The sequence below is a fragment of the Eleutherodactylus coqui genome, chromosome 5, assembly GCF_035609145.1.
Source record: "Eleutherodactylus coqui strain aEleCoq1 chromosome 5, aEleCoq1.hap1, whole genome shotgun sequence".
In the NCBI taxonomy this organism is placed as follows: Eukaryota; Metazoa; Chordata; class Amphibia; order Anura; family Eleutherodactylidae; genus Eleutherodactylus; species Eleutherodactylus coqui.
Window position 1 is genome coordinate 89,631,743 of NC_089841.1, and position 259,191 is coordinate 89,890,933.

The 259,191-nt window shown below is 42.7% G+C and overlaps 2 protein-coding genes across 2 annotated transcripts; one reads left to right on the forward strand and one right to left on the reverse strand.

The window, feature by feature from the left end:
• Nucleotides 1–9,595: 9,595 nt before the first annotated feature.
• On the reverse strand, nucleotides 9,596–47,810 carry TENT2 (terminal nucleotidyltransferase 2). Its single transcript, XM_066602835.1, has 14 exons — nucleotides 47,511–47,810; nucleotides 45,502–45,630; nucleotides 36,365–36,608; nucleotides 35,269–35,383; nucleotides 35,089–35,180; nucleotides 31,246–31,312; nucleotides 30,512–30,578; nucleotides 27,807–27,883; nucleotides 26,257–26,385; nucleotides 20,765–20,808; nucleotides 18,624–18,760; nucleotides 16,087–16,178; nucleotides 13,911–13,990; nucleotides 9,596–11,659 (listed from the first exon to the last, which is right to left on the reverse strand). The coding sequence occupies exons 1-14, from the start codon at nucleotides 47,642–47,644 to the stop codon at nucleotides 11,582–11,584; spliced, it is 1,485 nt and encodes a 494-aa protein (XP_066458932.1). The 5' UTR covers nucleotides 47,645–47,810; the 3' UTR covers nucleotides 9,596–11,581.
• A 25,254-nt stretch (nucleotides 47,811–73,064) lies between these two features.
• On the forward strand, nucleotides 73,065–184,939 carry HOMER1 (homer scaffold protein 1). The gene is made up of 9 exons (XM_066601881.1): nucleotides 73,065–73,201; nucleotides 100,952–101,108; nucleotides 111,632–111,763; nucleotides 112,383–112,475; nucleotides 122,833–122,975; nucleotides 173,037–173,196; nucleotides 178,301–178,411; nucleotides 181,181–181,261; nucleotides 184,340–184,939. The coding sequence occupies exons 1-9, from the start codon at nucleotides 73,197–73,199 to the stop codon at nucleotides 184,526–184,528; spliced, it is 1,071 nt and encodes a 356-aa protein (XP_066457978.1). The 5' UTR covers nucleotides 73,065–73,196; the 3' UTR covers nucleotides 184,529–184,939.
• Nucleotides 184,940–259,191: the final 74,252 nt, after the last annotated feature.

The following is a 259,191-nucleotide window of genomic DNA, read 5'->3' on the forward strand; positions in this document are numbered from 1 at the left end:
TAGACTGCTTTCAGGGAGGGGAGCATGTGTGTCCGCAGAGTCGGGGTTTTCTCCCTCTGTGTCATTTACTAATCTCTGTTTTTGCTTGGCCGGACTGCCAGAAGCGGAGTGAGCACTCCCTGCAGCAGCCGGCGCCATTTTGTTCTTGGAGCTACGGCTCATAGGTGCCCCGGACTTAATCCTGCTCCCTCCTGTGGGAGCCTTCTCCTCCCGTCCTGCTCCCCTTGGCCCCCTCTGCCCGCTTTCCGCATCCTCCCTGCTCGTGGGTGTCGGGATAAGAGACTTGCGGGGTTCTCTTACCGGGGTTCCCGCCGCCGCGACCGTCACTTCTTCAGCCGCCATTTCCGGAAGCGAGCCGCGCGGGACAAAGAACTCCTCCAAACGAGTCGGAATCGCCTTGGCAGTCCGTTTTCTTGCTACCGCCATGCTCCAGAGGGCTTTAGCCAGCAATAAGGTGGGTTTTCTCCTTCCGCTGTATGCTGTGAAGTCGCTGAGATTAGCTGCCGAGCGGAGCCTACGGGAACACTGCCGTCTCGGATTCACTCCAGGCCACGCCCCAGAAATCCAAGCAGTTTTGAAGGGTTCACTTACCTATTATGGCAGTTGTAGGTGCTTATCTTTGTTTGAATATGTACTTATTCCCCCCCCCCCCACCTAAGTACTTGACATATGTTATCTATGCCCATTTATATAAGATTGCTCAGATGGAACAGATGTAAGTCTTCTGCAGCTGTCTCACTTAGTTAATCATGGGGATTCTACAAAATTACAATGATCATGGTGTCCTCTATTCGTCAGCCTGATAGAACACACTTCTTACTCCATAATGTTGTGCCATGAAATCCCAGATTTACTACATGCATGATATTGTTATAGGACACAAGCACTGATCATCTGCCTTATGAGCAACACCACTGAGCCCCACATGACATGTTTTCTCCCCGTCATTGCCCTATGTCATTCTTCTATTTGCCCCTATTAGCATTGTCTAGTGAACTGTAATTGAGATGAATTTCCTGTTTGATGAAATGTGACGGCTCAATGACAGCAGCTTGTGCTCATTGTGCCGGCTACAGATCATCCAGCAATGTTATTATTCTTTCAAGGTGAAAGAATTGTTGACCTTGTCTTATTAAAGGGAAAGCAAGACATTACAAAAGTCTGACAACACTTCTCTACCAACTGACTAAAAATGGACAAATATTATTGGAACCTTGAGCAACTAGAAAATATTTGATTATCTTTAAATGTCTTGTATGCATCACCCTCAGCGTTGGACTCATCTACAACCCAAAGGCATCAGATGGGCAGCATGGGAATATGCAGTGCCAAGGAAGCTGTTGTCTCCCAAACTTGTACATATTGATATGACTTTAATACACATGGACAACAGTTTTAAAAGACAAATAAAGCTCATTAAGGCCTCAGACACACGGGCGCATCGGCACCACTACACCGGCGCCGATGTGCCCATGTGACTAGAGGAAGGAGACGGACGTACCTGCAGACGTCCGTCTCTCTGCAGCGCCGGAGGAAAGAACACATGACAGGCAATGAAGCCGGTCACATGTTCTTCTCTCCAGCACTGCAGAGAGACCGCCGTCTGCAGGTACGTCCGTCTGCTGGTGTCAGTCACACGGGCGCATCGGCGCCGGTGTACGGGTGCCGATACGCCCATGTGACTGAGGCCTAATACTGTTTAAACTGGAACTACAGTGTGATCATAATTATCCCCTTACACTTTAGGGGTTTTGTTTTAGTTACCACTTTAAAAAATAAATCGTAACTTCCTCTATTTTTCCATTGATGTAGCAACCTGAAGGCTTGTTTTTTTTCAGGAATTGCATTGTTCAAATGATACCACTTATCGTACCATATATATATAAAGCACTGAAAATCTTTAAAGGATTTCTAAGTGCAAGGAGGTGGAAACAACCCCTGCCCCCCTCAAGGTTGCCAGTTGGGAGGGGTGATTATTTTTATGGTGTACATTGGGCGGCAAAAATGACGTTAAATTTATTCTGTGGGTCAGTAAGATTGCGGCGATACCAAATCGATTTTGTACTAATAATCTTTAAAAATAAAAAAAGATTTCACTTCCCATCTTTTGTATACTAGGACTGATTTTTCCATCAAGGGGATTGAGTGAAGACCTGTTTTTAGCAGGACAACCTGTTTCTATTGACACCATTTTGGGGGTGCATACGACTTTTTGATGACTACACTAAGCAACAACAAAAGTTAACTGTTATTGAGACAAAACTTTGTCACATTGCTGACCAAGATTAGGGCCCCCTGCACACAGGCAGAATTTCCGCCCGTGGAAGCTGCCATAGGATTGCGTTAGGAAAGCAATCCTAGGCAGACAGCCACCACTTGTCTGCATGAAATCAAACACGGAAAACAAATCGCAGCATGTTCTATTTCTGTGCGGGTCTCGCAGAGGCCCGCACAGAAATGTCTCTCCCAGCGATCCAGCTCTGCTCATGCGCTGGCTGGCCGGCAGCCAGCACATCAAAGAGCCGGAGCCGCGGGAGAGGTGAGTGCTGCACTGTTCCCTTCAGGGGCTCGGGTTGGGTCCAGCTGTGAGAATTCTCGCAGCCGGATCCGACCCGGCCGTCTGCAGGCGGCCTATATGTACAGTGCAGGTTCATGATTATACATGTACAGAAATTATTTTGTACGCTCATAATGCTGGTTTTTGTTTGTTTACATCTGTAGATAAATTGGGGATTATTTGTATCAGTATGGCATCAAGAGGTTGTAAATATCCTGCAGATGCTTTCTGTTATGTATGCGGAGAGTTCATCAAAACATGGGTAAAGCAGCACTCTTTGGCAACAACGGCAAAAACGAATGCAGCCTACAAAGCATATTTTGGGATGGCTGTGGGTGATTAAGGTACGTCATGGGCACCTTACTTCAGCTGCAATAATTGCAAGAAAACTCTTGAAATTAGTTCAGAGGCGAAAACAGAGCCATGACGTTTGGGATACCGAGAATTTGGCAGGAGCCAAATCATCATTCCACCAACTGCTATTTCTGCAAGGTGGACCCCTCAAAAAAGTGAAAAAAATGTAGTTCCGAAGACGTATCCAAACATTCCTTCGTCTATGGCCCCGGTTCTGACGCCTCCACAGAGCATGCATAGCGTACAGACGTGTTCAGAAAACATCAGCTCAGACAGTAAAGATGCAACTGATCCTTTCCGTGCCAGCGAAGATGACAGAAGACCATACTACTCAAACCAGAAGGATGTTAATGATTTGGTAAGAGATCTTAGTCTTACAAAAGCTAAAGCAGAAATTCTGACATCCAGGCTGAAACAGTGGAACTTGCTGGATGATAGCGTGCAAGTTACAAGTCAAAGAAAATGTCAAAGTTTTTCTACCTTCTTCATCCTTCAAGATGGACTGCCATGCGACGTGACAGGTCTATTCAGCGAAATTAGGATATCTTGTAACGCGCAGAATTGGTGCCTTTTCAATCGACAGTTCTTCCAAGAGCCTGAAAGTAGTTCTGCTCTACAATGGAAATCAACTTCCAACCCTTCCAGTGGCTCACTCTGCACATCTCAAGGAGGAGCACAGTAGTGTCAAATTCCTCTTGCAAGTTCTGAAGTACGATCAGTATGGTTGGGAGGTAATTGAAGCCCTCAGGACAGTTGCTTTCCTAATGGGTCTTCAAGGTGGTTTCACAAAGTTTCTTTGCTATCTTTGTCTTTGGGATAGCAGAGACAAAACTGAACTCTACCATCGACGAGACTGGCTGAACGTATTGACTTCACTGGCGGATGAAGCAGCGTCAAGTGGGAACCCCTAGTAGATCCTAAGACGATTCTGATGCCACCTCTTCACATAAAACTCGGGCTTATGAAACAGTTTGTCACACCTCTAGATAAAGAATCTACAGCGATGAAAAAACATCTATTAAACTTCTTCCTGAAGCGGACTGCGGCCAAGGTAGAAGCTGGCATCTTTATGGGACCACAAATCAAGAGTATCATAGAATGACCGACATTTCCTGACATGCTCACAGAAGTACTGAAAGCAGCTTGGAACAGTTTTGTTGCCGCGGTTCAGGGGTTCTTGAGAAATCACAAAGCAGACAACTATGTGGAGGTGGTGGAAACTATGGTGAAGAAATACCATGGTACGGGCTGCAGGATGTCGCTCAAGGTTCATATCCTGGATTCTCATATACATAAATTCAAGCATAGCATACTCCGAGGAACAAGTAGAAAAAGTTCCACCAAGATATGCAGCAGTTTGAGCATCACTATCAAGAACACCACAACGAGAATATGATGGGTGACTACATCTGGGGCTGGTATGTGAAAGTAACCAAGTACACAATAGTCAATGGAAAAGAACCAGACATTTTCATTAATTGCAAACTGTATGGACATACTCTGCATTGTATAATGACTTTGGCTCATGATTGTAAGTAATTTCTTTTCTTACTGCGTAGGTCTTTGAAACATTTGAAATTTAAAATCATATATTTTTAATTATCGTTGTCCTAATTGCAAAAGCAAACTTTTTTCGGAATGAAAGTTATTTTCCATTATATTTTATAATAAGCTAACAGGACACAAAATCACGTTGCTTAGTGCTATTTATAATATTTTTTTTTTCGTGGAGACAGGTGGCCAAAAAAGTGCATTTTTTTTCATAAGGCTGAACACCTTGCAGGATGAATACATAATTTTAATAGATTGAATTTCTATGGATGTGTCAATAGGACATGTGTATTTTGTTTTTTTTACGCAAAAAACACAACAAAAAGGGAAACTGGCTTAACTTTAAAAAAAAAAAAATTTTTTACGGCCCTCATGGGAGACTTTAACTAGTGATCATCTGCTAGACAACATACTGCAATTCCTAAGTATATTGCATTTCTGCAGGCATTCTATTAACATTCTATTTCTCTTTGAGAAATCTAATCATCATACCCGACTGGGAATAAACACCAACTGAGTTCAGCTCCATGGTTTTTCCGCTGGAGATCTCTGAACACTTCTAGTCGAATTATGATCACCCTTTATATAAATTTGGGATAATCTAAATGAATAAACAGACACCCTTTGTTTTTGCCCTCTAACTGGCTGCATATTAACGCATTGGTCATCTCAAATCAGTGTTTCCCAACTCCAATCCTCAGGGACCACCAACAGGTCAGGTTTTCAGGATTTCCTCAGTATTGCACAGGTGATGTAATTATCATCGTCAGTCCTCAGACATTGCCACAAGTGTTCTTACCAAAGGATATCCTGAAAAGCTGACCTGTTGGTGGTCCCTGAGGACTGGAGTTGGGGACCCCTGATCTAAATGATCAATTCTTACCCTAGTATTGGGTTTACATGGGCCGAATGTTGGCTAAACGACAGCATGAGCGCTGATGTCTTCGCTTAGGCAGTTAGCGCTCATGCAGAGCGTTTAGACAGAGCGAGCATCCAGCGATGATGTTTATCCTGGTTGAAAGTGAGCGGTACAAAGAGTAAACGCATAGTAAATGATGTTTGTACATTTAGATGTAACTTTTATTGCACATTTTCGCTGCAGGGGGAACTCCTGGAAAAGGTTTCCATCCCTGGGCAACACCTAATGCCATAGCTTACTGAAAGCAGTTCAGTGTAAGGGGAGTTTAAGTATTCCATACATCCTGCCCACGTCCATAATCGGGCTCAGATAAGATTCCTTCTCTGCAAAGCATTTTGATACCCTGAAATCAGTTTGCCTTCCCTATAGAAAAAGTGATACCCCTTTGTGTTATGAACTCCTGACTGTGGCTCAAGGAATCGCAGGGTACATGGGAAACTTGGAGCAGATTTACTATTCCTGTTAGCCCAGAAATTCAGTTCTGGATCCTTCACACAGGTGTATGCATTTTTATGTATTTGCGCTATGAACTAGGCTGTTTCGCACTCATATCGGCGTCCTCCACTGTATTTGTTGCACACGCAGTGCATGTTTGGGTGCAGCAGATGCACATGCCCAGATTTAAATGGCTTTTAGCCTAATGAGGTTCAGATGTTTTTTTTTCACAGAATTGCCCAGTGTATTGCTCATCTGTTTGCACATTTTTGCCCCCTCCCATAGACTTCTATGGGGATCTTTGGCGCACAAATACACACAAAACTAGAGCAGATATTCTTTTGCGCACATAAGAAATGCACGTGCAAAAAAAGTGGGAAAAAAAAAAGTAAATGAACCCAATTCTCTGCACGCACAAACTCTTGCAAAAGGAGCCCTTAGTTGCGCAAATCATTTTATGCAAACTTAAGGATTTTGGCCTTGCTAGATATTTTTCAGTGGTGTCTGGAAAAGGAGGCACAAATTAGTTGAGTTTTAGAATGATCCAGAGGAGCACAGGCATGCGGCAATATTTAGTTGGACGGCTGAAGACAGAACCTGGAAGCAGTGGATTGGATGGTCAGCAGATAATAATGGTCAGCCCTAGGACAGATGTTTGTTCTGAAACCACAGGATCGCTATTAAAAGGGGTTGTCTCGCGAAATCAAGTGGGGTTCAGCACTTCTGTATGGCCATATTAATGCACTTTGTAATATACATCGTGCATTAAATATGAGCCATACAGCAGTTATTCACTTACCTTCCCTGCGCTGGCGTCCTCGTCTCCATGGCTCAGTCTAACTTCAGCGTCTAATCGCCTGATTAGACGCGCTTGCGCAGAAGGGTCTTCTCCCAACTGTTCGGTCCAGCAGCAGCTGCGTTCTGGCTCCGCCCCATCAGGTGCCGATTCAAGCCTCCTGATTGGCTGGAATCGGCACACGTGACGGGGCGGAGTTACACGATGACTCGTAGAAGGGGGCGGAGCCAGAACGCCGCTCGTGCCAGACCGAGCCAAAGGCAGAAGACCCTTCTGCGCAAGCGCGTCTAATCGGGCGATTAGACGCTGAAGTTAGACGGAGCCATGGAGACGGGGACGCCAGTGCAGGGAAGGTAAGTGAATAACTTCTGTATGGCTCATATTTAATGCACGATGTATATTACAAAGTGCATTAATATGGCCATACAGAAGTACTTAACCCCACTTGCTTTCGCAGACAACCCCTTTAGGGTCGCCTACTCACAGTGTAATCCGCTGTGGGCATTCTGCAGCGAAAAAACTGCAGCAAATACACATGAATTTCGCAGTGGCAAAATCCGCAACTAAATGGTGCAGATTTTGCTGCAGATTATAAAGTTTGTATTTTAAGGGTTGGAATCCAGAACATAAAACCGCAGCATAAATAGTCATGCAGCGGGGATTTAGGATCTGCAGCATTTTTTAAAAACGCTGCAGACTTGTTGCAAAAAGGTTTTAAACCATGTGAAGGAGGTTTTGAAGTCTCCCAAACAGCTTGTACTGTAAATGCTGGTGAAATTCCACAAGATATTCCACAGCATTTATCAGCAGTAGTCCGAATTACAAATCCACAGCAGAAATCCACAGCCTATCCAAGTGATAGAAGCTGGTGTGGCTTCACATCCTCAATGCAAATATATATTCTAAAATAGAACTGGGTAGAGGAGGAATATAATAGTCATGGAAGGCGTACGTATGGAGCAAATGTGATAACCATCTGTGGCTTCTACATCACTGTTATGGAGGTGCTGAGACACCTGAATAGGCATGCAAAAGCTGTAGCAAAATCCTGTCGCTACATGTACCCGTTTAAGGTCTCCCTTGTGGATGTTCCTTCAAGTGCTCCTTGGATAACTCTAGTGGTAACTGTATGGGATAAGGAACACTCCTGGAAAAAAAATCCATCCAGTTTATGCCTAAAGCAGGATCCAAGGAGGTGGTGCATGACTTGGGGATTCATAGAGCCCAAAAGCATGATCATGCACCACCCCTCAGGTCTTGCTGTATGAACAATTTGTCAGTCTTGCACAGATTTCATTAACTTTTTCTAATCCAATTTCTCTGCCACCCACACACTCCCTAGCCCTTATTTATTTTGGATGGTAAATCCAGATATGTAAGTTATACTGTGCAGTAGAGGGGTCAATCATCGGAGTTCTCTTCTGCAAATGTGTATTACAGTATGCAGGGGAGAGGTCCAATGTCCGAGCTTCCTCTGCATAATGTAATATACATATTCAGAAGAGAATTATGATGTCAAACCGCTCTCCTGCATAGTGTAATATACACTTGGATGAAGGACCTTTTTTCTGCAAAGTGTCAGAAACATGTGTCAGCGCTCGCCCGATATGGGAGCTGTGCAGTGTAATCTCAATATCAGACGAGGTCCGACACTAGATTGGAAAGGGTTAAATATGCAAGCTAAAAAAACCCCACATTTTTATTCTACTTATCTGCGTATTCCATCAGTAGATATCGCCATATGAAGAGGACGCCAGCCATAAAGTGGTCCCAATACAACACTGGGCAACATCCTTTAGCTTTCTAGAACCAATCAAAATGAAAAACCACAATACTACAAAAATATGACATACAATTGTAGATACAAGTCTTAGGTTTTTGCATAAACTTTAATCTTAGTGACAATGTACAAAAGAAAACAAAGAACAAGTTTACATAACTCCGCAACAACAAAATTAAAAGTCATCAACAGATTGACAAAAGCACCATCTGTGCTACAACAGGTCTGAAGCAAAAACTGCTCAAGACCGGACAGCCCCAGGCAACCCCTCCCCTGGGCAGAGCAGGTCAGTGCCTAGGGATAGTCACCCCCAATACAGAAGGTCCTTACTATGTTTGAGGAGATGCATCAAACTTCTGTAACATTTCATGATTTCCTGCTCATATTAAAGAATACATAAAAGTATATACACAACATAACAAGGGAATGGGAATTTATGTTTTAGCAGCAATAATATACTACTACAAGTTTGGGAGAACTGGTGCTTTGTTTAGGGACTGAAAGGACTACTAACCAGCAGTTTATTCTTGGTGGCAACTATGAGATAACGGCTAAAGCTTTCACCCAACAGCTATTATCTGTAAATACAGAAGGTCTTTTTAACGAGACTCTGGAATCTCTCCTTACGGGTTTGTTTTAAGAAATACTTAAAGGGGTTGTCTCGCAAAAGCACGTGGGGTTAAGCACTTCTGTATGGCCATATTAATGCACTTTGCATTAAATATGAGCCATACAGACGTTATTCACTTACCTTCCCTGCGCTGGCGTCCCCGTCTCCATGGCTCCGTCTAACTTCAGCGTCTAATCGCCCGATTAGACGCGCTTGCGCAGAAGAGTCTTCTGCCTTCGGGTCTGCCCGGCAGCAGCAGCGTTCCGGCTCCGCCCCCTTCTGCGCGTCATCGCGTAGCTCCGCCCATCACGCGTGCCGATTCCAGCCTCCTGATTGGCTGGAATCGGCACACGTGACAGGGCGGAGCTACGTGATGACGCGTAGAAGGGGGCAGAGCCAGAACGCCGCTCGTGCCAGACCGAGCCGAAGGCAGAAGACTCTTCTGCGCAAGCGCGTCTAATCGGGCGATTAGACGCTGCAGTTAGACGGAGCCATGGAGACGGGGACGCCAGCGCAGGGAAGGTAAGTGAATAACTTCTGTATGGCTCATATTTAATGCACGATGTATATTACAAAGTGCATTAATATGGCCATACAGAAGTGCTTAACTGCACTTGCTTTCGCGAGACAACCCCTTTAAGGGATTTTGCCATTATACACAACCCCTTTCAGAATGTGGGGCGGACAGCTGATTGCCCTGGCTCCCATTAGATAATTTCGCTTGTGGAAGCTGTGGACAGCCAGACTTTATTACAGGACAGCCATCCAGATGAATGGCTGCAGTGTAATACAAGGACAGCTGAAAGCCCGTCTGAACGAAAGTTGCTCTTAAAACGGGTTGTCCGTCACCGCCCATTCTGATGTCAGGAGTTTGGAACTATCTCTACTAACAGTTGAGTTCAAGTGATCGCTGCAGCCAATTAGAGGCCACAGCGGCCAGTTGACTTCCACTGTTAGCAGTGACCAGGAAAGCTGCAGGAGCCGGTATGCTGTTTCCCTAGGAGAGAAGAGAGGCATCATTTATTTTGAGCTAAAAAGGATTTTGAAACTTAGACAACCCCTTTAAAAAGGGGCTCTGTGTTATTGTCATAGAGGGGGGTCCCAAGCCAGGGACCCCGCTATATGACATTTATATGCCCTTATAATAGGGCTTTTATAAGCTCTTATTATGGGCTTATAATAGGGGTTGTAAAGCTGAAATCCCTCTTTAAATCCTCCATGAAAAATGCTGGAATATCTTTTTCTTAGAACTCATGGTATTGTGGCGTTCCTCAGTTATTCTTCCTGGAAATGTATGAACTGACACCATTACTACTGATTAGACAGCACCAGCAGAGCAATATGATGCAAAGTTTTAAGATTATTAAAATTCTGCAGAATTATTTTATGGGGAATGACCGTTTTACTAACACAGACATGTCAGGAGAAATGCCAGGTCCTGCTTAAATAAAAATACACCAGTGCATATACCTTGGCAGGGAACATGGAGGAAATTCAAGTAAAAGACCAAAACAATGTAATTTCTGTCAAGATGTAGGCACAGCAGAACTCATTTTTCATATGACAGTAGTTTATGGTTTAGCTCTGTATCATATTTTATAGACCCTCTATATAAGCTGATACCTGTCTATGCAGATAAATATTTTGTGGGAAGTTTTCTAATTTAATCACTCCTGTTTTTTTTTTCCTGAATGAAGAGAAGGGCTCTGAAAAAGTAAAGTGGAAGGTTCCAGCACAAAACAATAAAAAATCCCCTGGAACAGATATTGAAAAGTCAGCAGCTAATGAGGTAACATATTCAAGCTTATATTTAGTCTTTAACATTGTAGTACACTGGCAAAGGAGAGCCACGGCTTTATGCAGGCTAGGAGAAGGACATCGGATCAGTGTGTAGTGCAATTCTAGGATTTCTCATAAGGAACAGATAGCAATGGCCTCACTCTCACACATATATATTGACACGACCCACTAGGTCACAGTAGAAATATCACTATACATGCAGCACGTATTGATTACATACTTGGTACCCTCCTTTTTACTGTTGCTGCCGCATGTTTTTCACCCTTCCCAGTACCCACTTCATGTATGCATAATGACTGCCCGATTCTCAAACTACCCTATGCAGTGTGTGCTTCAGTAATCCAAGACACTTGCCCCCTCTCTAGGAAGGGAAGATAAAGGATAGACACATCCTTGGTGAGGTCATCAGCGTTTGTCAATCCGAAAGCAGGTGGACAAGGTTTCAGACAACTGAAGCACACAGTAGATAGGGTAGTCTGAGAATCTGGCATCAAGGTTGAAAGTGAAGGCACCAGGTATGTTAACTATATATGATGCATGTATGACAACATTTTTAATGGGAACCGTAGGATCGCTTTAAATCAAAGATCTGCAAACACCCCCAGAAACATACAACAGGAAAATGCACAATAAAAAAATGGAACAGACTGTGCACACACAGAAGTTAACTTTTTCTAAAAGTTTCTCTTTTTTTAAAGTATTTATATTGAGGGTTAAAAAGGACATTACAGTCTTGAGGTGTAAGCATATTGCAGATGAAAAGGTCCATCTAAAAGATATCATTTCTGCTTTCCAACAATTCTTTGAAGAGGCATCACACTATTCAGATCTCGGTTGTCTCTTAGCCTCACCCAAGCCTAGGAGGGGGAATAAAAAAAAAATTATAGTGCAGTATGGTGGAAATTTAGCAAGCTAAATGCAAAGAATTCTGACTTAATTTGCACTAGATTTATCGAGTTTTAGACACTTTGCACCCCACTAAACAGTGTCTAAAACAAAGTGTGACCTAGTGAAAGTGGGCATAGCATATAATGGAGATCGTAAGCCAAAATTTTGACAGAAAGCATGCCAACCAAGAAAGAGAAGTGTCTAATGTGTCTCATAGGATGCAAATTTATCACATCACAAGAGCCCCTACTGATAAGTTTTGTGCATCTTCTGCTTGTTTGTGTGCTAACTTTAAGCGCTCTAAGACAACATTAACAAATGTGCCCTATTGTGTTTAGCAACCGTCAATTGCAGTAAACCATGGAAGAAAGTGCAGGGTGGTGAAAATTATTGTATTGGTTTATGACAAAGATTAAAAGGGTTTTCCCATGGCTTAAAATTACTTTACAACCACTGTGTCCTTCCGTCTTGCTGCTGACCAACTCATGGCATCTATAGCCAGTGATTAGCTGCAGCAGTGATGTCTTGGTCAGCAGCAACCGGGCGGGACAGAGCAGTTGTGTGACAAATTTTAAGTCCTGGTAAAACTTCTTTAACCCCTTAGTGACGGAGCTTTTTTTCCCATTTTTGTTTTTTCCTACTCCCTTTTAAAAAAATCGTAGCTCCTTTATTTATCCATCGACGTCGCTGTATGAGGGCTTGTTTTTTGCAGGACGAGTTGTATTTTTCAATGGCACTATTTATTGTACCATATAATGTACTGAAAAACTTTTAAAAAATTCTTAGCGGAGAGAAATGGAGAAAAAAAACGACATTCCACCATCTTTCGGTGCGTCCTGTTTCTACGGTGCACAAACTGCAACAAAAATGACCTGATATTTTTATTCTATGGGTCAGTACGATTACTACGACACCAAACTTATATAGTTTTTTTTTTGCTGTAGTACTTGTATTTTTTTTTAAAGATATTTAATTTTTTTCAATTATTTTCTGCGCTCATTTTGTGCGCGCAATAACTTTTTTATTTTTCTGTCGACGTAGTTGAGCAAGGGCTCATTTTTTGCGGGATGTCCTGTAGTTTCCGATAGTATCAATTTGGAATACATACAACATTTGATCGCTTTTTATTGCATTTTTTCTGGAAGACAGGGTAACTTAAAAAGTGTATTTCTGGCATTCTTTTTTTTTTTTTCGGACGACGTTCACCTTGCAGGAAAAATAATGCACTATTTTGATAGATCGGACTTTTACGGACGCGGCGATACCAAATACATATTTTTATATTAGGATTTAGATTTTTTAGTAATTGATATGGCAAAAGGGGGGTGATTTAAACTTTTATAACTTTTTTTTTTACAATTTAAAAAAACTTTATTGATCTTTTTTTTAACTTTACTTTGAAGTCCCCCTGGGGGACTTTAACATGCGATGCTTTGATCGCTCCTGCAGTATGACGTAATGGTATAGCATTACATCATACTGCTTTTTTACAGGCATTCTATCAAGCCACCCTGTGTGGATGGCTTGATAGGCAGTCTGCTAAGGCAGCCCTGGGGCCATTCATTAGGCCCCCGGCTGCCATGACACCTGCACAGCTCCCCCGATCTCACCGCGGGGGGGCCGTGCGGGACCCCCAAACAGCGTTCGGGGCATTTAAAGGGTTAATAGCCGACGAGCACGGCTATTGCCCGCGGGTGTCAGCTGTAATAAACAGCTGACGCCCGCGCTGTATGGAGGGAGATAGAGGCGCTACCTCCCTCCATACACGTCCTGCAACAGCAGGACGTAGTTTTACGATAGCGCCGCACTAAGGGGTTAAGTATTAGGACTCATTCCCTCCCTCAGAAGCAATTCTCCTTGGGGAATAACTGCACAATCGGGTGCCGTATGAGCCTCATACAGCAGCACGTCAGCAGTTTGATACCTTAACGGCAACTTTACTTCACCCACGAAATCTACAGATATAGAGCTATAATGAGGTGGATTGATTGGTGCAGGCACTATGACAGCTTGCTTGTATGTTTGGAAGACAAGTACATGCCTAGCAGAAGTGTCAAGTTGACAGAAGAATGACAGTGGAATAGTTATGAAATGAAATACCTGTGCGCATGTAAAAAATGCACACGGGGATAAGACTACAGCAAACCCTCAACTCCAGTCCTGCAGTGTGAACAGGACAGACAAAACAGGCAAGGAATGTCCTTCTAGTCCTCCTCTTACCTTCATGAATTCCTCCTGAATCATATCAAATTTGTGTTTTTCATGTACAGCTCTAGCAGTGTTTGTTCTGTCAAATGGCTCTAAAAGGGAAAACACAGAAGATAGTTTTTCCATAACACTTATGATATATGTTAAAAGTGAAAACTAAGGTGCAGAGAATGGCAGAGGATGTCTGAGGTGCAGAGGATGGCTGTGCATGCAAGGTTTTGAAATTCATACCACCATCAGAACCAAGCACACTTTTAGGACCCAAAAATATAAATTCATAAAAATTAACTTTTAATAAATATTGCTTAAAAACCTTATGGACACACCAACAAAAAAAAAAAAAAAATCCACTAAATCCACTCTAAGTGATAACTGGGCACTGTTCCTCTAGGAAATATTATTAGGCTATCAAGTACCGCATATCAGCTTAGGAGGAATTACTGCAGTGATCACTCCTCATAGTGGGGTGCTAATTCAATACAGTACCTTACCTATACTTACTCATTGCCTCTAATGGATTATAGTCCAAATTTATAAACAATTTTCTATACTCAGTTGATGACTGATAACCTTTCTCCAGGGAATCATCCCAGGAGATACTTGAGCCCCTGAGGAGCCCACGCAGTGGGCGAAACGCGTTGGGAAATTACAAGGTCTATTTGGTACATAAAAACATCTTGTGTCTATTATACATTGGACTATATGAGTTGCATGTACATTCCGGCTGATTACGACATCATGTTCAGGTTCGGAAAAAATGCATAGGTTTTTTGGAACATTAAAACCAAGAAACCCCCCCAAAAAAGAGCTATCTTTTGGACGTAAAAGACATAATAAAGAAAACGTCCAAGATCGATACTGATTTTGAAGTGTGACTGTATGATACAATTTCACATTCCCTACCGGATAGTGGATTATTTTTTTTGTTGGTGTGTCCATAAGGTTTTTAAGCAATATTTATTAAAAGTTAATTTTTATGAATTTATATTTTTGGGTCCTAAAAGTGAGCTTGATTAAGTAACTGGGGACCTTACTGCCTCTGTGAAGTGGTTCACCATCAGAACCACCACTGGGACCCTCTTTCTGTCTTCACATCCAAGGATATGAAGAAAGTTGTCCAGAACAGCATTCTATCAAGTGTTAAGACCGGCCTCTTTATCCAATAGGTGTCAGTAACTGTGTATAACTGCACACACGGGGCTCCCATTTATCAGACATTTATGACACAGATGTCCAAGCTGTGAATACACCTTTAAAGCCTCGTTCACATGGGTGACACGGCATAATTGCGAGAAAATCACAGCGATATCGCACGGCTGGTCCATGCAATATCGCTGCGGTTTCTCGTGGCGATACCGCGGTTTTCTAGTGCTACATGCAAATATTTTCGGGGAGTGAGCTTGAAACATAAGCCCTACCCAGAAAATAAGGCCTAGCTGCAGAGAAAAAAAAAGAAAAGTAATCGCCTCCTTAGAAGTGCTGTCCGGCGCTGCTGCAGCTTCTTCCCAAGTCCCCGGCACTGGCCTTCATCTCTTCTGGCTGAGAATTGAAAAATCCCGCCTCCTGGAAGCGTTGGCTGTGATTGGCTAGCGCCTAGCCAATCAGGGCCAGAGCTCGATGAATGGCTGTGATTGGCTCATCGAGCGCTGGCTGTGATTGGCTAAGCGTCAGCCAATCAGAGGCAGCGCTTTCAGGAGGTGGGGATTTTCCAATCCTAGTCCAGAAGAGAGGAAGAAGAATAGTGCTAGGGACCTGGGGAGAAGATGCAGGGGAGAAGATGCAGCGGAGCCGGACAGCGCTTCTAAGGTGATGTATACCTTTTCCCCCCTGCAGTTAGGGCTTAGGTTATGGCTTTGATAGAAGGATTTCCTACTGTCAAAGTTGCATTGCACCGCACGCAAATCACGTTTTCGTGCGATGTGATACAACAGCGAGGAAGGCTCCATATGGAAACATAGGCTACAAGACCTTTCGAGTTGCATACATATCACGGGACCCGTGAGCTTTTAGTGTCGGGATGTTGCACACTTCAAAACATTGCAGGTGTGAATTAACCAATTGGAAAGCAATGGCTGAACGAACACTCAATTTGTCGCATCACGACAAAGTCGCGCGACTTTGTCACCCGTGTGAACGAGGCCTAAGGGAGACTTGCGATATTAGTGATTGGGAGGCATGAGTTGCTCACCTTCCACACAAATGTACTTGTTCCTCCATTCAATGCCATCTGTTCTCTGCATAGCTTTGCCTTCACGAACAGAAATCATCTTGTTCTTCCAGCTAAGAGAAAATGCAGCATTACTATGGGCCCGGAAGACAACATGGATTCAACATCATTCCCATTCAGAACAGGGAAACAAGCCAAGCAGTGGGCAACATTATGCAATGTATATCACAAACAGCTATACAAGGTTTATGACTGTAGACATTTTATGCGTTCCTCTACACCATTCACAACCACCTAAAAAGCTGGTTTTGTGCTAGTGCAGTAAACTGCGTAAACTCAGTCTTTAACCCCTTAGGCCACCTGTCCACGGGTGGATCGCCACCGCGGGAGCCGCTGCCCAGGAGCAGGAGTCGCACATAAATCTCCGCCGGTCAGCCTAATCGGATAGATAGGCTTACAGCGGAGAATCGGGGCAATTCGCAGCATGCTGCGAATTGCCCGCCGCGAGTGGAGAATCACAATGTTTCTCTGCTTGTGGAAACGGAGCTGGCGCTTTCCATAGCAATGCTATTGAAAGCTTTGGCCAGCTTAATACATGTCCGTGGACTGGGGGCCTTAAGGACCAAGTGCGGTAAATATACGGGGCTTGGTCCAGGGCTTTTTTCCCATCCAATAGCAAATATACAGTGTGGGATTGAAGCCTCTGCTCCTGCAATCAAGCTAGAGCAGGTCGGGTCCTCAGCTGTCACACTGCAAGGACCCAGGGGAGAAGCGGTTGAAAAACGCTTCCGCCTTCTCCTTTACAAGTTACATAGCACTCAATGAGTGCTATGTACTAAAAAAGTGAAAATGAAAGCATTATTTCCATTATGCAACTCGGCAGTTACATGATGGCCAGGTGCCCTTTCTCACAGCAGAGCTCCAGGGTCTTATCACACCCTGATCAGCTCTGTTAGTGACTATTGTAACTTGGGCTCCCATGGATGCCTCAGCTACAGTGTAAAAGTGCGATATTTAAAAAAATAAGTAAATAAACAATGTGAATGACTCCCAGGAGGTCTAATATGGCATAATGGGGGGTGGGGGGGGGGGGGGTGCATAGGTGATGTAAAAAAAAAAAAAAAAGTTACGAAAAAAAGTTTACTTTTTTTAATTCTGTTAAAAAAAAAAAAAAAAAAAAAATTGTACATAAAGAAAATAGACACCAACCAAAACAGTCTAAATATGTGCCCTGTAATCTAAAGCTATACAAATTGATATATGAGAAATTACAAAACAAAAGAGGAATCTATTCCTGTACTTTATTTTAGTGTAAACATACTGATTTTTAAAATAAGCTATAAATGTAAAAGAAAAAAAACATTGTTTTTTTACCCCCAATAAAACAAAAAAAAAAAAAAAAAAAAAGGAAAAAATTCAGTGGGAAAAAAACAAACAAAAACACAGCCCTGTATGTCACAGAAAAAGAAAAACGCAGCAAAAATAATTTTGGCAGCTGAAAAAATATCAAAGAATAAAATAGGGCAGTAAAACCACCACATGAGAAAAATTGCTAAAAAGTGTCTGGTCCTTTAAGGGGTTAAATGATTCTGTCCAGAGAGGGAAAACAATTAGCAGGTCCTACGGTGTTGTGACCTCTACGCCCAACCTGGTTCCAACACCGGATAATGTCATCTGGCCCTTCGGTTCCCTGTGATGCTGTTGCAGGGAGCTGCCCATTTGACTTATTTCAATAACTAAGCCGAACCCCTTCTCTGTATCGGCTGTAACAGAGAAAGGACCTGGTTTAATTATTGAAAATAGCCAAACAGCCAGCCCCCTGTGATGACATCAAGAGGAAATGGAAGGGCCCATATCACATGACATGGTGTTAGAACCAGGCTGAAAAAGAAGGTTTCAATACTGCTAGACTGGGTGAGTGTTTTACCTTCCTGGACAGCCCATTTAATAATCTAAAAATGGATAAAGCAATGGCTAGTTCTAACATGGTACAGTGCACAGTCACATGGTGTAAGGAAAAATTCAAAAAGGGCCAGACGATTAGATCCTACTACACAAAAAAAAATTGCTTGACATGCTGTCAAATGGTACATCTGGATGCAGCCCCTCAGTGGGAGTTGTGCACTAGTGTTATAATCAATCCTGGGCAACATCTGCTACAGCTCATACAGTGATGCCTGAGTTCATCAGTTGGAAAATCTCACTGTCCCAGGTGATAGCTGTATATAAAAGAAAAGCACAAAATGGGCAAAAATATTAGCCCACAAAAATCCTGAATTGTGCTAAACAGGGCCAATAAAGACAACCCATGTCCATATGACCCATTAAGGTATACGAACTGCATAGGAAGAGCCTACTCTGAACGAGCAGAGAGCCTCCTTGTAAGGCAAGTTTCACGAGTGCCCATAATACCAATGAGTGTCCTGGCTCGACTGCGTGTCTACTGACTCGAACGCAAAGCATCACAGCGGACTATGATGCTCCGAGTTTGGGTCACTAGACCCATGGGTCATACCAGCCTCCTACTGTTCTGTAGTGGTTCTATTTACATCACTTACTCGAACTCTATGGCAAAGTATTTCAAGAATCCCACAAGAAGGTCGCCCAGGCTTGATGCATTTTTGGACACATACTGAGGGATATTGCGAGGAGCATGATGGACAACGTGCAACTGCATAGCAGGGTTAAAACATTCCTGTCAAGTAGAAAAAAAAGCGCTAACATTTCACATTACTGCAGACTTTTGAATTACAGATCAAACTGGCATGTTATATAAGGATGTAGCAGAGCTGGATTAATCTTTCAAAAGGGTTTATCCAAACCCTGTCCCTGTCTGTTGTGGAAAGGCGCTGCTGCACGCCAGATGAGATACTTGCTGAGAAGACCACCAGACACTCTGCAAACTTCAAGCATCATATTAAACAGAGTGTGCCGTGTCTATCTCAGCAGCATTGTTTATGAAATCCTCAATCATTCATCATGCTACAACTTCAAGAGTAAAGCTAAATAAAAGTAGTTTTCCCAAAGTCTTTTTTTTTAATCCTTGTCTCCCCATCATCCACCTGCTGCCACCACAAGTCAAAGCATGAGGACAAAAAGATCTGGGAAATGGATTTGGCTATGAAAAGCAAGCAATATGAATTAAAGGAACACTAAACGAAACCGATACAATGGGCAGATTTACTAATACTGTTTAATTAGTGGAGATTTTACAAGATTTAACACGGTGGTTCTTGCTGGATGACATGTGGCATATCTTTGGACTGTCCAATGTAACTTTATAGATATATAAAAAGAAAAACTCAACTTGAATGCAGGCAAAATATGTATAGAACTGCAAAAAGTAACACATAATTCGATTATAACAATATCAATTTCTGTTCACACAGACCATAGCCAACGCAAATTTTAAATGACGATCCACATGGATTTCTTCTGTGGATTTTCATGCGCTCGTGCCACGGACCCACAAACACATTTAGAATAGTCAATGGGTAAATACCATGTGCGCATCCTCTGGCATGGATTCAGCACAAAGAAATTACATCCCTTTTACTCATGCAGTTCTGAATCCTGTATGGATTTCCGTCCAGTTAATGGGACAGTTTGTTGTGGATTTGTCGTGAAATTCATGTGGATTCTGTGGCAAAAATCCACTGTGTGAACATACCCAATTAGTTAACATAAGTGCGACGAAACTAGTTAATATTAATATGATAAATCATTTTTTAAATTCAACCCTCCAGGATGTGTGTGGCATCCAGGGTGAGAATCCAAAAAGCTTTCTTAATAACACTGGTGATTGGAACTTTCTGGTTACCATTACTATTACTTCTCAGACCTGTAGATGTTTTGCCTGCATTCAGATATGTATGTGACATTTAGAGGGTTAACAGTTTTGTCTGAGCTGTGTTTGGACTTTGAGAAAAGGACCTAAAAGTTTTGCCCAAACTCAACTGCAGTTTGTGGGCAGAGATTACTGCTAATTAGTAGAAGCCATTTTTCCCAACAACTACCTCTGTCAACTCAGGCTGACAGGAGGTAGAAGTGAAATAAAGCTTGGGATAAACAAAATCAATACAGTATATGTACTCAAAAGTGGTGCCTATAAAAACTACAACTTGGCCTGCAAAATACAAGGACTTACTCCGAGTGGCTCCAAAATGAATGTATGGCACAAATTTAATTCCTTTAAAAAAGGGACTTTGTCACATCCTTAAAGCACCATGAAGTTATGGTGCTTCTAGTACAAGTCTCAGGTGTTTGGTGTGTACTTTTTATACTCACCAGGCTCTATTTTCTAACACCATCCACCCTTGAAGCAGACACTGACTATGAGCAATACTCTTCTTTAGTCTGTGCACGCACACTCCCAACTGTTTTCTATTGGGGTGCGCATGCCTGGGTAATAGAAAAAAGTCATGCTTAAAGACAGAGTGCTGACTTCCCTGGAACAGCACAGTAATGGCGAGCCCAGTAGGTCTAAAAAGTGCACCTCCAGACTCCTCGGGACCGGTCCTATAAGCACCATAACATTGTCACATGCTAAAAGCATCATAAACTAAGTTCCTTTAAATACCTTTGGCATAAATTGGAATGCCAACTGCAAGCCCACATCAGATATTTTCACAGTAATTGCAGATCTACACACAACAATGATATATTATAAATTTTAATAACCCCGAATAATAGAACTTACCGGGTAGGATTTTTGTAGAGATGGAAGAACTGGTTCAGGTAGCGCTACAAAAACAAACATAACATTCTTGTAAATTGAATGTAAAAAGGTTTACAAAAAAGAGTAATTAGTTCACATTACTGACCCCCCCAACAAATATCCTGACATGTTTCAGTACCTCAAGTGTACAAACCTCTAACCTGTGACATTAATGCTACACAAGATAAAACCTAACGGACTGACTAATGAAGAGTACGGATCTTCACTCTGAAGAGTTCTATGATTGTTCAGTAACGGCCTAGACAAAAGGCACCTCCAGCTACTGGTTACTTCTAGGGTTTAAGGAATATGTTTATTAGAAAATTGGAGAACTACGGGTGCTTTCACACTTACGCTGCTCTGTTCGGGGAGCAGGAAAGAGGAATCCTCAAGGCCAAACGTTAAACAGCGCCTGGCAAACCCCATCGACTAATGTGGTCTGCCCGCAGCACTTTTTCTTCTGGCATTTACAACTGGTTCTGTGAAAGGTTGACCAGTAGTTTCTATTATAGCATTTTAGAGTATATATAACTTTTTGATTGCTTTTTATTAATTTTCTTTCTTGGAGACCGGATGACCAAAAAGAGTATAATGCTGACATTGTGTATTTTTTTAAAAATTTTTTGCCAATTACGTTCATCGTTCAGGGTAAATGCGTTTCTCTGATAGATCAGACTTATGGATGCAACAATACATTTATAATATTTTTTTTTGGGGGGGGGGGGGGGAAAGGGGGCGTTTATTTAGTTTTTTTAAATAATAAATATGAGGGAAAATTTTTTTAAAACTGATTACCCTTTATTTTCTTAATAATTGATAAAACCTAAAAAAAAAACTGTTTACATATTTTTTGAGTCCCCATAGGTGACATGCAATTGCAAGGGTATGATCGCTCCATAGTATTCATCATACCGCGATCTGCACGGGCAATCTATCAAGCCACACCACAGCTATGGCTTGATAGGCAATCTGCAATGGCAGCTCAGGGGCTTTTAGAAGGCCATAGCAACTGAAGAGCACCTTGCGATCTCACCACAGGGAGCCGTCTGGGACCCCCGAACTGCGATCGGGACATTTAAATGCCGCTGTTTGAATTGACATAAATCCTGCACGCTCATAACATAACTGTATGTCATGGAGTGTTGAGGAGTTAACACAAGCTTGGGGGCTGCATCTGGACTTGCCATTGCTTCACGTGTCAAGTCAAGGTTCAGCCTGGTAATCTATCTATATACTAGTAATTAGGACATTATAGTATCGGTGTTTCTGGCAGCACATCACACTCACAGTAGCTTGATTACCACAAAAGACAAACACAGCTTGGCTCCTTCCACAGCAGTGACACCACCACAAGTCCTTAAGCCCACTGGATCTCTGTGGTGGAGGTAGGTTGTAGTCTCTTGTCAGGACTGCCGAGTTGTGTCTGACATAACGGCTTAGTTGTATTCTCAGTGTGTTATTTTTGTCCTCCCCTTCCAAGAGCCCTAACTGTGCTGTTCTTCTATCAGTCCGACTGTTTTATATATGTTGTAGGCCCTTCAATGGCGTCACCAGGGGGCGGAGCAATAACATCAGCAGGGGCGGAGCATGAGAAGCACTCACACACATACATTAAGACAAGTGGTCATTAGTAGTTTGAAAAGAAAAATTGTTGTCTTGGCAACCTTGTTTACATTTTTTTTTGCCTTTGCTTGAATTTTAATGAAGCAACGCCCAAATTTGCTTTCACCCATGGATTCTATGGATTCTACGGACTCAATTTAGTATCCCTGGTTATTTCCAACAAGTAATTCCCACTAGAAGAGTCATACTGAGTGCTGACACTTTGTGCTTCAGGACTGCTTTTTAGCCCGAGTCTAACTTTGGTGGAGCCACCAATCATTGGCCCATTTTGTTCTTCCTAATTGGCTGTCCGTGTGGATAACAGTTTGCAAAAATGATCTGTCCCCAAACAGGAATCCATGGATCAAATTTATGAACGCTAGCCCTCATTTATCAAAACTGTCTAACAAGAAATCAACAAACAGTAAAAAACTGTTTTTGCTGCCAATAGCAACCAATGACAGAGCAGCTTTTGTTTTACTTCAGCACCATGAGGATTAAATACTGCTGATTATAGCAACCAATCACAGAGCAGCTTTCATTGTATCTCATCACTGAGGATTGAAAACTGTTGCCCATAGCAACCAATCACAGAGCAGCGTATTTTACCTCAGCAGTATAATATATAGCAACCAATGACTGTGCAGCTTTCATTTTACATCAGCAGAACAAATGAAAGCTGAGCTATGATTGGTTGCTATTGGCAACAAAAAGTGCCAAATTTTACTCAAATCGGACCAAAATTGGTGATTTGTATATGACACAAAACAAACAGATTGTGTTTTCGATATAAGATGCTAAACAAGCGAAGGACCTGTTTGGGCAGAAGGACAACAGCCGCACTTAAAGTAGCAGTAGCGAAGGAGCAAACTAACGGTCTACTCGAGAATCAACGCACTAGACAAGCCGCCACTTGAGTAGCTGAGACGCCAGAGCAAACCAACGGGCGACCTGAGAATCAACGCACTCGTCAAGCGGCTGCTCGAATTGTAGAGACTGATGTAACGAAGCATGCCCGACATTCTTCAGACTAAGAGACACTCAATTTTGAGAGGAACAGCTTGGAAATTCTTGGAGGGGGAAGCTTTTAGATATAATGCAAACAATAACTGAGTGTCATCCCCAGCTTTCTATTGGCCGAATCAACAAACCATGTTCATATTGCAATGCTGTAAAGTGGTCCCTGGAGACCCCTGGACTAGGTGGCGGAAAGGTTTTACCATCAACGCTTAGAACTTTTCCTAAACCACTGGAGACTCTTATGTCAGAGTCATCTTCCAGATCTAAACATTTCCTGGAAAATATGAGAAAGTACAACTCATGTTTTCAAATGACATCATTTGGCGTGACAAAGGAATTAAGAGACAGTGGATTTTGGTCGACGTTCAAAGTCAAAGGGCAAAGTTATCATAGTGTTGGTTCACTACTACCTGATCCAAATGAGAACACAAGTTTATGCGTACGTTCTGATACTTTTTCTTACTTAAAAGGTCATGTTTTGTACTGCAAGCGTTCTGCATCGGGTACCCGGGCTAGCTGATTATAAAAGTCAGCATTTCCCATGAGTGGGACACATTGTGTACAGGCAATGCACTCTTAAAAATATATATATTTTTTTTATAGAACAAACAGAACATGTGACGAGTCCTCACCCTCTCAACAATAGAGTAGAGGGAAAGTGAAAGGAGTGGACAGTCCACGTTTGCTTTAGTGTACAGGTGGCACATTTACCCCACTGATCAGGACATTTACAGAGTGCCGAACCTTATTCATTTATTTACGGTGGCTTTATTACGATATCCTGCAAACTCCTAAATTTAAAAGGAGTCTGCCAAGTCAACATGAGGAAAAAAAAAAAAAAGACAGGTTTAATTATTGCTGCAAAATTCGCGGCCGGATGCACACCGCGAATTCTGCAGCAATGTCGGTCCATAGCATGCTATGTTAAAAGATTCTTCCCCCTCCACGAGAGGAAATCTGCGATTTTCCACTCGCGGGGAAGAATCGCAGAATGCTCTATTTTCGGCACAAAAATCGCACGTCCGGCTTCCACTGCAGTCAATAGAAGCAATCTGTCCCGCGGCGAGTCGTCGCAAATCCCAGTCATTGCCGGCGCGCCATGCCCTCGCAGCGGATCTGGACAGGTGAGTATGGGTCTCTGGGGCTCACTGTGACGGCACCGTGTCTGATTCCACTGCGAGATTTTGCAGTCGGAATCCGACCTGGCTGTGGGCATGAGGCCTAAGGATGATACCCTATCATCGAATGCTAAAACCAGCATCTTTATCTACAGTACATCTATTAACATCTGGATTTAGTTACAGATTTCACACCGCACAACACGTGACATCAACAGCAAAGTCCCCAAGAGACAGGACATCTTTATTCACTTGTCCCTCAAGTCATACTCTCCCGCCTGATCAGGCATAGTTACAACTGCACGCTTGGCAGTACAATTGTCTGACATTCATGATGCAATATCAAATTTATATAGGGTTTTTTTTAATGTTGTACAAAATAAAATAGCTTTTTTTTTTAGAAACTTTATATTTAAAAAAATAAAATAAATTAACAGTGTAACAGTTAAAGAGAAACACTGGTTGAAGTAATAACATCGGGTTTGGTTCAGCACAGTTTAGGAGGGGATATTTGCAGGTGCAGCTCCCATTGAATTGAATAGAAGCTGTACCTGCAGTACAAAACTAGGCAGCGGCATTATGGACACTGTGATCTCATCCCTGTGCTGTCCGTAGTGACAAGGGCGCTGGAAATTAGCCGACTGGCAGTGAGTCCAAGCGGTGACCCCCTGACTATCATCAATAGAAAAAGAAAATTCAAAAGTTCCAGACAACCCCTTTAAACACAGGAAATAGGTTGGCTGTTGAATTAGAGGCTAAAGAGTCCATAGAGTCACATGGTCACGTTGAAGTCTCCTAAAGTTATGAGTGAGCCTTGTCTATGTAGTTGAGAATTTTGAAGGACTTGGGGTGCTTGCACATCTGCACTGGGGATTCCGCTTTCCTGCTCCGTTCAGGGAACAGAAAAAGGGAATCCCCACAGCCGAATGGTTCCATTGACTATAATGGTGTCCGCTCACTTTCCGCCCAGCTGGCTGGCTTTTGGACATGCAGCGCTTTTTCAGCTGCATCTGTGATGGAAACCCCAGCTGGAGGTTTGACGCAAAACCATTCCAAAATTCAGTTTGACCAGAATTACAGCAAACATGCATAAGATAGTGTTTATAGCAACATATAGTCTACACCTGCTCTCGAGTCCACTCTATACAGCGACACCCAGCATCTACCATACATGCACAGTGGATGTCAATAAGGGGCTAATGAGGAAAAAAAAAGGATTGGATAACAGAAGAATAATAGACAAAATCATAAAGGCCGCAAATACTGGTGTGTGAATGAAGCCTTAATCCAAAAAAATAATCAGTAGATGATTATAAGCTTTACATCAGTCCAGTTGTTGAATAAGCCATGCATTGTAGAGGATGAACTGGCATAGCTGTGGGCTCACAGAGAACTCTGCAAGGCATCTCAGGCTTCTGCAGAGATTTCTTCCCCCTCATTCTAGCCCACTCCCTATTCCCTCACACAGCTCTCCACAAAGCCTTTTTGCCTTCTTTGTATGGCTAATCATGCAGGCAGCGCCTTTCTTCACTAATGATGACTGTTCTACTGCAGAGTCAGTGAACAGCTGTGAGTAACAGTCAGGCCCACAGGGAAAAAGAAACTGCATAACACTCAGCCCCCACAAGACCCTGCACACGCTTCCCTCTCCGCTCCCAGATCCCGTGCTCTTATATACTCCGGTATCAAAGCCGTTCTGCAAATCTACAGAGCCACACGCAGATGCTAACTTACTTTGTAAATAGTGCAAAGCCATTAAAACAAGACTATAGCTGCTTAAGGTTCCACGGCTGGCATCGTTTATACCGTGGTGACCGGCCCACCGCTTAACAACCAGCACTAATGGACGAACGCGGTTTTCTGCTGTGGAATGAAAAGACACAAACAAGCAAGATTTAGTGGCGATGTAATACATCAGATGGTCATAAAATTAGACACTTTACATCTTCACAAAGTATTTATACATACTGGGATGAAATCTGATGTGGATCTACACCAACATCTGATTTTTTTCAGTTGAGGAAAATCCACCATGTGAATGTGCACTAATAGTGTGAGACTAGTCTGGTCGTAAAATTGCTCATCATATGGTAAAACTACTACTGGCCATTTGACAGAACCGGACACACACTATAGAGCTCTAATATAAGACTGAAATTAAACGGTTTTCCACAACTCGGGTGTATACACAATAGTATAAACACTACTTTATTGTCTTCTACTTCCCAATGTTCCCTCTTTAGCATAGAAGTCTGTTTTCCATGTGACTGTTCATCTGCCGAGGCAAGTGCACGCCTGTGTCTGCTGATCAGAGGCCATACACACTGCGACCACAGAACATTTGTACCAATTCATGGGTTGAAAATGGTCCTTTTCACTTATTTTTGTTTTCCAAAATTTTTCCCAAAAATCTACTACAGCCCATAGTATAACATACACTGAATGGCCACTATTAGATGCCGTCCCTTCCATGATTAGAGCTTCACTGTATGGAAATTAGACATGTGACCCCCAGAATGCAACATTAAATTGAGCAAGTTTTCCGTGGATTGGTTTCAGTGTGAATTCCCATTAGAATGGTAAAATCCAGCAATCTGGTAGACATCTGTGATAGACTAGCCAGGGCCAGGATTTTATAAGCTTGCAAGCTTCTAGGATTTCCTCATGAAACCGTGTGGAGTTGTCATTAACCGTTCTAATGAACAGGTGGCGCAGTCAAGGAAATTGCAGCTGAATACAGTATAACAGCACTTGACCAGTTAGTGTCATCAGTGCTATCTAAGAGGGACAGAAAGGAGACAAGCCAGCGGGCAAAATAGCACAAAAGTTGCATCACTAAGCAGTTGGAAAAACATCACCAGGTCAGATGAATCCAGATTTGTGTTGCACCGTTCTGATGGGGGAGGAAGGGGGGGGCGAGTCTGAATTTGGTACAAAAGCTTGAATTGATGAACCCCTCCTGTCAGCTGTTCAGAACATCCTAGTACTTCCATCTAAATTTGTGGCAACTGCTATCCTGTCCGCATGGACCAATATTCCTGCAGAGCAATTCCCCCACCTAGCAGAATCTATGCCATGATGAATTGCTGGGGTTCTGAAGGCCAACGGAGGTCTAATGCACTACTAGATGGGCATCTCTAATAAAGTGGCAATTCACTCCCCTTTAATATGCAATAGTGAATCTTTTATGAAACCCAGTACAGGTGTGACTTGTATAACTACAACATTTAAGCCTCCTTCCAGATAGTGCTACCCTATCAGAGAGAGATAGGTAAGTAACTTACTGTGTGCATAGGCTCTTAGAAGGAATGTATTTCTGATTCCCACGACATTGTTTACATTCAAGTCAAACTCCACACCACTAACAGAAGAGAAATAGAAGTGCTGCATGTCAAGAGTCAGGAGCAAGAAGGCAATTATACCAGAAAACACTATCTATGAAGATCTAATAGCCATCACATATTGATCCAGGCGAGGTTGCAACACAAACCTGCACCATATTCTAATGGATGTAGTTAAAGGGGTTTTCTGAGCAAATGGTACTAATTACCTATCCGCTGGATAGGTCATCAATAGTCGTTTGGCTGGGTCCCCTCCAAATCAGCCAATTGGGCGCTCACTGCAAGTGCCACAATTCACATGGACCGGAGCAGAAGGGGTTAGCGCCAACCCCTTTGTATAGGTTGGTGCTGGTAAATGCAGGCACGGCTGTTATTTTATTGATAGTTGTGCCTGTAATTACCAGCACCGACCATTACACGGGTCAGGGCTATCTGCTTCCACTCCAACCAGTGTATCCTGGGACTGACAGCAGGGGTCCAATCAACTAGGGTGCCGCTTGGCAGACCCCATCCAATCAACTATTGATGATCAATCCTGAGGATAGGTCAATAGTATTTGCCCAGAAAACTCCTTTAACATCTTCTCATCCTGATGTAGACATTTGTTAAAGTGTACCTCCAATTATATAGAAGAGCATAGTGCTGCACTGTGCAAAATAGTTTTACTAAATACACTGCAGAAGATTCTGCCCCTAAATAGTGGCATGGAGCAGATCCATGCCACCGTCTCCTAGGCTCCAACATCCAGTAGGGGGAGCAGCCCCGGCTTCTATACTGGGTAAAGTAATCTAGGAGACAGAGTAGGGCACTTCTCACCTAGTACATCGATATGACCAACCCACAACTTTGTGGTTAATCTACACTAATAATTAGAAGGAGACTAGGATATGAAAGTTATTTACAAAGACATTAGTGTGCGCAGGCCTATACTGTCAGGGGAGTTTCTCACAGGTTTTTGTAGCAGTTTTTGATGCAGTTTCTGGCTTTGGCTGTGAAACCACACAGGCTGTGAACTGTCGGATCAGCTTAAAGAGTACATGCACTTTTTTTTTTTACTTTTGAGCACTCCTGCTACATCATCCATTTTCGACTTCTCTTGGCAACTGAAGACTGTCCCATATTGTGCTATATAAGCAGTATATGGGGCTGTCTTCAGCCGCTGGAAGGAGGCGTAAATGTTTGACGAAGCAGGAAAACTCCAAAGTGCAAGTACTCTTTAATTTGCAACTGAGCTTTGGGAGTTCTGCTGTAGATTTTGAAGGGACCTGCATGCGGATTTAGCCCTTTGTCAATGGAGTAAATCCGCATGCAGAAACAGTGCCAAGAATTAACATGTCAGCTCTTATTTTCTTTAAGGCGGGTTTCAGAAATCCACGCCATAGTAGCATTTAATAAACCGCTAAAATGCTGTGGATTTCACTAAGGAATCCATTCCCGAACTCCACTGTGTAAATGAGGCCCAATAGTTTTTTTTCTATATACTGTAAATGGAGGTACAATTTAAACATAATGACATGTTTATGCCAACCACAGCACAATAGCATGACATGTGCAAGAATAGATCTTTATATATTTACCATATAATATAGCAATAAAGAAATATGGGAGGAGGGGGGGGGGGGGAAGGAAAAAGCGAACAGACTAATGCTTCTTGTACTGAACTACATTGGCTAGGCAGACTGACATTACTAAGATTGGCTATAGCTTTCCAATCGTTGGTACACAAATCTGGCAGCTCACACCTCTGGACATCACACAGTCTATACTCTACACAGAATATACAGGCCTATCAAAAGAGGGAATATTGAGAAGACTTTATGGGATAAGTTTTTTTTTGTTTTTTTTCAGATAACCCATGCCAGTTGATTAAAGCAAAGCTGTAAGCAGCCGAGTTATTAAGCAGATAGCCGACTGCTTCGGAGCAGCATCACTCCCTGTATGAGCATAAGATATTTAGGTAGTGGGGCAGATAAAATATATATTAGGGATTTGCTGTACCTGCCTTTCCTCATATATAAGCTATACCTTACATTCTCATTGCAGTTTTGATTCAGAATCATGATGTATAGTATTACATATGTGCTTGGCAGGCAAAGGTTTATAGGGGTTTTCAGCAACTAAGATACTAGGTCATCAATATCTGATCTGTGGGTGTTTTAGCCCCAGATAACCCCTTTAATAGAATGGTGCCCCACAGACAGTAAAATAATTGACAGGGTGTAATAAATACAACATCTAAGTTCTGATTCCTCCCAGATGGATCGCAGGGTTTGCAGAGAGAAGAGCAGAGCTGTAGAAGAACATGTCCAATAAGCATTATACAACCTGCCCAGATTACATCCTGCGCTGGTCCGTTTTATGAACTAGAAGGATCGGCTTGTGTTGGAAGTGTGTGTTTACAGCAGCACATGACTAAAATTTAGAAAGCTCTGTTCTCTTATCACTCATTAAATAGGTTTTCCAACTACTAAATGTCATATTAGGATATGCCATCAGTTCCATCGTGTCCAGGAGCACGGCCCCAATTCCCGCAATATATGATAAATCCTTATGAGGGGAATACCTCTTTAATGCTAGTAAAAAAAATTACTTCTTATAGGTACATTTAAAGAACCAGAAGTATTGATGACTGTCACCAAGCAACGTACCTGACTTTGTCCCTGAATTTTACAATTGGCACTTTTGCTCTGATTAGTTGAGGTCTCTCAATATATCCTGGGGGAAAACAAAATATGGTTCTTATATCAAGTGACAAGCTACAGTTAGGAAAAGAACTTATCAGTATTTAGACATTGCAAAGTGTGACTTATGGTACATACATGTGTGTGTCATATAGAAAATGCAGTCCCCTCAGCATGCTGCAGAAAAGGCTAGGCAGACTAAAAATAGTGGGAAAATATTCTGTATAACTTGTCATTTATTGACCTAAATCCTTGACCAATCAGGGCTTAGGAGTCCAGTGGGTAGGCCCATGAAGTGATTGACAGCTGTCCCGGGATGACTGTGCATACAGAAATAACAGTCAGTCTGCCCACCGGACTCCTAAATCCAGAGTGAGCAGGAATTAAAATAAGATACAAGTTAAACAGAATCTTTTCAGCTCATCCTGCCCTATAACATGATGCCTGCAGGTTGGACTGCATTTTCAACGTGCCAATTTCCCTTTCACAAACATATATGCTGAGAAGAGCTGAGCAAACACTTGAGGAAGTCGGCAGTGATCGCGGTTGTGTGAACAAGCAGTTGGCCAACAGTTATCTTATGTGTATAGAGCTTTAGCTCAACTTACAACAGAAAATAAAGATTAGTTATTCAATAATACTGTACGTCATTTATAAATTTTAATCTAAAAAAAAAAGAAGAAAAAAAAAATATCACTTACCAAGTCTAGTGTAGAAGTGTTTTTGGAGTAAGCTGAGTATATGCCTGGCTTCTGTTTTCTGATTCATCTATAATGGATGGAAGAATACAACAGAGTCATTAAAGACCATATGATTTCTAGTCATAAATTAGAGGGGTACTCCTCGGCGATCAGCTGATTCCCAGGGCCAGCCGCAAGCCAAAAAATTGCTAAACATAGGGCAGTGCTTTGGGTTAGGATTGCAGACGCCATTGAATCCAACAGGAGCTGCACTGCAGTACCAACACGGACTGCTGCGCTATGGTGAGAGCTTTCTGCGCTGACCGCAGTGACAGCGGCCCCAGATGAGCAGTGGGGCCAAGTCAGCTCAACAACGGGGATCCGAGGTTCGGGTACCAGACGATCATCTACTGATGACCTGTTAGTCCTCAATAGGAAAAAAAAAAAAAAAAAAAAAAAGAATACCCCTTTAAGGTGCTTTATGACACAAACAATTTGGAGATGCATGTTAAGTATATTAAAATTTAACTACAGGAAACCTGTTCTTTGCTCTGATACTTCTAAGGCACTGCTACTCTTCCACCAATACTCTACTTATTAGCAACATTTACTTGCCATGTTAGTAAGAAGTAGAGGACGCATTAAAGAGAGTTATTGCATTTTTGAGAAACTTTTGATATCAGAGACAAGTTAGAAATTTTGATCAGTGGGGATCCCACTGCTGAGATTCCTGCTACATGTAGAATTGTGAGCACTGCAGCCCCCTCCCTCTAGTGATCAGTGGGCATTCCAGCAACGGGACCACCACTGATCAAAACTTGTGACAGGTGTCTGTCATGTCAAAAGTTTCACAACAATGTAATTACTCTGTAAGGTGTACAACTGGAGGACCAAACTACACAGAGTTCACAGGCAGTAACCATGGAGACACATAGGAGCTGTAGACACAGGCAGTAACCATGGAGACGCATAGGAGCTATAGACACAAAACAGCAAGATTTTTTTTATTATCAAGAAGCTTTGCAAAATTGCTTAATTTTTTTTTTATTGTTACTGCATTGGAGTAATAAAGCAGTTGAAAAACAGGACATTACCTTAGGCAGACAAAAGCAGCATACTTTGCTAGCACTATTTGATATGCTTTTTACAATGCCTACTCTATGAAATGTCCCTAGATACTCCAAAGTTAAATACCCAGAAATACCTCATCACACTGAGGTTGGCCTAGTTTTGCTAAACATTTTATGTATAGAAAGACGTATATTACTCAGTTGTCATGCAGTTTCATATTACTTTGCACACAAGTAAACAAGAAAGATTACACAGAGGAAGTAAGAACGCTTACACTACTAAACCTGAGTTCTTGGAGAAGTAACCGCTTCCTCAACTTACTTTTGTTTCTCCACATTAAAATATTCCATCCAAATTTTGGATATTTAAAGGGAAACAGAAAAGGAGTTATAAATCCGCCATAGTGAAATAGAGCATTACACAAGCTGGCTGCTCACGGTTCTACACAAAAAAGCCATTTAGCATTAACTGAAATTCTTACTTTGCCGTTTGCAAACTCAGAGACAGTGCCGTCATTCTATCAAGAATTTTGATTAGTGCTAAATGGCTTTTTTGTGTGCAGAACCATGTGTAATGATCTTGTGTAATGCTCTATTACGCTATGGTGGTGGATTTAAATGAATTTTCTAGTGACAAATTCCCTTTTAAAGTGTTATTCGGGACAAGTTTAAAAAAAAAAGTGCTTACCAAGCTGTGAAAGCATAAAGGAAGCCATACTCCCCTCCTACACCGGTCTTCATTTCCAGCTGCAGAGCAATGATATCCTGACAACAAGACATGTGACCGCTGCAGTCCACGCACGTTATTGGTTACAGCAGTCACATGTCCTGTTGGTGATATCATTGGTAGCTCACTGCAACTGGAGGTGAAGACCGGCACACCAGAGGAACGGAAGCAGCAGGGAAGGAGAGCATGGCTTCCCCCCCCCTTTACAGTATGGTGAGCACCTTTTGAAAACATTTTCTGCCTTTGTATACCCTCTTTAATCATCTACATTTTAATAGATATTTCAGTACTAACTACATCCACTGCTACCATTTTCATTAGTAGACTATGGAAGAAGTCACTCTGACATAAAAAGTAAAGTCTGGAGTTTTGCAGGAGAAGATCCGAGTGTTACAATCTGGGTACTGGGAAAAAGCCAACAAGCCATTCTGCAATAGTCGGTGTATTTAGATACAGGGCTACAGCAATATAGCATCTTTACCCCACATGAAGAAAAGCATCACTATGAGACTGCCTGTATAGCACTTATTAGCTCCCAAAGCCTTTAAGGATATAGTGTTATTACATGTGTATCAATAGAGTATGACAAAAAGTAAGCAGTGCATAAGTGTAATACTGATGGACTTCTGTGCCTTTATTACAGCCACAGGTCCCAGGTCTGGTGATCTGACTCACGGTGGTACCAGGATTTGTGGCCAAAATAGATATGCAGAAAGGTGTCCATATTACACTTGTATGAAATTGGCCATAAGCGAGCCCCACCTATATATAATCTACGTCTGCTTCATTTGTGCTGATGGAAATAACACTACAATGTTCGTTTCTTGTGACTGTTGTAAGCTATCAGTTAAATAACTTTCAATGAAAACAATCTATAAAAATCTTATAAGCCTCTATAGATTGTCCTACACGATTCCTCACATGTACATATTCCTTTCTCGTGTGAATTATATACAAGCAGGGCTCCAGGTGGTGACCAAAACAGTCAGGAATGTGCACAGGTTTTCAGAAATGACGACAAGACTTGGTTTGTTGTCACTTGCGACCAGCGCCGACTGCACAGCTATCGGTTGTAGTGATGAGTATTTCCTCTGCATCTAGCATAGATGCCTAATAAGCTGCAGACGAGACATCTCTGCAAGACGAACCACCCCCTGACAGCAGCTGCCCTGAAGGACCACAGGGAGAGAGATCTGCACACAGGCCGATCCTCATGCTGTTTCACTCAACACTTCCTGCAACTACATAAGCATTTTCAGCCAAGCTGGCAATGGCTCCTGTCAATGACTGGATGGGGGAGGGACACCTAGATGCGATTGCCGTGGGGATGGATGAGGGATGCCTGGATGCTACTGCAATAGATCACCATTCATGGGATAGGAGGGAGTAGTTATACTACCTGGCGTTGGTCAGTCCTATGTGCTGATAGACCTCTGATCCACCAGTTCCAGGTCCCATTTTCAGCTGCTCAAGACAGTCGATGCAATCTTTAGACCTCCTAATCCCCACAGTGCATTGGTAAGACTACCAATGCACTATATCTGCTTTCTGACTGGCTAGCACTCATCATGTGAACAATGCTGACCAATCAGAGCATAGTGTGCATTAGGTAGCTAGAAAATTGTAGTGGCCATCTGGATGATTGAAAACAGGATACTGAACAGGCAGATTTGAGAGGCATTGACAGTGAAGATCATCAGCAGATAATATATTCTGCTGTCTTTGGTCCTGGGACAGAATTTTGTCCAAAAGGTCACTTTAATGGGTGGTGGAAAAACGACTCTGAAAGTATTTGTACTGCAAGGGGGCCATTTCTGTCGTCACTGTATGGTGAGGGGGCTAGCAATTGGATGTAATTTAAAATAAAGCACACCAAGTCTTTTATTTTAATAAGTTTATATGTATTTAAATTTGGCAGTTTAAGTCTTCATTTGGCTTCTACGTTTTTCATTTAAAAGGAGCCAATGGCTCCTAGATAATATTTATTTATTTTACTTTGGAGCACTGTACAAATAACATGGTACATAAGGTGTAATGAACACATCATTATACATTTTTTGGACTCACCGGTTCATCTTTCAAAACTAAACACAAATCTGCATCGCTGCTTCTTGTGCCGAACCCGTTGAGTGAGGAGCCAACAAGGTACAGTCTGCTCTCTGCAAAAAGGACAAGGGGATTAAGGACACGTAACAGAAGGCAATACTCTCCAATAATATTCAAGGAAATCTACTCTGAGGTACGTACGGGGGAATATTTGCTGAATTTCCCTCTGGAGTTCTGCCCGACAAATGTCTTTCTTTTTCAAGTCAGAGATTTGCTGTTGACAAGCTTGAAACAAGTCTAGAATCTGCTGACTCAGCTGTGATGGAGAAAATCAGAATGAACGACTATTAGTTTGTACCCGACATCAGTGGAGCTCACAATCTAATCTCTTAAAACATACACAGCAAACAGTTTTAGGGCATGTTCACACAGAGCTGGAAAGGTGTGGATTTTCCTCATAATTTCTGCGCCAAAAAACGTCACCGGTAATGTAGATTTTGATGTGGATCTGCAGCAGATTTCACTCTCGCAAAAGAAGAGGTAAAGTCTGATGCAGATTTCAGTTAAGTGTGAACAAAGTCTTATGGTGTCTTATTAACAAGCATGTACCTGAGGTTGTCCCACACTAAAAATATAATATTAATAAATCTATATAAATAAATCTATATATTAATACATACATACACACACACACACACACACACACACACACACACACACATATATAATATCTTAATGATCACTCTTTCAAAGTAGTTTAAATGGAAAGTTGGTCACACATGTGCCTTGCCACTCCAATTAATGTCTATGAGATATCTGAATGTTGTACTTTGTGACGGGCACAGCAGAGACTTTCAATGAGCTGACAGTGATCACGTGTGACCAATTCTCCCCTGTCTGGCGTAACTGATAGAAACCTAATGAACATTATGCAAATGTTAGCTATGTACCTAGGACAGCAGCTCTGCAAAGCTCGGGACACATCGGCATTCAGATTTCCATTTTCTAGTTTGCCCATGGAAACAGAAATGGAATGCTGGATCCGTTCTATGTACAATGCCACAAGAGGCCCCACTGACAATAGTGGCATCCGTCTTAAGAGGTTCTTGGACAAAACAGTGAAGCATGTTGTGCTATTTTGTCTAGCATTTTGGGCCAGATCTTTGACGGAGGCTCCTAAAGGAAACTCCGACACAGACGTGACCAGAGTCTAAGGCAACAATTCTAAGCACCAAGTCATGTAAAGAATTTATAAGTAGCAGAAAATGAGTACATAACTAATTAGTCCAACTTTTACCTTGTCATTAGCAACAGGCAAAGTGGTTTCTACGTCTTCAAATAGCCAAGCGTCACCTGAAGATTGAACTTGACCATTTACAGCAGGGCTCCGAGGGGGCTGCTGCAATAGCAACCCAGGAAAGGAGTAGGGGAGGTCATCTCTTAAAGGCACTGACTGGTGAATGATAGAAGGGGGCTGTTGAGGAGACTGAAACCTCTGCCTCTTCAGATCATATTCATTAATCCCCTCATCACTTCTCCTCCTGGAAGAAAAAGCAAAGAGAAAAAAAAAAATGAATCTTTGTTTTATTCCAGCTCGACCCACCACCATATATCATGTGCATCATGGACAGTCAGCGTGAAAGGCACCACTTAAATACATCATAAAAGTTCGAGTGAGGAAGTAAACTGTGGGAGAAGCTTACCGTAATAGTGATTCAATATGTAGAAAAAGTAAAAATGGTAATCTGGGCAGAAAAGAACCCAAATTCACTGTGCACATCTTGACACTGAATAGATGAGCAGATTAACTACAATACTGTTTATATCAGTTCTACTTACTCCTAAAGTAACTAAAATACCGTTTTTACCCCAAAATCTTACTTATATTGTATTCTGTAATCTAAGCCTCCATGTGTTAAATCATGAACAAGCAGGAAGCAAGTGGAGTGACCTAGAACATACATAGCAGAACCTTAGGAAGTAATTTCCGGAGTGAAAGGTCAACCATAACCCAGGACAAAATATGGATTTTCACTTTGTACCAGGCAGGTGAATAGGTCTCATGGCTGCTATGAAATAGGTACTGCAAGGTCAAGGTTATGAAGCTCCATACGGTTAGAGCTCAACTCTCAGATCCTACAGTAAAACAGGTAAATCGCATTCTAAAACATTGGAAACGTAATGCAAATACACCGTGCTCATGCCAGGAGCAATATGAGATAAGAGATTTATAGGGCTGGTTGATACATCTTTAAAAGGTTATAATGTAGCCAAAAAAGCAGGGTCTTCTTCCATAGACTGGACCATAAGAGTATATCAAGAGGCATGTTTGCTGCAGCAGAAAACCCGCAACAAATCCTCAGCAGAATTTGCACAATTGAAATTGGCGGTGAAAATTCTCAGCCTAAGGCTGTCTTTACACGGCTGAGAAACTTGTGCGCGATTTCTGCATCGCGAGAGACACAAATCTCAACCCCATTCTTTTCAATGGGTTCATAGACATGAGTAATTTTTTCCTGCATAGCACCGTGATGCAAGAAACAAATCGCGGCACGTTCTGCCTGTGTGATCTTACATCGCAGCCCTATTGCTTTCAAACAAACCCGGGACAGAGATGCACGTTGTTGGCACACTTGTCTAGTTCTAAAATACTGTAGCATTAAGAGCAGCATACTTTAAAGACCCACTCCGAAAGAAGCTCGGCATCACGAGGCAGGTCCCAATGGTTTCTCCCTATTCGTGGCCCGGGAGCATGAACCTGATAAAGGCCAAGAGCTGTATATATACAGTGTGGGATTAAAGCTCCCGCAATCTAGCAGGTCAGATGCTCAGCAGTCAGCGACAGTCGGGGACCTGAAGTAGACGGGCTACGACGAGCGCTAGAGAAGTGGAAGTGCCATTTCTGCTATTCAACTCCGCAATCAAGTCATTGCTTGTGACCCTACCATGGCAGAACTGTAGGTTCTTAGCAGACCTAGATCAGCTCTGTCAAGTACTACTTTCACCAGACAGGGATGGTTTTGCCTGTAAGGTCCAATGTTCACAAGGAAAATAGATTTATTAAATTTGCGCCCACAGGGAATCATTGGGCACCCGCAGGTAATTCAATACCTGAGGATGTCATTTTCCTATGGTGTGCGGATCGCACAGGCAGTAAAACAATCGCGCCATGCTCCATTTTTGTGCGGTTTTCCCACATGGACGGCTCCCGCGGCTTCCATTAAAGCCAATGGAAGCTGTCAGGATCTGCGGCACAGATGCAGCCATCACTGCATCCGTGCCGCGGACCGCGGGAAAACAGAAGAAGAAAAAAATAATAATAGACGGCACGGCGCATGCGCGCGGCACGCCACTGGCTTTCCGAGCGCATCTGCGGCGCTTTCAGCAACGTACATGTACGGTAAGGCTTTCAGGCCTTACCGTACATTCCACCCTGTAACACGAAGCTATGCAAATTATATATCAAAACATCCAAAACAAAATGGGTAATCCCATTGTGCTTTGTGTATATATACTCATTTTATAAATAAATTTAAATATTTAAATTTAAAAAATTCCCAACTGTTTGTACACATTCCCAATAAGAAAAAAAAATGTGGGGGAAAAAAAAAAAAAAAAAAAAAAAGGTATTGAACGGCAAACATTGAAAATAATTGTGGCAGTCCATGGAAAAAAAAGAAATAAATTACTAATGGGACCATAAAACCACCACATGCGTAAAATCACTAAAAAGTGTCTGGTCCTTTAGGACCGAAATCCCCTGGTCCTTAAGGTGTTAAAGAGGTTTTCCCAAGATATATACCAGAGGGTAGACAACCATGCAAAACAGAGGGTAGACAAACCATCTTTTAAATGTCTCACTGCCCCAATACTGCCAGACAAGCCCCATGCCATTCATCATTTATTTATGTGATTACTGCCCTCCATGGTCACACGCCGTCCATACACACCACTAAGACTAACAACTTGCTGAATGACCGCTGCAACAATGCTACATTGGTGGGACATTTAGAAGAGGAGTGCCGTTTTATTCTTTCTTCCATACAGGAGATGCCATAGGAGTCTGATAAATGCAAGTCTCATGCTTGTCAAGATCGGTTCCCTCCGGCCTGGCTGTATGCAGTGGCCGGGTGAGGCTGGATGTATGGAAACAGCAGGGCGGCCCACTGCTATCTCACAGAAATCTATGAGATACAGTAACAATGTAGCACGGCGAGCTCTGCTGTTTCCGCAGGTCCAAAGGAATGGGAATATCCCTTTAGTACATAATAGATTAAACCTGATGTTACTGCCATAAATTATTATACATTTATGATGGAGTCAGAGTTCAGCTTACCGACACCACAGCCCTAACTTGGACTATGCATTTCAACACGGAAAAAAAGTTAAGGCATAGTGACACACACCGGCCAAACATGAGCCCAAAGGAAACCCTTTTGAAATACGCGTGGCTAATGAAAGCCTACGGTTACATCAGTGTAAATATATTGGAAAGCATCGCTGACGTCTACACAGAGCAGATGGGAGATGATCAGAGGCTAAGAAGCCAAGCTTGTGAAGATAGATGAGAAAACACCATCTTACTCGGTTACATCAGACAAGACGCTTTTGCCCCAAAAGCTATTTAGTTGTAAGAAGCATCTGTAAGAGCCCCGTGGAGATCCCGGTGTGCCTCAGCTGCATACTCCGAGGACACTTATCATCCAGGTGTTACACATGAGACACCCTCTAGGCGACGGCTGTAGACTGAAAAACACACTGAAGCTGGGACAACAAGCGACACTGCCTGAAAGTGGAAGAACTCAACTAATCTTAAGTGTACATGGAGGCATATAGAAAAGACACACTTTACAGACCGGAGTGGAGAAGGTTTCTCCTGTGATATCGGGTACATGACTACATTGTTAAAGCACAGCGATGGACATGTCGCCGGCACTGTATTGTATCCTCAGAGCCACAACATCTGAGCACGCAGGAGAAGAATTAGCAGCCCTATAAGAGGATTAGGCCAGTGACCGACGGGTGTATTCGGTCTGCATTTTTGCATCCGAAATAAGGGGTGTCCTGGCTGCACCGCACGTATCCTGACCCAAACTACGAGCATTATAGACTCCTAGGATGCTTGTTGCTGAGGTAAGCAGAGCCGCGGACAGAACACACTTGTTGGTCACTGGCCTGAGGTTTCACACGGCCGAGATTTGTGCATTGCGAGACTCACAAAACTGGCTTAAATACGAACCCCATTCATTTGAATGCAGTCCTGTCTTTTCGTGTTCTTCAGAATGCATCATCCATTATTTCTTTAGGATAGTAAAACACGTTGCACACCATGAAATGTGTATGCGAGTGTGATGCGAGGTTTCCCATTGAGAAAAAGGAAAAAACAAACAAAACAAAAACCAAGACAAACAGAAAAACCCTTGCTGATCCACTAAAGCATGTGAAAGCCACGCTGAAAGAACGCTACTTCACACAAGTGACGGGAGGGGTTTTTTGCCAGAAAAACGCCTCGCATCAACACAAAAATGCACGCTTGCGGCCCGATAGCGCACTCACCCATGTGTAGGTAGCACAAGTCAGTAAAATGCCAGGAATACAACATGATGTAGTACAACTCGCTCACATGGCTGTACACGCAAAACCCTGAAGAAATTACGCAGGGTTTTACTGCTGTGGAGCTGTTGGTGACCCGGCTTATCACCGCACATGGCAGCGATATTATACTGTAAAAGAACAATGGGCTCTCTCATGCGCAATATGCGGCAAAATAGAACATGCTCCGATTTTTGTGCTCACGTATTACGCAATTCTTACACGTAAATGTGAGCGAAACAGCAGAAGGCAATGTATTTGATTGCCTGCGAATTACCCCATATCACATGATAATCTTACGCTCGTGTGGACCCAGCCTAAGGGCTCATTCACATGGGCATAGGAGTACAATGCTGTCAGCCTTACAGCGTTGTACTCATCACAGTCCATTTGCCCTGCCGGCAGAGATCACATACATGCTGCAATTGGCACTGTGTATGCCTGGCAATCTGATATCATGGATATGCGCAATTTGACTTTTTTTTCTCAAATTCCCCGCTCTGTGCAGAGCGTGGCTGCATATTAAACGCAGGGCTGCGCTGGAGACGCAGAGAAATAGAGCGTGCTGTGATTTATTTCTCCTACGTTTTACATGCAGCGTTCCCTAACAGTTCCAACGCAGGTGTGAATGGAAATACGCGGTGATAATACGCCTGTGTGAATGAGCCCTAAAGCTGTATTCATCCTGTAAGGTTAAGAATACACTGAGAAAACCTCATGTTTTTCGTTGTGCTTTTTCAATGCCACTGCCGTAAATATCTTATTTTCCCAATGCAGTTCTGACCGCACTGTCTGAATTATGCCTTCTAGACAAAAACAAATCCGTGTCTCAAAACCACACAATGCACCTAAATACATGACTGTTATAACACAACATGGTCCAAGACTATATTCACATGGCGAATATGTGCAACTCACATCAGACCGCGCTCGGACACCCAGTCCACGCATTGTGCGGGACACCGCAAATTACATGCACTATTCTCATCTGAGAATCAGACAAGAATAGGACAAAGGACAAGAAAAAACACGCGGGATTTGGGCGTTGCGACATTGCGATGCACAAATCTCACACGAATATGAACCCCATTCTTTTGGATGGAGTCATTCACATGAGCGATGCAGGAAAAAAATTGCAGCATGCCCTATTTTTTTGTGTTCCCTCATAACGCCTCATCCAATGTTTTCAATGGGGCCGGAAAACACATTTCACAGCATGCAAGGTACACACAGGTGCGATGCGAGGTTTCCTACTGAAAACAATGGGAAACACTTGGCAATCCTGCAGCGCAGCTAAAAGCCATGCCAGAGGTTCACAACTGTACTGAAGTGATGGAAGGCGTTTGACAGAAACATCGCACGTTCCTGAGCGTGATATCGAGTCTAGTTTCACGGCCCGATATTGCACTCGCCTGTGTGATATTAGCCTACGGGTGCTTTTCCACAGGCAGAGTTAATGGTCCAACATAATCAAAGTGCTAACAACCACTTGTCTGTCCTTCCGTGTGTGACTTACCTGCAAAGCCTCACAGCACTTGTGATGTCAGTTACCAGCTCTTAGCTCCGCCCCTGATCATATGACAGTGATGTCATCACAAGTCCTTTATCCTCCTTGTCCACTGAGTGAGGGATTATGGACAGACTACATCCCCCACAAACCCCTGCGACCTCAGGTGCTATGGATACAGAAGTACTCCATCTGGAAGTTTGTTGCACACCTGCATGGAGACTCCAATAAACACCTCACAAATTTAAACATACATAGCTCATGTGCTGCCAGGACCTGTGATGATGTCACCGTCATGTGCTCAGTCACATGAGGAATTATGGGTGGTCTACAGCCCTGACGGCCTTAGTTGCTATGGCTACAGCAGTACTCAGTATGGCAGTTTGTATGTTGTGAGATAGCTGGGCGCTTGTGTGGAGACTCCAATAAATGACATCTCACAAATGTCCACATACATAGCTGGTGGTGCGTATTGACCAACAACATTGAAGCACAGTCCTTCCCTACTATCTTCTCATCTCCTGAAGGTGATATCATGTCATCTCAAGTGCTAATGCCACCAACACCAGTCCACCCTTCATCTAGTTGTGAACCGTTGTCCAGTGTTGTAAACACGTCACCAGAGGGTTCAAAGCCACAGTGAGGCTAATGCAGCTTACATGACACAGCAGCAAGCCACAATGTCACCTCAGCCACCAGCTCATATGTGAAAGCTACGAGCGAACATGTCTCTTCAGCGAGATGCTGAAGTTCATAAATCACATGCAGCTTATATGTGAAAGCAATGTAGCAGAGCTGTGTATGTGTGACGTGCATGCAACAGAACTGTGTGGCGCATTGCACCACCAGGAACGCTGGTACTATAATTTCCTAATAATTACCATTGAAACTAATCGACAAGCATGTTGATTGGCACTTGTTTTATATGCACTGAGTATCTATTATGGAGTGGAATAATTGTAAGTATGATCATTTGTCCCCACAGACCAGCTGTACATCTCATTCATACGTGGGGATGTACAGAATCTGCAACCAGTTTTATGCTCGCTGGAAGTCAACGATGAGCTGATGAGCAAGCATTTTCTCAATTGCTGGCTGATAGTTGTACCTTTTACAAGGTCAGAGGATCAGGTGAAGGAACTATTGTGCCTGACAATTGGGATGTGTAAAACGGCCTCAAATTGTCTTTTTGTGTAAAGGCATTTTCCAGGATTTGACATTGACGGCCTATCGTTGGTTATTGTTGCTCACCAGAATGGCATGAGCTGCAGTACTGGACACAGCCACACACACATAATCGGCAGTGTGTCAGGTTACTGCAGAGAAGGGACAACTGTGCGCCACCAATCACCACTTTGTCCTGATGATCAGTAGGGCCCCCCACCTCTCTAGTGGCGAGTCCACATAGCGGAATGATCGCAGAATTTTGGCACGCATTCTTACTCAGTATAACGTAAGTGAAATGAGATTAACAACCACCATTCTCTCAGTGGAAGATATCGGTGTCAGAAAATAGTCAGGCTGCAGATTTTCAAGCTCTGTCACGGAGAAGTGAGAGGATTTTCGCTACTGATTTCATTCATAGCAATGCAGTGAGTGACATCTGCATCAAAATAGACACCGAATTCTGGTGCGGAAGATTTCTAATATGTATGCTCATACTTAAGGGAAAAAGGCAACCAATGAAAATCCTGGAAAAGCACCTAAAAGCTGTCCTCATTCCACCTATACTGCATTATTTGGGGGGGGGGGGGGGGTTGTTTTGTTTCTCTTTTTCAATTTAAATTAACAACTTATCCAAAAAAAACGTCATTTTTATAGACAAATAGGCTGCCTGCAGACGGCCGGGTTGGATCTCGCAGCGGGATCCGACCCGTGCCCCTGCAGTGCCCAGCGCTCACCAGCTCCTGATGTCTCGCTCTGCTCTGTGCCAGCTGCCTACCAGCCGGCGCATGCACAGGGCGGAGCCGGCGCGTTACCACTGACATTTCTGTGCAGGCCTCTGTGAGACCCGCACAGAAATAGGACATGCCGCGATTTGTTTTCACGCGGACAAATCACGGCTGTGTGCATAGGACTACATTATTTAATGCAATCCTATGGCAGTGGGCACAGGCGGGAAATCCCGCCATGGAATTTCCACCCGTCTGCAGGAGTCCATAAGAAAACTAAAATAAATCCTCAGATGAAGACATGAGCAGCGCGTCCTGCAAGCTGAAATATGACGATTACAGTCCTAATAACCTGCAGCTACAAAGACACCACGAACCCGTCCATCACTACAAACACTAAGTGAATTTAGAGATGACGACAACCCCACCTATAGGGCTCTCTGCATTCCCCCCTACAAGCGGTTACATTGCATATTAACACATCAATGTCTGCGTGACCTTGGAATAAACAAATGCAGGACGCAAAACACACACAATTGGACAATTCAGGGGCTAAAAGGGCCATTTAGACGGGACGAGCGTCATCTAAATGTGGATGTCAGCGCCGAGGTTGTTAGCGCTCGTGCAGAGCGTTTAGACAGGCAGAGAACAGCGCTGGATCGCAGGCTTCTCCCTCAAATTCTATGTGAAGCGCCAAGCGTTTACATGCAGTGAGAAGCCTGCGATCTACTGATAGTTGTCGGGAAGACCAGCTGGGCGCTTATGCACCAGGCACTGTCCCATGAGAAGGTACCTTTATGCTGACAAGTGTTTGATAAAAGGAAGGGTGGGGGGGGGGGGAGAGTATTTACTTAGAACTAGAGTTTCATACAACAGTTTTTAACATGTATGCCGAAGCAAAATGTGCAATTTTATTAAAGGGGTTGTCTGAGATTTTGACTATTGATGACCTATCCTTAATCGGCAGGGGTCCACTGCTCAAGATCCACATTATCAGTATGAACAGCGTTGGAAGCAGATAGTGCTGTCTGTGTTGCAGTGGCCCAGGCTGGTATTATATTGAATTCAAGGTGAGCTGTGCCTGCACTACCATCCCAGGCTGCTGGAGTATGGACAGTGCTATCTGCTTCCAGCGCTGTCCACACTGACAACGGACGGGAAGAATAGATCGTCAATAGGAAACGTCCCGAACAACCTCTTTAAAAGGGAGACGTTCCCTACAAAGTCTGGTGCATCTTTCTCTATAGATTATATTAAACCTCTTAATAAGTCCCGCCATCTGCTGCATTGCAAATTTTAATGCAAATATAGCGTGCCCAACATTTTGCGTTTTTTTTTTTTTTACTGGCACAAATTCCGCCGTAATATCTACCTGTCTGCGGAAACAAACAAATACAACAGCCAGCTCATTGCAACAAACAGCAGACAATGGGGCGCACTTACTTCCTATTTTGGAATTGGGAAGGTGAAGAGACCGGATTGATTATGGGGGTGCGATTCCCGTAAGACCAGGGCTGCGAGGATACCTGCGGCATCGCCAGGACGTTCCCACCCATCAGCATCCTAGAGAGGCTAAAAGAGACAACGTTACCAAACTTGTAACATGCACATACATTGTATGCAAGTGTATCGACAGCCGTCAGTCATGTGATCCCCTGCAGCGAATCAGCAGTGCTCCATACACATTGCCAACGCCCATATAGATTTAAAGGTGTTTTCGCAGACTCCAACACTGCTGGCCTACTCTTAGGCCGTTCTCACACAACCGGATTTAAATTGCGGATTCTGCGAGCGTTTGATTCGCTGTTCAATCAAATGCATTGAAATACACCGTTGCGCTCACAATGGTGTGCAGGAATTGCGTAATCCGTTCATGGAAAATAAAAGGGTGCATGTCCTATTGTACCGCGGATATCCTGCTTGCACACGGGTGGATTTGCATTATGGAATCAGGAGCGGGCATCCGCCTCCGGAGCCCGCAGCAAATATCACCCATAGCATGCTATGGCAAAACGCAATTTTCCGTACTCGAGCAAAAAATTGTGAGCGGACTGCGGGTATCCATGTTATCGCTAAGGCCTCATGTCCACGGGGAAAATCAGGCCCGCTACGGATTCTACATGTAGAATCTGCAGCGGGTCCCTCCTGCCCCGCGGACATGAGCGCTGAAAATAGGAATTTAAAAGAATTTACCCATCCGGAGCGGGCGGGGAAAGTCTTCTCTTCCTCACGGCCGGATCTTCTTCTTCGGCCGGCGGATGAACTCGTCACGGCTGCGGCACGTCGCCGGCACGTCTCCGACGTGCCGCACGCATGCGCCGGGCACGTCCGCCGAGCCGAAGCAAGAAAGATGCGGCCGTGAGGAAGAGAAGACCTTCCCCGCCCGCTCCGGATGGGTAAATTCTTTTAAATTCCTATTTTAGGTCTCCCGCGGATCCAGACGGCTTCCATAGGCTTCAATAGAAGCCCGCGGGAGCCATCCCCGCGGGAGACCCGCATGAAAATGGAGCATGGTCCAGATTTTTTCATGCTCCATTTTTTTTAAAATCACTTTTATTGACCATCCGCGGGTATTTATCTACCCCGCGGGTGGTCAATGCATCCCTATGGGGTGCGGATCCGCGGGCAGGAGAAGAGTTAAAATCCGCTGCGGATTTTAATTCTTCTTTTGCCCGTGGACATGAGGCCTAAGTGATGGCGCAGAAAATATAAACAAAAAAAGGTGTACTACACGGTACGATTTTGTAGCCGTACGCAGGGACACAGCTGGAATTTGCTGCGCAGCGGATTTTGATTGCAGCCGTGAGAGCCCGGCCTTAGGATAGGTCGGTAATATCTGACCACTTGGGGGGGGGGGGGTTTGTCACTGTCGGAAGAAGCCAAGGTGCTCAGGTGAGTATCGCAGCCTCTTAGCCTCTTTACTACATCCCAGGCACAGCGCCATACATTTCCTAGAGGTCATGCCCGGTATAGCAGCTCAATCCCCTAGACTTGAGTGAGGCTGAGGTCACATGACGAATGAACGTGACTGCCCGGCGAGTGTCTGAGCAGTGGATCAGATATCGAGGAGCTCTCCTGATTGTAAATACGCACCCTGCCTCAGCCAATCACTGGCCTCAGCAGTCACACCGACACGGCGGCCTCTAATGAATGAAATACCGGACAAAATACGGCGGCGTACGAGGTCAGAGGGCACGACGGAAACAAGAGAGCCCCTATGCTAGTCAGCCCCCTCGCCGCACCAGTGATGGGACACTTCCGTCCGCCTCCTATAGATTGAGCGACAGAAAACAATGGCGCAAACGTGACCTTAGCATAAAGTCGGGAATAGCTGCAGTCCCCATTACCAGAGGGGCACACGACCCCCATAAGGAATGAATGATCCCCCTGTAGTAGGCACTCTCTATGGCAGCACTACTAGCCTCCCAGCACAGCGCCCCCTGCCGACTCACTTGGCATTCTTCTGGTAGGTGAGGTGCAGCAGCGCGGGAGGAACAGGCACTTCACCGAACAGCTCCCCGGGGTGACGCTGGAAGGGGCGGGAGAGGTGCGGACTGCGGCCCACACCGGGGGAGTTAGGGAACATACTCCTCCCGGCACATGAGCCTGAGGTCTGCCAGGCCGCAACCGGCCCCCGGGGACAAGCGGCGACACCGACTACTAATACCGCGGCTTCCCGCACGGCTACGGAGGAAATGGCGGCCACCAGGAAGAGAGAGGGAGGGCGGCGACAGCACGAGCCGGGGGCCGTCAGTCAGGGAGGAGCGGGCGCCATGGTAACCAGAACATATCACGTGCTCACGGCCCGCCAATCAGCTGCTGCCCGAACAAGGCTGCGCACTACCCGGAAGTGGCGTCCACTGCGCTGCTCCTGTGGTGTGGCGTGTAGAGCGCCCCCTGCTGGACTGCGAGGAGTCACCTGACTGTAGTGACGACAACACGCATAGATTTTATGACTGTATAAGGGACTCTCTAGTAGACTTTCCATTTCCAACCCCCATTAATAAGATCTGTGATTGCTTTTAATGAGTGCAGACACATTAGGGGAGCTGTCGCCCCCAAAACTGACTGCGCTGGACAGCAGGGGGGAAATCACTTCTGATGCGCTCTAGTTAAAGGTGAATGGGACGATTCATTCAAATGAGCGAAAGTGAACAATAATAGTTCGGTGTAAATACGTCCGCAGCTCATTCCCACGGTCGTATGTGTAAAACTACGGTCTAAGTCCAAAGTGCCCTGGAGTGAAGTGCGCCAAAGTACCTCCTATGAGATTTGGCGCATATATAGCCAGTCCGTGCACCAACATGTGAAATGTATGCCAGCTATGAGCAGACATAGTTTTCCACTATAAGCTAGTTTTTGGCATAAATAATAGTAATTATCTTGGATCGTAGGGGGTCACATTCATTTATGTAAGCCCATCTACTTCTCACAGAAGTGCGGAGCGCGACGCAAGAATATGCAAAGTTCCTAATTATTGCACAAAAGTGGCATGGAATAAAATTTGCAGCTTTTTTCTGCTAAAACCTGCCGTAAATAGCTAAATAAATGAGCTGTTATGATTTTTTAATGCCAAATGCACTTATACATGGAGTCATCTAGTGACATGTGCCGTGCGGGAATGACCTTCAGGAGCAATTAATCTGTCATGGTAAACAGTGTTGTTCTCAGACGGGCATATAAAAAGCTTTCGGAATCACAGACTGTAAACCCAGCCCGATCACGAGCTCCGATCTATCTGGCGCTACTCATGAGAGTCAGCGCAGAAGCTGTAGCCATCATGGAGGTAGATGCAACTGGGCTGGCCATCTTCATGTAGACCTATATACAGGACCGCTTTTAGAGAAAGTGTGGCCCTGGGCAAATTTAGAAATGGGGCCCCAAATACTGAAATACAGCATTAACAACACAGTCACACTGAAGATATTCAGGATGCGGCATGCAAAGCGCTGTAGCGATGTGTTCTAGTTCTTCCAGGGGTGTCGCCGGGGTTTTACAAAAAAATGATTCACATACATTTCTAGTTATTACATACCAGGACTAAATATTACTGCCGTACGGTGATTAAATATTACCTGCGTTCTGTTTTTGAAGAAATCGCACTTTATAATAACGTAGTAAGATAGTATGCTAGGCTAAAAAAAGACAAAATGTCCATCCAGTTCATCCTGGTTCTGCCCCCTCATGTTGATCCAGAGGAAGGCAAAAAAAACAGAGGCAGAAGCCAATTTACCCCAACCTGGGGGAAAAAAATCCTTCCCAACTCCATAATGGCAGTCAGAATAATCCCTTGATCAACACTCTTCAGAGAAGATTCCTTCCTGATTCCAAGGCCGGCAGTCGGAAGATTCCCCTATGAACAACCCTTCTGACTATTGAATGCCTATATCCTGTAATATCATAGCACTCTAGAAAGACATCTAGTCCCCTCCTAAACTTCTCTATGGATTTTGCCATCACCACGTCTTCAGGCAGAGAGTTCCACAGTCTCACTGCTCTTACAGTAAAGAATCACCTTCTGTGTTGGTGATGAAGCCTTTGTTCCTCTAAGGGCTCAGCCACACGGGCGTTTTTACGTGCGTATATACGCGCATAAAAAAAACGTGTGACCATGTCCATTGCCACCCATATGTTCTATCTTTTGTAGGTACAATTTTTTTTGACGAACGCAGTACGAACGTTTTTACGCGCGTATATACGTGCGTAAAAAAACGCCCGTGTGACTGAGCCTTAACCGTAGAAGATGCCCTCTTGTTACCATCGCTATCCTAGTTATAAACAGACTAGTTATTAGTATTATTTATAGCACCAGTGTTTCAGGTGGCGCAATGTGCCACTCATAATATAGTCAGTGACATCATCACATGTAACTCACTGAAGGACCTGTGATGATGGTTGGAGTTGGTCAAAATATTGAAGGACCTGTGATGACATCACCATCATGTGATCAGGGTGAAGCTCAGAGCACCAGTGATTCAGCTGCTCGCTGAGGTAAAATCATGGCTGAAATGAAGGACCTGTGATGATGTCAGTGTCATGTGGTCAGGGGCAGATAACTCTCTCTTTGAAGAACCTTTCATTAAGTCACCGTCATGTGATCAGGGGCGGAGCATGTAACTCACTCACGGACAAGTGGTCGTTAGTACTTTGACTAGTAATTATTAAGAAATTATAGTACCAGTGTTTTTGGTGGCGCAATGCACCACACAGCTGTGCTACATGCACGTCACACACACACAGCGCTGCTACATACATTGTTTATCCCATACAACAGGGATCAGAAACAGCACTGGAGATGAAGGACCTGTGATGATGTCACCGTCATGCTCCGCCCATGATCACATGACGGTCATGTTCATCCTGAATGAATGACGTAATGCTCCACCACTAAACACATGAGGGTGACTTAATCAAAGGTCCTTCATCCCCAGTGATGGAGTTACATGCTCCACCCCTTTATCACATGACAGTGATGACATCACTGCTCCTGCATCATTGTGTAGATTACTGGCAGACTACAAATCCCCTGTGGCCTCGGTTGCTATGGAATACTAAAGAACACCTAGCCAGAGAGCAGCCATGTGTGGATCTGTGATTATGTCAACATCATGTGATCAGGAGCAGAGCATGTAAGTCACAAACCTACTCACTCACGCACGGACAGGTCGTCGTTAGTATTTTGATCATGGGGGAGATCCTTGTATTGTGCCCTAATGTATTTATATATGATTATTTGGTCACCCTTTAACCATCTTTTTTCCAGGGTGAATAATCCCAATTTTGATAGCCTCTCTGTTTATTCCAGCCCTCTCATTCTGCTTATTAATTTAGTTGCCCTTCTGTGGACCCCCTCAAGCACTGCAACATCTTTCCTGAGCCCCGGTGTTAAGAACTGTACACAGTATTCCATTAATGACCAAAATGACCAATACACCTCCACACCGTTCTCACTACCAGTGCCACTATATAGTGAGTATTATTATCAGAACATAGGGGGCACATGGGGATAAGAGGAAAAAGGTTCATGAATTGAAATTAAAACTTAAGGCCGCTTCCACACGGGTAATGCGATATCGCCACGAGAAAATCGCGGCGATACCGCATCTGAGTTTTGTGCGGTATCGCTGCGTTTTCTTGCGCGACTTCGTAGCGCTCTTTTTCCGGGATTTTCAAAAAGGAAGGGAGGCTTGAAATATAAGCCCCACCCCAAAAATCACCTATCAGGCGCTGTCAACTCTGGCGCGCGTCTCCTCTGCAGCGCTGGCACACTTTTATGTAGTCTTCAGGCAGCCCTTCCTGGATTGGAGGCAGAGTTACCGTCAGAAGCTTCTGGTATCATGGTGGCTAGGTTGTGATTGCTGTTGCCCAGAACGAATAGTGATGCTCCTGCCTCTGATTGGCTGCAGCGGTCACCTTAGTTCCATTGTAACCAAAGATGGAGAGAGTCGCGGGGGACCAGTGCGCTGCTTACCGGGGAAGAAGAGAGCTGACCATTGCTGCTTTTCTTGTTTTAGGTATTGGCCAGCTGTTTATTTATTTTTTCAGTGTGATGGCCCCTGGAACGTATTCTATTTTCCTGAAAAATTAGTAGAGGAGTCAGAGTATAATGATGCTGGATGGAAGCGGACTGTAACCCTTTGTGACCCGTGCTCCTCTCACAGCAGTGAAGACAATTTGGAGTTTAACACATAAAGGACACCTTTTTTTCATTTTCGTTTTTTCCTCCTCACTTTCAAAAAATCATAACTCTTATTCTCCATCGACGTCGCTGTCTGAGGGCTTGTTTTTTGCAGGACAAGTTGTATTTTTCAACGTTAATATTTAATGTACCATGTAATGTACTGAAAAACCTCCAAAAATTTCTAAGTGGAGTGAAATGGAAAAAAACAAAAGTCATCTTTGGGTGCGACTTATTTTTATGGCATACACACTGCGGCAAAAATGACACGATAACTTTATTCTATGGGTTTTTTTTTTTAAATGGGTTTCTATGGTTTTAAAAAATAAATTATCTTTGGAAAAACATAAAATTATTTTCTGCCACCATCTTCTGACAGCTATAACTGTCTTAATTTTCCATCAACGTAGTTGTGTGAGGGCTTGTTTTTAGCGAGACATCCTGTAGTTTCTATTGGTACTATTTTAGAGTACATACAACTTTTTGATTGCTTTTTATTACATTTTTTTTTGTGGAGACAGGTGATCAAAAAGCGCAATTCTGACGTTGTATTTTTTAAATTCCAAACAACATTTATCGGGCAGGATAAATAACGTGCTACTTTGATAGATTGGGTGCTGCAATTTTATTTTTTGTTTTGATTTTTTCATTATTCATATGGGAAAAGGTTTTTTAACATTTAATACCTTTTATTTTTTCTAATATAAATAGAAAAACTTTTAAAAACTCATTTTTGTATATTTTTTAGTCCCCATAGAGGGCTTGAACTTGCCGTCATTTGATTGCTCCTGCAGTATAATGTCATATACCGCAATCTGCCAGTCCTTCTATTAAGCCACGCAACATGCATGGCTTGATAGGCAACCAGGCGTGGCAGCACTGGAGGCCTTCAGACATTTGTGGCATGTCCTGTGGATATGGACTAAATGACGAAGATGAGACTGCCGGTTTACAGGGAAAATCCATTCAAAAACTGAAAATTCATAATTGAGCTAGTCACATGAAGCTCCATATAAAAGTGTTACCTGAATCCTGCCATTTTGGAGAACCCCCATTATCCTCTATTAGGCAATAACGTAAGCCTGACCTGGCCTTGACAACTTAACCATGGAGCGGCACTGACATTAGCCTGGCATGCAAGTCCAACTGTCAACCACTGCAGTTGACAGTTGGGCTGATTCCTATGCTGACTGCCAAGTGGCTCATGTCAGTGCTGCTCGGTGGTCATGTTGTCAAGGAAGTCAGGCTTACAGTACGTTCACACATAGCGGAAAATCCACGGCATCCAGAACCACACTCAAATCGGCACTATTGATGCAAAACTGAGTGATGATTATCATTCAGTTTTGCACAATCCAAGGCCGGGCTCACACGAACGGGTCAGATTCCACTTACGGATATCTGCGGCAGAAGACCTGCGAATGATCATGTAAGGGAATTGCGTCTGGCCACGTATGCCTAACCCCCTCGAAACACCCTTCTATCGCTCAGGCGACATTCTCTTGTGCTGTTATGGTGGGCTGCTTTCTTCATACCATTTGTTATCTCGTCTCCTTGCAACTTGCGTATGCACTGTGGATCGAACACATCCATAGAGCTCACACACACGAAATCCGCGGTAAAATAGAAAATGCTGTGATTTTTCTTTCGCTTGCAGAATTTGCAATTCCTATCCACAAGTGTGAGCGTACCAGCAAAATGTATTTCAATGCCGCAGTGATACTGTGTATCATATGCACGGACAGCGATCGCAAAATCCGTAATTCAAATCTGCTCGTGTGAGGCCGGCCTAATCATTCCATGTAAGATGGCCTTAAGACTGCAGTGCCTATATGTAGTGACATGTACTGTAGAAGCTGCAAATGATAAACAGTGCTACATTTTTAATTAGATGCTACTGCAAAAACGCAGGGAACGCAGTAAATGCTCTCCATAGCGTTGCTAGTTGCTACGTAGAGCACTTCCCCTCTGTCCACGAGCGGAGAATCATTGCGATTCTCTGCTCGCGGCGGGCAAATCATGCTGCGAATTGCCCCGATTCTCCGCGGTCAGATAGGCTGCCAGCGGAGATCCGTCTGCCAGCTCCTGCAGAGATCTGCTGCGGGATGCCGCAACGTCCGTGGACAGGCAGCCTAATTCATGTCACTTTACTGTAACCTTTTGTTTAAGCAATGAGTAATTATTACTAATAATCAAATAATATTAATTTGGAATAACTTTTTTACAGTTACTTTTCTCCACAAAAGTTATTAGCCTGTGCTGTGACATCATGCTTTCTTTATTATCCATGTGCAGAGATGCCACTGTGTGTATTAACCACTATTGTGACATTACTGTGTTTTTTGTCTCTGTACTGTGACATTACTGTGGTCATTACACCTGTACTGTGATATGAATATGTTGTTTTTAATATCAATATACTCTGACATCACTGTGTTTAGTATTCCTATACTGTGAGGTCACTGCATTTTATCATTCCTGTGCTGGGACATCAGTGTATGTTTTATCTCTGAACTATTTTTTTTTGCTGTTCTGTGACATTACGGTAGTCGTTATTCCTGTACTATGACATCACTGCTTTTTACCATCCCTGTACTGTGACATCACTGTGTTTACTACCCTTGTACTGTGATATCACCGTGTTTACCATCCCTGTACTGTGAAATCACTGTGTTTACCATCCCTGTACTGTGACATCACTGTGTTTACTACCCTTGTACTGTGATATCACCGTGTTTACCATCCCTGTACTGTGAAATCACTGTGTTTACCATCCCTGTACTGTGACATCACTGTGTTTACTATTCCTGTACTGTGACATCACAGTGTTTTATCATCCCTGTACTGTGACATCAGTGTTTGCCATCCCTGTACTGTAGCATCACTATGTTTACTATTCCTGTACTGTGACATCACTGTGTTTACTATTCCAGTACTGTGACATCACTGTGTTTACCATCCCTGTACTGTCACATCCCACTGTTTCTCAGGCCTCTTTCACATGGCTGTAGGCATTTTTATGTGCTCCTGCCGGCGCCGTAAAAACGCATGAAGGGGCGTACAAATCTACCATCTGTGCACCCATTCAGATAGCACGGGCCCCGGCGCATATACGCCGAGGCCGCAATGCCGTTGCCTCCCCTTCCCTCACCTCGCCGGCTCACCTCCTCTCTCCTTCCCTCCCGCTGTTTGCGTTGCCCCACCCTGCCCTCTCCCATTGCAAACTGCCAGAGTGCAGGAGAGAGGAAGAGAGAAGCGGGAGGGAGTTTAGCAGCACACCTCCCTTCTCCAGCCGCTGTCATTGGCTCCCATAGGAGCCCGTGCAGTGGCTGACGTATTCTGGCCGGAAAGATAGTTCCAGAACTATCTTTTCGGCCCAGCGTGAAAGCGCCCGGCGCTGTATATTGGCCCAGCCGGGCACTTTTACACACAGGAATACGGCCATGTGATTTGATGTATTGGAATCCAATGCATCAGATCATAGCGTATATTGGCCGGGCCGTGAAAACGACGGCCGATATGCACTCGTGTGAAAGAGCCCTTACCTCCATAAGGGTGGCTTCACACGAGCGTGTTTTTGTGCGTACATAGGTGCATACATAAGTGCGCACCCATGTACGTGCAAAAACACGCGTGAATGCAGGTCCGTGCATTGTTTTCAATGGAGCCACGGCTGCTGTCGGCGGCTCCATTGAAAACAATTGTCTGCCCACACCACTGCATTCTTTTTTTAGGGAAGAGCTTACATATAAGCCCTTCCCTGATAAAGAAAGATTTTACTGTAAAAAAAAAAAAAGTCAGAAATATACTTACCTCTCCGCCGCTGCCGAGACCTCAGCGGGGATGAAGAACACATGTGCCGCATGCGGCAGATATTACCTTCATCCCCGCTAGTATAAAGAATTCCCTGCTGCTACATCTGCCACATCTGAGACAGATGCAGCAGAGGAATTCTTCAATTCTCTACTGCAGCTGTCACACATGCATTCGGGTAGAGCTTCCTGTGATTGGCTGAGCACCTCAGCCAATCACATTCAGCTCTTTCGGCAGGCGGGGACCAGCAACACAGAGCAGGGGACAGCAGGAGAAGACACGGCTGAGCCCCGGCAGCTGAAGGGAGGTAAGTATGTATTTTTTTTTTTGTTTTTTAAACCACTTTTTCTGGATTTTCTGGGAAGGGCTTATATTTAAAGCCCTTCCCTGAAATCAATTGAAGGGTTTGCTTGCAGCAGAATCCTCTACCGCAGCTGTCATGTGTGACAGCTGTGGTAGAGAGTTGAAGAGTTCCTTTGCTGCATTTGTCACAGATGTGGCAGATGTAGCAGCAGAGAATTCTTCATACTAGCGGGGATCAAGGAAACATCTGCCGCATACAGCAGATGTGTTCTTCATCCCCGCAGGGGTCACGGCAGCGGCAGACAGTTAAGTATATTTTCACTTTTTTTTTTACACTAAAATCTTTCTTTATTAGGTAAGAGTTTATATGTAAAGCCCTTCTGTGAAAAAGAATGCAGGGGTGCCGGCAGACCATTGTCTTCAATGGAGCTGCCTGCAGCAGCCGCGGCTCCATTGAAAACAATGTGTACATTCCCTATGGCGCACGCATGTTCTATCTTAGCAGACACACGCCTGTAAAGCACGGACATGTGAACACACCATAGGGAATGCATTGTTGCAAATAGAAGCGTGTTTTTGTGCATGCGTATTCACGCACAAAAACACGCTCGTGTGATGCCACCCTAACTGTGGGACTCTGTTTATCATTCCTGTACTGTTACATTACTATGTTTTTTATATCTGTACTGTGACATCGTTCAGATTATTAACTCTGTACTGCCATACTCATATTACTGTGTTTATTATCTCTGTACTGTGACATCATTGTGATTATTATCTCTGTACTGCCACATAACAGTATTTATTATTCCAGCACTGTGACATCACTCTAAAAATGATTCTTGTGTAGTGACATCACTGTGTGCATTTTCAGGGATGTTAGTAGATGAGGTACAGAGGTTGCATTCGCTCTAGGGAAATGATACATAAGGTGGTCCAATGCTTCCTCTGCCGCATAGGAGATAATCAGTGCTATAAATTGCATGTTGTAAAGTAGGGCACTCTTACAGGTTTTTCCCAGAAACTCCAATTTCAGCCTCTGGCTCTTAAACCATCCTTTTTTTTTTATACAACCACCCAGATGTGATTATAATGTTTTTCAGATATCTGGTCAATTTCTGACAGCTTTATGACAAAGACAATACACATAATAAATGAATGCAATAGTTAACTACAACAATTAAATCACTTGAGTAGAATAATTAACACTTTAATTAATCACACAGCTCATAGGACGCTCCAGTAACTGTCTGATTTTATCACTTATAACTAATTGCTGGAAACATTGTAATGCTTTGAAAACAAATAATATTTGTCGTGCCTTATCCACATTAATTAATTTCACTTAATAGCACAATTACTGTAGTTGGTAACTACTGTATTCCAGAAGTCGAAAAATATACTATACTTACATGATGTGCACCATCTGATCACACGGTAATGTCCCAGCACCCCCCACTAATATAATCTAAATTATGATGGACTACCCCAAAATCCTATCACAGGTGAATTAGAAGAATTTGGACAGTGATAAAAAGAGGTCCTCATTCTAGGAAGATACTTTTGCATACTGTATTTAGGTAAGAAGTCATGTACACGAACATAATACCTTCAAGTTATATAGGGCGTTAGGATATGTTAACAACATTTGTATGCAGATCTTCCAGCAAATCCTCAGCAAAGTCTGCATGTGTTAGGGCGGCTTCACATGGGTGTATTTGCGTGCGCAAAATTTGAACACACATTATGCAGAGAATAGAACTCCTCAATTTCAATGGGTTTGTTCTTGAGCCTTTTTTGTGAACGCATGTCACGCCCCCAAAAAACTGCATGATCTACGTTTATGCGTATTTGCACACCAAAGGACCCCACTATGCTGCACAATTGCGTAGGTAAAAATACATCTGGAACTCATTAGGCTAAAAAGCCATTTAAATTGGGGTGTGGTTGTGTCCAGTGTGCAAAAAGTGATGCCTTGCGAGCACAAAACTTACAGTAAAATATGTCATCACGCACGTAAAAAAGACTCATTCATAGCGCAAATATGTTGGGCTGAGTTACACGCCAAAACTCATATGTCTATGCAGAGGCGTAACTTGAAGCTCCTGGGCGCCAATGCAAAACCTGTAACAGGGCCCCCAACTATAATGCTTTAATCATAGTACTCGGCTCCCTATATGGAGAAGAGAGGCCTTATGGGCCCCCTAAGGCTCCTGGGCCCAGGGGCAACCGCATCCCCTGCATCCCCTATAGTTACGCCCCTGTGTCTATGTAAAGCCGCTGAGGGTGACTACCCACTAGCGTTTGCGAATTTGCTGCTTTTTTTTTTTTCCAGGTGTCTATGGGACTTTCTAATGTTAAAAACGCATCGTGGCAAAATCGCAATTTACCGCGAAATTGTGATTTTGCGCGATGCGATTTTAACATTAGAAAATCCCATAGACCCATGGAGAAAAAAAACGCTGCGAATTTTGCAGTGAAAAAGAACTGTAGTGGGTAGTCACCCTGAGGGCTCCTTCACACGAGCATATGCGTTTTTGCAGTCGCAAGCATGTGCAGTAAATAGCGTGAATGAAGAAATGACGCGATCAAGTCCCTAGCTTAATTAGTGTTTTCTCGTCCACTCAAACGGCCGGGTGCGACGTATTAGTGAAAAAATACGCCGCAGCCCGAAAATCCCTTGCTCGGCATAAATACTCAGAATGATTTTAAATGCCAAAATAGAGGCACCTGTAAGCTTTTTCCTGTGTTGGTCGCTGCTAAACTGCCTCCCCCTCCTTTTTTTCCAGCTCCTATAGGAGTCTATGGGAGCTGCCAGTGTATATCCGTCAAAAGATAGAACCAGAACTATAATTTCCGGCCGCAAGTAAAAGTGCCCACTGGAATCAGCAGCGTATGTTCTATTTTTTCCTGCCGGGCGATTGTTCATGGTGCAAAATCGCCTATGTGAACGAATGCATTGGGATCCAATGCCTCAGATGGTCGCAATTTTCGGACGGTATGAAATAGCGGCTTAATAGACATGTAGTGTGCACTATTCTGCTGTGGAAGCTTGCTTGACTTCATAGCAGATTTCACCCTTGTAATTACAAAGCGTAATGGTGTTGATTTTTTATTTGTTGCCGATTTGCTGTGGTTTTCTCCATAGCAAATCCACCCTCACACCCGATGTTACAATAGCCAAAGTCAGAGTTGAATCACCAAGTGAAAACTCAACACCTTTCTTCCAATTTCTACAAGGCCTCTCACACTTTCTTTTTTCTTTGTGTTTTAAAATACATAAAGTATTTATTAGAGATGAGCGAGCGTACTCGGAAAAGCACTACTCGCTCGAGTAATTTGCTTTATCCGAGTATCGCTGTGCTCGTCCCTGAAGATTCGGGTGCCGGCACGGAGCGGGGAGGAACGGAGGTAAGATCTTTCTCTCCCTCTCTCCCGCCCGCTCTCCCCTGCTCCCCGCTGCGACTCACCTGTCAGCCGCAGCGGCACCCGAATCTTCAGACCCGAGCACAGCGATACTCGGATAAAGCTAATTACTCGAGCGAGTAGTGCTTTTCCGAGTACGCTCGCTCATCTCTAGTATTTATTCATGGCATTTTTTATTTTCTCTTTTATTAGTTTTTATTAATCTATGCACAATTTCTATACCAGTGTCTTAATATTTACCTCTACCCCTTCCTTCCTTTGCTATCTGTCGGCAACCAGTTCAAATAACTCATGAAAAAAAAAATTGTTTCTTGAATTCACTACAAAATGCACGGGAACTTTTTTTTGGCCTTTAGGGCTTAAACAGATGAATGTGATTTTGTCATGCTTTGCAACCATAAAAACTTGACGAAACAAAACCATCAATTGCAATGGTTTCATTTTGACTAGCGGGATTTTCGAGTGTTAATAGTACACGCGAGAAAAGATAGGATTTGCCCATTATTTCTTGCACAGAGTTTTTCTACGTGCAAAAAAAGATATGGCAGGACCTATCTTCCTGCTTTTCTTTTTTACCCGTGCGCAATAGCGCGAAATTGTAAGAAAAAAAGAATTTTGACTAGTTCATGCACTGATATGCTCTGAAGCGGTGAGCATATTTGCACATGCGCCCGTCTGAAGCCACCGTAAGATACATTTTAGATCCAGGAATACCAGTTATTTTTGACAATCCATATCTTTTCTTCTCATTCTTATTCTGCATATAATTTTTCAAAAATAACCAGCTAGTACTCGACCCCTTCCAGTAAATACCTGTTATAGTTTCATATGTCATGAAGTTTTTGGCAATGATTGACTTTGCAGCCAGCAACATACTGAGAATTACTGATTTAGGCTTTAGTCAGACGGGCGTTTTTTTGTGCGATTTGCGCATGCGCATGCGTCCGGCGATTTTTTAAAACCATTGCTTTGCAATGGTATCGGACACATGAGCGCTTTTTATGCGCTCGTCCAATAAATTATAGAACAGAAATCGCAGATCACACCTATCTGCGATCTGCGATTCCTGTTCTCTTCTCTATAAGCGCTCAATGGGGCCGGCGGCAGCAGCGCCGACCCCATTGAGAACATATAGAAGACAAATCATTCTTCTCTGCCACAGCTGTAACAGCTGTGGCAGAGAAGAACGATGTTTGCCCATTGAATTCAATGGAGCCGGCAATACAGCCGGCTCCATTGAAAGCAATGGGCTGCGGGCGATCGCGGGATGAATTGTCGGGAAGGGCTTAAATATATAAGCCCTTCCCTGCAATTCATCCAGAAATGTGTAAAAATAAAAAATATATATATACTCACCTTGTCCCGGCAGACGGAGTTCAACGCGGCCGGCCTGCAGTGGGTGTGAATGGGTGTAAGTGAGAGCTGCCTCTGATTGGCTCAGCGCTGAGCCAGTCAGGGGCAGCTCTCACTCACACCCACTGCAGGCTGGCCGCGCTGAACTCCGTCTGCCGGGACAAGGTGAGTATATATATATATTTTTTTCTACACATTTCTGGATGAATTGCAGGGAAGGGCTTATATATTTAAGCCCTCCCGACAATTCATCCCGCGATCGCCCGCAGCGCATTGCTTTCAATGGAGCCGGCTGTATTGCCGGCTCCATTGAATTCAATGGGCAAACATCGTTCTTCTCTGCCACAGCTGTTACAGCTGTGGCAGAGAAGAAGGATTTGTCTTCTATATGTTCTCGGGCGATTTTTCGGCCCCAGTCACGTGATTTGCGGATGCGCATCCATGATGCGATCCGCAAATCGCGGCAAAAAACGCCCGTGTGACTAAGGCCTTAGGGTGCATTCAGACGAGCGTGGTTTACACGCTGCTACAGCAACGTGTAAATCACGCTTGCTATGGAAGCGCTCACACAGAGCTTTTTTACCAGTGCAGAATCTGCACTGCTGGTAAAAAAGATAGGACAATGAGTGCCGACTAGCCTGTCAGCTCTGTGCTGAATTGATGTCCATGGTACTGACCACAGGCTCCTATGGGAGCCACGGCAGCACTCTGCTCGCATCACGGACATGTGAACAGGCTGCTCCGTGGAGCATGGAGCAGCTCGTTCACTGCAGAATTCCTGCATGTCAGCAGCGTGGTTTACATGTTGCTGTAGCAGCGTGTAAGTAGCAGACCTTTGATGTTTATAGCTTCTTTTACATAGGTGTCTTTCCAGTATTTTTTAGAGAAGTCTATTGAGAAAGTGCCAGAAGAAATGTCATATATAGATCATGCTGTGTTTTTATAACTGTGGCACACTGACTCTAAAGACTCTACTAAATGGTCAAAAAACCTTTACAATATTTTCACATTGATTGCTCTTTGTAAAGAAGGGCCAAGATCCGTTGGGTATAAAATCATATCCTCTGCGCATAGGCCTAACCATTCCTCCAGTCTTTGTCAGCATAGGCTCTCTACGTGTAGGCCACTTCACAAGGACTCTATCAACGGCTCCATTAAAAGAGCATAGAGAAGTCATGTTAGTGGACATCCCAGTGCCTGGGCAGAGGAGAAAAGAATTGGTAAGCTAGCCATTGACATAGACCTAAGAGGTAGGAGCTTAGTAGAGGAGGTGCACCCAGTATATAAAGTGGGGTCCAAAATCAAAAGACTCTATTTTGACCCACAAATACAACTGTTCAATAGAGTTGAAGGCCATTGTGGTATCCAGTGTGTTAAATTTGCAGGAGGTGGAAAGTACATAACTATCAAGAAAAGGGGGTGGAACATTACATGGCATCGCAGTATAACATTTCTACCCTGCGTGTCTGTTTTAAGCTTTTGGAGATGAAAGTGTAATGTTTTATAGATAAGAACTGAGACCCCACAAGAACTATCAATTAATATGGAGTGGTAGTTTCTTCCTATCCAGGGATTGCGAAGGGTAAGGATTTTGGGGCTGATTGGATGCATCTTCTGAAGCGATATGACATCTGGGGAGTGCTCCTTAAGCAATTGGAGAAGTAAAGTATATTGAAGGAGGAAATAAAGTGCAAAAAAATCTGAAAAAGACTAAAAGGACAAGACACTGTTCTTAGTAGAAATTCAGCATTTTTTGCAACATGTAAGATGCTTGAGTTGGGTATAAGACATTTATTCTGCACATTTTGTTCTGAAAATCTAAAGTGGTTGCCACATTATTCTTATTATGTACCACAGCATTGTTGTAAGCATTCTGAAGGACTTAATTACAAGGGTTTTAATGAAGGTTTTCAGATGGAATTTTGGAGAAATCTCCATGCGTTAAGGGTTCCGTTACAAGGCTCCAGTACACAGCTGTCAGCGGAATGACTGGCAGGAGTAGGTCACTTCTTGAGCTCTGGCGTGCAACAAATTCTAATCCTCTTCAAATACATTTTCATATTTCAATATAATCTTTTAACTAATTTTTGGCCCGAGACATTTAGCAAAAAAAAAAAATGCACAAAATAATGCCTATGACAAAACCAAACATGGCCTGAGTACAGACTGGACGTGTTGTCATGAGGACAGAGTATGGCAGCTACAGGCTTCAGATCTGTAAAACAAGGCCGTAGTTACATAGCCGAGGGCGAGTTGTGCCTAAAATCCTCGGACGTAACTCGCATTATACAGCACATGGACACCCTATTTGTGTGCTGTGCAATGTACAGTAGACCGCACACTGCAAGTCCTACTCTCATGCGAGACTGGGACAAAAATAGAGCATGCTGCGATGTGTAGGCTTTATTCACACAAGCGTTTTATCGCGCCGATTTTGTCACGATAAAACTTTGGACGAAAATCACGACAATCTGAAGCACTGGATTCCAATGCCTTCATTCAGATGGGCGATTTTGTGGCAAATAAAATCGTCTGTCCGGAAAAAATAGCACACGCGGTGCCGATCCCGGCAGCTGCTTTTACGTGCAGCTGGAAAAGATAGGACTTGCCCTATCTTTTGCTTGCAGTTAGCCAATGGGAGCCGCCAGCAGGCAGAGGGGGAAGGGAGGCGGAGGGAGTTTAGCATGACTAGCTCTACTAAGCTCTAACCCCCTCTCCTTGCCGGCAGAGGGCAAGGGACGGAGAGGGAGTTTAGCACACTAGCTCTGCTATGCTCCTGCCCCCTCCCTTTGCTGGCAGCCAGCAAGGGGCAGAGAGGGGGAGGGAGTTTAGCAGAGCTAGTGTGCTATCTGAATGGGCGAGAAAACGGGTGATGTAGCCGCGACTTGAACTTTCAGTATGAATGCTCTACACGAGTGCTGACAACCTTAGCGGTGATGTCAGCGCTCGTGTAGCCGTCCAAACGACTGTCAGCCTGGGTAAAAGGGCCACTATGTTGATAAAAGTATTGAGATACCCACCAATCCTGTGTTGTGAGGCATAGGGGATATGTAAATCGGATGTGTGAATTTTAGGTATAAAAGAGACTATCACACAGACATATCCTAGTACAGAAACCACCAGAATCTCATGAGGTGTAGAACTGACAGAATTCCAACAGGGTATGGTGATGGGATATCACCTGATCAACCGATCAGTAAGTGAAATTGCAGCACTTTTGAACCTTCCAAAGTCCATTGTTGGCAATGTTATTTGGAAATGGTGTCCGCAGTCACTTTCTGGGAGACATCGTAAATAGAGATGAGCGAGCATACTTGATAAGGCAAACTACTCAAGCGAGTAGCGCCTTATTCGAGTACCTGCCCGCTCGTCTCTAAAGATTCGGCTGCCAGCGCGGGTGACAGGTGAGTTGCGACACTGAGCGGGGGAGAGGGAAAGAGAGATCCCCCCTCTGTTCCTCCCCGCTCTTCCCCGCCGCTCTCCGCCCCCTGCCGACACCCGAATCTTTAGAGACAAGCGGACAGGTACTCGAATAAGGCACTACTCGCTCGAGTAGTTTGCCTTATTGAGTATGCTCGCTCATCTCTAATCATAAACTGACAGAATGAAGACATCAAAGCCTTGTACAACCTGTGAAGGCATCACGCATATCATATCATCTGCCAAAACACTCGTTGAGGAGGTCTCACAGGCTATTGGAACATCCATTAGCACCAGAACCATCTGTAGGGAACTGCATGCCAAGGGTTACCATGGATGAGTGGCTGCACACTAGCCCACCATCACAGCAGTGAATGCATAGAGGAGCCTAAGATGCTGCTTGGAGCATCATTCTTGGACTTTAAATGTGTGGAAGCAAGTGTTGTAGAGAGCTGAATCACAGTACACCATCTTCCCACTGAATAGCTGCACTTGGATATGCCAGTTGCTTGGAGAGCGGTTTCTACGTGAATAAATTGTCCCAACAGTGCATTTTGGAGGAGGTTCTGTTATGCTGTGGGGGTGTTTCTGTTAGGAAGCACTGGAGCCATTAGTTATAGTGAAGTCCACCCTCAATGCTAATGGGTACAGAGACATTCTGGACAATGTGGCATTAACCACCCTGTGGCTACTTTGGTACAGCTCCATGGCTATACCAGCATGACCAAATATCATGTCATAGAGCATGTAGTATTGAGGCTTGGTTTGCGGAGTTGAACATCTGCAAACTTCATTGGCCAGCCCAAAGTCTAGATTTCATTCTTATGAAGCAACTTTGAGATGAACCATAATGCCATATCCATGCATGCTATCCTGACTATCCTGACTTCAATTCTCCCTGACCTAAGCTCTGTGCTCTGGAGAGTTTGCTTGCTGTCTAACCTGACCTTCAGTCTGGACATCGTTATTGCATTTGTGCCACCAGCCCGGCCCATAGCCTGTAATTCGGCAAGACTCCTGTCCACACCATCAGGTACCGCACCGTGGCCCAGTGCTGTGTCAGCAGAACTAGTAATTTTTTGTCTGGACAAGTAATGGCTTGAGGATTCCACAGCAAAGACCGTATCCCACTTGGAGGGGTCAAGGGTAAAAACCAGGGTGCTGCTTCCCCAGATATTCCAAAGTCAAACCAGTATGTGGCAAGGTGGATCCACATTTGCCTGCCTTACATAATTTTAATGGGATATGCAGACAGTCTAATCTCTTTGATGAGGTATAGACATTAAAAGATGGCAGATGCCACCAAAATGGTGTAGATGTGCCAATAAACATCTGATGTGTGTGATCAGCTTTAATCATGGACTCTACTATAGTTCTTTTTATATTATGGTCCCATCAGTCCTTTTGGTACATCCAATTGACAGATACATAGTACATTACCCAGAAACATTTACTTTAGCAGATGTAGCAATGTTTAACATGCCACTTAAAGTGTTTAAATGTAGGGTAAAATATGTTTTGATACATAATAGATATCAGAGCCAGAATGATACTGTATATAGTTATGTGCATTTACTTAGGATCTAGTGGAAAGGTACCTCATCAAGGGAGTGAGAAAAGGTGTAATGCTTCTTTACCAACAACCATAATTTCCTGCTATGCTCATAATGTGTACAGGGAGATTAACAGGATTTTATTTTTACAGGATGTGAATATTTTTTTAATTGATCTCATCATAAGAAAATAGAACACGGAGCTCAGATGATTGTCTGCAGTCATTCCCAACTGGAATTCTGTGGAACCCTGGGGGTTCTAAACATGTATCCCAGTCAGGGGTTCCAGAAAGAAAACACAATGCCCTGCTACAGGAATGAGACTTCTACTATAATGCACAGCCAGTGCTGTCTGGGGGTCACTGCAGTAATAACTGTGTAATCAGAAAGATAGGGAGATACAGAGAAATGATGGAAGGAGGGAATAGTGATAATGAATTAGATAAATATTAGATACTGTAGATCGACAGATATGAGATAGATAGATAGATGATAGATAGATAGATATGAGATAGATAGATAGATAGATAGATGTGAGATAGATAGATATGAGGTAGATATATAGATATGAGATGGATAGATATGAGGTAGATATATAGATATGAGATAGATAGAACATAAACAGATACATAGATAGATATGAGATAGATAGATATGAGGTAGATATAGATAGATAGATGGTAGATATATAGATAGATAGATATGAGATAGATAGATAGAAGATAGAAAGAAAGAAAGAAAGAAACAATACAGATAGATAGATAGAAAATCAATGGAATAGAACATCTATTTCTAGACCGAAGACAAACCGATTGACACATACACACAGATCTTAGCCTAATTTGGATAGATAGATAATGAAAGAGGAATAGATAAATGGATATATAGATGATAGATAGATAGATAGAACATAGATACATAGATATGAGATAGATACATGGATATGAGATAGATAGATAAATAGATAGATATGAGGTAGATAGATATAAGATAGATAGATAGAACATAGATAGATACATAGATATGAGATAGATAGATAGATATGAAGTAGATATATAGATATGAGATAGATAGATAGATAGATAGATAGATAGAAAATCACAGGCCTATTGATAGATAGGTAAATAGATAGATATGAGTTAGATAGAACATAGACAGACACATAGATAGATATGAGATAGATAGATAGATAGATAGATAGATAGATAGATAGATAGATATGAGATAGATAGATATGAGGTAAATATATAGATATGGGATAGATAGATAGATAGATAGATAGATAGATAGAAAATCACAGACCTATTGATAGATAGATATATAGATAGATATGAGATAGATAGAATATAGACAGATACATAGATAGATATGAGATAGAAAGATAAATAGAAAGATAGATATGAGGTAGATATAGATAGATAGATAGATATAAGATAGATAGATAGAACATAGATAGATACATAGATATGAGATAGATAGATAGATAGATAGATAGATATGAGATAGATAGATATGAGGTAGATATATAGATATGAGATAGATGGATAGATAGATAGAAAATCACAGACCTAATGATAGATAGATCGATTGATAGATATGAGATAGATAGATAGATATGAGGTAGATAGATAGATATAAGATAGATAGAACATAGATAGATACATAGATATGAGATGGATAGATAGATAGATAGATGTGAGATAGATAGATATGAGGTAGATATATAGATATGAGATAGATGGATAGATAGATAGAAAATCACAGACCTATAGATAGATAGATAGATAGATAGATAGATAGATAGATAGATAGATAGATAGATAGATAGATAGATAGATAGATAGATATGAGATAGATAGAACTTAGACAGATACATAGATTGATATGAGATAGATAGATAGATAGATATAAGGTAGAGATAGATAGATATTAGATAGATAGATATGAGATAGATAGAAAATCACAGACCTATTGATAGATAGATATATAGATAGATATGAGATAGATAGAACATAAACAGATACATAGATAGATATGAGATAGATAGATATGAGGTAGATATAGATAGATGGTAGATATATAGATAGATAGATATGAGATAGATAGAAGATAGAAAGAAAGAAAGAAACAATATAGACAGATAGATAGATAGAAAATCAATGGAAAAGAACATATATTTCTAGACCGAAGACAGACCGATTGACACATACACACAGATCTTAGCTTAATTTGGATAGATAGATAATGAAAGAGGAATAGATAAATGGATACATAGATGATAGATAGATAGATAGATAGATAGATAGATAGATAGATAGAACATAGATATGAGATAGATACATGGATATGAGATAGATAAATAGATAGATATGAGGTAGATAGATAGATATAAGATAGATAGATAGAACATAGATAGATACATAGATATGAGATAGATAGATAGATAAATATGAAGTAGATATATAGATATGAGATAGATAGATAGATAGATAGAAAATCACAGGCCTATTGATAGATAAATAGATAGATATGAGTTAGATAGAACATAGACAGACACATAGATAGATATGAGATAGATAGATATGAGGTAAATATATAGATATGGGATAGATAGATAGATAGAAAATCACAGACCTATTGATAGATAGATATATAGATAGATATGAGATAGATAGAATATAGACAGATACATAGATAGATATGAGATAGATAAATAGATAGATAGATATGAGGTAGATATAGATAGATAGAAGATAGATAGATAGAACATAGATAGATACATAGATATGAGATAGATAGATAGATAGATAGATAGATAGATAGATAGATAGATAGATAGATAGATAGATAGATAGATGTGAGATAGATAGATATGAGGTAGATATATAGATATGAGATAGATGGATAGATAGATAGAAAATCACAGACCTAATGATAGATAGATCGATTGATATATATGAGATAGCTAGCTAGATAGATATGAGGTAGATAGATAGATATAAGATAGATAGAACATAGATAGATACATAGATATGAGATAGATAGATAGATAGATAGATAGATAGATAGATAGATAGATAGATAGATAGATGTGAGATAGATAGATATGAGGTAGATATATAGATATGAGATAGATGGATAGATAGATAGAAAATCACAGACTTATAGATAGATAGATAGATAGATAGATAGATAGATAGATAGATAGATAGATATGAGATAGATAGAACATAGACAGATACATAGATTGATATGAGATAGATAGATATAAGGTAGAGATAGATAGATATTAGATAGATAGATATGAGATAGATAGATAGGAGATAGAAAGAAAGAAAGAAAGAAAGAAAGAACATAGAAAATCAATGGAAAGGAACATATATTTCTAGACTGAACACAGACCAATTGACACATACACACAGATCTTAGCTTAATTTGGATAGATAGATAATGAAAGAGGGATAGATAGAGGGATATATAGATGATAGATAGATATTAGATAGATAGATATGAGATAGATAGATAGATAGATAGATAGATAGATAGATAGATAGATAGAACATAGAGAGATACATAGATATGAGATAGATATATATGAGATAGATAGATAGATAGATAGATAGATAGATAGATAGATAGATAGATAGATAGATAGATAGATAGATAGATATGAGATAGATAGATAAATAGATAGATATGAGGTTGATATATAGATATAAGATAGATGGATAGATAGATAGATAGATAGATAGATAGATAGATAGATAGATAGATAGATAGATAGATAGATAGATAGATAGATAGATAGAATATGATGGAACAGATGCAAGATAGGTGGATAATAACAAAGGATAACAAGATAGATGGATTGATTGATTGATAGATAGATGGATACATAGAAGTTAATGAGATAGTTGTATGTTACAGATAGATGTGTGAGTGGGCTCCCTGACACATGAGCCTGGGCTGATGATGATGATGATGTGTTTGGGTGGACTGAGGATGGATTACATAGTGTTGCTGTTATTTCTTACTAAAGTTCAGCCGCATCATGTCTCCTCACACATCTATTTTTGGTGAGCAGCACAACAAAGCGTTATCCCAGGGTCCTCACTCACCTCCCTCCTCTCCCCCTTCCTCCCTCCTCCAGCTTTCTGCCTCTCCCTTCTCCCCTTATTTAGAAACCGCTTCCGGCTGCGCTGAGCACTTTGACGTCATCCCCCACACGGGAGTGACGTCAATGCGGAGGGGAGAACGGGATGACGTTGCTTATTTAAATGTCTCCAGAGCAGAGGGATGGAGAGAAGGTTTGAGCAGACACACGGCACCAGCCAGGCCCGCATCCCAGCCTCAGAGCCTCGGTAACCGGGATCATCAGGCGGTCAGTGTTGCCATTACTGGCTTCTGTGTATGTGGTGCTGCGGATCTGCCTGCTACAAGGCACTATGCACACAGTATATGCTATGTACATACAGAGGCAATGCTTCTAAACCTGCAATGCCACGATTTTATGCAAGCAGTAAATATGCAGAATGCAACCATTACACACATGCATTACAGGCAGTGATTCTTATCCTACCATGCATAGTCTATACAGTATCACTAGACATGATATACTGTACTTACACACTATGCACCATCCAGCATCACACACACACACATATATAGGCTTGTGCACTCCATACAGTCATCCAATGCAGCATCCTCCTCCTACTGTACTGACACAGAAATAGTGCATGTGCTATAACGCTATTGTGACAGATGGGGGAGTGTGCACTGTCTAATACGTGCAATATGCACATCCAGCAGCTCTTATCTGGGGCCTTCACTTGCAATAGGAGGTGAGTGGCTGCCAGTGGATTCTGTAGGTGCAGTTGCATATGCTATAGCTAGGTTACATAACATGAGGCTTGCTGGATGCAGGGGGAATATGGATACAACTGTGAGTTTATGTCTGTAGATTCAGATGCCAGCATGCATAAGGTAAGATGCTTATCATTACAGCATGCCAAGGATGATAATGTGCAGTTTCCTGGGTGCCATGCAATGACAACGACTTGTGCAACTTGTGAATGTCATATAGCTGGCATGGAACCAAATGCAAGGGCAAAGGAAGGTGGAAGTCAGATTTAGTGACCCATGCCAGCAGCAGACTTGGCTCGTCTAGAATACAGCACAATGCCCGTGGATTATAGGTGCCAGGCCTGAATCAGCTGCTGAGGGCGGCGCTGTCCTTGCGATCTGGGGTTATTATATCTTGTGTCTCCTCCCCAAGTCCCCGTTACCCTCCTGTCACTGTGTGTGTGTTACAGAGACATGCTCGGTGCCACCAGCTGAAGGATGGCTGCTTGCTGTGCCCTGCTGATGGCCGCACACAAGCTGCTCCCTCTGCTGCCAGCGATCGCCCACTGCTGCTGCTGCTGTCCGTGGTGCTGAAGGCGCCGCCTGTGTGAGTCCTGCTCTGGATGATAAGCGTCTGCAGCCCCTGCAATGTCACATTCTGTCATCCCCGACCCTCCAGCGCTGCTGCTCGGCTAGGATCCAGCACCTCGGGCCCCAGACAGGTAGATACCCAGGACACTGGACCTTTCCCCATCCCTTAAAACTTTAATCCATGGCTTAGATATTTGCACCATTTGCATTAATAATATCCATTAATCTATTAATTCTGTATTTCATCATCCATGTAATGCACTAGTGATATGACTTCATGTTACATCAGATAATCTCCATGGATATGCAGCAGTATAACTGACTCTTCAACTCTGCTAGGACCCAGTCAGGTATATACTCCAGCAAAGCAGAGTTTTCTCTTACCAGTCTCTCCTTAATCTGGCACTAGTTGTCACCTGGGTCTTTTGCTAATAGTCTACTTCTTCTTATCCTCCATCCTCCAAGAATAGTCATTATTTAAATAAGAATATAATCCACATTAAAATAGTTTTACCGATGTTACATAATATAATCTTCATGAATATACAGAGGTATAATAGAGCTTTCATGCTGCAGTATGCTGGGCCTGTCCTAGAACCAATCTGCTGAGAATATGTCCTTATTCAGAACCCACATTTATTGTACTTATAACATTACATTGGCTGCGCTTCATGAATATACAGCAGTACAAGACGGCTCCTTGGAAGGTTTATACTGTACCCAGAACACTGGACTCTCTAGTAACAATCTGTCCCATGTACTGTATGGCTGGGATGTTTACTCATTTTTCATTCCTATCCTTCAAGTAGAAGATCACTCACAATATAATCTACAGGTTATTTTAATTAATAATCTGATTTTGAACTACCATAATTCTTTCTATCTATCTATCTATCTATCTATCTATCTATCTATCTATCTATCTATCTATCTATCTATCTATCTATCTATCTATCTATCTAACGCAATTGATTTATGATCGATGTTTTGCTTATTTTTCTATGCTCTATCTGGTAATATATGCTCACTGTATCTATCTATCTATCTATCTATCTATCTATCTATCTATCTATCTATCTATCTATCTAATATCTATCTATCTAATATCTATCTATCTATCTATCTATCTATCTATCTATCTATCTATCTATCTATCTATCTATCTATCCCAATTGTGCTGAGATCTACTCGTATGTGTCTAATTGTCTGTGTTCTGTCTAGAAATAATTCTGCTCTATCTATTTCAATTGATTTTTGATTTATTTATCTAAATTGATTTATGATCTATGTTCTGTCTATCTAGTAATATTATACCTGCTCTATCTATCTATCTATCTAAGATCTATGTGCAAGTGCCTATCTATGCTCTAAATATATCTCTATCTCAGCTGGTCTATGTTTAATCTATCTGTTTATGTTCTATTTAGAAAATATGTTTATCTTTCTATCTCAGTTTATTTATTTTACCTGTCTATTTGCTATCTATCTATCTATCTATCTATCTATCTATCTATCTATCTATCTATCTATCTATCTATCTATCTATCTATCGTTATCACATTGCTTTGCCTCCTGATACTTCTTCATTTTATTATATAGTACTGGATCCATCCTGCAGAAAAGTCCCAAGAGGAAGAAGGGGCTTGGTTCTAGCAAAGGAAGGAGACTTGGGAGGTCTGCGGTTATTGGTCACACTGGTGCATACTGTATATATGTCTGTGTGTGTGGGAAGAGGAGCGTGGGAAGTGGATCTTTGTCAAGAAGGACATGATTGGAATAAGCATTGGGCTGGCTTCCTAGTGTTGCCTGAAACTACAAGACTCTGGGAGAAGAAGGCACATGAATGCGCGCTTATTTTGTTGGATATACTTTTTTTAATATACAATTGTTATTTTTTACTACAGTAAGTTATATAAGAAAAAAAACAACTTCTCGCTCCTTTCATTTGTTTTCTCCTTCGGTTTTGGAATTATCCTTGGATTTAAAAGCCAGACACTTTATGTATCTGTGTTACACTGATGAGTGATACAAGTTAAAAGAGGTTGATCATATACAAGATAAAATCTAATTCAAGAAACACGGAGCAGTACTAATGGTACAAGAGGAAACATTCTAGACGTTCTGTACATCACTTCAGTGCAAAATCTTATCTGGGCAAAATGGGGTAAGTGTTTATTTACCGTCTCTATTTACTGCATGACTGTAATTGATGACCTTGACATTGAATACTTCAGTCTAGACATCTATGTGATTCATAGACCACTTTGTAATATGCTATGTTTCTCAGATATTCTTTTTTTCATGCATATTGTTTACATGTCTGAGTAACTTAAATGTTCCATAAATCAGCACATAGGATATTTAAGTGACACTAAGGCATAGTTAATAGTACTGAAGTAGTATAACCACTAGATTTATTGTCTACTACAAATACATATAGTACTTATGAATGATTGATGTGACTGTTTATTATTATAATAACTTGGTTTGCCTTATTAAAGCAGCAGGACACTAGTAAGATTTTTAAGTTCAGAGGAGAGTGTTGTAGTCTTTTACCTGATTAACTAGTTCACTACTTTTATGTCTTTATTTCCAAAAAGTTGTGACGCTGTTAAAAATGTAAATAAACGTAAAAATAAAAAGACTGCAATGATTTGGAAATCTTATATAATCAAATTTTATTCATAATAGAACATATCAGAATGTGAAAGGAAGACATTTTTTTTCATTTCATTAAAAAAATGTACTTATTTAGAAATTGATGGCAGCAACACATCTCAAAAAAGTTGGGCCAGGGCCAGGTCTACCATCGTGTAGTATCCCTACTACTTTTTACAACAGCCTGTAAAGAACTAAGAAGTGAGGAGAGCAATTACTGGAGTTTTGGGAGAGGAATGTTGTCCCATTCTGTCTGATGTAGGAATCTAGATGCCCAACAGCTCTGGGTCTTCTTTGCCAGATTTTGTGCTTAATAATGCACCAAATGTTTTCTACTGGTACAAGGTCTGCATTTAAGGCAGGTCAGTTCAGCACCAGGACTCTTCTTCTACAAAGCCATGCTGTTGTGATGGATGCAGTATGTGGTTTAGCATCGTCCTGCTGAAATATGCAAGGCCTTCCCCGAAAGAGACGTTGTCTGGATGGGAGCACATGTTGTTTTAAATCCTTCATATAAGCTGCCCATTACGTAGGCACTAATGCAATCCCATACCATCAGAGATACAGGCTTTTGAACTGTGTGCTGATTGCAAGCTGGATATTCCCTCTTATCTTAAGTCTACAGGGCACGACATCCATGGTTTCCAAAAAGAATTTCAAATTTTGATTCAGCTGACCACAGAACAGTTTTTCTATTTTCCTTCAGTCCATTTTAAATGCGCTTTGGCCCAGAGAAGACGCTGGTATTTCTGGATTGTGTTGATATATGTCTTTTTCTTTGCATGATGCATCCTTAACTTTCATTTGTGGATTGCACGGTGAACTGTGTTCACAGACAATGATTTCTGGAAGTATTTCTGAGCCCATGAAGAAATTTCCATTACAGAATCATGCCTGTTTTTAATGCAGTGCCACCTGAAGGCCCGTAGATCTCGAGCATCCAATATTGACTCTCGGCTCAGAATCTTCTGATGGTATTATGTACTGTTGATGGTGGGATATTCAAAGTCTTCCCAATTTTACGTTGAGGAACATTTTTCTGAAATTGTTCCACAATTTTTAGATGCAGTTTTCCACAGATTGGAGACTCCGCCTCCCTAACATGCTCTTTTTATATGCAGTCATGTGACTTAGTAGATAATGGACCCTCCAGCTGTTTTTCATTAGTACCACTTACTTTTCCAGCCTTTTGTTAACCCAGTCCCAACTTTTTTGAGATGTGTTACTGCCATCAATTTCTAAACGCGTTAATTTTTAAAATGAAATGGAAAAATGTCTCATTTTCAATTTCTGATATGTGTTCTATTGTGAATAAAATGGGGTTATATGAGATTTCCAAATCATTGCAATCTTTTTTTCTTTATGTTTATTTACATTTTACACAGTGTCCCAACTGGGGCTGTAGTTATACAGCACAGGTAAAAGTTCTAAACAAAAATAAAATCTAATATCAGTATAATGTTTGATAATGGCTGTGGGAATCCTAAGCAGATAGGTACCTTGTATAATGATGAAAAAGAAACATTTTATAAGAGAAAATAAGATCATTACATCTAAAATGGCAGTGTTACATCCAAACTAGATGCAAAAACACTTTATCTGGATTGGACGTAATTTAGTGTCTTAACTAGAACAGAAACACCTTCAGACTAGAAGTATAAATGGAGCCCTCTGAGAGGAGGAACCAGAATAAATGTACACAGACTAATGCTGATTGGTTGGCTAGAAGGTGGGACAGCCCAATCTACCCAAATGTAGGAGGAGAGGCTTCACTGTCGGCTTCCAACACTGAAATCACAGTAAGCATGCACTGGCATGAGGAGTGAAGGGCTGGGACTGACATAGTAACATCACCCTCAGACAAGTACAGATATTAAAAGTGTATTAAATGTACAATAGAAGCCATATAAAAGTACAACTTATAAGAAGAGCTGTCACTATCATGCATGTAATCATGGGGATGGACACTTTTCGGACAAAGCTGGTCAACATTAGCTAAAAATGGCTGCTTGCAGTAAACATTAGCATGAGTGTTGTATAAATAATTGTCCTGTGCTGCTGACATTTTATGGTAAAAGTATCTGAAATGATGTTTAAAATGCATTTTATTGAGATTACAAAATTTTGTTCAGAAAGTGTAACCTAAAGCTTTCTCAAGAGCAGCGCCAGGATCTGGGGTAGTCAGAGTAAGCAGATGCCTGTGACACCATGTACTGAGGAGAATGCAATTTACAGATGAATGGTTTTTAAAGAAGTTGTCTGGGACTTTTGGGACTTTGACTACTGATAACCTATCCTCAAGATAGGTCATAAATAGCTGAATAGCAGGGGCCACTTAGGACCCCCACAATGAGCTGAGCACTGGGCCTTCTGTCAGTGCAGGCAGTGGTGGAAGTAGATAGCGCTGTCCATATTGCAGTGACCTTATTTGGTACTGCAGGCAGAAGTGTAACTTGAAGTTGCTGGGCCCCAGTGCAAAATATGGAACTGGGCCCCCAACTATAAAGCTTCATTGATAGTGTTGATTTGCAATATGGGGAAGAGAGACTTTATGGACCCTCAAGGGCTCCTTGGCCTAGGTGCGACCACACCCTCTGTACCTCCTATACTTATGCCCATGACTGCAGGCACAGTTCCCAATGAATTCAAAGGCAACTATGCCTGTAGTACCAAACTGGGATGCTGCAATGTTTATACCGTTATGTGCTACCAACACTGTCCACACTGACAGTGGGCCCAGCGCTTAGCTGATCAGCGAGTATCCCAAGCAGTGGACCCCTGTCGATCAACTATTGATGACCCATTCTGTGGATGGCCAGACCCTTTGCATTTCCTAATTTACATTTTTTAGTATAACTGACTGAATGATGTATTTACGTCTATACGATGACTTTTACTGAGTGACAGGCACACCAATCAGTGCTTCCCTGCAAAGAAGAGAGATTTAGCTCAGAGAGGAGCTATAGGAGCTGGTGGACCCTACTACAGATATATGACAGGGTGGTTACCTGGTCCTGCATTTAAGTTCAAGAAGTATATTGAAATCTCCCATACACATAAGTTACAAATAGCAGTGAACAACATAGTAATTTAAGGTTTTTTTCCATTACTTAAAATCGCTTCAAACCCACTCTGTCCTTCCTGATTGCTGCTGACCAGGACGTGTGACTGCAGCCATGAGCCATATGGGCAGAGGACTGGGAGCAAGCAGAGGAGAAAGTGTAGCTTGCGCTGAGTGACAGATGGCACACCTAACCGTGGCCCCAGGAGCAGGTGAGCAGGGTGAGCAGCGGCACGCTGCAACAATGCTCATAGTAAGCTGCCCTTAATTTAACGCTGACACATAGCATTTTCTCATCAAGGAGTGACAAAATTTGATGTCTAAGGGGGAATATCTCTGCCCTTAATACGTCAGAAGAATGTGCCATAATAGAGGTTTCTTTCAGCCCTAGGGTATGCAGCAAAGTCAGTTTGCTAGTTCTGTCCTTTTTTAAATCTTGTACCATGGAAGATGAATAGGCCTCAAATAACACATTTTAACACCTCCCATTGTAAGGGGGCAGGTGTGGAGTCTGATTGATGATCAGTCACAAAGTCACTGATAGCTTGTTCAATATCTTTGAGGTAAACTACATCATTCAGTAAATTAGCATCAAGTATGACTTCTGGTCTCACTCCATCAGCCACTCAGAAAACCATATACCAGAGCATGGTCAGACCATAGGAAAATGCCCATGGAACTCTTGGATCCCTATCTAAGAGAGGTCATGGGATACAAAGAAGATGATCTAGCCTACAATAGCAATTATGAGTAGAGAGTGGAAACTAAAATCTTTTACATTTAGAAGCAGTACCTACCACAAGTCAATCAATTTAAAACTCACCTGGGCTTCTTTAGTCTGCAAACTGCCACATGAAAGATCGAGGATTTGCCCGTTGATGTATCCAAAGAAGCGTTGAACATTAGATTGAATTCAGCGGCCAAGATTAGATAGGAACCATCTGCAAATCAGGCAAGACCCTGAAGAATTCTTACCCCCAAAAATGTTGGTCTTGATTAATAGGAAAACAGATATTAGCAATTGTATGCACCAAACTGGATTTGTAAAATGCTATTGAAACTCCACAAGTTTGACCGCTTGGACGGAACTATAATATCAGCTGGTATAGTATTCATTGTTTCATTTAGGAATGTTAGAGGCCACAAAATGAGTTAGCTATCATTATTCTCTTTTCGTGAAGGCTATATCAAATTTAACTTTGCATCTCAGATTTGTTGAGACCTCTAGAATTATAGGTGCAAAAGGTTAACAGAGCCCTCACTTTTGAGGTAGGTACCTAGAAGGTATAGTAGCAAGAACATTATCAGAGAAGCACCAACAAAAGAAAAACAAGAAACAAAAAGGAAAGAAAAAGAAGAAAACTGACCTAAGAGAGAATAACAAATCCACAGGTTGCATAAGAAGCAACCCGGATCATTATCTAACAAACAGTGTTGCAATCTCTATATGGGAGACAGAGCGCCAATAACTAAGACTTTACTCCCTTACTAACCCCAGCATCAAAAATGTATCCTCTAACGGATTGAATATAATGACAAAACCCGTGAAAAAATTAGCACAACCAATCAGATCAACATGGTTGCAAACAAGTTTATCATAAAGAACCACGTCAATGTGAGAAAAGTCATATTGGAAAGTGGATCTATTTAGCATTAAATCTCACATGTCCACATGAAAAAACATATAAATAGGAATTGTGTATGTAATCTCTTAAAACGATAGCACCCACAGGGAGCTGCAGGGAAGGAGATAGACATTGCAGCAGCAGGCATAGGAAATCCAAAAGCTGGAAAATCTTTGAGTACTTCAACAAATTTGTAAAACTTAACCTTTATTCCATCTTATTAAAATCGCTGCTAATACAGGAGAATAAATTACCAACAGAAACACCTTTATATGTTTCGTACCAGAAAAACTTCAGAGACCTGGGGTTGTGCCTTGACTTGGGAATTGAGATAACTTGTCCTGCCCTTGCTCAGGAGTGATATCATGAAACACATTTAGAATACTGCAGCCAACATTTATTGGACCACAATAGTAATGAAGTAAAGGGCTTTCATGTACCTGTAAAGTAATGACTAATTAAAGGGACTGTCTCACCAGACCAAGCCCTGTTTGTAAGCCCTATTCGGATAAATGAACATCACATTTTTGGGACCCCTTTCAAAGTAGCTCCTCTTCTGTTGGACCTGGTGATTCCATCAGTTAGATCAGATGGATGACTGCTGAAGGGGAGTTGTGTGGCTGGCGATGGCTTTTCCTGGCAAGAACAGTTGATCATTAGGGTTTAAAGGAGTCAGACCTATAACAATCAGCTGGATTTTTTTAAGAAGAATGGTAAGGTTTGTCCTCATGAGACAGTATTGTTAAAGGTTGTTCTACTGTTCAAGGGTTCCTACAAGACAAATATGGACCTTATTTTATCATATGAATAGCAGCCAGTACACTGAAGCAAAGATACTTGCATCAGGTATGGCACTAATAGGGTACTGTGTGAACTGCTGAGAAACTCACTATTTCACTATATTGGTCACATATTGTGTGACAGTTACCTGATGTCAGTCCTTGGTAAGATGCCATCTGCTGTGTTGTGAGATGATAAATAGAAGCACGTGCACCGGAAATGCTTGTACAGCTCTCGTACACAGTTGCATTGTTATAACTGGGTAAGATTGTGCACGCCTGGCAGAAGCCTCCTCTACGGACTGTGCTCCCAGTTTACTCAGCTCATAATAGAATAGTCGAAAACAATCTAAGTACGAGCAGAGCAAGTGTCTCGATTTATTACTGGAAATAGTTGATGAGACTTCATAACCAGGATTGTGTTGTAATGTGGAGCACTACTGGGAAGGAGTCAGTTAAGAGCAAGTTCTACGACTTTTGTCACATTTCCTATCTGAGCACTATATTCTACTCTGTGGTTATGATCTTAAAAGGGTATTGCAAGACTGTTACTATTGGTGATCTAGCCTCAGGATAAGTCATCAGTAGCTGATTGGTGGTTCGCTGCTTAGAATCCCCACCAATCAGCTGACCACCCAGCCCGCTGTCAGTGCAGCGCACTGGGTGTGGTCATCAGTGGCCAGGGCCAGAAGTATAATAGCCAGCTTCAATCCCACTGAAATCGATGGAAGTGATGATGCTGTTACACTTCCAGCTTCTCATAGCAGTCAGAGTTGGAAGTATAATAGGAGGCAATTAAAGGGGTTGTCCAAAGGTAAAATGCAATTCTAAAAGGAATGCTTTAAAATAATAAACTAACCTATAACTGGCCTTAATGGTAACAATGCTTAGGTAGAATGTGATTAGCTGCCTGAATGTAAATAGAAACCACTGGGAAATGGAGCTGCAGGAGACTGGAGCACCAGGAACATAAATAGAGTGAGTATTTGTTAGTTTATTATCTTACAGCATTCCATCGCTTTTAGAAAAAAATAAATCACTGGGCAGCCCCTTTAAAGGGTACCTGACATTTCAGGTTACTTTTTAGAATAAGCTGCTGTGTGTGCATGAGAAATAACACTATTTATATTCACTACATGACTTAGATCCTGCATTTTTCACCATTTTCTCCTCTGCAGACAGTATCTCTAATTTTTAGTTGTCACTGAACTGGAGGGTGCAGACAAGCTGCTATGATGTCTCTATACCATGCACATGAAGAAAACAGCAGATTGTGCTCCTTAACTCTCTGCAGCACACACAGAAACTTAACAGCATCATTGAGGACAGTTTACAGAAATTGTGAGCAAAGTAGACGTGATTTCAGAAGCTATAAAACAGTAACAACTTACTATTAGTTGTAGCAGCATGTCTGTTTAAGTCTCTTCTTCTTTCTCTATCCTTGACTCTTCTCCATAGACTACTATGAGTAACATGAATTATCACCCTCCTCCACTTCCTGTTATCCCTCTTATTATCTCTATTCCTAGAGATGGACTTGACAACAGGCAGTGGTCAGCAAATCAGAAGGAAGGGAGACCCCTATTGCCAGAACTGATTTTCAGCACAAAAACCTCAATTTAGGCAAAAGTGATTTGCACTTTTGCTAGTTATCACATTGGCCATCACATATGCACAAATTGTTTAAAAGGTTAGTGACCAAACTAAGTAAGTGTCAAATAAAAGTGAATATGTCACAGCAAGCTGCTGCTGCTCACCTTGGTCACCTGCTGCTAGAGCTGCGGTCGGGCATCGCTGCCATTCGTGCTCAGTACGGTTCTCCTCTACTCGCTCTCAGGCTTCTGTCCATAAGGCTTGTGCACTTTTTCCGCCCAGCTTATTAAAGAGTCAGTGTGCGCTCACTGTGCCTTCTATACTCCCTAAAAGACTGGCAGTATTAATGCAACACTCAAAGCTAAAACATATTGAAAGTAACCAAGAGGTGTGGAAGCTTCTCCTTTTATTAAAAGGAATTGGTGGCCAACACATATTATTAAATGGAATAGGTGGTCACCACTTCTCCCGTCCCTGCTGACCCATGCTCTACTGGCAAACAGGATCCCCTTTAACTCTTTTGGGACCCACCAATTGTTTGTATATTTTAATACCAGCTGAACTGATGAAGGGATTCTCCCCGAAAACGCATTTTCACATGCTGGCCACCTATTCCATTTAATAAAAGGAGACCTCTTGGTTACTTTCAATATGTTTTAGCTTGGAGTGTTGCACCACTACCACCAGTCTTTTAGTGTTAACTTGCCTATCCACGCCCACCAAAGTGGGGAGTTATCTGGTCAGGCAGCACCTTTCTCCACCACCACAATCTTCATTCTACTCTCTTACTATATATATATAGAATCATTTTCTACATCTAACATGACCTTACGGTTTTGCTCCACCCTTCTTTCTTTTGTTTCCCCTCATCTTCTATACTCCCAGACCTTGACTTTGTATACTTGACTCTGCTTTATCTGCTGCCTGCCCTGACTAATAGCCTGGACATCGTTTATACACCTGTGCTGCCAGTACTGACTCTAGCCTGTCTATTTTCTACATCTCAGTTCAGACCTTCAGGTACCGCGCCATGGCCCAGTGCATCATAAGCCTGCATTCTTTTATTCCCCCAATAGCACAGGGAGGATCAGTTGATGTTCCATCTACGCTCTGAGAGAAAACAGATAGAAAATAGGAATTTAAAAGTTTGGCCTTCTCAACATCATTCTTATCTTGTAAGCATCAAATACCATCTTTGACTTTTCTTTTGCTTTTGACATTCCCCAAAATCCATTTTTATTGTTTTTGACCTCTGTTGCAAGCCCCAATTCATCATTAGCTTTAGCTTTTCTGACACTTGCCCTACAGTTTCTGCAGACCATATTATATTATTCTTTAGATATTCCCCCCTCTTTCCATTGATAAACATATTTTTTAACATTTGTGTAAGTTCTGTGTTCATCCATCCTGGTTTCTTTAAATGCTTCCCATCCTTCCTTCTTTTAGGGATTGTTAACGATTGTGCTTTGAGAATCTCATTTCACAATATTTCCCAACCTTCTTGGACATTTCTGTCCTTAAGAACATCCAGCCATTGGATTCTTCCTACCCTCTTTCTGAGTTCATTAAAATCTGCCTTGCTGAAATCCAACCCTGAGGCCTGAGTTTTCTCAGGTCTTCTTCCCTTTTTTATCCAAAATTCAAGGACAGCATGATCATTGCCTCCTAAGGTCCCAGCCACCCTTACTTCCTCAATCATTTCCTCCCTGTTGGTAAGAATTAGATCCAAGATAGCAGATCCCCTTGTTTTGTCTTCTACCTTTTGGAAGATAAAGTTGTCAGCAAGAGCGGATAAGAATTTGTTGGATCCATTACTTTTACCTGAGAGACATTCCCAACAAATGTCTGGATAGTTAACATCTCCCATAATTACTATGTCATGCTTCTTTGAGAGCTTGGCCATCTGATGTAGAAAGAGTTCATCAATATCTTCTGCTTGTCCAAGTAGCCTATAGTAAATGCCTATAATAGTGTCCTTTCTGTTCTTCTCTCCTTGTATTCTTAGCCAAACAGTTTCTACATAATTACCAAGTCTAAATTTCCGTGAGATGTATGCTTTCCTAACATACAACGCAATATCTCCTCCCCTTTTTTTAGGTCTGTTTCTTATAAATATGTTGTATCCTTCAAGCCTTGTATTCCAATCAAGTTTCTGTGATGCCTATGACATCATATTTCTCTTCCTGTGTTTGGAGCTCTAATTCTTCTTGTTTGTTTCCATGCTCTGTGTATTTGTGTAAAAACATTTTAGTTTGTGATCGGTGTCTCTTGCTTCTCTACTTTCCTTCTAATATGATAGCATGAGACAAAACATGATTACATGTTACATGATACAAACGGTAATATGATACAAATGGTGACAAGAGGTAACATGATACAAAATAAAGGACCGCCCATTCTACTCCTAGAGCGACAAACAGGGTCATGAAACCTGGAAAGTGGTCACAGCGCACCTCCTCCATGCGCAATGACTCTATAGAGGTCACAGAGCATGCTCACAACACTCTCACACAGAAGTCAATGAGTTATCTCCAGACTATAAGATCCTGTGAACCATGTAGCTGCTGTAATGCATATCTCTGAATGCTGTAAACAGGAGTGAAAAAAGATGGCCAATCCCATAGTCATGTACAGAATATATAATTAAACAAATCTTCCTTTGGAAAACAAAAACATTAGAAAATTTAATCAATAATTGGTTTAAATTTGTAAAAATAAATTTACAAGATACATTCCCTTAAAGCTACTTACAAAATGTAAGGAATAGGCAGATCATATATAGCATAGGCTGTCTACAAAACTGTGACTATTCAAGGGGAGGCATCAGTGAGACAGACCACAAAGAGATATGGCAACTAAAAAAAGGTACAAACCTACATAGCAGAATAGTGAGTTTGTACATGTCAACTATTTTAGCCTGGAAAAGCCCCTTAACAATTATAATTGGGGGCTTCCAGGCAAAAATAGTTGATCAGCTAGGGTTCACTACTCAGGATCCCAGCTAATCAGCTGACAGGCGCCTATTGTCAGTGCCACTGCACACAGGGTCCACTACTCAGGGGTCCACTACTCAGTATTCCAGGCAATCAGCTGTCAAGAACCTACTGTCAGCGCCACTACACACATGGTCCACTACTCAGGGGTCCACTACTCAGGATCCTGGCTAATCAGCTGGCAGGGGCCTATCGTCGGCGCCACTACACACGGGGTTGGAGCAGAAGCTGCTGTTCCTGACCTCTGTGTAGGGACTAATGCTTGTAATTTTAAGCACAGCTCCATTGAGGATAGGTCATCAATAGTATTTTTGCCTGGAAAACCCCTTTAAAGGGAACCTGTCATCACTATTTAGCACATTAAACTAACCACAGTGATAGAATTCTGGCCTGTATGTACATTTAGAAAAGCATAGCTGAAAAATCTGTGTTTATGAATTTCCTGCATTACAGACTGGTTCGGTGGGTGGGTTGGGCCATCTCTGCTGGCTGGAAAGTTTTCTCATACACTTACATCCCTCTATTCTTATGATGTCTAGAGTGCTACAAATCTTATACATGTGACAAAAGGTCTCTGATTGGCGCATAAGCAGATGAGTGTGATGAATCTACCAATGAAAGCGGCATATGATCTGTTCATATCCCGGTCAACGAGATCCTGGTGTTTGCCAAAATTTGTATCATTCTGTGGATGACGCCTAGTAGTTCATCACATCATAGGAGCAGAGAGCGGCGGGCTTATGGGTAAAACCTACAGTCAGCAGAGATGGCCCAGCCTGCCCACCAGACTAGTCTGCATAATTTACATTTTACATATTTTCATAAAGATCCATAACAAACTAAGTTTTGGAAAGACAATGTAGGTCATAATTCTATCGCTGTGCTTGGTTTAATATGCTAAAAACTGATGACAGGGCCCCTTTAAGTGCTATTTCAGTCATATTTTTATGCGGCAAGAGAAGCAAAGGGAAGTATGCCAGTGATTTTAGGGAAAATGAAATCTTGGTCACAGTTTGGCAAATCACATATGGAAGACAGACTGAAAAAGATTTGTTGTTTTGATGATGCCAAGATTTACATTTTGTTGGTTCCTAAACCGTTTAAGCAAAACTTATGCAGCTCAAAAAAAATAGCAGCACTAGATGTGATCTGTAGGTAGAAGGTAAAAATAATTCTAGATGAAAACCTGCTGCAGTCTGAGAGCGAACTGTGACATGCAAGAAAATGTATTTTTTAGACGACAAACCGAACAATATAGTAACATACATAGTAACATAGTATGTAAGGCCGAATGAAGACAATGTCCATCTAGTCCAGCCTGTCTATCCTACTGTGTTGTTGATCCAGAGGAAGGCAAAAAACCCCGAAAGCAGAAGCCAATTAGCGGTTTTCGGGGAAAAATTCCTTCCCGACTCCCTAATGGCAATCAGACTAATCCCTGGATCAACCCCTAATAGTTCCTACCTGCTTGTATACCCGGATTAACAATTAACCTAAGATTTATATCCTGTAATATCCTTCCTCTCCAGAAAGACATCAAGTCCCCTTTTAAACTCCTCTATGGATTTTGCCATCACCACATCCTCAGGCAGAGATTTCCACAGTCTAACTGCTCTTACAGTAAAGAACCCCTTTCTGAGTTGGTGATGAAACCTGCTTAATATAATATAAAACTAAAAACTGTACAGATATGGCTAAAACAACACTGATGTGCCAGAGGTCAGACCTACATTCGACTGAGAATTTGGGCTTGCAAATAGCTTTTGACCTACAACCCACATGTAACTTAAAGGGGTTTCCCATCTCATAAAGTAATGGCATAGCATTAAGATGACCTCTGGGACTCCTACCAATCCTGAGAATAAAGGAGATACAGCACTGTTGTATGTCTCCTTCTAAGAGTATGTTCACGAGGCAGCATTTTTGCAGTGGATTTGATGCAGAATCTGTGCGGATTCCACGACAAAGCAGTGGGAATCTGTCCTGTAGCCTATACAACGAGAATTTTTTCTGCACTCAGATTTCACTTCTTGATACAGTTTGCGTGCAATTTCTGTACACGGATTTGTTTATTGAAAAGGGTGAAATCAATGTACAGATCGACAGCCATATACGAGGGGGTGCTGATAAGTATTGAACCTTACCCAGAAAAAATTGGGCTAGGAAGCTGAAACTGCCGCACTATTCTACATATTCCCCCAGGATGTCAATACACCTGCGACATCTCTAATGCAGCTTTATCCCTGCAAATAGAATTGTTCTGACTGCTGGTCAAACCACGTATTTGCAGCATCAATTGCCTCCAAAACACTCCCAAACTGTTGTCCCTTTAGGTGTTTTTTGAGATTGGGGAAAAGATGGTAGCCAGATAGAGCCAGGTCGGGTGAATAGGGTGGATGGGGCATCAGTTGAAAGCCTAAGGAGGTAATTTTTGCAATACTGGCACCTGCAGTGTGTGACGGGGCCTTGTCATGCAGCAGGATGACACCTTTGGAGAGCTTTCCTCAACATTTTTCCTTAATATTTTGCCTCAGCTTTGTGAATAACGAACAGTAATATGTTGCATTAGTGGTTGAACCCTTTGGGAGGTAGCTCATTGCCATTTGCTTCTGCTGACCTTTGCACACAGAACTTCTTTGGCCTGGGGGAACCACCGTGTCTCCATTCCTTAGACTGTTCCTTTGTCTCTGGACCATAACAGTAGATCCAAGTCTCATCCCCAGTTACCAGTTTGTCCAGGAAATCTGACAAATTTTTGCAACATGCTCCAAAACAGCCACCGATGTTTCCACACGTCTCCTCTTCTGTTCAGTTGTCAAAAGTTTTAGGATCCACTTCGCTGTAAGCTTTCTCATTCCCAAGTCTTTGTTGATAATGGCACCAACTGTCTCATGTGATCTCCCCAGATATGTAGCAATACTTCGGGCTGATATTCGGCGGTCCTCCATGATGTTATGGATGGCTTTCACATTTTCAGACAAGGAGACGGAGACGGGCCTTCCATTGGGTTCTCACTTTCAACACTGAAATGGCCAGTTTTAAAATTTACAACCCAACGTCTAACTGTTTCATATGAAGGGCCGCTGCTACCCAAAGTTTATGAAATTTCATCATGGATCTGCTTTGCACCTTCCCCCTGGAGAAACAGGAACTTGATTATGGTCCTATGCTCTTCCACATTGATCTAAACGACTGGAAAAAAAAGATAAGTTAAAATTATAGGTAGTTGATTTTTACATCATTGAATATAGACAAATAGACAAGCACATCCTGCAATTTACAGCTTCCTAACTCAATTTTTTTCTGGGTAAGGCTCAATACTTATCAGCACCCCCTCGTATTTGCATAGCCACATCAGAAATCCGCAGCTCAGCTGCGGATTTCTGCATCGGTTTTTAGAGGCAGAATCCATGCAGAAAAATCTGTGCTGGATCCCACCATGTGAATATATCTTAATTTTTCCTGCATAGTGGCACTCCTGGCCACTGAAACCACTAATAGTCCCATTAACTTGAAAGGACCTGCCTGCTATTCCATGTATAGCCGGGTGGGTGGGGGCACCACTTAGCAAAAAAAAAAAAACATTGAAGAGGACACAGCGTTCTGTGTTCTCCATTTTAAGGATCGGTGGGTGTCCCAAAGATCGAATTCCTATCGATTATAAACCCTAACGATTTGCCATCATTTTGTGAGATAGGATAACCTCTTTAAAACAGCTTGAACAGTTCTGCAAATGGACATTGGAAAAGACTGCAGTATCCTGATGCTAATAGCAGATAGGGACCTACAGCATTTACGCCGACTCAAGGCTGTAATTTCTGGCCAAGGCTTCTCTAATAAATGCTGACTGAGGTAAATAATACTTAGGAATATAATTATACATTCAATTATTGTGTCTTTACTAGTTTTACTTCTATCAAAAAGCCAGTAAAAATCAACTATGATTCAATGTTGTTACAGAATAGAACAATAAAAAGTCCAAGGTTGGAGGAGTGATAAATGCATTTTATGCCAAGATTAAAGGTGTTTTACCAGTCAAAACTTTTTTCTAGTGCCCAAAATGTCATAAGTAGTGCATCTGTTTGTTCATTACTAGAGATGAGCGACAAACTCGTCCGAGCTTGATACTCGTTCGAGTATTAGGGTGTTCGAGATGCTCGTTACTCGAGACGAGTACCACGCGATGTTCGAGTTACTTTCACTTTCATCTCTGAGACATTAGCACGCTTTTCTGGCCAATAGAAAGACAGGGAAGGCATTACAACTTCCCCCTGCGACGTTCAAGCCCTATACCACCCCCCTGCAGTGAGTGGCTGGCGAGATCAGGTGTCACCCAAGTATTAAAATCTGCCCGCCCGCGGCTCGCCACAGATGCATTCTGACAGAGATCAGGGACAGTGCTGCTGATGCCGGAGCTGCTATAGGGAGAGTGTTAGGAGTTATTTTAGGCTTCAAGAACCCCAACGGTCCTTCTTAGGCCATAGTCAGAAATCGCAGATCGCACCTATCTGCGATCTGCGATTCCTGTTCTCTTCTCTATATGCGCTCAATGGGGCCGGCAGCAGCAGTGCCGACCCCATTGAGAACATATAGAAGACAAATCATTCTTCTCTGCCACAGCTGTAACAGCTGTGGCAGAGAAGAACGATGTTTGCCCATTGAATTCAATGGAGCCGGCAATACAGCAGGTTCCACTGAAAGCAATGGGCTGCCGGCGTGCGCGGGATGAATAAAAAAAAAATATATACTTACCTTGTCCCGGCGGACGGAGTTCAGCGCGGCCGGCCAGCAGTGGGTGTGAAGGGGGTGTGAGTCAGACCTGCCTCTGATTGGCTCAGGCTGAGCCAATCAGGGGGCAGGTCTGACTCACACCCCCTTCACACCCACTGTAGGCTGGCCGCGCTGAACTCCGTCCGCCGGGACAAGGTAAGTATATATTTTTTTTTTATTTTTACACATTTCTGGATGAATTGCAGGGAAGGGCTTCTATATTTAAGCCCTTCCCGACAATTCATTCCGCGCTCGCCGGCAGCCTATTGCTTTCAGTGGAACCGGCTATAAGCATGTAACCCAGGAGAAGTGGCAGCGGAGTGTCATGCAGGCAGTGATTGTGCTTTGTTGGAGGTAGTGTGGTGCTTAGCTAAAGTATGCATTGTAATGAGGGTTTTTCAGAAGTAAAAATTGTTGGGGGGGGCCCACTCTTGCCGCTATTGTGGCTTAATAGTGGGACCTGGGAACTTGAGATGCAGCCCAACATGTAGCCCCTCGCCTGCCCTATCCGTTGCTGTGTTGTTCCCATCACTTTCTTGAATTGCCCAGATTTTCACAAATGAAAACCTTAGCGAGCATCGGCGATATACAAAAATGCTCGGGTCACCCATTGACTTCAATGGGGTTCGTTACTCGAAACGAACCCTCGAGCATCGCGATAATTTCGTCCCGAGTAACGAGCACCCGAGCATTTTGGTGCTCGCTCATCTCTATTCATTACCTTTCCACTTTAAATCCTCCACCATCTTCCTTTTTCCATCACTAGCCCGGTTACACGACTTTCTGCTGCAACGGCTTCCAGCTCTTGTTAGGTCAGCACACATGAATACTAGCGCTTGGTTCTCAGCCAGCTTTAGATCTGCCCTGCATACCTCCCTTTCAGTGACCACTCACTACACCCAATAGTGCCATATATTCACTCTGCTCCACTTTTTGGGTGCAGGCGCAATATGAACGGATTGACAAAGAGAGAAGAAGATGTGCACAGGTTACTAATGCTAATGCAACTACAGAGTCAAAAGATGGCGACAAGAAGAACATTTTTTTAAGTATTACATAAAAAAACGATTTCAATTTGGTATCCCATAATCATACAGACCCAAAAAATAAATATAACCTGTCTTCAAAGCAAAACCTCTCCAAAAATTGTGCAATTGCATTTGTTTTAAACTTTTCCCAACTTATTAACTTTTCCAGCACATAATATGTCACTTTAAATGATACGATTGAAAAATAAAAGTCGTCCTGCAAAAAAACAAGCCCTCATGTCTTCTAGCTATGTCACTGAAACAATAAAATAGCTGATTTTTAGAAAGCGGGGAGGGGGGGGAAAAAATGAGAAAACAAAACAGGGCTGCAGCGAGAAGGGGTTAACGTATGCATTCTCATTTCTGATGTTAGATACTGCAGAAAAAGATGCCTTTACCCAGGAAAATTCATGTTTCCGCTGTTGGCACACAATTCTACAATTCACTTGCAGCATGATTCAGTGAAGCTGTGTTATATAGCACAAATCTAAGTTTCTCAAGGACACCGTGGCAGTTGAATGCAATAAAATTAAGCAAGCGCTGTCCTTTTTTTCATGTAAAACTTTTGCAATGTTCTCTGCCAAAGCCTTTTCCACTGATGTGAAGAATGGCAAGTCACAGCTTTAAAGCAGAGGGTGCCCGCAGTGTGCTTAGGCTCTGAGTTTTTGTTATTTTCTTATTCCTTGAGGCTGCAAGTAAGATTGTGCAGCATGGTGAATGGCACACTAGGAAGACAGTTGTGAAAAACAAAGCTGCCCATTGCCGTGCCACATGCTTGAATTATGCATGGAGAAGAAGAAATGTTAGATTCAGTGGGGCACCTTTACATCTGACTGCACATACCTTTATGCCTTCTGCTACCAAAGTGGAGTCCTGGTGCTGTCTTTTAGGAGATGATTAGCTCTGAATGAGTATACAGATTGCCATACCTATTTAAACTCATTTACGGCTCCAGAAAATATCTAGGTATGAATGCCTTGGCATTATACCTTGTGCATGTATTACACTTTGCTTTTGTTCTTATACTTTGCTTTTATTGTGCTGCTTTTCAGAACAAAGTTGCTTTTGATTTTTTTGGTTACGTTTTGATTCCTCCAATTGATAAGAAAACAAAAACTGTTCAATAGAGATGAGCGAGCGTACTCGGAAAAGCACTACTCGCTCGAGTAATTGGCTTTATCCGAGTATCGCTGTGCTCGTCCCTGAAGATTCGGGTGCCGCTGCGGCACGGAGCAGGGAGCTGCAGAGGAGAGCGGGGAGGAACGGAGGGGAGATCTTTCTCTCCCTCTCTCTCGCCCGCTCTCCCCTGCTCCCGGCTGCGACTCACCTGTCAGCCGCAGCGGCACCCGAATCTTCAGGGACGAGCACAGCGATACTCGGATAAAGCAAATTACTCGAGCGAGTAGTGCTTTTCCGAGTACGCTCGCTCATCTCTACTGTTCAATTGTCCACAGGTCTAGCTAAAGAGGTAATTTACAAGCATTACCACTTGGTCTAATTATGTCATAGTCAGTTTGCTACTTTGTTTCCTTTAATATTGTTTCTAGGATTATTTTCTATAGGTAGGGGGGGGAGGAGAATGTTGTTCAAGTCTGCTGAACACAGAAATCGTCTGCAACACACATACTGCCGGGCAAATGGATGTAGATCCACCTTGTAACATACTGGTTTGACTTTGGGCTAACTGCGGATACAGAACCTGGGGAACATTGGTTTCCACCCTTAACCCCTCCAAGTGGGAGACAGTTTTTGTGGCGGAGTCCCCAGGATAATTCACACACAGATAGTCCCGGTGGTGTGGCTGTTGATGCTACGCAGGGCTGAGGCGTGGTACTTGAGGGTGTGCACTGGAGTGTAGCAATTTGACTGGCGGAGGTCTGGGCAGGCGGCACAAGTGCAGAAAGGAGGCCAAGCAGGTGGTCAGCACAGGCAGCGAGTAATGATGTGGTTCAGTAATCAGAGTCAAGGTCAGGGAGCACAGAAGTCAGAAAAGTCTAGGGCCAGGCACAATGTTCGTTTTCTAGTCCATTTCTCAGTGTGTGTAATGCTGTTACACAGGACCTGAATTCCTGTTACAGTTACTGATAATCATACAGCTATGATAGAGGAGATCACAGCTTATCCCCCTGACTATATGCTTATAGGCCAGTGGTGGCGAAGCTATGGTACACATGCCAGCGGCAGCACACCTAGCCCTCCCTGCTGGCACACATGCCATCGGCTGCTTACCATATTAAAATTTAAAAAAAATCTGTACTTACCTATTCCTCCCCAGGCAGTCTCCTTACCAGATCTTCACCTCACTGATCTTCTCCTGGCTCCTGCACTCAGGTCACGTCACCTTCAGCCAGCCGGATCCTCTTCTTTCTGTGACAAATCGCACATTGAGCTGCAGGAAGGAGAATGCCGACAATGTACGCTTCATCACAGGAAGAAGAGGATCCGTCCGGCTTGCTGTGACATGACCCAGGGGACCACAGGAGCCAGGGGAAGATCAGTGAGGTGAAGCTAATAGTAAGTGTTTTACTGTCTCATAGCTACTGGAATCACATCTACACTGCTCAGTACTCCTGTACACTGTCCTCCATGTTAATGCTGCTTTTCTGTATAAAAGAGCTAGAGGAGTAGGAGTTCCTTTTCTCTGTGTACAGTGGATAGGGGACATCATAGCAGCTAGTCACCACCCACGAACTCAGAGGATATTGAAAATTACAGAGACATTCCACAGAGGGGAAAACTAGTGGAAAATGCAGGACAGAAATCATCTAATGGCCAGAAATATTGTTATTGCTCATGTGCACACATAGCAGCTGATTCTAAAAAGTCCTTTAAAAGTGAGGGTATTCTTTAAATAACACCACGTGCAGAGCAATTTATATATCATTGTAAAATAGGTCATTATATGCATTTCATACCACATGAAAAATATATAGAAGGAACATTAAATCATGGAATTTGGAATCATAAGTCGAATATCTTTGTCCATAGTGTTATTATGCCTCGTAATTGAGTCACTGGAACATGCTGGCTTCCAAATAATTTCTAATGCTTTTATACTCCCCTCCCTTGTCCTTTCTGCCTTGGGGGACAAAGCACTCAGAAGAAAACCTTCCCACATAAATTAATGTGCAACACGGGGAACTGCTTGTTTTATTTGATTTCTCTAGCCTGTAATTGATTTCTTATAATACAGATTTTGAAAGCAGATCTGTAAATTGTCAGACTCATGAAAATCGCCTTGTTTTTTTTGAGCCGCATTTTATAATGCAAAGATTAAAACACCAGTCCATCGTATAAGCAGATAAAATATCACTTGAAATTCCCTTTAAGTCCTGACAAATGGTGCACATTCCATGTGCTGATTTTTCAAACCCATTTACAACATCAGGAGAAGTACATGCTAAAGCTGTCTGCACATTTCATTATTCTGAGATAAAACACAGTCTGCTGCTCGGTCAGGTGACATCAGCCACCATTTGTGTAAATCAAGGGCAGGCCAATGCTGACACCCTGGCGCCCTTGTGAATATAAATTTCTATGAATAGTCGGCTGAGATTGGAGATATTATAAACTTTTATTTTTAATTACAACGGGCAGACAAAAATATGGAAACACCGTATGAAATGCATAAAATTTTAATCATTAGCGCTGAGCTGTCTTTTTAATCCAATCTTAGCTGAGAGCTTTCCTGTCAAATTTGTGGTTACTTCACCTCTTGCCCTTCTCTGGAAGCCAGCTAGTAACAGAAGCTGAGTGGCTCAAACCCCTAACCAATGGAACCTTGTTGCTCGGGCAGATGTTAACTTTTGCCAGGCAGCATCTGTGTCATATTACCTCCACTTAAAATCGGTCACTACATGTCTTTTTGAAATATGATTTATAATCCAATGTAACTTGAGACATGCATTTTGTACTGTGTTTCCATATTTTTGTCCACCCCTGTGCTTCTGTTTATAGCCTGATAATTGCACAGTTGCACAAAACCTGTTGTTCAGTTCGAAAGACGGTGTATGTTATAAGCCAAAGAAGCAGTGTTTCATGGTTCTGTGTGGGACAGTGGTGCCATTTCTAAAAACATCAAATTCGAAAATCATAGAAAAGCATTGAAAATCTCTGCAGTTGCCCTAAAGTTTTTGCTTCCAATTCCCAATTTTGACTCCAGTTAAATTTGTAAAGTGGTAATACTAACCTTTATTTTTTTTCTTCCCATGTCAACGGCAGCCTTCTTCACTGCAGGAATCCATAGGCTGATGGTATAAATAATGTCTGTAAATTGTTGGGTGACAGCGCTAGTCATGCAATGCCAAGGAGATCCAATATTGGCATTAGCTTCCTCTGGGACCTGTTGCGAGGCAACTGTACATCATTAATTAGACAGAAGGAGAGATGCCCTTCACATAATTGGTTACAATCCAATGGCTCATGCACACAGCGAAGATATGTACACATATCTTGTAAAGTAGCAAAGTCCTTGAAGATTGTTACTAAGGCCTCTGGAATACTACTGAACACTGCCCTACCAAAAGTAATTGGACACCTCAGCAAGAATCAAAAGTGGGATTTATTTACATGTTAATTCTTAGTGAGACTACTTTGGTCCTAATGATATCAGATACTCTCCATTGCATACTTTCTACTAACATCTGATACACTTCAGCAGGTATTTCAATCCATTCATCCTGCAAATGTCTGTCGAGCTCTCTAAAAGAAGATGCATTGGCCTGTCTACAATTATGTAAGGAGCATTGTCATTGGACAGTTGAGCAATGGAAGAACTTTCTATGGAGTGATGGATCACACTACTCTATCTTCATATCAGATGAACGGAACTGGGTGAGGAGGATCCTGGGGAACACCTTATGCCTGAGTGTACTGTGCCAACAGTAAAGTACAGCGGAGGTTCCATTATGGTCTGGGGATGTTTTATAGGACATGGTCTTGGCCTGTTGGTTGTAGTGGCAAGAACCATGAACACGGAGGTGCACCCTGACATTCTAGACAATAATGTGCTGCCGACAATGTGACAATACTCTGGGAATGGTCAGCCATACTGCCAACAAGACAACACGCCTGGTCACTAATCCAACACTGTTTTATCTTAGTTTGAGGATATGGATGTTCCATGATTGGACTGGCTGCATAGAATCCCGACCTGAACCCTACTGAACAACTTTGGGAAGAACTCGAATGTCAGGTCAGGAGATATGAACAGCTTTCTTCTTCTTACTCTCGAGATGTTTGCAGGATGGAGGGAAATACCAGCTAAAGTATATCAGACGTTAGTAGAAAGTATGCCACGGAGAGTAGCCTATGTCATTAGAACCAAAGGAGCCCCACTAAGTATTACCATATGGAAATAAATACTACTTTTGATGGTTGCTCAGGTGTCCAATTACTTTTGGTAGGATGGTGTAACTGGTTACACAGCAAAGCCAAGTACATGGAGCTTGTGAAGTGGCAAACTAAATTCTTGAAGATTATTATTAAGGCGTCTGGCACACTAGCATATTTTAGTCTGTGTTCTGTTGGTGTTAATCCACGGACAGCACACTGCCTCATTATAGCCTACTAGTAATTCTTAGGAAATTATAGTACTAGTGTTTCTGCTGGCGCAATAATACACAGCTCTGCTACATGCACATCACACACAGAGCACTGCTACATGTACATCACATACAGCTCCGCTACATATATTCTTCATCCCATGCAACAGGGATCACAAGGAGCACAGCACTCAAGATGAAGGACCTCTGATGACGTCACCGGCATGCTCCGCCCCTGATCACATGACGGTGACGTCATCACAGGTCCTTCATCCCTAGTGAGTGAGTTACATGCTCCGCCCCTAATCACACGACGGTGACGTCATCACAGGTCCTTCATCCCGAGTGAGTGAGTTACAAGCTCTGCCCCTAATCACATGATGATGACATCATCACAAGTCCTTCATCCCAGTGAGTTATATGCTCCGCCCTTGATCATATGATAAGACTATACACATGTAAGTTTATCACAAGGACCCATGGATCACGTGAAAAAAAACTCATGGTATGTCCTATGGGTGTCCCTGTGCCCAAGTCTCTCAGGTGCAGCTTCCATTATTGCTAGTGTACACCAAGCCTAAGAAACTGTAAGCAAACTGTGTAGACTTCTTCTAGGGACAAATACCTCCATAATACAGCATGTGATAGAGCACTTCACTTGTCTTTTGCAGGGGGCCCTTCTCTATGATGTCCACATAACATAATAGGGCATCTGGACAGGTTCAAAGGGGTTTTCAGAGACTATTAAAATGAGCTAAAGAGAAAAACATTACTACTTGATATATTCCCTGCTGCTCCAGCGCCATTACTCTGTTGTCCCACCAATCTTTGTTTGGCTGAGTTACCATATATCCGACCATCCATCTTTTTTCCCTCTGATATTGCAGTAAAATTGATTCCAGAACTGATCTCATAGTTTTCTATGGAACCGTTTATAGCATTCGGCACATCAGTTTTGCAGCGTGTCCTATTTAGTTCCTTAGTATGGACCGAAATCGCCCATTAAAGTCTATGGGATCGCATGAAAAAAACCCGAAATATGCGATGTATATGTATTCACTGCATTTTTTATGCATATTGCCAGGAGATGGTGGGAAAAAAGTAACATCAATTGGGCCTTGCATTTCCCTTTGGTGGCATGAAAAACACAGTGAATACGGATGCAACATGAAAGCAAAAAATGTGCATACACACAAATACAGTAAAAGCAATGCGTTTATCCCAGACCTAAACAGCATACACCCGTGTATATGAGGCTTTCACTGTGCAGACTCAGTTTTAATTTCTGACCTTCTTTAGTTAAAACAAAAAGCTGATGTAAATCAATTATTTTGGCCGGGGGTTACGACTGGCATCCACAGACCTAATCACTCAGCTGAGTCCGAGAGATGTCCAGTTGATCTACAAGCGCTTCCCAGAGAGCGTTTCAGAACAAGACATGGAATCCAGAATTCCGCAGTAAATTATCAAACATATGTCGCAGTATTCATCTCCTTAGATTTATGTATATGCACACCCAGAAGAGCAGTGAGCTGGTTCTCAAGATCCAAGTAAACTTCTAACTGCATATACAAGGGAGTACCAAAAGAAACAGAATCTTCTGGTTGGCAGGGTGTTACTAGTACAGGCTTCTGTTGGTAGGTGGATGTATGCAGGACCCTTCTGAGCCAGTACGCCAGCCAATGTTGTTGGGAATGTTGTGTTCGGCTCCAGTGATTTTTTTTGCACATCTTGTTTAGTTTTTCACTTATTCAGTGATGGACGGTTCATAGGAACAACGTGCAGCTTGGAGATTTTGTTTCCTTTTCCACTGCTCAAAGCACTCATAACAAAAGGTTGCACAGAGTGAGATTAGGTGAATATGGAGAGTGAGGCAAGTGTCATGCCGTTTTTTGTTAAAAATTGCAAAACTGAGCGCTGTGTGGACAGATGTCAGAAGTCATGATGGAAGAATCAGTCGCCTGTTTGCCCACACAACGCTAGGTGTTAAGCAATTTTTGACGAAAAACGGCATGGCACCCTTGCCTCACCCTCCATATTCACCCGATCTCACTCCGTGCAACTTTTTTCATGAGTGCTTAGAGCAGTGGAAGACGAAACTAAATTTCCCAGCTGCACATTAGTCATATGAATCCGACATCACAGAATAGGCAAAAAACTGAAGAACTTGTTAATAAAAAAAATCACTAGAACCAAACACAACCATCCCAAACAGTGTTGGCTGGCATACCGACTCAGAATGTCTTCACAAACATTCACCTAGCAACAGCAGTTTGTACTAGTAATGCCCGACCTACCAGAAGAAGACTGATGTTTCTTTTGGGTACCCCCTCTTCCATAAATGCAACAAGGTGCGAGTTGCGGTTTCAAATGAATGTTCACCCTCAAACACATTTTTCTGTTGCACCGCCTCTAGCTTGGATTCAAGATGTGATACGGGCAGGCATGGAGGCTCTCGTACCCTTGTGCCTCTAGCGTAGATACAAGGTGGGATATGGTTGGGCATGTTGGCACTAGTACCCTGTTGGGCTGCCTCAGTATGGATACAAGATGTGATACGGGTGGGCATAGGGCATAAAGGTTCAGTATGGTATCTTATGGTATATTTCTCCACATTTGCTGTAATTGAGCCTCTAGATCATGTAAACTCATACACTGTTGAAGTTGGCATCCCAGATGGTGCCATACATTTTCTATTGGCGATACATTTCGCGAACAGCCTGGTCACGGAAGTGTGGCAATGTTGTGGAGGCATTCATGTGACATCTTTGCTGTGTGCGGCTTCCTGGAAGCCCTGCCATGAGAGGAACACATGTGGTTGCAGGATGTCCTGAACATATCGCTGAGCAGTTATTGTCCCTTGTACCACTACTAGAAGTCACTGACTATTGTTAAATGATGCCCCCCCAGACCATCATGTCAGCAGTAAGGGCAGTGTGCCACTCCCCAGCAAAGGCAGGATTGAGGCGCTCACCACCTAGGTATGCAGACCTGAACATGGTTGTCATCAGTCCCCAAGCTAATCCTGGATTCATCACTGAAGACCCGGTTCAACATCTTAGCAGTCCAGTTTCGTCATGCACAACACCACTGCAAACGAAGGTGATGGTGGGTGGATGTCAAAGACAGTACACATTATAGGTGCTGTGAGACCAAATGTCCTTCAGTGAAGCATCTGGAAATGGCTCAGACACACAGGGGCCTGTAATGATGGTGCCCCCTGTTTCTGGATAGCGGGCAACAAAATAGTTAAAGCTGCTTGTACTTGTCAGACAATCAGTCCTTACTCATCCACTGGTCCCAACACTTCTGGTCAGAACAATCCAGGTGGATGGCAATGACCATCCACTTTCTTGCATTCCAATAATATGCCCCCCACTCAAACTCTTAACGAGGCGAAATCTCTGATTGTGTCGTAGAGTCATGTCTAGTGGTCAACAGGCTCTACACAAGCGGAAAAAGAGATCCACTACACACAAGTAGCCCTTCTTATAGGCCAAGGGTAGAGCCACTTTTAGGGCTTCAGGTGGCAAAACCGTTCATCTAATCACACCACAACTCTAATCATTTGCATGCATGCCGGGCTTTGCAGCAGAATGACTTCTTCTAGTTGATGGCTTTTTGTGTGTGCAATATTTTTCTATACTTTACTCATCCTTGTAATTATAATTATGATAGCCTTTTACCTCAGATGGTGTGAACAAAGCCCTTTCCTATACAGGCAGTTTATTTTCACATTAGTTTGAGGTTTGCAAACTTTCTTTGTTAGTCATCACTCTTCCTCAGGGATATCTCAGTCCAATTAGATGTCTTCACTATGCAATAGTACCACGGATATTCATACTGCGGTATATCATATCCACTTGTCTAGTTTTATAGCACATATGATGCATTAGCCTGCATACCATATATTGCTAGCAGCTAGACAGCCCCGTTGGGTACCACCACAGCTTCACTGTCAGGCCATATATATGTGGGCGAGTAAAACGCGCAAGTCTGTGTCATTGCAAGACACACAGAACTCACACGTTGTAATAATTCATTATGGGTGTATCTACATGTGTGATATTTCTCTCACAGCAATGCTAACAATGTAAATACAGTCTTAAGGTCCATTCACAGTGGCAATTTTCACATGCAATCACTCATTATTTCCTATGGGAGACTGCAAAAAATCGCGTTGCACTCCTGTAAATGTGAGTTTCTTGTGAGTGTGATGCCATTTTTCTGTTTTTACTATTGAGATGACATGCAGGAAAATTGCATGTGCAGCAATGTGATGCATTTTTCTTGCAAATCGCACTTGCAGAAGAAATCGCAGGTTTAAGGGCGGCCTCACGCAGGCATAATTACGTGCTTATTTGCATGAGAAATGTTGGCACGTGCAATATGCAGCGAATAGAAGCCATTCATTTCAATGTATTCATCCTTACGGTTCTTTTTCACTTGCATGAAAAAAACCTGCGAAATGCTCTATTTTTGTGCTCACTAAAGCCCCATAGGAGTCTATAGGGGTGCACAAATGCACACCCGATCCCTACGAAATTGTGCAATGAACTGCGTGATTTTGCAGGGAAATCAATTACACTGGAGACTAATTTGGCTGCCCAGCATTTTAAATCACAGCGCGATTCTGTCCCGCGCCGATGTGTATGGCTCTGACAGGGCAGAAAAGTACAGTGAAAAGTGCTGCATCTGTATTTCTATTGTTTCGGAGTCGAACAACAAAAAGACCAGAACCACCATACCCGACACATGCTGAAGCCAAGAGGCACAAGACTGAGCACATCTGTCCAAAAATGGCATGTCAGCCAAAATTTTCTTGGATGAATAAAGACTGGGATTGTCTGGGATTTAGCGCTGGATCTGCGCTGGTGAAATTCGAATGGCCTCTAAATAAACTTTTCTAGAGGTTGACCCCTCTAAAACAAATTATTTTCATTATGTACCGTAGCCAGGAATCAGATATATTAGGGCTAGTTGACACTGGCACTATGGGTTTCGTTTTTCTACTCCATTATGGGAACAGGAATATGGCACCCACATGCCGAATAGAACCGTCATATGAGAGAACCAAAGGGCGTCTGTTCGGTTTCTGGCTGGCTGCCATTTTACAGGATGACATAGCGCTGCAAACAGCATTATTTCATCCTGGGTTTTTTTAGCAGAACTCAGAAACAGAGATTCTGAAAGGAACCTCCAACACTGATGTGAATGAGCCTCTGCATAAGTAGATCAGCAGCGGTCTGCTATAGGGACCCCTGACGATCACCTGTTTGACAGGCCCGTTCATTCATGCACTTAGCTGATTTCTGCAGGAAGTAGACAGCTCTGTTCTTTCTGTAGTGGCCAGGCTCAGGTGAAGTTCCCATTTACTTCAATGGGAACTTGGTCTGCAATACCAAGCCTGGCCACTACATTGCAAACAGAGCTTATTTTATTCTGTTTTTGCTAGGCACCTAAAAGGCATAGGGGCTATAGGCCAGTGTCTACTCTGCCTATTTGGTAATTCGGCACTGCCCTTGATGTGTGAGACTCATACTGTGAGAGGGGAGAAGGAGCAGTATGGAGGAGATGTCATTTTCACTTAAAACACAACTCATATCAGACCAGGATGGATCCACTCAGCAGAGTGAAGAAGTGAGTTTGATACTTTGGCGCATCAGCATCACACAAAGCATGAGCAGCCATACAAGTGTAATGACAGGAGCAGCACATTTCTTTATACTGAAATGATAACAAGTTCTTCTTAGTTTGATTGACTATCAGTCACCGAGGAATCACGTCTCATTGTATGTCATATGTCTCATGGTTTGTCTTATGTTTCTCTATCAAAAAACTTTGTTTTCTTTTTCTTTCATTAGGGAGCAACCCATCTTTAGCACCAAAGCCCATGTCTTCCAGATTGATCCAAACACAAAGAAGAACTGGGTTCCCACCAGCAAACATGCAGTTACTGTGTCCTATTTCTACGATAGCACAAGGAATGTCTATAGGATAATTAGTCTGGATGGGTCGAAGGTAAAAAAAAGAAAAAATTCTAATCTATATTTTTTTTCTTCTTTTAGCCTATTGGTGAAGTGACCAACAGAGATTCTGTATATCACTATGAGCTAGCTTGTAATAATTAGCACTAACAAGCTTAAAGGGGTTGTGCCATGATTGCAAGTTATCCCCTCACCAAAGGATAGGTGATAATTTACAGATTGTTGGGGATCCAACCACTAGAACCCCCAACTGATGCCAAGAACAGAGCCCCAGTGCATGCACACTGCCACTACATTCACTTCCGTAAAGAAAACAATGTGATGGGTGTTGGCGCAGCTGACCAAAAAAAAGTTTTATCTTAAATCAGCATAAAAAGACGTGTTTTGGGGCAACACCCCTTCCTCAGTTATAACTAGGGATACACCTTGTGTTGGCTGTTGATATGTGCATGGTGTACCAGGAAGAGAGGCAGTGGAGGTCCGACCGCTAGAACTCCAAACCGGAGAACAGGGCCCTGGCACTTCCCAAAGTGTGGGCAGCAGCAGTTGTGCATATGTGCTGTTTGTCCATTCACTTTAGTGAGACCATTTGAGATAGTCGACTGCTTGAATTTTGCTATCTTTGGCACTCTCACTGAATTGAATGAAGCAACAGCGCATATGCACAACTGCTGCTGCCCACACTTTGGAAAGTGCCAGGGCTCCGTTCCGTTCTCCGGTTTGGAGTGGTCGGACCTCCACTGTTCTCCAAATGCTGTTTAGGAAATTTTTTTATTGACCATCCTTAGGATAAGTCATGTATATCAGATCAGTGGAAATCCAACACACGGCAGCCCCAATGATCAGCTCTTTATAGGAGTCTCTATACATGGAACTATCAGATCTCTGTACATTGTGCATATAATTGAGTGGGACTAGTTTGCAGTACTGTGCATGGCAATTGCACAACATACTGAGCGGTGATAGTTTCGATGCACAGCGGCTCCTGCAAACTGCTAGTTGACAGGGGTGTTGGACCATCACTGATCTGATATTCATGACCTATCCTAAGAATAGGTCATACATAACAAAGCCCTGGAATACCCCTTTGATGATTGTTTTTTCTACATATTGCTTTCCTTTTCCATTCGTATTAGAAATGCGACCTGACTAGAGATGAGCGAACCTACTCGGTTCGGGTGTTTTTGAACTTGAGCACCGCTTTTTCCGAGTAACTCACTACTCGGACGAAAAGATTCAGGGGGTGCCGGGGGGCGGTGTGGTGGAGTGGGTGGTAGCAGTGAGGAACAGGGGGGAGCTCTCTCTCTCTCCCCCCCCCCCCCCACTTCCCTCTGCAACCCCCCGCTCACCCCCGGCGCCCCCCGAATCTTTTCGTCCGAGTATTGAGTTACTCGGAAAAAGCGGTGCTCGAGTTCAAAAACACCCGAACCGAGTAGATTCGCTCATCTCTAGACCTGACCACTATGGATGACATCTATTTACATTGCCTATGTTGTCACCAGCACTGATGTTTCCCAGTATAATTAGTATGACCAGGTCAGGGAGAACAGACTGTTCATCTAATGATCACTCCCTTATACCTAATTTCCAGCATCAGTTATTCCAGGTGTACCATGTACCATGAAGAAGCACTGTAAGTGTAGGTCCACAGAGGATGGAGATGCTGTGGATTTTACTTACGGATCTGTGCAGGTAAAATCCACAAAGAAATACTGTAGCTGGCAATTGGATGAGATTTTACAAATCTCTCTCCTAACGAAGCTGAATACAGCAAAACGCGTGTTCTTTTGAGTGTGTTTTTGTGACTGACATTTCCGGACCTGGGACCCTAATATAAGTCAGGGTAGGCATGAGCCATGTTGTTCATGTCAATGACTAGGGTTAATATGATCTATTGTTGACTTTTATGATTGCCCATGGTTTTCCCTGACTTGTGTATGATTACATGTTTATATGTCAATTTATCTTGAGCATTGCCTAAACCTGGATTACTTATTAGTATTACGACGCCCAGTTTATTTATTGGCTAACAGATAATGCTTATATAATCAGGGTTCCTGGGTTGGTTATTGCCAGTTTTGCTTCCCACTGTCTTTGTGTCCTCTTGTTGTGTGTTTTATGTGCAATGGTAGTATATGATTATGACTTTGATATTGATTAATAAAATTTATATACTTTTATCAATTTCTTTTGTTTTGTTGGTTGACAAAATGCAGAATCAGTGTGTGAAAAATTAAGTACACTTTCTGAATCAATAGCTTGAAGAACCACCTCTAGCAGTAATAACTTGAAGTAATTGTTTTGTGTATGACTTTATCAGTCTCTCACATCATTCTGAATGAATTTTGGCCTACTCTTCTTTACAACATTACTTAAGTTCAGAGAGGTTTGTGGGAAATCATTTACGTACATCTCTCTTAAGATTTTGCAACAGCATTTCAATTGGATGGAGGTCTGTATTCTGACTTGACTATTGCAACACCTTGATTCTTTTTTTCTTTTAGTAATTGTGATGTAGATTTGATGGTATTCTTGGGATCATTGCATGACACAGTTTAGCTTTTTGGATAGATGGCTTCACATTTGACTCTAGAATACTTTAGTTTACAGAGGAGTCCATGGTCTACTCAGTGGTCCTGTGGCTGCAAAACAAGGCCAAATCCTCACCCCACCACGACCGTGCATGACAGTTGTTATGAGGTGTTGGTGCTGGTATGCTGTGTTTAGTTTTTGGCCAAACATCTCCACTTTGGTCATATCTGTTCAAAGGACCTTGTTTCAAAAGTCTTGCGGTTTATTTAGATGCAACTTTGGAAACCTTAGCTGTACCGCCATGTTCTTTTTAGTAAGAGCCTTTCTCCTGGCAACCCTTCCAAACAACCCAAACTTGTTCTGTCTTTTTCTAACTTTACTGTCCTAAATTTGACATTTAAAAACTGAGGCCTTTAGGGCACAATGTCCATGGGCAAACCTGATTTGTAGAATCCATATGGGGCACCCGCACGGCAGATCTGCAAATCAAGCTTCCCATAGAGATGTATGGGCGTCTGCGAATGGACTAAAACATATTGATTGGGTTTGCAGACTTTTTAGTCCGGAAAACAAATTGCAGCATGCTCCATTTTGAAGTCAATGGATGCCATCCGATCTGCAGGACACCCTAGCTGCCACTGCCGACGTGCCGCGGATCCCCGGGAAAGCAGAAGATTAAAAAAAAAACGTACTGTGCATGTTTGGTGGCGAGCTGTGAGGACCATGCACAGTAGAGCGAATCCAGAAATGTAGGGTTCCGCACAAACGCCATTGCCAGAGAGATGCAGGGAAGCAGGGGTCACTGTCTGCGGGCAGTGCGGGATACCCTGCATGGAATCCGCACGTGCCATGGACACAAGGCCTTAGTATCTGGGATGTACAGCACTGTGCAAAATTTTAAGGCAGGTTTGGAAAAAATACTGCAAAGTAAGAATGCTTTCAAAAATAGAAGTGTTAGGCCTCCCTCACAGGCGTTTTTGTACAGCATTTAGCGCTGCGCTAAACACTGTGCAACAGTCCTATTAATTTCAATGGGGCTGTTCACACAAGAATTGAAATGCAGCGTTTTCAAAGCTGCACTGCGACAGCGATGTATGTTCTATCTTTGGCCTTTTTTTTTAGCCCTGCATCACCCATTGAAATGAATGGGCAGCGCTTTCAGTGCTGAAAACGCAGCCAAAACGCTGGCAAAACGCGTGCTAAGGTTCTGCAAATGCCTGTGTAATGGAGGCCTTACTAGTTTTTTTGTCAACTAACAAAATGCAAAGTGAGTGACCAAAAAAAGAAATCTAAATCAAACTTTGCCTTCAAAACAACATCAATTGTTCTAGGTAAACTTGCACAAAGTCAGGGATTTCATAGGATTATAATCAGGTGTATGATTAACTAATTATATCAAACAGGTGATAAAGCCTCCAAGTGACAGCTCAGTGTGGTCTTACATTCAGTACTAGGCAAGAGTTTCAGGCAGGTGTGGAAACAATGCTGGAAAGTAAGAACACTTTCAAAAATAGAAGTGTTAATAGTTTATATTTTAACAAAATGTAAAGTGAATGAACAAGTGAGAAATCTAAATCAAATTAATATTTGATCTGAACACCCTTTGCCTTCGAAGACAGCATTAATTCTTCTAGTTACACTTGCAGACAGTTTTTGAAGGAACGTGGTCGGGAGGTTGCTTCAAACTTATTGGTAAACTAACCACAGATCTAGGGTAGATGTAGGGTTGCTCAAATCCTTCTGTCTCTTCCTGTTATCTCAGACAGATTCAATGATGTTGAGATCAGGGTCTGTACTGGCCATATCATCACTTCCAGGACTCATAGTTCTTCTGCGGAAGATAGTTCTTATTGACATTGGCTTTGTGTTTGTGGTCATTGTCCTGCTGCAGAAAAAAATTGCAATCAGACCCCTTCTATTTTTGAAAAAATTCTTTGCAACACTACCGGTAAAAAGTTTTAGAGCACCTCAATTTTTCTAGTTTTTATTGATAGTTACACCGTTTAATGGCTAAAATGTACTAAGAAATGAAAGCAAAGAAGAAATAAACAAGTTAAAGGGGTTGTCCCGCGCCGAAACGGGTTTTTTTTTTTTTCAACCCCCCCCCCCCCCCGTTCGCCGCGAGACAACCCCGATGCAGGGGTTAAAAAAGAACACCGGAGAGCGCTTACCTGAATCCCCGCGCTCCGGTGACTTCTTACTTACCTGATGAAGATGGCCGCGGGGATCTTCTCACTCGGTGGACCGCAGGGCTTCTGTGCGGTCCATTGCCGATTCCAGCCTCCTGATTGGCTGGAATCGGCACGTGACGGGGCGGAGCTACACGGAGCCGGCATCCAGCACGAGCAGCCCCATTGAAAAAAGAAGAAGACCGGGACTGCGCAAGCGCGGCTAATTTGGCCATTAGACGGCGAAAATTAGTCGGCTCCATGGAAACGAGGACGCTAGCAACGGAGCAGGTAAGTGAAAAACTTCTTATAACTTCTGTATGGCTCATAATTAATGCACAATGTACATTACAAAGTGCATTAATATGGCCATACAGAAGTGTATAGACCCACTTGCTGCCGCGGGACAACCCCTTTAAGATTAATAAAAATAATGGATTAATTTTGTTTCACCAAATTATATCTAGGGTTTTGAGTCTTTAAAGTAGCCCCCTCTAACAGATATAGCAGCTTTACATAATCGAGGCATTCTTTCTACAGCTGCATTCATATATTGTTCTGAAATTTCTTCCCAACATTGACACAGAAGTTCCCACAAATGTGCTGCTCTTGTAGGTTGCTTTGCTTTCAGCCTTCTGTTTATCCCAAACAAGCTCAATGTGGTTTAGGTCTAGAAACTGTGCGAGCCATCCCATTCTTTGAAGTCCACCAGATTCTTCTTGCATTCTTAAGTAATTCTGACATAACGCAGAAGTAGTTTTTGGATCATTGTCTTGCTGTAGTATGAACCCTTGATCAACTAGATGTACACCAGAGGACATTGCATGACATATTAAAATGCTGTGGGAGCCCTTTTTGTCCAGTGTGTTAGTCACCCTCTATATGTTGCCAGGTCTGGATTCAGCAATCCAGCAAAAAATGCTAGACAATCACACTTCCTCCTCCATGTTTGACAGTTGGTGTCCACACTCAGGAACCATCCTTTCACCTAGTCAATGGTGTACAAAAGTCATGCATGATGTACCCAAGATGCCACCTTTTGATTCATCAGTTCAAAAGACCTTCTCCACTCTTCAGTAGTCTACTGAAGATGCTGCTTGGCCTAGGCAAGCAGTGGCTTTCTTACTGATAAGCTACCTGTCAAGCCTGCAGATAGAAGTCTCATCTTCACAGTTGAAATGGAAACGTGTTTATTTCATGCTACATTAAGCTTTGCTTGAAGATTTCGTTCTGTGAGGTGCCGATCACACAAACTGTTGACTCTCAAAAACTTGTCATCTAATATTGTAGTGGCCTTTAAGTCTGCCAGAGTTTCCTCCAGTTTCCAAATGCCTTTTGATGGTATAGGAAACTGTACTGACTGCTATCTTGACTTACTTGGCAATTTCCCTGTAGGACAGGCCTACACTTCTAACATTTGTCTGTCGGCCTTCTTTGGTCATTTGCCTTCTTCTTGCCATTATAATAGCAATGTGATTTGTCCTGAAGAGCAAAACCATTCAGACCCAGCCCTAGAGGGTGCTGTAATGCAATCTGTTCTAACACTGGTTTTATAGAATCAGAGGGTTTGAAAGTAATCTACAAAACTTGAGACACCTGAAGGTATATTTGCATCCAATTTCAAACCATAACTTGCTTTCTGTGTGACCCTTTGTTTAAAATGATAAATTCAGACTATTGTTACATTTCAGGTTAAAATTTCATAATATTTTTATATTTTTAACTTACATTTGAACCTTTGAACTATTTCATCTTATTTGCTGGACTTGAACTGTGTTACTGTCTTAACTAAATGGAAAAATTAAGGTGTGCTAAAACGTTTGACTGGTAGTGTACTTAAAACTTTTACACAGTACTGTAGCTCTTGAGATTTTTGTAATTTTTCTGAGCATTGCATGTTCTGACCTTGGGGTGAAATGGCTGTGATGTGCACTCCTGGGAAGATTGTCAACTGTCTCAAATGTTTTCCATTTGTGAATAATCTTTCTCACTGTAAAATGATGGACTCCAAATTGTTTGGGAATGGCTTTATAACCCTTTCCAGATTGATAGGCAGCATTGCTGATGTCTTTCTTCCTTGGCATCATGTTAACACATGCCTGAATGCTCCAGACCAGCATACTGCCAAAGCTGCTGTCTTTATAGAGGTGGTCACACTTTGTGCTGATCAATTAATCAAGGGCATTTGATTAGCAGCATCTGGCTGCTCTTAATTCCTATGGAAACAGTAAAGGTTTACTTAATTTTTCACAAACTGTTCTGCATTTTGGCCTAGTTTTTGTAAAATAAATAATGGCACGGTGCAATTTGTCCTGTGTTTTTGTTCATCTGAGGTTGTATTTACCTAATTTTAAGAACTACTAAATATGACGGATTCCTTTTAAAGGTGGTATAATCACAACTTTAGTGTTTCCTTATAGGGGAAAAACAGTTGTGCCACAACTCAAGAATCTCAGCATGTTTAAACTTTTCCCCATCATACTGAAGCATTGAAGTCACTGGCGAGCCACACTTATGTTGTGATTTTAGTGCAACACATGGGTAACCGAAACCTTGAAGCACTATCCAAAATAGATGGACTGTGACTTCGAGGGTCTAACCCTACTGCTTTTATAAGTGTATCCTTACTGATGCTCTTATAGAGTCCCTGACAGCTTCGAGCTCCGACTCCCGGCGACGCAGCTTGGAATTCCTACAAGCACTACATTTATCTCCATTAAGAAAACTGCTGTTTCAGTGTTGTGGTACATACATCTGCCGGGCTGGCCCATTCATATATATGTCATACCACTGAGTGTTTCCGCAGCAGTTTGCTATTTTAGTAACATTCAGCATTGATGGAGAGAGGTGCATCATCTAGCAGACACATTTTAAATAAATACATTCATTTTGGTCAGGCAGCAGTTTAATTAACTTTTCTTTTGGCTCCAAGCTATATTTGTGAGTTTGAGACTTTGTCAGCAAATACTCGTCTTCGGTTTTCCTAGTACAGATGTTGGAGGTTTTGTGATGATTCTGCTTCTTGCTGTGAATGAAACTTGCTGATCCATTCATTACTGCATACTTGTATAAAGCAGTTGAATGGAGGAAGCCAAATTATTAGTACTTGTAAAGCAAAACTTTTAAGTCTCCACAAAAAGTTGGAATATTTGGCCACCACTGCTTCTCCATTTCATGAATTACACAGCTAGGATTCACAAATACACCGATATCTGCAAGTCAAAGCAAACTGCAGATACTTGATAACACAGAATTATGTTTCTGCACCGTTTTGTTTGTGGTTTTTCAGGTTCTAACTAATAGCAATTTTTTTTAATTGGTATATTGGCAGTGCAAACCTGACATGTGCCCTCCAATCATCAGTGTTATTAATACCTATCATCGGAAAAGGACGAAATATTGAAATGTAATGTAATAAAGTATTAGTTTTTTACTAAAGGTGTAGGAATGTAATGTGGACATATCACAAAGTAACGGTTCAAGTTTCTGGCGCCCAATATAAGTTGAGCGCTTTTCAAAAAGTTGGCTTTGATTATGTATGCATACGACTGCCCAAAGTAAAGTCTCAGTAATATAAAGCCCATCAACCCGAAGTGCCACTGTTTTCCAAAAGTATAAGCTGTATTGCTAATCCATTTGGTCTCTCCAGATTACCAACAGCATGTCCCCTGCCTAGAGTGTCTTCCTTATGAGTATATGCATGCACACGATCAATATTTCTGTCTGAAATCGGACAGAAATTGCACGCATTCATTTGAATGGGTGTATCCACATGGGCTTTTTTCACTCGGATGTAAAGTCTTAGTGGAAACAAATTGCAGTATGTCTTATTTTTGTCCAATGCTCAGATGAAAAGAGCACATGTACATATACAGGGTCCTGAACATCGAATAGCTCATGGACGGGATGTCTGTGCTCTGTCCGATGCGAGCTGCACCTGAGAACATTGTGCGCAATTCTAAATTCATCTGCATGCATGTACCTAATTTTGTACAGCACTATGGAATATGTATGTGCTATGGAAAATAAATACATGGCTTTCACTAATTATGCATTTGTTATTGTGTTCTACTCTGTCACAGAGGAATAAAACAGCACAATTACACCTGGAATATTGTGTATAGTTTTGGGTTTAGTTTTGGTGCTCAAGAAGGACATATTAGAACTTGATGAGTTCACAGACGGGCAACTATGTTAATAAATAGAATGGGCGGACTACAATACCCAGAGAAGTTATCAAAATTGATATTATTTAGTTTAAAAAAAGATGGCTGAGGGGCGACCTAATAACTATGTATAAATATATCAGGGGACAATACAGGGATCTCTCACATAATCTATTTATAACCAGGACTGTGAATGTAACAAGGGGGCATTCTCTACATCTAGAGCAGGGGTGCATAACTCCACTTATCAGGGACCCCCAACAGGTCAGGTTTTCAGGATTTCCTCAATGTTGCACAGGTGATGTAATTATTGTCGCCACCTCAGACATTGCCTAAAGTGTTCTCACTATAGGATATCCTGAAAACATCACCTATGGGGGCCTGTGAGGGCTGGAGTTGTGAACTCCTGGTCTAGAGGAAAGAAGGTTTCTACACCAATACAGAAGAGGGTTCTTTACTGTAAGAGCAGTGAGACAATGGAACTCTCTGCCTGAGGACGTGGTGATGGCAAACTTACTAAGAGAGTACAAGAGGGGCCTGGACACCTTTCTTGAGTGTAATAATATTACATGTTATAGTCACTGATCACTTCAGAAGGGTCGGTGATTCAGGAAGTTATTCTGATTGCCAAATTGGAGTTGAGAAGGAATTTTTTCATTGAAAAGAAGAAAATTGGCTTCTACCTCAAGAGCTTTTTTGCCTTCCTCTGGATCAACATTGCAGCATTTTAGGATGAACCGAGTGAACATGTGTCTTTTTATCAGCCTCGTTTGCTATTTTCTTATGTAAATTATACTGATTAATTTGCAATAAGGTCTTCTGGTGTCACAGAAGAAAAAAAAACTCGGTGGAGGAGGTTTAAAATGCCACCCAATGAAAAAAATGTATATTTTATGAAGGATGTGGGTACCAAAGGGAATAGTATGAAAAATCTTAAGTTCTGACTTCTGTCTCACACTGGAAAAAAGTGCTAGTATGGTGCTGCATTAATTTTTATAATAGGACTACTAACCTAAAACAGTATGTAGGACTACACTAGCTTACCTGAAGGTGGAAAAAGTAGGTGGTTATTATTGTTTATTGAAATATTGCATTGTCCACCATGGTGCAATACATTACAGGCGAGAAATTATACAAAAGGGGTATTCTGACTAGTAACATTTATGGAATATCTGTAGTATACTATAAATTACCACCTGATTTACAATTATTTGTCTCTATCTATTAAAGTATATTGTAATAATATACTAATTATCTTGAAAAAAAGGTAAAAGCAGTAATTACTAGAGATGAGCGAGTATACTCGCTAAAGGCAATTGCTCGAGTGAGCATTGCCTTTAGCAAGTATCTCCCCGCTCGAGATAGAAGGTTCGGGTGCTGGCGCGGGGAAGCGGTGAGTAGCGGCAGCCAGCAGGAGGGAGCGGGGGGGAGAAAGGGAGAGAAAGAGATCTCCCCTCCGTTCCGCCCCGCTCTCCCCCGCAGCTCCCTGCCCGCCGCCGGCACCCGAACCTGCAGTCTCGAGCGGGGAGATACTCGCAAAAGGCAATGCTCGTTTGAGCAATTGCCTTTAGCGAGTATACTCGCTCATCTCTATTAATTACTGCTTTTACCTTTTTTTTTTACAAGTTCTGGATTAATGCTATAACTTTTATTACTCATCTTTTACATATTTATATCTTTTTTTATACCAGGCAATAATAAACAGCACTATCAGTCCCAACATGACATTCACTAAAACATCCCAGAAGTTTGGCCAATGGGCGGATAGCAGGGCTAACACAGTATATGGCCTTGGCTTCTCCTCTGAGCACCATCTCACAAAGGTAAGTGCACCGTTATAGAGCACTGCATGATGTACATACATTTATGCAAGTGTTGAAATTTCACAACAGCTGGAAACTAACAGGCTGTAAATCACTGTCACATGCACTGGTGGTGATACAATAGAAAGTTGCATCAACACCAAAGTTCACACCATAGCAGGGGCGTAACTATAGAGGATGCAGGGGATGTGGTTGCACCCGGGCCCAGGAGCCTTAGGGGGCCCATAAGGCCTCTCTTTTCCATATAGGGAGTCCAGTACTATGAATAAAGCATTATAGTTGGGGGCCCTGTTACAAGTTTTGCATCGGGGCCCGGGAGCTTCAAGTTACGTCTCTGCACCATAGAATAATAGACAGGTAGAGTTGGAAGGGACCTCCAGGGTCATCGGGTCCAACCCCCTGCTCAGTGTAGGATGACTAAATCATCCCAGACTGATATTTGTAATCTGTTAAATATTCATTTTGGAATGATATAGTCTCTTTCACTACTATTTTTAATATATGCACAGTATATACATGTAATAATGCCACCTCATACTTCGCATACTTCTCTGTATTTTGCCAAGGGCATTGTGCATGTGCCTGCAGTATTTAATTAATTTTCCATTTCATTGATTAGTTTGCAGAGAAATTTCAGGAATTTAAAGAAGCTGCTCGATTAGCAAAAGAGAAATCGCAAGAAAAGATGGAGCTTACTAGTACTCCTTCCCAGGTAATGTTCCTGTCAATCGTATTTATCGTTGTTATCAACAAATTAATAGTTCACGCGTGACCTGCTAAGTGTCATAATTATTGTTAAAGGGATTTTCTGGGACTTAAAATAAAATTTAAGGGCTTAAATGGTGTAAAATTAAGATGAAATAGACACTGACCTACTCAAGTGGCTCCCTGTCCAGCGCTGGAGCCCTGATGCCCACCACTTAGAAGAAGAAGCAAGCAGTCATGTGCCATACATTGTGCTTGTGGCTGTTCAACCAGTCACAGGCGTCCGTAGCCATGGAGGAATCACTGCTGAAGCCTGTGATTGGCTGAGCAGCCAAATGCACAAAGCATGGCACGTCTTCTTCCTGAATTCTTCCGGGTTCGGAGCAGCAAGCAGCGGGGCTGCAGAACTGGACGGGGTGCTACTGGAGTGGGTGAATATCCAATTTTTCTTTATTATGCACCATTTTAAGTACATTATTTTTTTAAGCCCTGAAAAACCTGAAAAAAGATCAAACATCCAGATGCAGGTTTTATTGAGTCGACATTTCAGAGTGTCATGTCTATCCAAACTGAAGGTTCTCAACTGAATGCTAGCTGCGATCTGAGGATATTTGGAGCCCATCTTTTCAGTTATTACATTTGCATCGTTTAGAATGATAGTATAACAATGGACACACCAATACCGAAAACGCACAAATCATTAGTCAGGAATCCGTGAAGGTAAGGCTATAACCTAGCGGTAGCCATTATAACTTACTTTTATACTATTATTCATAAATATTAATCATCTTGTCCAGTTTAACCCTTTGATTTGTTATACATATATAAAGAAATCAACCATTTTTTTCTAAGGTTAAATACCTGTGTTGCTAGAGACTCTATTATAGCTGATTACTTAACTCATAGGCGATGTGCAATAATGATTGTAGAAAGCAAGTTATACCTTGAACAGGACTGGCAGATGATATTGAAGTGAACAGTGTTAGACAACAACACTGGCATAACTATAGGGGATGTAGGGGATGCAGTTGCTCCCGGGCCCAGGACCCTCAGGGGTCCATAAGGCCTCTCTTCTGCATACATTAAGCCTAGTAGTATGAATAAAGCATTATAGTTGGGGCCCTGTTACAGGTTTTGCATTGAGGCCCGGAAGCTTCAAGTTATGCCTCTGCGTTAAGGGGTTAAGAGAAGTTGGGGGGCCCCAAGATAGCATTTTGCACCTGGGCCCATGAGCCTTTAGCTACGCCCCTGGACAACAAAATTATCTTGAGCTAATGTGATAGCTAGGCAATTGCATAATAATGACTATGACACTATATGTGTTCCTCAGTAGGAGAAATGGTCCACTTAAAACAACCCTCTGGGCCAAGAGAAGTAAATATGGCCTTAACAGCTTCTCTGGCTGTCGGATGCATTAGTATGCATCATTAGTCTGCACCTGCTTTGATTAGTGAGTGCTGCACACACGAGCAGTGTTGACCAGTCAGAGCACCATGTAGTGTCTTAGACTACCAATGTATTCTAATGCACAGTGTGCATCAGATAGTCATAGAAACGTTTCAGCCATCTTTGCCTCTCCAGGCCCAGAGGGCCACTTTAAAGGGATTATCCCAAAATCTCAACTTATTCCCTATTCACAGACTAAGGAATAACTTTATGATCATTGATAGATCCCCAAGAATCCAGAAAACAGGGGGCTCTGTTTCCCTCCCTCTGCTCATTGTGTGCTTACTGCACCACCATAGTGAGGAAGAAAATGAAAGGAGTGGCGGTTGTGCATCCATGGTATAGCTCCAACCACTTTCAATGGAACTACTCGAAATAGCCAAGTACAAGCACTCAATAATTTCCATCAGACCCATTGAAATGAACAGAGCGGGGGTCATGCATGTGCGGACAGTACTCCATTCAGCCAGATGTCACTGCAGGTGGGATAAATGTCCCTGCAGTGATGAGAAGAGGGGGTCATGGGACTCAGGATGGGTGGGGGTCTCAGCAATGAGACCCCCACCAATCATAATTCCTTATCTATCCCGTGGAATGGGGATAAATTTAGATTTTGGGATAATTTATTTCATTTTATGCCCAAAAACCTATTAATCAACTTCACAATTGAACCTGTACTTAAGTTGTTACAAATCTTCCAGATTGTAATGTACAATCTAGTGGTAGTACAAATTAGACAAACGCCATCCACACCTTTCAGTTGGACCTGCTAACCAATTAATGTGTACATGGGTGCCCCAGCGCTTCCCTAGATGTCGGGAAAAAAAAGTGCTGGGTGTATATGATTTTGACATGCCAAATTCTTTGTTCTCAAGGTAGATAAGCAGTTGTCAGAGGTGTCTGGCAGCGGCTAATTTTCTATTGAGAACGCAAACATCACCAAGTCAAGCGTGCATGTGTATGGATGGGGTGTGTGTGTGTGTGTGGGGGGGGGGGGGGGTTTAAGGTATACGGCCACCTTTAGTATACAGTGTGAATCCAACACACAGTACAACAAGACATTCCTGATGTTGTTCGCAGGAATGATAGGTAATACATTAACCATGACTCTTCCCTACTCATCTTGTAACTTATATTGTGAAAATGTAGGCCTCATCATATAACAAGAATATAATGAAATAACAACTATATGTTTATATACTAAGTTCTATAGAAAACTTCATCTTCAGAGTTTACCTGAAAACTTCATACACAATAATAATGCAGATTAAATCTGCATTAAATCAAGGCTATTTACCTGATTGGCACTATTCTAATCCTTTTCTGGCCTATGGATGTGTTATCCTGTCCTTACTGGCCCATTCATGATTGGACCTACCCTGCATGGAAAGGACACCCATGACTCCAGAGTGCAGCATGAAATCCAGTGAGCAAATTTTCCGTGTGTCATTTTCAGTGCGAATCCACATTAGATGGGAAAATTAAACAATTTGAGCAACTACCAATAAGGCCTGGTCATCAGTGCTAGACGAGCTGGGACAAATGTTTAAAAAAACTGCCAACCTTGTTGGATTTTCTCATGCGATGGTATCAAGAGGATACCAAGAATGGTGTGACTGAGGTAAAATATCCAACAAAAGGAGATCCTGTGGATGTAAACATCTCATCGATAAGAGAAGTCAAAGGAGGATGTCAAGAATCGTTTTGATGAAGAGGTAGTGCACAATCAAGCAAATTGCCACTGAATAAAACACTGGTGCTCCAACTAACATATCTAATCCGGCTTTCCCTAACACGGATGAGCTCTAACATCAGTTGACCAGTACAAGTGCCATTACTGGCTAAGAGGAAGAGAAACATGAGACTCCAGTGGACAAAAAAACTCAAAAATTGGATCACTGAGCAGTTGAAAAACATCACCTGGTGAGAGGAATCCAGATCTCTGTTGCACCATGTTGATAGGAGGGTCAGAATTTGGTCCTAGCAGCAGCAATCAATGAATCCCTCCTGTCTACTGTTCAGAACATGTCAGTTTCTCCATCTAATTTCTAGCAACTACAAAAAGCTTCTTGCCCGTATCAGCCAATATTCCTGCAGAACAATTTCAACACCAGGTGGAATCTATACCATGATTTATTGCTACGGTTCTGAAGGCCCAAGGAGGTCCAACAAGCTACCAATATGTTTCTTCATAAAGAATATTGTTCCTGAAAGTGAATGGATCTCCCCGCCCATCCTGTCGGCCCCATATGGCTATGTGACACTCCTCATCATGCCATACGAACAACAGGAAGCCCGTATAGACTGAACATATAATTGGTGTTCATATAAGGATTGCACATAACTAATAACAAATGTTCAGAATAAGTTGCACACAGAACCTTGGTTTACAAATGACCATAGAATATATTGGAAAATGTAAAGTATTTTCCATTCATGTTTGATATTTGATCCACTGTCATGCTACTGCACTATAAATGTCATCAATGCCCTGCAACATGTCTCTTTTCTGTACTGTAAGACCCAAGAACATCCTGTGTCCTTTAATTGTGTTCTATTTAAGGTTGTCATAACGCTTTCTCCACTCACCAGTTTAGTGGATTTGATTGAAGTCCATTTGCATCTGACATCTGGTCATTTCCTGTTGAGTAAGGAATTGGTGGTGGTCCAGTTTTTGCAACACAGGTGTCCAAATTGGCTGGAAAAAGCTGTAATCACAGTTGGCATGGCTTCGCCATCTCCACCGAGAGATGAGAGATTGAGAGCCTGCTGACACAAAATTCTAATCCAATTATGTAGATATTGGTCCCATTTATTTTGGTTCTCTTGTTTAAGAGGGACATGCTATTCATGCTCAGAACTGACATTACATTGCTGAAATGAAGCTACACTGCTGGATCTATGCCTCACTGGGTTATTCTACAAGATAAATCGTTCTTCACAAGGTGACATTTTGGATATACCTCCTTTCAAGGTTATTTGCTAATTCACATTTTATTATTAGTGGAAATAAGGATAGAACGTAGAATTCCTTTAATCTGGCATTAACAGGTCCTGAAGGGGGTTGATCTAGAAGTAATGGATGATAGAAGAATATATAAACCTTCCTTGTGAGATTTTGGGTTATTTGGCAGTTCTGTACTGAGAACAAGTGTTAGGAAACTTGAAATTTACTTCCAGTCTTCAAAAAAAGAGCAGAGTGCTTCCTTGGATAGTATATCTATAAAGGTGTAGGAGCAATTGCAAAATTAGGTGCTGCCCTGATCCTGCTGAGGCACAACAGCTCACAAGCCTGTATGGCAATCCCCTTGGGTATGCTGCATCCTCCGAGACAAAGCTCCTGATTCGTTTAGGGGTTGAAATCCAAACCACAGAAAGGAAAAGTAGAGTATTTGCTCCTCAATTCACAATGGAATAGTCCAGTATGAAATTATTAATCCCTGCTGTATTCAAATTCTCCTCTGTTGGCCATCCTCATGCCAGAACAAAGTGAATTATAAAATACTACTATATACAGTTGCAAAATTGTTCAAGCCCCATTGCAAATTAGGTTTGTTTGCAAAAATGTAAAAATACATTTAAAAAATGAAAAAAAATAGGTCAACACAACTAATATAACAAGTGGTTTCTCTAAATTAAACATAAAATTCCACCTTTAATTCAACCATCTGAATAGAATTCCTCATAAAAGCACACATTTGAAAATTAGGTGTTGTCTCAAGCACACCTGATGTAACTAATCAAGAGCTCCATTAGTTGCATCAGGTGTTTTTGAGATAAAACATGAGGACAGCTAGGGCTTTGCTGACTGTGGCATTAAATTGCATATTAGAAAAATAGCTAAGTCAGGAGAGTGGCCTAAAAATTTATGAGAAGACATCGTTGCCTTGCACAAACAAGGAAAAAGATAGAAAAAGATAGCTAAGGTACTGAATGTTTCTGGAAATACAGTTGCAAGTATAGTTCATGCAGGTTAAGCCTGATAAGAGTACATTGTAGTTCCATACATGCACACGCGTGCTTGCGGTCATTGAACTACGCAGGTTCTGTACATATTGAAGGTCTATACAAAATGCTTTCTGGTCCATGCATAGTTATAATGCTTGGGAATCACATGTGCGCTGCACTTTGTAATGGCATGAACAGAGGCGTAACTTGAAGCTTCTGGGCTCCAATGCAAAATCTGTAACAGGGCCCCTAATTATAATGCTTTATAATAGTACTATGTTCCCTATATGGAGAAGAAAGGCCTTATGAGCCCCCTAAGGCTCCTGGGCCCGGATGCAACCGCATCCCTGCATCCCCTATAGTTACGCCCCTGGGCGTGAGAACGTTAAAGAGGGAAAGAGAAGAAGCTGAATACAGCTGGGTAATGTAGAAGATATCTGCTTGGGGTTATATACTACAGTTGTTTAAAGATACATCAGTTTCTAATGATTGAGTATTCACCATGAATGAATTATATCACATCACTGTGGGATTCGTATGTGGCATTTGTTTCACATGCAGCAAAGTTTAACATGGCGATGATAACTTTCTGCAACAAGATATTTTATAGTAAGCCATTGAAAAGCTATTGTTCTTTTATCTTTAACTAACTGATATACCTAGCTTCCCCCAAATTAATTTGAAACAGGTGTTTACTTGTTGTTTGCACAGAAAATTTTATGATGTCAAGGTTTTTTTTTAGAGTGACCGAGGAATAAAACATGTATACATATAGAGGAGCGTTAGATTCTCCTCAGGCTGCATGTACCAATGTCCCCCTGCAGAATGTGCCACCCCTCCCACTCTCCTCATTGAGGACCTAAAGAATGCTTGCACCAAATTTCACGCTTGTATGACACCGGGAAGTTGCATTACATAGGGGTGCACTTACTTTTGCAATTAGCATTGAATAATCAAGTTGTGACCCCTTTACTTTTACCATTTAGGACCTAAAGAATGGTTGTGCTAAATTTCATCCTTGTACAACACCAGGAAGTTAGAGAATTAGATTAGGTACATTACATAGGGATGCCAATACTTTTGCACTTAGCATTAAATAATCAAGTTGTGACCCCTTTACTTTTCCTTTTTAGGACCTAAAGAATGGTTGTGGCAAATTTCATGTTTGTATGACAACGGGCAGTTACATTACATAGGGGTGCCAATACTTTTGGACTTAGCATTGAATAATCAACCTGTGACCCCATTACTTTTCCTATTTAGGACCTAAAAAATGGTCACCCCAAATGTCATGTTTGTACGACACCAAGAAGTTAGAGAATTAGATTAGGTATATTACACAGGGGTGCCAATACTTTTGCACTTAGCATTGAATAATCGAGTTGTGACCCCTTTCCTTTTCCTATTCAGGACCTAAAGAATGTTTGTGCCACATTTCATGTTTGTACGACATCGGGAAGTTAGAGAATTAATGGCAAGTCAGTGAGTCAGTAAGTGAGGGCTTTCACCTTTATATATATATAGATAGATAGATAGATACAACAAAACCCATTGTAAGGCAGTTAAAAGGGCAAACAAACTGTGCTGCATAAAATTATCATAATGTGTTAAAAGTCAAGTTAGATTTTGTTATAGCTGTATTAGATACTCTGAAGGGTTAATATGGGCATTTTGGGGGTGGAACTTTTTATATATAAGCACTTTTAGTTTGTGAATATGGTTATATGTATCTATGAAGTTGAGGAAGGCACACCATGCTCCAAAACCCTTTTTTACACTTTATTAAATGGTCTTGGATTATATGATTTGACACATTATCAATTGGGGAGCGTATACTCTACTTCTTTCCACTCAGTGGTGTGAAATTTTACTTGCCTTTTATCCTAAGGCTTCAGAGATGTATGCACTGAACCTGCATGGTGGCACATGCCCTATGGGTCCGTAGGAATTCCATTAGCTGCCATATGGTTGCTCTGTGAGCTGCTGTGTTCTCGTTTCGCTAGAAGCATGGCACTTTTTGTTACTTCACAGTGTTATTGCTTTATAGTTTTATTACTTTATTGTTGTAGAAATTATTTACTTTCTTTGTTGTTTGATCATTTTGTCTGTATGTAATTGATGCAATTTGGTTGGATTCCTTTTATTTCATTACACCCCAAGTAGCTTTCCAGGCTGCTCAACTAGAAATAAACCATAATGCATATGAACTCCCCCTGCCCAGGAGCCCTGCGGTATCACATCATCACTTAATAGAAACCCTTATATTAAATTGCTTTTCTAGTATTGTCTGTATAGTAGCTAAAGTGGAGTCACACTTAAATGTTAACATTTCATTGATACCGATTGGTATACAGGTTTCCCGGAATACAAGGTAAGGTCATAGGAAATGATTTTGGTTTGAGTGGCTTGCAGCATCATGGTTTTGGTGACTGTATTTTACGTATGTTAATACTATTCTACAAATACAGTAATGTCTATATTTAGTGAAACAGTGCTTTGCCCATTTTAAATGCATTGTATATACAGCATGCATTTCCACCCTGCATAACTCCACAGGGCAATTAAGGCATCATAATATTGAAACTGACAATAAGAAACTAAGAATCTATATGTGAATAAAGGTAACTTAGGGTAGATCATCAATCATTCGATCATCAATATTCGATCACCGCTAATCAGCCATTTGAAGAAGCCATGGCGCTGCTGCAAGTGCTGTGGTCTCTTCACTGCATACAAGGCACAGTGCTGTACACTTCATAGGGGCAGTGCCTGGTATAGGAGCTCAATCCCATTCAGTTGAAGGGGACTGAACTGCTGAAAGACCATGTGATGAATAAACGTGACATTACTGGCCTCAGAAGAGGTTTGACACACACCCAAGAGCTTCTTCAAACAGCAGATTGGGAGGGGTTCCAGGATAGGTAACTAAAGGGGTTGTCTGTTTGCAAATTGAGTTCTCAAAATTCTATCCAAATCTGTTAAAACTATAAAACCAGCAGTACTTACCCATCCTTGGCCCTGGCCATCCAGCGCTGCAGCCCCATGGTCCTCCCAGTCTTTATTTTGGAACAGACACCACATGACTGCTGCAACCAATCAGAGGCTGGAGTGGTTGGGTGCTGTTCTTCTGGCATATCCACTCAGATGATGTGAGGGGTTATGCCAGCCTGTGATGAGCTGCAGTGCTCATGTGGTGTCCATTCTACAACTAAGACCGGAAGGACCAATGGGCTGCAGAGATGGAATGCTGGGGCTGAGATAAGATAAGTACCCCTGGCTTTACAGCTTTCACTGATTTGGATGGAATCTTCGAAACTTGTTTTGCAACCAGCCAGCAATTTAATATCCCAGTTCTGCAGAACCCCTTTAGTGGATTTGTCTCAAGGCAGCCATGATATCTCATCTGGGTCTGCAATGCTCAGCTTTTTGCATGATCACACTGCTATGAATGGCTGATCATGTAGCCACCTGGAAAAAGCTGAATGGAACAGCAAGAGTAAAAATTTTGGACCAGCACTTTCCCTGTGGTTGGACACTCTAGTGCAAAGAAAAAGTAGAGATATTGCCCACAATAACCATCAGATGTCTGCTCTCATTTTGCATTGGCAATGTGGGAAATACAAGCAGCAGTTTGGTTGACTAATGCTCCTGAAGAGAAGATGTTCTTGCAGACAAGTATCTCTATATGCTAGATCTACTTACAAATGTACAAACCACAGATGCTTTAACTAGTTTATGATATAACCGCATGCTCAACAATTTACTAATATACCTTTATTACTTGATCTGTCCTGTTGATTAATGGAGAATTTCTAATAAAAGATATATGTAAGTGAATTGTTCTATAGGCACCAGTTGATCTCAGTAAGCACCATGTCTTGCTGCAGTTTCATTCACAATATCAAATGCACTTTGGCATTGTGGTTCACCCACAGCTAAAGGCTCATGCACATTATAAAGCCGTGTACACGAACCCTGTACAGCAGCACACAAAGTCCCTACAAGATTGTAATATGGACCCATAGGCACTATATCCTCCCATGACAGTAAAGCTTCCATGGGAGAATACCTCTATAATATGGAATGCAATGGAGTATGTCACGACACGTCTTTGGTCTGGGGGAACAAAGTTTATCCTTATGGAAGGACCAAGATGGCATAGAGAGACTTACATAGGCTATGCAATACTCATTGGGAAAAAACTATGCAAAGGGGGGATGGAAAAGCACCTCCACAGCACGGCCTATAAGAAAGTGACTTCCTGATAAGTCAAGTGTGTCTTTCACTTCTTAAGAAGACAGTGGTTTGGCTTACCTTATCCTTAGTCATGTTGCAAGACCTGTTGAGAAGTCAGAAATTGACTTATGGGAAAATCACATTCCAATAGGTGGCGCTATGGTGGTAGTTTTTAATGCCCTATTTGCATAAAATATCGAATCTTATGGGTTATTAAAGGGGTTGTCCAGGTTTTTTACTATTGAGGACCTATCCTCAGGATAGGTCATCAATAGTTGATCAGCAGGGGTTCACTATTGGAGATCCTCACCAATCAGCTGATTACCAAGCTCAATGTCAGTGAAGACAGCACTGGAATTAGATAGTGCTGTCAATATTGCAGTGGCCCGGTTTAGTAATATAGGCACAGCTCCTATTGAATTCAATGAGAGCTGTGCCTGTAGTACCAAACTGGGCTGCTGTAATATGGACTGCACTATTTGCTTCCAGTGCTGTCCACATGGACACTGAGCCCAGCAATCAGCTGATCGGTGGGGATCCAAAGCACCTGGACCACTGATGATCAACTATTGATGACCTATCCTGAGTATAGATCATTAATAGTAAAATTCCCAGAAAACCTCTTAAATTTATCAGTATTTAATGTTTGTATAAATAAACTGCTAGTCGCGTCCTTTATTTATCAGTACTACTTTTCCTTTCTTGATACTAATTGTTTGTATGTTCCATTAAAGGAATCTGCTGGAGGGGATATTCAGTCTCCTTTAACACCGGAAAGCATTAACGGAACGGACGACGAAAGAACAACCCCTGAAGTGACGCAAAATTTTGAACCAAGGGCTGAACCTACGCAGAATGCATTGCCATTTACACATAGGTACCAATTCAGTTCAAAAGTCTTGATTAACTGATTTGTATCTGCTACTAATATGTGGCTGTGGGGCAGGTATTAACAGAACTTTATGATCCTGTACGAGTGCGTATTATGGACTCTTGATAATCTCATTACCTCCTGAACAGATAGCAGATTATATGCAATACCTTATCTGCTGTAGCACACTGGGCCAACATAGAAGCAGCGAGTTGAAAGGGGTATTCCGGGCACAGACTAACTTTTTATATTCTAATGGGCATCATGACAATAAGTCATTCTGTAATAGGTTCCCTGTACCTGCTCTAGCTACTTTCTTCAATTTCTATCTGACCCTCTGCCTGAAAAATATCTCCACTTGACATCATGTCCACATTTGCTACTTTCCATTTTGTGCTTGGAAAACACCTATAAGATTGCCATACACATTACATGTAAATTGGCCACACATGACAATTTCAGCAGATCCAGCCGATTATCTTGTATGTATGGGGGTCTGTCAACTCTCTTTGGACCGCAGATGTTGAGGAGATAAGGATCGGGCAGTTAGATTTCAACTGCCTGAATCTTCAGTTCTCAGGAGATAAGCCACCACCAGAGGTGTTGGGCAGCGGCTTTCTGTCTTCCTCACATGCAGAACACATGCACACTTGGCTGAGCACAGAGATACCATGAAGGGTTCTTTCTTATGAGCATTTTGTGCCCATGTTTGGTCCAGTCACCATAGATATATTCTTCATGTAACACAGAGTACAGGATAATAATGGTTGTAGAGCAAAAATAGTGTGGTACTGTGTTAGCCAGAACAAATTATGATGTTAAATGCTTAAAAAGACAAGCATTAACCAAAAAAATTATATGTGCAATCTTTCAAGGATACTAGGCCTCTTCGTCAGGCTAATGTCTGAACAGCCTGATAAAGAGGCTTAGTTCACTCTGTTTGCACTGCAGTGGCCAAACTTGGTATTGCAGGCAGTGTTACCATTGAAGTGAATAGGAACTTTACTTGTAATATCAAACCTGGCCACTGCACTGGGAACAGAGCTGTCTGCTTCCAGCAGAAATTAGCTCAGTACACCAGCACTTCTGCGTTGTGAACAACTATCAGAGAGTCTCAAAAGGCAGCCCCTAGTGGATCTGCTATTGGTGGTCAAACCTAAGAACAGGCCATCAATAGTTTACAACCCCTTTGAATTATTCACATGCAAAAATGGACACATCTCATGCATTCTAAGATATTCTCACTAGAGATGAGCGAGCATGCTCGCTAAGGGCAATTGCTCGATCGAGCATTGCCCTTAGCGAGTACCTGCCCGCTCGGGAGCAAAGATTCGGCTGCCGGCGGCGGGCGGGGAGCGGCGGGGGAGAGCGGGGAGGAGCAGAGGGGAGATCTCTCTCTCCCTCTCCTCCCCCTCCCCCCTGATGACTGCCACAACTCACCTGTCACCCGCGCCGGCACCCGAACCTTTGCTCCCGAGCGGGGAGATACTCCCTAAGGACAATGCTCGATCGAACAATTGTCCTTAGCGAGTATGCTCACTCATCTCTAATTCTCACTCTTTCAAAAAATATTTATGCATTACTATGCACTGATTTAAATATTTGTATGCATTATATTCCAGCCTTATGTATACCATACCAGTACAGCATATAATGGCAGGTGAGCACTCAGTGTATATTAAAGGGGTTCCAGACTCCATTAAGCTGCACCTATGTAAATAACGGCAGCTCAGCAGACAAAACATGTAGAAATGTTAGTGTGCATATCCCTGTTCTTCAGTATGGTACCTGATGTAAAGTCCAGTGGTCTGTATTAGACAAAGTATCATCACTGGATAGAGTCGATGTCTCTGTGTGCCTTGAATTTTCACTATTTTTCTTGGTATCCTGATAATATATACTTGTTTTCATGTGACTTTCATGTATAGATTTTGTCTCTTCTTTTGGCAATTTTTAAGTATCTTTTTATTCATTTGCATCTCCTTCTTAGTTTCTTTTCTGCATTATTTTTAGTACTAAACCAAATTATAGAAAAACAAGAAATACAAATTTGCGTAGGCCCATGGAACGCTACATTGACTCAAATTTTTACTTATTGGAATGACACCACTTGGCAGGCAACATGGGAAAACTGCGGTGACAGTAGTATGTTCTCTGAAGTGTATCAGGTGGCTTGTGTCTACGGCTTAGTAGTCAGGTTGTCATGGACTGCACAGGCTTCAGCTGCAGACTAGAAGAGGATAGTATGGAATCCCTGAAATTGCATCATTCTGATAAATAAAGCTGTGGGGAGATGTAGGGCTCCATCAGCTGAATTTTTAGTTTCTGCCAGAGCTGAATTTATTATTTTCATTGGCCACTCAACTTCCTTTCAAAAATGGTATCTATGCTATCAGAATGGGGGGGGGGGGGGGGGGGGTTAAGAAGTAACTAATCAGTTTAGACTTTGCTGTTGTGGGTTTAGTTAAATGCGTGGAGGTCTGGCATATTAGGTAAGCATGGTAAGGAATGGTCTAACACATTTGGAAAGCATGGAAAAAAGACAAGGAGATACATTATTTTCCCATAGACTCACACTGATGGCTTCAGGTGAGCATGGTAAGAAGTTGTCTTGTATATTAGGAAAGTATGGGAATGAGTTGTCCGGTGCATTAGGATAGCATGGTAAGGAATGGTCTAGTGCCTTTGGAGAGCATGGAAAGCAGTGGTCTGGCATATTAGGAGAGCATTGGAAGAAGTTGTCTTGTATATTAGGAACACATAGGAATGAGTTGTCTGGCATATTAGAAAAGTATTGGAATAAGTGGTCTGTTACATTAGGAAATCATGGGAGTAAGTGGTCTGGTATATTGGGAAAGCATGGGAATGGTCTGTTATATAAAAATGTATTGGAATGAGTGGCCTGGTACATTAGAAACACATAGGAGTGAGTCGTCTGGCATATTAGCATAGCATGGCAAGGAATGGTCTAGCACATTTGGAGAGCATAGAAAGGAGTGGTCTGGCATAGTAGGAGAGTATGGGAAGAAGTTGTCTTGTATATTAGGAAAGCATGGGAATAAGTGGTCTGGTACATAAGGAGGGCAAGGGAATGAGTGGTCTCCCTCATTAGAAACACATAGGAATGAGTTGTTTGGCATATTAGGAAAGCATGGGAATGGGTGGTCTGGTACATTAAGAGGGCATGGGAATGGGTGGTCTCCCACATTAGGAGAGCATGGGAATGAGTTGTCTTGCATATTAGGAGAACATAGTAATGAATGGGCTGGTACATTAGGAAAGCATGGGAATGAGTTGCCTAGCATACTAAGAGAGGATGGAAAAAAGTTTTTCTTTCATATTAGCAGAGCATGGGAATGAGTGATTTGGTACATTAGGAGGGCATTGCAATGAGTTGTCTGGTATATTAGAAAAGCATGGGAAGGAATGGTCTGGAACAGAGTGATGCGAATGAAGTGTACTTGTACATAGCAAAACTGGTGAAGGACTGGTCTGGAGTGATATCCTACAGATGACATAGAGAAATGAAGAAACAGTGGTCTATCACCAGAAGATCGGGCACAATGGAGAGGTGGGGGAGGATTTGTCTGTTACTCACTTATCAGTTACTGGGATGTGAGAATGAGGGTGCCAAAGTGCTAGAGGAAGTGTTACCAACAGATTGTGATAAAATACCAGACGTGAAAAGCAAAATACAAAATAAAAATGACTGGAAGGTGAATACAAAACAATACACGAAAGTCAAGGTGAAAAAACATAAATGTTTTGTAATACTTTGTATTAATTCCAATGCCCTGTACTTAAGCTGCTAACTATGGAGCAATCTCTTCATGTAGAGTGGACACAAATTAATAGAATTTTGTATTCTAGCATTATCTGTAAATGTATTGAAAGTTGTTGTTGTAACTAGTCGTACATCCTGTACTTTTTGCAAAGTTTTTGGCTACCAGGTTGTTCTCCAGTGTCTACTATGCGCACGCAGTGTAGCTGTTATTTGACATTGAGCGTCCTGTTTAATTATTATTGATCACAATTGCTATTTTTGTGTCCATTCTCTTTTGCACTTTTCAATCTGGATGCCTGACTTTAAGCAAATATATTTATTCTATTTATAAAATTATAATCACTTTGATGGTTGAGAAATTAGATATTACAAGGTTTTTATTGGTTTGAAATGTGGTCATTTTTTCAAATTTTTCAACTTCGTATCTTTTTTTCTTAACACATTTTATATAATCTTGGTAGCATGGTGATGCGGGAAATGATTTTAATATGTTGGTATAAATATGTTTTTGGTGTTATGTATATATTTATGAAAAAATGTTGAAATTTGTGTTGTTTGTACTTTAAAAAAGTCTATTTTTCTTGTAATTAACATGGTAGTTGGACCAGTGAACTTTTGTAACTTATAATATTGCAACATTTCCTATTCAAATATGCATATTGCTGAAGTTTTCCCTGAAGACAACCATCTAGTTAGGAGCTCAAACTTAAGCTGGTTGCTCACGACCAGGACGGATTCCGCATGCAGGAGCCCGCAGCAGAATCCGACCCTGTGCCCAGCCGGCATCGGCACGTACCTGCCTTTTCTGTATCTTCTCTGTACTGCGGATGGTCCGCACAGTGAGCCATCGGACATGCAGTGTACAGATTCTTTTTTTAAACCCCTGCTTTTCCCACGTCATCGCCTAGCAATGACGCGGAATCCGTGACCTTTCTGCAATGTCATTGCAGAAGGGCCGCAGATTGAATAGTTTCCATTCAGTTCAATGGGAGCCATCCACACGGAATCAGCACAAAAATAGAACATACTATGATTTTCCTTTGCAAGGTGAAATCGCATTTGATTTCTGCTCGTGTACAGGAAAAAAACACTTTTCCATAGCATGCTATGGACGGTATTTGCTGCGGAATCCAGAGGCGCACACTCGCTCCGGAATCCGCAATGCAAATCGGTCCGTGTGCAGCCGGCCTAAGGGTACATGAAATAGAATCCTTTCATTTGAATGGCTGTATGCACACAGGATTTTTTTTTACTCGGACTGGTAGTCCTTAATCTGAAGTAGTCTGGGACACACCCCTGTCTTGTCATTGGTTTAAGCTACCTCTTCTACAGCCATGCGCTCTGTACACTAAAAGGCCACTCCGGTGATTTTTTAAATTAATTCATTATGCAGCTATCCCCCCGGTATATATAAGTGGGCTGTATAGCTGTGCTGATGCGTCATGGGAAGGTAAAACCCAAATCCTTCAGCATCAAGATGGTAGCTGAAAAGGGGGTAACACTGCAGGGAAGTGGCTGCAATACACAGAGGAGACCTCCAGAGGGTGACATGCAATCAGGTGACGGGGGCAGAGATGGAAAAATGTGTTTTGCTGGAGTGGCCCTTTAATGTATAGCACTCATTTATGTTTCTGTAACTAGGGATGTACATGATAATAGAGGTGTGGGGGAAGAAGTGAAACTGTTTGCAGTTTTTATGTAAAGCTTTACCATTTTTATTTAATTTAGTGTATCTAGAAGTTTTCTCCAGTGCTTTAATCTAAGTAGCATTGTTCTAGTGATGAACCAAAAAGACTACCTCTTATGGACTCTAGCGAAGGTTTCTAATTAGTGTATTAACAATTTTTTTCATATATGTTGATAAGATCCATTTAAAGCATGATTACTTTTAAAAGAACTACAAGTTATCCCCTATCCTGGGAATAAATGAATGACTGATCTGATTGGTGGGGATCTCACCATTAAGACCCCCGCCAATCTCGGGAACAAGGGTCCCATGTTCCTAGTTCTCCTCACTGCAAGGTTACAGCACCCTCTCCAGCATTGAGGAAGAGATTCAATGGAGCGCTGGTCGCGCAAAAGTGCTGACTCTCCATTCATTTTCAATAGGACTGCGGAGATATCAGAGTGTAAAGCACTTGGGTATTTCCGGCAGCCCCATTGAGAGGCAAAGTGGTATACAGGACCCCTATTCTTGAAATTTGCGGTGTGACTTTCACCAAACAGTCAGTTAGCCCCCCCTATTCTGTGGGATAACTTATGTAACCCATTTAAGTCTTCTGCGTATAAAGAAGTCTATAGTTTCTCCTTATTACACTCCACACCTTACAAACATACCTCGATGGCGTCACTGTTTTGCGGCATCATTTTTTTCTATGCTTATGCACATACAATAGCTGCCATCTGACAATAAGCTGAACACTATCTCTGAGCTTATGTTTCAGTATGTTGTATGTTGTCCTGGTGGGAGTGGGACATTTTTTTAGTTATAGGTGCAGAGAGTACTTCCTCCCTAAAGTATGTCATATTCTGTGGCTTCATTTCATGGAACAACCCCTTTAAGGGTGTATTTACACAGGTGAGTTTTGTGCGTTGTGAGATACAAAACTCAAAATGAAATTGGTTCCATTTTTTTAATGGGTCTAATTACATGTGCAATACGATTAAAAAAAACGCAGCCTGTTCTATTTTTCTGCGAGTCTGCCGAAATCTTGCACATTTCCAATGGGTGAGAAAAAAAATCACATTGTACTCACATCTACATGCAAGTTTTTCCCATTGAAAATGCATGTTAACTTTCCTTGTGTGAAAAATGTGCGTGAAAGTCACATATTCTGCGATGCGATTTTACAAACACGATATTGGGGCACGTTTCTCAGGTTGATGTTACGCTTTCCCGTGTGAATGCACCCTAACTGTGGACTGACAAGGTCTTTGCCTGACCTATGAGCCACCAGTTGCTGAGTCTTTAGATCTGGGCTACATTTATATTCGTAATTTATATTATTTTATTCATATCCTGTAAGTAGTTTTATGATGTGACATCATACGGTAAGTTGGGGAATTCTACATCACTTATCATTGTACTATATGTGTACTTTTCATATGTAATTCATGAATTATTCAATGTAATCAATGCATACAATCTGGTAGATAGATAGATAGATAGATAGATAGATAGATAGATAGATAGATAGATAGACAGATAGATATGAGATAGATAGATAGATAGATAGATAGATAGATAATGTAAACACTTCTAAAGTAAGCAACATTTATTTATGTCTAAGCAGCAAGAAGCTATTAATGAATATGAGTGGTTGCAAAAACCTTACATATGTTTAAATCATCTTATGGGTAAACTCAAATTGCCGTTTGTATTAATTTATGGTATACTATTATAGAGCTGCAATCAAAATTATTCAACCCCCCATTACAAATTAGGTTTATTTGCCAAATTTAGCCCAGTGAGGGCTATGAAAACTGTAGATAAAAGTTACAAAACTTCTGAATATGTGTTTCATGTCAGTAATAGTATTATGTAGATTTTATGTTTATTATTTGTCATCTTTTAGTCATCTTGTATATTCTGAAGGTTGTGTTAGTTTGGATGGCTTGCATCCAGTTGTCTTCCTATCCGGATGCCCACCATTTGAGTAAGTGTATCTACCTGTACAGAAGTACTATCTCCTATACAATACACTTGTCTCTCCATGCTACAAATGCTTGATTTAAGTCCTTCCCACTCAGACCAAAAGGTGCACAAGAAGACTGTATAAGAAGCCATGCAACTTCAAGGGATTAATTGTCAAGACAAAAGACAAAATCTGTTTAAGATGTTATATATGTACCAAGAAATAGTCTTAGGGAAGACATAATGTAGCATTATAGAATATAGGCTTTACCAAACACTTGCATGCTCTGAAATGTCAACTATCACATTTGTGTTTTCCTTTACTATCACTGTTGTCTAGTGTATTACTAATTGTAGCAGCATAAGCTTTAAAAAATGTATATTTATAGAGGTTGACATGACGTTGTTTATTGTGCAGTATCTGCATTTTGGCTTTACGTCTAATTTCTTATATCAGCATATAGTGTGTGTGCAAATCCAGTTTCTGCAAAAATGCATTGCATTCTGTTTTCTTCACCATCCTCCAACTGATTACATGTTCTGGTGCTGCCATTAACGAGTATTTTATAAGTGATGTGCCATGTAGACTATTAAAGTTGCTCATTATGCACAATATATTCAGTGTTTTCTTTTTCGGAGAGAAAAAATGTGCTTACGTAACATTGGCTTGAAGTTATAGGCAAAAAGTTGAATTCCGTGAGATTTGTGCGGCAGAACAGCAGCTTCGAAACCTGCGCCGTCTGGTTCGGGTTTTGAAGCGGCTTTGTCGCCTGTATTCCGCTGCAGTCATCTCTCCCCATAGAAAGGAGAGAGTCCATAGTAGAAACGGCGATAAAATTGACATTCCGCAGCTTTGAATTCTGCGCAACATGTCAGTTTCAGCGCAGCTTGGCCGCAACGGCTTGTCCACAGCATGTGGATGAGATTTTTGTAAATATTGTCCACTTTGCTACTACGCTCAGGTTTAAGATTGCCGGTGAATAGTCCGCACGGAAATACTGTCCCATGTGAACCCAGCCTAAACGTAAACTATCAATAGTTTACGACTGGACAACCTCTTTAAATCTGTTTTCTGGTGTCCAATTATGTTATTTGAGGGACAGACGTCTGCGAGTTGTGCCCGAAAAACATCTTGCACTAGACAGAACACAAACACTATTCAAGGGCCCCACACATTGCATGCACTAGTCTCGTCCGTAAAAACCACTGGTCCAATTGAATAGCATCATAAGCAATTATACACAGTTAGCACATAGTCCAAATATATATTGCCCCGTGAATAGGCCCTAACAATAAAGAACTATATGATAAATGACCTGGTATGAATCTATCCCCTTGTACATAGTTTCTATGGATATACTGCCGAACAACTACAGCCTTTTAAATGTGGTTATCAGATGTGTCCCTAGCAACCAGTCTATCTCATATAATCTACTCTAATGCTGGACTTCCAGAGATAGCTGAGCAGCAAGCGCTGGGGTATTTCTGTCAGCCCCACTGAAATGAATGGAGCTGCAATCGTGCATATTCTGCAAATGCTTAATTCATCCTGAAGTCACTGCAGGGGCTGAAGTAATGCTGCAGTGACAAACAGAGGGGGACACGGATCCCCATTCTCAGAATCGGTGGGTGTCTTCAATCAGCAAGTTATCCCCTATCCTGTAGATGGGGAATAACTTGTGATCCTGGTACAACCCCTGTACTATGTTTATGGATTACGCAATATCACAGCATCTTCAGGGGTTCTCTAGGTTAAAGAAGTATTTCATTAAATAACATTGATCCCCGTACAGATGTGTCCAACCTTTTTTTTTTTTTTTTACTGTTTCGAGGAAGATATCCCGATAAATGAGATGACCAGCTTTGAAATAAAAAATTCTGTGTTATTCTGTCGGGAGTCCTGAGTAACACATGGTTTTATTTTCAAATTTGGTCATCTCACGTCGGGATATCTCAAAACATTCATCCGTTGCACAAACGTAGCGGAAATGTTTACTATCAAATTGAATGGAATGAAAGCAAATCCCGTTGACATGTAGAGGGAAGAAAACACTGCATATTTGTTACTGTAACCTGCAGATATTTTGGGGGGATGATTAGAGATGAGCGAGCGTACTCGCTAAGGCACATTACTCGAGCAAGTAGTGCCTTAGCTGAGTATCTCCCCGCTCGTCTCTAAAGATTCAGGGGCTGGCGGGGACGGGGAGTGGCAGGGGAGAGTGGGGAGGAACGGAGGGGAGATCTCTCTCTCCCCTGCTCCCCGCCGCAACTCACCTGTCACCGGCGCCGGCCCCCGAATCTTTAGAGGCGAGCGGGGAGATACTCGGCTAAGGCACTACTTGCTCGAGTAATGTGCCTTAGCGAGTACGCTTGCTCATCTCTAATAGACACGTGCCTGCTTGAGAGCGCTCATCTGTTCCCATTACCCATTGAGTATTATGGAGCAGCAGTGCGCATGCTACTTGACCTCACCAAACTCATGGTGATGGTCATGAGGGGAGGAGAAAAAGAGACTGGGTCCTCAATTCAAATAATTGGTGGAAACCCAGAGCTCAGACATTTTTCGCCTATCTGGTAGATAGGTGGGAAATATGATTGGTTATAAAATCTAAATTTATATAGGTGTTTGCAAATGCCGTTAGTCGTGAGCTTGTTTTAGATTATCCTATTCTTTTAGATCTTTGATTAGGTATAGATCCTCAACAAGGTATCCTGAACATGTTCTAGACTGGTAATACAAAATCTTAGGTTTCCTTAACCTCATTGTTGGGGCAATGGCAGAGACCACAGAATTGTACTGAAAATGGTTGCTACTTTTTTTTGCAGTCCCATCTTATTAGTTATATCGTTCTACAGAACTGTACACAGAATATATTAATGTATGCTGGTCCCTGTTCCAGTGGATCTGACAATCTATGGTAATTTTCTGGTTAAGGGCCTTTTTACATGGCTTGGTGTGAGCTGGATAAGGAGCATTGATCAATTAGATTGGTGCTTGCTTTCCTGGCCTTCACATAGGCCAATTCTGAATGTATAGCGGACAAAGAGTCATACATGCAATCGTTCATTGCCCATACAGTTTTGTCATTGGCAGTAGCATATACCCCGCTCACACAGAAAGGTCTGCTGCTGATTATTCACCGTGGAAAAAAAGACAGCTAAGGGGCAATCAAATAACTGTGTATAAATACATTAGGGGACAATACAAGGATCTCTCCCATGATCTGTTTATACCCAGGACTGCAACGGTAACAAGAGGGCATCCTCTACGTCTAGAGGAAAGATGGTTTCATCACCAACACAGAAAGGGGTTCTTTACTGTAAGAGCAGTAAGGCTGTGAAACTCTCTGCCTGAGGACTTGGTGATGGCAAAATCCATAGAGGAGTTTAAGAGGGGACTAGAAGTCTTTCTAGAGCACTATGATATTACAGGATATAGATATTAGGTGATCAGTGAGGTTGTTGATCTCAAATGTTGATCCAGGGATTACGCTGGCTGCCATTATGGAGTCAGGAAGGAATTTGTTTCCTGCAAATGAGCTAAATTGGCTCATTGGGTCTTTTTTGATTCCTTTGGACCAACAAGGATGGGGGAGGGGGGTTGAAACAGGCTGAACAAGATGGGCATTGTCTTCATTTAGACTAACATACTATGTTACTATGACAACAATGACTTTTCAGCTACGCTAAACATATGCAATCAGCCAATTAATAAGCTTTTACTTCTTTGTTGGTTTATCAGGTGCAGTTTCACACGGCCCGATGATCAGGCAAACAAATGTTACTATGAACGTTCTTGCCCAATCATTGAACCATGTAAAAGGTCCTTAATATCCACACATGCTAGGAACCTAGTTAACCTGCAACTAGTATATACGTGGAGTTCAGTATATCTCTGTAGGAAAACCTGCCTGCATAAGCTTTTATACATGAAGCCTATAGACTGCCTTGTCAGGTTTATACTCAGGACCTGAGTACTACAAGATAGGCTGCAATGCTTGCTATTGTGCATTTGCTCTGGCCATCATCCATTGACTATGCATTCATTATTCATAATATATAAGATTCATAATCACAAGCTAAACCAATGTCTGGGCAAATCATACTATGAAAATGAAAAAAATAATAATAGAATTCTATCAACACACTCCATCTTGGAACCAACCATTTAATGTCTTGGAGGATTGTGCAGAATCCTTGAGCATTACTGCAATTGTTGGCTTTTACTAAGGGGATGGAACAGATGGCATGGTAGAAAAATTGCTGATTTCAGACACTTAAGCCATTACTGGCACACGGTATAAGGCTTACTTAATAAGTAAGCAAAAATTTAATCTCAACAGTGATTGGAGTTCAAACACTCTCATCTAGCGTGGGGCACCTTACCATGATCACAAAGAAAATGTTTGAGGCATTTCTTCCAAGTTAAAATTTACTAACCTGATAAGCAGACGCCATAAATATGGATTACATTGACAAATCCTTATTATGTCATGTACGTTGCTTTGGAAAGATTTCTTCAGACTTTAGTTAATGGAGTTCATTTGGGTCACTGGGGGCTTTCTGATATTCTTGAAAGCAAGAGTATCGCAGGGATCTGTTTAAAAACTGATGCAACTTAGCTGACATGGCCTCCTTATAAACAGAAGCTACAATGCTCGTGTGAGCAGAGCATAAAGGAGTTGTCCAGGACTTTTTCTATTGATGACCTCAGGATAGGTCATCAATAGTTGATCAGTAGGGGTTCACCACTCAGGATCCCCACCGATCAGCTGATCATCAAACCTACTGTCAGTGTTAGCAGCACTGAAAGCAGATAGTGCTATCCATATTGCAGCAGCCTGGTTTGGTACTGCAAGCACAGCTCCCATAGAATTCAATGGGAGAAAATTCAACGGGCGCTCTACCTGCAGCGCCAAAACCAGGCCATTGCAATGTTGACAGCACTATCTGCTTCCAGCTCTGTCCACACTGAGAGTGGGCCCGGGGATCAACTGATCAGCAATGATCCCAAGTGGTCATCAATAGTGAAAGTCAGTAAAATCCCCAGACAACCCCTTTACCATGTTGACGCATTAAAGCAACCCTCCCAGTCTAGATAAGCAAAGATGGCTGAACCACTTCTTTGACTACTTGATGCACATTGTGCATTAGTATACATCATTAGTCTAAGACTACATGCTGCTCTGACTCTCCAACACTGGTCAATCAAAGTAGTTGTAGGGTCTTAGACTAATAATGTATACTAATGCATCGTGTGCATCAGGTAGTCAAAGGAGCTAATGCGATCCTCTTTGTTTGCCCATGTCCAGAAGGTCACTTTAAATAAGGACACCAAAAATATGTAATTTTGCCATTCAGGGATCCAGAAACTCAAAACTCAGATCCCTCAAAATGGATACAATACCAGAGTTTTAGTTAGGGTTTCCTTCAACACGGGCGAAGATTCAGTTTCCTTAACTAGTCCTGTATCTAAAGCCAAGAAAGAGTGGCTTGATGGTGTTAGTTGAAACAAAACTATTTGCTATATGATATGGTTCTGGAGTCCAAATTCTTAGTTAGAGGATAAGCCGAGCTTGGGAGAATAACTTTCACCACAACAACACTTAGCATGATCAAAGTTATCTGTTTATTGATTGACATGCAGCAGTTTTTATAGAGGCACATGCTTCGATTACAATAATTCAAATCTATTAAAATTAATTTATTACCATTGGTCGATGAAAGAGAAACACAATATGAATATGCAAGATAAGGAATTTAATTTCTCAGATGCCAGGGAATTGCAACGCAAGCACAGAAGAATCATACGTGATTAACTTCTCGGAACATAAAAGTACAGTAATTATAAACAATAAGTTGTTTAGCGAGAAATAGGAGAAGAGAGTGCAATTACCGGAGACATTCAATCAAGGATCTTGCAATGTTTTAATCATCAAGGTCTCTTTTTATTCTTCAATACATTTGAGCAAATCTTGTTAAAGGAAAAGTACTAAACATTAACATAGACTATATCATAAAAAATGGAAGGAGCATAGTATAGCCCCTTAGTGACCAAGCCTGTTTGCGTCTTAATGACCAGGCCAAATTTTGGAAATCTGAAAGGTGTCACTTTAACATGGAATAACACCATAAAGGTTTTGCATATCCAAGTGATTCTGACATTGTTTTTTCACCACATGTTGTACTTTATTTAGGCGGTAAAAATAGACGGATAGAATTTGTGTATATTTATTAAAAGCGTCAAAATTGGGAACATTTTTAAAAAATCTTAATTTTTTCCCATTTTCAAATGCAATCTCTCAAATATGTGCAAACATGATATAGAAATTTTTGATAAGATATATATTTCTATCTGTTTACTTTATTCTGTATGGTCATTGGAAAACCTTTTTTTTTTTTAATCATTTAGGAGACGTACAAATTTAACATTAATTATTAACATTTTTAGGAACTTTGTTTTCCTGCACCGAACCAAGATTGCAAAGATTGCAAAGTAAAATTTCATATTCTTGCAACTATGTAATTTTAAATACAGGATTTTTTTTCTATAGTGCACATGAAAATGAGGATTTGCACCTCAAAATGGATACCCCCATTTGTTCTGTGTTCAGAAACATACCTGTTGTGGCCCTAATCTTCTGTCCGTATGCACAGTGGGGCCCAAACCAAAAGGAGCAGCCGGTGGCTTTCAGAACAGAAATTTTGCTTGAAGGCGTTTTAGGCCCCATTGCCCACTTGTAAAGCCCTTGAGCGGCCAAAATGACAGAGAACCCCCACAAATGACCCCATTTTGGAAACTAGACCCCTTAACAAATTCATCTAGGGATATACTGTGTATTCTAACCTCATGGTTTTTGAATAAATCTAAGCAAAGCAGAAGGAAAAAATTATGATTTTAATTTTTTTAGCAATTATGTCATTTTAAAAACTATTTCTTTGTACAGCACACACATAAATGAAGGCTTTCACCCCAAAATGGATACCGTTGTTTGTCCTGTGTTCAGAAACATACCCATTGTAACCCTAATGTTATGTCCATATGCACAACAGGGCCCTAATTAAAAGGAGCAGCGGGTGGTTTTCAGAACAAAACATTTTGCTGGAAGGCATTTTAGGCCCCATTGCACACTTGTAAAGCCCTTGTGCAGCCAAAGCGATGGAGAATCCCCACAAACGACCCTTTTTAAAAACTAGACCCCCTATCAAATTGATTTAGGGGTGTACTGCGCATTTTGACCCCACCGTTTTTGAATGAATCTAAGCAAAGCAGAAGGAAAAATTCTTTTCGCTTTTTTGGCAATTGTGTCATTTTAAAAATAGTTTTTTTTGTATAGCACAAGTATAAATGAAGAATTTCACCCCCAAAATGGATCCCCACGTTTGTCCTGTGTTCAGAGACATACCCATTGTGGCCCTAATCTTCTGTCTGGATGCACAACGGGACCCAAACCGAACACAGCATCAAACCTTAAATGTCTTTTAACCTTTATGTGATTGCCATTATCAAATGGACTGGAAATCACTCACCACGTGACTGGAAATCACTCACCACAGCCCTTGGTTACTGCTCCAAGCTCTCGGCTACCTTTAGTAGCCAGTAGCAAGGAGATTTTAAATTTCCTGGGCCCTCCCCAGCTTCTGCGCTTATGTCCACCATTTTGGCGATGTGCGCATGTGCCAAAGCTGGGGAAAGGTCCACGGATAAGGATCCCATCGGGGGACATCGCTGCAGGCCTTGGGTGAGTAGTTTTCCCTCTCCTCATGGTTAGGATCCATGACGGGAGGTGAAACTAGCTTTTTTTTACTTTTACATTTAGTAGCCAGATGTGGGGAGATTTTAAATTACCGCGGCAACCGTGGCTTTTGCGCATGCGTTCACCATCTTGGTGATGAGCACATGCGGAGAAGCCATGGTAAGGTCTGCGGATAAATCTGGGGACCTTAGGTACCTAATTTCATCTCCCCTCATGGATATGAAAAACAATTTTTTGTTTTTAACTTTTACATGATCGCTGTTATCCATTGGATAGCAGTGATCATGTGACCGGTAGTCGCATACAGCGGCTCCCGGTGACAGCTCCCTGCTTTCGGCTACTCATACTAGCTGGGAGAAGGGAGATTTTGAATTTTACGGGCCTTCCGGCCCTCTGCACGTGCGCGTGACGTAATGACATCGGGCACGCATGGGCAGATGCCGTTGTCAGGTTCTGAAGGACCAGGGAAAATTTGCAGAGGGTGGGGGTGTGCACTGGCAATCGTGTGACTGGGGGGGGCTCGGCCCCCCATGACAGCTCCAAGATGTTGGCTGCCTCCGATAACCGACAGCATGGAGCTGTCACGTGCACCGTCTGCAAGGCTTTAATCCCCAGGAGGAAGCATGTTTTTAGTCCTCAGGGATTAAAGCCCAGCACGACAAGACGTAAAAACACTATGGGGTGGTCCCCCATAACTAGGACCTGAAGTACATGCCCCACCAGACCCTTGTCTTAACTATGCCCCTTTTTTAATACATAAGAAACCTCTCCCAAAGATCACCTCTTCGAGAAGACCCTCCCCCATTTCCATCATGTATTATACATAGTGGCCATCTGTAAGAGTACCACCCCGCAAGAAGACCACTTTTCAATTGTATTTTGGATGGTCATTACAGTGAAGTTTTACTGTATTTGAGTCTTTGATTTCTATACCTCATCTATCCCATCTATCAGTAGGTAAAACAAGTCGTCCTGTAATCTTACAATATGATTACTCTGAAATGGATTTCTCTTTAAAGATCAAGTTTGGATTAAGAAGATTTTCAATTTTAGTAAATTAATGACGCACAAAATAGAGAAAGGCGTTATTTCACTTCTAAATAAAAGATTAACACAACCTACGTCTTGCTTTCTTGTGTTGCTTTCCATGAAGAATTATTTAGAAGATATTTGAAGACTCGTAGATGCTTTACAGTTTGCATGTCATGAATAAATCAGTGTGACCACAAAGAGTTAAGTAATAGCACTGTGTAGAGTAGAGGGTTAGACTGCCTTACACAAATAACAATGTAATCCTGTAAGAGGGTTACGTTATGATCTCCAGGAAAGCACAATTGCAAAACAAGATGGAGCTCCATGTGAAGATCTGGGGTTATCTATCATGTGCTCAGGGATTAATAAATATCCGCTTACATGTTATGTAAATATTTCTTAGTCATCCATAAGCATCTTAGGTCCAACGAGGTGGCTCCCAATATAGGTACTCCTATACGTAGGGTAGCAGTGTTTACTGTCTACCTGGTCGGTCTCTGGATCTAACTCAATGCACATTATTTTATGATTCAGCCTACGTAACACAACCTCTTAATTATATTGCATTACTTATTTTGCACTGGTCCTAAGTTACAGCCTATATTACATTCCTAAACTGCACTCACAATTCTGTTGGCTTCACGGGTGAAAACTTTCAGTATTCTGTTCTGAACGCATTTGCATTTTGGGAACTATCGTCTACCAAGTCCAGTACAGGTAGAGGCGTAACTTGAAGCTGCAGGGTCCCAGTGCATGATCTATAGCAGGACCCCCAACTATAATGCTTCATTCATAGTATTCTTCTCATATGGGGAAGAGAGAAACTATAGGTTTCCTAAGGCTCAGAGGTCCTGATGAAGCCATCTCTTCTGCCCCTATTATAGATACACCTCTGTGTACAATTTAGGCTCCTTTCACATCTGCATCGGAGGCTCCATTTAGAGCCTCCAGCACCGTTCTGGGATGAAGTACAGGAATCTTTTTTGTCCAGTAAAAATGCAGGACAGGTGCAGGAACCGAACAGACCCCATTATCTTCAATGTGGTCCGTTCTGCACTGTTCGAGTCTGTTATGAGGCGGATATATTAAATCCATGGCATTTAGTTATCCTGCTCCCATAAAAGAGCAGGAAAATGGAATCCCTTAGCTGAGATGTGAATTTAACATTGTGCTGTAGGTAAAAAATTAGTTTTTCCACTTCATTATAGGACCCCAGCTGATCTGTTAGGACTTAGGAACTATCCCTCATTAAAAAAGAACACGTATAGTAAAGGCCCATTTACATGCAACGATTATTGCTCACAATTTGTTCAAATGACCAAATTTGAGCGATAATCGTTACATGTAAAAGCGGGCATCATGCACTTTTTGTTTAAACGATGATTTTAAGTTGAACTTAAAATCCATAGATCAGTTACTGGAGATAAAGCAGTTTCCTTTATGTGTGCACAGCTGTGTGTCTGATTAATCACAAGCTGGGCTCTGCAAACAACTCCTAGAGGCCCTTTTATATGCAAATGAAGATGATAAAGTGTTAATGGCCATCTGTGGCCATTAACAATTTATGAAAAAAGGATTGCTAAAACTTTCAATCATTTGAAAGATTATCTTTCTGTGTAAATGGGCCATAAGGCTAGAGCTACACCGTGCCTTTGGCCATAACATAAGTAATGCGTCAGAGATCGAAGCTTAGCCGAGTAACCTTGCTGTCTAATATTAGTCAATGCAGTGGTGTTGCAGCTCGCAAGTAGATCAAACCGTGACTCCCAGATCGTAATAAATCCATAGTTTTGCACTGACTTCTATTAAATTGTGAGGTTGCAGGGCCACACTGTCATCTTAAGCCGCATGATCCTTATCGCAGCCAAAGCCACTGTGTATCCATAGCCTAAAACTGATGCTTCTTTATGCTCCTTCAGGTCAACATTTAGAGGAGCAAAATAGAGCCACTAGTATATAAGCACATATACAGATTGTAAGCACAAAGTCATTTATTCCAATGATAGACCTTCAGGTTAGTACATAAGTTTAGGGAGAGCATTACTCTAAAGGGGTTTTCCGGGCACAAAATGGAAATTCTGAAAATGCTGAAATCTAGAAGCTACAAGTAAGTAGCGGCAACCTGCACCTTTTATCTACCGCTCTTGACCCTCTTCCTACGGTGCAGTCACTGTGTTTACATGTATCACTTCTACAGTAAAGCCAACAGACTGTTGCCTACAACTTCCAGCATGCACAGAGCTTGTCTCCCCGCCAGCACTGTAGCTCCGCCCACAGCTCACAGGTCCTACAACTTACCAGCACCAACCTCCCTCCCACTCAGAGAGACAGAGAAAGCTGCTGAAGCCAACAGACAGGAGTTTCCAGGCTGCTCACAGTATGTTGAAGGCTATGGGCAGGGATGAAAATAGCAAATACAGACAAGATGTCAGAGGGAATGGAGATATGTTTCAGATAGAGAGTCACATGAGAGTCACATAGACCCGTTAAGGTGAATCTATAACAAAATGACATATTTCATGATGCACATTACATTTTAAAATGTTAGTCTGTGCCCGGATTACCCCTTTACGGAATCAAAAAGCCATTTAACTCTGCAGATGTGATGGAAGTGACCTATGTAAATACTTATGGGTGTAACTATAAGGGAAGCAGGACAGCAGTCACTACCAGGCATTCTTCCTAAAAGACCCCATTGTAACTTAACCCCTTTCTGACATCTGCCATACATGTATGGTGGGATTCGGAAAGGAATAGTATAGAGTGGGCTCAGGAGCTAACCAGAGCCTGCTCCATACACAGCCAACACACTCCTGCAGTGGCTGGGATGAAAGCTAGCTCCGATCCTGACCATTTAACCCCTTGATGGAATTGAGGTGGGTAGACAGAGGGAAGATGCTCCCTCTGTTTCCTAATCACCCTACCGCAATTGTGGGATAAAGAATGGTTGACATAGCAGCCCGAGGCATAGTGTAGGCCTCCAGGCCTCTCATCTAAGTATACCCATTACACCCTGTGGCGGAATGTTATAGAATGTCAACCAATGAACAATATTTATTACATAAGCAATAGTGCATTGTAGAAGCGATCAAGAGAATACTTGTTCCAAGTCTCCCACCTGGAGGCTAAAAGAAAAATAATAAATTTAAAAATACAAAAAAATGTATATATCAACCTCTTTCCTTAAATAACACCCTACCCCTACCAATAAACATAATGGGCATGACTCTGTTCATAAAAGTCTAAACTAATAAAATATAATGTTATTTATCCCAAAGGTAAATGGCATGAAAGCAAGGCCCTCATATGGCTATGCTAATGGATAGTTTAAGAGTTCTTGGAAAGTAGGGGTGAAAAACTGACAATGAGCAAACTAAAAAATGTTCATGACAGGTAAAGGTTTAAGGGCTATTCTGAGACTTTTACTACTGATGGCCTATCTTTAGTATAGGTCATCAGTAGTTGATTGGCGGGGGCCCTCTTCTCAAAATCCCTGCCAATCAGCTGATCATTTGGCCCGCTGTCAGTTTAGTGGGACAGATATTGTCATCGACAGTCAGGGCTGGAAGTGTAATAGCCAACTTCACTTACATTGAAATCAATGGGAGTGATGTTTGCTGTTACACTTCTGGCTTCGATTGGCAATGAGAAGCTGGAAGTGTAATAGAAGGTTGTGCTCCCATTGAGTTAAATGGATATGAAGTTGGCTATTACACTTCTGACCCTGATCACCGATGACGACATCCAGGTTTGTTCACTGGCTGTGGGCCAAACTATCCGCTGATCATCGGAGATCCCAAGCAGCAGATCCCCGCCAATCAACCATTGATGACCAGTCCTGAGGATTATAGGTCATCAATAGTAAATGTCCCGGAATAGCCCTTTAGGAACACACAAGTATTATAATTGGCATATAGTAGGTAGGGCGTGAGTAGGTTACAGAGTTTACATTGAAGCTCAGAAATCTCTGTTTCTAAAGGCGTTGTAAGGTTAGCAAATGCAACTGGGTCCCAACACCTTGGTGACCAGTAGTTTACTGAACCATATGAGAAAGTGGGGTTATCAGAATGTGGTGCAATAACTTTTACTAAAAGTAATCACACTAGATTAGCTATGTAATTTCACACATGAGTATAGCAATATGACATAGTTAGACTCGCTAAATAACATTATCATTGGATACAATGGCTTGTGAGGACTCTTGACATATGTGCTGTGCAGGTAGCAGCCGGGGGCTATACAGTGTAAACATATTACAAGCTCAATCATTCCTAATTAATCTGGTTTTCCAACTGTAATTATTTTTCAGAAAATACCTGTAAATAAAAGAATCCTATTTATAAAGAAGAATCAACCACAGGATATTCCTGTTTAATTATATTCTTTAATGTGGTTGCTTCTGAAATATAATCCTAACTGCTGATCAGCTAATGGGCAATTATAGTAAAATTAATCTCTGTATGATTATTTATATGATTTAGTAAAGTCTCCGTACAGCTGGATGATACACTAACATTAACTCGCTAAAGCTACTGATTCTCCTTGCACAGATCGACAGATTTAGCAAAGTTTAACTTGACTGTGATAACTTTCTGCAACAGTTTATCTTATCTTAAAGTGGTTTTCCAGTTGTATACTTCTAATTGCCTAACCACAGCATAGGCCAGAAATATTAGATTGGCAGGGACCCTCCAGCCTGGACCCACAACTATCAGCTCTTCACCTGATTCACATGGTTGTATGCTTGTTCACTGAGCCGATTTCTGTAGGAAGCAGACAGCTCTGTTCCCTCTGCAGTGGTAAGAGTCGATATTACGCACAAATTTCCCATTGAAGTGAATGTGGACTTGGTCTGCAGTACCAAGCTAAGTCACTGCAGTGGCAGCAGAACAGTCTGCTTCCTGCAGAAATTGAGTGCATGAGTACTCCAACCCATTGAACAGCTAATCAGTGGGTGTCCCAGGCAGCAGGGCCCCACCGATTTACTTTTGATGGCCTATCCTAAGGATAGGCCATCAAAAGTTTATAATTGGACAACCCCTTTAAGCCACCCAAAAGCTCTTATTAAACTTTGCTACATCTGTAGCTACTAAGTAGTCTTCAGAATAGTGCACCCTGGGACAAGTATGTAAAATAACTCCCCTCCAGAGGCAAGAAAGACGTTTTTCTAGTGCCATCTATAGATGGCTACTCTCTAAGGCCGCCTGCAGACGAGCGGAAATCCCGCCGCGGGATTTCCCGCGGGATTTCCGCCGCTGAAAGTCTGCATAGGAGTGCATTACAATACGCACTCCTATGCAGACGGCCGCGGTTTGGCCGCGCGAAATCTCGCGCGGCAAACAAACCGCGGCATGTTCTAATTTTGTGCGGGGCACGCACTCACCCGGCCGCCGGCTCCGGTCTGCGCATGCGCCGGCTGCGCGGCAGCCGGCACATCAAAGAGCCGGGGCCGCCAGGCGCAGGTGAGTACGCGCTCGTCCCTGCAGGCTCTGGGGTCGGATCGCGCGGCGAGATTTCTCGCTGCCGTATCCGACCCGCTCGTCTGCAGGCGGCCTAAGTCAACATTTGACCTCTTAAAGACCTACAAATGATAAGGTAAACAGAAGATAATCTTTCTAAACAGTGTAGTAAAAACACAGGGGTTTATCTCTTGCTGATGTGTTCTAGTTTCATTTGGGGAATGGTTAGAGGTTTAGACAGGGAAGAGGGGGGAAGCTTATGCTGCAACGACTTGTATTAGAGAAAGGAACAGGACAGTGAGGAGGAGAGGGGACATGTATGGGGGAAATGGGGGGGGGGGAGGGTTATGGGACAAATAAACAAGATGTTGTTATGCAGTTCTCATATTTAAAGTGGTTATCCAGGACTGATATATTGAAGACCTCTCCTTGGGATGTCACTAATATTGGATTAGTGGGGGTCTGCCACTTGGAATTCCCACTGATCAGCTCTTTGAAGAAGTCGTGGAGCTCGGTTGAGCGTTACAGACTCTTCTCTGGCAAATAGCATCACATTCATTTGTCACGTGACCTATGTGCAGCTCAGACCCATTCAAGTGAATAGGATTGAGCTACGATACCAGGCACAACCTCTGATATCCATCTGTTCCAATTTTATATTGATGACTTATCTTGAGGATAATAGATCACCAATATACTAGCCCAGAAAAACTCTTTTAATTATAACATGTTACAAAATAAGATTAAAAAACAGAATGAGAATAAGGGATCATTTAAATATTTTTGCGCAATTTTTATATTTAGTGTTCATTTAAAGAACCTTGCATGACTTGGTCTATAAGGTTTACATGGAAGCTACAGACACTGTCTTATATTAATTTTTGCCCCAAAAAGGGCATAGTGTCTTATTTTGGAGGGGCCTTATACTCACCTGGTCCGCGGTGTCCCTATGCCTCCCAATGGTCTTCGGCAGAGCTGTGGTAAACTGCGTCCTCCTTGTCTCACAGCTGAGCTTCTTCCTGGTGACTGGGCTTGGAATACCCCGCCTGCAGCAAAGCAAGCGCTGTGGTGAGCCGGCACTCAATGAGCCAATCATAGCCATATGTGAAGCCCCTGGTTTCCAATGGGTTCTTTGAGGCTACAAAACCTCTCATGAGAAAGAACCCATTGGAAACCATGGGCTTCACATACAGGCATTTTGTAGCAATGATTTTGTAGCCTGAGTGAAAGAGGCGTAAGTTGAAACCTCTCCAGAGACCACCTCATTGAGAAGACCGCAACCATATCCAGACCAGATTTGCCATGAGAGATTTTTAGTTTTACCACATATAATGCATACTAGATATCTTCTTTGATAAGACCATCACCCTAGAAGACCACTTTCAATGCAATTGTGAAGGGTCGTCTCCAAGAGTTTTCATTCTACAAAGCAAGTGACATTAGACTCAGAAGCAAAAAACATTTTTGGCATGCAATATGGAAAATCACATATGTATGTAAGGGAGAAAGAAGCTAAGGAGGATGTGAATACGTTAAGCTGGATTATATACTCTTTGGGAAGAAGGAGTTAAAGAGATCCATGTTGAAGAATCTATGGAACAGTATAGTATAGTCTCTGGATAACTGGTCATCCTCACAGCCAAGCCCTTTATTACTACGTGAGAGAACACAGTAAAGATCAGGATTCATGCAAATGAAAAGCTTATTATATCACATTTCTAGTGCATCGTATATCCTAGAATGAGCCATACGTTATCAAGTACTTTCAGCATTGGTAACAAAAGGTTTTTATGGAAGACCCAGTAGGACTAGTAATATGCAGGCAGTAGTATTCATTTTAGATTGTACTACATTTTGCCTATAAGCCTATTTCTTTGTAGACTTTTCAAGATTGAGTCTCCTTACCGTTGTTTGACTCTTAGTTTGAGTGCTGCATCATTATATCGCAATAATCAGATGGAGCTTCAACCATGGTGGAAATTGAGTCACTGGGTCCACTGAAACAAAGACATCATAGCATCCTACAAATTCATTGCGATAGTATTAATGCTTCAAGTTAGAATTATTATCATGCTTTGAATCTATGGCCACTTCTCTATCATGCCACATTCTTGACGATTCGTCTATTGATGATGCTTTCCAATAAGGAACTTTAAGTAAGGAAAGGATATATGTAGTCCATACAGGATATTTTTGATAACTTAACATGAGCATATATACTTAGTTGTGACTCTGTAGGCATGTATGTGACTCAAACACAGTCCCTAGTCAAACGGCTTTGTATAATTATAATTAACTTATGGCTTAATTATATATATATATATATATATATATATATATATTTATTGTGAGACGGTGAGCGGCAAGGTGCTGGAGGGCAGGTATGTGTCACCTAGGATGCTCTCCTATGCTGCCTTGGGGAGCGCTTGGGCAGATACGTGCCACCGAGCAGCCTGGGCTCGGTGGAGGAAGCCGGCAGTATAGTGTTAGTAGCATTAAGCTACTAACACGTTGTAGTGTGTAAGTGGCTCCAAGCCACATAATCCGGGCCGGCTTTTCCTGGAGTGACCAAAGCGAAGGGTGGGATGGTCACTCCCACGTACCAGGTGGGGCTGGTACCAGGCCTTATAAAGCCTGGGCCTACAGGGCCAGGAGGAAGAGCTGAGACCTTTGCAGGTCTGAGAGTCCTGGCTGGCTGTGTGCAGGAGCCATTTTGATTACCAGTGTGTAGACAGGAACGCTACATGTTTAGTAAGTGCTCAGACGAGCAGGATTTCCTTTATGTTTGCCTGATGTTAAGGCCTGTATTTTGCTTTTGTTTGCTTGGAAATAAACCCAGGCAAAGCCTGGACTAAAGACTTTATCCTATGTGTCACTGTCTCTGACTGCTTATGCCCAGGTTGCTACCGATCCTAAACGCTAATCCCTCACAATATATATATATACATATATATATAATAGAACTTAACAGATAAAGGACTGTTCGAAGGAAAGGGGGATGCAACTAAACCACTTTAGCCACCCATAAAAATGGTCAGGTGGCTATGAAAATCTGCCTCTGTATCAGATATACAGTACTAAGCGAATGTTTTAGGAAGGAGTGGAAGGAATGCTACAAGTAAAGCATGTTTTAAAAAACATAGAAGTGTTAATAGTTTACTTTTGTTAGTAACTATGAGCTTCTGTCCTAGTCTGTCATGTCATTTTGGGTTAAGGCCCATTTACACGCAATGCTTATCGCTCCAAATTTGCTGAAATGGCCGACAGTGAGTGATAATCGTTAAATGTGAAAGCAACACTATTGCTCACTTGTCATTAACGGTTGTTTAAGCTAACTTTTCTGTTTAAACAACCTCGTTAGCATTCGCTGGCTTCTCAGGCTGTGTGAAAGCTCCCCGCACAGCACTTTCCATTGGGAGCACTGAGCGGGGAGCGAGAAGCCGAGGGGAAGCCAGCGAGCGGATGGCAGGACTTTCAGTTTGAATGCACTGCACGAGCGCTAACGACCTTAGTGGTGACATCAGCACTCGTGCAGTCGCTGAAACGACTGTCGACCAATATAAAAGTGCCTTTATACCTATATGCGAATTGTAGGCTTATGGGCTGAAAGTAGATGACTCATTGAGTCTGGGGATATAAGTTCTATACTTACTAGAGATGAGCGAGCACCAAAATGCTCGGGTGCTCGTTACTCGGGACGAAATTTTCGCGATGCTCGAGGGTTCGTTTTGAGTAACGAACCCCATTGAAGTCAATGGGCGACCCGAGCATTTTTGTATATCGCCGATGCTCGCTAAGGTTTCCATTTGTGAAAATCTGGGCAATTCAAGAAAGTGATGGGAACGACACAGCAACGGATAGGGCAGGCGAGGGGCTACATGTTGGGCTGCATCTCAAGTTCCCAGGTCCCACTATTAAGCCACAATAGCGGCAAGAGTGCCCCCCCAACAACTTTTACTTCTGAAAAGCCCTCATTAGCAATGCATACCTTAGCTAAGCACCACATTACCTCCAACAAAGCACAATCACTGCCTGTATGACACTCCGCTGCCACTTCTCCTGGGTTACATGCTGCCCAACCCCCCCCCCCTGCACGACCCAGTGTCCACAGCGCACACCAAATTGTCCCTGCGCAGCCTTCAGCTGCACTCATGCCACGCCACACTCATGTCCATTTATAAGTGCGTCTGCCATGAGGAGGAACCGCAGGCACACACTGCAGAGGGTTGGCACGGCTAGGCAGCGACCCTCTTTAAAAGGGGCGGGGCGATAGCCCACAATGCTGTACAGAAGCAATGAGAAATATAATCCTGTGCCACCGCCATCAGGAGCTGCACACGTGGGCATAGCAATGGGGAACCTATGTGCCACACACTATTCATTCTGTCAAGGTGTCTGCATGCCCCAGTCAGACTGCGTTTTTTTATAAATAGTCACAGGCAGGTACAACTCCGCAATGGGAATTCCGTGTGCACCCACAGCATGGGTGGCTCCCTGGAACCCACTGGCTGTACATTAATGTATCCCATTGCAGTGCCCATCACAGCTGAGGAAATGTCATATTTAATGCAAGTGGGCTTTGGCCCACACTGCATGCCCCAGTCAGACTGGGGTTCTTTAGAAGTGGACACATGCAGTTACAACTCCGTGTGGACCCACGGCATGGGTGGCTCCCTGGAACCCACCGGCGGTACATAAATATATCCCATTGCAGTGCCCAACACAGCTGATGTAACGTCAGCTGTAATGCAGGTGGGCTAAAAATTAATTGGATTACACTGTAGGCGAGGGCCCCAAAAAATTGGTGTACCAACAGTACTAATGTACCTCAGAAAAATTGCCCATGCCCAACCAAGAGGGCAGGTGAAACCCATTAATCGCTTTGGTTAATGTGGCTTAATTGGTAACTAGGCCTGGAGGCAGCCCAGTTAAAATAAAAATTGGTTCAGGTGAAAGTTTCAACGCTTTAATGAGCATTGAAACGTATAAAAATTGTTTACAAAAATTATATGACTGAGCCTTGTGGGCCTAAGAAAAATTGCCCGTTCGGCGTGATTATGTGAGGTTTCAGGAGGAGGAGCAGGAGGAGGAGGAGGAATATTATACACAGATTGATGAAGCAAAAATGTCCGCGTTTTTGATGGTGATAGAGAACGATGCTTCCATCCGCGGGTGCAGCCTACGTATTGCTTAGGTATCGCTGCTGTCCGCTGGTGAAGAAGAGAAGTCTGGGGAAATCCAGGCTTTGTTCATCTTGATGAGTGTAAGCCTGTCGGCACTGTCGGTTGACAGGCGGGTACGCTTATCCGTGATTATTCCCCCAGCCGCACTAAACACCCTCTCTGACAAGACGCTAGCCGCAGGACAAGCAAGCACCTCCAGGGCATACAGCGCGAGTTCAGGCCACGTGTCCAGCTTCGACACCCAGTAGTTGTAGGGGGCAGAGGCATCACCGAGGACAGTCGTGCGATTGGCTACGTACTCCCTCACCATCCTTTTACAGTGCTCCCGCCAACTCAGCCTTGACTGGGGACCGGTGACACAGTCTTGCTGGGGAGCCATAAAGCTGGCCTTGGAGAATGTTCCCCTGCCTGCGCTGTACATGCTGCCTGATCTCTCCGCCTCCCCTGCTACCTGGCCCTCGGAACTGCGCCTTCTGCCACTAGCGCTGTCGGATGGGAAGTTTACCATCAGTTTGTCCACCAGCGCCCTGTGGTATAGCATCATTCTGGAACCCCTTTCCTCTTCGGGAATGAGAGTGGAAAGGTTCTCCTTATACCGTGGGTCGAGCAGTGTGTACACCCAGTAATCCGTAGTGGCCAGAATGCGTGTAACGCGAGGGTCACGAGAAAGGCATCCTAACATGAAGTCAGCCATGTGTGCCAGGGTACCTGTACGCAACACATGGCTGTCCTCACTAGGAAGATCACTTTCAGGATCCTCCTCATCCTCCTCCTCCTCTGGCCATACACGCTGAAAGGATGACAGGCAAGCAGCATGTGTACCCTCAGCAGTGGGCCAAGCTGTCTCTTCCCCCTCCTCCTCATGCTCCTCCCCCTCCTCAACGCGCTGAGATATAGACATGAGGGTGCTCTGACTATCCAGCGACATACTGTCTTCCCACGCCTCCATTTCTGAGTGCAAAGCGTCTGCCTTTATGCTTTGCAGGGAACTTCTCAAGAGGCATAGCAGAGGAATGGTGACGCTAATGATTGCAGCATCCCCGCTCACCATCTGGGTAGACTCCTCAAAGTTTCCAAGGACCTGGCAGATGTCTGCCAACCAGGCCCACTCTTCTGTAAAGAATTGAGGAGGCTGACTCCCACTGCGCCGCCCATGTTGGAGTTGGTATTCCACAATAGCTCTACGCTGCTCATAGAGCCTGGCCAACATGTGGAGCGTAGAGTTCCACCGTGTGGGCACGTCGCACGGCAATCGGTGCACTGGCAGATTAAACCGATGTTGCAGGGTCCGCAGGGTGGCAGCGTCCGTCTTGGAGTTGCGGAAATGTGCGCTGACCCGGCGCACCTTTCCGAGCTGGTATGACAAGTGTGGGTAGCTTTTCAGAAAGCGCTGAACCACCAAATTAAAGACATGGGCCAGGCATGGCACGTGCGTGAGGCTGCCGAGCTGCAGAGCCTCCACCAGGTTACGGCCGTTGTCACACACGACCATGCACGGTTGGAGGCTCAGCGGCGCAAGCCAGCGGTCGGTCTGCTCTGTCAGACCCTGCAGCAGTTCATGGGCCGTGTGCCTCTTCTCTCCTAAGCTGAGTAGTTTCAGCACGGCCTGCTGACGCTTGCCCACCGCTGTGCTGCCACGCCGCGCGACACCGACTGCTGGCGACGTGCTGCTGCTGACACATCTTGATTGCGAGACAGAGGTTGCGTAGGAGGAGGAGGAGGAGGGTGGTTTAGTGGAGGAAGCATACACCGCCACAGATACCACCACCGAGCTGGGGCCCGCAATTCTGGGGGTGGGTAGGACGTGAGCGGTCCCAGGCTCTGACTCTGTCCCAGCCTCCACTAAATTCACCCAATGTGCCATCAGGGAGATATAGTGGCCCTGCCCGCCTGTGCTTGTCCACGTGTCCGTTGTTAAGTGGACCTTGGCAGTAACCGCGTTGGTGAGGGCGCGTACAATGTTGCGGGAGACGTGGTCGTGTAGGGCTGGGACGGCACATCGGGAAAAGTAGTGGCAACTGGGAACCGAGTAGCGCGGGGCTGCCGCCGCCATCATGCTTTTGAAATCCTCCGTTTCCATAAGCCTATACGGCAGCATCTCCAGGCTGATCAATTTGGCAATGTGCATGTTTAACGCTTGAGCGTGCGGGTGCGTGGCGGCGTACTTGCGCTCGCGCTCAAACAGTGGCGCTAGCGACGTCTGGACGCTGCGCTGAGAGACATTGCTGGATGGGGCCGAGGACAGCGGAGGTGAGGGTGTGGGTGCAGGCCAGGAGACGGTAGTGCCTGTGTCCTCAGAGGGGGGTTGGATCTCAGTGGCAGGTTGGGGCACAGGGGGAGAGGCAGTGGTGCAAACCGGAGGCAGTGAACGCCCTTTGTCCCACCTTGTGGGGTGCTTGGCCATCATATGCCTGCGCATGCTGGTGGTGGTGGCTCCCCAGCTGATCTTGGCGCAACAAAGGTTGCACACCACTGTTCGTCGGTCGTCAGGCGTCTCTGTGAAAAACTGCCACACCGTAGAGCACCTTGACCTCTGCAGGGTGGCATGGCGCGAGGAGGCGCTTTGGGAAACAGTTGGTGGATTATTCGGTCTGGCCCTGCCTCTACCCCTGGCCACCGCACTGGCTCGGCCTGTGCCCACACCCTGACTTGGGCCTCCGCGTCCTCGCCCGCGTCCACGTCCTCTAGGCCTAACCCTACCCCTCAGCATGGTGTATTACCAGTAGTGCAGAAACCGAACGCTGTAATTAAATGTGCCGCTTATTGGCCTGTGGTTGGAGGCTAACTTCGCTTACGGAACGCCAGGAAATAATTTTGTGCAAGCCTGCTGTAACACTTAGCTGGCTGCGTATGAATTAGGAGGACAACTACACCCAGCACAGACCCAGAACACTGAGGACAGTCACAGGCAGCCCAAATAGATTTTTTTCCCCAATTGTTTTTGCAAAGGCCCACTGCCTATATTCAATAAATATATCTCTTCTCTCTCTGCGTCACCGCTACTGGCCCTGGAGTATGTAAAATAACTGCAGACTGTTGCACTGTGGACTGGAATGTGATGTAACAGCCAACACAGAGCCAGGAAATAATTTAGCGCAAGCCTGCTGTAACACTTAGCTGGCTGCGTATGAATTAGGAGGACAACTACACCCAGCACAGACCCAGAACACTGAGGACAGTCACAGGCAGCCCAAATAGATTTTTTTCCCCAAATGTTTTTGCAAAGGCCCACTGCCTATATTCAATAAATATATGTCTTCTGTCCCTGCCTCACAATATATGTCTTCTGTCCCTGCCTCACCACCACTACTGGCCCTGGAGTATGTATAATTACTGCAGGGCGCAATGCTCTGCACGGCTGATATACAAAAAAAAAAAAAAGTGCAACACTGCAAAAAGCAGCCTCCACACTACTGCACACGGTTGGATGTGGCCCTAAGAAGGACCGTTGGGGTTCTTGAAGCCTAAAATACTCCTAACACTCTCCCTATAGCAGCTCCGGCACCAACAGTACTTTCCCTCCTCTATGTCAGAACAAATCTGTGGCGAGCCGCGGGAGGGGCCGATTTATATACTCGGGTAACACCTGATCTCGCCAGCCACTCACTGCAGGGGGGTGGTATAGGGCTTGAACGTCGCAGGGGGAAGTTGTAATGCCTTCCCTGACTTTCTATTGGCCAGAAAAGCGCGCTAACGTCTCAGAGATGAAAGTGAAAGTAACTCGAACATCGCGTGGTACTCGTCACGAGTAACGAGCATCTCGAACACGCTAATACTCGAACGAGTATCAAGCTCAGACGAGTACGTTCGCTCATCTCTAATACTTACCTTCCCCTTCATTCCACTGATCTGAGTGCTGAAAGCCGCCGCTGCAGCGCATTGAGCAGCATGCTATGTAGTCCTCCCATTATAAAATTAGACAGACAGACTTCATGATTTTGAGACCAGGACTCTGTGGAGACCATATCATCACTTCCAGGACTCCTTGTTCTTCTTTACCCTGAAGATAGTTCTTAATGACATTAGCTGTAGGTATGGGGTGGTTGTCATGCTACAGAATAAATTTGGAGGCAATCAAACGCCTTCTATTTTTGAAAAAAATTCTTACTTTGCAGCATTTTTTCCACACCTGCCTAAAAGTTTTACACAGTGCTGTATATTTTTCTTCTAAAACATTCCCAGTGATATTCTTCTAAACTATGCTTATGGTGGCCTTCAAGTGATCCTTAGTATTACGGATAGTGAAGTTTTGAATAGTGGCAGTAGTGTGCATAGAATAAGGTATGTCTCATAACAAAGATCATAATAGGCCCCTCATTTTGATGTTAGGTATTGCCCCACAGGACAGAAGGACCATGTGTTTGCTTCCCCTGCTTTTCCCCTAGAGTCCGACACAGGTTGTCACCATCTTTTTGCAAAGGGGAAGGGACTTACAAGTTCTAAGCCCCCTCTATTCAAGGGCCACAAAGCAGCCTCATGGTCACCTCTACTGATACCAGTTTACTTAGTGTGTTACTCTTTACTATAATATCATCATTAGATTGACTTGCATATTAAACATATGGACTATTTGAGCAATTTGATTAAACTAGCTAATATGACACCTGCATAGCCCTCATAAGAATTACAATAAAGTTTAGTCTGCCGTCCGGGACAAGTTTTTGGATAACACATACTTTTCTGCACTTTCTGTACGGACAGCTAACGATCGCCTCTATGAAATTGGTTACTATAAAAGAGTGTGTAAAATAAAACTAGTGACCTATGGCAGTTCAGAAGGTAATGCCTATAAATCATTTGGATGCCAGGTCTACACTTCAATTATAAAATATAACAAGTCACATCGAGGTTTAGTGAACCAGTATGACATCTTTGAGCCACAAGCCGTAATAGCAAGAATTATTATTCCTCTCAAGGTTATCTGGATATTAACAATTTAGCTTTACCTTGTGTTCCTTCGTGGGTGAACTAGCTAATCTGCAGTACTTATCAACTGTATATAAAGTATATATAGTGTTGGGAGATTTACTCACTTTACTCATACGCCTGTCTGGAACCAAACTATGTTGGAGTAAGATGTGCGAATTTATTAAAAGGTCTAGTCTTGACCTGCTTATTAGAATCAAAGATGTCCACAACATGGAGTATCTGACAGCCAATCTCAATAACACAGGGGACCTCTTCTACCTGACGTGGGGTCCATGGGATAAATATTGGGCTACTGAAATAGGAATCAACTACGGGGGGCCATTTTGAATTACAATCATGCTCCTCTTGTAGTTTACAGTATCAGTACTCTTCCCCTTACTCCTCCTGATTCCCTTACCACCTTTTACCATTCTCTCCTCCCGACTGCCTTGCCCTATGTTTTCCATGTTACATGTTTGTATCATATTATAATCTCCTGCACCAATGAGAAATCTCTCTGGATCACCAATGCTTCCACAAGGGTATGAGTTTATACATCGCCCAGGAATTTGCCATGCTATTGGCTGTACCATTTGCATTCTCTTCAATGGACTGGCTGCAGCATACCTGTACAAGCGTCCTGACCGATCACCGATTATAAGGGCATCGCCAGTGTGAAGCAAAATAGCATGAGTGCGGATTGACATGCATTTTGATTGGCACTCATTAGCTTGGACTGAGAACTTGGAACATCAGGAAACAAAGCTATAAGCAAAGAGAAGGCTTAGCTTGCAGAACATAAAGCAAATAAACATTTATAAAAACTTTTAAAAAAGCCATTAAAATGTTTTTGGGATAAAAAATGATATAATAAATAAAAAAAAATATGTGGTAAAACTCTTTAAGTTAGGGTAGCATGGGAGGGGCACCTTACATATTACATCTACAAGGCTCTAACGCTATGATAAGTGAACTTGGCCCCTGCATAGGGAAACACCAACCGTATGAAAACTCATCCATGTATCCATGTTGTGTTTGCAAAAAAATGACGTTTTTTTTCATTTGAGTGCAGTTCCGTATGTCATCAGTATGTGTTCTGTGTGCCGCAATCAGGAAGTGGAGCCGGAGTAGCGACACAACATCAGCCCCAGCCCACGTGAGCATGCCTTCGGTGCATGCATCCTGTTATTTGGCGCTGGGTGCTGATGACTGCCTCTTTCCTGTTTCTGCAGAAGGCTCCTTAGTTGTCATCTGTCAGAAATCCCTCACTGTTTCTTGTCAATGCAGAAGGTCCATTAGGTGCCATCTGTCAGAAATTCCTCAGTGTTTTACTTTCTTCTCTTTCCTGTTTCCACATCTCCTGTGGTCTACGGACCGATTGGCTGACACAGAGACATAGCGAGCCAATCAGCCATAAGGAAGTGCATTTCTTCTGGTCCCACCCCTACATGGGTTGTGGTTATTCTCCTGTGTGTATTCATGCTGTGCAGATCTCTGTCTTGTTTGTCTGCATCCAATTTGATGTCCTTTTTTTTTTACTCCTCTATGTCATCTGTTTATCAAGTTCGCAAAACAAATTTGAAATAGGCCCAATTATTTTTTTCTGCACTTCATAGCAACAGAATTATGTAATATGGAAAGCTCACAGACCACAACCATACAGCACACAGACAGGAACAGGGCTGTTTGTTTGGGGTTTTTTGTATCCCCATTAACATGAATAGGTGAGCTTCATCAACAAATCAGATATGAATAGTGTATGCTGCAATTTTTTTCATACAATCTGTGTAACAAAACTGATTTATGGCACATTGACTATTATGGGTCTGTCTGAATCTAGTCAATGGTACACTCGATCACTATTCTTGTTACATACACAGTGTTTTCCAGAACAACACCACCTTTTGCATGCCATTTTTTTCTAACATCTTTTCCAGTATTAGTTGTACATTAAAAGGGAAATATAAAACACACTACAAATAATGTACTTTTGGGGCTTTTATTTTTTCTTTTGTCATGCTTTTTTTGGATAAGTGGTGTTTTTTGCAATCAGAGCATGCTGAATATTTGACATTTTTTCTTTTGCATAGACCTCCCATTTTCCCCATGCTTCCAAAAAACATGTGGAAGAAATGTGTGAATTAAAAAATGTACCAACAAAAAAATAACGCCTCTAAAAAATACATGTACAAGTTAAAACAATTGCTGGTAGAGATGAGCGAGCATACTCGCTAAGGACAATTACTTGATTGAGCATTGTCCTTAGCGAGTACCTGCCCGCTCGGAAGAAAAGGTTCGGCTGCCGGCGCGGGTGAGAGGCGAGTTGCGGCAGTGAGCAGGGGGGAGCGGGGGGGGGGGGGAGAGGGAGAGAGAGATCTTCTCTCCGTTCCTCCCCGCTCTCCCCCACCGCTCCCCGCCCGCCGCTGGCAGCTAAACCTTTTTTTCCGAGCGGGCAGGTACTCGCTAAGGGCAATGCTCGATTGAGTAATTGCCCTTAGCGAGTATGCTCGCTCATCTCAAATGGCTTGCTTTTTTAACATTCATATTTTTGGCCCAAAAAAATGCCACCAAAAGTATTTGCAACAGAAGCCTAAAGTCTTGCAGAAAGGGCACCACTCTAATCCTTGGGCTATGTCCCATATTACAGCCCAACTCCATGACTTCAATTATAATGGTTCCTACTACCCCCCATTTATATAATCAGTTCAGTAACAGTTATTTATATATGTTGACCCAAACATAAAATGCTTAGAAAAATGGTTGTAAATATTTTAATAACTAATTATTTTAATTGGCAAGGACTTCAGGATAAACTACATTTTCAGTGTACAAACTTCCATCTCAGCGTACCCCTTCAACTGTTCACTGTCCATGGCTTGGTCTTCCATGTTTTGGGGATATGGCAACAGTCAAACCACTTGATATAAACACCGCTTAGCAACGCTTGGCTCTCCGTAGTGGCGCTGTTGGCTGAAGCACAACCGCGCCGCTAAACTTAACATAGGAACTTTGACTTGGCCTGACAGATCACTCAATGTATCAAACTCAAATATTATGGTGAGGATATACCAAATCTAATAACACCAAAATCATCCACCAAAGGTCACGCAAGGGGGTCAAAGTGTGGTGCAAGAAAAAGCCTGTAGTCTTTTTATATTAGATCGGTTCAACCAAAATAAGTGTACTCTGTGATGGGTTAGGCTACTTTCCCCTGCTGCGGGTATTCCGTTTTCCTGCTCCATTCAAGGAGCAGAAAAGGGGAATCCCCTGGCTGAACTTGTCAGTCTTATGTTGGAACCGAACAGCGCCGAACGGACTGCATTGACCATAATGGGGTCTGTTCGGTTTCCGCTCAGCTTTTTCTTCCGTTATTTTGTGCCAGCTCTGTGACGGAATTTCCAAGCGGAGGTTCCAGCGCAGATGTGAAGACAGCCTTACTCCTTATAGTGTCTTGGTTTCCGGGTGAATTACTGAGTTATCTGATAGACAAGCTCATGTTATTACGTATGCTTTACGCTCAAAAACTTTTTAACACCACCAACGCTTTGGCAGATGTCTAAGCAGGCTTGTTTGCAACATGTCTTGGCTTTTCATTCCTTTACTGCTTACAAAGGAACACATTTGTTCTTAATAACTAATCCAACTAAACTGTAACTTTATGTCTTGTACTTCTGTTACTACCTTGTTTGTTACAGGTTGGAACAATGATTTATTTCACTATTTCGTAGGGCAGAGGCCATTGCTTTTATTCTGTACAGAGATTAAAAATGTAAACTGGTGAAAATGACTGTCCTTATGCAAGTAGTGTAGGTCCATGACTTAAAACTTTAGGGCTTGAATACAAAACCTATAACTGGGCCCCCACCTATCGGAGTACCGTTTGAGTCCATCATGTGTCACATCCGGCACTGTTATTTTTCCCATTTGTCACCTAGAATGGAATCAAACAATGAAGAACTAAAGCGCTACTGTGAACCCAACCGAACAGTCCTATTTCTATTACCTTTGTGTTTTAGATTAGCCCCAAAATCTATGATTAAGAAATTAATATTTGCCAAAACAGAGTTCATGCTAATTTACTACAGTGGGTTAGAAAGTGCAATGATACTTGATGTTAAGAGAAAATTAGCAAAGGAGAAGTTAAATAATCCACGGGAAGTGAGGAGAGCCGTTACTGGAAGCTGTTTGTCAGGGGGGATACTTCTGTAATCATGAATGTAGGTGATAAGCGTGTACATTTCTTAATTTAGATGTGTGATTGGTGAAGGTTACTGACAAGCCTCCTGATAACATGTCCCACTATGGACATGGAATGCTGCGTTAGATATGGAATTGTCTTCTTTGGTGAAGTGCGACTTTCACATGTGACATTGTTATTCTCTTCTGTCAGATATAAACACTATCTGCACAATGACCAAGTAGCCCAAAATACTGTACTTATCTGACTCTATGGCCAGGTTCACACAGAGCAAGTTGGTGCAACTTTCTATGTGTTTTTAGTGAAAACCCAGGAGAGGCTATCAAACAGAGAGAAAACGAAACTTATCTCATGGGCATTTGAGAATTTGGACCATATAAATCGATTATATTTTGAAAACAATTTTCCTGTGATTTTCGTGTGCACCTGCAGTTTTTCCATATAACTTTATTTAGTGCAAGCGTTTTTCAAGCGCTTATAAAAAAAAAAATCACATCTTAGTTGTCTTTTTTTAACCCATTAAGGACCAAGCACAGTAAATTTACGGCCCTCGTTCCCAGGCTAAAAAGCCCAGTCGATAGTAAAAATATGGCGCGGGATTAAAGCCTCTGTTTCTGCAAGCAATCAGAAGCAGGTCAGGTTGTCAGCTGTTAGGCACAGCTGATAACCAAGAGGAGGAGGGAGAAGGGGTTTTTAACCTCTTATGCCTCCTCCTTTCCCGAGTACACAGCGCTCAATGAGTGCTATGTACTAAAGAGTGAAAGTGGAAGTGTTTCTTCCACTACACGAGCTGGCAGTCACGTGACCGCCGGCATCTTGTGTTACAGCAGAGTACAGGGTCCCAGCAGACCCTGATCAGCTCTGCCAGTGACTATTGTCACTACAGGGGAATGTTTTCCCTGTAACTAGGGCTCCTATGGATGTGGCTGCTATAGATGCCCCAGCTACAGTGAAAAAAATGTAAAAAAAAAAATGACCATGTGAATGTCCCCCAGAGGTAAAATAAAATAAAAATATATACATAAAAAAGAAAATAACCCGAAGCCGACACCAGCCCAAACTGTCGCCGTACGTGCCCTGTAATCCAAAACCATACATATTATATATCAAAACATCCGAAACAAAATGAGGAACCCATTCCCATACTTTATTTTAGGGTAAAGATACTAATTTAAAAAAATAACTATTAATGTTGAATCATTTTTTTAGCTTTTTACCCCGAATAAAACTAAAAAACAGAAAAAAAGGTCAGTGAAAAAGATATTAGCCCTATATGTCATGGGAAATAAAATGCAGCATAAATAATTTGGGTAGCTGAAGGCAAAAAAATAGGACAGTTAAACCACCACATGGGTAAAATCCCTAAAAAGTGTCTGGTCCTTAAGGTACAAAACAAACTGGTCCTGAAGGGGTTAATTAGGGTTTCCATGGTTACCTGAGTTAAACTGGAATTGCAGTCAGTTTTCCTTTTTTAAATCAGCAATAGATTTGCATGGGTGATTTTCATCCAAAAATCTCACCAAAGTAGGACATGCTCGTGTTAAGCAAGTTTTGACAAAAAATGTCATAACACTCTTGCCTCACACTCCGTATTCACCCAAATTCTCTCCGTGCAACTTTTTAAAAGAGTCTTTTAGCAGTGGAAAAGGAAACAGAATTTTACAGCTTTTTGTATGAATGAAAAAAAATTACTGGCGCTAATCGCAACCTTCCCCAACAACATCGGCTGACATACCGCCCAAGAAGGGTTCTGAAGACATCCTGCTAGCAACAGAAGCCTGTTCTAGTAACGACTCGTCCACCAGAAGAAGATTCCTGTTTCTTTTGTCTACCCTCTCATATATGTTTAATATTCCCATATATTTCTCTTGGCAAGACGTATGCCAAAAAAATGTCCATTTGGCTGTTAGACGTCGGTATACCTTTCCTTCGACTGTACTGAAAAGTGTCCTTGACGTTTCAACCTACAACTACAAGCAAAGTTACAAGCTTTTCTCAATGGCAGATAGGCACTGTGTGCCTATATAGTTGCATATGTTCCATTTAACATATATAGTATGAACCTAGCATTACACTTTCTATTTATAAGGGGTTTCTTTGCTTCTTCTAAGTCATTACATGTCCTATCCATCACTCCTCTCTGCCATCGACTTCAATATTCAAAATCTGGGTAAGGTCTACAATCGATTTTTGACTCTCTAATGAAATGTACATCACCTCAGACTTTCTGTATCTTGTTCGGCTTAAGAATCAATAGTAAAATGACTAATTACAGAACTACATACAACTCCTGAAAATCCAGGAATATTAAAGCAAAACCTATTGTATCCTAGTACTTGGATATATTACGATATCTAGGTGAAAACGAAAATCATCTTGTCTCCATAGAAACGTTATTGCTGTGCTCCAATATTCACAACTCGCTCTTGTACCATCCTATTATCGTACATTAAAATTATTTTATTCTAAGAGTGACAATACAAAAATAATTTAAAGACGTAAAATCCTTACTATAAGTTTATGCAATCCGTGAAAACCCTTCTGACCAGGACAGTAGGTAAAATATCCATCGGCATTTAATACACAGTCCTGCTCGTGATCCTCATTGTGGACTATGGTTGAACGGGCATGCTGGGATTTATAATTTTGTGGGTTTCACAGTATCTGGTAAACCACAGATGACTATCACTGATTAATGGTTTGGTACACAATGAGAGATTTAGGCTCTGCTCAGATGAACATTGTGGGTTACTGTCCATAAATCCGCGCCCGGTTTGTCACATGACCAGCAGCGCCTGACAACTGACTTATGATGGGACCCGACATGTTTCAGTGAGATGTCCATTACTTTAATTGCATAATTTCTGAAGGTAAAAACATTCTAAGAGTCTAATATTATTTGTAGCACCAACTCATTTTCACAATCCTGGTAGCTGATGCACCAGAGAAGCTTCCAATGAAATTCTGTATTATAGGCATACAGTGGATATAAAAAGTCTACACACTCCTGTTAAAATGCCATGTTTTTGTCATGTTAAAAAATCCGACAAAGATAAATCATTTCAGATTTATTTTCACCTTCATTGTGACCCGTTATCTGTATATTTCCATTGGAAAACCCACTGAAATGTCATTGCATAAATATGCACACCCTAAAACTAAACTTTGTCAATGTACCCTTTCACTTTATGACACCATGAACTCTTTTTGGTTGGGTGTCTATCAGCATGGCACATCTTGACTTGGCAATCTTTGCTACTCTTTCTTTCAAAAGCACTCCAAATCTGTCAGATTACGAGGGTATCTCGTGTGTACCACCCTTTTCAGGACAACACGCAGATTTTAGGTCTGGGCTCTAGTTGTGCCATTCCAAAGCTTTGATCTTCTTCTGGCAAAACCATTCTTTTGTTGATATGGAGGTATGCTTTGGGTCATTGTTGTGCGGAAAGATATAATTCCTCTTCATCTTCAGCCTTTTAGCAGAGGCCTGAAGGTTTTGTGCCAAACGGACTGATAGTCAGAACTGTTCATAATTTCCTCCACCCTGACTAAAGCCTCAATTCCAGCAGCAGAATAACAGTCCCAAAGCATAATGCTGCCTCCACCATCTTCACTGTGGGTATGGTGTTATTTTGTTGATGTGCAGTCTTGGCCTTGTGCCAAACATACATTTTGGGGTTATGGCCAAAAAGCTCCACCTTGGTCTCATCAGACCATATCACATTCTCCCACATACTGTAATTCGTCTGGTATACCCAAGTAACCCAAGTGGACAGATGATGTAGTCAGAGGAAAACCAGAGGTCAGTGATGGGTAATATCTGTCGCCGTAAAAAGGAGCAGGCATGTAGCGTAGTTGGAGGAAAACCAGAGGTGGGTAATGGGTAATAACAATTTGCATTATAGAGGAGCAGGCAGGCCGTGAAGCTTGACAATTGACTGGGAGCACAATAATCATACAGGGAGGAAGTGGCATGGCCTGGCTTTTACAGGATGTCCAATCAAGGGGACAGGGCAGAGCAAGTCAGAAAGGCAAGAACTGGATTAACAGGAGCAAGGACTAGCCGGGGAGCTGTCCAGCAAGTTGAGTAACTCAACAGGCAGACCTGCTGCCTGGAGCACAGGATTTCCCAGGTTCGAGTCCTGACACATATTTTTGGCAGGCTTGATGTAAAAACTTGGACTTGGAAAAACATAGCAGGGCTTGGATGTTATTTTTGTTAGAAAAAGCTTTCATCTTGTCACCCTACCTCACTGCCCAGACATTTGAAGAATACAGGAGATAGTTGTCATATGCACTGCACAACCAGTACTTGCCAGAAATTCCTGCAGCTCCTTTAATGTGCCTGTAGGCATCTTGGCAGCCTACCAGACCACTTTTCTTCTGGTCTTTTTTTACATTTTTGAGGGTCATCCAGTTCTTGGTAATTTGTATTGTCTTGGATTGCAGGACGCGTATGGGAACAGTTTTGGTTGGCCTCAGTTGTGGGTCATTTCCTTTTTTATATGTATATTTTTATTTTATTCTGTAATTTTTTTAACTTATTTTTGTAACAATTTTTTTCAACATCTATGTTCCCCATGACGTCATATAAGACCTCTGGAAGTCATTCACATTGTCTTTTTTTAATATCACACTTTTCCACTGTAACTGAGACATCCATAGGAGCCCCAGCTACAGGAGAAAACATCCCCTGTAGTGACAGTAGTCACTAACAAAGCTGATTAGTGTTTGCTAGGACCCTGCAGCTTTGCCTTGGCAGTGGAACACAGCGGTCATGAGATCCCAGGGTCAACTAGCGGAAGTAATTTTTCTGCTTTCTTTATTTACTACATAGTGCTCATTGAGTGCTACGTGGCCTGTAAAGAAAAGGCAATAGCTTTTAAAAATAGCTTCTGCCTTCTCATCCGGGTCCTTGGCTGTGACTAACAGCCGAGGACCTGACCTGCTCCTGCTAGATTGCAGAAACAGGATCGTTAATCCTGCACCATATTTTTACCCGAGATTAAAGCCCAGGACCAAGTGCCTTTACTTTACTGTGCTTCATCCTTAAGTGGTTAAAAAGTAACTGTACTTTTAAAAACTTTTGAGATGTCAATGCAATATGTCAATTTTTTTTTCATCCGGGGGGTCTGCTGTTCATTGAAAGGAAGGGGCTGCAGTGCTCACCCAAGTGCTATGCCCATCAGCTGTCACCATTGCTTGTCAGCTCCTCTCAGTGAAGCCGGCCTCAGAGAAACCACTAGGTGTGCACACCAGGCCTGTTGTGTAGGTCTCTTGAACTGTTCTAGTGCTCGCATCTATGAACTGCGATAGGGCCACAGGGACACAAGCCTTCACATTAGAGACATAACGGCCGAGGTTTGAAGGCTGTGGATTGTGTTGCTAGTAGTACCATATTAACCCTTTAAAGAATGAACAGTGTAATTTATATTTCAGTTTAATAGAACTGATGTGGTTTTAGCCTTATTGACTCTGTGATACTGTTTGCCAGCATTGATATGATTTCATATTAAGTACAAAGTATAATTAATCATTGTATATAAAGTAATATTAATCCTAGGATTTAGTTGGCCGTAGTTAGTGTCCGTAAATCTATGGCAAAAGATGAACTGTTTTCTTGTTGTTTTCATTACTTTTTTCATAAATACATATTGTGCATTTTTGTAACTCCTTCTGCTGCATCATAAGTTGAATCTACATCGCAATATCACCTGCTTGCAACACCCCCTATAGCTACACTCTTGGTTGAAGCAACTTTAGTAAAACATTTGAGAACTAAAAATATTACAATAATTCACAGATCATCTTATCAGTTCTGATTTCAGATCTCTTTAAGAGCCTCCTCTTCAGATCTGAGGAGAATGTTTGCTTCTCTTCCATGGGATAACACCTTATATAAAAAGCTCTGTCCCTAATAATCTCTTGCTCTGCATTTTCTTTGGTGAGCTTAAATAATTGTATGCTTATCTTCTATGCCAAATAATACTCCATATGGTGAAACTAATGGGATTTATTTTTCATAACTGACCTACTTTGCAGAAAATAAAACTGCTTTCATAGCCTTTGGCAGTGAATTCTGATCCGACGCACAGATAGAGAAGGTACTTCTTTAATGACTCACATTAATTCTAATGATAATTTCCAACATGGAGAGCAGCTCGTTCAGCTGGGTTTATGGTCTAACAGCGTGAAATAGCATTGATGTACGCCATTAAATTAATCAGGAGAGCTGTGAGTATGTGAAATAGGACTGACGAGGATGCATTTGTGGTTTATTTTAAGAGAACCCTAATTCCAGTCAGTGGTTTTGTTTTCATTGGGCTTTTAATTACTTCATATAGCAGAATGAAATGTTGTGGGTTAAGTTACCTGGAAGTTCATTAGCTTTTCTTTAATGGTTTGCGTCGGTAATACAATATTCATGTCTCGTGCATGTTCAGTGGTTCTAAATAAAGCATCATGTATCCCAGAGGGTATGGTGGTTATTGCTGTACTGTCCATTGCGTGGGTTTTGGCCCATTCAGGAGATTGCAAAATGTAGGTCATTTGCTGACCTAAAAACATTGGCCTACAATAGGTCAGATGCACATGGCAGATTTACATAGCCATGTTGTACAAATCTTTTATACCGCAATCATATCCTGCTACGGGCCCATACTGTACCGCCTGGGCTTTTTTTACAGAGGCACAAAGGTAAATTCCTATGAATTTTACATGTCCCATATCATATTTTGCAGATATTCTCACCTAGAAGAATTGCTTCTAGGTGGGAAGTTAAAAATCACAGAAAGGGAAATATAAAACAAAGAAAAGATCACAGAAAGTGGCCATATACTTACTTAATATGCTGATACAGGAGGGCAGGTATGAACACCACTGATCCCCCAACATGCAGACAGCCAAAGTGCTAAATGGAGGCACAAGTAACACATGTGTAGGCCTCTGATGAGCGGCCACTCACAAACCCTACTTATACTGACGCGGTTGGCTGCTTAGTGCTTGTTCCTGCACACAAGAGTGAATACAGGGTGTCAGGCCACATGGTACGTGTAGTGCACCATGCAGGCTTACAACCTATTAATGATGCCATATTTGAATCCAGCAGGCTGCCCTGCACCTCATAGGGGAACCACACTGGCAGTACCTGGACTCCCCCAGCATTCAAAGCCATGCTATATGTTACTGATAAACACTAATAAATATGAGGTATTGGTTAATATTTTGGCCAAAATATGTGAGCCCACAACCCAATATCACAGGAAAGAGAAATATACTTACTGACATACTGATACAAGAGGGCAGGTATATGAAATATGAATGTCACCATTTCAAGTATTGAAAATGCTTCTAACTCCAGCCACTGTCATGTGGGTTCTGTACATTGGATGATTCTACCATCTGTCTAACCCATTCCCAAAGAATACCCACATCTTCTAAAATGTGTCCCATGTTTCTATCTGCTCCTATTCTCGGAGAAAAACATTAGGAGACCTTAGAACTTGAATGTACCTCACAGGAAACAGACTTCATTTCACACCAGATCATCACTGAAAATGGTGAAATGATTTTAATTCATATTGTAGGACTTGTTCCACCTTCGACAGTTTGGTTGCTTGAGCAATGTAGGGTCTATATTATGGCCACAGCCAATGGATGTCCTACCATTGTATAGAACCAAACCTAGATGAACATAGCTCACCATAACTGATGGGTATGTATGAGTAATAGACTTTAAATAGACCTACAGACTCCCTAGTGATGAATTACTTTGATCACCCACCCCAACATTTAATTAACAGACATGTGTGTACAATCAAGGAAAACATCATACCAGCCTCTCCTGGGCTCATCCAGGATCCAGGTGCCATTAACTCCTTCCATATATCTTCCGGCGGTCAATGTGCTCAACTGTGCATGTCATATTGGTCAGCTAGGACATACATGTCCCCGCACGGGTTGCCAAAATGACGTAATTACGTCATAATAATCTCACATAATTGTAACTGGGCATGCGCAATGCCCTCCTTTCTTTGTTTTCTCAAGGTGATTACATGTACCCATGGCAATCAGCTATACATATTGACAACGCTCTTCAGTGTAACACCAGCATTGCCCCAAATTCCCAGTCTGGCACCAATCCCTTAGTAATTCTTTTTTCAGCTACTCCATTGCTTAAATCTAGATGACTCCTATATAAAGGGAACAGTTGCATCACTTTTGTTATGCAAATATGCCCATGGAATCAATATGCACAAAGTGCGCTGTTCAGACCCCTTATGTCTAACCAGGTGCAGTGTAAGCTAGTCATTCCTTTTTCCATCTGATAAAGTAAGAATTCAGCTTCATATGTGTCGTAAGTAGTGGTATTCCAAGTTAAGGCCTCTCGGGGCCACAGTGTCCAAAGTGTATATCCACTTTAATTTCTGGATCTACAGACTCCACAATGTGGTCACCTTCTAGCTTAGCCACCAGCATTTCTTCTCCCTATATTTTTTTCAACATTTAAGATGAGAGTAAGAGGTTAATTTTTATCTTTTTATATAAATAGAGATTTTTGCAGTGTGACAGAGTAACAGGAAGGTCTAGGTTTTAGGAACTGAATCTGGAGCTATGTTTCTCGGTTGGTACGATCTGCGGGACCCAATTTACTTATAAGCATAGTGCATACAGGTAGCTGAGAGGAATTAGTATCTGCTTAAAGGGGTTTTCCCAAAGTTAGAAGTAGTCTAAAGTGCCAGATACTCTGTGCCTACAGCCTTTTCGAGATATAAATCAAGAACTGGTCTTTTGTCAATGCCAGCAAGACACCAGAACTGTGTCAAAACGAAAAACAATCAGTGAGATTTATAAAAAAATAGTTGTAATGTGGATCTTTTGGTTGAAAAGAACACTTTTAGTTTTTATAAATCTCCATTGTTTTCCGCTGTGCAATGAAGTGATGTACAGCAGAGGGCACAAATGAAATGGGAGAGTAGTCAGCATGTCTCCAAGTGATAGCTTGGTGCAATCTACCGCTATATACAGTACTGTGTAAGTTTTAGGCAGGTGTGGAAACAATGCTGCACAGAATGCTTTAAAAAAATAAAAGTGTTAATAGCTTATGTTAATTAACAAGATGCAAAGTGTGCCCACCCTTTGCCTTCAAAGACAGAATCAATTCTTCTAGGTACACTTGTACACGGGAACTCGGCAGGGAGGTTGTTCCAGACATCTTGGAGAAGTAATTACAGATGTTCTGTGGTTGTACGTTTGCTTAAATCCTTCTGTCTCTTCATGTTATCTTATACTGACTTGATGATGTTGTGATTAGGGTTCCGTGGGGGCCAAGGAACCTCCACCATGCTTCACTATTGCCTGCAGTCACTCGTTTTTGTGTACCACTTTCCAGTCCTTCGGCAAACAAACTGCCTTCTGTTACAGTCAAATATTTCAAATTTTGAATCCTCAGTCCAGAGCACATGCTGCCATTTTCTGCGCCCAGATTTTGCGCATTATTGAGTCTCTTGACCTTGTTTCTATGTGAAAGGTATGGCTTTTTGGACACAATTTTTCCATGAAGATCACTTCTAGTCAGACCTCTCCGAACAATAGATGAGTGTACCTGTTTCTGCTAGTTCTAAGCTGATGGCACTGCTGGACAAGTTTCAAAGTTAAGTAGCTTGATGTGTCTTTCATCTGCTGCACTACGTTTCCTTGGTTGATCACTGCATCTATGGTCAGTGTTGCCCATTTTTTTGTACTTCTTCGAAAGAGCTGGAACAGCATATCTTGAAACCTCAGTCGGCTTTCAAGTCATTGCCTGAGAGAGATCTTACTGATGTTGCATAACTATCTTGTGTCTTGCTGCTGTGCTCAGTCTTGCCTGTGACATGAAACTGTCTTCCACAACCTCACCCTTGTAGCAGAATTTGGCTGTTTCCCACAGTTTTACGCCTCCTACATAGCTATTTTTGTTTCAGTTGATGACTGTGTTTCAACCTATAAATGAAAATGATAAGCCTGTTTGATATAATTGGTTTCTCATACAGCTGACTATAATCCTACAAAATCGCTGACTTTGTACAAGTGTACCTAGGAGAATTGATGCTGTTTTGAAGGCAAAGGGTGGTCACACTAAATTATGATTTGATTTAGATTTCTCTTTTGTTCATTCCCTTTGCATTTTGTTAATTGACAAAATAAACTATTAACACTTCTATTTTTGAAATCATTCTTACTTTGCAGCATTGGCTCCACACCTGCATAAAACTTTTGCACAATACTGTATATAACAGCATCAGACTATAGTGAGAGCACAAAGGGAAAGTGCCCCACATTCATGACCTAGGGAAGTATCCAGCACCCAGTTTCCTCCAGGTTTATACAGATACTTCCAATAGCAAGACACAAACCGCAACTCCAGCCACATAAACGTATTAGTATTTCAGTATGTGTAAAGAGCTTATTATGCAGCTTTTATTACTAAGGGTTGGGCCTAGGATAGGTAGCTGTCTCCACTACTGACTAAAAGAATCCAGTGATGCATTTTGATTACCATAGGCAAATGGAAATAAGCAGCTGCCTGGTAAATTTGGCTCTACTTATCTCCAGGATGATCAAATAGGCATTTTACAAACTAGAATTCTGCTATTTTTTCCCTAAACATAAATAACCCTCATGCATAGTAGCTTATCACTAGAACCTGTCCCATTAGCACTTGTCTTGGATAAGTTTTAACACTGCTGCTAGGCAGAGGCCTCCACCAACCTTAATCCAGCCCAAGTAAAGATAGTTCATTGCTACAACAGCGTGCTATTGATGTATACTCCCATCCCATACCATGCTATGAGTTGCAGTGCTACGGGTGTTATAATATAATTGCTAGGGGATAAATTGACCCCTTTTATCTTATATAGGCATACAGCATTTATTAGATAAAAGTCATGCAAACAGTTGTCATTAATATGTTCATGCTGTAATTGAAGCCTCTGCCCTGTAATGCAAAATCTTTACCATTGTCCTCCATAACCTGAATTTTGACTGAGCCAATGCAACATCCTGATTCTTTTTTTTCCTTCAGTCACTCTGATATAGATTTGCTGGTATTTTTGGGATCATTGTCTTGTTGCATGACCCAGTTTCGGGTAAGGTTTAGCCTTTGGATAGATGGCCTCACATTTGACTTTCGTATATAGAGGAGTCCATGGCCAACTAAGTAACTGTAAGGTGGCCAGGTCCTGTGGCTGCTAAAAACAAGCTTAAATCATCACCCCTCCACCACCATCATGCTTGGCAGTTGGTATGAGGTTTTCATGCTGATATGCTGCGTTTGCATTATGGCCAAACATCTCCACTTGGGTCTCGTCTGTCCAAAGGACATTGTTCCAGAAGTCTTGTGGTTTGTTCAGATGCAACTTTGCACATTTTAGCTGTACTACCATGTTGTTTTTAGAAAGAGGCTTTCTCCTGACAACCCTTCCAAACAAGCCATACTTGTTCAGTCTTTTTCCAATTGTACCTTCATGAACTTGCACATATAACATGCTGAGGTCTTTAGAGCCGAAGATGTATTGGGTTTCTAGCAATTTCTCTGTGTGTTGTACGGTGTGACCTTGGGGTGAATTTGCTGCAATGTCCACTCCTGCGAAGATTGTCAACTGTCTTGAATGTTTTCCACTTACTCACTGTAGAATGATGGACTCCAATTTGTTTGGAAATGGCCTTATAATCCTTCTCAGATTAATGTGGAACAGCAGTTACTTCTCTAAGATCATTGCTGAAGTCTTTCTTCCTTGGCATTGTGTTAACACATGTCTGAAAGCTCCAGACCAGCAAGCTACCAAAACTTCTGTTTTTACAGAGGTAGCCACACATGCTGATGACCAATTAATCAAGGGCATTTGATTAGCAGCACCCGGCTGCTACTTATCCTCTTAATTTCTACAGAAGCAGTAGATGTGCACTTAATTTTTCACACACTGCTTCTGCATTTTGGCCTCGTTTTGTTAAATAAATAATGACACAGTGTAATTTGTCCTGACTTTTTGCTCATCTGAGGTTGTATTTACCTAATTTTAAGACCTTCTAAGGATCAGATGTTTTTTTTCATCATGCCCTGATACATTAAACCAAAGGCTTTAAAGAGGGTGTGCTTAGTTTTTCTCACATTTGTATTTGAGCTCTACATGTTCAGTTAATGTAAGATTTGTACAGATAAAGCTGGTTTGACATCTGCATTCGAATCTCTGGTCGAAGGTTCCATCGCAGATCCGGTTGAAAATACTGGAAGAAGAAGCGCTGTATGCAGCACTTTTTCTTCCATTAAAAAAACAGGAAGCTGGGCGGAAAACAGTAGGACCCAATTATAGTCAATAGGGTTTGTTCAGCGCTGTTCAGTTCCGTCCAGAGATGAAACCGTTCGGGCCGCGGGGATTCACCTTTCCTGCTTCCCGAATGGAGCAGGGAAGCGGAATCCCTGCCACAGATGTGAAACCACCCTAACATGAAGGAGTTCTTTGATTCACCTTTCCTTTTTTACTTTATTTGTAAACTGCATCTAATGAAGTGATTTGTTGGCATCTGTATACATTTGATGACTGCTCTCTGGTTAGTTAAATAAGCTTGTCCCTATCGCTCTGTGTGAAATGGGTGATCTGCTTTGAACTGTTTGCAGATTTATGAATGATTAAAGCTGAACACTAACTGCAGAGATCAAAAGTAATTTATAGAACTGATGGCAAAACCTCTCCTGAGGGATCTGAACAGGCTGATGTTTCCTACAAAGCTGAACGATAATTCTTAAAGCGACCCCGTGCAGCAATCACAAATATGTATTTAGTTGCCATAGTGCATACTTGAAATGTCACTCTATCCTTTTGTTCTTTCGATTCTCTATGAATATACAATAGTACTCTTTCTATAATGGCTTTTATACATAACACTGAAGTGGAGCTCCTGGAACTGACTAAACTCTATTCACATCTGTGTCAGAAATGTGCTAGAAATTTAGACTTATAAATGCTTATACTGTGGCAATAGAGAGGATTCGAGCATGTATAACACTATTACTTGGACGGTGATATTTGAGCACTATATAGTGTTATTACTTGGACACTACTTGATGTTACTATATGAATATCGTTATTTATATCTACTATTTGACTACTGGGTGTTCTCTCACTTTATTAGTTGCTCCATTTGATTTAACAGTCCTCTTCTGCACATTGCAATATACAAAATGTAAAACAGAGATATTATTAATTAGTGATGAGTGAACTTTTTAAAAGATTGGTTTTGCCAGTTCATTTCGACAAAAAGTTCTCTTTCATCCAGATAAGTTTGAACTGAACCAAAACTTTAACAATACTCCTAAAACTGGTGGATAACACTGTCTGAGAGCCATAAAAGCCATGTACAACACTCTTGGGTAACCTAAGAGTGCATCTAAATATTTTAAGGAAAAGTTAATGATAAAAGGAAGAAAGAAAAAGAAGAAAAAATGAAAAAAAAGAAAAAGGAGAAAAATGGAAAAAAAAATATTATTTTTCCTTCTCCTCTTTCCTTTTTCTTTCTCTTTTCTTCCTCTTTTTCCTTGACCCTTTCTCTTCTTTTTCTTATAGCAGGTTCGGCAATACAAACCACCCAAGGTTCAGGTTCTCGTTGAACGAAACATTTAGCAAAGTTCAACCTTAAACAGGGTTCTACTGTTTCAGTTTTCTTAACATTATTACTGAAACCGTAGACATAGGGCTTACAAGTAGGATAATGGTAGATGCAGGGCTATCCTCTGATGATTTACCTCTCTGAACTGCCTCTGGCACAATGGAGTGATTTTAAGCATGGGAAGGGAGTTGAACCCAGATGCCTTTACTTGACCCTAAATATTCTAAACCAATACTGTTGTATGAAGGAAACGGATCAATTCATGAGCTAAAAATATGCCCCGAGTCCTGAGTGCAAAAGTCCTGTGCCCAGTGAGTGGATGTGACTTTCAGATCATAGCACAACTTTATTTATTTACTGCTGCAGATGTGACTATTTCGGATGTGTTTTATTTTGTTACATTGTTGCACTTTTGGTATGTAACTAGTGGCTACTGTAATTCATTCCTTGTATTTTGTGTTTTTATAGCAGTTCTGCCATTAACAAGCACTGGGAAGCAGAACTGGCCACACTCAAAGGAAACAATGCCAAGCTCACAGCAGCCTTGCTGGAGTCTACTGCCAACGTCAAACAATGGAAACAACAGCTTGCTGCGTATCAGGAAGAAGCAGAGCGTCTCCACAAACGGGTTGGTATTGACATCTTGCACCAGTGCTGGGTCATCATGTAGAGCTGCAAGTGGTAACGTAGACCAGACAGTTTTTTAATGTGTTATATTCACAGGAAGTGAGATGTCATTCATTTACCGTAATCAGCTCATTTGACATATTTTTACTAATTTACCGTGCAGTCTTGTGACCTTCTCATTGCCACAGGCAGTTATAATTTAGCTTTCTTCTACAGTTTTGGAAAAGCCTGGGGTAATTCCAGGTGCTGAGTATGTAAGCTTGATGTCACATAGTCTTTTTTGTTAGTTTTGATGCAGTTGCATCTTCTTGCAGCAAAAAACACTGAATTCAGATGTTTTGTTGTATATCAGACATAAAAAATGAAAAACCCTGCAAACATTGGGGCGGATTTACTATTCCTAATATGGCAGTTTTCTGGCCCAAATTGTAACAAAAAATAGTTTTACATGCTTTGGGCCACATTTACTGTGTGATTTTAGACACTTTCAGAAACGTTTTCTGAAAGGTCTTTCTAAAGGGACGTGGCCTAAATTGCACCAAAATGCACCAAATTTAGAAAGTTGCACCAAAATTTCGCCCAGTTTTTGGCCACTTAACAGGTGGTCTAAACTTTAGTTTTAAAATTCAACAGATTTGCCATCTAGCTGTGATAAACTGGCACATTTTGAGACTGTCTCAGCTTGCACTGTCTATCTTTTTGACAGTATTAATAAATAAGTTCCACTGTGTTTTTTTCAGTGACATTTTTTTAGCATTGTAGCTGGATTTCTCAGGTCCATGTTTTTTTTCTAAAAACCAGAGGGTGGTTTCACATGGGCAAGAAAATCGCACGATTTTCGCCTGATGCAATAGTCAGTAAAAAAGCAGATTATGAAACCAATGATTTACAATGGTTTACTTCCCATCTGCGATGTTTTCACTGATGCGATGTGGAGAGAACAAAAAATCGCGACATGCTCTTTCTGTGATGTGCGATTTTTTTTATCTCCTTCTTTTTATCGTTGCGATGTGTTTTTAACATTAGAAAGTCCTATTGACTGTCGCATTAAAAAAACATGCAAATTAGGCGACAGTGATGCCGGATTATTAAAAAAAAAAAGCATTGCTGATGCTCAGAAATCGCAGGAACAAAAATGCAATTTTGTTGCAATTTTGCCGTGATTTTCGTGCGGCAAAATCGCGATTGCCCGTATGAAACTAGCCTAAAGCATGCTCTCATTCTTGCATTTTTTGGGGTGTTTTACCATAGGATTCTTTACAAGCAAAAACAAATATACCAGAAAAAAACTAAACTAAACTCCCGCACCCTCCCCTTGTCTGCAGCCAGCAATGGGACTGGGTGGAGCTTAGCTCCGCCCCCGCCCCTTCCCATTGCAAACAGCCGGAGGGGAGGAGAGAAGCAGAGAGCCGGTGAGGGGGAGGAAAAGGTGAAGACAGCTCAGATGGTAGCGTATATCGGCCGGCCGTGAGACTGTGAATAAGCCCTTAGCCTGCATCAAAATCCAGTGTGGATTACATCGCAGATTTTGATGTAGAAACACAGTGGACTTTTTCTGCTATATGTGAAAGTAGCAAGGGGAAGCAGACAGCACATCCAAAATAAAATAAATGTATATAGGTGCACGTTACTTTTTAAAGTGTATAAAAGCAAACATAAATGGCGTAACTGCACAAAATGTGCACTAAATACATGAATATTAAATCCATTATTGCTAAATGTACATTGTATATAATAGAGGTTCTTAGTGCACGCTTTGATCAAATTGTGGGAGCCCATCTGCCAGCAACAAGGCAACCTCATCACATGGTAACCTAACTAACCCTTCTTTGAGCCTTCAGCCTCCAATTAAACCTGCGCATGTAGAATTCAGGCTACTTAAAAAGCCTGTGTCAGATGGGGGTGAAGTGCACTTACAAATAATAATGTACAACTATATACATTTATTCCACTCCGGATGTGCTGTCTGATTCCCTTTGTATTGAACACTTGGAGGTGCGGCTGCGTCCATATTGGATGTGCACTCCACCCCATTGGTCCAAGGCTTTTTAATTAGGCGGGATCATAGATGCCCTACTTCATTTGGGGGCCATAGGTTCAACGATAGCTGAGTCTGAGTGTAAAGCCTCACTCACACAGGCATATGCAATTTTGGTCAATGAAAAACACACCATTTTCACTGCAAGTGTATGTGCATTTTTTACATCCATGCTGCATCCATAATCACAGCATTTTTCATGTGCGCAAAAAAAAAGCATGAGAGCGCTTTCACATGACAGTTTTTGTGTTCACTTTTTTGTAAGCCAAAACAAGGAGTGGAGAGAAAGTGTAATGGAAAGATTTGCATGTCTTCCGTGTTTTGGACCCACTGCTGGTTTTGACTTATAAAAAACTCAACACAAAAACTGTCACGTGAAAGCGCCCTGAAGGCCTAATAGATGTAACTTTTTTCCCCCTACTGTCTTCTGGCAACATGCATAAAAAAGCGCAGTAACATCTGTTTTGTAACTGTGTTTTTTTAAGCTCCCATAGACTTTCATTTGTGATTTTGGTCCTTGAATACGAACCAAAATAGGATATTGCTGCAATTCTTTTTCTTTTTACACGCAACATACGTCTGTGTAAAATATTCACATCTAAATACACCAATTTAATTCAATGGGTTAAAACATACAGATAGAGATGGGCAAGTACCAAAACGTTCAGATGCTCGTTATTCGAGCCGAACTTTTTGTAATATTCGAGAGCTCTGTTCGAGTAACAAACCCCATTGAAGTCAATGGGAGACTCGAACATTTTTGCTATGGACCCGCCGGGTGCTGAGTGTTTTTTTCTTTGTTTGTTTTTTCTCTCTTTCTCTCTCTCTCTCTATCAGACACTGCTGCAGACGTGCACACACTGGCTTGTCACAGCAGGAAGTGGTAAAGCAGGGAGGGGCCAAAAAAAATTCTCGAACACAGCGTGGTACTTGTTCAAGTAACGAGCACCATCGAGTATGCTACTACTCGAACGAGCATCAAGCTCGGACAAGCATGCTCGCTCATCTCTACATACAGACTGAATATGGACAGAAAATACGCCTATGTGAAAGGTCCCTTAGGGTCCTGTCTGATGACTTTGCTTTGTCGCTGGCAGATGGGCCCTCGCAATTTGATCAAAATATATGTTAAGAACCTCAATTATATACATAGTACGTTTAGCTGTGATGCATTTCATATTCATATATTTGGTGTTGGCATATTTCTTTTTAATGTGCGGTTACACCTTTTATATGTGTGCGAAAGTAGACTAAGGCTGCCTTTCTCACACGCAGGATACGCTGTAGAATATGTGCTAGCTGAATCGCTCTGGAAATTTCACAGTGTTTACAGTGCAAGCCAAGTGAATGGGATTTGTAACATTTCCTTCACACATAGACTATTTCTGCTGCGGAAATCCCAGACATTTGAAAACTGCCTTAGATTACAAATCCACAGCATCTCTATTAATATTGCGGAAACTGTGCAGAAATGCAGCAAACTTTTTATAAAGATCAATGGAGAACATAAAAACCATACCAAAATAAGCAAATACACTGTGCTGCAGATTTTGAAGCATTTCCGCTGTGGAAACACACTGATTCTGCTTTGAAATCTGTGTTGATGTTTGAAAATAAAGTTTGCCAGATGACAAAAACACAACACTTTCCACAGTGGGCAATCCGCATATAAAAACGCAAGTACATATACAAAATCTTAAACAAAAACCGCAGCAAATTCTGCAAAGCTCATTATCTCTGGCCATCTAAGCCGGGGTTCACACAGGGCGGATTGGCTGCGGTTTTGCCGCGGATTGCCATTGCATATCCGCACTGCATCAAAACCGCTGCGTTTGCAGTGCAATGCAGCACAAATGAGTTTTGCAAAAAAGCTGTTCTCACAGGGCGGATTTTTTCCGCACAGCTGCAGTGCTGATATGCAACTGCGGCGCGGATTTCAAATATGCAGCATGTCCATTCTTCTGTCTTTTCCGCAGCACTTTTTTGTTTATAGACCTCTATGGGCGCAGCAAAATCCGCACCAAAATACACGGCAAAAAGTGAAAAACGCTGCGGAAAAAAACGCTTGCGGAAAATCCGCAAGCCAAAATTAACCTGTGAAGCAGTTTTGCCGCAGAAGCATTTCTTCTGCGGCAAAACCGCAACGGAAAAACCGCGGCAAAACTGCAGCAAATCCGCCCTGTGTGAACCCAGCCTAAAGGAACGCAACCGAAATTTTGCAGCAGAATTTCCGCAGCTCAGAGGTCGTGTGTGAAGGTAGCCTAACACTGGAAGTTCAAATTTAAGTAAGGTCTAATTCATATGGCCAGATTCCAGCACTGTGTTACGCAGACCTGTAATTTGGCACCCATAGAGAGTTATGGGCCCATACAGTAGCTCCTATTTCACTCTTATTTTAAATACTGGAATATGGACATTAGAAAGAAATGGTGACATCTTTCATTGATATGAATTTCATATCATGAAAGCACACAGAGTGCCTCTTACTCCATAATATGGACCTATAGAAGCTCTGACATAAGCACGAGGCGTACCGTAAGTTTAATGTGTCAAATGTACATTAACGTGTTTCTCTCAGATAGCTGCAAAAGTTTGATGTAAGCCCCAATATGAACAGGGACTGATGTGAGTAATGACAATCCATATACAGTATATAGTATTTCTTATTATTGCAATCACTGTCTTTATAAGCAGGAGGGCTCCTGATTATAACTAGAGATGAGCGAGCACGCTCGTTTAAGGCTGCTACTCGATCGAGTAGCAGTCTTATTGAATAACTGTGTACTCGCCCGAGCAGCATGCGGGAGGGAGTGGGGGGAGAGTGAGAGAGATCTCTCTCTCTTTCCCCCCCGCATGCTGATCAGGCGAGTACACAGTTATTCAATAAGACTGCTACTCGATCGAGTAGCAGCCTTAAACGAGCGTGCTCGCTCATCTCTAATTATAACCCTATAAATAACATCTAAAAATGTCTTAATTCAGTATAAAAGCGGCCACCATGTAAGAGAATTGTTATAGAATTAAACCTTGATGAGTCATTCACCGCCATCCTCTCTTTTTTCCACAGGTGAGTGAGTTAGAATGTCTCAGCAGTCAAGCGAATGCAGTGCAAACGCACAAAACAGAACTGAACCAGACAATACAAGAATTAGAGTCCACGCTGAAAAAGAAAGAAGAGGTACGGCAGATATCTGCAATGTTTACAGACATAACGGATGTATATTATTGCATGATGTGGGGCGCTGCTCTTGAGTAATGTGGTCTGCATGAAGCCATAATTCATATGGCCATATGCAAGTTGAAATTTTTTTTTTTTCATGGACCCCATTCACGTTCTATGCTTGTACATGAAAACAGCATACGAATCAAAAACCCATCTGAATGGGCCCTAATACTTTTTTTAGTAACTAATTGATATCTAGTAACTGTATGTTCACTTTCAAATGTTATTTTGCAGTTTTCATATAGATTCAGTCCTCATTTTTTTACATACATTATAGCCTGGAGTTGAATTCACAATTTTCCATGCTTCAGAGCTGGAAGTAGTCCTCGCTGAATCAATGTCCACACTAGTGTTAAGCAATTCAAACCAGTTGAACTTTGGTAAAAGTTTGGTTCGGAGTGAACCCAAACCTTGGGCAATTGATCCTGGCCGAATGAAGGAAGAGATCCTGTCGCTCACAGTTAGCACTGTGGCCTTGCAGAGCTGCGGTCTTAGGTTCAAATCTGACAACATTTGCATGGAGTTTGTATGTTCTCTCTGTGTCTTGTAATAGTCCATTGGGGCTCATAAACTATATATAATAATCTTTAGTTATATAGCGCTAACATATTCGGCAGCGCTTACATTACAGGAGAAATAGCACAAGACAACGGTTACATGAAGTAATCAATTAATGGAAACAGTAGGGGTGAGGGTCCTGCTCCAACGAGCTTACATACTACAAATAATGGGGTGATACAGAAGGTAAAGGGGCTGAAGATGTGCACGGTATGGCGAGGTGGGGAGTGAGGGATGCTATACACATAGACAATGGTCAGACCATATAGTGGCTGAATCGGTATGACTGCAGATGCCGGTTGATTACAGCTAGCAGGAGCTGCAGTCGGTAAGACAGGGAGCATATTATCAGGTGGAGTACTTAGGGGTTTGGTTTAGGGGATATGGTATGCCTCCCTGAAGAGGTGCGTTTTTAGAGCATGCCTGAAATTTAGTGTGTCAGTGATTGCCCGGATATTTTTGGTAGCGTGTTCCAGAGGACTGGTGCTGCTCTGGAGAAGTCTTGGAGGCGGGGATGAGAGGTTCGAATTAAAGGGGCACTCAGTCTGGTTTCATTAGCAGAGCGGAGGGCTCGGGCTGGCTGGTGGATTGAGATGAGGGAAGAAATGTAGGGCGGGCGGTGCTGTGGAGTGCTTTGTGGATGAGGGTTGTGAGTTTAAATTGTATTCTGTATTTGACGGGCAGCCAGTGCAGTGACCGGCACAGGGCAGAGGCGTCAGAGTAGCGGCTGGACAGGAAGATGAGCCTGGTTGCCACATTCAGGATGGATTGGAGAGGGTAGAGTCTGATGCAGGGGAGGCCTATTAGCAGAGAGTTGCAATAATCAAGCCGGGAGTGGATGAGGGCAACAGTGAGCGTTTTTAGCGTGTCCACAGTGAGAAAAGAGCGGATTCTTGCGATGTTCTTGAGGTGCAGATGACATGTTTGGGCCAGAGATTGGATGTAGGGGGTGAAGGAGAAATCTGAGTCGAATATGACTCCAAGGCAGCGGGCATGCTGTCTGGGAGTTATGGTGGTGCCACACACTGAGATGGAGATGTCAGGATGAGGTCAGTTAGTAGAGGGCTGGAACACCAGTAGGTCAGTTTTTGAGAGGTTCAGTTTTAGGTAGAGAGAGGACATAGTGTTGGACACAGCAGATAGACAGTCGGTGGCATGCTGTGACATCCTGGGAGGAGGTGTATAGCTGGGTATATATATATCTATTAGTATGTTTTTGGAGTGTGGAAAGAAGCCCACAAAACACAGCATGTGTCCACATTGCCCTTTAGCATGTGTCCACGTAATGTTTTTAATAAAGAGCTGATCAAGAAACAATGTCAAACAACAAGAAAACAAAAAGAAGTTCTTGTTGTTTGACATTGTTTCTTGACCGATTCTTTATTAAAAACCTTATGGGACACATGTTGTAGAAATACCGGGAAAACATAAACTCCACGCAAATGTTGTCCTTTGTCAGATTTTTAACCTAGGAGCCAAGTGCTAGAAGACAACAGGATCACCAACACAAATTGTTGAAGATTTGCTCCAAACTTTTTGCTGAATTTGGCAAACTGGCCAAACTGGATTTTTCAAAAAGTTTGCTCAACACTAGTCTCCACAGATGATAAGTTGCATTCTGGAAAGTGTCTTTTTAAAGGGCCTGTCTCTCCAAAAGTAGTTATCGGCTATCCACAAAAAAGGACATAAGTAGCTGAGCAATGGGAGTCCACCCACTGGGTTACCCACCAGACATGAAAAGAGTGTCCAAACCTGCTTCAGCTGCCAGAAGGGATAGGCTGGCAGCCACATACTGTAACAGGATAAAACCTTGCCCATCTGCCATACTCAATAGCTGAACGATCTTGCCAAAATCATTGGCAAGATTGTACAGCTAACGGCTGCCGCAAGTGGACGGGTTTTGGCCACACGTGTTTTTGTTGTGTGGAAACACTGCCTAACTGTTACTCTACATTACATAAGCTCAGCTGAACCGCTATGGGTGTGTCTGTCAACAAACTTGTAGACTGTTTCCAGTAACACCCAGTAAGATTGTGAATGCAGCCCTAAACTATAAAACAGGCTAATTTTTTAAATCAACGAGAGATTTGTCAACAGAATGGGGTATATTGGTGATGTATCTAATAATTTAGAGTCATTAAGCAGGATCTCTTTCCACTGTTTTAGGAAATAGAGAGATTGAAGGAAGAAGTTGAACACGCTAAGGAACTACAAGACCAGAGGGATTCTTTGAGCCAAAAATTACAGGTATTCATCCAACCCATTATCTCAAATACCTGTTGACAACTGAATTATATAAACCTGATGACACTTTACGTATGCAAAAAGAAAGAGAAAGTGGGAAATATTTCTTAACATTCATGTAGCATCTTTGAAAATGCTTAGCTCGGCATGAAATGTAAAATCTGCTTAAATATTCAGATTCTTTGTATCATTAAAGGAATATTAATATGGGCTGATAAGATTCTAATTGCATGGTTCATCCAGAAGCCAATATATGGACATAGCAATCTTGGTTAAATGAATATGAAAGAACGTTTGATAAGCCCTAAATAATTAATTTAAAATAAAGCTCAGGGATAATATAGAGAGTAATGAAAAAGACAGACACTTAATTGCAATAATAAAATGTAAAATATTTTCAAGTCACAGCAGTCAACGTGGAGCTTTGTAGTTGAGAGTAGACAGAGATTAATTACAGTTTTCCTTCTCTTGCTAAGAAACGTTTCATAAGTGGGTACAGCGGAAGGCTGGTAAGGGCGTCTGACTAATTGTCCTAATAGACATCTGCACTTATAACAAAAGGGCTAATAAAAAGACTTGGACTCAATTTACTTTTAGCTGCAAGATCAAAATATAGCGAGATTGCGAAATGATCTAACCGTACATGACTGACATTACAGGCGTTGTCTCTTTGAGACATTCCCTTTGTGCAAGGAAGCTGGCCTAGAGATTAATTGCTTTCTACAGGACAGACTTCTGACAGCTCCAGTGATCAGTTAATATCACCAGTGGAAGCTGTGGTTGGCTGCGAAAGGGGTGATATGAATGGCGACCATATACTAGAGATGATGTTTGATGGCTCTCTGCTCTAGCTTATAGAGGGGTATTCAAAGCAGATCATTCCCCCTTTAATCGATATACCCTATCACCCTTCAGTGCGCTTCTAGTGTATTCGATAAGTATCCACTGGTTTAAATAAATCACTCACCATTGCCGTACTATGAAAATGTCATATAGAAATACACAGTGACTGCAGGTGTATAATACAGACTGTAGGAACTTCATGTGCTGCTGTACAAGGTCCAGGCACATAGCTCAGGCTCTGTTCAAATGTTTCATCTCTGACATAAGAACAGAAAAACAAAAATAATAGAGTGCTAGATCTGTCATATAATGGACACCAGCGGCTTTCGACTGACTCACAGTAACATAGTATGTTAGGCTGAAAAAAGACAAATGCCCATCCAGTTCAGCCTGTTTCCACCCCCTACCCTGTTTATCTAGAGGAAGGCAAAAAAAACCCAATGAGGCAGAAGACAATCTACCCTATTTTGAGGGAAAAAATTCCTTCCCGACTCCATAATGGCAGTCGGAATAATCCCTGGGTCAACATTTGAAAGGTTCCTACCTGACTCCAAGATCAACAACCCTGCTGGTTATTTAATGTCTATATCCTGTAATATCATAGTGCTCTAAAAAGACATCCAGTCCCCTCTTAAACTCCTCTATGGATTTTGCCATCACCACATCCTCAGGCAGAGAGTTCCACAGTCTCTCTGCTCTATATAGTTCATTGACTATAATGGGTACTGTTGCGTTTCCACCATGGTGTCTGTCTTTTTACTGGAAATATTAACCATTAGCATAAGTCTGTGACCAGTTTTAGGTCAATATTAAAATTTTAGAATACTATTTTTAGGTCAATAACCGGTAAAAAGTAAGATGATCGGGTGTTAGGATTAACCCTCCCACGAGTCACGTTCTGAGGCCCAAACGTTTTTTGTTTGTTTTAGATTCTGATTTTCATTATTACTTTTGATTAGAGATGAGCGAGCATACTCAATATGGCAAACTATTCGATCGAGTAGTGCCTTATTCAAATACCTGCCAGCTTGTCTCTAAAGATTCGGGTGCCGGCAGGGGGCCAGGAGCGGCAGGGGAGAGTGGGGAGGAACGAAGGGGAGATCTCTCTCCCTCTCCACCCCTCCCCCCCCCGCTCCCTCCTGCTCACCGCCACAACTCACCTGTCACCCGCACCAACAGCCGAATCTTTAGAGACGAGCAGGCAGGTACTCAAATAAGGCACTAGTCGCTTGAGTAGTTTGCCTTATCGAGTATGCTCGCTCATCTCTACTTTTGATCAATAAAACATAGAGAGGCCCAAACATTTTGAGTAGTGTTAATGCAATATTAATATCCTAAAGGCTTTCAGGGTGAGAAGCCAAACACTGAGAAGGAATAACCAAGTAAAAGTCTCCATTGAAGAAATCTGTTACACATTTTGGAATGATTTTATTTTGTGCGACAAATCTTCCTTCTTAATATCAGTTTTCAACCAAAACCTTACGTAGCCATAAACCTAAGCATGGCAAACTATTCTTCCATCGGAAATTGTGCACACTGTATCTTGACATCAAAAACATGCAATATCTAATTTTAGAAGCTAGACCTCTCCTCTGTTCTTGTTTCTGATATCAATATACAAAAAATGTAGATTATTCTTCCTCTAGACCATCTTTTACATAGCTCATGCCATATACAAAGTTACATATATCATACATTAGAGATTCAGCTCTCTTTTTGTCATTTTTCGTAAATTCAAATAATGGCCAAATTGGGAAAATTTGTATGAACATTAGGACTCTCATAACTAAGTAGCTTGGAGACACTAAAATGGCCCGGTTCCTTCTCATTACCAGCTATTTTCTAGTCCTTTTGACAACAGAAAGGGATAGGGAATGAGTTCGTCAGACTCCAGCATCATTCCCTGCTTCTAACTGCTGACAAAGGGCAGCCTATGGAACATGATCAAGTAGAGAGTCCACCAGACATAATTAGGCTCTGCTGCATAATACTTTCAACTGTCAGTCAGTGTAGCTGTGGGCAACATTTGTTTCCATGAGAACAGCTGCTAGAAGAGGTAAAAGGAAGAAAAGTTCTTCAGCTGTCTTAGCATCAGCCTTTTCCCCGAAAAGATAGACTTTCTTTGGTTTGGAGATCTTTTAAGACTTTCAGAACAATTTCACCATTTTACCATCTCCATGTCAAGTAAGTCAACGCACATAGAAATGTTAACCTGTTGTTCTCACTTTTTAACTTTAGGAAGTGGAGACGCATAACAAAGACTTGGAAGGTCAACTGAGCGACTTAGAACAGCGACTGCAGAAAAGTCAGGGCGAGCAGGAAGCATTTCGCAATAACTTGAAGACTCTTTTAGAAATTTTGGATGGCAAAATCTTTGAACTCACTGAATTGAGAGACAACCTGGCCAAGTTGATAGAGTGCAGTTAAAAAGGCAAAAAGGGCTGCCACCACCAACCTTCTTAAAGACGCATCGTCTCTCTTCACAGCATGGTGGTGGGCTCTGTATCAGAGTTGCACAAAATCTGAATGGGAAAACTCCTTTCCGAGAGTTTAATTGCAAATTTCGTAGTTGGCTGAAGTGTGAAATTGAGACTTGCTTTATTAGCTAACAGAGAGGAAATTAAAAATAAAACTTGAATTACAAATTACCTCCTTATTCCCTTATTGGCCATAACGAACTTTAACACATTCAGTGCCAGGTAGTCCTACACTCTAGCCCTGAATGTACAACATTATTTCCAGTAGTTTTTGAGCAATCCATCTCCGGGTTTGCTGACAGATACATATATTACAAAAAAAAAAAATTAGTCGCCAGTGTTTTTTCTTTTTCTTTTATTTTTTTTTTCAGACATACTATACAGAATATTGTGTTATTTTATAGGTTTTTATTTTGTTCTTTTCTATGAAATACCTGCTTGCAGTGTTTTGTGCAAAAAAAACAAAAACAAAAAAAAAAGGAAAACAAAAAAAAAAACCCTTAGTGACGGGAGAAGCCCTTTGTATTTTTGTTGAAATCTGAACATTTTCTCAGGATATTTTTGCACTGTCGAAAAAAAGTGCATTACTAATTCACCTAGCCAGGAGTGACAGAGACTTCACTTTAACTGACACTAGTTAGAGTACCCTCCTACCCGTTGTATAATGTTCTTTCTTTTTATACTGGAAGATGTCTCTTTACAAACTTCACTCTGGTGTTTATTTCTTTACTAGAACGTCTGCTGTAAAGTTTTACCTTTCTTTTAATGTTCATTTTAAGGCAATTTTATTTCCTGAAAAACAAAAAAAAAATCGGTCTCATTTTCTTATACACTGTAAAGCCAACTCCAAAGGCAGCTGAACATTATGGAGATTAAAGTTGTTACATTAGTATATATTTGAAGAGTATTACTAAGAAATATTTAACAAGAGTTTAATATATGGACTTTTAACTGCATATGAGTATGTTTTGAAATGAATGCAAAAAGTTTACTTATGTATTTTGGAAGACATCATTTCTGAACGTCCGATGCATCTCAATGTATGTAGTAAGTGATAATAGGAAATCCTGTTTGTTCTTAATTATATTTGAGGATGTACCTCTATTGGGAAGCTGTTCATTTTAATTGATCAAACTGTGAACTCAATTTCTTAGAGATGTAATGATCCCGGTTTAGCCCCTTCATCCATGAAGACTGTTTCTGAAAAAGTTTCCCTGGAATTCGGTAATTTTCATTCTCTTTTGTTATAAGAATGAAACTCTACCAACATGCCAATGGGTTTTCCCGCTTGGTGACATTTTTTTCTTGTACCAAGTGCCAGTAATAATGTAAATTAGGTTCCTGAGAGGCAGATCAGGAGATGTTCACAGTGTGTTTCTGGTGCTGCATTTATAAGCATATACTTAGGCACTTGCTGGGTATTAATACCTCAAAATACACTTTTATTAGGTATAAGCTCTTGTCTGTGTCTTAATGCAAAAATATGCTTTACTTAATGTACATTTATTTATAAGGTATACAATTACTGCTCATTTTAAATGTCCCCTTTCTAAGCTTGGGTGAGCATGTTGTATAAATGTAAAGATAACTTTCCCAACATCATTATTTTTAAGTGTGAAGTTTTTTTTAAATTTTTCCATAGTTCATCACCCATTGGAACGATATACTTTGATATCCGTACTTTACACCTCATTTTATGGTCATCCATCCATCATGCTGACTGAATTGAGAAGGTTTGGACCATAACTCTCAAAAATGTGAGGTTCCATGCATCCCACTGTCTGGAAAAAAAAAGATATGGTTCTAAGGGACTTTTTTTGGGACCCAGAATGCTCTCTAGCCTTCACAGATAAGTTCCATAGAGGCAGTCATTGTAGATTCTTATGGACCTATAGAGAGCAGAGCATTAGCTCAGGCTGGCCTAATCGTCTTGGTGTAAAGCCTCAGACAATTTTATTGTACGTGTGTTTGGAAGACTGGGATCTAACAGCATCATCTGTGATACAAACTATTACACACGTGTATAAAATGGCAATGAGGCCTAATCTTGGCAAGGGGTCCCCTTCTCCACAGGCAATCCAAGATTGGAAGTTGGCTTCATATTCTCTCTAAATGGTCATGTTTGGTGGCATGAACCAGCACCAAGGGAGACAGTTTTTTCTGTCTACTCTCCTTTTACAGCTAAATTATATATATAAATCGCTTTCTAAATCCGGTGGCACAAACTACCATACTCGGGGTATAATCACTTTTAAAGGCAAGAATAGAAAACTCAAAAGTAACCAGATGCATCTCATTATGGAGACCATTTGGACCCATAAGTCATATTACACTAGCTAACAAAAAATAAAATTATTTTCTTTGTTTCCAGGAATTGAATGCTGTTTTTGTGTTGTCAAGGTCACATGTAACAGGTAATGTGCTATTATTGAGTCATAACTGTGGATTTGTACCAATTGAGCTGTTATTTTAGCTGGTCTTATATCCTATGCAGCATATCACTGCACTCATCATACCCAATCGTGGCAGATTGTAAACAAACGTGTCATTGCACATGACACATGTATCTGTGTGTTTTTGCAAGTCTGGAGCTGCAAGAGATAATCAGGCAAGTAAAGTATCTGCATTGGCCTTCCCATGGTCTCAAAAGGCTTTAAGTATATATTTGCAAGATCTCGAGGCCACGGGAAAACCAGTGCAGATACTTTGCTTAATTGTGTCCTGCACACAACGGAAAATATATTTCAGATTTCCAGGCAGTTCCAGACTTGCAAAAACAAACAGATGCACGTGCCTATTGTGCGTAATGGCACATTCATTTACAATTTGCCACAACTGGATGTTATGCATGCAGTGCGCCAGATAAAATACTAGCTCAATTGGTACAAAACCAAAGTTATGACTCAGTAAAAGCACATTACCTGTTACATGTGACCTTGGCAACGCTAAACTAGAGTTAAATTCCTGAGAACAAAAACAAAATGTTTGTTACTTAGTGTTATTTGTGTATGAATAGCTGCTGATGTTGGTTGACTTGAATAAGGAAAAATCACAGGTTTTATTGCATAGTAGGAATTTCTGAAATAAATTGTTTTTCTGGCCCCAAACCCAAAGTTTAAAGCTACTGGGAGATATTTTCTTTAAAAAATTTTGTGACATAAGACATCAAGAACAAAGGGTTGCAACCTGGAACGAAAGTGTGTCACATACCTGGACAGATATCTGTCTGGGATGATTTAGTGAATCCTGCACTGAGCAGGGGGTTGGATCCGATGACCCTGGAGGTCCCTTCCAACTCTACCATTCTATGATGTTATAAACAAAAGTCATGACACCAGTGTGACAAGAGCCTTAAAACCAGATATCCTTAAATCATAGAATTAAAGGGGTTGTGCATGCGCTATAAAGATTTTCTAAAAAGATCTCTAAACTCCTTTTTTTCATAAACTTCTGTAAGGGCCCATTCACATCTTGTTTTCTGACCCATTCTGGTCTCCACCCAGGGTCCCATCTGGATGCCATTTTCAGTGATGCAGACAGAACCTCAGAAGGGGCCAAAAACGAGAGGTGAAGAGGCTCTAAAACACATCTCACATTATTCTAGCTGCTCAGTGGAATGTTTCCAACTGCCAAGGCTTTGTAAACACTGCAAACCTCAATCAATGCATTCATAGGGCCCAAGATATCAGAAATTGTGTGATTCACCCACAGGACCACTTCCTTGGCTGTCCCAGGGCACATCACCTGCACAGAAGGGAATGTATCTTGAAGATAGCTGCAAAAGTGTTCACATGAGTAAATCATGTGACTGCCGCCATGTTGCACCCTATGCATAGTTGAAATGTTTACATAGCTCATAGATGCGTCTTCTACTGAATGGCAGGGGTAACTGAAGATCCGATTTACAGATGTAGCTGACAAAACAAGTCATTTACAAGCATTTAGCAAATATTTTCATAAAGTGGCCAACCACTTTACTACTATGTAGAACTGGATTTAAGACTCTAAACACTGATGTCATGACAAAATGGATCTAAATGGTGAACAGTGTTTTCTATAATGATGTGGTTCTGAAGAGGTTTCAAAGTTTTGCCGCTAAAATTGACTAAATCTCCAGTAAAGGTTCCTCTCAGCAATGTTAACTGAGCCTAATTCCATTTTGGCACAGTAGTTTCTGCTATCAGGTTTAGAACTAGATTTCCCGGGGATTAATTTAGAGGCAATTTAAGTAGTTTCTACTTTTCAAAAAGTTGTTCTCTAATGATCAGAAAGTTGCACTGAGTTTCATCGATGTCCCAGTGTGGGCTTTAAAGGCCTCAAAATGGCAGATTGTTTACCCGGCAGTGAACTGCATAGTAAAATGTATTTGAAAGCAATAATACCCATTCAGTCTCCTGCCAGATATGGTTGTGTACTGAGAGTCCTGAATGAATGTGTATACGCAACTTATTCACTCAGCTCTTCCCTTGTATTTCAACCATCAGTTTATATATAATTTCTTTATTTTGTTTTAATTCCGGAAAATAAAGAAGACACACGTTGCTGATATCTAGATCTAATAATTCTGGTGCAATCTCTGCCTTAACCACTACACTGTAATATAGAGAAATTGCCTCTTGCAATCATTGTGGCATTAACGTAACTTCAATTCTTTTTTACAGTGAAAAACTGATACTTCAAATAAAGAACTCTTCTTCATTTTATGTCTTTAGTTGGCTCCAAAAATGCAGCGTAAAAAAATACCATGGAAATTACAAAATGTATTATTATTAAATTATGTTTAAAACTTGCTTTGTTCTGTTCATTCTGAAACCATGTCAGGGGGCGGCCACCTCAAGTGTGAAAACGGAGGTTGAGAAGGATGAAGGGGCTAAATACACGTTGCTCAGTGGTCATTAAAGAGCATTGCCATCTAAAACAAGGAGAATAAACACCAGTAAATCTACATTCTTGAGTTGTCATTGACCTTAAATTAATTACAGCTTATATTCGTCATTTTTGTATGGCAGGATGACAACCAATGTACAGCTCCCACTAGGATTATCTCCCAGTCTTGAATAGTAAATATATCTAGATATGCCACAGATTCCTAACCAGAGTTCCCGGACCTGGTTTACACATATTCGGATGTAAATTTTACATTAGGGATGATAGATTGGTGTCTTTTTACACTTAGATGCTTATATTCAATATAATATGGCACTACTTTGCTGGTGCTTGGGTAGGTTCCAGTTCTTTAAGTGACCCTCTGGTCCTGGACAAACAAAGATGGCCACACTATGCACCAGTATTAGTAGTCTAAGACACTGACTGCTCTGACTGGCCAGTGCTGCTCATATGGGTGGTGCTGGCCAATCAGAGCAGTGTATAGTGATTTAGACTACTGATGCATACTAATACACAGTGTGGATTAGCTAATCAGAGAACTGGTACAGTCATTTTTTTTAAATCCAGGATTGGAGGGTCCATTTAACGAATTTCACTGCAAGCTATTCACACAAACCATAATGTTTTGGTCCAAACATGGACCTTCTTCAGACACACGGATTGCAGATGGAATATAACACATAGAAATAGAGAAATATGCCATGAACTACACCATACATCGCCATGGAGTGGTCACTGGTTGAGCACTGAGTGAGCACCCACTTCATGACAATGGATGGTGCAGCTTGTAGCTCTTCTCTCTATTTGCTATGAGTTATATTTCATCTGTAATCTAAATGTCTGAGGAAGATCAGTGTTGGGACCGAAATGTTATGGTTTCAGTTGATTGCTCACAACAAAGTTCTTTGATGCATTTCCATAAGTGCCAGATTACCTGTTATTCTACTCATAGATATTGGGGGCAGACAAGAAGTCAACAAATTTTGGCCAGAATATAAAATTATAGAACATTTTACTTGCCCCTATGTCAGGTTTCTCTGAAAGCTAGATATGGAAGTAGAGTTTCCCAAAAAGTAGTTATGCAATGATGTATATATAACTTCCATGTCACTGTATAACTAATAAGACCTGCCATGAGAAAGCTGTCTGACAATCCCTGTTAAAGCTCTGATAGTCACCATATTTTACAGTAGAGATGTCACCCAGGTTCTTAGTCTCCTGAATGGTGAATCTATCCCTAAGAAAGCTGAGAGAACATCCCTGTGGGAGCTGTACCTTGCTTACCTCCCAACATGCGAATCCCAAATTGCAAAGCTTTCCAAGGTGTTGTCTAGCTGTAACCTAATTATGGTCTATATGCAGGATAGGCCATCAATAGTAGATCAGCAGGGGTCTGCCGCCACAGATCCATGACAATCAGCCGTTTGCCAAATGCTGTGGTTATGCACTGAGCTGTTTCTGCAAGAAGCAGACAGCTACATTCCCACTGCAGTGGCCAGGCTTGGTATTGAAGAACAAGTTCTCATTGAAGTGAAAGGGTATTTTGCCTGTAATACCATGCTTAGCCACTGCAGTGTAAGCAGAGCTGTCCACTTCCTGCAGAAAATAGCTCACTGCATGAACGCATTGGCCAAGCAAACAGCTGATCAGCAGGAGTCTCCAGCGGCAATCTACTATTGCTGGCCTATTCCAAAGGATAGGTCATAGGTAAGTTTACAACTGGACAAACCCTTCAAACCTGTCCCATGATTTGCAAAATTGCCTGGAAATGCCCCTTTTTTTGTTTACATTTGACTAATGCATAAGCTCTATCCCAAGACCGTTGGCAGATATGTACTGGTTGTCACCCAACATTTTTTAGTAACAGATCTAACAAAAATCTGAACATTATTTTCGACAGCATGTCAGAAGCAAACTTATATTTAATAGAGCTCTAGATGGGAGTACTCTCTAATGAACACCCTTTCACCACTACAGCCAGCATTATTCCGCACTGTTAACTGACGATTAAATGAAAACCTTGAAGCGATTTGTTTCATTTCCTCAATATAAGGTTTTAAAGTTGTACTTTTAACTACATTTTGACATCATGCATTTCTTTATAATACATTTATTTTAAGAATCATGTTTGGAGGATACATTTTCTTTTTCTTGATTTACCAAATGCAAATATAATAATATTACTGTAAAAATGTCTTGTTCCTCATGGGAGGAGTCAAAGACAGTATTTATGTAGATTTGCCACCTGGACATGATGTGAATGTTAAAAGGTTTTCATATGGGAGAGGGTAGAACTATCACCATATATCAGCTTTTACTTTCTGCACATATTTGGAGAATTCTATGTAGATTCACAAATACTTGTACAGTCGGCCTAAGACTTTAAGGTGCAGGCAGATGGGCATTTTATTTGCCTTGGCGGTGCCCAAAGGTATTGCAGTTATTTCAAACTGATGTCACTGATTTAAAGAAAAAAAACCTTCTTACCCTCATTAGTGTTGTTTTATTTATTTGCTGATCCGTCTTCCTTGTTTAAATGCACAAAAAATGCAATAACTGATCAATGAAGTCAAGTGTTGTATAAGCCTTTTCAAGTTCTAACTGTGATTTTTCTCAGCAAGAGAAACCAAGTCATCTTGCAGATATGATACATTTTAATAGCTAACAAAATGAGATAATGTTAATGCGAGCTTTTGGACTCCGAGTCTTTCATCAAAGCATAATGAAATGGATCTGAAGAGGCATGCATATTTATACACACATAATTATGACAAGACACATACATGGATGTGAATAATATGCACTTATAAAAGAATATTCACTGATAAGGAAGTAAAGGTTTTATGGTCCCTGAATTAGTGTTGGGGGTAGTTTCCACCAGGCCAGCAGTGTAAAAGTCCGAAAGCTCGCATAAACATCATGTATTTTTGTTAGCCACTAAAAGGTATCATATCTACAAGATTACTTGGTTTCTTTTGCTGGGAACAATCACATTTTGCTCTACTAGCTAACATGGGACCAAATAGAGATGAGCGAGTACGCTCATTTAAGGCTGATGCTCGAGCGAGCATCGGTCTTTTCGAGTAACTGATTACTTGTCCGAACACCATGAGGGGGAGCGGCGGGGGGGAGAGTGAGAGAGAGCTCTCTCTCTCCCCACTCCCCGCCCCCTCCCTGCATGGTGCTCAGACGAGTAATCAGTTACTCGAAAAGACCGATGCTTGCTCAAGCATCAGCCTTAAATTTGCGTGCTCGCTCATCTCTAGTACCAAACCTTTTATATTAAGATCTATCTATAAGGCTGACTACCCACTACAGTTCTTTTTTACTGTGAAATTCACAGCGTTTTTTTTCTCCAGGGGTCCATGGGACTTGTTAATGTTAAAATCGCTATTGCGCAAAATCGCGATTTCTCAGTAAATTGTGATTTTGTGCGATCGCGATTTTAACATTAACAAGTCCCATAGACCCCTGCAGAAAAAAAAAACTGCGAAGTTTGCAGTGAAAAAGAACTGTAGTGGGTAGTCACCCTTAAGGCGTAATTATTTCCAAATCAGGTAGGTACTTGTTTCATTGGATGAAAAATAGACACAATAAAACCCTACTCTTAAATAAAATACAAATACAGAGCGCCTCATGTGTGTATCAGCTGGGCTATATATCAGTCCCCCATAACAGAGGAGCTCACCTGGAGAGGCGGAGTATACACAGCGCTGTCAGCACGTAGAAATCTAGCGGCCACGCAGTCCTTTCTACTCTGCTGGCATCTGTGGATGAATAGTATTTGCAAGAACTTTATACAGAACACACCAGGACAGGGACAGGAAAATATGTATCTCTTTATTTCAACACAGCAACACATTTTGGTACAGGACTTGCACCTTTTTGCAGAAGAAAGTGCAAGTCCTGCACCAAAGCGTGCCACCATGTGTTAAAATTAAGAAATACATGCTTAACTGTCCTAGTCCTGGTGTGCACCATATGGAGCTATTATTCAAAACCCTACTCTGATACTTTAGTTGGAAATGGTTAATCCTTTCAAGACCAATGGCCATTGATGCACCTGCGTCTAGGTCACATTCAGCAGTTCTAGTATTCCCACTTTCAAACAATCATAACTCTTATTTCTTGGATGGCATGCCTATAGGAAAACTTGTTTATTGTGGGAAGGGTTGTGTTTTTCAATGGTACTGCTTAACATACAATATAATGCATTTGAAGACTTAAACATTTCTAAGTGGGATGAAATGGGGAAAAAACACAATTGCACCATTTTTTTCACATGGAGGGGTATTTTTACAGTGTAATACTTTAAAAACAACAACAACCTTTTCAGGAAAAAGAATTGCATTCTGTTGCTACATTTTGACCCCCATAACTTTTTTTTCCATTAGTGAGGCTGTGTAAGGGCTTGTTTTTTGTAGGGTGACCTGTACTTATATTGGTACCATTTTTGATCGCTGTTTATTCAAATTTTGTTTGGAGGAGTGAGTAAAGAAAGCATAATTTTGCCCTTGCATATTTTTCTCCTGTAGTCTCTACGCTGACCTCTGTGTAGTGGGTGGCGCTTGTAACTGCAGGCATGACTTTCATTGAAATCAACGTGAGCTGTGCCTGCAGTTACGAGCGTCAGCCACTACAAAGAGGTTGGCGCAGAGACTTCCGCTGCTTCCTCTCCGACCTCTGTGTATTTGCGGCACTGACAGCATGCACCCACTCAGCTGATCGGTGGGTGCATGCTGTCATCAAGAACATTCTCCCTGGAAAATCCCTTTAAGATAACGTTCTAATGGACTCCAAATAGACTCCAACTTGTCCATTTCAAAACATAAATCTTCTTGTGTCTTTGGGTCATTTTCTTGTTGCATCACCCAATATCTCTTCAACTTGAGGCCACAGACTGCTGCCCTTATATTCTCCTGTAAAACGTTTTGATACAACTTAGAATTCATTGTTCCCTCACTGATTGCAAAGTATCCAGGCCCTGAAGCAGCAAAGCAGCCCCAAACTATGGTGCTCTCTCCACCATGCTTCGCTGTTGGGATGGGTTTTCGGTGTTGGTATGCAGTGTTCTTTTTTTCTCCAAAGACAGCATTGTGTATTTGTGCAAACAATTACACTTTTTTTCTCATCTATCCATACCTTTCTTGAGAGAAACACATTTGTCAGTAACCAGGCTTTGTGTGTCTTTAATTAATAGGCAAAGCACCTGTGAAACCCATCCAGTGGGTATCCGGTCTGTAATTGAAACACCTTTTGTCAATTAGACAAATTTACAGAGGCTCACTTACTTTTTCTCCCCCAAGCTGAAGATGTTTACTTAATGTGCTCAATAAAATAGATGAGTGCTGCAACTGTGAAATTTTTGTTCTGGGGGGAATGCCAGGGGCAAACTATTATAGTGAATTGGCTCCATCTGGCGCTTTCGTTTTTTCTCTTGTTCGGCTCCTAGGATGGAGCCAAACAACGGAAGCTGAAAATGCCAGCATAAATGAGCCCTAAGATAACAATCAAACTGCAGTTTATTAGTAAGCAATGCAGAAATCCAGATAATCTTCCACAGAATCCGTGAAAGAAATCTAAGTTTGAGCCTCGGATTTCTGCCACTAATTTGCATTTACAGATGCTGTAGATCTGCGAGTGGATTAGCAATGTTCAACAGGGTTAATCCATGTGCAGATATGCAGGCAAAGATTTCACATGGAATCCAAGTAGTGGAAAAATCATGTTAACTGAAACAAACGGGACATGGAATAGGCATGGATTCTAGATATTGATGTACCTAATTTGTATGCTGCCCAGTTTATTCATATGTAAATCATTCGATTAACATGTAATCTTCCCCAAGTATCTTCTATAGGAACATGCCTCCTGTGCATATGCAGTAGGCAAATTTGGTTCTAAAGGCACCTATAGCCTGCTATGGGTCCATATTGTATCTCTACCATGTGACAGAACATAGAGTGCAATATGGATTGAAACTGTGGACCTGCAGTGTAATCTATGAACCACGGTAGACATGGACTTGCACCATCCTAGATTAAAGGAAACAATACACAAGTGTATACACTGATCAGCTATAACTTTAAAACCACACACAGGTAAAGCGAATAACATTGATTATCTTGTGACAATGGCATATGTTAAGGGGTGGAATATATGGTAATAGCCAATGAAGGTCAATTCCTAAAGTTGATGTTGGAAACAGAAAAAATTGGCAAGAGTAATGATCTTTGTGATTTTGACAAGGGCCAAATTGTGAAAGCTAAACAAATGGATCAGAGTCTTGCTAAAATGACAGGTGTTAAGGGCTATCACTGGTTTTCAGTGGTTGGTATCTACCAGAAGTGGTTCAAAGAAGGACAGCAGGTGAACCAGCAAAAGTGAAATGGGTACACAAGACTCATCGATGCATGTGGGGAGTGAAGCTCAGGCCACCTGGTCCAAACTAATAGAAAAGCTACTATATACAAATTTCTGAAAAAGCTTTTTCTGACTATGAAAGAAAGGTTCCATACAAAGAAAGCATTGCAGCTTGCTGCATATGGGACTGTGTAACCACAATCTGGTCATAGTGCCCATGCTGACACCTGCCGAAAAAATCTAGAAAGGGCACATGCTGGATGGTCATATCTGATGAATTGCCCACCACCTGGGCCATTCCGACCAGACTGTTAGAAGGTGGCGGGACCAGTGGATGCATTAGGCCATGCACACTAGGCAACTGAGCTAAGGACACCCTCAACATACTACCGATATAGAGGATCGTCTGAATATCCAGCAAGTACAAGCAACTCCAGATGTTTCACTGTCTGACATCTAGAAACAGGTGGCACTATCGTTACAGGCCCTGGTTTCTGTCAGAACCATTTCCAGGAGCTTGGCTGAAGGACATTTTGTTTTAAATACTGAAAGAAATAAAAATGACTCCCCCCATTACATTATTTATCAAGCACTATAAATTCGGTAAAAAAAAAGAAATGAAAATGCCAAAATAACTGTTTTCTGGTCATCTCACTTTCCCAAAACAGGAATAAAAAGAAATAAGAGGTCGCCCTCTTATTACCGTCACAGTCCTGGGTATAAACAGATCATTTGAGAGATCTCGGTATTGTCCTCTGATATATTTATACATAGTTATTAAGTCACTCCTCAGCTGTCTCATTGGTAAACTAAATTCCCCCAATTTTGAAAACCTCTCTGGATATTGTAGTCCACTCATTAAATTTATTACTTTAGTTGCCCGCCTTTGAACTCGCCCAATCACACATATGTCCTTCTTGAGTACCGATACCCCAAACTGTACACAATATTCCATGTGTGGTCTGACCAGTGACTTGTAAGGAGGAAGAACAATGTTCTTGTCATGTGCTCCTAGATCTCTCTTGATGCCCCTCATGATCCTATTTACCTTGGCAGCAGCTGCCTGACTCTGGTTGCTCCGGTTAAGCTCACAGTTAACTAATACCCCAAAGTCCTTTTCCACATCACTGTTTCTGAGTGGTTTTCCATTTAGTGTGTAATGGTGACATGTATTACCGTCCCCTTGTGCAAAATGTTATATTTATCAGTATTAAACCTTATTTGCCACTTTTCTGCCTAAGTCCCCAATCTATGCAGATCCATTTGCAACCGCATTCTGCCCTCTCTTGTGTTAATTTTTTACGTTTTTCAGTACATTATATGGTACGTTAAAGAGTACCATTGAAAAATACAATTCATCCCACAAAAAAACAAACCTTCAAACAGCTACATCGATGGATAAATAAAAAAGTTACGGTTTTTTAAAAGGGGGGAGGAAAAACCAAAAGTGGAAAAAAAGGGCAGCGTCCTTAACCCCTTAAGGACATGGCCTATTTTGGCGTTGAGGACCAAACGATTTTTGGTATTTTTTCATCTCCATTTTTCAAAAGCCATAACATTTTTCCGTCGACGCGGCTGTATAAGGGCTTGTTTTTTGCGTGGCGAACTGTAGTTTTTATTTGTACCATTTTTGGTTACATAGACTATATTGTAAAAATTTAATTATTTGTTTTATGATCGTAGGTAGAGAAAACGCATCAATTCTGCCATAGATTTTTGGTTTTTTTTTAAAGCGTTAAATTATGCAGCATAAATGACACACTACATTTTTTCTGATGGATGGTACAATTACAACAATACCACAATAAAAACCCTTTTTTGGAAATTATTATTTTTTTCTAAATTCACTGCATTCAAAGTGCTATAACTTTTTTATTTCTCCATGGACGGAGCTCTCTGAGCGCTTATTTTTTGCGAGACGAGCTGTAGTTTTTATTGGTACCATTTTGGGGTACACACGTTTTATTTATCACTTTATTGCGTTTTTTGGGAGGCAAAATGCTAAAAATTAGCATTTTGCCTCAGTTTTTTAGCATTTTTTTAACGCTTTTTGCCGTGCAGGATAATAAGCAGATTCAATGTATTGTACGTGTCGTTACGGACGCGTCAATACCAAATATGTGGGATTTTTAATTTTTAAAAACATTTTTTATGCTAATATGAGAAAAAGCATAAAAAAGGGTTTTTGAACATTTTTTTTACATTTGTATTTTTTGCACTTTATTTTACTCTTTTTTTGCACACTCTGTGTCCCTCTGAGGGACTTTTGCTACAGCACTGCAGATCGCTACGATAAGGCATGGCAGGACTTCTCTCCTCCCATGCCTTATCGCTTAGATCGCGGCAGGGAAGGGTTTAACAGCGGGGGGCGCATCTCCCGCTGCGGGATAGCGCGAGATCTGCTATGATCTCGCGCTATCCCCATGACTTAAGGGTATGTCATTTTGCGGGAAGTACCCCGCTCTCATGACGTACCCTTACGTGACGAAGCCTGTTTGTGCATTAGTGACTGAGCCAAATTTTGGAAATCTGACATGTGTCACTTTAACATAGAATAACTCCAGTAAGGTTTTGCATATCCAAATGATTCTGCCATTTTTTTTTCGCCACATATTGTACTTAATTTAGTTGGTAAAAATAGACCGATAGAATTTGTAGATATTTATTAAAAGCGACAAAATTGGGAACATTTGAAAAAAAATTATTATTTTGTTTACATTTTCAATTGCAATACCTCAAATATGTGCAAACATATTGTACACATTTTTGATAAAATATATATTTCCATCTGTTTACTTTATTCTGGACACACATTTGAAAAACTTTCTTTTTTTAACCATTTAGGAGACGTACAAATTTAATAGTGATTATGAATAGAGATGCTCGGGTGCTCGTTACTCGGGCCGAAATTTTCGCGATGCTCGAGGGTTCGTTTCGAGTAACGAACCCCATTGAAGTCAATGGGCGACCCGAGCATTTTTGTATATCGCCGATCCTCGCTAAGGTTCCATTTGTGAAAATCTGGGCAATTCAAGAAAGTGATGGGAACGACACAGCAACGGATAGGGCAGGCGAGGGGCTACATGTTGGGCTGCATCTCAAGTTCCCAGGTCCCACTATTAAGCCACAATAGCGGCAAGAGTGGGCCCCCCCCTCTCCCAACAACTTTTACTTCTGAAAAGCCCTCATTAGCAATGCATACCTTAGCTAAGCACCACACTACCTCCAACAAAGCACAATCACTGCCTGCATGACACTCCGCTGCCACTTCTCCTGGGTTACATGCTGCCCAACCCCCCCCCCTGCACGACCCAGTGTCCACAGCGCACACCAAATTGTCCCTGCGCAGCCTTCAGCTGCCCTCATGCCACACCACCCTCATGTCTATTTATAAGTGCGTCTGCCATGAGGAGGAACCGCAGGCACACACTGCAGAGGGTGGGCACGGCTAGGCAGCAACCCTCTTTAAAAGGGGCGGGGCGATAGCCCACAATGCTGTACAGAAGCAATGAGAAATATAATCCTGTGCCACCGCTATCAGGAGCTGCACACGTGGGCATAGCAATGGGGAACCTATGTGCCACACACTATTCATTCTGTCAAGGTGTCTGCATGCCCCAGTCAGACCACGTTTTTTTTATAAATAGTCACAGGCAGGTACAACTCCGCAATGGGAATTCCGTGTTCACCCACAGCATGGGTGGCTCCCTGCAACCCACCGGCTGTACATAAATGTATCCCATTGCAGTGCCCATCACAGCTGAGGTAACGTCCGATTAAATGCAGGTGGGCTTCGGTCCACACTGCATGCCCCAGTCAGACTGGGGTTCTTTAGAAGTGGACACATGCAGTTACAACTCTGTGTGGACTGACAGCATGGGTGGGTGCCAGGAAGCCACCGGCGGTACATAAATATATCCCATTGCATTGCCCATCACAGCTGAGGTAATGTCATGTTTAATGCAGGTGGGCTTCGGCCCACACTGCATGCCCCAGTCAGACTGGGGTTCTTTAGAAGTGGACACATGCAGTTACAACTCCGTGTGGACCGACAGCATGGGTGGCTCCCTGGAACCCACCGGCTGTACATAAATGTATCCCATTGCAGTGCCCAGCACAGCTGATGTAACGTCAGCTTTAATGCAGGTGGGCAAAAAATTAATTGGATTACACTGTAGGCGAGGGCCCCAAAAAATTGGTGTACCAACAGTACTAATGTACGTCAGAAAAATTGCCCATGCCCAACCGAGAGGGCAGGTGAAACCCATTAATCGCTTTGGTTAATGTGTCTTAATTTGTAACTAGGCCTGGTTAAAATAGCCCAGTTAAAATAAAAATTGGTTCAGGTGCAAGTTTCAACGCTTTAATGAGCATTGAAACGTATAAAAATTGTTTACAAAAATTATATGACTGAGCCTTGTGGGCCTAAGAAAAATTCCCCGTTCGGCGTGATTACGTGAGGTTTCAGGAGGAGGAGCAGGAGGAGGAGGATGAATATTATACACAGATTGATGAAGCTAAAAGGTCCACGTTTTTGATGGTGATAGAGAACAATGCTTCCATCCGCAGGTGCAGCCTACGTATTGTTTAGGTATCGCTGCTGTCCGCTGGTGGAGAAGAGAAGTCTGGGGAAATCCAGGCTTTGTTCATCTTGATGAGTGTAAGCCTGTCGGCACTGTTGGTTGACAGGCGGGTACGCTTATCTGTGATGATTCCCCCAGCCGCACTAAACACCCTCTCTGACAAGACGCTAGCCGCAGGACAAGCAAGCACCTCCAGGGCATACAGCGGGAGTTCAGGCCACGTGTCCAGCTTCGACACCCAGTAGTTGTAGGGGGCAGAGGCGTCACGGAGGACGGTCGTGCGATCGGCTACGTACTCCCTCACCATCCTTTTACAGTGCTCCCGCCGACTCAGCCTTGACTGGGGAGTGGTGACCCAGTCTTGCTGGGGAGCCAGAAAGCTGTCAAAGGCCTTAGAGAGTGTTCCCCTGCCTGTGCTGTACATGCTGCCTGATCTCTGCGCCTCCCCTGCTACCTGGCCCTTGGAACTGCGCCTTCGGCCACTAGCGCTGTCGGATGGGAATTTTACCATCAGTTTGTCCGCCAGGGTCCTGTGGTATAGCATCACTCTCGAACCCCTTTCCTCTTCGGGTATGAGAGTGGAAAGGTTCTCCTTATACCGTGGGTCGAGCAGTGTGTACACCCAGTAATCTGTAGTGGCCAGAATGCGTGTAACGCGAGGGTCACAAGAAAGGCATCCTAACTAGAGATGAGCGAACGTACTCGTCCGAGCTTGATATTCGTGCGAATATTAGGGTGTTCGGGATGCTCGTTACTCGTAACGAGTACCACGCGGTGTTCTGGTTACTTTCCGTTTCCTCTCTGAGACGTTAGCGTGCTTTTCTGGCCAATTGAAAGACAGGGAAGGCATTACAACTTCCCCCTGTGACGTTCAAGCCCTATACCACCCCCCTGCTGTGAGTGGCTGGGGCGATCAGATGTCACCCGAGTATAAAAGTCGGCCCCTCCCGCGGCTCGCCTCAGATGCCGTGTGAGTTAGTGAGGGAAAGTGCTGTTCTATTGGAGTTGCTGTAGGGAGAGTGTTTGTAGTGAGTGTAGGCTTCAAGAACCCCAACGGTCCTTCTTAGGGCCACATCTACGTGTGTGCAGGCTGCTGTTAGCAGTGGAAATTTTTTTTTTTCTCAAAATCGGCAGTGCAGAGCATTGCACCCGGTATTAGGGACAGAAGTGGTGCTTAGGCAGGGAGAGTGTTAGGAGTGAGTGTAGCCTTCAAGAACCTCAACGGTCCTTTCTAGGGCCAAATTTAACCGTGTGCAGTACTGTGCTGGCTGCTGTTAGCAGTGTTGCAAATTTTTTTTTTTCAAAAAATCGTCTGTGCAGAGCATTGCACCCTCCATTGATACTACAGGGACAGAATTGTGTAGGCAGGGCCACTACACAGTTATTGTTCATTGAATATCCGCAGTGGGGCCCTCCCTTTGCAAAAAAGCGAAAAAATTATATTTGGCCTGCCTGTGTCAGTCCTAAGGTCTCCGTGTACGTGTGTGCTGCGTAGAGAACGTACAAAAATCAAACGCAACCAGCTACGGTTTACTGCAGGCTTGCGCCATTGTCTATCCTGACTGGCAAATACCTGCTCTGCCAGAGTTAATAACTCTGCTACACTAAAGTTGTGTGACACTTTTTCAGGGCCACACCACAGTTATTAAACGTATTGTTCATTGAATATCCGCAGTGGGGCCCTCCCTTTGCAAAAAAGCGAAAAAATTATATTTGGCCTGCCTGTGTCAGTCCTAAGGTCTCCGTGTACGTGTGTGCTGCGTGGAGAATGTACAAAAATCAAACGCAACCAGCTACGGTTTACTGCAGGCTTGCGCCATTGTCTTTCCTGACTGGCAAATACCTGCTCTGCCAGAGTTAATAACTCTGCTACACTAAAGTTGTGTGACACTTTTTCAGGGCCACACCACAGTTATAAAAGTTATTGTTCATTGAATATACGCAGTAGGGCCTTCCCTTTGCAAAAAAGCGAAAAAATTATATTTGGCCTGCCTGTGTCAGTCCTAAGGTCTCCGTGTACGTGTGTGCTGCGTGGAGAACGTACAAAAATCAAACGCAACCAGCTACGGTTTACTGCAGGCTTGCGCCATTGTCTTTCCTGACTGGCAAATTAGTGCTCTGCCAGAGTTAATAACTCTGCTACACTAAAGTTGTGTGACACTTTTTGAGGGCCACACCACAGTTATAAAAGTTATTGTTCATTGAATATACGCAGTAGGGCCTTCCCTTTGCAAAAAAGCGAAAAAATTATATTTGGCCTGCCTGTGTCAGTCCTAAGGTCTCTGTGTACGTGTGTGCTGCGTGGAGAACGTACAAAAATCAAACGCAACCAGCTACGGTTTACTGCAGGCTTGCGCCATTGTCTTTCCTGACTGGCAAATACCTGCTCTGCCAGAGTTAATAACTCTGCTACACTAAAGTTGTGTGACACTTTTTCAGGGCCACACCACAGTTATTAAACGTATTGTTCATTGAATATCCGCAGTGGGGCCCTCCCTTTGCAAAAAAGCGAAAAAATTATATTTGGCCTGCCTGTGTCAGTCCTAAGGTCTCCGTGTACGTGTGTGCTGCATGGAGAACGTACAAAAATCAAACGCAACCAGCTACGGTTTACTGCAGGCTTGCGCCATTGTCTTTCCTGACTGGCAAATACCTGCTCTGCCAGAGTTAATAACTCTGCTATACTAAAGTTGTGTGACACTTTTTCAGGGCCACACCACAGTTATAAAAGTTATTGTTCATTGAATATACGCAGTAGGGCCTTCCCTTTGCAAAAAAGCGAAAAAATTATATTTGGCCTGCAGGCTTGCGCCAATTTATTTCCTGCCTGGGAAATCAAATCACTGGTAATACAGCATGCTGAGGGGTAGGGGTAGGCCTAGAGGACATGGACGCGGCCGAGGACGCGGAGGGCCAAGTGAGGGTGTGGGCACAGGCCGAGCTCCTGATCCAGGTGGGTCGCAGCCGACTGCTGCGCGATTAGGAGAGAGGCACGTTTCTGGCGTCCCCACATTCATCGCCCAATTAATGGATCCACGCGGGAGACCTTTATTAGAAAATGAGCAGTGTGAGCAGGTCCTGTCCTGGATGGCAGAAAGTGCTTCGAGCAAGCTATCATCCACCCACAGTTCTGCGCCGTCCAGTGCTGCAAATCCGAATCCTCTGTCTGCTGCTCCTCCTTCCTCCCAGCCTCCTCACTCCACTACAATGACACATGCTCAGAAGCGGGAACACTCCCAGGAACTTTTCTCGGGCCCCTGCTCAGATTGGGCAGCAGTGGTTCCTCTCCCACCAGAGGAGTTTATCGTCACTGATGCCCAACCATTGGAAAGTTCCCGGGGTCCGGGGGATGAGGCTGGGGACTTCCGGCAACTGTCTCAAGACCTTTCAGTGGGTGAGGAGGACGATGACGATGAGACACAGTTGTCTTGCAGTGAGGTAGTAGTAAGGGCAGTAAGTCCGAGGGAGCAGCGCACAGAGGATTCGGAGGAAGAGCAGCAGGACGATGAGGTGACTGACCCCACCTGGTGTGCAACGCCTACACAGGACAGGTCTTCAGAGGGGGAGGCACGGGCAGCAGCAGGGCAGGTTGCAAGAGGCAGTGCGGTGGCCAGGGGTAGAGGCAGGGCCAGACCGAATAATCCACCAAGTGTTTCCCAAAGCGCCCCCTCGCGCCATGCCACCCTGCAGAGGCCGAGGTGCTCTAAGGTCTGGCAGTTTTTCACAGAGACGCCTGACGACCGACGAACAGTGGTGTGCAACCTTTGTCGCGCCAAGATCAGCCGGGGAGCCACCACCAACAGCCTGACCACCACCAGCATGCGCAGACATATGATGGCCAAGCACCCCAGAAGGTGGGACGAAGGCCGTTCACCGCCTCCGGTTTGCACCGCTGCCTCTCCCCCTGTGCCCCAACCTGCCACTGAGATACAACCCCCCTCTCAGGACACAGGCACGACCGTCTCATGGCCTGCACCCACACCCTCACCTCCGCTGTCCTCGGCCCAATCCAGCAATGTCTCGCACCGCACCGTCGAGCCGTCGCTAGCGCAACTGTTGGAGCACAAGCGCAAGTACGCCGCCACGCACCCGCACGCTCAATCGTTAACCGTCCACATAGCCAAATTTATCAGCCTTGAGACGCTGCCTTATAGGGTTGTGGAAACGGAGTCCTTCAAAGCTATGATGGCGGCGGCGGCCCCGCGCTACTCAGTTCCCAGTCGCCACTACTTTTCCCGATGTGCCGTCCCAGCCCTGCACGACCACGTCTCCCGCAACATTGTACGCGCCCTCACCAATGCGGTTAGTGGCAAGGTCCACTTAACTACGGACACGTGGACAAGCACAGGCGGCCAGGGCCACTACATCTCCCTGACGGCACATTGGGTGAATTTAGTGGAGGCTGGGACAGAGTCAGAGCCTGGGACCGCTCACGTCCTACCCACCCCCAGAATTGCGGGCCCCAGCTCGGTGGTGGTATCTGCGGCGGTGTATGCTTCCTCCACTAAACCATCCTCCTTCTCCTCCTCCTACGCAACCTCTGTCTCGCAATCAAGATGTGTCAGCAGCAGCACGTCGCCAGCAGTCGGTGTCGCGCGGCGTGGCAGCACAGCGGTGGGCAAGCGTCAGCAGGCCGTGCTGAAACTACTCAGCTTAGGAGAGAACAGGCACACGGCCCACGAACTGCTGCAGGGTCTGACAGAGCAGACCGACCGCTGGCTGGCGCCGCTGAGCCTCCAACCGGGCATGGTCGTGTGTGACAACGGCCGTAACCTAGTGGCGGCTCTGCAGCTCGGCAGCCTCACGCACGTGCCATGCCTGGCCCACGTCTTTAATTTGGTGGTTCAGCGCTTTCTGAAAAGCTACCCACGCTTGTCAGACCTGCTCGGAAAGGTGCGCCGGCTCTGCGCACATTTCCGCAAGTCCCACACGGACGCTGCCACCCTGCGCACCCTGCAACATCGCTTTAATTTGCCAGTGCACCGACTGCTGTGCGACGTGCCCACACGGTGGAACTCTACGCTCCACATGTTGGCTAGGCTCTATGAGCAGCGTAGAGCTATAGTGGAATACCAACTCCAACATGGGCGGCGCAGTGGGAGTCAGCCTCCTCAATTCTTTTCAGAAGAGTGGGCCTGGTTGGCAGACATCTGCCAGGTCCTTCGAAACTTTGAGCAGTCTACCCAGGTGGTGAGCGGCGATGCTGCAATCATTAGCGTCACCATTCCTCTGCTATGCATCTTGAGAAGTTCCCTGCAAAGCATAAAGGCAGACGCTTTGCGCTCTGAAACAGAGGCGGGGGAAGACAGTATGTCACTGGATAGTCAGAGCACCCTCCTGTCTATATCTCAGCGCGTTCAGGAGGAGGAGGAGGAGCATGAGGAGGATGAGGAGGAGGGGGAAGAGACAGCTTGGCCCACTGCTGAGGGTACCCATGCTGCTTGCCTGTCATCCTTTCAGGGGGATGTAGTAGCACCTTGAGTAGCACCTTGTGGGGTGCTTGGCCATCATATGTCTGCGCATGCTGGTGGTGGTGGCTCCCCGGCTGATCTTGGCGTTACAAAGGTTGCACACCACTGTTCGTCGGTCGTCTGCACTCTCAGTGAAAAACTGCCAGACCTTTGAGCACCTCGGCCTCTGCAGGGTGGCATGGCGCAAGGGGGTGCTTTGGGAAACAGTTGGTGGATTATTCGGTCTGGCCCTGCCTCTACCTCTGGCCACCGCACTGCCTCTTCCAACCTGCCCTGCTGCTGCACTTGCCTCCCCCTCTGAAGGCCTGTCCTCAGTAGGCGTAGCAAACCAGGTGGGGTCAGTCACCTCATCGTCCTGCTGCTCTTCCTCCGAATCCTCTGTGCGCTCCTCCCTCGGACTTACTCCAATTACTACTACCTGAGTGATAGACAACTGTGTCTCATCGTCATCGTCCTCCTCACCCACTGAAAGCTCTTGAGACAGTTGCCGGAAGTCCCCAGCCTCATCTCCCGGACCCCGGGAACTTTCCAAAGGTTGGGCATCGGTCACGACAAACTCCTCCAGTGGGAGAGGATTCGGAACCATTGCTGCCCATTCTGGGCAGGGGCCCGAGAACAGTTCCTGAGAGTCTGCCTGCTCCTCAGAATGTGTCATTGTAATGGAGTGAGGAGGCTGGGAGGAAGGAGGAGCAGCAGCCAGAGAATTCTGAGCTGCAGCAGTGGACGGCGCAGAATTCTGGGTGGTCGATAGATTGCTGGATGCACTTTCTGCCATCCATGACAGGACCTGCTCACACTGCTCATTTTCTAATAAAGGTCTACCGCGTGGACCCATTAATTGTGAGATGAATGTGGGGACGCCAGAAACGTGCCTCTCTCCTAATCCCGCAGCAGTCGGCTGCGATACACCTGGATCAGGAGCTCAGCCTGTGCCCACACCCTGACTTGGGCCTCCGCGTCCTCGCCCGCGTCCACGTCCTCTAGGCCTACCCCTACCCCTCAGCATGCTGTATTACCAGTAGTGCAGAAACAGAACGCTGTAATTAAATGTGCCGCTTATTGGCCTGTGGTTGGAGGCTGACTTCCCTTACGGAACGCACAGCAGATCCAGGAAACAATTTTGCGTCAGCCTGCTGTAACGCTTAGCTGCGTATGAATTAGGGCTACTACCCCCAGCAGATAGATACTGTAGGCAGCGTATAATATTATGTATACTGTTTCCCTCTGGCGGGATGATGGCGCTGATGTAACAGAGACAGCAGATCCAGAAAACAATTTTGCGCCAGCCTGCTGTAACGCTTAGCTGCGTATTAATTAGGACTACTACCCCCAGCAGATAGATACTGTAGGCAGCGTAGAATATTATGTATACTGTTTCCCTCTGGCGGGATGACGGCGCTGATGTAACAGAGACAGCAGATCCAGGAAACAATTTTGCGCCAGCCTGCTGTAACGCTTAGCTGCGTATTAATTAGGACTACTACCCCCAGCAGATAGATACTGTAGGCAGCGTATAATATTATGTATACTGTTTCCCTCTGGCGGGATGACGGCGCTGATGTAACAGAGACAGCAGATCCAAGAAACAATTTTGCGCCAGCCTGCTGTAACGCTTAGCTGCGTATTAATTAGGACTACTACCCCCAGCAAATAGATACTGTAGGCAGCGTAGAATATTATGTATACTGTTTCCCTCTGGTGGGATGACGGTGCTGATGTAACAGAGACAGCAGATCCAGGAAACAATTTTGCGCAAGCCTGCTGTAACGCTTAGCTGCGTATTAATTAGGACTACTACCCCCAGCAGATAGATACTGTAGGCAGTGTATAATATTATGTATACTGTTTCCCTCTGGCGGGATGACGGCGCTGATGTAACAGAGACAGCAGATCCAGGAAACAATTTTGCGCCAGCCTGCTGTAACGCTTAGCTGCGTATTAATTAGGACTACTACCCCCAGCAGATAGATACTGTAGGCAGCGTATAATATTATGTATACTGTTTCCCTCTGGCAGGATGACGGCGCTGATGTAACAGAGACAGCAGATCCAGGAAACAATTTTGCGCCAGCCTGCTGTAACGCTTAGCTGCATATTAATTAGGACTACTACCCCCAGCAGATAGATACTGTAGGCAGCGTATAATATTATGTATACTGTTTCCCTCTGGCGGGATGACGGCGCTGATGTAACAGAGACAGCAGATCCAGGAAACAATTTTGCGCCAGCCTGCTGTAACGCTTAGCTGCGTATTAATTAGGACTACTACCCCCAGCAGATAGATACTGTGGGCAGCGTATAATATTATGTATACTGTTTCCCTCTGGCGGGATGACGGCGATCATGTAACAGAGACAGCAGATCCAGGAAACAATTTTGCGCCAGCCTGCTGTAACGCTTAGCTGCGTATTAATTAGGACTACTACCCCCAGCAGATAGATACTGTAGGCAGCGTATAATATTATGTATACTGTTTCCCTCTGGCGGGATGACGGCACTGATGTAACAGAGACAGCAGATCCAGGAAACAATTTTGTGCAAGCCTGCTGTAACGCTTAGCTGCGTATTAATTAGGACTACTACCCCCAGCAGACACGCAGTAAACTGAAGACAGTCACAGGCAGCCCAAATATAGTATTTTTCCCCAATTTTTTGGAAAAAGCCCACTGCCTATATAGCCTGAATATCTCTTTCCCTGCCTCACCAGTACTGGCCCTATACTCTGTACAATGACTGCAGACTGAGGACGCAATGCTCTGCACGGCCGATATACAAAAAAAAAAAAATGTGCAAAAAGCAGCCTCAACAGTACTGCACACGGTCAGATGTGGCCCTAAGAAGGACCGTTGGGGTTCTTGAAGCCTAAAATCACTCCTAACGCTCTCCCTATAGCAGCTCCGGCATCAGCAGCACCTTCCCTGTTCTCTGTCAGAATGCACCTGTGGCGAGCCGCGGGAGGGGCCGATTTATATACTCGGGTGACACCTGATCTTGCCAGCCACTCACTGCAGGGGGGTGGTATAGGGCTTGAACGTCGCAGGGGGAAGTTGTAATGCCTTCCCTGTCTTTCTATTGGCCAGAAAAGCGCGCTAACGTCTCAAAGATGAAAGTGAAAGTAACTCGAACATTGCGTGGTGCTCGCCTCTAGTAACGAGCATCTCGAACACGCTAATACTCGAATGAGTATCAAGCTCGGACGAGTACGTTCGCTCATCTCTAATTATAAACATTTTGAGGAATACTTTGTTTTCCTGCACCAAGCCAAGATTGCAAAGGCTCATAGGTGTCAGAATGATAGATACCCCCACAAATGACCCCATTTTAAAAACTACACCCATTAATGTATTCACTGAGGGATGTCATGAGTATTTTCATCCCACAGTTTTTTTTCAGGAACTAATGCAATTTAGAGGAGAAAAAATAAAATTTCATATTTTGCAAATATGTCATTTTAAAGTCAGGTTTTTTCTACAATGCACATGAAAATGAGGATTTACACCCCAAAATGGATACCCCTGTTTGTCCCGTGTTCAGAAACATACCCATTATGTCCATAATCTTATGTCTGTATGCACAATGGCGCCCAAACTGAAAGGAGCAGCCGGTGGCTTTCAGAACAGACATTTTGCTTGAAGGTGTTTTAGGCCCCATAGCGCACTCGTAGAGTACTTGAGAAGCCAAAATGATGGAGAAACCCGAGAAATGACCCCATTTTGAAAACTAGACCCCTTAACGAATTCATCTATGATTGTACTGCATATTTTTACCCCACAGTTTTTGAATGAATCTAAGCAAAGCAGTAGGAGAAAATTATGATTTTCATTTTTTTGGCAATTGTGTCATTTTAAAAACAGGTTTTTCTTCTACAGCACACATAGGAATGAAGATTTTTCCCTCCAAAATGGATAGCCCTGTTTCTCCCGTGTTCAGAAACATACCCATTGTGGCCCTGATCTTGTGTCTGTATGCACAAGAGGGCCCAAACCGAAAGGAGCAACCGGTGCCTTTCAGAACAGACATTATGCTTAAAGGTGTTTTAGGCCTCATTGCTCACTTCTAGAGCCCTTGAGCCCTAAAACGACCCCCACAAATGACCCTATTTTGAAAACTAGATGTTACCATGCGGCGGTGGCTGGTCCTCTCAGGGTGGTGGTGCGGGATCCCGCAGTCGGGGTGCGTCTCCCCATCTTGTTGTCCGGCTGCCGGGGGCAGGTGCAGGTGCCTGGGCGGCGTGGGCGGTATGGTGCTGGTGGCACGTGGCGCAGTGCGCACGTGCACCTGTGAGTGCAGCTGCTGTGCACGAGCTCCCTTTTATTATGTTCTGTTGGGATTCAGCTGTCTCCCTCTCTCCGCCCCTGGGCGGAGGCTTTTGTTTGAAGGTCGGGCAGAGACTTGGAATCACTACCAGTTATTGGTTTCCTTCAGTGTGCTAGCTAGTCTGCCTCTGTTGGTCTCCTGCCTATGTCATCTTGTCTGCTATATTTTGCTATTATCCGCCAGGTTTTTCAATCTGCCTCAGTTCTGCTTAGTATTGTTCGTGTTGGTTAATTACATATGCCTTTTCTGTCGGTATTCTACCCTTTCCATCCAGGAACGCCAGCGTCCCTTTTCGGTCCCTAGTGAAAGTAGGGACTGCCACCCAGTTGCCCACCTGGCGTTAGCCAGGAGTGGAGGCAAGCAGGCAGGGACAGGGGCTGTGGGTGAGATCTAGGGCACCCAGGCTGGCGTATCAAGGGTAGTATACCGTAACATAATAACTGGCCCTTAAAATTGTTCTCCAATGGAGGCTATGAGTACCCTCACAAGTCAGTTGCAGGGTTTAGTGGTCGTGATCCAAGACCTGTCCGGTCGTATGGTGGCCCAAGAGCAGCGGGAGTTAATGCGTTTCTACCACCCCTTCTATTCCCGAGCCCAAGTGTCTTCTTACTGAGGTATTTTCAGGGAAGAGAAGCAAGTTTTTTGTTTTTCAGCAGGCATGTAGATTGTATTTTCAGATGCAGCCAGCTCCTCTGGCTCAGAATGCCAGAAAGTTGGATTGATTATGTCCTTACTTCGGGGTCCCCCCCAGACATGGGCCTATTCCTTGCCCGAGAGTTCGGCTTGCCTGCAGTCAGTTGATTTGTTTTTTCAGGAACTTGGAGGTATTTTTGATGAGCCGGACCGTGTGGGGTTGGCGGTATCTCATCTCATGTCTCTATGTCAGGGGCAGCAGTGGGTAGAGGATTATTGCTCTAAATTTAGACTGTATGCAGGTGAAACCTCTTGGAACGATAGCGCCCTTAAAGATGTGTTCTTGTTGGGTCTTTCTGACGCTGTCAAGGATCTACTCATTTCTCATCCCACACCCGTAACACTCAATGATGCAATAGAATTGGGGGTCAAAGCTGACAGGAGGCTGAGATCTAGAAAAGAGGAATGTCAGACCCATAAGGCTAGGGAATCCGGCAAACCTGCTCCCTCTTCTCCCATGCCAACTTCTGGTGCTGAGCCTATGGAAGTGAATCAGCTAAGTCCCAAGGAACGGCGACGGTTCCGGATGACTCATTGCCTCTGCCTCTATTGTGGGAAAGCTGGACATCGTGAAGCGACCTGTCCTCAGAAGCGCTTCCAACATCAGTCTGAACTGGCGGGAAACTTCAGATCCTAGGCGATCTTTGGGAGGATCGCTTAGGATCACAGGTACTCCCTAAGTTGTTGGTGCCTTGTCAGATTGCCTTCCAGAATTTCACTCGGTCCGGTTAAGCTTTTATTGATTCGGGTGCTGCCACCAATTTCATTAGTTTAAATTTTGTCAGACCTCTGATGACTGAATTCTCGGCGTTAAAAATTCCCATACTCTTCACTAGTATTGATTCTACCTCTCTGTCTGCAGGGGTTGTACAATGGAGGACTCCCATGTTACAGTTAACTGTGGGTGTTCTGCATTCTGAGAATCTGTCGTTCTTGGTAATGGAAAGGATGTCTGTTGATGTAGTGCTTGGTATGCCCTGGTTGGCACTGCACAATCCCCTATTTGATTGGTCCACTAGGGAATTGACACATTCGGGGTTCTCCTGTCATAGTCACTTAGCTACTATATCCATATGTTCAGCCGATACCATACTTGTTCCTGAGTATTTGTCCGATTTTTATGATGTATTTTCCAAGAAACTGTCTGAGACTTTGCCTCCCTATAGGGAGTGGGACTGTGGTATTGATTTGATCCCCGACAGTCCCATCCCTAAGGGAGCTATTTTCAATTTGTCTGGGCGTGAGCACAAAGCCCTTAAGTCCTATATCTCAGAGTCTCTGGCCAAACGACATGTCAGGTCATCCAGTTCCCCTGGCGGGGCATATCTCTTCTTTGTAGAGAAGAAGGATGGGACATTGAGGCCTTGTGTGGATTATTGTGCTTTGAATAAAATTACAGTGAAGAACCAGTGCTCCATGCCCCTGATTCCTGATTTATTGAATCGGGTGGTAGGGGCGCACTGGTTTTCCAAATTGGACTTAAGGGGGGCTTACAATTTAATTCGCATCCGAAAGGTAGATGAGTGGAAGATCGCGTTCAACACCTTGTTTGGACATTTTGAATGTCTAGTCATGCCCTTCGGACTTTGTAATGCCCCCGCTGTGTTCCAGGGATTTATGAACGCGGTCTTCCACAACTTCCTGGGGGTATTTTTAGTCATATATCTCAATGACATTCTGGTGTACTCCCCAGACTGGGACTCACATGTGCAGCACCTGAGGCTGGTTCTGACCTGTTTGCGTGAGTACCAACTTTTTGTCAAGTTGGAGAAATGCATTTTTGGTACTAAACAAGTGTCTTTCCTTGGTTATATGATTTCACCCACGGAGATTCAAATGGAATCTCATAAAGTGGCAGCAATCTCCCAATGTGTCAGACCAGATAACCTGAAAGCTCTCCAGCGGTTTTTAGATTTCGCAAATTTCTACCGTAGATTCATTAAGAATTATTCTGTTATTGCTCAACCCCTGACTGATCTTACCAAGAAGGGTGCCGACTTGGTAAGATGGTTGCCTAAGGCCCTAGAGGCTTTTAGTCGTCTCAAAAGGGCGTTTACTGCTGCCCCAGTGCTAGTACAGCCTGACCCGCGGCGACCCGACCGTCCTTCATTGAGGTTGATGCGTCTGAGGTGGGGGTGGGGGCTGTATTGTCTCAAGAAGACAGGGGGAGACGTGGGTATAGTCCATGTGCGTTCTTCTTGCAGAAGTTCAGTTCGGCGGAACGTAACTATGACGTGGGTAATCGTGAGTTATTGGCGATTAAGTGGTCTCTAGAAGAGTGGCGTCACCATCTTGAGGGGGTAAGGCATCCCATTACCGTGTATACTAATCATAAAAACTTGGTATATATGGCCAATGCTAAGAGACTCACGGCTCGTCAGGCCAGGTGGGGGTTGTTTTTCGCCTGGTTTAACCTCGTCGTTACATATATTCCAGGGGAGAAGAACGTGAAGGCAGATGCCCTCTCACAGAGTTTCAGTTCGCCGGAAAGTGAGACAATGGCTCCCAAGAATATCTTGGCACCTGGGGTGGTGGTGGCAGCTGTAGAATCTGATCTCATCTACAGAATTGTCAGCAGGACGCTCCTTCGGGGGTGCCGGAGGGCAGATGGTTTGTGCCAGAGCTCTCGCGTCTCAGAGTCATTGAAGAGTCTCACTCATCTGTTCTCGCAGGCCATCTGGGGGCTCAGGGGACTGTGGATCTTTGTACTAGAATCTACTGGTGGCCAGGCATGTCTCGGGAGATCCGCAATTTTATTAAGGGATGCTCTGTCTGTGCACGCTGTAAAAGTCGTCGTCGTCCAGAGGGGCCTCTGAGACCATTACCGGTGCTTTTTTGTCCGTGGGCACATTTATCGGTAGATTTTATCACTGATCTACCTGAGTCTCAGAAGTCCACCACTATCCTAGTTGTTGTAGACCGTTTCTCAAAGATGGCACGTTTCGTGGCATTAAAGAAGCTACCTTCTGCAATAGAATTTTCCAAGATTTTTGTAAAAGAAATCATTCGTCAACATGGGGTTCCCAAGAACATTGTATCTGATCGCGGTGTTCAGTTTGCTGCGCAATTCTGGCGAGCCTTCTGTAGGAACCTGGGAACGTCGCTTTCCTTCTCGTCAGCATTCCAAACTAATGGTCAGACTGAGCAGAAGAACCAGGATTTAGTGCAATATTTACAGTTGTTTGCTAGCGAAAAGGCTCATCAGTGGGCAGAATTCCTGCCCACTGGCAGAGTTTGCACTAAACAACCGTACTTGTTCTTCCACTGGGGTATCTCCATTCCTTTTGCGTATATGGTCAGCATCCTCGCTTCCTTACAGCTATTTCTACTCCGTCTGCCTGTCCTGCTGCTGATGTTGCCACAGATGCACTGCAGGGGGGATGGAAAGAAGTACAGAAGAACCTGGAAGCAACGGGGGCTTGTATGCAGTTGCGTATAATGTAAATTGTATGGTATGTCCAAAGACAGGGGTAACTAGGGAGGCCTGGTTGGGATGGGCACATGGGGCAATAAAACTGGGTATTCCACTTCCTCCCATGATTTTTGGGAGGTATTTCTTTACTTCAGTGACAGGGTTGGGATGTGAAAAGTGGTGCTCTGTGAGCCTTCGTAAACTTGTTGAGGTGCGACGGTCTCACTCAGAAGGTGCTCAACAAGCTGCTCCTGGAACTGCAGGCAGGCGAGCGTTCCCGGGGCTTCTTGAAAATTACGTATTACAGGTAGTGGTCTAAATAACGTAGTTGTTTATGGGTTGCGGGTATATCTGCGACCATGGAGCACAATGGGCTTTATGCTGCGGACATTCGCGGTAAAATGGAAACTGCTGCATTCTGTTTTCAGTGAGCGGATTATGTAATTCCAACCCGCTAATGTAAGCGATATTGTGTAATCCAATGCATTTGATTGGTCCACTTATTACTGCAGATTAGACGCATGCGAAATCCGTAATTCCTATCTGGTTGTGTTGGACCAGCCTAAGATAGATCGTTGCCTTTTTATGACGTGACCAGGGACCGCTCATCGAGGCCACCAGTCACTGCTCCAGGCTATTGTCCACCGCTAGTAGCCGGGAGTAAGAAGATTTAAAATTTCATGGGCTCCTGCAAATGTGTCTGGCATTTCGATAATGGGCACATGCACAGAATCCAGGTAAGGTCCATGGAGCAGGATCACGTCGGGGTTCAAATATGGAGGCCTCTGTTAAAAAGTTTTATCTCCTCTGAAATGAATATGAAACTTCCATTTTTTTTAACTTTTACATCATCGCCATTATCCATTGGATAATGGTCATCACGTGACCAGTAACCACATACCGCAGCCCCCGTGACATCTCCAGGCTCTTGGTTACCTTTGGTAGCCAAGATCAGCGAGATTTTAAATTTCCTGGGCAATTCTTGATTTTTGCACATGTGTCTGTCACTTTGCTGGTGGGTGCATGCGCAGAATCTATGGTAAGGTCCACGGACAAAGATCCCATTGTGGTACAAATCCGGGGACCTTAGGTATGTAATTTCATCTCCCCTCACAGATACGATCCGTAAGGGGCGATGAAACTTTAACTTTTTGACCTTTTTATTTAATCTTTTTTTTAACTTTACATGATCACTGTTATCTGATGTATAACTGTGATCATGTGACCTGGAACTGCATACAGCGGTCCCCAGTCACATCTTCCTGCACTTGGCTATCTTTGACAGCCGGGTGCAGACAGGTTTTAAATTTGCCAGGCTCTCTGGCCTTCTGCGCTGATCCATATCACCGCGGGACACCATGGAGGATGGGAGTGAGTATTTCCAGCTGCCCCTATGGATCCAATCCATGAGGGTAGCTGAAATTTTAGCTTTTTTTTTACTTTTCCATGATCGCCGGTATCAATTGGATATTGGCAATCATGCGCCTGGGGATCGGTCACCGTGGTCCCCAGTGATATCTCCTGCATCTTGGCTACCTTCAGGACCCGGTAGCCAGGAGCCAGGAGATTTCAAATCTTCTGGGCGACTCAGGCCTTCTGCACATGCGCATGACGTCATAGATCTGGTGCACATGCACATTGTTGCGGGACATCACAGAAGACGAGGGTGAGTATGCTCAGGTGCCCTCATGGATTCGATCCATGAGGGCAGCCGATCGCACTGATGGGGGGGAGAGGCTTCCCGCGGCCCCCCATGACAGCTCCATGTTGTTGGTCACCTCCAGGAACCGATAGCATGTAGCTGTTATGTCCTCAGCCCACATGACTTTAATCCTAAGGGGATGCATGTTTTTACGTCCCTGAGGATTAAAGCCCACTTAGCTAGGACGTAAAAAGGCAATGGGGCGTCACTATGGGGTTAAATAAGTGAAACTATTTTCAGCTAACAAGATGAGCTGCAAAATTATCTGCCACATAATATCACGAATGTAAATTACAGTAGAACACATAAAGAAGATGAATGATAACCATGGCAACCTACCGCTGTAGCAGCGATGAGCCTGTCATTTTGTACAACTCGTCATATCACAATGTTAAGCGTGATTTCACATAGACGAGGTAATCACAATGCACAAAAAACTATTCAGCACTAAAGACTTGTAAATAACTAATCCAGCTCTGCTACATGTGAACATCTAACAGGGTATGGGATGACACTGGTTCCACTACAAGAGTTAAAGGGGTATTCCCACCTGAGACTCATGTCATAACCAGAGGACAATCCATAAAAGTCTGATAGGTGCTGATGCCAACTCTTCTCACCTCTGGAACCCGCACCTAGCTTGAGTAAGGGCTCACTTACACGACCGTATGTTTATTTGTTGCCCAAAAGATGCAGTGTTAGGGCCCAGTCAGATGAGCATTTTGTATTTTTCGCACCTATGTGTGCAAAAAAAATGAGCTCCACGGATGTACAAAATGCGCGTGACCGGAGATCTTTGCTTTTTTTCTATGTACCCAATATAGTGTGCGCAGGCCTTCAACAGGCAAAGTTTCAGATGCCCGTTCACTGAAACAGCTGTGTTTGTAGAAGCGCACCTGCTCCACGAAGGTTCTATCATCACTGAACGCTGTGACAGCATTGTCACAGTGTTCAGTGATGAGGGGAGTGCAGTGGAGATGAAAGAATCCCCTACCCTGGCTGTCACATCTGTGGCAGAGGACCACAATGCTATCCAATTGCTTTCAATGAGGCCAGCGCTGCTGCCGCCCCATTGGAGGCAATGGGATGAAGGCAACCCCTGCAGAGATGATTTTCGGGAGGTGGCTTGAAATCTAAGCCCTACCTCGAAAATCATCCCTAGCTGTTCAAAAAAAATGTAACTCACCTAGAAGCACTGTCCAGCTCTTCTCCCCATCCCTGGCAGTCTTTTCCTGTATTTTGGTGGCCGGGGATTGAAAAATCCCCGCCCCCCGGAAGTGCTGCCTCTGATTGGCTAAGCGCTGTGACCAATCAGAGGCAGTGCTCAGCTGTCATTCCATACAGAATACAGATGAAGACTGACGGGGATGGAGAGAAGAGCCGGACAGTACTTCTAGGTGAGTTACATTTTATTTTTATCAGCTAGGGATGATTTTCAGGTTAGGGCTTATATTTCAAGCCACCCCCCGAAAATTATCGCTTCAGGGGTTGCCTTCATCCCATTGCTTTCAATGGGGCGGCAGCAGCGCCGGCTCCACTGAAAGCAATGGGATAGCATCGCGCTCGTCTGTGACAGCTGTGGCAGGGAATTCTTTTGTCTCCGCTGCAGACCCCTCATTATTGAACACTGTGACAGTGCTGTCACAGTGTTCAGTGATGAGGGGACTTCCCGTAGGGATTAATGGAACCCTCCGGGAGTCCTCTCATCCCCTGTCACCTCTTTATAATCACACAATGAATTTACGAGCAGCACAGACCTTACCGGCGCGCATTATTGGCACGCATGTCCAATCCTTTGCAGGTGCAAGTTTTTTGCGCCTCTAAAAAACGGACATGTGAACACATCATAGAAAACAAATAGTTCTAATAGACGCAATTTTTTTTGTGCACATTATAACGCATATTTAACGCATGTGTTCTTTTCGCATGCCTATTGCCTAGATATGTACAGCATATTTTGTACATGCAAAAAAAAAAACCACAAACAGGTCCAAAGGATGTCAGAACTGTCTCTTTCAGGCCTACCAGCAACTGCATAAAATGTGACCCATAGACTTCAATGGGGCGTACTATGCACTTAATACGCACCAAAATAGAACATGCTAAAAAATTTTCACACACGTGGAAAACCCCAATGCAAATCAATAGGATTTCAGCACTGTGTAATAGGAAGTGAAAATATGCGTGTGTGAGTAAGCCCTTAAGGTCCCCACCACCCCTGGCCACCCGAACGTGGTGGGTGGAAGTAGTGTGAAGGACAAAAACGCTGTAGGCCCAGATGGGAACACTCCTTGAATAATACAGTTTGATAAGAACACACATACACACTATTTTGACAGCAGATTCACTTGCACGGTGGAGGAGTGTGGGCCAACAGTCTAGGGGGATGGCAAGGTGATAACTTGGGCACTGAACTACAAATCCCTGCATGCATTGCGCATCAATATACAGTACTGTGCAAAAGTTTTAGGCAGGTTTGGAAAAAATTCGGTAAAGTAAGAATACTTTCTAAAATAGAAGTGTTTTAGTTTATTTTTGTTGATTAACAAAGTGCAAAGTGAATATGAACAGAAGAAAAAACTAAACCAAATCAATATTTGGCGTGACCGCCATTTGCCTTCAAAACATCATAAATACTTCTAGAGACACTTGCACACAGTTATTGAAGAAACTCGGCAGGAAATTGTTCTAAATCCTTCTGTCTCTTCATCTAATCCGAGACAGACTTGATGATGTTGTGAACTTGTGATCCATTCTCTGTGGGGCCATATCATCACTTCCAGGACTCCTTGTTCTTCTTTACACTGAAGATAGTTCTTAATGACATTGGCTGGATGTTTGTGGTTGTTGTCCTGCTGCAGGATAAATTTGGAGCCAATCAGATGCCTCTCTGATGGTATGCCATGATGGATAAGTATCTGCCTGTATTACTCAACATTCAGGACACCGTTAATCCAGACCAAATCCCCAACTTTGCTGGAATACAGCCCCAGACATGCAAGGAACCTCCACCATGCTTCACTGCTGCCTGCAGACATTCATTATTGTACCGCTCTTCAGCCCATCAGCAAACAAACTGGCTTCTGTTATAGTCAAATATTTCAAATACTGACCCAAAGCATCTGTTGCCATTTTTCTGCCCCCTAGTTCCCATGTTTTCATGCATAGTTTAGTCACTTGGCCTTATTTCTATGTCAAAAATATGGCTTTTTGCCGCAAGTCTTTCATGAAGGCAGACTTCTCTAAACAGCAGATGAGTTTACCTGGGTCCCACAGGTTTCTGCCAGTTCTCAGCTGATGGCACTGCTGGACATCTTTCAATTTTGAATGGAAGTAAGCATGATGTGTCTTTCATCTGCTGTACCACTGCGTCTACGGTCAACAATGCTGCTAGTTTCTTTTGTGCTTCTTCAAAAGAGCTTGTTAGCACATCTTAAAACCTCAGTCTGCTTCGAAATCCTTGCCTGAAAGAGACCTTCCTGATGCAGTTTAACTACCCTGTGTCTTGTGGCTGTGCTCAGTCTTGCCATGGTGTATGACCTGTGACATGAAACTGTCTTCCACAACTTCACCTTTGTAGCAGAGTTTGGCTGTTCCTTCACCCAGTTTTAAGCCCAGTAAACAGCTATTTCAGTTACTGATTGTGTTTCAGTTTACAAATAAAAATGATGATTATTATCACCTGTTTGGTATAACTGGTTGATCACACACCTGGCTATAATCCTAAAAAATCCCTAAATTTGTGCAATTGTACCTAGAAGAATTGATGCTGTTTTGAAGACAAAATGTGGTCACACCAAATATTGATTAGATTTCTCTTTTGTTCACTCTGCATTTTCTTGATTGAGAAAATAAACTATTAACACTTCTATTTTTGAAAGTGTTACCTTACAACATTTTGTCCACACCTGCCTAAAACGTTTGCACAGTACTGTACATAGATTTGTATTGTGAAGGGGATTCACTTGGGATTGCCTGGGATACACAGGTTACACCTTCAATGCAAGCAGACCCTCTTAATGCAAAACCTGTCTGGCTCTAGCTTTACATAAAATGGGCCTAACTTCCGACTGGTGGGCTACTCCCTCCCAGCCTAACCACATAAGTAACACAAGTCCAATTAAACTGTACTCGCCAGTTTTCACAGTATAACAGCACCCACCAAGGGCGTAACTAAAGGCTCAAGGGCCTGGGTGCAAAAGTTCAGCTTGGGCCTTCCCCCCCTGTACCCGTATCTAAATTGTGCTGCATACAGCTGCCAAACGAATTTCCACACATGATCTTGACTCTTGGTGTAATCTTTCCAAACATAATGCATTTCCTGCACTACGTGAAAATTTGTTTGTAGCCCCTTAGACCACTCTCACACACACCGCTTTTTACTGCTATTAGCACGGTGTCCCAAGCGCCATGCCAACCATGGTACAATGCTCCCATCAATTTTAATGGGGTTACTCAGACATGGGCTCGAACGCGGTGTTTCTAACGCAGCGATTTTTGAGAGCTGTCGGTTCTATTTTTGTGTTTTCGCGTTTTTAGTGCACTTCCACACCCATCACAATGATGGCTCCGTCATTGGGGCAGAAGTAGTCCAAAGTAACATAACCGTTTCACTGTGTAAAATGTAACTTTTATTAGAAACTGATTTAAGAAAAAATATTGGGTACGACTGACAAGACACAACAGAACACCTAAGTGAAATCTATACAAATTTGGAACCAATCCGTAACTCAGCAGTTAGCCACCATGAAAAGTGGATAAATCCAGCAAGGAGTAAAAAGGACTTATTACTGGTTCCTAAAACCACAACCCCTGTCTACCGATCAATCTAGGGGGTGATAATCATGATATCGTTCAAACCAGATGTTAAAACAAATGTCATACATCAATTACTCATTATTATCACAAGATCTATTTATTTTTTTAGTGTCACCTAAAGTAAGTGTATAGAAGTGGTCCAACGCATTTTGCTTGAGGCAATAGTTCATCAATATCTTCTGCTTCTCCAGGTGGCTTATAGTAAATGCCTACAATAGTGTCCTTTTTTAGGTCTATTTCTTATAAATAAGTTGTATCCTTCAAGCCTTGTATCCCAATCATGTGTATCCTTCCACCAAGTTTCCATGATGTCTATGACATCATATTTCTCTTCCTGTGTTAGGAGCTCCAATTCTCCTTGTTTGTTTCCCATGCTCTGTGCACTTGTGTAAAAACATTTTAGTTTGTGATCGGTGTCTCTTGCTCTACTTGCCTTCTGAATTTTTTGTCTTTGTTTTTTCTTTCCACTTCTAATAGCAAGGTTTTCAAATGTATTAATTAGCTGTATATTTTTACCTGGCCTTTCACTTCCCTTCCCATATTGCTCTAGTTTAAAGCTCTCCTAATAAGTGAAGCAGGGCGCCCACCAAATATATGCTTACCTGTTTTTGTAAGGTGCAACCCGTCTCTAGCAAGCAGTCCATCATATAGATAATTCACTCCATGGTCTAGTATTCCAAATCTTTGCTGATGGCACCATCAATGTAGCCAGTTGTTCACCTCTAGAATCCTGTTCCATCTTCTTATTCCATGGCCATCCACTGGGACGATGGATGAGAAGACCACCTGTGCTCCTAGTTCCTTCACTTTCTTTCCAAGGTCTTCACAGTCTCTGCAGATAGTTGCAAGGTCCTTTTTTTGTAGTGTCATTTGTCCATACATGTATTAGTAGGAATGGGTGGTGTTCTGTAGGACTGAAGAGTCTTGACAGCCTATCAGACACATCTTTTATTTGTGCACCTGTAAGACAGCACACCTCTCGTGAGGTGTCAGGTCTGCAGATAGCGGCCTTTGTTCCTCTCAGTAGGGAATCTCCTACAACCACCACTCTCCTTTTCTTCTTTACCACAGCACTTCTTTTTCTCCATTCAAGAGGACCCTTTGTGCTTACTACACAGTTCTTTGTGGATAGAGTCATTTCTTGCTGTACCTCTTTCTCCTCTGCTCTGTTCTTTGTGGGTAGAGTCATTTCTTGCTGTACCTGCTTCTCTGTTCTTTGTGGGTAGAGACATTTCTTGCTCTACCTCTTTCTCCTCTGCTCTGTGTCAGTAGAGTCATTTCTTGCTGTACTTCTTTCTCCTGTACTCTGTTCTTTGTGAGTAGAGTCATTTCCTGCTGTATCTCTTTTTCCTCTGCTCTGTTCTTTGTGGGTAGAGTCATTTCTGGCCATACCTTTTTCTCCCCTGCTCTGTTCTTTGTGGGTAGAGTCATTTCTTGCTGTACTTCTTTCTCCTTCTGCTCAGGAACCAGTACCAGCCCCCCCTGTGTGAGAACCTTGTACCGGTTCCCGGACAGTATGGGGGCTGGCTGACTCCTGATCCTCCTGCTTCTTTGGGTCACATGCTTCCATTCCTCTGCTTTTGCAGGTACATGAGAGTGGCCTTAGGGTGTGTTTATGTTTTTTGTTGTACTTTTGAACCACAATTAAGAAAAACACATAAAAAAAACTGCATGCAGTATTCATAGACCACAAACGTTTTAAGAAACTGCATACACTATTAAAAGCTGATGTGTTTTTGATGCATTTTTAATTGTGTGTAAAGTGTGCAATTATATACAGTATATACAGGAAGATGTATAACTTATACCAATGATAGATAGATAGATAGATAGATAGATAGATAGATAGATAGATAGATAGATATGAGATAGATAGATAGATAGATAGAGAGAGATGCTATTTTCTGCTTCGGCTTCGTCTCCAGCTGGTCGCACTGCCAGGCATCTAATTGGTGCAGTGTGGCCGACAGTTCGACCAGCCAGTAATGCACTGAATGTGCATTTGTATATGGTGGATGGTGGCCTCTGGGCCCCCTCAGTGCAGGGGCCCAGTTGCCAATGCGACCCCTGACCTGACGGTACACCTATGCCTCCCACAGCTTTGATGAACTGTGTCTCCAGAAAAGAAAGAGTCTGCACAATCCCTCATCCTTTTTAACACACACCCATTGGACTTGGCCATTAACTAACTAGCAAGTGAGCTTCAAAGAATGACAGGAGTCTAGGAAAAATATAGCTCCCATCCACTACAACTCCTGTCATCCTTCCACGGTATGTTTTTTTTTGTGGAGCACAAACAAAATTGCTCAGGGTAAAAAAAGAGCTAGCTTCAACCCTGCCCAACTGGCACTGCAATAGACATGTATAAGATATTGTAAGATCTGCGGCCTACTGATGTGACACATGGTGAATTCTTACTGCAGGTCATTATATAAACTGCACTTGGAATGTAAAAGTCATACAAATAGTATTTTTACTGCAATATTTTGCTGATTGTTTAATGATACAGGTCATGTGTGGTAGGAATACATGTGGGTGCAGGCAGAGGTATTTGGATGTGATATTGTTTTTAAAGGAATGAGCAGAATACTAAATGAAACAAAATATAGGAAAATATGTTTCGTTGCCTAAAAAGTCCATTCATTTTACTCTTTACTGACAATACTGAAGGATGGCAAAAGATGCATATGTATAGCATCTGCTATAATGGGCAATTTCCAAAAGGCGTAATATCACACGCAGTGAATGATTGAGCTTGAAGATATCTGTGCAACTGCCAAGCCAAGAGCAAGCGTAAAGATGAAAAAATATTGGAATCGTTCTGTTATGGGAATCAATTAACTAATTGTGCTATAATCTGCTAAATTTGAAAAAGTGAAGAACTAGTCCAGCGGCTATTCTGGAAATATAATTTACAACAGGAATATGCGAGATATTCTTTACTACTCTTCTCCAGTGCCTATAAAAAGGTATTAGTCAGTTTTGACCTGACCCTAAAATGGGGCAGCCCATTTCCAAATGATGTTCGTTCATTTACACATCACAGAGCAGGGACATGAGAATAATATGGTATAGCTGCAAATCTGCCAAGACTAGAGTGTCCTGAAAATCTGTGTGCTAGAGAAGGAAACCAGCAATATGCCTATAAGAATTCTGGAGTAATTACCAGATCCTATGGGGAAGATGGTACAGACTGTTCATAAAGCTCTTGCCCGGGTCCTTGTCATCAGTCACTGCTTTATGGAAACATTCCACTGTCATAAAAAAAAAAAATAAAAAAAAAAATAGAGCTAACTGATGGAAAATATCATTTTTACCTTCACTTTGGTAATAGTTTAGCCCCAACCCCTGATGTCTCATCCTTTCCTTATCAGCACCAGCAGCTCATTGACATGTACTGCTCCAGCATGACAATGGTTAGAATGTCTTCCCATTTAGTGGACTGTCTTACATGCTGATTCTGCTGTGGATTTGCAAAAGGCAAAATCCACATGCAAGATTTATGGATTTAGTCATGATTTTTCTGCCACATGTGAAAGCACCCTCAGGGGTGCTGCCGTAATAGGCTAGAAGAGTATTCTACATGCATACACTGGAGGTATGTATGAGTGGATCTACTCTGTTTCCCACAAAATAATACCTACCCTGAAAATAAGCCCTACCCTGATATTTTGGGATTTTTTGGAGACTTTAAATATAATCCCTACCCCAAAATAAGCCCTAGCTGCATTACATTAAAAAAAGGAATACATTACCTAGCAGGCTTGGTCCAGGTCCCTCCAGCTGCCCTCTGGAGCTCTGATGCACTTCTTTTAGTCCTTTGATGCCCACAGAGGATGACTTCTGGGTTATGGGATTCATAAATCCCGACTCCAGGAAGTGGTGGCTCTGATTGGTTCTCAAGCCCTGCTCAGCCAATCAATGCAGCGCTCGATGGACCAATTTGATGGCTGTGATTGGCTCATCGCTGCATTGATTGACTGAGCAGTGGTCAAAGAACCAATCACAGTCATCACATTGTGGAGGCGGGATTTATGAATTGGCTAATCAATGCCACAGCTCAGCAAATCCATAAATCCTGCCTCCACAATGCAATGGCTGTGATTCGTTTATTGGCCAATTAATGCAGCGCACGATGAACCAATCACAGCCATCGCATTGGTTCATCAAGCGCTTTATTGGTTGGCTGAGCAGTGCTCAAAACCAATCAGAGCCATCGCTTCCTGGAGGTAGGATTTTTTATCCTGTAACCCGGAAGTGCTCCTCTGTGCAAGGACCGCAAGAAGTGCATTGAAGCTCTGGAAAGCAGTGGGAGGGATCTGGACTGAGCCTGCTAGGTAAGTAAAATAAGACATCCCCTGAAAATAAGATCTAGCATCTTTTTTGGGGCAAAAATTAATATAAGGCAGGGTGTTATATTCTGGGAAAGCTAGTAGTAATGCACTATATGTACAATACTGTGCAAAAGTCTTAGGCAGGTGAGGAAAATGCTTCAAATAAAAATGCTTTGAAAAATAGACGTGTTAATAATTTTTGCTCAATTAAAAAAATGGAAAATACAAAGTGAATGAATAAAAGAAAAATGTAACTCAAATCAATTTTTGGCGTGACCGCCTTTTACCTTCAAAACAGCGGCAATCTTTCTAGGTGCACTTGTACACTGTTTTCGAAGGGAGATTGTTCCAAACATCTTGCAAAAATAACCAAAGATCTTCTGTGGATGTAGACTTGTTGAAATCCTTCTTTCTCGTCGTATAATCCTGGGCAGACTTAATGATGTTGAGATCAGGGCTCTGTGGAGGCCATATCATCACTTACAGGACTCCTTGTTCTTCTTTACAGCACACCAGACCTAGGAGAGGTTAAGAAACAGCAAAGGAAACTAAAATGGTAGTTACAGTGGCTCTGCTGCTCCTCCTGGCAAGGGGGTAAACGTGGTCTGGACGTGGTGCTACTTAGTGGTAAATTCTGGCAGTTCTCACTGCGTGCTGCCTGCGAGATCAGGCAGGGTAAAATGGAGATACCACTGTGGGGCGCCACCCACGGAGTCGGGTAGGGGAATATGTTGTATTGTCATGACGCCAGTCTGTGTACGGATAGGAACCCAGTCCGAACAAAACAATAAATGTAAAAAGTGGAGAACTAAACAAAAATGAGGGTAGTAGTCCTTGTCTGGAGTGTATCGTGTGGTATCCCAGTGCAGATGGTGTAGATGGTGGAAAGTGACTCCAGGAAGCAGGATTTAGCTGGTAAAACACTTTAACACTTTATTGGGAGGGAGAGAGTTCTTTACTTGGCAGCAGTTACACAACTTGAGTTACATTTTACTTGAGGTAGATGAAGACAACTTGACATTAGAAAAACACTTCGATTAGATTTGAGAGGTGAGGGTTAAATTTCCCCTTTCTTGACTTCCTGACTTTACACTCCAGCTTTACTTCTCTGGCTGGAATTACAAAGAACTAACTGTTTCTGTCTTGCATGTCTGTACTAGATTCTTGCTGCAGTTATCCCTTGGACAAATGCTTTTCCTTTTCTCTCTCTATCTCTCTCCACTGTCAACTATTCAGAACAACTTGTCCTTGGTTACTCACACTTTGATGTTCCACTTCCCACTGCACTTGCTTTCTACTTGTTCCTCCTCTGCTTCTCTCAAGCTTGAGCCTAGCTCTGGACTTGGAAGACTGTCTTAACTAAGCCCACTCCTCTCTGCCAATCCCAGCCTATCTACTCTTTGCTGAGCCTGGCTAACCACTCCCCTGACTGTTGCTAGGAGACCTGCACACACCAGGGGCTGGAGAACATTGCCAGAACACACATTACAGTGGAGCAAGACGAACAATAATATCATACCTTTTTACACTTATTAGACATCACATTAAGACCTGATTGTAAGAATATAGTCGATACAATAGGGTACTACAATAGTTCTTAATGACATTGGCTATACAGTAAGCCCCCTACTTGCGAACGTTCGAGTTACAAATGTCGCAAGATACAAACAACCTGTCCCCTGCAGTATGATGTAATGCTATGACATTACATCATACTGTGCAGGGACCGGACAGGAACAAGCCATACAATGGGCACGGCTTGTTAGACGCTGTGCACAGACAGCCCTGGGACATTTCAGAGGGCCCCCAACTGCCATGGCAACCACACAGCGTCCCACAATCTTATCGCTGCAAGCTATACGGGATCTCCGAATGTCGGGCGCAGGCTGATTCTTACAGCCGACACCCAGCCGCAGCAGTTCTGACAAGCGGCATTGAAAGCGTTAACAGTTCCAATGAACGGCGTGGCTTGTTGGAAGTGCTGCAGTCGGGTGTCAGCTGTAAGGATCAGCCTACGCCAGACGTTGTATGGAGCGGGATCCACCCGCGAGCCCCCTCCATACAAGCATTTGTTCGATATACGAACAAAATGCACTTACGAACAGCTTCCTGGAACAGAACCTTTTCATAAGTAGGGGACATTCTGTATTTTCAGGGTCATTGCCCTGCTGCAGAATAAATTTGGAGCAAGATGTCTTCTATTTTTTGAAAAAATTCTTACTTTGCAGCATTTCTTTCCGTACTTACCTAAAACTTTTGCACAGTGCTGTATTTGTGTATTCAGGTAATGGCTAAAGTTTTTTTATTGAAAAGTTGCCCAAGTTGGCTGCTCAATGCAGTCAATTATTCCACATTGAACCACCATTAGAAGACCTTTAATTATTTCCCATTGGTTATATATTGGTAATATATTCCAGTACTGAACAAAGTTTCATGACTCGTGTCAGTCCTTGTCCATAATAGGACATCATTTTCTTTCCCCATCTCCATCAGACAGACACTAGGGCCAATTTCATAGGAGGCAAATCTATCCATTAATATTCATCCTCTCAATATGTTTATGGAATGTGGGAGGAAAACAGAGGAACCACAGCAAACCCACACAAACATGAAGAGCACATATAAACTCTATGCTGATGTTTTTTCACTGTAGAGTTCATCACAAATCTACAACTAAGGGCTCCTTCACACTGGCGAGGGCAATATCGAGCCATGACTCATGGCCCGATATTGCCCTCTCAATCCATGTGAAACCCCTGGATGTGAGGCGTTTTCATGTGAAAACAGCCTTGTATCACTGCGGGGAATCCATCCAGCAGCGGGTGAAAGGGATTCCCCAGCCGAGACTGAAGGCGATTCCCCACCGAGGCTAAAGGGATTCCCCCTGTCACAGCCACAACAGAGGATTGCACAGTTCTCCCATTGCTTTCAATGGGGCTGGCACTGCTTGCCTGCGGATGCCCACCTTTCAGACCCGAATGGCCACCACACGTGCAGAAATGCTCATGAGACGTGAATTCTCTTTACCTGGCGCCTTTATTCGGCATCACAGCATATCACAAACACAGTCCATTTATCATACTTTAGCACCCCACCTGGGTGTCAGTTTAGGGTTGTCATCCCTGTCAAACTCAAGGCCTTATCTGGACCTCACTGGACCCCAGCTTGCAGCCTTCCCAGTTCTGCTAAGCTGTCACTTCCCCCCTTGCTTCTGGTAGCAACTGTTTTTTTGTAACTAATTCCTGCTACACCCATCAGGTGTTAACCATCTCTTTTTCTTTTCCAGGTATCAGACTGCCTATTTAGTACCCTCTATAGACCATTCTGATACTGCCTTACTACACCTTCCATATACCAATGCTGTCTGCATGCTGAGGGATGTGGTGCTTATACTTCTATTTTGTATCAGTTTATAAGTATGGCTGCATTCTGTGATCCACAATGTCTGAACATAACCTCCTCAGTCCGTAAATCATTTAGATTTTTGAAACAAATTTGCTGTATGTGAACATATCCTAAGGGCTTCTACCCACTAGTGTTTTTTTTTAATGCTGCAATATCGCTGCCTTTTTGTTTCAGTGGGACTTTCTAATGTTAAAATCACATTGCACAAAAAATCGCAAGAGCACAAACTTGCGATTTTTGTGCGATGCGATTTTAACATTAGAAAGTCCTATTGAAAAGGACGCAGCGATATTGCAGTATTAAAAAAAACACTAGTGGGTAGAAGCCCTTAGGGTTCATTCATATTTGTGTCTTACAAATCCTAATTTTTTATTTTTTTTAATTGCATAAATAGTTGTCAATTAGAGATGAGCGAACGTACTCGTCCGAGCTTGATATTCGTGCGAATATTAGGGTGTTCGGGATGCTCGTTACTCGTAACGAACACCACGCGGTGTTCCGGTTACTTTCAGTTTCCTCTCTGAGACGTTAGCGCGCTTTTCTGGCCAATTGAAAGACAGGGAAGGCATTACAACTTCCCCCTGTGACGTTCAAGCCCTATACCACCCCCCTGCAGTGAGTGGCTGGGGAGATCAGATGTCACCCGAGTATAAAAATCGGCCCCTCCCGCAGCTCGCCACACATGCCTTGTGACTTAGCTGAGGGAAACTGCTGCTGCTGGTGCTGCTGTAGGGAGAGCGTTAGGAGTCAGTGTAGGCTTCAAGAACCCCAACGGCCCTTCTCAGGGCCACATCTACTAGTGTGCAGTACTGTGTTAGCACAGTATTTTTTTTTTTTTTGTCCAAAATTGGATCTGCAGAGCATTGCGCCCAGCAATAGGGACAGAAGTGGGGGTTAGGCAGGGAGAGTGTTAGGAGTTAGTGTAGGCTTCAAGAACCCCAACGGTCCTTTCTAGGGCCACTTCTATCCGTGTGCAGTACTGTCCAGGCTGCTGTTAGCAGTGTTGCATATTTTTTTTTCTTCTCAAAACCGGCTGTGCAGAGCATTGCACCCGGCATTAATACTACAGGGATAGAATTGTGTAGGCAGGGCCAGAAGACATTTATTATTCATTGAATACACGCAGTGGGGTCTTCCCTTTGCTAAAAAGGAAAAAAATTATATTTGGCCAGCCTGTGTCAGTCCTAAGGTCTCCGTGTACGTGTGTGCTGCGTGTACAACGTACAAAAATCAGACGCAACCAGCTACGCTTTACTGCAGGCTTGCGCCATTGTCTTTCCTGACTGGCAAATACCTGCTCTGCTAGAGTTAATAACTCTGCTACACTAAAGTTGTGTGTCACTTTTTCAGGGCCACACTACAGTTCTAAAAGTTATTGTTCATTGAATATACGCAGTGGGTCCTTCCCTTTGCCAAAAAGGAAAAGAAATTATATTTGGCCTGCCTGTGTCAGTCCTAAGGTCTGCGTGTACGTGTGTGCTGCGTGTACAACGTACAAAAATCAGACGCAACCAGCTACGCTTTACTGCAGCCTAGCGCCATTGTCTTTCCTGACTGGCAAATACCTGCTCTGCTAGAGTTAATAACTCTGCTACACTATACTTGTGTGACACTTTTTGAGGGCCACACCACAGATATTAAACTTCTTGTTCATTGAATATACGCAGTGGGGTCTTCCCTTTGCAAAAAAGCGAAAACATTATATTTGGCCTGCAGTCTTGCGCCAATTTATTTCCTGCCTGGGAAATCAAATCACTGGTAATACAGCATGCTGAGGGGTAGGGGTAAGCCTAGAGGACGTGGACGTGGCCGAGGACGCGGAGGGCCAAGTGAGGGTGTGGGCACAGGCCGAGCTCCTGATCCAGGTGTGTCGCAGCCGACTGCTGCGCGATTAGGAGAGAGGCACGTTTCTGGCGTCCCCACATTCATCGCCCAATTAATGGGTCCACGCGGGAGACCTTTATTAGAAAATGAGCAGTGTGAGCAGGTCCTGTCCTGGATGGCAGAAAGTGCTTCGAGCAAGCTATCATCCACCCACAGTTCTGCGCCGTCCAGTGCTGCAAATCCGAATCCTCTGTCTGCTGCTCCTCCTTCCTCCCAGCCTCCTCACTCCACTACAATGACACCTGCTCAGGAGCGGGAACACTCCCAGGAACTGTTCTCGGGCCCCTGCTTAGATTGGGCAGCAGCGGTTCCTCTCCCACCAGAGGAGTTTATCGTCACTGATGCCCAACCATTCGAAAGTTCCCGGGGTCCGGGGGAAGAGGCTGGGGACTTCCGCCAACTGTCTCAAGAACTTTCTGTGGGTGAGGAGGACGATGACGATGAGACACAGTTGTCTTGCAGTGAGGTAGTAGTAAGGGCAGTAAGTCCAAGGGAGCAGCGCACAGAGGATTCGGAGGAAGAGCAGCAGGACGATGAGGTGACTGACCCCACCTGGTGTGCAACGCCTACTCAGGACAGGTCTTCAGAGGGGGAGGCAAGGGCATCAGCAGGGCAGGTTGCAAGAGGCAGTGCGGTGGCCAGGGGTAGAGGCAGGGCCAGACCGAATAATCCACCAAGTGTTTCCCAAAGCACACCCTCGCGCCATGCCACCCTGCAGAGGCCGAGGTGCTCTAAGGTCTGGCAGCTTTTCACAGAGACGCCTGACGACCGACGAACAGTGGTGTGCAACCTTTGTCGCGCCAAGATCAGCCGGGGAGCCACCACCAACAGCCTCACCACCACCAGCATGCGCAGACATATGATGGCCAAGCACCCCACAAGGTGGGACGAAGGCCGTTCACCGCCTCCGGTTTGCACCGCTGCCTCTCCCCCTGTGCCCCAACCTGCCACTGAGATCCAACCTCCCTCTCAGGACACAGGCACTACCGTCTCATGGCCTGCACCCACACCCTCACCTCCGCTGTCCTCGGCCCCATCCACCAATGTCTCACACCGCACAGTCCAGCCGTCGCTAGCGCAACTGTTGGAGCGCAAGCGCAAGTACGCCACCACGCACCCGCACGCTCAATCGTTAACCGTCCACATAGCCAAATTTATCAGCCTTGAGATGCTGCCGTATAGGGTTGTGGAAACGGAGTCCTTCAAAGCTATGATGGCGGCGGCGGCCCCGCGCTACTCAGTTCCCAGTCGCCACTACTTTTCCCGATGTGCCGTCCCAGCCCTGCACGACCACGTCTCCCGCAACATTGTACGCGCCCTCACCAATGCGGATAGTGGCAAGGTCCACTTAACTACGGACACGTGGACAAGCACAGGCGGGCAGGGCCACTACATCTCCCTGACGGCACATTGGGTGAATTTAGTGGAGGCTGGGACAGAGTCAGAGCCTGGGACCGCTCACGTCCTACCCACCCCCAGAATTGCGGGCCCCAGCTCGGTGGTGGTATCTGCGGCGGTGTATGCTTCTTCCACTAAAGCACCCTCCTCCTCCTCCTCAACCTCTGTCTCGCAATCTAGATGTGTCAGCAGCAGCAGGACGTCGCCAGCAGTCGGTGTCGCGCGGCGTGGCAGCACAGCGGTGGGCAAGCGTCAGCAGGCCGTGCTGAAACTACTCAGCTTAGGAGATAGGAGGCACACGGCCCACGAACTGCTGCAGGGTCTGACAGAGCAGACGGACCGTTGGCTTGCGCCGCTGAGCCTCCAACCGGGCATGGTCGTGTGTGACAACGGGCGTAACCTGGTGGCGGCTCTGCAGCTCGGCAGCCTCACGCACGTGCCATGCCTGGCCCACGTCTTTAATTTGGTGGTTCAGCGCTTTCTGAAAAGCTACCCACGCTTGTCAGACCTGCTCGGAAAGGTGCGCCGGCTCTGCGCACATTTCCGCAAGTCCCACACGGACGCTGCCATCCTGCGCACCCTGCAACATCGCTTTAATCTGCCAGTGCACCGACTGCTGTGCGACGTGCCCACATGGTGGAACTCTACGCTCCACATGTTGGCTAGGCTCTATGAGCAGCGTAGAGCTATAGTGGAATACCAACTCCAACATGGGCGGCGCAGTGGGAGTCAGCCTCCTCAATTCTTTTCAGAAGAGTGGGCCTGGTTGGCAGACATCTGCCAGGTCCTTCGAAACTTTGATCAGTCTACCCAGGTGGTGAGCGGCGATGCTGCATCATTAGCGTCACCATTCCTCTGCTATGCATCTTGAGAAGTTCCCTGCAAACCATAAAGGCAGCCGCTTTGCGCTCGGAAACAGAGCCGGGGGAAGACAGTATGTCGCTGGATAGTCAGAGCACCACGGACACGTGTAGAGGACACGTAGTGCCTCAAAAACATCCCCCTCCTCCTCCAACAGGGAAAACAAACATTCTTGGCAAATGCCTTTGCATTGGTTCGTCTGGTGGCAGTCCAAGAATTTCACCTTTACCGACACTACAAGAGAGCCCCCCCACCATCCCCCCGCCACGGCCCACTTAATCCTGGCCACATTCCGAAAACCAACAAAATAAAACCGCGCTACTAGGTCCGCAGTCACCACCACATTACCACCAACGCGGTTACTGTTAAGGTACATATTACCAGTCTGACTGGGGCATGCAGAGACACCTTGACAGAATGAATAGTGTGTGGCACATAGGTTCCCCATTGCTATGCCCACGTGTGCAGCTCCTGATGGCGGTGGCAAAGGATTCTATTTCTCATTGCTTCTGTACAGCATTGTGGGCTATCGCCCTGCCACTTTTAAAGAGGGTCGCTGCCTAGCCGTGCCAACCTCTGCAGTGTGTGCCTGCGGTTCCTCCTCATGGCAGACGCACTTCTAAATAGACATGAGGGTGGTGAGGCATTAGGGCAGCTGAAGGCTGCGCAGGGACACTTTGGTGTGCGCTGTGGGGGGAGGGGGAGCAATTTGGCAGCATGTAACCCAGGAGAAGTGGCAGTGGAGTGTCATGCAGGCAGTGATTGTGCTTTGTTGGAGGTAGTGTGGTGCTTAGCTAAGGTATGCCATGCTAATGAGGGCTTTTCAGAAGTAAAAGCTTTTGGGAGGGGGGGGGGCACTCTTGCCGCTATTGTGGCTTAATAGTGGGACCTGTGAACTTGAGATGCAGCCCAACATGTAGCCCCTCGCCTGCCCTATCCGTTGCTGTGTCGTTCCCATCACTTTCTTGAATTGCCCAGATTTTCACACAAGGAAACCTTAGCGAGCATCGGCGAAATACAAAAATGCTCGGGTCGCCCATTGACTTCAATGGGGTTCGTTACTCGAAACGAACCCTCGAGCATCGCGAAAAGTTCGTTCCGAGTAACGAGCACCCGAGCATTTTGGTGCTCGCTCATCTCTATTGTCAATGCATTTAAACAGTTTTATTCATGTTTCCATTTTATCTGCATGATGTTTTGTTGAATATGTAGCACATTCCAACAGATCAGTATGGGTACTGCTTTTAGTCCACAGAAATCAATGGGTTGGATTTTAAAAAAAGCATGTTTCATACTTGCACAGTTCACATTTATGTATTTGTTTCATTTTTTATCATCCTTATTTTTTGCAACATTTTAAAACATGTAAAAAAATATAGTTAATCCTGTAACAAAAAAAAATGCAGAAAAAACAGACCGCTCATAGCAAAATAAGGAAACAAAAACACAAATGATTGTAGGGGTGGTTTCATACCTGCGCCCGGGGTTTTGCTTTCCTACTACATTTGGGGAGCAGGAAAGGGGAATCCCTGTGGCCAAACGGCTCCATCTCTGGACGGAACCCAACAGCGCCGAACGGAACCTATTGACTATAATGCTTTCCGTTTGGTTTCTGCTCAGATGCCCAGCTTTTAGACGGCAGAAAAGTTGTATGCAGCGCTTTTTCTTTGGGTATTTTGAGCTGGATCTGTGGCAGAACCTCCGACCGGAAGCTCCAACGCAGATGTGGAACCACCCTTAAAAAGATCTTTACTGTCCATCTGTATGTGATGTGTATTTTCACAGCCCGAAGTGTGAAACAGGTGAGTATTCAAAGTTAGCATCCCGAGCAGAACTGGATGCAGAATTTGATTGTGTTCTAGGTCCAATAGTCATACGCAATATTCCTAATATGGCCTGACCAGTGCATTGAACATGCTTAGCATCAGCCCCCACCTATACACCTTTTGTGTTATGCCAGTAGTCAATGGACCCAATCAGAATATGTCAATTATACAACTATTTTTCAGAGACCAGATTTACAAAAGCAAAGCTCTAACACAATTTATTACTTACATCTTACTTTAAATGTCAATAGGCTTAAATAGCATTTGATGATACATCTTTTCAAAAACGAGGCAGCCATGTTGCTAAGAAACAGATTTACTGTGTGAGTACACGACTGCGGCTCATATAAATGTACTCAATTTATTTAAGATAAGAGTCGTGGTGACAAAAAGTAAAACAAAGTGACACTATAATAAGATAGCATGTAGCCAAAAAGCCAGGATTTACTAAAGATTGACAACTACACATTTCCTATCAGAGAGAAAAGATAAGGACACCAGCCTGTGGCACCTTTTAAGGACACCCCTTAAATGGATTGACCCACTAAAAGATCTTATCCTCTATCCACTGGTCCCTGAATATATGGATCAGTGGTAATCAGGAGCGGATTGGGAACTTAAAGAGGCCCTAGAAAAAAATCAAAAAGTGGGACTGGTAGAATGGGTCAAAGCAATATTGTAGTAGGTGAACCAAACACACAAATAGATGAGCCACCATACCAGTTGGTAGAGCTAAAAGCACCAGTTATGTGGGTTAAGGCCCATTTACACGGAGCGATGATTGCTTAAACGACAGTTTGAGTGACAGCTTTGAGCGATCATTTTGCATAAACTATTAAGTAGCTACTCAGCTACCTAATAGTTTATTAGCGTGCAAATGAAGCCTTTAGCTAAATGCAGTTAATAGCTGGAGGGCTGTTATCTGCTTTCAGTTCCTTTGTTCTCCGACGGGAAACAATGCTATCAGCACTACCCACGGAGAACTCCTGATAAGACTGCAGGACAATTTTTAGGTTGGCCTGAATTTAATGATCAACTAAAAGTGCACGAAAAGGGCACAATGGCCGCATGTTTAGACGCAACGATGATTGCTCAAACAATTGCTTTTTAGCGATTTTTCAGCGATCACCGCTTTGTGTAAATGGGCCTTTACACACAAGGAAAACACAATACAACACAAATGAACACAATACAACAATGGAACTGTATAACAATGCAGCATGAAAATCTACAAGTATGCAAAGCATACTATACCATTTATTGGCCATCTCAACACTAAAAAGGAGGTTCCATGCTCCAGATGTTCTCTGTAACTCTTCCCTATATGCAGTGTGCACCAGAAGGGATGCTAGTAGATCCCTATGGATATACAGTAACCGCTTCAATACTGCCTCCTATACATAAGAATATACCTTGCTCTTATTTGTAGGAATATAACAATTACTGTACTGCCCCCTGTGTACAAAAATATATAACTACTATAATACTGCCCCATATATACAAGAATATAACTACTATAATACTACTCCTATGCACAGGAATATAACTACTATAATACTGCCCCCTATGTACTAGAATATAACTACTATAATACTGCCCCCTATGTACAAGAATATAACGATTATAATAATTCCCCTTATGTACAAGAATATAACTACTATAATACTGCCCACTATGTACTAGAATATAACTACTATAATACTGCTGCTATGTGCAAGAATATAACTACTATAATACTGCTCCTATGTACAAGAATATAACTACTATAATACTGCCCCCTATGTACAAGAATATAGCTACTATAATACTGCCCACTATGTACTAGAATATAACTACTATAATACTGCTCCTATGTACAAGAATATAACTACTATAATACTGCCCCCTATGTACAAGAATATAACTACTATAATACTGCCCACTATGTACTAGAATATAACTACTATAATACTGCTGCTATGTGCAAGAATATAACTACTATAATACTGCTCCTATGCACAAGAATATAACTACTATAATACTGCCCACTATGTACTAGAATATAACTACTATAATACTGCTTCTATGTGCAAGAATATAACTACTATAATACTGCCTCCTATGTACAAGAAAATAACTACTATGAGGCCTTAGTCACACGGGCGTTTTTCCCGCGATTTGCGGATCGCATGACGGATGCGCATCCGCAAATCGCATGACCAGGGCCGAAAAATCGCCCCAAAAAACTGCTCCTAGCCGCGTTTCATTAGAAACGGGCTGGAGCTGTCCAGCGCATTGAATTCAATGGAGCCGGCAATACAGCCGGCTCCATTGAAAGCAATGGGCTGCGGGTGATCTCACGATGAATTTTCGGGAAGGGCTTAAAAATATAAGCCCTTCCCGGAAATTCATCCAGAAATGTGTAAAAATAAAAAAAATATATACTCACCTGGTCCCGGCAGACGGAGTTCAGCCACGGCCAGCTGGCAGTTCTCCTCAGCAGTTCTCCTCAGCGCTGAGCCAATCAGAGGCAGCACTCACTCACCCATTCATGAATTCATGAATGGGTGTGAGTGAGAGCTGCCTCTGATTGGTGAGGCTGTGACCAATCAGAGGCAGCTCATTCAGCAGGTGGGGATTTTAAAGCCCCGGCTGCTGAATACTACTCAGAGCAGTTCAGGAGAACTGCAGGCCGCCGCGGCTGAACTCCGTCTGCCGGGACCAGGTGAGTATATATATATTTTTTTTTACACATTTCTGGATGAATTTCCGGGAAGGGCTTATATTTTTAAGCCCTTCCAGAAAATTCATCATGCGATCGCCGGCAGCCCATTGCTTTCAATGGAGCCGGCTGTATTGCCGGCTCCATTGAATTCAATGGGCAAACATCATTCTTCTCTGCCACAGCTGTTACAGCTGTGGCAGAGGAGAATGATTTGTCTAGTATATGTTCTCAATGGGGTTGGCGTTGCTGCCGCCGGCCCCATTGAGCGCATATAGAGAAGAGAACAGGAATTGCAGATCGCAGATAGGTGCAATCTGCGATTTCTGTTCTATAATTTATCGGACGAGCACATAAAAAGCGCTCATGTCTCCGATACCATTGCAAAGCAATGGTTCTATAAAATCACCGGACGCATGCGCATGCGCAAATCGCGCGAAAAAACGCCAGTCTGACTGAGGCCTGATACTGCTCTATGTATAAGAATGTAACTACTATAATATTATGTTATATGTACAAGAATATAACTACTATAATACTGCCTCCTGTGTACAAGAATATAACTACTATAATACTGCCCCCTATGTACAAGAATATAACTACTATAATACTGTCCCCCTATGTACAAGAATATAACTACTATAATACTGCTGCTATGTGCAAGAATATAACTACTATAATACTGCTGCTATGTGCAAGAATATAACTACTATAATACTCCTCCCTATGTACAATAATATAAGTACCATATTACTGTCCCCTATGTGCAAGAATATAAATACTATGGTACTACCTCCTATGTACAAGAATATAACTAATATAATACTGCCTCCTGTGTACAAGAAAATAACTACTATAATACTGCTCTATGTATAAGAATGTAACTACTATAATACTATGTCCTATGTACAAGAATAAAACTACTATAATACTGCCTCCTGTGTACAAGAATATAACTACTATAATACTGCCCCCGATGTAGAAGAATATAACTACTATAATACTGCCCCCTATGTACAAGAATATGACTACTATAATACTGCCCCCTAGCTACAAGAATATAACTACTATAATACTGCCCCCTATGTACAAGAAAATAACTACTATAATACTGCTCTATGTATAAGAATGTAACTACTATAATACTATGACCTATGTACAAGAATATAACTACTATAATACTGCCCCATATGTACAAGAATATAACTACTATAATACTGTCCCTATGTATGAGAATATGACTACTATAATACTGCCTCCTATGTACAAGAATATGACTACTATGATACTGCCTCCTATGTGCAAGAATATAACTACTATAATACTGCCACCTATGTACAAGAAAATAACTACTATAATACTGCTTTATATATAAGAATGTAACTACTATAATACTATGTCCTATGTACAAGAATATAACTACTATAATACTGCCCCATATGTACAAGAATATAACTATTATAATACTGCACCCTATGTACAAGAATATAGCTACTATAATACTGCCTCCTATGTAGAAGAATATAACTACTATAATACTGCCCCTATATATGACAATATGACTACTATAATACTGCCTCCTATGTAGATGAATATAACTACTATAATACTGCCCCCTATGTACAAGAATATAACTATTATAATACTGCTGCTATGTGCAATAATATAAGTACCATATTACTGTCCCCTATGTACAAGAATATAAATACTATAGTACTACCTTCTACGTAGAAGAATATAACTAATATAATACTGCCTCCTATGTACAAGAAAATAACTACTATAATACTACTCTATGTATTAGAATGTAACTACTATAATACTATGTACAAGAATATAACTACTCTAATACTGCCCCCTATGTACGAGAATATAACTACTATAATACTGCCCCCTATGTACAAGAATAGAACTATTATAATACTGCTCCTATGTACAAGAATAGAACTACTATAATACTGCCCCCTATGTACAAGAATATAACTATTATAATACTGCTCCTATGTACAAGAATAGAACTACTATAATACTTCCCCCTATGTACAAGAATATAACTACTATAATACTGTCCCCCTATGTACAAGATTATAACTACTATAATACTGGCTGTGGAGGTGACAGCTGCATGCTGTTGGTCACCGGAGATAGCTGACATCCTGGAGCTGTCATCCGTGGCCGCGAGACCCCTTCCCTGGTCACATGATCGCTGGTGTCCACCGGATACCGGCGATTGCATTAAAGTCAATGTAAAGTTTAAAAAAAGGTTAAGTTTCAGCTCCCCTTATAGATCAGATTCGTAAGGGGAGCCGAGGATACTCACCCCCATCTTCCATGATGTCCGGCGGCGTTCTCGTCCTCCCCAGACCTGATGCTGGCATCTGCACATGCGCGCTAGACTGCATTATGTCACGCGCATGTGCAGAGGGCCGGAAGGCCCGGGAAATTGAAAAACTCCCTGCTCCTGGCCTAGATTAATTTGTTAAGGGGTCTAGTTTTCAAAATGGAGTCATTTGTTGGGGTTTTCTGTCGTTTTGGCCGCTCAAGGGCTCTACAAGTGGGCAATGGGGCCTAAAACGCCTTCAAGCAAAATGTCTGTTCTGAAAGCCACTGGCTGTTCCTTTCGGGTTGGGCCCTGTTGTGCATACAGACAAGTTTAGGGCCACAATGGGTATGTTTCTGAACACGGGACAAACAGGGGTATCCATTTTGGGGTGCAAATCCCCATTTTCATGTGCACTTTAGAAAAAAATATGTCTTTAAAATGATATATTTTTAAAAATATAAAAAAAATTTTTTTTCCTCTCTAAATTGCATTAACTCCTGAAAAGAAACTGTGGGGTCAAAATACTCCTGACCCCCCTCAGTGAATACATTAAGGGCTGTCGTTTTTAGAATGGGGTCATTTGTTCGGGGTATCTATCATCCGGACACCTATGAGTCTTTGCAATCTTGGCTTGGTGCAGGAAAACAAAATGTTCCTCAAAATGTTAATAAAATAATGTTAAATTTGTACGTCTCCTAGATCGTTAAAAAAAATGATAGTTTTTCAAATATGCATCCAGAATAGAGTAAACAGATGGAAATATATATCACATCCAAAATTTGTACAGTATGTTTGCACATATTTGAGATACTGCAATTGAAAATGTGAAAAAAATGACAATTTTTTCAAACTTTTCCCAATTCTGACGCTTTTAATAAATATACACAAATTCTATCCGTCTATTTTTACCACCTAAATGAAGTACAACATGTGGTGAAAACAACTATGTCAGAATCACTTGGATATGCAAAACCTTAACGGAGTTATTTTATGTTAAAGTGACACATGTCAGATTTCCCAAATTAAGCCTGGTCATTAAGGCGTAAACAGGCTTGGTCATTAAGGAGTTAATTGAGGAAATTTTGATGTCAAAAACCTGAAATCTTTACTTTCTTGTTGCAGGCTCTTTAAAAAAAGTATTCCATTAGTTCTAGTTTGAGGTGTAGCGGAGGGAGTAAAACCTTAGAATCAGTGGTTCATTTTGTACATTTTTTTTGTACCAGGTTGAAGTGTTTTTCTTCCAGGCCAGTCTTTTTTTAATGTCTTTTCCATTACAGATATAATACACTCATTGTCAAAAAAAATCAGGCACCTAGAAAGAGTTGTTGGAATCAAATAAAACCTTATATGTGTGATTGTAACGTTGATATTAGTAGGTGATTACAATATCAGAGCAAAAGGAGAATTAGTTGCGGAAAACTGAAGCCTCTAGTACCCTCTTGGGCCATCTCTAGCAAGATGTGATACTGTCAGGCATAGAGGCATACAGGTTCCATATGGTATCCTGCGGCATATTGGTCCACATTTGCTGTAATTGAGCCTCTAGATCAGTCTTGTAGGATGTTCAAGTTGGCATCCCAGATAATCCCATACAGGTTCTATTAGCGATTGATCTGGCGACCGAGTAGACACGGAAGTTTGACAATCTTGTGGAGACATTCCTTTGATACCCTTGTGTGTGCGGCCGAGCTGGAAAATGCCTCTTGGAAGCCCTGCCATGAGAGCCTACACATGTGGCTGCAGGATGTCCTGAACATATCGCTGAGTTGTTATTGTCCCTTGTACTACTACTATGGGTGACGGACTGTCGTATGCGATGCCCCCCCCCCCCCCCAGACCATCACACCAGCAGTGGGGGCAGTGTGACGCTCCACAGCAAAGGCAGGATTGAGCTCACCCTGAGGTCTCCACACACAAACACGGCCATTGTCAGTGCCCAAACTAAACCTGGATTGATTGCTGAGGACAACCCGGTTCCACTCCATCGTAGGCCAGTTTTGTTATTCACAATACCACTACAAAGGGAGGTGATGGTGGGTGGGTGTCAAAGGCACTACATGTAATGGGCAATGTGAGACCAAATGTCCTTTAGCCAAGCACCTGAAAATGGTTCCAACAGACACAGGGGCCTGTAACGATGGTGCCACCTGTCTCTGGATGGAAGACAACAAAACAGTTGGAGCTGCTTTTTCTAGACGGGCAATCAGATGATCTTCTCTACTGGTGGTCTGTCGATGGCGGCCGGAGCCTGGTCATCTTGTATGTACTCTCTCTCACGCATCCACTGGTCCAAACCCCTCGTAACAGTCTGGTCAGAATGGCCCAGGTGGTCGGTAATGTGTCAATACAACCATCCAGCTTCCCACATTTCAATAAAGCGGCCCCTCTCAAACTGTTTTTAATGGGCGAAATATCTTTGATTGCATCATAGAGACACGTCTAGTGGTCAATAAGCTCTATACAAGCGGAAAAAGAGCTCCACTACACAAAAGTAGCCATTGAGAGCCTTTTTATAGGCCAAGGGTGGAACCACTTTTAATGTCTCAAGTGACAAGACTGTTCATCTATTCACTGCACAACTCTAATCATTCGCATACCTGCCTGAGATGTAACTGCATGCCGAATTTTGCACCTCCTTCTAGGTGCTTGATTTTGTTTTTATAAATAGTGTACATTACCAATCCACCTCTGGCTGTGATGCATGTGTATTACCACTCTAATTAATTCAAGTGGACTGTCAGTGATAACCAGTCCCTTGTACTCTGCTATCACCGGAAATCCCACTGAAATGAATGGAGCAGTAATACACATACATAACTATCACTCCATTCATTCAGGGGCTATCAGGACCCCATTCTTGTGAGCGATGAAGCTCCCAGCCATTGGACCCTCAGCAATCAGATACTTATTCCCTATTCTGTGGGTAGGGGATAAGTTCTTTTGGTTGGACAACTCCCAAGTATGCCCCCTTTCCCTATGTAGGATATTCGCCTCCTCTAGACTCCAGCATGTTATCACCTGCTAGCAGCACTAATTATGTCTCTTCAAAAACAGACAAGACATAATTATTGCAATTCCTCAGGTCTTGAAGATTCTCCGGCTCATAAAGCCTTTTGGGAAGGTAATCAATCTGCCAGTATGTTTTTTATAGTGTGGGAGGAAATTGGAGTATTTAGAGAAAACCTACGTAAGCAATGGGAGAACATTGTGTAACTATTGATCTGTCTTTATTTTCTTATTTAACAATCAGATTTTTTTAGTAGAAAAGCATACACTTGTACAGGATTACCTATCTCTTAGATCCAAAAATGTATGTAAACAAAGTACTCTGTCTCTGTTACATGAAAATAAAAAAAGTTACAATGTTACAAATAAAAAGCATTTAACGAAAGAAAGAATCCATGTAATTGTATCTGAAACTATAAAAAACAGAAAAGAACACAAGACAAATAATAACACAAGCTATAATAACAGGTGTTGAGTTTGGTTCACTATATCCCTTAAATGACAGGCAAACGAGGAACCATAAAGTTGTAGTCAGCAATCCTACTGATTATATGGTCATACAAAAAAGTTTGGTTTAGCTTTAGAGATGAGCGAGTATTGCCTTATGCGAGTACCTGCCCGATCGTCTCAAAAGATTCGGGTGCTGGCGGGGGAGAGCAGGGAGGAACGGGAGGGGAGATCTCTCTCTCACTCTCTCCCCTCCCGCTCCCCCCTGCTCACTCCCGCAACTCACCGCTCTCCCCCATCGGCACCCGAATCTTTAGAGACGAGCAGGCAGGTACTGGCATAAGGCACTACTCGCTCCAGTAGTTTGCCTTAGCGAGTACGCTCGCTCATCTCTATTTAGCTTCCTACCTGGCTGTACATATCCTGAAAACATGATCTGCTGGGGTGCCCTGAGGACTGGAGTTGGGAAACACTGGTGTAGAGAATGACACTTTTCTATTGAGCTGTAACCCCTTAAGGACCAGGGTGTTTTGGTCAGACACCTTTTAGCGATTTTACCTATAAGGTGGTTTTACTGCCCTAATTTGTTTCTTTAGCTACCAAAAAGATTTTTGCTGCACTTTTCCATGACATATAGGGATATTTTTAAATATCTTTTTTCACTGACTTTTTTTTCCTTGTTTTTTTTGCAGGAAAAAGGTAAAAAAAAACAATTTTTAAAATTTATAGTTGTTTATTTTTCAAATTAGTACATGCTAAAATAAACTACGGAAATGGGTTCTTTATTTTTTGGGGGCATTTTCAAATGTAATTTGTATAGTGCCGGATTACATCTATGTTCCCCATGATGTCATATAAGACGTGTGGGGGTCATTTACATTGTCTTTTTTTTATTTTAAAGTTTTCCACTTTAGCTGGGGCATCCACAAGAACCCCAGTAAAAGGGGAAAAACATCCTCCAGTAGTGACAGTAGAAGACAAACAGCGTAGAAGACAGAAAGCCAAGATGGAAGCAGCATTGGAAAGACAATTACTATGTGAAGAGAGCCTTAAATGTATTAGGTAGGCTGGAGATGGAAGCAGCAGGCCAGGGACTGGAAGGTCAGTTCTAAAATGTAGATCATGAGAGGCCCACAAAGAAGGAATGAATCATAGAATGGTGGTGTTGGATTTGACATCTAGGGTCATGGGGTCCAACTCCCCACTCAGTCCAGGATTCACTAAGTAATCTAAGACAGATATCTGTCCAGCCTTTGTTTGAACACTTCCATTGAAGAACTCATCACCTCCCGTGGTAACCCGTTCCACTCATTGATCCCCCTCTCTGTCTAATATCTAATCTGTGTTTCCTCCCTTTTAGTTTCGTTCCATTGCTTCTAGTCTTTCCTTGCACAAATGAGAATAGGGCTGATCCTTCTGCAGTGTGACAACCCTTATATTTGTAGACTGCTATTAACACCTTAAGAACATGGCCTATTTTAAGGACGCAACGATTTTTGGCGGATTTTCATCTTTATTTTTCAAAAGCCCTAACTTTTTAATTTTTCCGTCGACACGGCCGTATAAGGACTTGTTTTTTATGTTGCAAACTGTAGTTTTTATCGGTGCCATTTTTGGGTACATAAGACTATATTGTAAAACCTTTATTAATATTTTTATGATAGCAGCGAGAGAACACACATCAATTGTGCCATTGTTATTTGTTGGGGTATTTACAGCATTAATCATGCAGCATAAATGACACAATACATTTTTTCTGCGGGTCAGTACGATTACAACAATACCAAATTCTCTTTTTGTTTTTAGGTTTTCTTCACTTTTTCGCAATAACACTGCTTTTTAAAAAATTATTTGTTTTTTCTAAATCGCTGCATTCAAGGTCCTATAACTTTTTTATTTTTCCATGAACGGAGCTCTGTGATGGCTTAGTTTTTGCAAGATGATCTGTAGTTTTTATTGATACCATTTTGTGATACATACGGCTTTTTTTAATCACTTTCATTGTGTTCTTTGGGAGGCTACATTTAAAAAATAAGCATTTTGCCTTAGTTTTTAGTTCTTGTTTACACTTTTTGCTGTGAAAGATAAAAAGCGTATTCAACTTATTGTACGCATCATTACGGATATGACAATCCCAAATATGTGGGATTTTAATTTTAAAAAAATGCTACTATGAGAAAAAGCACAAAAAAAGAGGTTTTCAAAAAATTTTTTTTACATTTTTCTTTTTTTAACATTATTTTTATTTTTTACATTTTTTATGTCCCTGTAGAGGACTTGTACAATCGCAGTGGCAATGGTAACGCAGGACGCCTGTAGCTGGTGTCCTATTGCCCTGGCAACCCTTCAGGCTCTCCGCGATTATATCGCCAGAGTCCAATGACATCACAGAGGGAGCGTACTTTACATGCTGCAATCTACATAGATCGTGACAGGTAAAGGGTTAACAGCAGCGGTCGCTGCTCCGATGCACCCACTCTGCTGCAGAGGGAGGCGGGCAATCAGTGATAGCGGGCTCCCGCTGCCGGATAGCGCAGGATCTCTTATGATCTCACATTATCCCCAGGGCGTAACTGTATGCCCTGTTGCGCCAAGTACCCTCTGACTTAACCCCCTTCCCACCACAGGGTGTAACTGTATGCAGTTACACCCTCTGGCGGGAAGGGGTTAAGTCTCCTCTCAGCCTTCGCTTTTGCAAGCTAAACATTCCCAGATCCTTTAACCGTTCCTCATAGGACATGATTTGCAGACCGATCACCATCTTGGTAGCTTTTCTCTGAACTTGCTCCAGCTTGTCTATGTCTTTTTTTTAAAGTGGGGGTGTCCAGAACCGGACACAGTATTCCAGATGAGGTCTGACCAAGGAAGAGTAGAGAGGGATTATTACCTCATGTGATCTAGACTCTACGCTTCTCTTAATACATCCTGGAATTGTTTTTGCCTTTTTGGCTGCTGCATCACATTGTTGACTCATGTTCAGTCTGTGACCGTGATGGCGAAGCTTTGACACGCGTGTAAGCACCGCGGCTCCCCTGCTAGCATTCACTAACCAGCGCTGTAAGCAGCGCTGATCCCGGCGCACACTGTGATGTCAGTGTGCAGCCGGGATCCTCCTTCCCCCTGCCCTGACGTCTCCTACCAGTTGGTTCTGCGAGAGCGTCCAGGGGAGGAGGCGTCCAGTAGCACACTGACATCACAGTGTGCGCCAGAGATCATCGCTGCTGGAGGGCGCAGAGTTCAGAGGAGGAGCAGAGCTTCTACGACGTGGAGGGGGTAAGTGCATTGGTCTCGGGGGGCACTGTCACTGCTGGGGGGCACTATCATTGCTGGGGGCTGCTGTGGGGTCACTGTGAGTGGCACTATCACCGCTGGTGGTCACTGCTGGGGGGCATTGTCACTGCTAAGGGCCACTGTGAGGGGCACTATCACTGCTGGGGGGGGCACTGTGACTGCTAGGGGGCCGCTGTGAGGGGCACTATCACCGCTGGGGGTCGTTGTCACTTCTGGGGGCCACTGTGGGGGGGTCGCTGTCACTGCTGGGGGCCACTGTGGGGGTCGCTGTCACTGCTGGGGGCCGCTGTGGGGGTCGCTGTCACTGTTGGGGGCCACTGGGGGGGGGGGGGCGCTATCACTGCTGAGGGGCACTATTACCAGTGAGGGTCACTGCTGGGGCCACTGTTGCTGCTAGGGGGGGCGCTGTCGCTGCTGAGGGCCGCTGTTGCTGCTGGGGGGTGCTGTGGGGGGCGCTCTTGCTGCTGGGGCCGCTGTGGGGGCACAGTCACTGCTGGGGCCGCTGTGGGGGGCACTGTCACTGCTGGGGGATCACCATTATTGAGATAAGTGAGGGGAAGACAGCAAGAGGCGAGGGCCTGTGCTATGGGGGTTTGGGGTTTATTAAATAGTTATATATTACAACTATACATTTTTGTTATTTATACTATAAATATCGCGAATTTATAGTTTTTTTTCTCAAAGTGACACACCACCCAAGTTATGCTAGTTTTTTTGGCAAACTTTGACACACCAAGCTCAAAAGGTTGCCCATCACTGGTCTATGATCTATTAGTATACCCAAGTCTTTTTCACATGTGCTGCTGCTTAGCCCAATTCCTCCCATTCTGTATCTGCTTTTTCATTTTTCTTGTCCAGATGTAGGACTTTGCATTTTTCCTTGTTAAATACCATTCTGATAGTCGCTGCCCACTGTGCAAGATTTTCTAGATTTTTTTGAATACTCTCTCTCTTTTCTAGTGTTAGCTATTCCTCCTAGCTTTGCGTCGTCGGCAAATTTGATCAGTTTCCTATCAATTCCCCCCTCCAGATCATTTATAAAAATGTTGAACAACACTGGGCCTAGGACAGAGCCTTGTGGTACCCCACTTGATATATCCTTCCACTTGGATTTGCAGCCATTTATGACCACGCTTTGAGTACGATCACTCAGACAGTTCTGAATCCACCTAACAGTTGCCTTTTCAATCTCATATTTGGTCATTTTTTCAATAAGTATGGTATGAGATACTTTGTCAAGATATACTATATCCACTGAATTTCCCTGATCAACCCAGTCGGTGATTCTGTCATAGAAGGAAATTAGATTCGTCTGGCATGACTTGTTTGTTACAAACCCATGCTGGCTCTGGTTAATTACTCCATTTTTATCCAAATACTTGCATACATGCTGTTTAATAATTTGTTCAAAGATCTTTCCGGGTATAGAAGTCAGACTCACAGGCCTGTAGTTTCCTGGATCCACCTTTCCCCTTCTTTGAAGATAGGGACAAGATTTGCCCTTCTCCAATCTTCTGGGACTTCTCCTGTTCTCCAGGAATTTTCAAAGATTCTGGCAAGTGGTTCAGCACTTACCTCTGCTGGTTCCTTCAGTATCCTAGTAGCTATTTCATCTGGACCTGGAGAGTTGAATTAATTTAAGTTAGCTATGTGTTCCCTCACCATCTCTCTGCTTATAGATAGCCTGCATTATTTTATTCCTCCAATAGCACAGGGAAGATCAGCTGATGTTCCATTTACTTTCTGAGAGAAAACAGATACAAAATAGGAATTTAAAAGTTCGACCTTCTCAACATCATTCTTAACCAATTCACATTAGCATCTTTGACTTTTGTTTTGATTTTGACATACCCCCCAAATTCTTTTCTGACACTTGCCCTACAGTTTCTACAGACCGCATTATATTCTTCTTTAGATATTTTCCCCCTCTTTCCATTTGATAAACATATTATTCTTCCTTTTTAATACATGTGCAAGTTCTGTGTTCATCCATCCTGGTCTCTTTAAATGCTTCCCATTGTTCCTTCTTTTAGGGATTGTTAATGACTGTGCTTTTAGAATCTTATTTTGCAATATTTCCCAACCTTCTTGGACATTTCTGTCCTTAAGAACATCCAGCCATTGGATTCTTCCTACCCTCTTTCTGAGTTCATTAAAATCTGCCCTTCTGAAATCCAACCTTGAGGTCTGAGTTTTCTCAGGTCTTCCTCCCCTTTTTATCCAAAATTAAAAGATAGCATGATCACTGCCTCCTAAGGTCACAGCCACCCTTACTTCCTCAACCATTCCCTCCCTGTCGATAAGAATTAGGTCAAAAATAGCAAATCCCCGTTTTCTCTTTGACCTTTTAGAAGATAAAGTTGTCAGCAAGAGCGGATATGAATTTGTTGGACCTATTACTTTTACCTGAGAGAGATTTCCAAAAAATGTCTGGATAGTTAAAATCTCCCAATATCACTATGTCATGCTTTTTTGAGAGCAAAGAGTTCATCAATATCTTCTGCTTGTCCAAGTGGCCTATAGTAAATGCCTACAATGGTGTCCTTTCTGTTGTTCTCTCCTTGTATTTTTACCCAAACAGTTTCTACAGAACTCCCATGTTCTGCAGCTTGAATCTCTGTGGAGATTAAGGTTTTCCTAACATACAGCACAATACCACCTCCACTTTTTTAGGTCTGTTTCTTATAAATAAGTTGTGTCCTTCAAGCCTTGTATTCCAATTATGTGTATCATTCCACCAAGTTTCTGTGATGCCTATGACATCATATTTGTCTTCCTGTGTTAGGATTTTCAATTCTCCTTGTTTGTTTCCCATGCGCTGTGCATTTGTGTAAAAACATTTTAGTTTGTGATCGGTGTCTCTTGCTCCTCTACTTTTCTTCTGAAGTTTTTGTCTTTGTTCTTTCTTTCCACTTCTAATAGCAAGGTTCGCAAATGTATTAATTAGCTGTATTTTTTGTTATCTGGCATTTCACTTCCCTTCCCATATTGTTCTAGTTTAAAGCTCTCCTAATGAGTGAAGCAGAGGTCCACCAAATTTATGCTTATCTGTTATTGTAAGGTGCAACCAGTCTCTAGCAAGCAGTCCATTGCATAGGTAATTCACTCCATGGTCTAGAAATCCAAATCTTTGCTGTGACATCTAAAAAGTTAATAGCCACGTTCAGTTATCTTCAAATGTGGCCACTGCAGTTAGGTGTCAGCTGTCAAAGATAGCCAACACCTGGCACTTATGGATCAGGCTCGGTTCCTGAGCCTACTACATTCTAACCCTGCACACATCAAACATTTATTTACACTGGGTTGCTTGAAAGGGTTGATCTATGCCAGAGGTACTTGAGTCATTTTAGTAGAGATCCACTTACCTGAGTCTATAGTCACATAAAGTCTAGGCTGAACACCAGTAGTAAACATGTCATCTTGTTATGTTTTACAAACTTTGTAGAACTATCTACATTAAGACTTGTTAATAGAAAAAAATTAGACGAGATCCCTAAATTAATTCAGAGCAGACACAAAGGTTAATTAAAACCACAGACCCCTAAACAACAATGTTCATATGTAATCTCATCATACTACTGATGTGAGAATATGTGGTGCATCAGAAGGCCTACTGTATTTCCTCGGTAATGAGGTAATATAAGCTGGCTGTGCTTACAGTGCAGAAATACACACCTAAGCACCCCAATCACTAATCCAGTGGTGCTCTTATCGTAAACACCAAGTGCGGCAGCTGAATTGTGCCACGCTTGTTAGGCTAGTCTCACACAGACAATTGGATTTTGCTTGCGGGAACCCACAGAAGAATCCAGCCCTGTCCCCGACCGCGCATACCTTATATTTTCTATATTGTGGATGGCCGCGGCGGCTCACCGTCTCACATGCGCAATACAGATTTTTTTTTCTCAAATCCGTCACCTCTGTGCTGCCGTTAGGCGATGACTCGGGTACCTGCGATCTATCTGCAATGTCAATTTCGGATGGCCCGGGGATCGGACAGCTTCCATTGGCTTCAATGGAAGACGTTCGTGCGCAATCCGCACAAGAATAGAACATGCTACAATTTTATTACCGCTCACAGATATCGCAATCGCTGTCTGCTCATGCAAGTGGACATGCGAATATTCTATTCTTTGAATGGATGCGGAATATGACGGAACGTCCGTGCGAGTGACTATCGCGGATTCCACAATTCAAACCTGGTCATGTGAGACTGGCCTCAGTCTATGTGATACTTTCTTGTCACCACTGCGGACACCTAACGGCACTTTCAATATCTACTTCCGATTGTGTGCCTGTGTGAAAGATATCGGCACTAATTTGCCATTGCTCCGTCTGTGCATGGAAGTGTGAGGATTGTCTGAACAGGCAGCTCCAACGGTTTTGTTTTCCGCCATCCAGTGACAGGTGGCACCATTGTGTCTGTTGGAACCACTTCCAGGCACTTGCCTGAAGGACATTTAGGCTCACAGTGCCCATTATGTGTACTGCCTCCCACACCCACTGTCGCCTCCGTTTGCAGTGGTCCTGTGAACAATGAAACTGGCCTGCTACGGACAGAGTGGAATTGGGTCGTCTCCACCAACAAATGAAGGTTTAGTTTGGGCACTGACGACAGCAGCCATGTTTATATCTGAAGACCTAGTGGTGAGCGCCTAAATCCTGCCTTTGCTGTGGAGCAGCACACTGCCTCCACCGCTGTTGTGAGGGTCTCAGGGGTAGGAGGGGTGGGGAGTTAATTGCATACGACAGTCGGCCCCCCTTAGCAGTGGTACGAGGGACAATGACAGCTCAGCGATATGTTCAGGACATCCTGCAGCACGTGTTCCTCTCATGGCAGCTTCCAAAAGGTATTTCCAGCAGGATAATGCTCAACCGCACACACTAGGGGGTTTACAGGAATGTCTCCACAACATTGTCACACTCCATGGCTGCCCCGTCACAAGATTTATTGCCAATAGAACATGTATGGGACCATCTGGGACTCCAACTTTGACAGCTTAAGAGGTTACACGATCCAGACGTTCAATTACAGCAAATGTGGATGGAGATGTCGCAGGATACCATACAGAACCTGGATGCCTCCATTGTTCTGATACTGTAATCACTCATATCAATGTTACAATCACACATATAACGTTTCATTTGATTCCGACAACTCCTTCTAGGTGCTTGATTTTTTTTTTTTTTACGAGTATATTATTATGTAGGTATCTGCAGAATGGAAAAGAATCAGACATGGAAATGTATCCTTAAACACTAGCAAGTTTGATTTCTTGGCACACATGATGCCTTATTAGCAGCATTTTGCCAGTGTTACCTTTACACAGGACTACTCTGCCTCAATCTACAGCCGGACTATTGCTCCTGTGCTTTACACAGGAGCGATAGTCCTTCAAGTGGATGGAGGCAGAGTGGCTGGAGAATATTGCAGCTGCCTGCCTGCCTTCACAGTAAACAGGGGTCACTCAAGTATGGAGCGGCTCCTGTTTACATGGGACGACAGTTGCTTTGTTTTTAGTTCTACTAAAAAACCAAGTGACTCAGATAGGTGACCGAATCCTTACTCAGTGTCCTGTCACCAGCCATATGGACATGGGACGATTATCTAGTGAATTTGCTGTTTCCAGCGAGAATTCAGGTGATACCGTATTTTTCGCTCTATAGGACGCACTTTTTTTCCCTCCACAGTGGGTGGGAAAAGTCAGTGCGTCCTATAGAGCGAACATGCTGAAATCTGACCTGACCGGCAGCTGAAACAGATCGTAAATCCTTCTCACTGAGCCCTTGGTATACAAACAGGAGAGCAGAGCGGCCGACAACAGCTGATTGCTGGGGGTGGGGTAACAGCAGGAGAGCAGAGCGACCGACAACAGCTGATTGCTGGGGGTGGGGAAACAGCAGGAGAGCAGAGCAGCCGACAACAGCTGAGTGCTGGGGGCGGGGGAGTAGTGGGGAGCTGTTGTCCTGCTATGGAGCTGACAGTCCGATACACATTGCAGCTACCATCTGTAGCAGCGCCCGATGCTCGTAGAAATAGCTCATTAATGAGAGGGAACTTCTGCTCCCCCTCATCAGTCAGCTGTAGGGGGATCATGCCATCTCGGTCCATGGTTGCACCCCTTAGGCTGCTATTTTCCTGAGCTCTCTGGTGAGGTTGGGAAGGACATAAAGCAGAGATCAGAGGACCTGTAGCCGGGGTCATTGCTGCTGCTGGACACCATGACATCTGAGCAAATGGACAACACTTATCTGTTGGCTACATAGCAGAGGTGGAAGAGAGCTGCATGTATGGTGTTTATATTTGTGCCTAGTTATGCACACATTTATACACCATACACAACCATAATGAGAAATGCCATGCAGGATCATAGAAAGGTGAGTGACAACTAATGGAATCATCATTACATTGTCACTCAGCTCTTTCAGAATCCTGAATGCCAACTGCAGCGTTATGCAAGCATGTATACAACATGCATTGCTATAACTAGTCAAACATGACATTCAGGGCTCCTGGAAAGCTGAGTGATAAGTAATAAGATCACCATTATATTTACACTCAGCTTTCCTGGATTCTGAATGGCAGGTTGACAAGTTTTATATACTTCATTCTGAGTTGGTACTACTGCTCTTTATTCCTCATGCATTACCTGACTAACTGCCTGGTCTGGGGGATTTCCAAATATTTTTTTCCTATTTTCCTCCTCTAAAACCTAGGTGCGTCTTATCATCAGGTGCGTCTTATAAAGCGAAAAATACGGTAATTGCCCCATGTGAAGCTAACTTAAGTGCCAGTATTTTACAAACATATGAAGATGTCGTAAGAGCATCACCATTAATGAGCCACAACTCACGGTTTTTAGGACTCTCATAGTAATATTATTCTTTATAAAGTGCCAATAAATTCCTCAAAGCTTTACAACAAGGAGATACAAAACTAAAAATCAAACCGTGCATAACAAAGTACATATGACCTCTGCTACTCCGCCCATTCTGCTTCTGCAAACTGACCTTGTAGCCTTGAAGGCACAACCCTGTTAAAACTAGTACCTTATCCACCCCAAGGAGGAAGGGTGGAGGGGCAATGCGTGACAATTCACAGATTCTCTTCTGCATTCTCAGGCCCTGCACTGGCAAAACACCATTAAATCAGTTTGATCTGAAGTTGCACGTTTAGTTCATGATTCATCCCACATCTTTTTTCCCCTCAAAAACAGGAAAGAATTCTATTAAGAGAAAGAAAGGAACCTTTCCATTGATTTTTTTTCCTCATATGCACGTACAGTGCACTTTACATGTTTGTTCTGATATATGTTGTAGTGACACCCAATCAAGTCTTCACACCCTTTCACTTGTTTACATTTAATACTCTTCTTTTTTTTATTTAGTCATTATGGGGTACTGAGTTTAATGGTTAAAAACTTATTTTTTTTTTTATTGGCACAAGGCCACAACATAACCAAATGTAAAAACAAAAGTGAAAAAGGGTCTGAAGACTTTCCGAATGCAGTGTATTCCTTGCCCAGACTTGATCCGAGTCCCAGCATTGCTCTGGAGTACACATTACTACAGTACTACTAGAATGACTAACGTAGTAGCTTTAGCACTTTACTATTAACGTATTATCTGCATGTGCAGCAAGAGAACAGTTTCTATGACAACTTCCTTCATTTACTACCTTACAGTCCTTTTCTTTTGAAGTCATGCACTGCATGATTATTGCTCACTGTAAAACACAAATAAGAGGTTCATAAAGCACCTGCTAATAATTATAGAAATCAGATCAACAAAAGTTTATTACTGTTGACAGAACAAATGTGTATAATGACTAGCTTTTCTCTCCAAACTTTATTAGTTTCTGACACTGAGGGTGATCAATGAGTGGAACAGGTTGCCACAGGAAGTGGATGCTTTCAACAGAAGTGTTTAAACAAAGTCTGGACAAATATCTGTCTGAGATGATTTATTGAATCCTGCATTGAGCAGGGGGTTGGACCAGATGACCTCAGAAGTCCCTTCCACCTCTACCATTCTATGATTCTAGTTATTGGATAAGACCACCCCTCACTCTTCACAATCAGAACAATTCTTGGGTTATATAGTACAATACATAGATTCAAAAAGGTGCTGGAAATATTTCTTAGGAGATTTTGGTCAATATTGTTCTAAAATCTATCAATTCTGTAGATCTATTGACTGTACATTCATGCTGCATATCTTTCATCCTATTTATTGGCTTGAGCTCTGGTGACTGTTCAATCCATCGGGCATGTTCTTGATGATGTGTTGTGTGAGAAAGCACATATTTCTGCTTGAAGGGATAGGGATAGGGATGCTGTGGCACAAATTCAGCAACAATGGGCAGGTGGACCATCTCGAAAACTTTTCAGAAGCTTGTGACTCCCAGGTGATAAGCTAAATGATTTAGTTGCACTTCAAAACCCCCCTGGCGACCAGCCGTTACGAATGGGCATGTTGTAGGTCTCCATTCTTCAGCATTTCTTCTTTACATATTCAGTTAGGTGGATAGCCATAAGATCTCTACAGCAGGTCAAAGTGAAGCCCAGCAAATACAGATAAAGCAAAGATTAACTTGACACTTTACAAATTAGACTGTGGCACAGAACTATTTGTTTTTTTAGTGTTCAAAACTTTATTAAAGCCAGTAAATATTAATCTTGACTTGCGTTAAGAAACAAAGATACATTGTATAAATGTTGTTGCCTCTGTATCATCATAAGAAGCTTTCAGTTTAAATGAATAGAACTAGCCTGGACAGGTATCACTACCTGGGGACCCAACAAGATTGGGCTCCATACAGTTGAAGAGGCAACTACAAGAGCACCTGTTAAATATAACGAGTCCCCGTCATAGCACGGCTAAGTTAAAAAAGAAAAGAAAATTTAGGTAAGACTGAAGACTAGGAAAGGGAAGAGAAAATAAATAGGGTGTACTGCAGATCCTGCCCACGATTAATAGTGACCATAGTGACTCTTATGAAATAGACCCACCCAGAAAAGATGGATGAATCACGGAAATCTATCCACATGGTTTAAAAGTGGACTAAAAGCCCGTTGAATATCATGGCCATAGCATCAGAGTTCCTCCATGTATTCGTTTAGTAGTTTTTAAATAGCTTGTTGTGTTAAGATAACTTATTGCAGTAAATTATCAAGGTTTGCTTACATTTTGCTGTAGCTGTAACTTGGTCACTCCAGGATAAATTGCCTCTGGGGCAACACCAGACCATCTCAGATTTTTAAGAAACCTTGGACATTTGTTCATTATTAGAACGTATATAAAAATCTTAGTTTTCAGACCCATTTGGTGAAGAAATACAGGAGTGGGGTCAATTTTCCATAGGTCATGGAGAACCATAAACCATAAACTCGTATTCAGAAACTATTGGGCGTCGCAAGATGTGCAAGCAGTGATCCTCTTAGCAAAAATTTTTCAAATCTACATTTTACGAACATTGTAATTCCAATACAGCTTAAAGTAAAACTGGAACAAAAATGTCAATTTTTAATTTTTTTTTAAACTGAACCACTTCAGAGAAAGTTGAAAAAAACTAATGTAAATACCGCATACATTGACTTTTCTTACCATAAAAATTTTTCAGGAAGATGTTCTTTGTAGTTTTTGAGAAAAAAAAATTCTGGATGGTGACCAACTCCATATTGGATAACCATTTTAGTAATCTCAGATGTGATCAAATACACCTGAACATTCTTCATATCGTGAATTGCGTGAGAAATCTGCTTTTGGACATAATGATGGTCTAGCTGAACAAATTGTAATCCATGTAATTTCTTGCTTGTTTTTCACTTCCATTGAGCCTCAGCCAAGCTTAAATCACTAGGCAAGAGTGTAAAGCACAAATTTCAAACATTTCCCACAGCACCTTTTTATATACAGTGGGGGGAAAAAGTATTTAGTCAGATACCAATTGTACAAGTTCTCCCACTTCAAAAGATGAGAGAGGCCTGTAATTGACATCATAGGTAGACCTCAACTATGAGAGACGACATGAGAAAACATATCCAGAAAATCACATTGTCTGATTTTTAACTAATTTATTTCCAAATTATGGTGGAAAATAAGTATTTGGTCAATAACAAAAGTTCATCTCAATACTTTGTTATATATCCTTTATTGGAAATGACAGAGGTCAAACGTTTTCTGTAAGTCCTCACAAGGTTGGCACACACTGTTGCTGGTATGTTGGCCCATTCCTCCATGCAGATCTCCTCAAGAGCAGTGATGTTTTGGGGCTGTCCCTGGGCAAGACGGACTTTCAACTTCCTCCAAAGGTTTTCTATAGGGTTGAGATCTGGAGACTGGCTAGGCCACTGCAGGACCTTAAAATGCTTCTTATGAAGCCACTCCTTCGTTGCCCTGGCGTTGTGCTTGGGATCATTGTCATGCTGAAAGACCTAGCCACGTTTCATCTTCAGTGCCCTTGCTGATAGGAGGTTTGCACTCAAAATCTCACGATACATGGCCCCATTCATTCTTTCATGTATACGGATCAGTTCTCCTGGTCCCTTTGCAGACAAACAGCCCCAAAGCATGATGTTGCCACCCCCATGCTTCACAGTAGGTATGGTGTTCTTTGGATGCAACTCAGCATTCTTTCTCCTCCAAACACAATGAGTTGTGTTTTTGCCAAACAGTTCTACCTTTGGTTTCATCTGACCATATGACATTCTTCCTATACTCTTCTGGATCATCCAAATGCTCTCTAGCAAACTTCAGTCAGCCCCGGACATGTACTGGCTTAAGCAGGGGAACACGTCTGGCACTGCAGGATCTGAGTCCCTGGCGGCGTAGTGTGTTACTAATGGTAGCCTTTGTTACATTGGTCCCAGCGCTCTGCAGGTCATTCACTAGGTTCCCCCGTGTGGTTCTGGGATTTTTGCTCACCGTTCTTGTGATCATTTTGACCCCATGAGGTGAGATCTTGCATGGAGCCCCAGATCAAGGGTGATCATCAGTGGTCTTGTATCTCTTCCATTTTCTAATTATTGCTCCCACAGTTGATTTCTTTACACCAAGCCGCTTGCCTATTGCAGATTCAGTCTTCCCAGTCTGGTTTAGGGCTACAATTTTGTTTCTGGTGTCCTCTTTGGTCTTCACTATAGTGGAGTTTGGAGTGTGACTGCTTGAGGTTGTGGACAGGTGTCTTTTATACTGATAACAAGTTCAAACAGGTGCCATTACTACAGGTAATGAGTGGAGGACAGTGGAGCCTCTTAAAGAAGACGTTACAGGTCGGTGAGACCCAGAAATCTTGCTTGTTTGTAGGTGACCAAATACTTATTTTCCACCATAATTTGCAAATAAATTCGTTAAAAATCAGACAATGTGAATTTCTGGGTGCATTTTCTCATGTCTCTCATAGTTGAGGTTTACCTATAATGTCAATTACAGGCCTCTCTCATCTTTTTAAGTGGGAGAACTTGTACAATTGGTATCTGACTAAATACTTTTTTCCCCCACTGTATCACTTACCAGGATCATTTATTCTGCATTATTTTATGGGCAGTAAGAGGTCAAGAATTTTTCTCAATATATCGTTTTTTTCCAGCAGCTCTCTTTCTGCAGTGACTCAGTTTCAAACAAGATTTTGAAATTTTTGTTCCGATTTTACTTTAACTTGTATGGGAATTACTGTGTTAGCAATGGTGCCTTGGGTTAAGGAGTTTAATTCGTTCTGTGATGGCGCTCTTAAACCAAAACGCTCGTAAGTCAAATCAATTTTCCCCATTGAAATGAATGGAAAAGCCATTAATTTCGGATCACAAAGCTCTCCCACTAATTTCAATGGGGATGGCGCTGCCCCATTGAAAGCAATAGGACCCCAGCACCCCTGCAATAATTTTCAGGGAAGGACTTTAAATATAAGCCCTTCCTTGAAAAATCATCCCTAGCTGTAGTAAAAAAATAAAAAATATATATTACACTCACCTGTTTGCCAGAGCTTAGGTGCATCTAAAAGCTGATTTTATTCCCCGCCTGCTGAAAAGCTTGAGTAGTGCAGGGAAAACACAGGCAGGGACAACAAGCGGCGGCTAGACACGCCTGAGCCCCGACGGACAAGTGAGTAAATATTTTTTTTTCTACAGCTAAGGATGATTTTCAGGGAAGGGCTTATATTTAAAGCCCTTCCCCGAAAATCACTGCAGGAGGTTGCTGGCAGCCCATTGCCTTCAATGGGGCCACCGGCAGCCCCATTGGAGAGCAAGGCTTGTGACCCAAGTTTTTGCTCTTAAATAAGAAAAAAAAAAAAAAAAAAAAATCAGGAGAGAGCCTGCTCTCAAGTCAAAAAGCTTGTAAGCTGAGGCACTTTTAATAGAGATGAGCGAGCGCATACTCGCTAAGGCAAACTACTCGAGCAAGTAGTGCCTTATGAGAGTATCTGCACGCTCGTCTCTAAAGATTCGGGTGCCTTCGGGGGAGAGCGGTGAGTTGCGGGAGTGAGCAGGGGAGGAGCGGGGGTAAGAGTGTGAGAGAAATATCCCCCTCCCTCCCCCCGTTCCTCCCTGCTCTCCCCCACCTGCACCCAAATCTGAGCGGGCGGGCAGGTACTTGAGACGAGCGGGCAGGTACTTGCATAAGGCACTACTCGCTCGAGTAGTTTGCCTTAGCGAGTATGCTCGCTCATCTCTAACTCTTAACCCAAGGAATCACTGTACTACAAAGAGAATAACATGTTGCACATCTTTCTTCTCCCAATAGTTTCCGAAATATGAATTATCAAAAATTATGGCTCCGTGACCTTTGGAAGATTGACCATTGCATTTCTTAACCCTGTAATCAGATGGGTCCAAAAATTGAGATTTTTATATACATTCTAGTAACAAACAAATGTGTCAAGTTTTGTAAAAA

What these genes read in the sequence shown, in the direction of transcription:
- TENT2 (XM_066602835.1), bottom strand. Translation starts at nt 47,644, where the DNA reads ATGTTCCCTAACTCCCCCGGTGTGGGCCGCAGTCCGCACCTCTCCCGC. An exon ending in ACACTTCTACACTAGACTTG is followed by an intron (nt 30,579 to 31,245) that starts GTAAGTGATATT and finishes GTTTTCCCCCAG; the next exon opens with GATATATTGAGAGACCTCAA. An exon ending in CTCTACAAAAATCCTACCCG is followed by an intron (nt 18,761 to 20,764) that starts GTAAGTTCTATT and finishes TCTACTTGACAG; the next exon opens with GAATGTTTTAACCCTGCTAT.
- HOMER1 (XM_066601881.1), top strand. An exon ending in CTGAGCACCATCTCACAAAG is followed by an intron (nt 111,764 to 112,382) that starts GTAAGTGCACCG and finishes TTCATTGATTAG; the next exon opens with TTTGCAGAGAAATTTCAGGA. An exon ending in GCATTGCCATTTACACATAG is followed by an intron (nt 122,976 to 173,036) that starts GTACCAATTCAG and finishes GTGTTTTTATAG; the next exon opens with CAGTTCTGCCATTAACAAGC.